Below are 284825 nucleotides of genomic sequence, written 5' to 3' on the forward strand. Positions count from 1 at the left end.
GGCCCATGGACTGTAGCCTTTGGGCAGATGCCTGAGCCCCCAGACTAGGGGTCTGGGGCCTCTGGTTCCCTGTATGACCTTGCATAAGTCCCTTGCACCCCTGGGTTTCCCCACATGTAACTGGGTTTCCCCACATGTAACATGTAGCACTGTTACATGTTTCCCCACATGTAACATATTACACTGTTTCCCCTCTGGTTTCTCTGAGACCAGATTATTTCAGAGGCCCTACAAGACTGACAGCCTGCAATTCAGTTTCCTCTCAAAGCTTGAAAGGGGCCAAGCTAGACCAAAAGAACAGATGTTGAAAACAAAAAAAGTCACTTTTCTAATTAAAAAAGCAACACATGTTTACTATAGAAAATTTGAGGAATTTAGAAAAGAATAAAGATAAATACAAAAATATTCATAATTCCACCTCTCAGAGATAAACTCTCAACCCCTAAGGGTATTTTTTCCCATCTTTTATACTTATTTCAGATATAAGTATATACACACATTTATAAATAGATCATACTGTGTATCATTTTATAAAGTGCTTTTTCAAACTTAACAAATGAAAAATTTCCAGTTACATTCAGTACCCTTTGAACACAGGATTTTTTTTTTTTTTAAATAATTTTTTTTTAAAATTTATTTATGGCTGTGTTGGGTCTTCATTTCTGTGCGAGGGCTTTCTCCAGTTGCGGCAAGCGGGGGCCACTCTTCATCGCGGTGCACGGGCCTGTCACCATCGCGGCCTCTCTTGTTGTGGAGCACAGGCTCCAGATGCGCAGGCTCAGTAATTGCAGCCCACGGGCCCAGTTGCTCCGCGGCATGTGGGATCTTCCCAGACCAGGGCACGAACCCGTGTCCCCTGCATCGGCAGGCAGACTCTCAAGAACTGCGCCACCAGGGAAGCCCTGAACACAGGATTTTTAATGGCTGCATATTATTTCATCACAGGATGTACATCATTTCTCAAATGTCTGACATTTTGTTTGCTTCTAATTTTCTGTGATTATTAGCAAAACCGTAATGAACCTCCTTGTTCATAAATCTGATGATATCCTTTATGATAAATTTCAAAAGTTGAATAATGGATCAAAGGGCATCCACATATTCTTCCCCCCCCACCCCCCCACCCCCACCACGCAGCATGTGGGATCTTAGTTCCCCGACCAGGGATCAAACCTGCACCCCCTGTACTGGAAGCACGGAGTTCCAACCACCGGACCACCAGGGCAGTCCCCATTCACACATTCTTGATAAATGTTCCAACACGGCTTCCCAGTGCTTAAGGCTGACCCATGTCCAGATATCTTTCAGGAATCTCAGGACAATATATTTCTGATCATCATGTTTTACACCCTTAAATTGCAGATAAGGAAACTGCCACTCAGAAAGTAGAAGGGACTAACCACAGCCACGTGATAGAATAACACAGTCATTAAGAGCACAGACTCTGGAGTCAGGGAGTTTAATTTCTGGTTTTTGCCACTTCCTTGCTGTGTGACCTTGGGCAAGTTACTTAACATCCTTGTGCTTCCGTCTCCCTATCTGTAAAATACTAATACCTATCTACCTGATAGGGCTGTTGTAAGAGTAAATGAAGATAATGCCTGAAGAACTAGGATGCTGAGCCAGGCCTCCATCTTCCTGTTCACAGTTCCTGGTGTTTGGTGAGCACTGGACAAATGACAGTGCTATGGCTACCCCGCCCCCCCACATTGCCCCTTTGAGAGATTCAGGGCTCAAGTCCCTGACAAATGGCCACTCAGTCTCCACCTGGGCACCTCTGGGACAGAGGGTCACTCAGTCACTTGCAGGGGTGAGTAGCTCAGTGGAGAAGGGAAAGGCAGGAACCGTGGAAGAACGTACTCACCCTGCCGAGTCTCAGCCTCAGGTGACCTCCTCCAGCCTGTCCAGTCGGATGGCTTCCCTTGTGCATCTCCTGGTTCCCACAGAGAAGGGGCCACTTCCAGAACTGACCCTGTCCACCTGGCGGTCTGTACAAAGCAGTTTTAGCTCTGCACCCTGGTCCCCCAGCGGGCAGCTGGCACCTCTGCCCCAGCCGGGCTCCAGCCCTCCTCCCAGCTCTTATACCTGCCCAGAGGGTGACAGGCCTTGGCCCCGAGCCTGCTCCGGTTCCAGCTGGAAAGGCCTGGCAGTCATTGTCGTCCATCAGCAACTCAAATCCCACAAACAAGACCTTGTCACCTCAGGCCCCCAGCTCTGCCACCACCAGCCCAAAGAGGTGGGGTTTACTCAGCTCCTTGGCTCTAACCGGGAGCCTCTCACCCACAGCTACTAGGTGCCACGTGGTGCCTGAAGCCCATCACATAAAGCGCTTCCTTAAGGGGTGCAAGTGTCCAGGAAAGGGTCCTTCCGTGGGGTCCCCACCAATCACCCTGTGCTGCAGGGGAGGCCCGGGGCTAGGAGGTGAGGGGAGGCAGCCCTGCTGGTTTCCCACTCTCACATGGGGTGCTGATTCTTTCCTCATTGGCCTGTCGTGCCATGGGGTGAGATCATGTCCAGGAAGCCCAGCGTCTGGCATACAGTAGGCACACTGTCAGTGGGGTACTTCTCTATCCCTGGCTCATAGGGGGACTTCAGTGAATGCTGTTGTTGAAACACAGAACCTTAAATTTGGAAGGGGCTTCAGCCAGTCCCAGAACAAGCGGCCTCCACCCAGGGCAGAAACTCCTGAGAAAATATGCCCACCAAGGGTCCCCCAGCGTGTTGGGTGGGTAAGCCCACTCTCTCGGGTGGCTCACTCCATCTTCACAGACCTGAAAGAGACCCCCTCCTGCTGGCCTTGGTGGAAAAGACTCGGGTCCCCAGATCCTCTCCCCATGACCAGGTCTCCTGGAGCAATGCCCGCTCCGGGAAGGTGGGATACCAAAAGGACTTGTATTATGGGGAAAACATTCAAGTGAGGAGCCCTGTTGCTACCTCAAACATGGTTGTTGCTATATGTGTTTGAGCTGTCAACAGCTCGGGGGTCACACGTCTGGCCTTCCCTGCTCTCAGGGCCCCTCTCCCAAATCTATTTCTTCCACGCTCAATTCCTGAACCTTTGGGCACTTTGGGAGGCCAGTGAGATGTGCCTTGCTGTCCCATTCTTTATCCTCAACTCTAGGAATGTGACCTGGCAGGAAAGCCAGTTGCCATGTAATTGGCCCCTAAAAAGCTTCCACGATGAGATTCTAGGCACCAGAGTGTTGAATGTCCCAGCTCTGCCTTGCAGCCTGTCTTGTCCTTTCTCCACCAGACCACAGGCCGCCTCTTTGAGAACTGCATCAGTCACAGCCAGGAAACAATTTCAATGTCCAGTAGAAGGGGAAAAGTTTAAGCGACCCATGGAATATCCCCTCTGTGGATTATTTCTAAGTATTAAAAGTGATGTTTGCCAAGAGTTCATAAATGCACGGGGAAATGCTTCTGCTACTCTGTAAAGTGAAAAAAGCCGGATATAAAACTGGATATGCGGCACAGTTTCAGCTCTGTGGTTTGCTGAGTCGACTGGCTTCACTCCGACCCTCGGATGGGTGCATGACATACCCCTTCACACATCCTGGGAGGTCTGATTTCTTCTCTGCTCGCTGTGACAGACGGTCTTTGCCCTCCTCACACAAGCTCCACGCCTTTGGTTCCTCACTCAGCCGGCAACTTTATTCTTCACTGAGAAAACAGAAGCCATCAGTCACTGCCTCAGCTTCCCGACAGACCCACCTGCATCTCACCCATCTCTTCTGCCTTCCCTCCAGGACAACGGAGGAAGGGCCCCTGCTGCTTTCGAAAGCCGGTCCCCTGGGCCTCCCTGGCTCTGTCGCTCTCCGCTTCTCCTGCCCGGCTTCTCTCGGCCTCACCCATCTCTCGCTTGCCCCTCTCGACACAGCCGTCCCCTCCACGGCTGCTCCCTCCTCTTGTCCCTACACTCCACCTCTACCTCTTCTTCACTCTTCAACCCCCGGCCTTTGGCATCTGTCCCTACCACGCCTGCTCTTGAAAGGTCCCCAGCAGCAGCTTCCGTGTCGCCCTAGGAAGGGGACGCTGCTCTCATCTTCCTCCAGCTCCTATGCCGCTTGACACAGCGATTCTCCCTGACGACACGCTGTCTTCATTTCCCTCCTCCCTCATCAGCCACTCCCTCTCTGTCTTTTGTGGCTGGCTTCTCCTCTCTTAACCACTTTCTAGAACCAGGAATTCTCCTTTTTTTTTTTTTTTCAATTTTCTACCTTATGAAAGAAATAATATATGGTGGATACAGTTTTATTTAATAAGATTCAAACAATTCATGATAGATGTTTTGGGAGCAATTATTGAAGGCCCTCTTCATCTGTCCTCTCCCAATCTCATCCACTCCTGGAGGTAACAGCTATCAATCTTTTTTTTTTTTTAATTTTTAAATTTTGTTTTATTTTTTATTTTTTAAATTGAAGTATACTTGATTACAACATTATATAAGTTACAGGTGTACAGAATAGTGATTCACAATTCTTAAAGGTTATACTCCATTTATAGTTATTATAAAATATTGGCTATATTCCCTGTATTGTACAATATGTCCTTGTAGCTTATTTTATACAGAATAGTTTGTACCTCATACTCCCCTACCCCTATGTTGCCCCTCCCTCCTTCCCTCTCCCCACTGGTAACCACTAGTTTGTTCTCTGTATCTGTGATAGAACCAGGAATTCTTTATTTTATTTTATTTATTTTCAATATTTTATTTTATTTTATTTTTTTATACAGCAGGTTCTTATTAGTTATCTATTTTATACATATTAGTGTATATATGTCAATCCCAATCTCCCAATTCATCCCACCACCACCCCCCCGCCCGCTTTCCCCCCTTGGTGTCCATACATTTGTTCTCTACATTTGTGTCTCTACTTCTGCCTTGCAAACCGGTTCACCTGTACCATTTTTCTAGATCCCACATACATGTGTTAATATACGATATTTGTTTTTCTCTTTCTGACTTACTTCACTCTGTATGACAGGCTCTAGGTCCATCCATGTCTCTACAAATGACCCAATTTTGTAGAACCAGGAATTCTTAACTTCCTGGTTTTCCTTCTCTCTGTAGACCCTCTCTCTATGTGACCCTATCTGGTCTCATGGATTTAAATATTGTCTAAATGCGGATGACTCTTCGTGACTCCGGACCAACTGCTACCCTGGGCTCCACACTCATAGGTCTCTTACCTATATGACTTGGATGTCTCCACAGACATCTCAAACTGATCGGGTCCAGAAAGAACTCTCCATTTCCCCCTCTAAACCTGGTCTCTCTACCCCCGACCACATTTAAGCTGTTTTCCCTGTCTTGTTAAATGGCACTGTCACTCATCCTGTAACGAAAGCCAGTAACCTGGGAGTTGAACTTGACTTCATTTCTCTGATCCCTCACCTCCAACCAAGCGTGTCTAACTCTTCAAAGCTCCAGAACAGATCTCAAAACTACCCCTCTTCTTCCCTCTCCACTGCCTCCACCCTCATCCAAGCCACCGTTACCTCTCAGAGGCTGGTTCAATAGGCCCTTTACCCATCTTCTAGCATCTTCTTGCCATCAGCTAGAGTGATCTATTTAAAGCACAAATTAGATTACATCTCACCCCTGCTTACTCCCAAGTCCCCAGTGGCTTGTCACTGCATCAACAATAAAGCCCCGGGCTTCCCCGTTGGTGCAGTGGTTAAGAATCTGCCTGCCAATGCAGGGTACATGGGTTCGAGCCCTGGTCCAGGAAGATCCCACATGCCGCAGAGCAACTAAGCCCGTGTGCCCCAACTACTGAGCCTGCACTCTAGAGCCCATGAGCCACAACTACTGAGCCCGCGTGCCACAACTACTGAAGCCCGCGCACTTAGAGCCCGTGCTCTGCAAGAGGAGAAGCCACCGCAATGAGAAGCCCGCGTGCTGCAACGAAGAGTAGCCCCCGCTCGCCGCAACTAGAGAAAGCCGCATAGCAACGAAGCCTCAATGCAGCCAAAAATAAATAAATTAAAAATATATATATATAAGATATTTTAAAAACAAACAAACAAACAAACAATAAAGCCCTGCCCAGGGCTGCTGTGGCTCCCACCGTCCAGTCCTGCTCTGTCTTGTCCTTCTTCTATTACCCATCAAGTGCCGGTCACTCTGACCTTCTTACTTCCTTGAACATCTATCAAGCTTGTTCCTCCTTCAGCCTTTGCCCTTGCTGTTCTCTCTGCCTGGCATTCTCTTATTCTGGCTCATTTAAACTGAATAACTCAGTTTAAATGTCACCTCCTAAGAGAGGCCTCCCTGACTACCCTATTTAAAGCAGGTTCTGGGACTTCCCTGGTGGCCCAGTGGTTAAGAATCCATGCTTCCACTGCAGAGGGCATGGGTTCGAACCCTGGTCAGGGAACTAAGATCCTTCCCGCATGCCACGTGGTGCGGCCAAAAACAGCAACAACAACAACAAAAGCAGGTTTCCCTACTAATTCTTCTAATTCTCCTTCAGCCAGTGGTTTGTATAAGGAACAGAACCTTTATTTAAAAAAAAAAAAAAACACCTCCTTTTTGGAGCCTTCCTACTCTCCATTCAGTTTCCATCATGTTGGTCAATTTAGCCACTTGAATGGGAGAACATAAACTGTTTTTCCTCTGGGTGATCAGCATCTTCATTTCGTACAATCTGATATATAATTCTTAGAATCATTTAACACTTCATGCCTTCTGGAGTAGAGCTTTATATGGCACACACTGTGTGCCTGAGCTGGACACCACCCAACAGTGCAGCACAACAGGCTCTGAAGCTGGATGGCCCTGGGTTCCAATCAACCCCAGCCCTGCCGCTTCCAAGCTGTATGACCTTGAACAAGCATTCCAGTTATCCATTGCTGCGTAACAAACTACCCCCTAAATTAGTGGCTTAGCACAACAATATTTTGCAGTTTGGGACAGCTCATTTCTGCTCCACTTGGCATCAGCTGGGGCAGCTCCAAGGCTGGGGGCTGAATCATCTGAAAGTTCCTTCTCTCACATGTCCAGGGCTTAGCGGGGATCGGAGCTGGAGTTGTTGGCTGGCGCACCTTCACGTGGCCTCTGCATGAGGCCTGGGTTTCCTCCCAACATGGTGGCTGCGTCCCAAGGGAGAGTGGATTGAGAGAGAGAGACAGAGAGACAGAGACTGAGAGACACAGAGAAACAGAGGCAGAGAGAAATTGAGCTGTAAGAGCCATATTGCCTTTTATGACCTAGCTTCACACTGTTGCTTTTGCCATTCTCTATTGGTTGAGGCAGTTACAAAAGTCTGCTCAGGTTCAAGGAGAGGGAACATAGACCACATCACTCAACTGGAAGAGTGTCACTGCCACACTGTAAAAAAGAATAATTGGGATGAGCTATATATTGCTGAGCCTGTCTTTGGAAAATATAATCAGCCACAAGAAGTTCCTAACCTTTCTGAGATCCTCTGCTGAAGTGTTGAGCACAGAGCCTGGCATGAGTGCCCAGGGCTCAGGAAACCCCAGGTGGCCTCCCCACCTGCATGGAGCCAATTCTGGGCCCCTGGCTAGTCTTACTCCTTTCGCTGTTTCCCTGGTGTGACCTGAGTCCAGAGCCCCACCTTGACCCAAGCCCTGGGCCCCTCCCCACCAGGGCCTTGCTGCTCCCCAGGCTCTTCTGGGGCCGCAATGTAGATTCATGGCTCCCCAAATCCAAAGACCTTCAAAGCAGGAATGGCCATCAGCCCCCTGCTCAGCCATGAGTGTTGGGACCCAGACAGAGTTTGTGGTAGAGCCAGGACTCGGGCCCAGGCCCACATGGGGAGATCCAGGCCACCGCTGGTGTGGCCCTGGGTGTGTCAGGAGTGGCTGAGCACCCTGCTCTATGTAGCATGTCCCCTGCCGGGATTCCCACCATCCAACATCTCCAAGCCCACGTTCTGCATAGATGGAGAAACTGAAGTTCAGAGAGGGTAAACAATTTCCGAGAGCCACACAGCATCTCTCTGTGCCAGGCCAGAACCAGTCTACTAGAAACGGGGACATCAGAGCTAGAAGGACCCTGTCATCTGTTACATCAGACTAAACCAAGTGGGGTCTTCTGAGGCCCGGGAAGCAGGAGGGCTTACCCTGGCCCTTGCCCCTGTGAAATGCCATGCCATCCTGTTTGTGGTGAGTCTTTTGTGGCTCATCTCCTCCCTTTACTGTGTGCTCCATGAGGTCAGGAACTCACCATTGACAAGTCCACCACTGTGTCCCTCAGGGTCCCACCTGGTGCCTGTGGACTGGGTGAGTGGACAGTCAGTGGGGGCAGGGGAGCAGGTGCCTTGCCAGGACGGGGGCAGAAATGCCCCTGAAGAAGTGTTTGCAGAGAACCTGCTGAGTGGCCCTGCTCCTTACCTGGCTCCGTGGGGGGCACCCAGAGGAAGGATCCGAGGATAGAGGGGGCACTTACACACCTAGACACACCTAGATGGGGATGAAGCCGTGCCTCACCGGGAGAGGGCATACCCCGGGAGTGTATTCACCGCTGCGGGGCAGGTGGCACAGAAACAGAGTGGACCTGGGCCAGCTGTGTGTCAAGGGCAGGAGGAGGTGAAGCAACAGGTTTGGGGGAAGAGGAAGAGGAGGGAAAGAGAGAAATGGAAAAGAAAGGAGGAAAGGGGGAGAAGGAGGAGGAAAAGGAAAGGAAGGGGAATAGAGGGAGGAAGAAGAGGCTGCAGACCGGTAAACACCAGCCTTGCCCCCCACGCCCGCCAGGGGGTGCTACCCTGAGAGTGAGCGCCTGCCCGCCGGGCAGCCAAAGGACTTCAAGTGGCTCTGCCCAGCAGCGGCTCGGTGGCGATAGGGAGTAGCAGCGAGGAGCGGGGGCGGGGAAGACGTGACAGACACAAGGGAAAATCAACAACACAGGAGCACAGTTCTGGAAGGAAAGAAACGACACCCACCAGAGCCGGGACTCCGGGGTTATCCGGAGTTGTTCCTGTGGGGGACGTGTGGGGATCAGGGCAACCGTGTCCAGCTCGGACCAGCCCCCACGGGAGCCAAAACCTATTCCCAAAGCATCCGCTGGTCTGACTCCTGAGAACGGGTCGCCTCCATTTTAGCCCTGCAGAACCTGAGACCGGGGTCAGGGGAGGAGGGAGTATGCCTGGGATCACAAGCCGGTCACGGCGTGCAGAGCCGGGCATGCACCCAGGGCCCGACGCTCCCCACGACTGTGAGAGGGAAGCCAAGCCAGAAGATGCGGAGCACGCCCTGGAGGCGCGAGGTCTGGCTTCCATCCCGGCTCTGCCGCTAACCGTGGGCTGATCGCCTGTCTTCCCTAGGCTTCAGTTTACCCATCTGTACATTGGGATAATCGGTCTTGCTCTGCGAGGTTCAGGGGGGCGGAGTTCGCGCACGCTCTGCACAGCCTCGAGGGGCGAGGTGCTCGGCGTGTATATGGATGCTGGCTCCCGCGATCTGAGGTCCACCCGGCCTCTACCTAGGAGTCCCCCCTCTCGCCGCTCGCGCGACCCCTGCGCGGACGAGGGGAGCAGGGTCGCCTCCGCCGGGTGCGTTCCCCAGGCCAGCAGGGGAGGGGGCGGCGGCGGAGTGGAGGGGAAGGGAGCCCGGGCCACGGCAGCCCCGGCCCGCCTGACCCTCGAGGGGGTCGCTGTTGCTTCGCAGATCCCTCCCTCGCTCGCTGCCTGTGTCCCTCCCTGCCGCTCCCGCCGCGTCCGCCTTTTGTTCGCGGAGCCGCGCGCCCCCGAGCCGAGGCGGCGGGGCGGGGAGCTGGCGGGGCTGCGCGGGGGGCGGGCCGCGCCGGGCGGAGCCGGGGCCCGGGCCGCAGCCGGACTCGGAGCCCGAGAGAGCGATCGGCGTGCAGGCAGCCGGGGCCCGGGCGCGCTCCGGGGGCGCGGCGAGGCCGAAGGGGCGGGCGCCGGGCGGAGCCGGAGCCGGAGCCGGGGCGCCTGGAGGCGATCGGGCCGCTCTCTCCGAGCCCAGGGCAGCGGAGAGACCGTGCGGCGGGGGTCGGGGCCAGAGCGCAGCCGGGGGGCTGAGGTGGGCCGAGAGGAGCCGCGGCCCCAGCGGCCGGAGGGGCGCCAGGAGCCTCCCACGGGGCGCGGAGGCCGGGCGGGCCCGGGCCATGCGCGCCGCTCGCTGAGGCCGAGGGAGGCCGCGATGGAGGTGCCGGCGGGGGAGTCCCCGGCTCGGGGCTGCGGCCCCCCGCCCGCTCCCGCTCCGGAGAGGAAGAAGAGCCACCGCGCGCCGTCGCCGGCCCGGCCCAAGGACGTGGCCGGCTGGTCGCTGGCCAAGGGCCGCCGCGGCCCAGGCCCGGGCGCAGCCGCCGCCTGCAGCGCCGCGTCCTCGGCGCGGCCCGACAAGAAGGGGCGTGCGGTGGCGTCCGGGGCGCGGGGCTCAGGGACCCGGGTGGCCGGTGTCCGCACCGGGGTCCGCGCCAAGGGCCGTCCGCGTCCGGGGACCGGGCCGCGACCGCCGCCACCGCCGCCCAGCCTCACCGACAGCAGCTCGGAGGTGTCGGACTGCGCGTCGGAGGAGGCGCGCCTGCTGGGCCTGGAGCTGGCGCTGAGCAGCGACGCCGAGTCAGCGGCCGGGGGCCCGGGGGGCGCCCGCACCGGGCAGCCGTCCCAGCCCGCGCCGTCCGCACAACAGCCTCCGCGGCCCCCCGCCTCCCCCGAGGAGCCGTCGGTGGCCGCGTCGTCGGTGGGGAGCAGCCGCCTGCCACTCAGTGCCTCGCTCGCCTTCTCCGACCTCACCGAGGAGATGCTGGACTGCGGGCCCGGCGGCTTCGTGCGAGAGCTGGAGGAGCTGCGCTCAGAAAACGACTATCTCAAGGTGAGGGCGCTGGTGCGGGAAAGGGAGGCCGCGGGGAGGCGCGGGTGTCAGCCCCACCGGCCTGAGGCACCAGCCGGCCCGCTGTCCCACCGCACGAGCTGGGAAAGGGGCCTAAACCCTCAGGGGCTCCCTCACATCCCGCTTCCCGTTGTATCTGGGACACCTCCTGAGGAAGGAACCTGGAAGAGGAGACTGCCCAAAGGACCCTGATTTGGGAAGGGGGGCTTGAGAAAAGTACTTTGGAGGATGCCTAGATGCGGTACTTGGGATGGGGGTGGGTACTTAGTGAGGGGCTGGACCTCTGATTCAGCTGCTCAGAGCCTCCACCCCCAAGCCAGAGGCCAGGCCTTTGGCGGCTCTCCTTTCTGGGACAGGCACTGGTGTGCCGTGCTGCCAGGGAGACCTGTGGCCATCCCCTGCCAAGGAGAGGCCAGAACACCATCCTGAGTCTTTACCCAGGGCTTTCCTGGCTCAGGCCTGTCCCTGCCTGCCTTTCAGGGCGGGTCCGGTTTGAAAGCATTGACATCTGGGAACATCCCCTTGGCTAGAGTCCGACTTCCGCCCTAACGGTCCCACAGCCTGGGAGGATGATGTCGTGGGAGAACCGGTTCAGAGGCAGCTTCCTAAATCCCAGGGTATTATCTTCTGCCCAGTTTGGGACAGACCCTGTACACACAGCAGCTGCATTGGTGCCCCACGGCAGTGCCCATCTCCTTCCCATGTTCCCAGTGAGAGGAGGGAAACACATCTGAAAGGGGCCTTTCCTTTGGCTGGGGGTGGTGGGGACCTGAGAGCTTCCCCGGGAGAGCAGGCTTGGCCCTCACGCTTTCAGTGGACATAAGCACCTGCTGGGTGCAGGCCAGGCTCTGTCTGCCCACTGCCTGGCACCGAGGCAGCTTTAGGGACAGCCCAGCCCTGTGTGTCGATATTGGCCTGGGAAGCTTCATGGGTTCTGCCGCCGCTGTCTGGGCATGGTTTGGAAGAGGCTGAAATGTACCTACTTTTATTAGTTGATGTCCTGGCACAATACCCAGAGCACCCCTGGCCAAGAGCCACCGAGTTCACGGCACTCGGCTAGTTTATGTCTGCCCAGCAACACTTAGCTTTGCACTGTAGCTCTTCTGGCCAAAAGGGTTTCTCTCTCATTAGAGTTTGTAAGGTCTTACTTAACTGTGTCTCCCCCTCCCTATTTTCCCCAGCATCTGCTCTCCAGCGTACGTTTAGTAACTGTTGTAGAATAGAAGGACAGGGTCTGTCTGAATCAGAATAATCTACCCCTTTAGCCTCTAACCTTTCCTCAGGCCAGGGCTTAGTTTTCTCATCTGTTAATTGGGAGGGTAAGCCTTCCTAAAGACCCCATTCGCTGTTGACAATCAGGGGTTCAGTCAGCTCCTATAGTATTCAAAAGCCAGTGGTGAGGAGAAGACAAGTGGAGGGTGGGTAAGAGGAGGGAGACAAGCCAGAAGGAGGCCTGGCCCTGCCCAGTTGGTGCTCTGAGCTGCTTCCAGTACTCCTTGCCTGAGCTGCTCTAAACTCGGACCCCGAGCTCCTCACTCCTGCCTCCTGGCCCCAACTGCTCCCCCTGGCAAGGGAAGATGGGCCATAGAGCTTTGCTTTAGGGTCTCACGCACCCACCCCTGTGGGCTCCTGTTCATTCCAGGAAGTCAGCAGGCAGAGCTCTGGAGTCCCTGTGAGCCACCCATGACTGTTAAGATGGAAAATAGTTCCAGAAGGTTGGGGATTGAGCCTAAGGTCTCACAGGGGCCAGGGCCAGGCTGGGGACCTCCCACTGCCTGGGTCAGGGTGCAGCCTCAATTTCCCCCATTCATGCAGTGTTTCTGGCTTCACGTGCAGGCCTTAGGCCACTGTTAGATCTGGGGTCTGTGCCTTCCTGGCTGTGTGATCTTGGGCCAGTTACTTAATGTCTCTGGACCTCAGTTTCCTCGTTGTATAAAGGGACATCACACATCTTCCAGCCTTAAGGGTTAAATGAGTTATGTGTGCAAACACCACTAGAGCACCTGGCATGTAGCGAGCCTCAGATGAGGGTAATTTCCATCACTGCTATTCTCAAGTGGTATGTGACACATTTCCGTGGGCGCTTATCATGTTCTCTTGTGGACTCCATGGGGGCAGAATAGATCCTCCTCCCCACCTGAAGCAGTCCCAGCCCCTCGTTCATTCATTCACCAACTACTTATTTAAGGCCTACTGTGTACCAGACACTAGCGCAGATCTGAGGATACAGCCATGGGAGAGGATGAAGTGTCTGTTTTCATGGAGCTGTTCGTCTAGTGGGGGAGACTGAGATTAAACAATAGTCATACACTACGTCACAGTACAGATCGTGATAAGGGTGGGGAGGGACACAGTGTGCCGAGAGCACATGAAGCTGGGGCTAGGGGTGCTGAGGGAGGCCAGGGGCTGAAGGATGAGATGGAGCCAGCTGAATAAGAAGCTGGAGTAAGACCATTCCAGGCCAAGGGAAGTAGGAAAAAGCTCGTGGATTTCGAGGATCAGTGCCAAGGCTGGAGAGAGGAAGGAGATTGGATGGAGAGGTGAGCAGGACCAGATTGTGCGGTTACCACTGTGTATACATGGGTCAGTCCCTGAACTTCTCTCCAGCTGCCAGCCTCACAGAGGCAAGATGAAAATCTAGAGGCCATGGATGTGGGCCATAGATGCAGAGGCTATTACAGGAGGTGTTGTTTTGTTCATTCTACAGATGGGTAAACTGTGGCCACAGCGGTGAGGGGACTTGTTCCAGGTCCCAGAGCCAGTTCTCCAGGCAGCCAGGCTTGGAGTAAGAGTACCTTGTACTCTTGACGTGTTTCCTGCCCTCTGGGCCACTTTGCTTCTAAGATGCAGGATCTGAGTTACCAGGAGAAGGACTTCAGATCCCCAGTGTCTTTCCAGCAGGCCTCGTGCTGCCTTGGGTTGAGTCCCACTGAGTCCAGTGGGGCCCTGCTTGAGCTCACCTCCCAGCTGGTGGGCGGCACTGGGAACCATCAACTGGGGAAGACCTTGCGGGTGATGGCAGATCTCCTCTGGCATGAGGCTTACTCTGGGGCCCGAGTGGAAAAAGTGGAAATGGGGCAGCTCTCTGTCAGTGAGACGATAGAAGGAGCTGCTACAGAGAAGGGAGTGAGCTTGCTGTCCGTTGAGTTATTCAGAGTTATTCAACCTTGCATGTTGGATAAAGACATGGGGTTTGTGGAAAGCAGCTGGTAAACGACACAAAATGTGGTGGTTGTGATTACTTGAGGAGGATATTTATGTGGAGGCTGTAGTTGAGTTGCCTGACCTCAGCCAAGGAAGTCTGCAGGTTATTAACTTTTAAGGTTCCAGGATTCTAAGAGACAGCTTTGGCTGCAGGGCAGACACATGGACTGTTTGACCTTCAAAACCCTGGTGGTCTGAAGTCTTCCATCTCCCCATCACCACTAACTGTTGCCCATGCATCTTTTGAGGACATGCCGGGAACCCACCTGGTGTGGATGGAAGAATCTGAGCGTTGGAGCCCAAAGACCTGGTCTAGAGACCTGACTCTGCCATTTACTGTGTGGCCATGAGCAAGTCACTTGGACTCTCTGAGCTTTTTTTTTTTTTTTTTTTCCATCTATAAAATGAAGATGATGGAACCTGCCTGGGCAACTTCATAGGATTGTTTTCAGGAATCAGGGAGGTGTGAATAGATAAGACATTTTGCAAGCAGTGAAATCCCTCATCTTTTAGGGAATTGTTATTATTGTTAGCCAATGAGCAGATAGGATGTCAAAGCCTTCATTCTTGAGGGAGCTGGGAGAAGCCAGGAGGGGGGATCCCCCTAGCTTTAGGATGTTGATAAATCAGGAACTGCTCCGAGGAGGACAGGAAGGAGTGATCACATTCCATACTGTGTGGGCTTCATGAAGCGAGGCCTCGCCACCTTCTTGGAGGTTCTACATGTGAGTGTTTGAAGTGTAGCCAATCTAGATGTCAGCCAGAAGGGCCCAGAGGAAGCATCTAATTCCCCTCCAGTTCCCATTGTACAGTTGGGTAAATGGAGGCTCCTGGTCACACAGCCAGGATTCCAAACCTGGTTGGTCTAACTCTGGGTCCTGTTCTTTCTACAGTCTGACTGGAGCATGAGCTTGTGGTTGCTAACAGCATGTCTAGTCTGGGACATAGGTTGTTGAGAGGAATTCTGTTGTGTGCAGGGCTCCAGGCTAAGACTTGTTGGGACCAAGTAGAGAATGACATCTGCTGGGGCCGAGAACCTGGAGCCTGCAGGCGGTGTGTGGGGGACATGTGCCTGCGTGTGTGTACATGAATATGTACCCTGCACCAGTAGAAAGTGTGATGGGGACCAGGGATCTGAGGTCTTGGAGGAAGTGGTGGGGGTTTGGATCAAGACTTAAGGGTTAGATAATGGTTAGGTTGGAATCCAGAGTGCTGGAATGTTAGAGCTGGCCTGGAGACCCCCAGACCACTGATCCCCGGCCTTCTGTGGTTCTTGCTCACAAATGCTATCAACTATTAGATCATTTCCAGTGTGCCAGGCTCTGGGTTAAGTAAGTCCTTTACTCCTCACAGCAATCCTGTGTGGAGGGTTCTGATATCAGACCCATTTGACAGATGAGGAAACCGAGAGGTTATGTAATGTGCCCAAGATTGCACGGCTGATATACTTGGGAACCTCACTAGACAACCCCAAGGAGCTCCCTTCCCCAGTCTCTCTTCCACCCTCTCCCATGCAGGAGGCAGCTTGTGCCTCCAAGTTTCCCAGAGCAGGGTTCTCGTCTGGTTTTGCTAGTTATAAGCTGTGTGGCTCTGGGTGAGATTCTCAGTCTTTCAGAGTCTGTTTTTCCTTCTGAAAAATGGGCGATAAGCATGCCTGCCCCAGGGTCATGGGGACCCTTTTCTGAGTGATGATATAGATCTAGTGCACAGTAAATGTTAGTGCCTGTCCTGGTTGTCACCATTCCCATACCTGCTTCTCCAGACATTCATTCACTCATTCATTCATTCATTCAACACTTATTTTCCAAGTGCCTCCTAGGTACCAGGCCCTGTGCCAGGTGTCTGGGGCAGTAACCCACAAGTTGTGAAGCTCTCAGTTCCTGGGAGCTGTAGGGGGAGGGCTCCAGTATATCTGTCACTGTTGGGGGGAGAGGAGTGGTCACCATGGTCAGCAAAGCTCCTGGCTAGTCCCTGCCGTGAGTCCCAGCCCTCCCTGTGGCAGCTGAGAGGTGGCCTGAAAGAAGCTGCTCTGAGAACTGGGTCTTTAAGGATCCTCAGCTGGTCGCCTGTCATGGGGGGAGGGGGGCAGCTCCAGCGAGATGGAGAATGAGCTGCAGAAGGTGAGACGGCTGCTGCTGAGGCCTTAGCGGGACCACGAAGCTACCAGGGCTCCCAGCATTCCTTACAGAGGGGTTTGGCCTGTGTCCCTGGGCACACTCTTTCTTGCACACACAAACACATGTACACATATTCACAGCGTCTGCTCAGAGATCCGCGACCACTCACATATGTCTCACATACACATCCAGGGACATGCTTGTGCTGTCTGTTTGCAGAAGCACGCCTCCAGACTTATTAAGAAGGAGACCGGCTCAGAGAAGTACACAAACCCATGCAAGATACACCACCTCCTGTCTCATCACACCCGCAGTTATCAAACAGACACAACAGAGACTCACACCATCTAGGAGACTGCTGGCTCAGAAACACACCCTTACATACCCCCAGACACACTTGGCCATGTCCCAGAGATGGACACACCCTGGAGACACCATCAGACATATCAGAAGCACACGTGTGTATGCGGGCGCACACACAAACCCACCCAGAGTCATTACACACAGGTGCTCGCATCCGTGGAGATCCACAGATACGCCCCTGCCAAGCGGGCTCAGACACAGCTCATCACCCAGCCACCCACGCTGCCTCTCCCACAAAGAGAGCAAGCAGCAGAGGTCCTTGCACGCCCGGGGCTCATAGACACACACCCAAGAGACACACGTGAGCAAGACATGTAGCTATGTACATAGAAGCAGGATACGAGCACAGAGCACTCAGATGTCAGACCTGTAGCATTTGCTAACAGGAGCCAAAGACCCACAGACCAGGTTACCCAGACACACACACACACACAAACTGGCTGTGACATTTCAGCTACACAGAAACACAGGAAATCCTGGCCCGTGTCTCCCTGGAGCTCGTGTGTACAAACTACTGTTTTCAGCTCCTCCACGAGGCTTCCTTCCACTAGGCTGCTGGGAACAGTGAGGAGTGTGGCAGGGGCTTGATTTTGCAGTCTTCTGGATCTGGGGGTCCTAGGAGCCTGGCTGGGGCTGAGTGGTATGTAGGCAGATAAGGGGCTGGCAGGTCACCAAGGTGGAGAAGATGCACCAAAGGCCCTCAGGCCCCGGACACCCAGCACTTGGGCCTGGGCCCAATGAGCTGAGTGAAATGGAGCAATTGTCAGGCCTGCCAGCGCCCAGGGGCAACTCCCTTCTAATTTCCTTGGAATTTCCTGCTTGCCCTCATCTCCCGCCTCCTCCCCCTCCCCCTTTGCTGGGGACTGTGGAGGACCATGCCACTGCCATCCCTAAAGGGTGCCTGATTCTGCCTGGGAAAAGGAGGCCAGGATAGAGAAGGTTGGAGGACATGTGAGCACTCAGAGGAGGTACCTGGGAGACTTCCTGGAGGAGGAGGCATTAGAGTTGAGGAGTTAGCCTTGAATGACTGCCTCTGTGTCCAGCTGCTGGGACCGTGCCTGGCACATCGTAGGGACTCAATAAATATTTGTTGCATGGTTGAATGAAAGGCAGTGATCAGGGTCTGCAGGTGGGCTGCAGGCCGGCTGCAGGCTTAAAACAGAAGAGCTGGAGGGAGTTGGGGGGGGGCAGTGGTGAGGGAGAGGCTGGGAAGGGGAGTTGGGCCTGCTGGGGAAGGGCACTGAATGCCGAACTGAGCTGAGGCATTGTGAACACCTTGCTGGGAGGGGGCCGTGTTGACCTATAGCAGAGCTAGGAGCTGCCTCCTTTCCATGTCTGTAGCACTGGACACAAGGTCCCAGGGCCTCTCGGGAGGGAGGTGGACAAATTCACCTTTGGGATCAGGTCTGGGACCAAACCTTGCTTTGTCACCTCCTCCCTGTACATGAACCCCATGTGCAAGGCCCCCTCATCAAGCCTCAGTCTTCCTATCTGTAAAATGGGAACTTAATCCCTTTCTTGCAGAGCACTTGGGAGGATTAGTATTCAAGTATATGGCACATCCAGCACTGTCCTGGGCACAGCGGAAGGGAGGGAGCCCCATGTCCTGTGTAGCCTCTGGGGCAGAGAGAGTTCCGCAGGGGAGGGGCTTGGCTAAGTTCTAAGCAGAGGCCTGACCAGCAGCCAAGCTTATTACTAAGGTCATTGCCCCGGGTGCCCCATAGGCGTGACCTCATCTGCAGTCACATTCTCTTCCTTCTGGTGCCAGAAGGAACTTGGAGCTGGGGTGAGGAAAGAGCTAGAGACTCTGGGGTGTTCTGGGCCAGGCTGGCCCTGGCATTCACTGGAGACCCACAGGTCAGCAGATGGCACTGGCCTCCCTGAGGAATGGCAGGGAGTCAGAGAAGGTGGGAGCAGCAGGCCAGCCTTTCCTTTCTCTGCGGTCCAAGGTGGTGAAGAGCACTGTGGTCTAGAGCCGAGCCCACCTGGGCTTGAATCCTGGTTCCGCCTTTTCCTCTATGAGCTTTGCCTTTATAAGCCTCAGTCTCTTCATCTGTAAAATGGGGATGCTGATCCTCCTTTGCTGATGGAGGGTTGCCTTTGGGGTCCCACATTCTAAGACTGGGGTGAATAATCTCCCATTGCCTGCACCGCAAAGAGAAGCTCGGGCTCCAATAGAAAAACTCTTTTGGGTCCTGTGGCTAGGCTGGACCAGTTAAACATCTTTCCCCTGGTTTTGCCCCAGATCCACATGGGATCTTCTGGGTCAGTTGCATCAGCCTCTCCCCTCCACACCCGTCCTGGGCCCTGCCCAAGTGCCTGGGTGGCCTGTGTGGTCCTGCCTTTCTCAGCCTCACCTCACCCCTGCTTCACCCAAGTTCTGAGTGCTCCATGCACCCCAAGCCTCTATCCCTGCATTCTTCCCACTGCGGGGGCCTTTGTACTGTAGTTCCCTCCTGCCTCCCTTGGTTTCCTCCTCCACCTTCATGTGTTCAGCTCCAGGCCAGGCTCCTGTGTTAGACACGTAGGGGCTTCCTATAGGCTCCTTTGGGGTATTTACCTCTACAGTAATTAGATTATTAATGGGATAATTACAGGTTTCACTCCAGCCCCTCCCCCTGTGTGCTCTGCATGAGGGCAGGGATCTTACCAGGGTGGGACTTAACCCCTTCCTTTCACACAAGTGTAAGTAAACTGAGGCTCAGAGAGGTTAAAGGGCTTGCCAAAGGTCACACAGCCTACAAGTGGCAAGAGGCAGAAGGACTGGGGTCTCGTGATGCTCTTTGCTCAGAGATTTGGCTGTAGCCCAGAAGCCCTTTGGGGGATGTTTTAAACACATCCAGATCCAAAAGCTGCCTTCCTTCCTGTCGACAGAGAAAGGACAGGAGGGACACTGTCAGGTGTCCCCGCTGTGAGTGCCCCCCAGAGGCATCAGGGACTGCGGAGGTCTCCCTGCTCTGGCGCGTGAGGCCTGGAATGGGGCAGTGACAAGCCAGGCCTGGCCTTGGTGGGCAGTGGTCTCTGGGCATCTCCTCCCTGCCCACTCCCTCCACGCACGCACACACACACACAGCTCCCCACCAGAGAGAGTGTCTGTGGTCTTATGCACAGAGCTGTGCCACATCTGGGAGGCTCACTCCTGATTGCCTTTGGAGCCTTCATCTTCCTGAGCCTCTGTTTGCTTATCTGTAAAATGGGCATAAAGTAATAGCACTTTCCTCAAAGGGACTGTCATTGAGATAACAGACATTCATTCAGAGCTCAGCCCGGTGTCTGGCACATGGTAAATCCTTGTAAATGTTAGCTATTATGATTCTTACTATTGTCCCATTATAGAGACTGTCTAGTCTAGTTTACTAGAGCTCAAATTGGAGTCAAATCCTGGCTGTGCCATTGAACTGTGACTTTGAGTTGACCTTTCTGACCTCAGTTTCTCACCAGTCAGTGGGGTGGCTGGGGATACAGTGAGATAGTATGTGCAACCTGGCACGTGCCTGGCACGGGGGGAGTGCTCAGCGAGCTCAGTGCCTGTTACTGTTTATTGCTGTCTGAGAGGTAAGTTCAGGACCTGTCTTCCCTCATGACCCTGTGGGTCACTGGGACCAGGCAGCCTCCATGCCAGTGGGAGGGGGCATTGTGTAGCATGGCTGTGCCTGTCTGGGATCCTGGCCCTCCTCTTCCAGGACCTTTGACCCTGACTCCCCTAAAACTAGAGCCGAGCCTCCAGGCAAGGAGGCTAAGCTGGGAGGCGGGAGCCCAGAGTCCCTCCCTGCTTGACTCTGTTCAGTCTGGGGGACTATGGGGTTGTCCCCAGTCCCTCTCTAGGCTCAGTGTCCCTGCTTATGAAGGGATGGAGTCTCTGGGTTCCCCTCCGCCTGCTGCTACTCCCACAGTCTTGGCTTTTGAGCTGGGAGGGAAGTGGAGCTCTGCAGAGCCTTCTGCCCTCCTTGGGGTCCAAGTGTGAAGATCTCATCTGGAGCCTTGACAGACCCTGGAGGACAGGCAGAAGGGACAGCAGATGGCTGCCCTGGCCTCTCGGGGGGCTGGCATGCCGCCCTTGTGGCCACTGCTGGTCCAAACTGCAGGTCAGCCCTTCCGGGCTAGGGTGAGTGGCCCGGGCCAGAGCCAGGGTGGCAGATGGGCAGGCAGCCTGGGCTTTGGCCTGAGGGAGGGACCGTGGGGGGCAGGGTGGTGTGGGAGAAGGCGGGCCAGGCAGAGGCTCCCGCAGAGTGAAGGTTCTGGGTCCCTTAGCTCAGCAGTCATTCTTCCTGGGTCTGTTGCCCATTGGTGGGTTGGGTCCCTAGAACCTGGGCAGGAGGTGATAAATTTGGGTAAGGTTTGAAATTGGGCAGGGACACAGTTGGGCTGGGACCTGTGATACGCTCCTTGAAAGAAACACAGGGTTGAGATGGACACAATGGGCTTAGAAGGGTCTGGAAGGCTTCTCTGAGGAGGTGACATTTAATTGGAGGCTTCAAGTAGGACGGGGAGCCGGTAGTGGGAGATGCAGGGGAGGGGAATCCAGGCAGAGGCTTAGAGGTAGGACAGGCAAGGTGTCTTCTGGATGCTGGGAGAAGACCCGAGTGGCTAGAGTGTAGCCAACAAGAGGAGGAATGGGGAGAGATGAAGATGGACAGGTAGGCGGGATCAGGCTTCTGTTTTGCTTTCAGGTCCGGTGATTTACATACCATAAAATGAGTTTTGACAAATGCACACAGCTCTGTTAACCACCACCACAATCAAGACAGAACCATCGACCCCCAAAATTCCCCCGTGTCCCTTTGTAGTCAGTTCCTCCCTCCTCCCCCAGCCCCTTGCAACCACTGATCTGTTTTCTGTCCCTATAGTCTTGCCTGTTCCAGAGTGTCATGGAAATGGCTTAATACAGTACGTAGCCAATGGAGTCTGACTTCCTTCACTTAGTATAATGCATTTGGGCTCCAACCACGTGGTTGTGGGTACTGGCATTTCCTTCCTTTTTATTGCTGAGTAGTATTCCATTATATGGATGTACCACTGTTTAGCCATTCACCAGTTGAGGGACATTTAGGTTGTTTCCAGATTTTGGCGATCATTGGAGGGTTTTAAACAGGAGAGTAGCAGTTTACAAAAAATCACTCCATGTACTAAGTGAAGAACAGATTAGTGGGGAGCAGACTGACCATCATGGGGACTAAATCCAGTGATTTGGTGATGAATCTGGCCCACCATAGTTACTCACTAATTGTTCATACAAAACGGCTGTGCTCTGAGGTAGCCAGGGAGGCTTCTTGGTGGAGGTGGCATTTGAGGTGGAGCAGTGAGGAGGTGGGAGACAGATGCAGAATGGAAGGAGGCCCAGGCAGTGCAGAGTCCCTGTCAGAGCTGGGTGGGCTGAGACCCCGGCTCCCTGCTCCCGACCCAACCTTAGTATCCCAGGGTTTCTAGAATGTGTTGTGCAGGGCCCAGATCAGAGTTCCCTGGGGACGCTGGGTGAACAGGCCCCTCCCAGCGTCCACCCTAGCCCTGTGGGGGCTGATTCTCTTGGGTGGGAGTTGGCCAGGGGACCTCTGCGCTGGAACAGTCTCTTCCTTGGTGGCTGGTAAGAGGCTGCCTCCTCGTGCCTTCAGGAGCCTCCTGTCCCCCTGGTTCCTTCCCTGTCCCCTGTGGGCCAGCTGGGAGCTGTTGCTGAGGCTCACCCACCCGTTGCTGCTTGCTGTGTTTCTGCAGAGGGGCTTCGTGTTTGGTCACTTTCACCTCCAGCCCCATGGGTCGGGAGACCTTCTCACCATCTACATTTCCAGACCAGTTCCATCAGACCCAGGCATCTGGAGTCAATGTGAGTGTTCCAGTAGCCCCACATCTCACCCCCCCTTCCATCCTCATTGTGCAGAGATTAATCATTTTACATTCCTGTAGGTTTCCTGCAGAAAGCATTCTTTCCTGGAACATTTTATTTTGCTTTGGCCGCACCGAACGGCTTGCAGGAGCTTAGTTCCCCCACCTGGGATCGAACCTGGGTCCACAGCAGTGGAAGCACCGAGTCCTAACCACTGGACCGCCAGGGAATTCCCTGGAACATTTTATTTATTAATTAATTTATTTAAACTTTATTTTTATTTATTTATTTTGACTGCGTTAGGTCTTTGTTGCCGCATGCGGGCTTTCCTCTAGCTGTGGCGAGCGGGGGCTACTCTTCGTTGCAGTGCGCGGGCTTCTCATTGCGGGGGCTTCTCTTGTTGCAGAGCACGGGCTCCAGGTGCGCGGGCTTCAGTAGTTGTGGCTCTGGGGCTCAGTAGTTGTGGCTCGCGGGCTGTAGAGCGCAGGCTCAGTGGTTGTGGCGCACGGGCTTAGTTGCCCCATGGCATGTGGGATCTTCCCGGACCAGGGCTTGAACCGGTGTCCCCTGCATTGGCAGGCAGATTCTTAACCACTGCGCCACCAGGGAAGTCCCTCCTGGAACATTTTAAATGTGGCGTGAAAGCGGAGCTCTGCTTCTCCAGCTTTATGCCCTGATGGTGGAGAGCGAGAGTCTGGGGTGGCGACCCAGACCCCACAGATGAGGCGGCTCCAGAGGGAACACAGACTCCATCTTATTTTGTGCCATGTGCTGAGAGTAATTCTCAGAATAATGTTTTTAAATGTTTAAAACAAAATATAAAGGAAAGCAAGCATATTGAAATATAGTTATCAAAGTATATTTTTTAAATTATGATATAGTAATATGTGTGTTTATTAACTCATAAGATCTGGAAACAGGTCTGTTAACTACTGTAATTTCAAAGTACTGATGAGTGTATACAATATTTTGACGTTTCTGCAACAACTGTTATGGGGTATGAAAATATCTGTGGTTTCTTTTGGTGCCAAAGCTATAAGTACTGCTGATACAACCGTGGCTTGTCCAGAATAGAAGGAAATGTTAATTTTTAGTTAGCATTAGTGAAAGTAAAGACGTGATTTTTTTTTTCCCCTTCCCATCCAAGTTCATGGACTCCCTGCGTTCTGGTGCAGATGAAAGAGCCTGAAGTCTGCAGCCCGAGTCCCGCTTGGACGTGTCTCTGTGTGACCCTGGACACAGCCCACCTCCCCTGTGCTCCTCTGCTGCTCTTTGCCTCTAGAACAGAGGTGGTGATTCCTGTCCTGCCTGTCCGTGGGGCTTCTGTGAGGACCCGTGAGATGATTCACATGGAATGTCTTTGTAAACTGTGAAGCCCCGTGCTGCCATGCAATGCCACGCTATTATTAACGGTAGTGTGAGCTCATGTTTGGCCCTCCGGCCCAGTGTGGACCAAAAGACTCTTCCTGGCCAATTCCCTCAGGATTCCTGGGAACCAATCCGTTTCGGGGAGCGGATCTGCCCCTGAGAGGCTGATTCCTGCAGGCTGACCTCATGGGTCGTTAGGGGATGTGAGGGAGGATGGACAGAGGTGTACTTGTGGGCAGGGAGTGGGTGGGTGAGCTGAGGTTTGAGAGACCCTGCCCATCCTCCTGAGGTGGCATGGGGGTCTGAGGCCAGCCCTGGAGCAGCCTAGGCTCTCCCTGACTCTTTGTAGCTGACCTGGGGCTGGGATCAGGAGGGCCTGCCCTGTCTGGGCTGTGAGAGAGGCTGGGCAGGGCAGAAGCCATACTCCTTTCATTCATTCATCTACCCACCCATAGACAGTGATGGGTGCCTGCTCCGTCCCATGTCCTGTCCAGGGCTGTGCTGGGGACCAGACACGAGTCAGACCCAGCACCTGCCCTCCCCGCCAGCTCTTGGGGAAGATAGACTTGAAGACGAGCAAATGCGACCTAAAGTTGTTAGCACAAGAAGAATGGAGTTCAGAGGGTGGGGTTTGAATCAGATTGGGGGAGGAGGGAATACTCTGGAAGGATGAGAAAGTTAGCAGTTAGCCTGGCAAAGGCTCTCAAGCAGAGGGAATAGCCCAAGCAACCCTGGGAGTAGAACACACAGTTAAGATGCACTGGCCCAGGGTTACAGGGCTTGTTTGGATTCCAACTCCACTGCTCCTTTGCTTGAGCAGCTCTGGGAAACTTCTGAGCCTCAGTTTCCTCATCTGCAAAGTGGGAACATTTTCCCTACCTACCTCACAGAGCTGGTAAGGGTCAAACTATTGTGCATGTACTGTGCTTGGACTGGGCCTGGTAATTAGTGAGCTTCCCGATAGGTGGTGGCTATTTCCTGGTTGTGGTGTACCTGGACATGGAGGGCAGAGGCAAGACAGAAGTGAGGAGGAGACCTGGGGTGGGTGGGGGGGCGGTGGGAGAGGGGTGTGCTCAGATTCCAGGGTAAGAAGCTTGGACCTAACGCAGAGACCAGTGGGAACTAGTGGAGGAGATAGAAAGCTATCTGCTTTTTTTTTTCCAAGTTTTTTCCAATAAACAGGTATTACCTCTATAATCAGAGCAAAATAAACATTCTCTGTAAAGGGAAAGGCTGACTACCCTGGCAGCAGCGTGGGTGCCCGATCCTGTCCCCCGTCCTCCCCGCTTCACTCCCTGTTCTCAGTCCAGGTTAAATAATCAGGTTAAGCTTCAAGGGGAGGAGAGGTTACCTTGAAGGAGCGGCCGGAGGGGATGGGTTTGGAGGCCTGGCAGGCTGTGCCTGATCTGAGCACCTTTGCTCAGCTTCTTTAGTCCGGACTTTCTGACTGGGGGGGGTGGGGGGGGGGCGGGGGAGGGCGGGGGGCGGTTTGAGAATCGGGGGCCCCTGGGCTCTGAGGTGGGCACTGCTGGGCAGTGTGGCCTCTTCCTGTCTGCAGTGGGGGATGAAGTCTGGGTTTCCCCACCGACGTTGGGGGGTCTCCGACAACCTTGTTGTATAGCCACTGGGCTGGCTTAGTTCAGTGGTGTTGGCCCCCTCTCTCCGCATTTCCCCGCGGCTGGGGTGAGAGGCTCAGTGGACACTGAAATGTCTTTTTTTTTTTTTTTTTTTTAAGGAGGAAACTTTTTTTTTAATTAATTTATTTTTTTAAAATTTTTGGCTGCGTTTGGTCTTTGTTGCTGAGCATGGGCTTTTCTCTAGTTGCGGTGAGCGAGGGCTACTCTGTTGCCATGCGTGGGCTTCTCATTGCGGTGGCTTCTCTTGTTGTGGAGCACAGGCTCTAGGCGCACGGGCTTCAGTAGTTGCGGCACATGGGCTCAGTAGTTGTGGCTCGCAGGCTCTAGAGCGCAGGCTTAGTAGCTGTGGCGCACGGGCTTAGCTGCTCTGCGGCATGTGGGATCTTCCCGGACCAGGGCTCGAACCCGTGTCCCCTGCATTGGCAGGCAGATTCTTAGCCATTGCGCCACCAGGGAAGCCGCACTGAGCTGTCTTTGAAGGGAAGCCTGAGCTCCCCACCCCCCACCCGCCGGCGATTCCCTACCAGCTCCCTCGGTTGGATCAGACAGTCCCTGGATGAAGTCCCGGGAGACTGGGAGGCTCGGTGAGGTCCAAGAACCTCTGGAGGGAAGCAGAGTCCTACCCTCGGCCCCCTCCCCATGTCCCAGCAGCCCCTTTCCCAGCCCCCACCTCAGACCCCGAAAGCTCAGCTTCTGCTGCACACATCCCAGCAGACCCAGCCGTGCGAGCCACAATTCAGCCTTTGTGGACTCACCCTCTCACGTGGATGGTGCCAGGAGGGGCTGACCACATTCTGCCTGCAGCTGGGACAAGCCCCCGGGGGGCCTGGGCCCCCCTTGGCCACCACGGAGAGATGGAGCTGGCATGAATGCAACATCCTGCATTTTCAGAAATGGACTGTGGTGAAGGGCAGGCCTGGAGAGACAGCTGCTCATGTGAGAAAGGTCATTCATTCATTCACTTCTTCAATAGATGCTTATTGAGACCCTGCTCTGTGCCAGGCTCTGGGCTGAGGACTTGTGTGCTGAGACACGTGACTCTTGTGCATTTAAGGAAAGAGACTGGAAGGAAGGGACTTCCCTGGTGGCACAGTGGTTAAGAATCCACCTGCCAATGCAAGGGACACGGGTTCGAGCCCTGGTCCGGGAAGATCCCACACGCCGTGGAACAACTAAGCCCGTGCGCCACAACTACTGAGACTGAGCTCTAGAGCCTGTGAGCCACAACTACCGAAGCCTGTGTGCTTACAGCCCGTGCTCCGAAACAGGAGAAGCCACTGCAATGTGAAGCCCGTGCACTGCAACGAAGAGTAGCCCCCGCTCGCCGCAACTAGAGAAAGCCCGTGCATAGCAACGAAGACCCAATGCAGCCAAAAAAGGCCTGCCCTTCACCATTAAAAAAAAAAAAAAAAAAGACTGGAAGGAAACACCCTGCATTAGAGTCACTCGGGGGCCCCCATTTCCAGGGTTTCTGATTCAGTAGTTCTCAGTTAGGGCATGAGGATTTCTGACAAGTTCCCCCCCGCAGTGTTGCTAATGCTGCTGGTCCAGGGACCACACTTTGAGAACCACTGTGATTCAAGACCAGGTGGAGGAATGATGAGTGGTTTATGTTTTCTGTTTTCAAAACTGTCTTTATGATTGTCATTTACTTTTTTTAATAATTTTTTTTATGATTAACATTTTAAAATATTTATTTATTTATTTTTGGCTGCGTCGGGTCTTCGTTGCTGCATGCAGGCTTTCTCTGATTGCAGCGAGCGGGGGCTGCTCTTCGTTGCGGTGCACGGGCTTCACATTGCGGTGGCTTCTCTTGTTGCGGAGCACGGGCTCCAGGCGCGCGGGCTTCAGTAGTTGTGGCTCATGGGCTCTAGAGAGCAGGCTCAGTAGCTGTGGCACACGGGCATAGTTGTTCCGTGGCATGTGGGATCTTCCCGGACCAGGGCTTGAACCCGTGTCCCCTGCATTGGCAGGCGGATTCTTAACCACTGCGCCACCAGGGAAGTCCCATTATTTACTTTTATAAACAGAAAAATCAGTTTTTTTAAAAAAATATTTATTTATTTGGCTGCATCGGGTCTTAGTTGCGGCACGCGGGATCCTCGTTGCGGCACGTGGGCTTCCCTCTAGTTGTGGCACTCGAGCTCTAGAGTTCGCGGCCTCAGTAGTTGCGGTGTGCGGGCTCTCTAATTGTGGCACGTGGTCTTAATTGCCCCGTGGCATGTGAGATCTTAGTTCCCCAACCAGGGATCGAACCCGCATCCCCTGCATTGGAAGGCGGCTTCTTAACCACTGGACCACCAGGAAGTCCCGAAAAAATCAGTTGTTTAAAAGTTAGAAAAGTAAGTGGTCCCCAAAAATGACTCCAGTGCCCTGGGTGTGGTCCTGTGTTGTGGGATGTCACCTCCCATGATCTAAATGTCATACATCTTTTAATGTAGCCCAGCATCATTAGCTTGTGCATCCCCTGCACTTCCCTTTGGCTCACCCTGCACTTTGGGTCCACTCCGACCCCCAAGTCCTCCCTGTCAACATGTTCTGTAAATACTATGGTGAGGATTTGAACACAGGCCCATCTGGAGGCTGGTTTAGCTTGGATTTAGCCAACTGGCCCACACTTCCTGAGTGCTGTTTCCTTTATGCTTCCTTAATCTTGCCAGCTGAAATGAGTGTGGACCCCTCACTTCCTCATTTCTTTAACTGGTGTGATCATTGACTGTCCCACTTCCTCCTTCTCCACTTTTAGTTCTGTCTGCTTGGCATGGGGGGGAGGTTGAGTCTGTGTATATATTGGGGTAGAGGTGGGGGTCCTGATGAGGTGACCATTCCTCTGCAGCTTGCTGCAGGCAGAATCATTCACTTTGTGGGGTGCTGCTGAACCCACCCCCCACCAACCTGGAGCGAGGCTGTGGTGCCAGGTGGGAATCAAACCCTTCAATTGCTGGTGGGAATGAGACAGTATCTGTTGGGGTTGAGAGAAGCAGATACCCTGTCGTCCCCTCTGTCTTCCTTTCCTGTGTTCAGAACCATTTGAGAAATAGTCCCAGGAGTAACTGGGTACAGATGGATATAAAAACCTCCATGAACTTTCATACTAAGAACCAGCCTGAAGGTGCCACTTCCTAACCCTGAATTAAACCAACGCATCCAGTCTCAGGGGCGCTGGGAACCCCAGGCCATTCCCCCGTAGGGAGCCACCCATTTTCTTTGGGGAAAGGGAGGCTCAGCGGGCTGGTGAACCCAGCTCTCCAGATTGCGGTCCCTCTCCAGGGCCTGCACAGTGGTTTGTTTGTTTGTTTGCTTCTTGGACCCACCCCGCTTTCCCATCAGCACCATTTCTAGGTGCTTTCTGTGACTCCTCTGGGATGCCTTTGGCAGGTCATTCATCTCCTGTGACTCGGTTTCTCTTTTTAGTGTACAATCTTATTTAATCCGTTCAATCACACTAAGGGCAGATATTATTATTTCCATTTGTGACTCAGCTTTCACATCTGCTGTTAGACATAGTAATCATCCATTTCTTCTCCTGGGTCTCCCCGCTCATCCCCCTACACTTTGTGTCTAATGATTGTTTCACGTTGGTATGTCTTTTTGTGATTGTTTACCTAACAAGACATGCCTTCATGCACTCAGTATTTGTTGGGAGCCTGCAGGATGCTGGGCCCTGTGCTGGGTGTGGGGCATACAGCGGGGAGTGAGGTAGATGTGGGGAAGCCCCCCAGGCACTCACGGTCTCTCTGGGAGACAAACTCTTAAATGAAGAATTGCTGATATACCCATGATGACAAAGGGGAAGTGAAGGACATCTGGGAGTTGATGACAGAGGTGGTCAGGAGCTGCCCTGAGGAAGTGAGGTCATCCCCCTCAACCCCCTCCACTTAAAACCCAGACTCAGATTCTTTACTCAACCCTTCAAGGCCCTGGATGGCTGACCCCTGTCAGTTTCCCCAGCCTCACCTTACCCCTGTAGCTACCCTGGCTGCCTTGCTGTATCTTGACACACTGAGCTCTTCCCTGCCTCTGGGCCTTTGCACACACTGCTCCCTGCCTCTCTCTCTGCATGGCTGTTCCTTCTTGCCTCAGCTCAAATGTCCCTTTAGAGGTGGCCTCCCCGACCTTGTCCTCTAACATAGCACCTTCCCCCATTACTCTTTCATATTACCCAGGTGTTTTGGTTCTGGTTTTTTGGTTTTTTGTCTTCACAGCTCTTAATAGTATCTGAGGGGTTTTTTTATCTTTCAGTTTACTGTGTGTCTTGCCAATGAGACATGGGGCTCCATGCAGACAATACAGAAAGGGCCACGTTTGTCTTGGTCACCACTCTCCTTCCCCACCCCCTGTGCCTGCACAGAGCCTGGTACACAGTTGGTGCTCATAAATGCTTGTTGAATGAGCCTCTTCTGCTTCCCCAGTGTATTACTTTCCTATTGCTGCTATAAGTTACTGCGAATTTGACTTAAAACAATCCCAGATTATTGTCTTATAATTCTGGAGGTCAGAAGTCTGAAAGCCAAGGTGTTGTCAGGGCTCCATCCCAGTAAAGGCTCTGGGGAGAATCCATTCCCTTTCCTGCTTCTAGAGGCTGCCTGTATTCCCTGGTTCATGGCCCTTTCTCCGTCTTCAACATACATCACCCCAACCTCTGCCACATCGCCTTCTCCCACTCTGAGCCCCTTGCCTCCCTCTTATACGGATGCTTGTAATTACACTGGGCCCACCCAGATAATCCAGCAAAATTTCCCAATCTCAAGATCCTTAATCACATTTGCAAAATCCCTTTGCCATGTAAGGTAACATATTCACAGATTCTGGGAATTAGGACGTGGGCATCTTGGGGGGCCATTACGCAGTCTGCCACACCCAGAACCCCCGAGGTGTGCCTAGGGCAGCATCTAGTGTGCCCTGCACTCAAGTACCCTGGCCACTGCCATAGGGCCCAGCGACCTGACCTCTCCTTCCCTCTGCAGGACGAGATTGAGGAGCTGCGGGCAGAGATGCTGGAGATGCGGGACGTCTATATGGAGGAGGATGTGTATCAGCTGCAGGAGCTGCGGCAGCAGCTGGACCAGGCCAGCAAGACCTGTCGCATCCTGCAGTACCGGCTGCGCAAGGCTGAGCGCCGCAGCCTCCGCGCTGCCCAGACTGGCCAGGTGGACGGCGAGCTCATCCGTGGCCTGGAGCAGGACGTCAAGGTAAGCCCAGGGCCCCCCCAACCCTCACAGGTGCCCTTGCTGGGCGGTAGGACCATGAGCCTGAGTGCCCAGGTCAGCTCACTCCTCATGTGTCCTTGGGCAAGTTCCATCATCTCTTTGGGCCTCAACATCCTCATCTGTGAAATGGGGATCCCTAGGAACTGATAGGCCATCTACCACGGTTGTCCCAAAGTGGTATCGTAAGATGATACCTACGAACAGCAGCTGCTGTGTGAGTATGAGCCACACACCTGGTGCTGGGCTCCAAGTTATCCGTGCATAGTTCCATGGAGGTTTCTTCCTTGCGCTGATGGAGAGTAGTGAAGGTCTGGAGTTGAATAAGGCTGATTTAAATCTTGGCTTCAATATGCCCTAATTTTATGATTTTGAGCAAGTCACCTAAGTTTCAGTTTCCTCATCTGTAAAACACGTGTAACGGCAGCCCCGGCCTCACAGGGTTCTATGAGGATCAAATGAGATCAGGTAGGTAAGAGGTCACTGTAGGCACTCGAAAAGGTTAGCTAATAATTATTATTATTATTGTCATTTTCCAGATAAGGAAAGTGAGTCTCAGAGAAAGGAAGTACCTGTCCAAGGTCATGTGACCCTCCGTGTAGCTGGCAGAGCTCAGACTCATCAGCCTCCCATGCTTGCTGCCTGACCTTGCTGCTCTTGGCCTCAGAGAGCAGGAAAGGGATGGCCTGGAGGCTGGCAGATGGGGCTTCCAGAAGAGAAATCTGCCCTGCCTGTCTGTATGAGCCCTGGTCTGGGGGCTGAGAACTCCAGGGGACCCGGCCCAGCACCCTGCTCTCAGAACTCAGCCCAGTGTTATCTAGGGATGTAGGAGCTGGGGGTAGGGACATCTGGCACAGCCTGGGCACCTGTGGAGTCTTCCTGCAGGGGTGACCTCTTGAGGTGAGGCCTGAGGTGGAAGAAGGGATGTTGAAGGAAGAGGGCCCCTGTAAGGGGAGGTGAAGAGTGAGCAACAGACCCACACTGGCCTTTGCGTCTCCCATTGTCTTGCATGTGCCGTGGGCACAGTGGGATTGTAGGTCTGCTGTACAAGTGAGGAAACAGCTCAGAAAGGTTATATCTCCAAGGCCAAAGTGCACCTGTACCTGCGAAGGCAGCTCTTGGGATAAATTGTTATACAAATATTCAAATTCCAGGTACCAGATTGAGAGGGTGTGGGGTGAGGGAGAGCCCTGGAAGCTTAGAGGAATCTGAGTTTGCGTCCAGGTAGCTGGGGCTTTGGGGCGAAGACACCGAAAAGTCAGCCTTAGATGAGGAAGGGGTGGAGGAAGGCTGGAGCTGGGAGCAGACTGGCTGGCTTGCCTCTGTGGGAGGAGCTGAGAGCAGCTGGTGTGTGTGTGTAGAATGGGGAGGGGGGGAGGCCCTCTGGAGTCTGGGCGGAGGGGAGCGGCCCCTTCTGTTGGGATTTGAACTAGCCAATCAGCAAGTGGCTTGGCCCCTTCCCTCCCTCCTCTCCCTGCGCCTACAGCTGGAGCGCTGAGCTCATCTGCACTGGCCTGGGCTGGACAGCTTTGGCCGCCTCTCTGTGTCCCAGGTGCTGGGGATGTTCTGGGGCATTTTTTGGAGGCTTTCAGAATGCTGACTTCCCTGGCATCGCCTGGGAGGGCTTGAGAGACCCAAGTGTGGAGGGAACTGGATGCTGCCTGGGAGGGTATCCCCGGGGGCCCTCTGACTTGCTCTGCCAGCAAGAGTAGACTGGCGTGAGGCCACCTCTTGGAGTCTCAGTTTCCCCTTCTGTTAAAAGGAGGGCTTAGAGCAGCTGAATCTTCAGGGCTTTTGCAGCCCCAGTGGTTTAAGCAAGCAGGTAGATTACTGGTGAGGGTGCCATGAAAGAAACCTCAGGCCTTGGCCCTCCCTCTCCCTCTCCCCCATCCCCAGGCTCTCTCACTCTCTGCTGGTTCTCACAGCTGGCAGGACCCACAGAAGCTCAGCAGGAACATTGTTCAGCATGAGGAGGGCAGGGGTGGAGGGGGTGGAGACCTGCTCTACCACTTGCTTGCTGTGTGGCTTTGGGAAAGCTCCTTGACAGCCCTGAGCTGTCAGCTGGGCCCTGAGCCTCAGTTTCCCCATGTTGAAAATGGAGATGCAACAAGTCTCTACCTGTAGAGACTTTTGCGAGGATAAAATGAAATAGCTCAAGTAAAGAGCGTGCTGAGCACAAAGTCTGGCTCGGGATGCTCCCTCAGCAAGTGAGCAAATGTTGCCTGGGGTGTTACTGTTCAGGAGAAGAACTTAAAAGGCACTAGTGGGACAAATGGCTGGACCAGCGTGGAGAAGGAGGCCAGAATCTCTGCCTCCCTGGGTAGATAAGTATAGCCTGGAGGTTTGTTCACCATGGAGATTCCCAGGCCCCACCCTCAGGGCTTGGGATCCTGTAGGAGAGCGTCAGGTCCTGGGAATCAGGGATGAATTCCCACCTGAAGGGACTCTTGTGGGAGGCCCGAGGACACACCAGGAAAACAATTCTTAGAAACAGATGTTGCTGGAGAAAAAGTTCTGGCTTTGGGTTTAATCCCTGGGTGACCTGAGCAGGTTACTTTCTCTCTTTGATCCTCAGTTTCCTCATCTGTACAATGGGGGTGACATTCCCACCCTCCCGGGATTCCTGGGAGGATTTAGCCACACAGAACCCAGATGCTGCCTGGACAGGGGGTGCTCCTTAGTGAGGGTTCCTATCCCACACCCTGGGGATTCAGAGTGACAGAGACCCCTTAAAGCCTTAGGCCCAGGAGCTGAGGGGCCGATGAGCGAGGTGTCTGTGGGCTGGAGGCTGCTGGTTGCATTTGGCAGGAGCCAGGCCCCAGCGCTGTAACAGTGACCTCATGGCTGAGAGCATTTGTTTGTGCTTTGGGGATTTGCCCTGGTTTCCAGAAGCTGCAGCTGCTTCACCTCCTGTAGTATCTCAGCCCCCCAACCTTGGGGATAGTTGGAAGGATCGTGAGAGGATCAAATGAGACAGGCAGGTGGGGCCCCGTGAGCCCCTGACACAGTGAGCCCACTGTTGCGCTTATTTTTAATACTCCTATTATTGATATTAATATAATGTGTCTTCAAGCTTCAGGCCAACAGCGGCTCAGATTGAGAGCAAGACTCCAGAGTTGACCCACCTGCTTTCAGATCTTGGTTCTGTAGCCTCCTAGCTGTGTGGCCTTGGGCAAATGACCTTTTCTTTCTGAGCCTCAGAGTGGGGATGATATTCAAAGCACGTTCCCAGGGAATGAAAGACATGTGGTGGGTGCTCAGGGAGCAACAGCTGATTCTGCCTGATTACCTGTGAGAGCCAGGGGGCCCAGGACCACTGAGGCTCAGAGAGAGAAAGGGAGAGACCCAGGCAACCAGGCTCCTGCCCCCCAGGCAGGCATGCTCTTTGCTCCTGTGGGCCTCCGTCAGGGGCACAGGGCTCTGTGGGGATCTGAGATGAAGGGCTCTTTTGTCCACACTGGAATTCTGTAAGCTGCCTGGGGCTAGGCCTTCTTAACAAAGCACTCCTGGGGGTAGAGAGCAGACAGAGAAGGGGGTTCCATGGAGAATGGGGCAGAAGGCATCTGGGGACTCACGGAAGGGATGAAATCCATAGAGTCACGTATGAACCCAAGAGGATCCAGGAATCCACATGAATCATGACTTCTTGGTGGGGAGTGGGTCACCTGCCCAGGTCAAGGCCATGGTGGGGATGGAGTGAACCCCAGGTGGAGAGGAGCTGGCCCAGGTGGGAGCATAGTTGGGAGAGGAGCCCCCAGTCCAACCAACAGCTGATCCCCCATCCCAGTCAAGGACACAGCCCTCTCTGGACATTTGGGGGTGTGGGCAGTTGGGGGGAGCATCCCCAGCCAAGCTAGGGCATGTGCAGCTCCCCATGTTTCAGTCATTCACTCCTTCATTTCCCTCCCTTTTTGCTTGCTGGGGTCTTGGATTTGTTTGTTCATCCAACAAGCATTTATTAGGCACTTAGTGCGTGCCTGCGCTGCTACCGGGACACAGAGATATGAAGGAGCCCCGGCATGGCCTGCGGCCTGGACCTCTGTGCTCCACCACTCCTGCCCCCAGGGGCTAAGCAGATGAATGAATGAATAAATGAATGAATGAATGGAGTATTGATCAGGACAGGGACTCACTGGGTAACCTAATAGCCTAAAACTTGGGACCTGGAGCTGAACACCCGGACACTAAACTCAAGAGTGAGGTTGTGGGGTATTGGGCCAACCTGGATAAAGTCAGTGCACAGAGGTGAAGCAGTAATCTTGACAATGCATTAAAAATCATTATACTTTTGAGCACCTGCTATGTTCCAGCCACCAGCCCAAGCACTATGTCTTTTTTTTTTTAATTTTTGAATTTTATTTTATTTATTTTTTTTACAGCAGGTTCTTATTAGTTATCTATTTTACACATATTAGTGTATACATGTCAATCCCAATCTCCCAATTCATCCCACCACCACCCCACCCACCGCCACTTTCCCCCCTCGGTGTCCATACGTTTGTTCTCTACATCTGTGTCTCTATTTCTGCCCTGCAAACCGGTTCATCTGTGCCATTTTTCTAGGTTCCACATATATGCATTAATATACGATATTTGTTTTTCTCTTTCTGACTTACTTCACTCTGTCTGACAGTCTCTAGATCCATCCACATCTCTACAAATGACCCAATTTCATTCCTTTTTATGGCTGAGTAATATTCCATTGTAATATATGTACCACATCTTCTTTATCCATTTGTCTGTCAATGGGCGTTTAGGTTGCTTCCATGACCTGGCTATTGTAAATAGTGCTGCAGTGAACATTGGGGTGCCTGTGTCTTTTTGAATTATGGTTTTCTCTGGGTATATGCCCAGTAGTGGGATTCCAAGCACTATGTCTTTTATTCCTCACAGCAGGCCTCGTGACTAGGCTATATCAACCCCCTTTTACTGATGACCAAACCGAGACTTCAAATGGTTAAGTAACCTGTCCTGGGTCACACACCCAGTGAGGGCTGGAATCAGGCTTGAATCTAGTTTTCCCACCTGCAAAGTCCTCGTTCTGCTAGTGAGGGATTGCTCCCCCCACTTTGTGGATGAGGAAGGTTTAGTGGCCTAGAGAGACTGTGGGAGGAGCCTCGTGGGCCAGCTTCCAGCTGTCCTAGGAGATCTTCAGGGGGCTGAGAGAGGCGGTGGGCAACGGAGGGAGGAGGGGGAGGCAGGGCTCGATTTCCTTTCTGGCCGTTGTTTTTCCTGGCCTGCCTTGCACACTGCCAAGGGGTCCGTGCCGAGTTGGGCCTGGGCCCAGGCAGAAGGCAGAGCCAGGGAGGGCCCTCTTCCCTTCCGGCAGGGAGGAGGTGCCATGGCCATTTCCGAGACTGGCAGGCACGAGGCACTGGGCTGTCTGCCCCACACATACCTCTTGCTGGCAAAGCCCTCGTACCCCTTGTGGGCTGGCCCTTCAGCCAAAGCCCCTGAGCTCCCTCCAGATTGGCCCACACTAGCTCTGTTTGACTCTGAGCAAGTCATTTGCCCTCTGAGCCTCAGTTTCCTTGCCAGTAAAATGGGGGCAGAGTTGGGGTGAAGAGGAATGAATCTGGCACATAGCAGGTATTCAACAAATGCTAGTACTTAGTCCACTTGGGGATGGAGGCTAGTTGTGATTTACCAGCTCAGAAGGGCCTTCCTCATCCCCAGAGAAGAGACCCCCCTTTCCTACCTTTCACCCCAGCCAGCAGGGGACAGGACAGAGGGGTCCTCAAGGAAACGGGGTGCTGTTGCAGCAGAGTCCTGGAACCGGGATTGGAGTTTGCAGCTCCATTAGCTCCTTCTGTAGAGATGACTTGGATATCTGCCCAGCCTTTGTCACTGGGGGTATGTTCTGTATCCCAGACAACTGGAAATAGGCCTCAGGGTCTGTGTCACATTGTGACCCTCAGCAAGTCATGCCCCCTCTGGGCTCAGCGCCTCCCAGCAGCAACCACCACTTACCCAGTGCGCACTGTGCAGGCGCTCAGCCAAGCCTTTGTGCAATCGCTGATTCAGTCCTCCTGTCGGCCCATGAGGTTGGTGCTGTTATTATCTCACCCACTTTGTAGTTAAGGAGACTGAGACCCAGAGTAGGGAAATAATTTGCCCAGGAACGTATGCTGGTCACCGGCAGAGATGGGGTTCAAGTGGCTCTGGGGATGCCCATCTTGCTCTGGGTTTCCCCTCTCTTTAAAATGAGCTTCTTGGGGGGTAGTGGTGGTGGGATGAATTGGGAGATAGGGACTGACATATATACACTAATTTGTATAAAGTGGATAACTAATAAGAACCTGCTGTATAAAAATAAATAAATAAAATTAAATTAAAAAAAAATAAATAAAATGAGCTTCTGGTCCTGTCATAAGCTCTGGTGAGGACTGGGCAAGAGGGTAGACAGGAGAGGCTTTTGGAAGCATTAAAAGGCCCAGATAAAAGTAAAGGCATTGCTAAGAACAGGCACTGCTTCTATAGCTTTCTGGGAGCTGAACTATGATGTGGACATAGGAAACACAGGGTGCCTGGGTTTGGGTTTTGATTCTACCACTTCCTGGCTGTGCGACCCTTGGTGAGTTACTTGACGTCTCTGTGCCTCAGTTTCCTCTTCTCTAAGCGGGGGTGATGAGAGTACCTGCCTACGCTGGGGTTGCTCTGTGGTAGAGGTGGGATGGCCTGCTCATGCCCTGCTCATCACCCACCTTTGCTCAGGTCTCTAAGGACATCTCCGTGCGGCTGCATAAAGAGCTCGAGGCGGTGGAGAAGAAACGGGCGAGACTGGAGGAAGAGAATGAGGAGCTTCGGCAGCGGCTTATTGAGACCGAGCTGGCCAAGCAGGTGCTGCAGACGGAGCTGGAGCGGCCGAGAGAGGTGAGGGCCCCGTCCACCCCGGCAGGGCCAGGCCTGGGCCGGGCAGGCATGTGCTAGCCCCATCCAGCCAGTGTCTCTGAACCTCTGTCTCTGCACAGTTATGCCTCCCTGGCAGAGATGTCTATTCATTCACTGCTCCAGCACACGCTCCCTGAGCACCTACTGTGTTCACTGTGTGCTGGATACTAAGGACACAGGGGTGCGTGAGAGACACCTGGTTCCTGTCCTCGAGGAGCCCACAGGCTAACGAAGGAGACAGTCAGCCATCAAAGGACCACAGCTGGGAGAGGATTGCCTGAGAAAACATGCAACAGTGCTGAGCAGGGGACCCAGCCCTCTGTGCCTCAGTTTCCTCATCTATAAAATGGGATAGTAATACTTCGAGTCATTGGAAGGACTAAGTGGTATAGATTTTGTGGACATGCTTTAAGGACTGCCCGGCACTGCCACTCAGTATAAAGTCACTGCCGGGTCTGGGCCTCTGGCTGGTGTCTCAGCACATTTCCAGGACACAGATGCTTCTTGAGTGTGACCCCAGGCACCAGCCTCTCTGTCTTTGGTCATGAGAGTCCCGCCACCTGGCATCCCATTCTTCCTTCTGCTGTGTGTTAGGTGTACAGCATGTTAAGCACCATGCTAGACACTTCCCATGATTTTCAGAAAGGCCCGATGGGTTGTGATTGTACCAGTTTTATGGATGAAAACACAGCCCTGAGGGAGGGAGCGATGTCCTCCAGGTCACGTAGGGCCCAGTGGGCTGTACAGATTGGAAACCATCAGCCCAGGTGATGCCTAAGGGCTGGAATCCTCCAGAATCCAGGGGTCTGTGTCCCAGGCGGCCCGGGTGCCTTCTGCCCCCAGAGGCACAGCTGGGCCTCGGCTGTCTGGCTGCTCATGAGGCATGCTAGGATCGAACGTTGTTCTGGGGCACAGTTCTCACCTTCCCAAGGGCAGGCGTGCCAGCATTCCAGGACAGACGCCACGGCCCTGAGGCCATAACAATCCTTCTGCTGCCCTCCCCGCTGGGTGTGTTGGTGTGACGTGCCAAAGGATTCTCGGTGTGGAGATGGGAGGTGTTTGCTACTCAGGGCTGCCCAGGGCTGTGTGGGAGGCCCCCTCCCCCAGGCAGCCTCCTGCCCTCCATGGCCTGGCCGATAACAGGGGACCATCTTCACACATCTCATTGCTGCCACCCTTGATAGTGAAAAGGAGAGACAGTTTCAGAAGGTGCCTCAGATGTCAGCCTGTTCCCATTGTAAAGGAGAGGGAACAGAGGTCCAGAGAGGGAGAGCCTGCCTGAGTTCACCCAGCCTTTCCTTGGCTGAGATGGGGCTGAGACCCTGAAGCCACCTCCCCTAAGTTTCAGTTTCTTCATCTGTGACATCAGGATAATAACAGTACCCAGTTTATAAGGCTGTTCATGATCATTCATAAGATTGGGTAACCATAGAACACCGTGAAGAAGTTAAAAAGAATAAGGTAGTATAGCGGTTCCTGAGAAAATTAAACAGAATTACCAAATAAGCCAATTCCACGTCTGGGTATATACCAAAATTGAAAGCAGGGACACGAACAGGTATTTGTACCCTCATGTTCATAGCAGCATTATTCACGGTAGCCAGAAGGTGTAAGCAACCCAAATGTCCATCGATGAACAAAAATGTAGTATATACTTACAATGTATGTATAATCTTAAGAGGGAATGTGATTCTGAAACAGGCTACAACGTGGGTGAACCTCGAGGACACTGTGCTCAATAAAATAAGCCAGACACAACAGGACGAGTATTATATGATTCCACTCAGATGAGATACAGAGAGTAGTCAAATTCATAGAGACAGAAAGTAGGTTAGAGGTTACCAGAGCCTGGAGGGAGGAGGGTATAGGGAGATATTGTTTAATAGGTACAGCATTTCAGTTTGGGGTGATGACAAAGTTCTGGAGGTGAATGGTGATGGTGCCACTGGATTGTACACTTGAAAACGGCTAAAAATAGCAGATCTTATGTATATTTTACTGCCATAAAGAAGAAAAAAATGGTTAAAATAGTAAATTTTATATTAGGTGTACTTTCCCACGATTTAAGAAAAAAGGCAGATACGTATGTACTGATGTGGAAAGATCTCTAAGGTACATTTTTAAGCAGGAAGAGAAAGCTATAGAACCATACATATTGTGCAATCCCACTAATTATTTTGGAAAGCCATACAGAACGAACTGATTTTGAAGCATGTGTCTATATGTGCAAATGAATAGCCTGGAGGAAAGTCTGGAGGAAAACGCACTGAACTGAGGCATTAGAAATGGTGGGAGTATGGTAGGCAATGGCTTTTGCTTTTTATTCTATGATTGCTGTATTTAGGGGTTTTTTGGGGGGGGCGTGGTTATTATTAGTGAAATTTTAAATAAAGTCAAGCATGTAAAGAGCCCTTTGTGGTGCCTGGCACACAGTTGGTGCTCAGGAAACACTGGTTCACTTCCTCTTGAAGGCGATGTCAGTGAGGCTGGCCTAGCCCTCCCTGATGTGCCCCTCGGTGTCTTAGGACCTGCTGAAGGAGGTGTGGCGCTGTGTTTATTTGCTGATTGCCCTCTCTCCTCCCTCTCCTTCCTGATATGGTTTCTATGGAGACGAGGGTCCCTTAGCAATTCTTCTGCCAGAGCTGTTCCAGTCCCATCATCGAGATCTGCCTTTGCCATCCTGACAGGTTGCTGTGGCGATGCTGTCACCCGGCTGGGAACAGGAGCCCCTGGCCTGAGCTGATGTGGTTGCTATGGAGATGGCTCTTTGCTAGAGAGGAGGGAGGGTGGCCTGCCCCAGCTGTGTTCTGCAGTGGCACCGTTGCCAGCTGGGCTGCAGCTCAAAAATCGTAACACGAGCCACCGCCACCCCCAATCCAGTATCATTCCCCGTCTTTGCATTTTAGGCAGAAAGCCAGTATCAGTGTTGATGGGATTTATTATAACATAGCTGCTGTGTCTGAGTGCTTGCTCTGTACCAGGCACTGCACTAAGCATTTTATGTGTGTCTTCACGTTGTGTAGCCAGCAGCCTCCCAAGGTACATAGTGATTTTGTCCCCATTTTGTTTTATTTTGTTTATTTATTTTTCTGGCTGCGCCACACAGCTTGCGGGACCAGGGATTGAACCCAGGCCCTCGGCGGTGAAAGCGTGGACTTGCTGTATATAGATGGGACAGGGGAAAGACAAGGATGGGATCCTAACCCAGGACTCTCCATCTCCCAAAGCCACACTGACTCTTACGGCGATGCCCGTGCCCTCCTTGCCCCATCCAGGGGCCTTCCTAGAACCCGGCTGTGTTTCGGAAGCTCTGAAGAGGCCACTCACTCCAACGAGTACTTCCTTCTCTGGCCCAGGCTTCTTGGCCTGATTCCCACTCTCATGGGGTAGGAAGGGCACTCACCATAGCATCAGTTCACCTGGGTTCAAATCTCGGTTCTGCTGGCGTCGTCATCTGATGCAGCCTAGCCGTGGCCTGTGTGCTGCAGGGCAAACTCGAACTTGGAGTCACACGGGCCTGAGTTTGAATCCTGGCTTTGCCACTTATTTGCAAATAACCGTAGCATTGGGCAAATCATGTTACTACTCCAGTGCTCAGTTTGTTCATTTATAAAATGGGAATATGGGGACTTCCCTGGTGGTCTGTGGGTAAGACTCCACGCTCCCAATGCAAGGGACCCAGGTTTGATCCCTGGTCGGGGAACTGGATCCCGCATGCATACCGCCACTAAGAGTCTGCATGCTGCAACTAAAGATCCCGCGTGCCGCAACTAAGACCCGGCACAGCCAAGATAAATAAATAATAAATTTTTAAAAAATGGGAACGTGAATCCCTAGATCTCAAAGGTGTTTGTGAGAATTAATCAAGACAAGCAGGTAAAATGCTTAGTGGAGAATAAGAGCTCGGTAAATACTGATTATCAGTATCACCACCCTCGCAACCTCTACAATGGCTGTGGGCCTGGAGAAGCATTTACCTTAGTTCAATAAATATCCTTCTGCTGCCTCTAGCAAAGAGCTCTCCATATCAAACTGCCAGTTGCCCATGGAAGGAGCAGTTAGGTAGCAAATCAACGCCTGCTGTTGGCAGCGTCTGCCCCTGTACTTTGATTTGGGGTCCATGTCAAACCACTCTGGTTCCTCCACCCAAACGGTCTCCCCCAGCCCGGAGCCACACCGCCTCTCTAGCTGCTTCAGCCGCTTTGGAAGAAGAATGCCTCAGTCTTTGAGATGCACCCCTACCCCAGGCTCCCCCCCGGAGTAAATTTGGTACACACAGCACAGTCTGTGTTTTCAGTGAGACCTTTTCAAACATCCCCTCTAAGTTGGATGAAAAGCTACCCAACTGTTTTGGCAGAAGGCTCATTTTATTCCTTGAAGGTTGGTCTTTGTTTCCTGGCAGCATGGAAGCGTGGAAGGTGTTAGAAGACAGGGGGCCCCTCCAGAGCTGTGCTCAGGCAGCCTCTCCGTGTGGGCTGGAGGGGCGGAGGTACCCTCTTCTAATCTCCTGGAGAAGGGCAAGGGAGGGCAGAGCTCCTGCTCCTACTAGGAGCCGTTAGACCAAGGAAGCTTAGAGGCAGCACCCTGGCTGCTCAAAAGCGGCCTTGTGAGTTGCTGGTGGGTGGGGAAGCCCCTGCTGCGTGCCAGGCCAAGGATTGTGCCCTCGGGGTCCGGCACTTGTGACTGGCATTCTTGTTGGTGCCCGGGTGCTGTCCTGCCCTGCCCCAGCCCGCCCACCTGAGGCCCAGGGCCAGAACATCTGCCCCTGGGGGCTCGACAGAGGGGCTCTGACGGGCCTTGGCTCCCTGGAGGGGCACCGCAGTCCCCCAGGCCGCCTGGCCAGCTGCTGCCCTGCAGAGAGGAGGAAGGACTTTATGCTCTGTGAGCCTGCCTTGTTTTCCCTCCAGAGCCGCAGAGCAGTGTGGGAGCCCAAATGGCTTAGATGAGGTGGGGGGCAGGGACAGGGGCAGTTCCATCCAGAAAAGGCTGGAACCACTTTGGTCCTGAAAAGGTTTGCTGCTTCAGCCCCTCTTCTCTGCCCACTGCCCTCCCTTTCTGGTGGGCACTCAGAACTCACCCTCTGAAAATGTGTTGGAATGGTGTTCATGACTTTTCTTGGGGAAGTACATTTTTAAAACATTTTACTATAACTTTCTCCTCCCACCCAGCAGGTAATATATGCGTAGTAGAGAAAGACTAGGAACTACAAGTAAGCCATAAGGAGAAGAAGTTTCACCTGTAATCCAATATTCAGAGAGAATTCCTCCGAGTAATTACCAAATTACTATTTGGGTGGGAGTACTTCCCAATATGTTATACTTCCCATACGTTTTTCTATGTATGCGCACACACATATTGAAATGTATATATGCATTTTTTTTTACTAAAAAAGTAATATAAGCTCAGTGAAGCAAAAATTTCATTACAAAAAACATATAAATGCATGCCTAGCATACCTCTAAGGGTGGACACGTCAGACTCTGGTTGCATTGGTTGCCTCAGGCAAGAGAGCTGGTTACAGGGTTCACTGTATTCCTTTTTGGGTTTTTTGAAGTTTGAAGTATGTGAGTGTGTTCTCCAAAATGTAAGAAATAATAATAACGATACGTAAGATAAAAGAAGAAAGGCTCCCCTAACCACTTCCCTCTATTCGACGCCTGACTCAGCCTAACCTGTGATTTGGTTTGGTTTGTGTCTTTTCAGGCCTTTCTCTATGCTTATATGATGTATATTCCTCTATGTATTTTTTTTTCATTAAGAAGGGATTATGTTAACATGCACAGTTTCTGTAACATACAGAATAGTATAGCGTGACCACAGACTGTCTTTTTAAATGCTGGATGTTTTGGGGTTTTCTTCTGCTTAAGGTGCTTATTATAAAAGTCAAAGATCACAGAGTTGAGTAAACATAGGAAGGAGAGTCTAAAAGAACACCATCTATTTCAGTATTTTAAACACAGAGCCAGAGATCTAGAAGGAGCTCCAGCTGACCCTCAGCTGTGGTCACCCTCAGCAGGAGAAGGGATGGGGGTGTAAACAGGGGGGCTTCTGCTTCGTCAGAACAGTACAGATTTACAGTGAGACTGTGTCTTTATATATTAATTTATTTTTTAAAATATTGTATAATTTTTAAAAATTTAAAGAGAAAACGCTGGAGGACTATGTCTTCCCTCCTGAAAAAATGTGGGGGAAGAAAAGTGCAAAGTGCAAGTTCCCTGTACTCTCATCATTATCAGCCTGGTGCATATTCTTAGACCATATTCCCCCACCATACACATGTACACATGTGTATTCACACACACACACACACACACACGTCTTATTTTTATAAAAATGGTAACGTTCTAGTTTTGTTTTTAATAACAGCTTTATTGAGATATGATTCACATACCATATAGTTTGCTTTTTAAAGGATACAGTTCAGTGGTTTTTAGAATATTCAGAGTTGTACAGCCGTCACCACTCTAATTCCAGAACATTTTCATCGCTCTAGAAAGAAAACCCCAAGTCACTCCCCACTGCCTCTTCCTCTTCCTCCCTGGCAACCACTAATCTACTTTCTGCCTTTGTGGATTTGCCTATTCTCAACACTTCATGTAAATGGATTCATACACTATGTGGCTTTTTGTGACAGGCTTCTTTCACTCAGCATGATGTTTTCAAGCATGTTGTAGCATTGAGCAAGGCTTCATTCTTTTCCATGGCTAATATTGCCCTGTGTGGCTATGCCACGTTTTGTTCATCCATTCATCAGTTGGTGGACGTTTGGGTTGCAGGTTTTGTTTTGCAGTTTCCTTCTTTCCCTTACCAAGCTGTCTCAGAGATTTTACCATGTCAGTGAATCTCACTCTCCCTCTGTCCTCTTTCATGGCTTTAGGCTTTGTGTTATCTCACTCCTTTATGTGTGATAGCTGGGACCTCTCAGTGCCCCTGGAGACCCCTGGTTCCCCTTACTGTCACCCCACTTCCCTCCTCCAGAAAGTCTACAGTGGTCACCTAATCCGTGGCTCAGTTTTGTATTGATAGATGATGAAATGGAGTTTCAGAGAGAGGAAGGGGTTCACCCAGGATCATCAACTCCGTGTTGAGGGGGTCCCGGCTGAGTTCACAGCCCCTCCCATCAGCTTGTGATGGGCGGGCCCAGATCTGCAAGCCTGACCACCTGACTCCCGGGCCCCCACCTCACCACTCCAGGAGGGGTCTCTGAGCACCACCTTCCCAGGCCCCTTTTGTAGGAGGGGGTCTTTGGGGAAGGACTTGTTTTGTGGCCCTCACCCCCGCCTTCCCTACTCTTTCCTCCTTGCCTTGGAAAGATCCCCCATCAGTCCTTCTCAAATACTGGCTCCCTGCTCTTGGCGCCCAGCGTCTGAAATATCAGCCTCTGCCTTCTTGCCTCATTTGCATTTCAAAAGGTCTCTTTAGGAATTGATTGGGCTCTAAGATGAACTTAAGAGCCTGTCTCCCTGGCTCTGTGGTTCCAAGCTTAGCTGCACATTAGAATTACCTTGGAAGCTATTTAAAAATACTGATGCCTGGGACCTACCCAGACCAATGATGTGAGAATCTCTGGGGTTGGGACCTTGGGCATCTTTTTTTTTCTTTTTAAGTTTCCCTAGGTAATTCTGATGTGCACCCAGATTGAGAACCACTCTGCTGGCTCCACTCTGTCCCTTGTCCAAGAAGGCACATTTTCTCCTTCCAGGTCTTTGGAGCTAGAACAAGAACTCTGTCAAGAACTGGTCCCAGGGACTTCCCTGGCGGTCCAGTGGTTAAGACTTCACCTTCCCATGCAGGAGGTGCCGGTTCGATCCCTGGTCCGGGAGCTAAGATCCCACATGCCTCATGGCCAAAAAACCAAAACATAAAACAGAAGCAATATAGTAACAAATTCAATAAAGACTTAAAAAGAAAAAAAGAACTGGTTCCAGGTCAGCTCTGGTTTTGCTGTGGGACCTCTCTCTAGCCTTCAGTAAACTGGGGGCTTGGATTAGATCAGTGGTTCTCACCTTCAGGGACTGGGTGTGAGAGGTGGGGGACCGGGAGCCCATGTATTCAGACTACCTGGGAGCATGCTCGAAAATTACCTGCCTGACTTGAAAAGTCAAATGTAACCCAAGGGTGATTTTATATGCCACTAACATGAAGCACCCCTCTCATGGGAAGAAGTGTTCAATGGACTCATGCATCTAACTGAGTGACTTTTTTAAACATAGAGAAAGTTCAGGAATGATTTTTATAACAATTCCTCAAATTCCCCTCCATTGGTCTTGTGCCATTTTGCATTCTTGCCAGTGAAATATGAGTGATCCTGTTTCTTCTTAGTTTCATCAATAGAATGTGTTGTCAGGTGTTTGGATTTTTGCCAATCTGATAGGTGAGAAATTGTATCTCAGTATAGTTTTTTTTTTTTTTTTTTAAATATTTATTTATTTATTTATGGCTGTGTTGGGTCTTCGTTTCCGTGCGAGGGCTTTCCCCAGTTGCGGCAAGCGGGGGCCACTCCTCATCGCGGTGCGCGGGCCTCCCACTATCGTGGCCTCTCTTGTTGCGGAGCACAGGCTCCAGACGCGCAGGCTCAGTAATTGTGGCTCACGGGCCCAGCCGCTCCGCGGCATGTGGGATCCTCCCAGACCAGGGCTCGAACCCGTGTCCCCCGCACCGGCAGGCGGACTCTCAACCACTGCGCCACCAGGGAAGCCCTCAGTATAGTTTTAATTCACATTTCTCTACCATGAATAGGGTTGAGCATCTTCCTATGGTTGGAGCCATCTATCTTTTTTTGCATGTGAACTGGTTTTCATATCTCTAGCCCATTTTTCTATAGGTTTGTTGGACTTTTTCCTCTATTTTGTGAATCTCTTTACATATTTAAGATATTAACCCTTTGTCAGTGTAATACATTGCAAGTATTTTTTCCCAGTTAATCATTTCTATTTTTACTTTCCTTAGGGTATTTTTTTCCCATGTAGAATTTGCTTATCTAATCAAATGTATCAATTTCTTCCCCTATTGCTTCTGTAGTTTTGAATCATGATGATTATTATAGGCTTATTTTGCTTTAATCTGCATGAAAACCTACCATTTAAATTGTAAAAACTGATCAGTTCCTCATCATTTCTAAGCCGCTTGTACAGTTATGATCTGTTTTACCATATTCATTTTGTTTATTAGTATCCATGCTGAATTAAAGTCCTCACTAGAATGTCAGTTCCATGAGCTCAGGACTCCCCCTGAGATGGAGATGTGCATACAAGAGGCTTCTGGAAACGTCCCCTTGGAATAACACCATCAGGGATCGAGGCAGAGGGAGAAGCTGAGCTGCAGAGCATTCACACCAATGGCCTCAGCTGATCCCATGGGGAGCTCTGGAGCTGGAGTGGGAAGGGGGCATGGACCAGTCACTGGATGTGGGTTCCCCGCCCCCCCAGCACCCCCACCCAGGGAGAGCACATGACCTTGGATGAGGTGGTTGCCCTCAGCCAATGGCCATCGCTAGGAGAGGGATTCAACTTTGAGGTCTTAGCCAGGGGAATGCGTGCCCCAGTCCTAAAGGGGGGATTTAGGCATAACACTCCAGCATCCCCCTCAGGTACCCTGTCTGTCATGGTCCCTGCTGTATTCTCCATGCCTAACTATGCCTGGCACATGATAGGTGCTCAGGGAGTCTTTGGTGAATGAATGAAAGACAAACAAGAACAGAAACCCAGATTTCTGGGTCTTGGGCTCAACCCAACTGGATCACAATTTCGGGGTGGGAGAGAGGGGAGGAACCCTGGGCAGGTGGGTTCAGAATCGTCTCAAGTGCTTCTGGCCTGTTCCCCATTTGCAGCCCATTGGGTGGTCTTGAGACTCCTCTGGCTCAGCAGTTGATGCTGGTCAAGGCTGGACGTGGCTGGGCTGCGCTGGCCAGGGAGGGCAGGGGCCCTCAGCGGAACCCTAGGCACTGTGACTGCTCTTTGGATGTGCATCACCCTTGTGAGCTTTCAGTTCAGTTTTTTTTAATCTCGCTCCAGCATTCCTTGAAGAAAAGAGGAACCCGCTCCCTTGGGAAGACGGACAAGAAACCTTCCATGCAGGTACCTCCCGTCAGCCTCCACAGCCTCTGTGCAGCCCCCAGCAGTAGCTTTCAGTCTGAAGGCCCCAGGCCTAACTCCATGTGGCTCAGGGAGTCCCCAGAGGTGCCCACCCTGCCCCAGTTTCTACTCCATCCTCCCCTTGTTCACTTTCTTAGCTTCGCTGTGTACTTTACTTCCCCAAACTACACCCTGAGCCCATGGTTCTCACATGCTCTGCTAGAGAAAGTGCTATATGTAGCACAGGTCAGGCATAGAATATAGTTCGTTTCTAGTGGTCCTGGATGGTCAGGGTGTCAGGCACTTTTTATATATTGTCTCATTTAATTTTTTTCATGGTCTGTGAGGGAGGGAATGTTATTGCCCCATTTTACAGATGAGAAAACTGCAGTAGTAATGGTAGTAGTAGTAGCAGCAACACTGACCCTGGCAGAATGTTGCCTACTCCAGTAAGCCCTCCTGGACTCCCCAGGCTACATGCGGTGCCCCATCTGTGCTGCAATATGTATGTCCCCCTCTCTGCTTCCCCTCTGGATCCAGAGCTCCTTGAGGGTCAGGGCTGTGTTCCCAGCACTTAGTGCTCCCTGAAATGCTGTGGTTGAGCCTCCCAACACTAACCTTGCTGGGTCGTGCCTGTCCCTGTTCCCCCTCGGGCCCCAGGAGGACAGTGCCGACCTGAAGTGCCAGCTGCACTTTGCAAAGGAGGAGTCGGCCCTCATGTGCAAGAAGCTCACCAAGCTGGCCAAGGAGAATGACAGCATGAAGGAGGAGCTGCTCAAGTACCGCTCGCTCTACGGGGACCTGGATGGCGCCCTGTCGGCCGAGGAGCTGGCAGACGCACCCCACTCGCGGGAGACGGAGCTCAAGGTTCATCTGAAGCTGGTGGAGGAGGAAGCCAACCTGCTGAGCCGCCGCATCGTGGAGCTGGAGGTGGAAAACCGCGGCCTGCGGGCCGAGATGGACGACATGAAGGATCACGGCGGCGGCTGCGGGGGCCCCGAGGCCCGCCTGGCTTTCTCCGCTCTGGGCGGCGGCGGCGAGTGCGGGGAGAGCTTGGCGGAGCTGCGGCGACACCTGCAGTTCGTGGAGGAGGAGGCCGAGCTGCTCCGGCGCTCCTCAGCCGAGCTGGAGGACCAGAACAAGCTGCTGCTGAGCGAGCTGGCCAAGTACCGCTCGGAGCACGAGCTGGACGTGACGCTGTCGGAGGACAGCTGCTCCGTGCTCAGCGAGCCCTCGCAGGAGGAGCTGGCAGCCGCCAAGCTGCAGATCGGCGAGCTCAGCGGCAAGGTCAAGAAGCTGCAGTACGAGAACCGGGTGCTCCTCTCCAACCTCCAGCGCTGTGACCTCGCCTCCTGCCAGAGCACGCGGCCGATGCTGGAGACGGACGCCGAGGCGGGGGACTCGGCCCAGTGTGTGCCCGCGGCCCTAGGCGAGGCCCACGGACCCCACACCGCCCGGCTCTGCAGGGCCCGGGAGGCCGAGGCGCTGCCGGGGCTGAGGGAGCAGGCCGTCCTGGTCAGCAAGGCCATCGACGTCCTGGTGGCCGATGCCAACGGCTTCACGGCCGGCCTCCGCCCGTATCTGGACAACGAGTGTGCCGACTTCCGGCTGCACGAGGCCCCCGACAACAACAGTGAGGGCCCCAGGGACACCAAGCTGATCCACGCCCTCCTGGTGCGGCTGAGCTTGCTCCAGCAGGAGCTCCACGCCTTCACGCGGAAGGCGGACTCGGTCCTCGGGGGCCCCAGCAAGGAGCAGCCCGAGCCCTTCTCGACGCTGCCCGCCTTGGGCTCCCAGGGACCCTCCAAGGAGATTCTTCTGGCCAAAGACCTTGGCTCAGACTTCCAGGTAAGATGTCCCAGTCACAGGCCCTATTACTTTTTTTATATATGTAGGTATGGGTTTTTACAGAGAACCATACATACAGAGAGGCACGCAAAGCACAAGTACACAGCTTAATGACTTTTCCCAAAGTGAGCACACCTGTGTAAGCGTCACCCAGGACAAGAATGAGAACGGGACCAGCGCCCCAGAAGCCCCTCCTCGGGCCCCCTTTTAGCCACTATCCCCGCTCCCAAGGGTAACCCCTCTCGATTAGGTTTTGCCTGTCTTTGAACTTTGCATAAATTGAATCACACAGAACGCGCTCACCTGTGCCTGACTTTTCACTCACCATTATGTTTGTTGTCTCAGGTGGCAATAATGTGTGTGTTCTCATGACTGAATATGATCCCATGGGGTGAATATACCACAGTTCCCTTAGTCATTTACTGTTGATAAAGGGATTCATTCCAAAGCCCTATCTTTTTGCCACATCGCCCTTTCTTCTCTTCATGTTTCTTTTGCAATGCTGTATTTTAAAACGAGTATTATTTTTTAAAAAAAGCTTTGGTCAGATCCTGTGCAAAGGCCAGAAACTTGGCTTTCTAAAGGTAATGAACTTCCAGCCTTGATATCTATAAACTACTACTTAGAAAAATTAAAATAGCGAAAGCACTTGTCCCCCCAAAAAGCATCACTGCAAGAGTAATCCATAAACATGCAAAGGGTTTCAGAAGTGCCTCTGGTACAAAGATGAAGCTTCCTCCTCCGTGCTTCTTACTCCTTCAAGGTTTTGGTATTAACACTGGTTTTGGAGCACTCCTGTCATATAGATACATGTGGGCTGCTTAAAATTAAATTAATAAAAAGTACGATACATATAATTGACAATTCACTTCTTCAGTTCAGCCACATTTCAAGGGCTCAGTAGCTGCATGTGTCAAGTGGTGCAGATCTAGAACATTTCATCATCACAGCATGCCCTTCTAACTCTTTCTCTCCACGTACTCTCATATATTTGTTTTTGCCTCAAATTGTTTTATGTTATACCTCCTGCTACCACACAACTTGTTTTTCTTGTGTAATGTATCTATTTGTTCATTTATTTACGATGCTGTATTTATTGTTCATATGCTTTTTGTTCTTAGTGCTGGAGGTGCCATGGTAAGCAAATAAACAGTTATGATTCCTGCCCCCCAGCCTATATCATCTAGTGGGGAAAGAGATGTTAATCAAAATATCATGCCATTGAATGGGAAATCACAAACTGAGATGAGGGCTCGCTAGGAAAGGTGCTGGCTTCTGTGAACGAGAAGCTTGACCTAGACCCTGGGTCAGGGAGGACCTCTGATCTGAGCTGAGATCAGAAGGATGGATTACCAGGGGAAGAGTGTTCTAAGCAGAGGGAACAGCCTGTGCAAAGGCATCATGGCCGGAAGGAGCAGGATGTGTCCAAGGACTAAGGGAAAGAGTGCGGCTGGACCTCAGTGTCGGGAGGTTTGATCTTCATCCTGAGAGCAATGGGGGAGGGGCGTCTTCCCATGTCTGTACAGAGAGGTTTAGCTCTTTCTTTCTGACAACTAATTTCTTTAATCAGTACCTTGTGCATCTGGCTCAGTCTTGCTTTTCTTAAGCAAGCAGACTGCCCTATGTTGGGCCTCCCTCTTGGTTCTCCTTGGGGTAGGAATGAGCTGGGGCCGCATGTTTGGGAGGACAGTTGAAGCTGGCTCAGAAGGTTTGTGCACAAGACAGGCATTCACAGAATCAGTGTTTTCACTCACCACTAGTCATTCAGCCTTTCAACAGACATTCATGGGGTAGTTACAGTGTGCCAACCAGGGCCGGGGCCGAGCTACGGAGGCAAATCCACCTAGGCCCCTGCCCTCAGGTGTGCGGTCAGAGGCCTCTTACAGAGCCAGAGGCCTGGGGTGGGTGCAGTTTCTAGCACCCCCGTGTCCCCCTCCCCATGGTTACCTTTAGTCTCTTCTGCCTGTGCCTCTAGGTGCAGCCACCTGACCTCAGGGACCTGCCGGAATGGGAGCCCAGGATACGAGAGGCCTTCCGCAGCGGCGACTTGGACTCCAAGCCCGACCCCAGCCGGAGCTTCAGGCCTTACCGAGCTGAAGACCATGATTCCTATGCCTCTGAGGTGGGCATAGGCCTGAGCAGGCAGGGGGAGGGTAGGAGGAGAATGGCTGAGGCCGCTCAAGAACAGAGTGATCTGTGGAAAATCTTAGCTGGTGATGATATGGGTTTTGAGTATTTCCTTTGGTTCCAAGCTTCCTGACAGCAAGGGCTTAGAGGGAAACAAGGAAGTTTGGGCCATTCTCGGGGCCTGATGAAAGGAAGTTTATAAACTTATCCGAGGAAATTGATCTTGTTCTCCTATACTACTGAATTCCACAGGGAATTTAGTAATTTATGTCATTTAATGGAAACAGTCATTTCTTTAGCAGGAAGGCAGCAATCTCTACAGTCAGGCTGACTGGGTTCAGATTGCGTGCGGATCTATGTATACTAGTTGTAAAATTGTACAAGTGTCACTTTACTTCTCTGATCCTCAGTTTTCTCACCTTTAAAATAAAGGTAATGTGTCATAGGGTTGTTGAAAGGATTAAATACATGAAAAGCCTTAGCTTAAGGCCTGGTCCATGTTGGGTGAGGATGAGGAGGAGGAGGATGACACATCACTGGGCCTCAGGAGACCTGCCAGACTGTGTGGCCTCAGGCATGTTCCCACTCTCTGGCTGCAGCTTCCTCACCTGTAATATGGGAGGATTAGAGTGGGTGGTGGCTGTAGAATTTCTAGGATTCCCTGGTCCTTGAGGAATTCTGGATGGTTCTGAGCCCCTCCCAAGCCTACTGAGCCTCTCCCCAGCACCTCATAATGAACCTGAAGCAGGAAAAGGCTCCTATGGACTGGATGGGGCCTCCCTGAGACTCCTGAACCATGGAGAGTCTCATGTGTGCCCCAACCTGAGCGTCCTTTTCTTCTCGGCATCCCTAGGAAGGCAACTTTTGGTCCCAGGGAGGCCAGTCTGCAACTGTGAAGGGGGAGACGCTCCCTCGAAGCTGATGGATCAAACTCTTGAAGTGGTCTGAGTGTCCTAGCAGCCATGGCAAAAGAGGAGAGGAGGGGGCAGGAAGCATGAGATACTTAGTTCTTATTTTTTGAGAAAAAGAGATAGGCCAGCTCACCTGCAGAGAAAATAATTTCCTACCTGCCCTCAATTATTGTTTCATTCAGCCACTCTTTACTGAGAAATCACAATTTGCCAGGCACCGTGTTGGGCACTGAGTTTAAGAAGAGCACCAGAGATAGGTAGTATTGAGCCCTTTAAGGATTTTTAATAAAAAACAGGCATACACAGGACTTCCCTGGTGGTCCAGTGGTTGAGAATCTGCCTTCCAATGCAGGGGACGCGGGTTCGATCCCTGGTCGGGGAACTAAGATCCCACATGCCTCGGGACAACCTAGCCCGCACGCCACAACTAGAGAGCCCATGTGCCGCAACTATTGAGCCCATGCTCTCTGGATCCCATGCGCCACAACTAGAGAGAAGCGCGTGCACCACAACAAAAGATTCCTTGTGCCGCAACTAAGACCCGATGCAGCCAAATAAATATTAAAAACAAAAAAACAAAAACAGGCATACAGGATATACCTCAAGCCAGAGTGCCTTCCATTGCCAAATTTTTACATTATTGGCCAGATAACGAGTGTTTGGTTTTTTCACAGAGGGACATCTTGCCATACCTGGAAACCTTTTATGTAGGTGTTGGAGCTGACATTTCTCTTTTTTGTTTTCCTGCTTAACATGACAGCATAAAAATTTCCCTTTATTAGTAGAAATACTTTTAGAAATCTTTTTTTTTTTAATCAGTCATCAATTTTATACACATCACTTTATACATGTCAATCCCAATCGCCCAATTCAGCACACCACCATCCCCACCCCACCGCAGTTTTCCCCCCTTGGTGTCCATACGTTTGTTCTCTACATCTGTGTCTCAACTTCTGCCCTGCAACCCGGTTCATCTGTACCATTTTTCTAGGTTCCTAGAAATCTTAAGTGAAGTATAACATACATGCAGTAAAGCACTCATATTGTAAGTGTACAGCTCAAATAATTTTCATAAACTGAACACTACTGTGTAATCAGCAAGCAAATCAATGAACAGAGCATGACCTGGCCCTGGAAGCTTCCCTTCTCCTCCCCATCTAGTCACCATCCTGACTTCTAACAAAATAGATTTTTTTTTGCTTGTTTAGCTACAAATCCTTATAAACCCAATCCCCCCGCCCCTCCCTCACCAAAGGTAGAGTTTTATTGTCTTTTTTGTAAGGTTTTATTATATAGTCATTATAAACAACAAATAACTATAATAAAGTCCCTAAGCAGCATTGCATAAGGATATAAAGAAGAAAGTCAAGATCACAAGATTATCACATAATTAACCACTGTGAACATTTAGTTTGTGTGTGTCCATGTCCCTCATGTTTTTCTATTGAGTATATAAATTTTTAACTTTTTATTGAAGTATAACATAATAATATACATACAATAAAGGGCACTATCCTTTTTTTTTTTAATTTAATTTTATTTTTGGTCACGCCACGTGGCTTGCAGGATCTTAGTTCCCCGACCCAGGGATCGAACCCTCACCCTCGGCAGTGAAAGTGTGGAGTCCTAACCACTGGACCACCAGAGAATTCCCAAGGGCACTATCCTTAAGTGTGCAGTTGAATGGATTTTAACATAAGTGTAGACCCATGAAACTCATATGGTTGATCCCTAACTTATCTTAGTTGTTTGTAAATTACTGCAATTATAAACGAGACGAACATCTTTGTGAATTAAACTGAGTTTTCATAGTATTTATTTTCTACAAATAAATTTCTGCAAGAAATTATCAAGCTAAAATTATAACAATAGCTAGATTTGATGTGCACCGTTTCATTTCATCGTCATGACAACCCACCGAGGTAGGGACAGCTGCCATGCCCGGTTTATACGGGAAGGACAGCTTGGGCCTGACTTACTGCAATTGCTCTCCTACGACTCTCATCCTTTGACTGCAGCTTCTGTCCTCCTCCTGCTCTCTCCCTCCTCCTTATCTGTGTCCCTCATCTCGACCCCAGATCAAGGAGCTGCAGCTGGTGCTGGCCGAAGCACACGACAGCCTCCGGGGCCTGCAAGAGCAGCTCTCCCAAGAGCGGCAGCTGCGGAAGGAGGAGGCTGAAAACTTCAACCAGAAAATGGTGCAGGTGGGTGGTGCCCAGGGCTCTCCTGCACCTACTGCAACCTGTCTTCCCTGAACCAAACCTTAGCGGCCCATGGGTCTTCAGAGGCAGGAATGTCAGGGGAAACCTGTGTCTTCTCGCCCCATGCTGCACTGGTGCTTATGCATTAGCTGTGCTGGGCTGGAATCCTGGGCTTGTCGTTGACTGTCTGTGTGACCTCAAGCCCATTCTGTCTCCTCTCTGGGCTTCAGTTTCCCATCTATGAAATATTGCCCCGTCAGAGTTGAAAATCTGTATTAGAAAGGCCGTAGGCCTGGCTGGTAATCGAGATGGTAGCTCTGCTAGTAGAAAGCATTTATTAAGCCCTTACTGTATGTCAGGGCACTTGCCACACATCATGTCCTTTAATCCTCATGTTTTCCCCTGTGAAGTGTGTCCCCATTTTACAGGTGGGGAAACTGATGCCCAGAGTGCTGAAGTGCTTTGCCCAGGGTTGCACTTGCAGGGCAAGGTGGGGCTGGGATTCTTTTTGTTTGTTTGTTTTTAATATTTTTTTGTTATTTATTTTATTTATTTGGCTGTGCCAGGTCTTAGTTGCAACACGCAAGATCTTCACTGCGGCATGCAGGATCTTTAGTTGCGGCATGCAAACTCTTAGTTGTGGCATGCATGCGGGGTCTAGTTCCCCAACCAGGGATCGAACCTGCCTGGGGCCCCCTGCATTGGGAGCGTGGAGTCTTACCCACTGGACCACCAGGGAAGTCCCTGGGGCTGGGATTCTAATCCAGGTTATTGGCTCCCTCTGAGCCATTACACCGCGTTGCTTACTAAGGTATTAATGCTGTCAGCCTTCCTCACCCCAAGCATGCCCTTTGCTCTGCATGTGGGTCACCCCTCCCTGCCATCATTGCTCACCCTCCCAGGTGCCTCAAAGAATGTGAGAGTTCATGTGAAACATTGGTTCCCGGTATGGGCTCATTAGATGATATCATGGTTTTTATAATCAGACAGAGCCGGATTCAGATCCCAGCTCTTTCACTGATTGTTACTGTGATTGCTGCTGTTTTTATGAGTCTCTCTCCCCTGGAGTAGCAGAAGGCACTGTTTATTTCAACACAATGAACTGCTAGTGGCGGAATCCCTGTCAGGGGTCACCACCAGGCACTGCCTGAAATTTCCTGTCGGCCCTTGTGTGAGGCCTGGAATGGGGTGAGTTAGGGTCCCCTAGACAGCTGGGGTAGCTCATGCTCTTGTCCCCCTTGCAGCTGAAGGAGGACCAGCAGAGGGCACTCCTGCGGCGGGAGTTTGAGCTGCAGAGTCTGAGCCTGCAGCGGAGGCTGGAGCAGAAATTCTGGAGCCAGGAGAAGAACATGTTGGTTCAGGAGTCCCAGCAGTTCAAGCACAACTTCCTCCTGCTGTTCATGAAGCTCAGGTGGTTCCTCAAGCGCTGGCGGCAGGGCAAGGTTTTGCCCAGCGAGGGGGATGACTTCCTTGAGGTATGGTTCCCCTGGGACTGGGACTGGGGTGGGGTGGGGTAGAGGAGAGAGGACAGGAGGGACATAGCCCTGAGTTGACATAGCCCTGGGGCTCAGATACGAGGCATCAGCTTGCAGCTTCCATCCTTGCATTCATTCATTCATTCCTTCAGCATCGGTTTGTTGAGAACCAGCTCTTTACTGGGTGCTGTGGCAGATGCCGGGGAGACCATGGTGAAGACGACAGACTCAGTCCCGGCCTTGCCAGGAAAAAGTCTGCTTGGGGGCCAGTAGGTCTTTAACACCTCTGCGGTATTTGTTGGTTTCCCTTTTTAACAAACCTGAGTCTTGAGCTGGCAATAGGATATAGATGCCTTTAATGATCTGGTTTTGTTGTTTTTGCATTATATGCAAATATAGTATATATTAATTTTTTTACTCTTTTAAGGTACAATTTATATACAGTAAGGTGCACACATCTTAAGTGTATGGCTGATGAAGTTTTATAGTATACACCCTGCAGATACATAGTATAGCATCACCCAGATCACAATGAGCACATTTCCAGTGCTCCAGAAGGCTCCCGGGTGCCACAGGTGATATGCCCACCCCAGCAGTCAGCACTATTCTGACTTCTTACACCATGGATTAATCTTGCCTATTCTAGAACTTCATACAAGTGCGTGTAGTCTTTTGTGTCTGGCTTTTGCTTAATATAATTCTTTGAGATTCATCCACATTTTACCTATGAAAGTAGTTGATTCTTTATTGCTGCTTATTTTTCACTTACGAATATACCTATTTTATTTTTAATGTTACCTTTGACAATGATAATGGACACTGGCTTTCCATTTTTAGTAATATCAACTTCCTTTTTTAGATATGTTTATTTAACTAGAAAGGGTAGGTTGACTTAAAAGCATTACTGATAGTACAGGTAGTATTTGGGTGTGGCAAGAAACATGACGAGTGGAGCTTTGGGAATGTGTGAAGCTTGGGAAGGACTCACGTGGCCCATTTGTCCCTCAGCCTGTGCAGGACCCTTTGTCCTCAAATCCCCTTCCTCCTGTCACGATCAGCACACTGACATTGCTAGGAGAAGGGGGCATGTAAGGACGTCATACCTCAGTCACACCCACCTGAGTTGGCACTGCTCACCTTGGCCTTGGGCTTTTAGGTACAGGTACCTCTGCCCTAGCCCAGGCTTGGCCCTTCTCTGGTTCAAGCTACTCATTCCAGAGCCAATGGGGACCAGTGGCAGTCCCCATGTACCCCTGTCAGGGGTCCCCCAGAGTAGCCTGAATGTCCCAGGAGCAGGGGATGGTGGTTAGACCTGAATCTGTAGCAGGAGTTTCCTCCCCGACCCCCAGTGGGGCTCATAGGCCGCCCGCCTCCTCCCCAAGGGCCTCTAGAGAGAGTTGCTGACCATCTTTAGATGAACACATTCCCTGCTGCCCTCTCCCAGGAATGTCTGACCTGGAGGCACCCCTATGAGAAGCACCTGGAAAGCCCAGCATGGCTGCCCCACGAGCATCACGCTTTGTGACACCTGGGGACTCTATTTGAAGCCGCTGTCTGCTTTAGGACTGTCCCTCCTGTTTGGAAGTCCCACATAAGCCTCTGAATGAAGCCCAGTTTGTTTTTTTTTTAACAACTTTTTTAAAATTTATTTTTTTATATTATAGTAAAATATATTGTTCATAACATAAATTTTACCATTTTAACCATTTTTAAGTTTACAGTTCACTGGCATTAAGTACATTCACATTGTTGTGTAACCATCACCACTGTCCATCTCCAGAACTCTTCATCTTGTAAAACTGAAACTCTTACCCATTCACTCCTTATTCCCCCCTCCGCCTGCCCTGGCAACCACTGTTCTCCTCTCTGCTTATATGAGTTTGACTTCATTAGATTCCACATGTAAGTGAGATCTTGTAGTATTTCTCTTTCTGTCCCTGGCTTATTTTGCTTAGCATAATGTCTTCCAGGTTCATCCATGTCCATGTTGTCACAAATGGCAGGATTTCCTTCTTTTTTAAGACTGAATAATATTTCCTTGTATGTATATATCACATTTTCTTTACCCGTTCATTCATAGACACACACTTAGGTTGTTTCCATATTTTGGCTACTGTGAATAATGCCACAATGAACATAGAGAGATCCAGATTTCATTTCCTTTGGATATATACCCACAAGTGGGATTGCTAGATCGTATGGGAGATCTATTGTTAATTTTGGGGGAAACTTCTATACTGTTTTCCATAGCTGAAGCCCACTTTTGGCTGCTAGGGAAGATGTCCCCCCCCCCCAAAAAAAATGAATTGCCTTCAGGCCACGTAGCCTGATTTTAAATCAGGTTGTCTCAGGCAAACTCTCCATATTTGGTGAAAATCTTTCTAGCCATTTCAACGTACTGGGATAACAGAGAGAAACAGAAACTTACTTTAGGAAAAAAATAAGGTGTAACCATAGAAAATAAAATAATATACATGCCTATAATAAATAGAAATATACATACTTACTGAGATAGACGTGATAAGAAACATAACCACCCACACTGTAAAAAATACATATATACATAGATATAATGATATAAAGCCCATGTGTATAAAATACATATAAACAAGTACATAATAAAATACAGATAACCATATAAATAACAAACCTGATGTACATTCATACTTTTAAAGAATATGTGTGTCCACACATGTAGAATTAAAACTATATATATGAATGATAACCCTCGTATATTGAGTATTTATAGTGTCCTGGCACTGTGATAAATGCTCTGTTTGGATAATTGCATTTCACTTTTACACATGCCCTATGATGTGGAAACAATTATTATCCCCATTCTACTGCAGATAAAGATCTTTGATTCCTTGTCCTCAATTCTGAAATCCAGAAGCTCTGAGAACTGTGGTTTGTTGGGTCTAACTCAGTTGGAAAAAATTGACCTGACATTCATTTGGCAGCAAAACCTTTATTTACCCCATTTCCTGTTAGTACTCACATGTTTGAAGGGGAAATATTGGTGTCCACAAGCATAGGGTATCTCACCAGACGGGGCTGTTTTACAATATACAGTGTAGGTATCATATTATCTTTCTAAATCCCGATTAATTCTGAATTCCAAGCACACCCAGCCCAAAGAATTTCAGGGAAAGAACTGTGCACATATACAGATAATCAAAAGTCAGTATGTTTAGATACTGGTGACCAGGGAGGGAACTGGGTATTTATTCACACAGGCCCTGCTCCACCCCACGTATTTCCAGCCTCAGTGCCTGCCCTGAACCCCAGAAACCCTTCTTCATTTGATTTCACCACACTCTCTTGGTTTTCCTTCCACCTCACTGGTTGCTCCTTCTCAGTCTCCTTGGCTGGACCCTCCTTTTCTCCCTGAACTGACCCCTTAACGTCACAGTCCCGAGGGCTCAGCCCTCAGGCCGCGTCTCTCCTTGACCTTCACCTGCCTCCTTGGGGAGCCTGTCCAGGCACTTGGCTTACGTGGCCTTTCTTGCACATTGCGAATCTATCTAGAATCTACAGAATCTGACCCAGCTGCACTGCCTACCCCCTCACCAACCCCATCTGAGCCATCACCACTTCTCGCCTGGATTATCACCGTAGCCTCCTAACTGGTCTCCCTGCCTCTGCCCTTGCACCCTTCCACCGAGCATCTTCTATTCAAAGCAGGGAGGTACCAGGCCGCGTGTACTCCACGTGGATGGTGCCCCCTGGTGTTGTGCAGTATGGAGCTCTGTTGCTACCCTATAAAGTGTCTCAACAAAGCAGCTAGGGTGATCTCGTAAAACTGAAAGTCAGGCCAGTGTCACTCCTCAGCACAATCCTCCCCTGGCTCCCATGGCACCCAGAGTAGAAGCCGAAGTCCCTGCAAAGCCTGTTCAGCCAGACTTGGTCCCCGTACCTCTCACTTCCTCCCTGGCTCTCTTCCTCTTCTTCAAATAGATGTGTTCCCATCTTAGGGCCTTTGCATTTGCTGTGACCTTAACCTGGAATTCTCAACCTGCATGTATTCACATGGCTTATTCTTTTACCTCCTTCGGGATTTTGCCCAAATACCACCTTCTCTCTAAGGCCGTCCTTGACCACCCAGTGCAGCACATCCTGGCTCCTTTCCCAGCTCTCTTTTTCTCCATAGCACTTATTATTATGGAACATTCCATATATTTAATGATGTTTCATGTATAAATATTTCACATATTTGTTTGTTTTCCTGCTACTGGAATGGAAGCTCAAGGGGACCAGGGCTTCTGTCTGTCTTGCTCACTGATGTATTCCCAGCTCTGAACACAGGGCCTGGTGCGTGGTAGGTGTTCAATAAATATTTGTCAAATGAATGAATGAATGAATGAAATGAATAGTGAATGAGCACCCACTTCTTCTGCTTCACTCCCATCATGAACTAGACCCTGGTCTCCTGGGCTGGCTCTGGACTCCTGCCCAGAATCCATCAGCAGCAAACCCCTCCGCTCCCAGGAAGGGTCCCTTCTGCCCACCCAAGCCTCTGGTTGCCCTTATCTATAATTATGAGGGTGCCTTGTGGCCCTTTATTCCAACCACAGTGCCTACCTTGATAACATAGCTATTTCTGAGTAGCTCTCAGGGATGCCTCATGGTCCTTGGGGCAGAAGAGATGGTGTGGGGGGCAGAAGGGTCTGACTCTCCAGCTGTGCTCCTTGACCTGGACGGTGCCCAGGGCTCAAAGTTAAAATCTGGGAAATCAGTGCCCAGCTGGGGTACTTTTGGTCCATAAACTCCCATTCTTTATTCCTGCCTGGCTGTGCAGCCCACTTTCTATCTGGGCCACTAGCCTGTATCCCCTCCCCCTGAGGGTCAGACCTCAGGCATGATGCCCTCCTACCCGCTATTGAGTGTGGTTTTTAAAAAACAGGTAAATAGCATGAAGGAGCTGTACCTGCTAATGGAGGAAGAGGAATTAAACGCCCAGCATTCTGATAACAAGACCTGCACGGGGGACAGCTGGACCCAAAACACGGTGCGTTCTCAGCCCATTTCCAGTCCTGTCCTGTCCATTTGTTCCTTTGTCTGTTTAGTGATCACATCTTGCTGCTTTCTGACCCCAGTCCTACACCAGGCACTGGAGCGGCAGAGGGTTATTGCTTGGTCACTGGCCCCAGATGCTCAGTGCTATGGGGTATGTAAGTCACCCCAGGGCAGTGACAGAGGGTCAGATGATGGACCGTGGGGTCTCAGGTGAGAGAGCAGTTAATTCTGTTTAGAGTATAAAGGATGGTATTACAGAGAAGGGGTCATAGGTGGTGGGTTTCAAAGGATGAATAGGAGCTTGCCTAATAGAGAATAGGGAAATGGCCATTCTGTACCAAGAGAACTGTATATACAGAGATGTGGCAAGGTATTCTGAGTCTGGCTGCAGCTTGGGATGTGCATAGTGGGGGTAAGGACATCAGGCTAGAGTGAGTTGTATGAAGAAGGGCCTTGTGGCCTAGGAGCAGGAACCATCAAATCAAGCCATGGGGTAGTATAGAGCAGTAGGGTCAGGCTCCCAGGGGCACCCACAGTAAGCTGAGTTACAGGTGGGAAACAGGTCATGGGCCCAGGAGAGAAGACTGGGCCCAAGTCGGGCAGTCAGGGAGCTTCCGTGGTTCAGACTCCCCATCTGGCCTACGGTGGGTCAGAGAAGGCAGATCTTGGGCAAGGAGAAAGACGGAGGCCTAGATGCTGCAGAGCCTCAGAGAAGCCAGGGCCCCGCTCAGATTTAGGTTGAATACTTGCTGTAACTACAGAATTTTGTGTTTATGTGAAACTGGGGCATGTGTCAGTCTAAGAGGTGGCCAGGGCTGGGCTTGTTATGCCTGTTTTACGGGGAGATGACCCGAAGAGGTCGTGGGACTTGCCTGAGGCCTGGTAGAGTCCCAGGCTGGACTCTGGATGAGTTCCCAGCCCAGCCTCTCCTCCTTGCCGCTCCGAAAGCTCCTGACCCAGGCCTTGCCCCCATCTGCAGCCCAATGAGTACATCAAGACACTGGCCGACATGAAGGTGACGCTGAAGGAGCTATGCTGGCTGCTTCGGGATGAACGCCGTGGTCTGACTGAGCTTCAGCAACAGTTCGCCAAGGCCAAGGCCACCTGGGAGACAGAGCGGGCAGAGCTCAAGAGCCATACTGCCCTGGTGAGTCTCCCACCTGTCAGAGACATCCCCCTCCTTGTTCCCCTCTCTGCCAAGGCCTCAGCTGTCAGACTGGGGAGGAGGATGCCCAAACCATGCTCCTAGAAGCATAGGAACCCCTTCACTTACCTTGTGGCCCAGAGAGGGCAAGAGACTTGCCTAGAGTCACACAGCAAGGGTACCAGAAACAGTGGGAACTGAAGGTCCCTGGGCTAGGGAAGGCAGGTGAGGGACTGGCAAAGGAGCAATGGGGACATCACAGGCGCCTCCGCCGCACCATGAGCTCACAGGTGAGGCCGGAACACTTAAATGCCTGTCTGCACCTGGTGACATCCTTCATCCTCACACCCACACTTCTGCTGCCTGCTGTCCTCATAAGGATCCCCTTAAGCCCCTGCTACCTGACTCTGTTTTGCTCCCTCCACCCAAACTGGGGGACTCCCCTCCTTACAACCCAGATGATCAAAGGAGCCTTAACCAGGAGTCCTGGATATTTGGTCTCTGCTGTGTGCCTGGAGGCAAGGTGCTGCCCCCCACTCTGGCCTGAGAAGTGAGAGGATGGGCTTCCTCCCACTCAGAGAGAAAGCTCTCACCACCCCAGCCCCTACCCCACGCCAGAACTCTGCGGGGCCCAGCTTCCTCCCCGCTGCCCCTGCTGCAGTCTGCCTTCCCAGGCATCACGGGCCCCTCAGAAGTGGGTACACTGATGATCTTTGTTGGGCAAGTGACAGAACAGGCACAGAGGAGTTAAGTTTCTTTCCCAAGGTCACCCAGCTAGTCAGTGGCAGACCTGACCCTCACTCCCCAAACCTCTGCCCTTCTGTCTCCTCATGACCGTGATCCCACCTTCTTCCCAATTCTCAGACTTCTGGCTTCCTGTTGCCACCGTTCTCTCCTCCCAACCCTCCCTGCTGATCTCACAGCTCCCGCCCCACCTGCACCTTCCACAGTGTCCCCTGCTCCCACTGCCCCCCCAACCCCAGGCATTCCAGGTGTCCCTCCCGCCATGGGAATCTGACCACATCTTGGGGGTGTGGGGTACATTGATTCTATAGATTGCACGTTTCCCTCCTGCCCCCCAAGATTTGGGCCAAGACAGCCATCACGCTCAGGTGATTCCTGCCCATATTTTTTTTTTTTTTAAGTGTATGTCTGTATTATTTTAAATTTTTATTTATTTATTTATTTATTTTTGGCTGTGTTGGGTCTTCGTTTCTGTGCGAGGGCTTTCTCTAGTTGTGGCAAGTGGGGGCCACTCTTCATCGCGGTGCGCGGGCCTCTCACTGTCGCGGCCTCTCTTGTTGCGGAGCACAGGCTCCAGTCGCGCAGGCTCAGTAGCTGTGGCTCACGGGCCCAGCTGCTCCGCGGCACGTGGGATCCTCCCAGACCAGGGCTCAAACCCGTGTCCCCTGCATTGGCAGGCAGATTCTCAACCACTGCGCCACCAGGGAAGCCGTCCTGCCCACATTCTTTATGTGACTGTGCATGTCCCCCACTAACCGTAAACCCTGGTAAACATGGGTAAGTGTTGATGAAATATCCTGAGAAGCAATAACTAGGAACCTCTGCCATTCTGTAGCTATGTGACCAGGGACAAATAACCTCTGTGAACCTCTTTCTCCTCTGTAAAATATTGAAAATGGTGGTTATCTTGCTGAGTTTTCTTGAGGGCACAGATAATGCCTGAAAAGCCCTTAGCACGGAGCTTGGTGTGTAGAAGCTGTGCTACACAAGCCTTGCCTATGAGAAAAGTTTAGTTCCAACTGAGGAGGTCAGTGAAGGTTCCTGGGTGAGGGGTCCTGTGAGGAGAGCACCCTCCCCCCTGCCCCATGCTGATGCCCGGGGAGGGACGAGGGAGGGCAGAGAGGAGGGGCCTCCTGGTGCCAGCCACCCAGGTTGCTCTTCTTTCCGCAGATGGAGCTGAAGGCTGGGAAGGGGGCTGGAGATCGGATGGGGCCCGACTGGAAGGCAGCCCTGCAGAGGGAGCGGGAGGAGCAGCAGCAGCTCCTGGCTGAGTCCTACAGTGCGGTCATGGAGCTGACGCGGCAGCTACGGATCAGTGAGCACAACTGGGGCCAGGAGAAGCTGCAGCTGGTGGAGCGGCTTCAGGGGGAGAAGCAGCAGGCGGAGCAGCAGGTAAAGGAGCTGCAGAATCGCCTGAGCCAGGTGAGGTCTGTCCCAGCCCAAGACGGCTTAAGCCACAAGGGGGAAGTTGCTATAGGCACAGACCAGGGGGAAGACTCCTTCAGGTAGAGATGGATCTGTGTGCTCAGAGACTGCAGTAGGGACCAGGTCTGCCTCTCTGCCAGTCTCACAGGCTTGCTTTCCGCTGTGTTTTATTCTGAAGCAAGCCGTTCTCAAAGATGGCCTCTGTTAGTGTTGTATTCATATCCTCACAGCTTAGCAGTTTCAGTGGAAAGAGAGTTTTCCTTTTCCACAAGGCTCTGATCTGCCAGGTATGAGTCACGTGCCCACACCTAGAACCTGCCAAAACCTCGGAACCAAGAGGTTTCCCATGAAAATTAGAGTCCTCTGACCAAAAGGGGGAAATAGGAAAAATAATCATTGACCATTACAGCCCCACTACAGTTAACATGCACCTAGCTTATCAAGCTGCTATGCTCCACTGTGACTTTTTCCTTTGTTTATTTTTTATTTTAATTGTATAAGTCAGGACTTCATCTTTATATAAGACTCAGATATTACAAAAGCATACTCCACCCCACTCCCTCCCTTTCTTGCTATTTAAATTTACATTCAGAGATTTTTAAAAATCACTAATTGAATGCTAATGTACATATTATTTACACTTTGCCTCTTTCATAGAGAGCTGTTCATGACAGAATGCAGAGGCCACTCTCATTCAGTTTAATTGCTGCTTAGCATACCTAGGTGGAGATACCACTTTGATGTCATTCAGCTGCCGCTTAGCTGATGTAGCTGTTGCAGGCGTTGTAGCGTGAATTAACATGGTAATAACAACTATTACCGTGCTTGATATAATGACACTTATAAGGATGCCTGTAAGTGGTTGGTTTCATGATCATTTGTCAAACCCACTCCGTTGGTTCAGAGCTGCTGCCCACTGGGAAGGTGGCTCTGAGTCCATGATCTGGGTCATCTGGGCTGCAGAGTGGAGCCTGGGGAATGGCCCTGCACAGAACAGGGCCCTGCTCACCATCTTTGCCTGCACATGACCATCTTCTTTACTCTTGCCCAGCTGCAGAAGGCTGCTGACCCTTGGGTCCTGAAGCACTCAGATCTGGAGAAGCAGGACAACAGCTGGAAAGAGGTGAGTGGGGTGACAGGCTGCCCATGTGCTGTGCTCCTGGCTACACTGGAAAGTCTCTCACTTGTGGGGAATGTGACAAGGAGGATGCTAATCCTGTCCCACAGGTCACACACCCTCACCCCCTTAGGCTCCTCAATCCTGAGGTCTCTACTTCATGGTTCCAGCCTTGAGACCTGTAAAGAGCCCCCTGTTAGCTCCATCCTTCCATGCCTGGGACAAAGGCTAGGTGTTTCTCTGTGTTTCAGTTGTGCCTTTCTCAAAAGCAGAGCCTCCAAAGAGCTGTGTGATCCTGGGCAAGTCACTCTCCCTCTCTGGGCCCCAGTTGCCTCATTGGTAAAATGAGAATCACGTTCTCTGCCTTAGCCCAGCCCTGGTTGTGGAGATCAATCAGTGAAGTTTGCTTCTAAGCCTCAGGTGCACTGTCCGTATAGACACACACTGAGTAACCAAACAGTGAACATATGGGCCCTTGCTCATGACAGCCTGAGGAAGCAATAAAGGCCAATTCTGGGGAACTGAAGCAGGAAAGGATTTCATTAGGGGCTCAAGAGGGCTGGTGATGCAGGGTCAGAAAACTGGTGCAGGTCTCTGAACCAGGGTGGGGCAAACCCCAAGCAGGACCTCAGGTCACTGCTTTCACCTTCAGCTGAGCAGCGACTACTGGGTGCTTTGTTGCTGCCACTACATTCAGAATAAGTTCTAAATAGAGTCTCTTTCCTTGGATTCTCTCTCGGACCACTGATTGGCCACGCCTGGATCACATACCTATGTGTGTGTGGAGAGGGGGTAGGTGCACTGTAGCCAGAAACTGACCAATGAGCATTCTAGATCAGTGCTGACGTCACTCCTGCTCTACAAGAGGAGACTCATGCGTGGGGCTCGGGGCCAGCTCCCACACTGACCCCCTGTTACCTTCCCTCTGTGTGCTAGTGGCCAGACTGACCCTTTCCTGTCTCTCTTCTATGGCAGACACACAGTGAGAAGATCCACAACAAGGAGGCTGTTTCTGAAGCTGAGCTTGGGGGAACCGGCTTAAAGAGGTGCTAGCAGCCCCTCCCCATGCTCCACTCTGCAGCCCCTCCCCATGCTCCACTCTGCAGCCCCTCCCCCTGCTCTGCCCCCCCCCCCAGCCCCACCCTGCAGGCTGCCCTGCCCCTTTGCCTCTCTTCTCTTCCTCTGCCACTGCACCTCAGCTGAATTGGGAGAACACTGGGATATGGTTTCTAAAGATTTTTTTTTTTTGATGTGGACCATTTTTTTAGTCTTTACTGAATTTGTTACAATAGTGCTTTTTGTTACAATAGTGCTTCTGTTTTATGTTTTGGTTTTTTGGCCCGGAGGCATGTGGGATCTCAGCTCCTCCACCAGGGATTGAACCCGCACCCCCTGCATTGGAAGGTGAAGTCTTAACCACTGGACCGCCAGGGAAGTCCCCTGGGATATGGTTTTTATGGAACCCAAGCCACTTAGGAGCTGGGAAAGTTGGGGTGATGGCAATTGTAGCCTGTGCTTTTTTTGATTCTGGGCGTGGAAAACTGGGGCCCCAGAATATCCTAGCTGGGAAAGCAACTGTTTAGCTCCTCTTGGGGTTCTTCCTGTCCCTGGAGTTGGGAGAGTCCAGCTGGACATCTATTCCTGGGACTAGTGAGCAGCGTCCTCTGGGCCCAGCCCTGTGCTACAGCCAGGAAGACCCCTAGGGCTATCAGGACCATGTCTGCACCATTAGGAAACCATTATGAAAAGATTCAGGGTAACAGAACCTCCCAGGGGCCGTGCGAGTAGCGTGAAGCCAGGTGGGCCCCGGGATAGGAGGGTGGCTCTGGAGTCATAGTGTGGGATTTGAATTCCAACGCTGTCATTTCTAGCTCTGTGCCCTTCGGCTGTACTTCCCATTTCTACCTACTGGGATAACAGGAACTGCCCCCTAGAGCTGTCGGAGGACTGAATGGTCTGACGTGTGCAATGTTGTCACGTATGCCCGGCACTTACAGTCATCAGGCAGCACACGTGCCACGTCTGGGCTGGAGATTAATGGCGTCCTAGATTGGGTTCCCTCAAAAGTAAACCTTGAGGCAAGGATTTGAGTGCAAATGGTATATTTGGGAGGGGATTCCAGGAAAAGCCTGGAAGTGAGACAGGGAAGGGAAGGCACCATGAAGGAGGTGTTATCAACCAGGATACACGTGGGCAACTGGAGCTCAGCTTCACAGCACCTCTGGGAGCCAGAGCAGAACATGAGTTCTCCCACCTGCGGGCAGGGAGGCTGGTACCAAGCCACCAAACCCCGCTTACTGTTCGTTGAGGGCTGTGTCTAGGGCCATAAACTATGTGAATTTCTAGCTTCCTGTGGGTGGAGGCCAAGTGTGCTCCTGCAGACAGAAAAAAGCCCTCCGGTGGAGAATGGCAGGTGCTCAGAGATGCAGTGTTGAGTGTGTAGGTGTGAGTGTGGAGGGGACGAGGGGCAGGGCACCTACAGCGTCTTCCGCAAGAGGCGAGCAGGACCGTCACGGTCCATCTCCCCACTGCCCCACCGCCCCCTGCCCGTGAAGTGCACGGACCAGGGAGGAAGACCAGAGTACCTGCTCCGCGTGAGGCATCTTCCACTAACTCTGCCCTTTCTCCCCTGCTCTTCCCAGGACCAAATCGGTTTCCTCCATGTCAGAGTTTGAAAGTTTGCTGGACTGTTCCCCCTACCTCGCAGGGGAAGCCGCCCGGGGCAAGAAGCTGCCCAACAGCCCTGCCTTTGCCTTTGTGGGCCCCCAGCCAGTGGACCCGGAGAAGGCTGCCCCGGAACAGCCAGGGCTCTCGCCACGTGACTGCAACCACCTGGGTGCCCTGGGCTGCCAGGAGCCGGCGGGGAGGCAGATGCAGCGCAGCTACACGGCTCCCGACAAGACGGGCATCCGCGTCTACTACAGCCCCCCGGTGGCCCGGCGCCTGGGCGTCCCCGTGGTCCATGACAGGGAGGGCAAGATCATCATCGAGCCCGGCTTCCTCTTCACCACAGCCAAGCCCAAAGAGTCGGCCGAGGCAGATGGGCTGGCGGAAAGCTCCTACAGCCGCTGGCTCTGCAACTTCTCCCGGCAGCGCCTGGACGGGGGCTCCGGGGGCGGCCCCTCGGCGGCCGGGCCCGGCTTCCCAGCGGCCCTGCACGACTTTGAGATGTCGGGCAACATGAGCGACGACATGAAGGAGATCACCAACTGTGTGCGCCAGGCCATGCGCTCGGGCTCGCTGGAGCGGAAGGTGAAGAGCACGTCCAGCCAGACGGTGGGCCTGGCCAGCGTGGGCACGCAGACCACCCGCACAGTCAGCGTGGGCCTGCAGACCGACCCGCCCCGCAGCAGCCTGCATGGCAAGAGCTGGTCGCCCCGCAGCTCCTCGCTGGTGTCCGTGCGCAGCAAGCAGATCTCCTCCTCCCTGGACAAGGTGCACTCGCGCATCGAGCGGCCGTGCTGCTCGCCCAAGTACGGCTCGCCCAAGCTCCAGAGGCGGTCCGTGTCCAAGCTGGACGGGGCCAAGGACCGCAGCCTGTGGAACCTGCATCAGGGCAAGCAGAACGGCTCGGCCTGGGCCCGCTCCACCACCACGCGGGACAGCCCCGTGCTGAGGAACATCAACGATGGGCTGTCCAGCCTATTCAGCGTGGTGGAGCACTCGGGGAGCACCGAGTCCGTCTGGAAACTGGGCGTGTCCGAGGCCCGGGCCAAGCCCGAGCCTCCCAAGTATGGCATCGTGCAGGAGTTCTTCCGCAACGTGTGTGGCCGGGCGCCAAGCCCCACGTCCGTACCCGGGGAGGAGGGCGCCAAGAAGCTGGAGCCCATCTCCCCCGCCAGCTACCACCAGCCGGAGGGCATGGCCAGGATCCTGAACAAGAAGGCAGCCAAGTCAGGCGGCAGCGAGGAGGCCAGGCTTTCCATGCTCCCCCAGATGGGGAAGGATGGGGTCCCTCGTGATGGAGATGGAGCCACGGTCCTTCCCAATGAGGTAGGTGGGTGGGGTCTGCCCTTTTTCTTGGGAGGTGAGATTGGCTTATAAGGTCCCACTCTTGGTTTTCAAACTCAGGCATGTGGTTTGTGTATTTCAAAAGGTCCTTGTGCTGCTCTGGGATGGGGGTTGGAAGGCCCCAGACCTGGAACAGCAGACCTGATGGACACACAGTCTGAATACAAGAGACTGGTGAGCATGGTGGCATACCCACCTGCTTTGCCACCACACCCCAGAGATTGCCAGCATCCCCTCCAGGGAAGAGGCGTGCTCACTGCCCTCCTGCTGCCCAGTGGTGTGCGGGAGCCACCTCCTTTGGTTCATGAGAGCCAATCGTGTACATCTCTGTGTTTAGTGATGTCACCTTAGTACCTTGAGATCGGCCACCAGGGGAGGATTTACTCCGTGAAAATTAGAAGTGCTGCATGGGAGGATTTACTCCGTGAAAATTGGAAATGCTGCAGATCAGGGCTTCTCCTCTTACTCCTGGGAAACTAGTCATTAAACATGTACCAGCACACCACTGCCCTCACCCCACCAAGACTCTATCCCTAAGTGCTTCCATTTCGTCTGAGACTCTTTTGCTGCTCACTCCACTCCTGATACCAATTTCAGATTTAGTTAGGGATTATGTGCATGTTAGTAAAACAACGCATGTCAGTTAGCTTTGCAGAAAGGGAAATTGCAGAGGATCTCATGGAACCCAAGGGCAGGGACCCAAAGGCCCCAGTGGCTGCTCTGTCTCCCTCTCCTCTCTCTTGAGCTTCATTTTCTCTGATGTCCTCTTCCTCCCTCTGTCTCTGTTGTATTTGAATATGGTCCAGGTGGGCTCTGCCTACTCTGCTTTTATAACATCTTCCAGTTCCAGCACCTGAGGGAGACTGACTCAAATCCCTGTGTCCCCATTCCACATTTCAGGAAGAAACTGACTAGTGTAACTTGAGTCCAGTGTAACCCCTTGGTCCAGTCAGCTGTGGTCAGGGGTGGTATCATGGTCTGCAGTGCACGGAGTGAAGGAGGGTTGTAGGTGGGGGCACAGAGAGGTGGCATGGGCTGGGATTGACCCATGTGATTTGTACGTATTGTATGTTTAGCTGGTTTCTAGTTTTTCCCTATTTATACGTAATGCTGTGGTGAACATCTTGACACAAAAGCATTTTTCCATATTGCAGATTATTTCCTTACATTTGAGTTGCAGAAATGGGATTCCAGAATAAAAGACTGTAAATTGTCAAAGGTATTTGATAAGTGTTGCTAAATTGTCTTTCCAAAGACTTTGTTTAATTTCTAGAACCCCCAGGAGTGTATGGTGAGTGCCTTACTTCCCTATACTCTCTGGCTGCATTTTAAAAAAAAAAAACCTTTTAAATATTCATTCCTCTTTTTTTAACTTAAGAAAACCCTTTTTGAGGTTAATATACATACTGAGCATATTGTAAGAATATGGCTTATTGACTTCTCACAAACTGAACACACCCATTGTATTAGAGTTCTCCAGAGAAACAAAACCAATAGGCTTTGTGGTTATGCGTGTGTATGTGTATGTGTGTATGTGTGTGTGTGTGTATATATATATATATATAGAGAGAGAGAGAGAGAGAGAGAGAGCGCGCGATTTATTATATTGCAAGCTGAAGACCCAGGAAAGCCAATGGTTTAGTTCCTGTCTGTGTCCAAAAGTCTGAGAACCAGAAGAGCCAACAGTATAGCTCCAGTACAGCATATGTAGCTGATGTAGTTCCGATCTAAAGGTCATCAGGAAGGAAGAATTCTTTCTTACTCAGGGGGAGTCAGCCTTTGTGGTCTGTTCAGTACATTGACTGATTGGATGAAACCCACCCACATTAGAGAGAGCCATCTGCTTTACTCAATCTACTGGTTTAAATGTTACTGTCTTCCAAAAGCATCCTTGCAGAGGCACCCAGGATAATATTTGACCAAATATCTGGACCTGTGGCCCAGTCAAGCTGACACATGAAATTAATCATCACACCCACATAACCACACCTACATCAAGAAACAGAGGTACAAAGCTGGCCGTATTTTGAATGTTGGTTTCATAGTTGATCCAAATGATTTTCAGTATGTAAAATGTGCTTATTACCTGTTGACCCAGTAGTTCTCCTAGGAATGTAGCCTGTGGAAATATTCACAGAGGTAGATACGTGTGTAAAGAAATGTATTGCATTATTAATAAAAATTGCTAAGATTTATTGAATACTTAATAGGCACTATCAAATGCTTCACATATACCTGATGTGACCCTCACAACTACTTTGACAAAGGTATCACGTCCCTCATCTTAGAGCAGGAAAAATCAAGGCTCAAAGAGGTTAAATAACTTATCCAAGTTCACACAGCTGGTAGACAGTTGGGCTGGGATTTGAACTAAGCAATTGAGTTTTACAGCAGCACTTTTTTTTTCAAAGTACAGTTGCTGTACAATATTATATAAGTTACAAGTGTGTAATATAGTGATTCATAATTTTTAAAGGATATAGTTCATTTATGGTTACTATAAAGCATTGGCTATATTCCCTGTGCTGTAAAATATATCCTTGTACAATAGCTTATTTTATACCTGATAGTTTGTACCTCTTAATCCCCTACCTCTATATTGCCCCTCCCCCCTTCCCTCTCCCCACTGGTAACCACTAGTTTGTTCTCTATATACGTGGGTCTGCTTCTTTTTTGTTATATTCACGAGTTTGTTGTAATTTTTAGATTCCACATACAAATGATATCATACAGTATTTGTCTTTCTCTAACTTATTTCACTTAGCATAATGCCCTCCAAGTCTATCCATGTTACTGCAAATGGCAAAATCTCATTCTTTTTGTTTTGTTTTGTTTTGTTTTTTAAATTTTTTTTTTAATCAGTCATCAATTTTATACACATCACTTTATACATGTCAATCCCAATCGCCTAATTCAGCACACTCATTCTTTTTTTATAGCTGAGTAGTATTCTATTGTAGATATATACCACATCTTCTTTATCCATTCATCTGTTGATGGACACTTAGGTTTTGGCAATTGTAAATAATGTACTGCAGCACTTTTAACCATTATCCCTGTGTGTTGGTAATAGTAAAAAAAAAAATTAGAAACTACCTAACATCCACATAAAAAATTCATTGGATAAATAAATCAAGCTATTTCCATTCAGTGGAATAGCATATGGCCATTAAAAAGAAGGAGATCTGGATATACATGACAAAAAAGTGTTCATGTTTTGCAATTACAAAATAAGCTGTAGGGGTTGAAATCATTTGGGTAAATGCATGTGTGTGCAATGTTTTGAGAATTTATCTTTCATGGACAATGTCTGCTTTCTTCTCTGTATATTCCAGAATTTATTACCTTCTGGAACGTTGTTTATAAGCATTCATTACTGCTCTAATGGGAGAAAATAATTTTTAAAAATTGGTCCAGAGAGGGGCTACAGCCCCTGGGAACTGGTCCCTGGGCACAGCTGAGTCCAGATTCCTTGCCTGGCCACCCAGTCCCTGGGTGGGCAGTGCCTCCTGGCTCCTCCCGACTTCTTCCTCCCTCCTCCCAGGATGCCGTGTGTGACTGTAGCGCCCAGTCTCTCACCTCCTGCTTCGCCCGGCCATCCCGCTCTGCCGTCCGCCACTCTCCTTCCAAGTGCAGGCTGCACCCTTCAGAGTGCGCCTGGGGTGGGGAGGAGAGGGCAGCCCCCCCCAGCGAGTGACAGAGCAGCCAAGCTCCCCACTTCAACCAGCCCAGTCCCTGGACAGCCAAAGGGAACCCACGGAGAGGAGACGAGGTGAGGGGCCCACGCCCCCTGCATCTCTCGCCCAGGAGGGCCAGCAGCTGCACCACCGCCGCAGAAGAGCTTTCCCATCCAGGTAAAGCGGGGCCTCCTGCTGACTGCTGGGTGGCGATCTCTGACTTCCCAGGGGAAGGCAGCGAGTGGGAGAAAGACCAAAACTGGGCTTCAGAAGCATCTCCAGAGAGATCCCGTGGGAGCTGATCCGTTGGGAGCTGATCCCTGGGTCATAAGGGAGAGCCTTGCCTGGTTCTAGCCACACCCACTTCTCAGAGGAGCCAAGGAAAGGATACACTTCCGGCCATGCCCCTCAGGGAAAAGGGCTCACAGAGACGTTCCCTGCCAACCACATCCCTCTTCATGGGGAGGAAACACCAATGAGAAGAACAGGCTTTGCTCTAGGGCTCAACTTGGGGTTCTTGGTGGAGCTGAAATGGGCATCACCCCGTCCATTTTTTCCCTCCACCGCCTCCTCCTCCCAGCCCTGCTGCTCTGGACTGCTGTGGCTCTAGGGGATATGACAGGGCAGTAACCAGGGTCAAGTATCTGCTTGGAATCCTGGAGCCCTGGATCTCCCTGCCCGTAGCTTGGATGCAGCAAGGACTAGAAGACGAGGGGCTCAGGGTAGGGGAGCCACTGGAACTGCCTTTCTTGCCAAGGTGACGTGGGGGGCCCCAACCTTCCCAGGAGACTCCTTGAGGACAGAAATAGGTAAAGTCCATCTCAAGACCTGGTGCACAGATAAATAAATGCCTAATTGCCCACTGCCTTGATCGCTGGGGTCTCTTTCCCTGGCACCCTGGAGGGGCACCACATCTCCACTGTGTTTACATCCTGCAGCTGGTGGAGGGCAAAGACGTTTTCAGTAAGAGACTCCCAGATGGCAAGGTCAGGCCGAGGAGCATTCTGAGAGGCCAGTGCCCCAGGACATGGCAATAGACTGGGGCCTGGAAACACATTTCTTGCCTAGGTTGTTTATTTGAATTTTTCTTACTATAAATATTTAAGGTGGTTTTACTTTATTTTAATAATTTAACTTACCCCAAAGCCCCTAAGGTAATTTATTGGAGGTTGATACATGTACTCTCGCCACTGGGACAATGCAAGGCTTTAAGACGATGGACAGGCGCAGGGTCCCCTGTGTGGATGAGGCAACTCAGCAGCCGAGCTCTGGTCTCCAGGTCAGCTTTGGAGGGCCCCCCAGCAAAGCTGGAGCCCTGCAGCCTGCTCCCCCAAAACTGCTGACCCTTTGGCCTCAGAGCACCACTTTACACTCAATACCCGGTACTTGCCCAACCCCCAGCCGTGAGTCTGTAAATGCTCACAGACAGGGTGGAGGGCTGAACCACTTCCTAAACATTCTCCATTTTCTTTCTCATTTTCCTCCCTCCCTCTGACACCTTTTTTGTTTCAATGAGTCAAACACGGATTACTAAGGCTTTATCAAGAGCATGGAGATCTCTCCAAGTTCCCCAAGTGAGAACTCGCAGGAAAACAGGACTGAACTTCGAGAATGTTGTTTATTGCAGCTTTGCACATGGATCTGAGAGTGTCTGCCAGCCTGCCTCAGTTCACACCAGCCTGCCAGCTTTTTCACCAGCCTCTCTCCTTAGCCTTATGGGCTCTCCTGGCTCGCCTCCCAGCCCCAACTCCACTGCCCGCCCTTCCCCATGTCCCATGTGAGCTGCCTGAGCCATCGGATGGATTGCACCGTGGCTCATTGCAGTGTGGTGATGGGGGAGGTGTACTCAGATGGCCTCCCCCTTGGTGCCAGTGAACCCGTTTTGTTTACACACATGCCCACACATCTGCCTGTTACAGGCTGGGGGCTCAGAGTGGAAACACCAGGATAAAGTGGCTTATCTGTGAATTTGCCATCAGGAAGACCAAAAGCCAGCAGCTTGGCTAATTTGCCCCCAGGACTCAGGAGATGCCTCTGCGCTCCCACCCACCAGCTCCCGGTCTTGCCCTTTCTGGGGCACCTGGACCAGTTACCCAAATTCCTTCATCGCCATTCCCTATCAGCAGAACTTGGGGTTACGTTAGTGCAAGCAGCCACTTCCTCATGCCATAGTGACCTGTGTGGGCAGAGCAGGCAGGCTGATGGAGCCATGGGCCAATCCCCTCTAGGATGCCACTGCTCCCACCCAAGAGGTCAGGGGTCCCCTCCAAGGTTATCTCCAAGTGAGGGGATTCACACAAGGCCACAAGCCACCAGAGGCCTCTGGCACTTCCCAGAACTGCAGAGGGCCAGGGAGGCTGTGCTTCTAGCCTTGGGGAGAAATCCTCGTGAGACCTGAACCCTGCGGACCTCTCAGCCTTACCGTCGTTCTCACCCAAGATTGTCCTTGCATTCTCATTGTCTTAGAGCCTGGCCACCCAGCCCTCAGCCAGTGTCAGAGACCCCAGATCTTGGTTTTCAATAAAGTCCCAGTTTCTGCTTCCTGCATGCCACTGTGCAAGGTCACTCATCCCTGTTCCTACAGAAGCCTCTGGACGTGGGGCTTGATGGGGTTGAAAATGTTACGTGTAAATATTGGTTTGGTTTGATTTTTAGCATTTTAATTAGTAACGGTTGTGTTTTCTTTTTTGGGGTGGGGGGTTGGTTTGTAAAAACTCTCTACTCTTTTGGAATGTAATTTCTAAGTTTGCTTCTTCAAATGCCTTTTTAAGTCTTGGTAACATTCCCAAAGCAGAAAACTGCCTGGCCCTCTGTGGGGACTCCCCTGGAGCATTGGGTCCCAGGAAGGGTCACTGCCCTTTCCCCCTTTCTTCCCCTTCCTGCTACCCCTTACCTTTTTACTCCTAGCAGCTTCTTCTTCCTTCCCTTCCTCCTCCTCCTCTAGCCTTCTTTTTCCTTTCCCCATCTCTATTCTCTGCAGCCAAAGTCCCAAGGAACCCTGGGGTCCTAATTCCCTACAGACCCCTAGGCTTGGATCCATTGTGTTGGCACCAGTTGGTTGAGGGGAAATGGGAGACCAGTTGGCATGGTTGACCCCAAACTGGACGATCTTGTGTTTCCTATGTCTGACCTCTTCCCAGAGCCAAATTAAACCCTCCTGGGGGCAATGATGTCTGTATTTGAAATGAAAGTCGAACCGCTTTGGCGCATCAGTGTCCTGCATGCACAAAGCATCAGTATCCAAGTCCCTGTCACCCTGGCAGCCCTTCCCCGCCCCCTGCTAATTCTTTCCCCACCAAAGGCTGACCAATTTTAAAAACTCCTCCAAGAGGTCTTGCTCAAAACGGCCCCGCCCCTTGGTCTCCCCAGGGACGCCCTTCTACCAGCTGCTCTCCCAGGTGACAAAGTTGAGGGCCCAAGACTTGACCCTCTTACACCCTAATTGCCACATGGCTCCCTCTTGCCTGCCCCCATGCACCTTTCATGGTTTCGTCACCCGGCCTGTTCTCCTCTTGCCCATCCAACTTCCAGGCCCTTCCTCCCTCTCCTCTCCCATCTAGAATGGGGTCCTCCCCACCCCAGCTTTGCCAGCCTTCCAGCCCCACCAGCATCACACACCCCCCACCCCGTACACCGCTCCTAGAGCACGTTGCTATTTAGAAATTGCCTCCCCATGCCACATCTCCTTCAGACTTCTAAGGGCCAACTCTGGAAGGCAACCTTGGCAGGATAGGGGTTAGTGCTCCCATTTTACAGATGAGGAAACTGAAGTGCAGGTCTCATCCCTGAGTCACCTAACTGGGAAGTCATCAAGTTTAGACTAGAGCCTGGGTCTACTGGATCCCCCAACCCAACTCTGTCCTGCTTGCTGTGTCAACCCACTGCCCCACTGGGGGCTTTGTGTGGGTATAGGACACCAAGAATATGCCACTGCCCAACCCAGACATAAAACCAGTCCACTCTGAATCACTGGACCCGTGTGTCCCAGAGGGTGGTGTGGGGACCCCCTGCATCAGAATCCTCTTAGGGCATGTCCAAAATGCAGCTTCCTGGGACCCGCCTCAGCCTCTGGGCCAGGAATCCGCATATCTAACAAATTCCCAGGGAGATCCTGAGTACCAGTGGCCACACCATTGATGTTCACAGCCCTGACAGTTAGGCCATCTATTTTTAACCAGATAACCATGATGTTATATCTTAAAAAGAGCACTGAGCTGGTAATTAGGGGACCTGGTCCTCAAGCCAGCTCTGATTTGGGTTAATTATGCTGAGAATTTCCAAAAAGCACTGGAGGCAATTTACAATCTTAGTCATAAGGATCAGTAAGACAACAGAAAAAAAGAAAGTCAGGAACTTCCTTGGCGGTCCAGTGGTTAAGACTCTGTGCTTCCACTGCAGGGGTTACGGGTTCGATCCCTGGTTGGGGAACTAAGATCCCGAATGCCTCCCGGCGCAGCCAAAAAAAAAAAAAACAAAGAAAGTCAAAAAGCAAGAGGAATTATCATTCCCCAAATCTATCTGACGTGATTCCCATAATCCTGCAATTAAATTTTACTCTTGAGTTTCCTGGCAGCCACAGTAAAAAGGGAAGCACATCACGGTAAAAAGGGAAGCATGTCATCATCCAGTCATGGGATGTAACCATAGTTGCCCCAGGAGACAAACTCTTCTGCTGCTAATTTCGAGCATGTGTCCTTCCTTCAAAGTCCACTAAGCCGGTTGCATTGTGAACCTAAGATGCAAAGATGGTTTCCAGGTCACTATTTTTAAGATAATAATAAACGGCCACCAACTTGAACGACCTTGGCCCCGGAGCATGTGGCTAGTCTGTACCTCAGTTCCTCCAGCTATAAAGTGGGAGAATGTCCTTGCATGGCTGTGCTGAGGACCAAATACAGTACTGTGCCTGTGAATGCACCTGGGAAAGCATAAGGTTCTACACCCATGGAAAGTGGTCTGATCACACTCATTGTTCCCACACCAGCCTCCTGGTGCCCTGGCCCTAGGGGTGATACACCCCTCACTAGTCTTAGTGAATAGAAAGAAAAATAAACTGAACCTACCCGCTCACTTTTTAAAAAATTGTGGCAAAACATACATAAGACATAGCCATTTTTAAGTGGCTTTAAATACGTTCACAATGTTGTATTGATACACTCTCCACTTCCAGAACTTTTTATCACCCCAAACTGAAACTCTATACCCACTAAACAATAACTCCCCATCCCTCCCCCCCAGCCCCTGTAACCTCTGTTCTACTTTCTGTCTCTATGAATTTGCCTAGTCTAAGCACCTCATATAAGTGGAATCATACATACAGTGTTTGTCCTTTTGTGTCGAACCCCCTCACTTTTTTGGATGAGGAATCAGGCCCAGAGAAGGGAGAGAGTGGCTCACCCAAGGTCAGACAGCAGGTTAAAGGCAGAATCAGGACCAGAACCCAGGCTTCCTGACTCCCATCAGGTTCTGCATCCCCAGTGGTGAGTGAGACACCCCCCACCTACCATTCCGTGGTCTTGGTTGAACCCCTTCCTCTCTCTGGGCTCAGTCTGTTCACTCCCCACTGCCCACCTATCCTCTCTTTTATCATCTTCCTCCAAAGCTTCCCCTCCTCCTGCTTCCTCTTCTCCAGCTGATTCCCACCAGCAGACTGAGTGGCCCTGACCCATGGCCAGGTTTTCCTCTTCTGAGCACCAGGCTTCCTGGTAGCACCCATCCCTCAGCCCTCCCAGAACGGCCTCCCCAGCTCCACTCGTCTCCCGTGGATTTCCCTGTAACCTCAGCAAACCCCTCCCTGTCCCCTCAGCCTCACATACCCATCCTCCCGTGTCTGTGGTCTCCCAACTCCGGATGTTTTCTTGCAGATCTGGTTGTATTCCCTGGGTTCTGTTTTATTTTGTGCTTCCTCACACCGAAGGGGGAACCTTTCCCCAATGCTTCAGGCTGGGCTTGGCCCCAGTGACCACACCCCCAAGCCCAGAAAGACATCCCCCCATCCCACCCTTGAGCCCCATTTTCTTCTGTCCACAGCCTCCCGGCAAGACCCCAACACTTTCCACTGGGAACTGGGGGGGGAGCTTGGATCCCCCATTTTGGCCTCCTCTATCCTGCCCAGTCCCACATGGCCTTGTTTGGAAAGTAGATACAGCCTGGCTTGGGTTCTTCTCTCCCTGGCCATCCGTCCATCTGTCTGTCCATTTGACATCCCCCATACTCTCCACTCTCCCCTGGACCTCACGGCCTCTGGAACAGCTTGCCCTGGCAGAACCTGTAGCCCACCCTGGCAAAACCTGTAGCCCACCCTGGCACTACCCCTTACCCCTCCCAACAGTGTTTGCAAAGTCCACAGACCCAAGAACGGAAGGGGACTGGTGACATGATGCTGGGCCTGAGTCCCCTGCCCAGGGCTCTTCCCCACCCCTCCTGCACTCTTCTTGGACCCTACCTTGTGTATCCCATCAGCCCTACTCCACTCCCTTCCTGCCCTTCACTAGCCCCCTGGACCCCAGGGTCTAAGGAAAGGAGCTTTGGTTTCCCCTAAGCATCCTTGAAGGGCCGAAGTCGTCAGGGCCTGGCCACCTTGTCACTCTCCATTCTGATACCACTCAAACTGCTCTCATGAAAAGGAACCTCAGCCAGGAGTCTTGGAGACCTGGCCCAGGAGATGTCTTAACTTCTCTGTGTTTGGCTGGTTGTATGATTTTATAATAAGCACGAGGATGATCCTTAGGGCCCCAGAGCACCCCTCATGTTTTGGAGTCCTGCATCACCATCCTCTGTCCACTGGGCCCTGGTATCCTGGCTCCTCCCTCAGCTCCGCCACTGATCTCTGTGCCTTAGTTTACTTCTCCGCACAGGGGGGCTCACCACAAGTCTGTTCCCAGCAGCTTCCCAGATATTTTGGTGCCTCTAAGGCAGGGCCTTGCCAGCTGTTGCCCAGCTCCCTGGCACTGTCTTGGGGCACCAGGTTGCTGAGGATGAGATGCCTGGAGGTTCTCAAAGAAGCAGAGGCATCACCTGGGCACTTGATAGACATGCAAAGTATTGGGCCCACTCAAGACCTATGGAACAGAACCTTGGGGGGCGGGGGATGGCCAGCAAGCTGGGGTTTAACAAGCCCTCCAGGTGATTCTGATATACACAGGAGTTTGCCACCTGCTGATCTAGACCAGCAAATAGTGTGGCCTGGTGAGGGACTGACGCTGGCCCTGACCAGGAACAGGAAACACCAATCTCATCTGGACTCCTGAGAGATTGCGAACCCTCCCTGCCCCTACCCAAAGCAAAACAAAACTATGTTCTCCTCTTCCTGGAAACTGGGGGGCTGGGAGAAGGCATACGTTTTTCCTTTCCCTGCCCCTGGCTTGTTTCCAGTTCTACCCACTTCTCCTACTTGTCTGGGTTTTACAAAAGATTGTGTAGGGTTGTGCCAGCCAGGCAGCAGGTGGGCATCCTGGTTGGGGGTGGGGGCGGGAGACAAAAGACCCTGACCGTTTATCCCTTGGGAACCTCACCATAGGCTTATGGCCTCTCTTCAAATGGAAAGAAACAACTCCTCAAAGAAAGACTCCTAAATCCCCAGTGAGCTCCTCCTCCTCCTTCTCTCACCTCTAGGGAGACCTTGTAGACAGTGCCAAAAAACAGCTCCAACCCCCAGCAGCTGGGGAAGAGAGCCAGAAGCTGTCCCTCCTCCTCATCCTGGCCCCCCTCCCCAAACCCCGCCAATACTGTGAAGCCCCCTTCCTGACCATCCTGGTTTCCTGGTGTGGACCCTGCAGCTGTGGGCCCTAAGGGTTCCCCAGGGAAAGGCCTTTGGGAGGGAAGGGACTAAGGGCATCCTTGGGCCAAACTGTCCACCTCTCCTGTCCGCTGTTTCTCCTCCCCACTCCTGTCTTCAAAAGGCTCTTTCCCAGGATGGATTGGGTGCTAGGACAACCATGGTCCAATCCGCCAGCTCTCCTTGCCCCCATGTCTTATTTCAGACATGAGAATAACTGTACAGTGTAAACTTACAAAGCGTTTTTAATGGTTGTAGATTGGAAATAAAGTATGTCATATGAACAGTTTCCATGGACTTGGCCTCTTCTCTGATTTCTCATTTTGGGTGGGTGGGGTGCTCAGCAGATTTGAAACTTGACTCTACCCCACACCCAGTTGCCTGGGAAGGGAGGAGCCCTGGGAATGCCACAGCCAGCTGGCTAGTTTGGGGTCACTTGGGAGGAGCCACCAGGGGTTCCTGGCTACTGACTGCTGACACCTCAGAGTCTCCCATGAAGGGTGATATGGCCACTGAGAAACAAATGCAGAGTCATCAAAAATGGAATTGAGGGAATTCCCTGGAGGTCCAGTGGTTAGGACTCCGCGCTTCCACTGCAGGGGGCACAGGTTTGAATCCCTGTTCAGGGAACTAGGATCCTGCAAACCTCACAGTGTAGCCAAAAAAAAAAAGGAATTGAAACTTTCTACAAAAGACTTTCAAAAATTTATCATAGAAAAGGACATGGATTAATTATCTATTACAGTAGAATTAATTATCCCCAAACATTTATTATATCACAGATGCTGTGGGTCAGGAATTCGGGAGCTGAGTAGTTCTGACTCAGGGTCTCCTGAGGGTGCAGTCAAGTGTCAGTCAGGCTGCAATCATGTGAATGCGTGATTGGGGCTGGAAGATCCACAAGGTGGCTCACTCATATGCCTGGCAAGTCAGTGTTGGCAAGAGGCCTCAGTTCCTCCCCAGGTGGCCCTCTCCATAGGGCTGCTTGAGCATCCTCACAACATGGCAGCTGGCTTCCCCCAGAGCAAGTGATATATGGGAAAGGAGGGTAGAAGTTACAATGTCTTTTATGACTAAACCTTGAAAATCATACACTGTCATTTCTGCAGTATCTTATTAGTTATACAGATTAGCCCTGTTCCTTGTGGGAGAGGATTATACAAGGGTATGAAGACCAGGAAGTGGGGAACATTAGGGGCCATCTTGGAAGCCAGCAACCACATGAAAATTACACAGATCTCCTCTTTTTTGAGGGCCTAACAATAGCCAGGCCTGTGCTAGGCATTGAGGATAACAATATATGGGCCTGAAAAACAGGAAAGCAAATGTCAATGGCCAGGGGGAGCCCAGGGTGCTCAGGGAGCTAGGAGGAATCAGCAAAGGCTGCAGAGGGACATCTGAACTGATACCTAAGGTTGAGACGACCAGATGAAGGAGATGGTGGTGTGCTGTAGGCAGGAGACGGAAAGGACATGTTCCAGGTGGAGGGAACGGCATGTGTGAAAGCCTAGTAGAAAGAAGAGCAGAACTGGGGAACTGAAAGAAGTCACTGGTGCGATGAAAGAGGCTGGGTCAGATCACGCAGGGCCTTATGAGGGAAGGAGTGTCCACATCCTGTGGACAGTAGGGAGCCACATAAGAACTGAAAGCAGGTAAAGGACATAGAGGATGTACTGGGTCTGGATGCCATGAAGCAGTATACTCACTGTGCCCCAGGACGGCCAGTTCTGGCTGTGTTTTGTTCTTGGGATATTGACAAGCGAGTAGTAGTTGAAGGAGCTGGGTGAGCAGAGAAGGAACTGGGCTCTAGAAAGTGATATTCAGGGAATAAAGAGCAAATCTCTGCTTTCAGATGTCTTTTGGGAGCCAACATGCTGGAACCACATGGTGGAAATTTCAGGAAGGCAGATTTCTGCCTACCACCAGAAAACTTTTCCAAGGACCACAGCTGCTATAGAAGGATGACCACAGTCACGTTCCAGCTGCTGCTCACCAACCCTTCTTTCAGTTTCTGTGGACTGCTTGTAATTCAACACTTGGAGGTTTCAGATCCCAAAGGACTGCACATGCAAGGGGACATTCTGATGGCATCATGCTGGGTGCTGAAGCAGCAGTCTGCTATCTGGGAGCACCCAAGCCAGCAAGGGATAGTGGACCAGGCACAGGCTGGGCTCCTGGGAGCACAGAAGGGGGATCTGCTTTTCAGCCTGGCGCCTCAGAGAAGGCTCTGAGAGAGATGAATCCTCAGCTGAGGCTTAAAATCGGAGAACTTTGCCAAAAACAAAAGGCTTGAAGGGCTTCCCAGGCAGAGGGAATGGCTTGAGCAAAGGAGTAGAAGCAATGGGGGATGATGAGAGGAGAGGCAAGCAGTTTGGGGAGGGGGTGACCTGCAGTGAGGTTACAAAGGAGAGTTCTTGAACTTTGCCAAGTATAGAAGGGACCACAAAGGGAGAACATGTGCTAGAGCAGGACTGGAAAAAGTGTGAGAGTCATGGTCCACATTTTCAGCGTTAAGAAGATAAAAGGAGGGGTGACCATGGCCTAGCGACGGAGCAGGCATCACTGCCCACCCGCTAATGCACTGTATTCCTTTGGCAAGTACCTCTCTGGACCTCTGTTCCCCATCTTAGAAAGGCTCTAAGCATACTGGGCGCAAAGGATACGCTGGTGTGACGGGACCCAGTTAGTGACTCCCTGGGCGTGGCGTAGCTGAAGAGGTGTAACATGGCAAAGTCTAGGGTGGGAAGAACTTGGACAAAGCGGGCGGGGCAACAAGTCTTGAACACCAGTTTGCGCATGCACCTTGAGGGAAGCCGGCGTTCTGCGCGTGCGCGTGCCCTGGAGGCCGGCGGCCGCCGGCCGCGCATGCGCCCTCGTCTGGCGGGAGTTTTACCGGAGGCGGGGCTGGCGCGGGTGGTGGATCGCCCAGCGGGCCCAGACCAAGAGGGAGCTTCTGCTTTGGCGCAGGGCGTGCGGGGGGTCACCCGGGGCCGCGGAGAGTGGCCTGCGACCTTGTTTTTCGGGGACGGAGGCTTTGGGCTGGACGGGTGTCGCCCTGAGGTCAGGAAGTCGCAGACGTCTCCCTGGACGCGGCCCCGCTCACCCGCGCACCATCCTCTTTGGGGTCGGACACCTCGGCCCAGCCCAGACCCAACCCGTCGTCACCCCCGACAGCGGGGACTAGGGGGGCGCTGCAGCCACCTCCGGGTAAGAGGAGAGCCGAGGCCGGGCGGCGCCTCTCGGTCGGGGCCTGTTTGCCGAGCCAGCGGTCTAAACTCCAGAACAGTGGTTGAAGGCTGGGGGTGGGTCGCAGGCCGGGGTTGGAATTTCGCCTCTGCTCCAGGCTGGCCGCACAACAAGTTTGGGCCAGGCTTTTGCCCCTCTCAACCTCAGTTCTCCTATCTGCAACGTGGAATTGATGATGGTACTTACAGAGCTGTGGAAAGGATTAACGGGATAGTGATGCAAGTAAATTGTTTGCATACACACCCAGGTCCTGGAATGTAGTAAGCGCTTAACGTGCGACAGTGATTGCTGCTATTATCCAGGCTTTCATCTGAGTGATACAGTCGTAACTGGGGCGATGTAGATCCTCGATCTCCCCCTCGTTGTTCTGTTATCTTTGCCATGTTGTCCCTTCGCATATATTCATTTCTCTTTACTAAGCACCCCGCAACGTACCGATTTCTGTTGGGGATGGGGGCGGGGGAAGCATGGACGATGTAGAGATGCCTCAGTCATGTCCCTGCCCTTTTCCAATCCGTTAGTTGTCTGTAACAGGCTCTAGAAATACAGTCTGGCCGGGGAGGCAGACATGTAAACAGACTTTACAGCCAGTGCTAGGGAGACCTAGGGGTGGAGCAGCCAACTCTGCCAAAGAGAAGTGGTGTGAAAGCTTCACACTTGAGCTCGATTGGGAAGGATGAATAAGCTTTACAGGCAATGTGTGCAAAGAGTCCAAAGTGGTGCGTGGAATGGGAGTGGCAGGAGAAAGCAGGAATGGGTACTAGTTAGGACTAGCTTCTGGAAGGTGTTGAGTACACTGGAGGAATCTCTGCTGCTGTCTAAAGAATGGATTGGAGGGAATTCCCCAGCGGTCCGATGGTTAGGACTCCACGCTGTCACTGTGAGGGCCAGGGTTCAGTCCCTGGCGGGGGAACTAAGATCCCACAAACAGCGCGGCCAAAAGTGAAATAAATAAAATAAATAAGAATGGATTGGAGAGGAGCAATGCTGCATGTAGGAAAAACCAGTGGAGAGACTGTTAGATTCTTGGGGGAGGTGGGGGAGAGTGGTAGAAATTATGAGATCTGATCTAAATCGATAACTGGAAACGGGGAAGAGTTTTAGAGACTGTTGGAAGTAGAATGAACAGGCCTTTGGATCTGTAGAATTAATCAAGGATAATGTGATTTTTTTCATGTTTTGAAGACCATGTAGATCATAATGCCATCAACTGAATTATGCACTTAGGCACTTGTTAAACACAAAATAATTGGGAAATAAGATGGGGTACATGTTAAGGTGAGTATTTCTAGTGATGAATTCTGTAGAAATTGAGAACAGGAGGTGGTGAGCTGTGCAGATGTTCTCTGGAGGAGGTGGGTGAGGTGGGGTTGGACTGGGCCTTGTCAGGCAGGTAGAATTTCATGGGGCAAAGTGGGGCAGTTCAAAGAGACTAGAAAGCACAAGGCCGATTCTGGGGTAGTAAAGCCCCAGCAAGACTGGGACTGAAATGTGGAGAACAGATCACCTCATTTTCCTGTTTTCAGGGTTCTCCCCCCAGGATGACTTCTAGATCAGAGACGGTAGAAGGTGAGTACTGTAGTGAAATTCAGTACCTCTTGGGTTCAGGTTCCTGAGCTTTACCTAAATACTTTCCTGGCTCCTGGTGGATTTGAAAGCACTTATTCATGTATTTGCAGAGATGCTTCCTCAGTGTTTCCATGATCTGGGGCATACATTTCCTTTTTCCACTTTTTTGCACAGATACTTAGTTGTGATGGGTTTGATTCTGTATTTTGACTTTTTTATAACAAGTGCTAGAAGAGGAACCAGTGGCATCTAAGACTCACGATCGTCAACTGGAATCAGATCCCAACCCTGCGGAAGCGTGTGGTAATTCGTCCACCTCCCTGGAGATGACTGAAGGCGTTTCAAAGGAACAGATTCACCTTGGCTCTAGCCCTAAAAAAGGGGAAAGTTGTGATCTCAGCCACCAGGAAGGACTTCATTCCAGGTCCCTTCATTTGTCCCCCCAAGAACAGTGTGCCCATCATCAAGACAGGAGGCAGTCCTGGCGACGAGCAAGTATGAAAGAAACGAACCGGCGGAAGTCACTGCCTCCCTTTCATCAGGGCATCACAGGTGGGGTGCCATGTACATAAAACAATGGAGTTCCAGCTCAGATAAGAGGCAGTGAGGTATGACAGACAGATAGACTTGACTTTGCTGCTTACTAGCTCTGTGACTGAGCAAATCTCTCTGAGCTTCAGTTTCCTCATCTGTAGGAGTATCCTAAGATTATAAGTACTGATGTCAAACACCTAGTAAGTATTCAGTATCATTGCTATTTATATCATGTTATTAGCTACCCACTGTAATCTATACCATGAACAGAAAATCTGATTTATGGTTGTTCAACACTCACCTCTGCTAAGTGAATGTTCAACATTCGCCTTTGCTAGAAGTAAAGATTTCTTCCTGTGGCTTTCGGCCTCATATCCTTAAGCAGAACAGAAGGTGGATGGGTCGCTACCTGATTTTAGGCTTTATAACTGAAAATGTCGCAGAGGGAAGGACACATAAAAATATCTAGGGTAAAAACCTAGTTTTTTAGACATGCTGTATTTGAATGTGATTTTGTGTGAATTTATAATAATAACATCTCAGTAAGCATTGAAGTACAAGATTTAATATGGAAAGTAACACATTTCAGGAAGACCTTACTAGCTGTGTGATCTTGAGCAGGTCCCTTAACCTCCTTTGCCTTACGGTCCTCATCAGTAAACGGGATGAAATAATACCTATTTTACGGGGTTGTGTGAGAATTAAATGAGTTGATATATAGCACAGTACTTGGCACACGGTAAATAAATAGCTCCAGTGTTAAGCTGTAGTGATTATTTTAAAGACATCACCTCACTTCCAGATGGTCTGATGTTTAGAAGGAATTCTGGGTAAAAACAGCCATGTAGCATATCAGAAAATTGCTACCACAATTAGGCTCATGCACTTTACTCCATGGACGTGCCAAGAAACTTCAGTTTCCTAAGATTGCCCTAACCTGCATCTCTGTTCCAGAGCATGTGGGCCTAAAATTCTGTGCAATAGAAAATTACCGATGCATAATAAGATTTGTTATCTCCTGGTCACTACCAGCCACTTGCCAAGTTTCTTTGGTTATAGGCAGAAGGTATCCTGTTTTTCATGACTAAAAGCAAGAAGAAGTAATCAAGAGAGGGCAGAAAAGAACTTTAAAAACACAGCCAGCTGAAGCTGGAGGGCAAAAAGACATGTATCTCTCCCAATTCTCAAAGCAAATTTCCTTTGCTGTATAATGGTTGATGTTTTTAAATGAACATAATTGAAAAAACAGTATCTATGTCTTCTAGTTGTTTGAGGATTCAGTGGCATAATTATGTAAAATGCCCGTTCAGTTCTGGCTGACTCACTGTGTGACCTTGGGCAAGTTACCTATTACCTAACCTTTGTCAAATGGAGTTGATAAGATACTTGGGGCTTCCCTGGCGGTCCAGTGGTTAAGACTCCGTGCTTCCACTGCAGTGGGCAGTGGTTCGATCCCTGGTCTTGGAAGATCCCACATGCCGGGCGGTGTGGGGAAAAAAATAAAAAAAGATTCACCCAGGTAAGATACTTGCCTCAAGTTTTAATGAGGTGTGTATAGCGTTTAATAAAATGCCTTTTAGATAGCAAATGTTCAACAAATTACTATTAATGTATCATTAGGTCATTATAGAGAGGCAGCATGGTATTAGTGGGAAAACAGGTTTGGTGATGGACTCGGGGTTGAATTCTGGCTCCACCAGTCTCTGGCTTCAAACAAGTTATATCCCCTCTGAGCTTCAATTTCCCCATCCGTAAAATGGAGCTCATAGTTTATAAGAAGATTCTTAAGACAGCGTATGTATGTATGTATGTATTTATTCATTCATTCATTCATTCATTCATTCATTCATGGCTGCACCACACAGCATGTGGGATCTTACTTCCCCGACCAGGGATCAAACCCGCACCCCCTTCACTGGGAGCACGGAGTCTTTAACCACTGGACTGCCAGGGAAGTCCCAAGACAGTGTATTTAAAGCACACTGCAGTGCCTGTCATAGAAATACTGAAATATTCCCACCTCCTTTCTTCAAATGGTGAATATAAAACATAAAAGGAGTTAAATTTTTTTTTTAATCTACGTTGTTTAGCAAGACAAGATTTTAATGTAGTACACAAAAGGTTCTTATAACTTTTCAAAGTTAGGATGCACAGATGGGTAAATGTCATTCTTTGGTGATCTTGAACAAATTAGATGTGACTATATATGAATTCTCCCTTTAATTAGAGAAGGCTGCTTGGGTTTTCTTAAGTTGGACTGCATCAAGGGGGAGGGAATTTTTCAGTTTTTTTTACTTTGCTAACTGTGTAAGTATCCATCTCCTTCAATATGGTGATATTTTATGTTAGAGCTCTGCAGATCCATCAGTGTCAACATAGCAGAAAGGAAGCGGCTGGGCTGTCTCCTGCTTTCCAGTTTCCAGGTGAGAGTCTCAGGATTGGGAAATGCTTTCTTTTTCTTTTTTCTTTTTTTTTTTTTTTTTTAAACTGTTACTATGACATCCCCAAAGAGAGATCAATACTGTGTGATTTATCGGTAAAGGGTAAAAGATATTTCTCTCTAGTGGGATTAATTTAAAAGCCAGCTTTAATCCCGGGAGCTGATCTGTCTCTGGACTAGGCTCTACCAGTCCCATCGGTGCTGCTGTCGCTGAGCACTGAACAGTCAGATTTCCCCGATCTAGTATATTTTGCTCACTGGCAGCAAACGATGGGAATTTACAGTGAGTGGAGGTCAAATCTAAGTTTAAGCAGTCATTTGAGGTCTGACTGCATTCTAAGTTGGTATTATATGGCTGACTGGTGATCACATCAGTTTAGATAAGCAAGTAATTTGTGTGAATTAAATGACCATTTTTTTTTCCTGAATCAAAAATCAAATCATATAGTCTAGGCAACAAAGAGTTTTTCCCTTACCTTTTGATTTTCTCATTTTGTTTTGTTTATATGAAAAATCTTAGGTGTAGAATTAAATCATGTTTACTCACATTTATTAAACATCATAAAATTACATGAACTCGGGACTGGCCTGGGAAATCTTGGTTGTTGTACTGAAAATGCTTTTCTTTATTTAGTTCTCTGTTCAGAAACTTGAACCTTTCCTAAGGGGCACTGAGGGCTTCAGTCTTGAAAGTTTTAGAGCCAAAGGTAAGTTACTAAGACTAGACAAGTGAGCTTTGACCTTGGTCTGTACCTTCTATGAGGGTCAATTGAAGCCCCATTCTCAGGATCCCCATTTACAGGAACTGCTGCCTCACAAAACCAGCTCCCCTCCTTTTCTGGGGAGTTGCATTAAAAAAATAAGAATATATGTTTATGAAGTTCAGAAGGTCCAAAAGTGAAAAAAGTGAGCCTTTCTTCCACTGTGACCCCAATCACAGTTCTTTCCTCCCAGAGGAAACCGCAGTCACCAGCTTCTTGTGTATCCTTGCAGAGAGATTTATTGCATTTCTAAACATTTATCCATTGAAATCAAATGAGTAAACCAGTCTACACTGTTCTTTACCTTGTGTTTTTTTTTTAACTTAATTTATCTTGGAGTTAGTTCTATATCACACTTACAGAGCTGTCTTGACATTTTAGTAGCTACATGATACACCATTTTATAAATGTACCATATTTGATTTAACCAGTTTTTTACTGATGGACTTTTAGAGTTGTTTTCAGTCTTCTACTGTTGCAATGAATGGATAATGAATACCTTTTTATACAAGCCTGTTGGCACATATTCAAGTAAAAGTAAGATAAATTTCTAGATGGGAAATTAACTAGTGTAATTATACTCTAACTAAAAGTTTAGATTTTTTACTATTGGTGATAAAAGATATTTTTTTGTACTTCTAATCTGTGTTTCTTTTTCTTTTGAAGAGGATAATAATTTTTTCATATTTTTAGAGGAGAGCCATTTGTGCTTTATTTTCTGTGTATTGTCTGTCCATATCCTTTGTTCATTTTTAAAAATTGGGATATTGGCTCTTTTATATTGATTTTGTAGGAACTCTTTATATATTAAGGAAATTAGCTGTTTGTCTGTGATGTAAGTTACAAATATTCTTTCCCAGGAATCAGTTTTCAGCTTTCCAGAAAGTAGCTATTCTCCTTACAGTGTCATTACACAATCATCCAGGTCAGAAATACTCAGTGTTACCCACTTAAAAGACCTAGAAAATACATGAACTCGGACTTAACTTAAATAGTCAGTTAAAGCTATTTATCTCAGAACTGCACTATCACCATAATTAGAGTAGATATGCCCAGGTTATTTTGATAGCTGTTTAACATATCTTTTCCCCTCTGCATTCCTCACCTGAATTTAATTGTGAACTCTTCCATATTTAAGCAGAGACCTGTTTTTACCTTATGCCCATAATTCTTTATTTGCCTCCAACATTTCTCATTACACTCTTGCCCATTGCCTGACTTCTGTAATATGTTCTTCCACCCAGTGCTAGCAGATCAAATCTCTTGAAAAGAATGAAATGTCCGTGCAGATACATCTTCTTAACTGCTTTTTCACCAGTCAAGTGTAAAAAACACTATTATAAATGTTATAAAGAGGAGTTGTCTTTCATTTTATCTATACCTATCCAAAGAAAAAAGATAAAATCTTCCTGCATATTTATACCACTTTTTTAAATGGGTGAGAATGTAACAGGGGACCCTAGAGCTGGGACCACATTAAGTATGTTATATCTTTGTCAGCAGCTCACTGTGAAAATTTATATTCTCTTTATTTTATAACATATAATTTTATTCTATTCTGTCTAGCATCTTCTCTTTCTGAAGAATTGAAACATTTTGCAGACAGACTGGAAAGTGATGGAACTCTACAAAAATGTTTTGAAGATTCAGAAGGGTAAGAGCAATTCCCCTTCTGTCCAAAATTATAATTGAATTAGGACTTTTTATTTATTTATTAAAAAAATTGTTTTTTTAATATTTATTTATTTGGCCGCACTGGGTCTTAGTTGCGGCACGCGGGATCTTTGTTGCCATGTGTGGATCTTCGTTGCGGCATGTGGGATCTAGTTCCCTGACCAAGGATCGAACCCGGGCCCCCTTCATTGAGGTTGCAGAGTCTTAGCCACTGGACCACCAGGGAAGTCCCTAAAAAAATTTTTAATTAAAGTATAGTTGATTTACAATGTTGTATTAGTTTCTGATGTACAGCAAAGTGATACAGTTACATATACATATATTCTTTTCCATTATGGTTTATTACAGGATATTGAATATAGTTCCCTGTGCTATACAGTAGGACCTTGTTGTTTATCTATTTTATATACACTAGTTTGTATCTGCTAATCCCAAACTCCTAATTTATCTCTCCCCACCCCCTTTCCCCTTTGGTAACCATAAGTTTGTTTTCTTTTTTCTTTTTTTTTTTTTTTTAAAGATTTTTACATTTATTATTTATTATTATTTTTTTTATTTTTGGCTGTGTTGGGTCTTAGTTGCAGCACGCAGGATCTTCATTGAGGCATGCGGGATCTTTCATTGCGGCACGCGGGTTTCTCTCTAGCTGTGCAGGTTTTCTCTTCTCTAGTTGTGGTGCACAGGCTCCGGGGCGCGCAGGCTCAGTAGTTGTGGTGCGTGGGCTTAGTTGCTCTGCGGCATGTGGAATCTTAGCTCCCTAACAGGGATCAAACCCGCGTCCCCTGCATTGTAAGGCGGATTCTTTACCAATGGACCACCAGGGGAGTCCCCCATAAGTTTGTTTTCTATGTCTGTGAGTCTGTTTCTGTTTTGTAAATAAGTCATTTGTGTTGTATTTTAGATTCCGTATATAAGTGATATCATATGGAATTTGTCTTTCTTTGTCTGACTTACTTAGTATGATAATCTCTAGGTCCATCCATGTTGCTGCAAATAGCATTATTTCATTATTTTTTATGGCTGAGTAAATACTCCATTGTGTGTGTGTGTGTGTGTGTGTTTGTATACACATACGCCACATGTTTATTCATCTGTCGATGGACACTTAGGTTGGTTCCATGTCTTGGCTATTGTATAGTGCTGCTATGAACATTGGGATGCATGTATCTTTTTGAATTAGAGTTTTCATCTTTTCTGGATATATGCCCAGGAGTGGGGTTGCTGGATCATATGGTAATTCTATTTTTAGTTTTCTAAGGAACCTCCATACTGTTCTCCATAGTAGCTGCACCAACTTACATTCCCACCAACAGTGTTAGGAGGGTTCCCCTTCTTCCACACCCTCTCCAGCATTTATTATTTGTAGACTTTTTTTTTCTCACCACGCAGCTTGTGAGATCTCAGTTCCCCAACCAGGGACTGAACCCAGGCCACAGCAGTGAAATCCTAACCACTAGGAGACCAGGGAACTCCCTGTAGACTTTTTAATGATGGCCATTCTGATGGTATGAGGTGATACCTCATTGTAGTTTTGATTTGCATTTCTCTAATAATTAGCGATGTTGAGCATCTTTTCATGTGCCTGTTGGCCATCTGTATGTCTTCTTTGGAGAAATAAAACTTTTTATTTTAATTAGACAGTTGTTAGACATGCACTCAACAAACGTTTATCCAGCATCCCCTATGTACCAGGCTCTTCTAGAAGCTGGAGATAAATAGTGGTAAATAATCAAACAAGATCTCTCTTCTTATACATTATAATAGGAGAGACGGTCAAACAAATACATAGAAAATAATGATTTCAGATAGTGATAATCTAAGAAGTCAGTAAATATGAGAGTGACTTGAGGGGTGGGCAACTTTAGCTAGAGTGTTCAGAGAAGTCCTCTGGTGATTTGACCTTTGCACTGAGACCTATAAGACCTGGATGGTGAGAAGGAGCCAGCCATGGAAAGCTGAGAGGAAAAGTGCTCTTCGGGTCTTCGCTAGCCATGCAAGTTGGAGATAAATTTATGTTCTTTAGCTGTTGGCAAGCAAGAATATTAGGAGAAATTTTGCAGTCGCACCCCCAAACTGGTCGTTCCTCTTCAGGGGCAGCACCCAACCCTCTACCCACTGCCTGTAACAAATCATGTAACTTGGGCTTACACTTTTGACTTCACAAAGGTCTACCTTTCTGTGGATCCTTAGAATTAACATTACTATTCAGGAAATGAAAAATATTTTAGTTCAATGTAGCTTCTCTTTTTTTTTTTTTTTTTAGCTTCTCTTTTAATACAGTATATATATATATTTTTTCCATCAGTGCTCCTTTATTGTTCTTCACTGTACATATCTTACCATGAGAGAATTACATTTATCAGGCAGCACTGAAGCTATTTATTCCCTTCTTATTCCATTAATTAAACTATAATACAATCACTTGGGTTACCCATAACCAATCTTTGGAAGATTAATATAGGATGCTATTCTTTTGCTCATATTTGGCCTCTGCAGGGTAATGAAACAGCAATAAGGTTTATGTTCCCATAACTTAATGCAGTATATTTAAGCCACAGGCTGCTGCATCTCAGCCAGAGGTGATAGAGGCTGTTTTTCACAGGCCTTGGTAGAAAAACACGAACGGTGACACACTGATTTGCTTTTGCCAGGTAGAGTACCAAGTACATCTGCAAAATTTTGGCATTTTCAATGCCTCCTGCTTTTCCTTTAGGATTAATCGCCCTACAGAGCCGAGGCAATGGTTTAAGTAAAACATATCCAACCAGTAGCTTCAGTTTAAGTGGGAATACAAGATGGTTATATGGAAAAGTATTGTTGGTTCTTAAAAGATGTTAAGGTTTTGATTAGTGGGAAGGGAAGAGGCTAAAAAACGGCGTGAACAAAACTTTGGAGATTGAAACCCTCAGATGGTTGATGCTGAATGGCATTATATGAGACAATAGATAAAGGGTAATTGGAATCAAAGTTAATGAGCTGGACAGAGCCAGAACCTTAAGTGCCAGGTTAAGGAGTTATGGCTTTTCTTCTGAATGCAGTGGAGGGTCACAGAATTTTTAAGCAAGGAAAAAAATTAAAGGAACATTTTAAGAAAGGTTAATCTGGCTGTGTGCGAATTAGAATTGGTGAGAGAAATAAATGATGAAGAGACCACTGAGAAAGCTGTTACCTGGTGCAAAAGTGAAATAGAGCCCAAGAATAAATACTTGTTGAAAGATAAATTCTGGGACTTCTCTAGTGGCGCAGTGGTTAAGAATCCGCCTGCCAATGCAGGGGACACAGGTTCGAGCCCTGGTCCAGGAAGATCCCACATGGGCACAGAGCAGCTAAGCCCATGCACCACAACTACTGAGCCTCTGCTCTAGAGCCTGCGAGCCACAACTACTGAGCCCGTGTGCCTAGAGCCCGTGCTGTGCAGCAAGAGAAGCCACCGCAATGAGAAGCCCGCACACCACAACGAAGCCCCTGCTCAGCGCTACTAGAGAAAGCCTGCATACAGCAAGGAAGACCCAACGCAGCCAAAAAAAATAAAGAAAACTTTTTTAATAAATAAATAAATTTAAATCTTCAGAAACGTTTTTTAAAAAAAAAAAAAAGATAAATTCTGAACATGTTTTATTGCCATTAAAATTATGTAAGGTGTCCATAGCAAGTGCTCTTGGAAGGTTTGTGTTAATCTCATCATCCTGTCTGTATTCTAGAAGAGCACCAGATTTGTCTCTGGAAACATCAGTGGCTGAGATGAAGGAATATATAACCAAGTAAGTGAAAATGAGTGAACCTTTGTTGGAAAATCTAAATTCATCTGGGAAAAATAACTAAACCTGGGAAAAAGGAATAGTAAACATCCTGTTCAGCGTGTCAATACTAGTATATCCACACTGGAAGTTAGACAGCTGCACACTGGGATTTTATGGGCTGTACTGATGGCCAGTTTCATAGAATGGAGTCTAGAGACTAAAGATGTGGATTTGATATTAAGAACTCATGTTTGATTTGATTAAATTAATAGCCTCTGAATTGGTCATGCTTTCTCATCCTTTTATGACCTTTTTATTCATATCTTAGAACCAGAGTAGACACCTAATACACTTATTGTTGCCCTGAGTGATTCAGAGTGAGATGATAAAAAATTAACTGAATTTTTTTCTGTTCCTATAGGTTTTCTTTAGAACGTCAGAGTTGGGATCAGCTCTTGCTGCACTACCAGGAGGATGCTGAAGAGATCATATCCAGGTTAGATCTGTGACAGGAAATAGGAAGCTTTTACCTTGTGGAATTTGATTTGAATTGATTTCAGTTCTGTTAGCACAAATTGAACGATGAATCCATTCTTAGAGGCCAATCAACTCATCAAATCCCTGTAACGTGTATATTAGCACTTTGTAAATGGAGAGTGAGGGGGAAGGGAAGGAAGAGTTGTCACTATTTTCAGTCAAAGAACAGAATTGCCTCTGTTCTGTGTCCTTGGCTGCCATTCCACATCCTGGGGGAGACAGGCACATTTCTGCCCTGTACCTGGCAACCTGGGGCTGGGCCAAGAACAGTATCAAGGGACTTCAGTGAGCACATGGCCTTTGAGCTGCAGGTATGGGAGAGAACCCTGGCCAGGGCCTTCACGGAGATACAGACATGAAATGGGTAATGGAAGATGATGTGTAGGAGAGAGAGGATCTTTGTCTGGGTCTTGAAGGCATAAGAAAATGGGTAAGTGCTAGATTTTGATTCCATTTTACCATCCAAACCAGTGATTTTAAGCTTTTTTTCCCAAACAGAATCTTAGCTAGAAATGTAACTATAAAACATTAGCCAAAATAGTAATTGCAAAAGTGGCCTCTTAGTAGAGAGGTGCTTTGAGGAACACAGTTTGAAAAACTCCCCCAGTCTAAGCATTGATGGTTATTAGTTACTTTCTTCACCCTTTAAATGTTCTATTTATGAAGATAGATAATGTATAAGATGGCAGTTTCAGAATAAAAACTTTTGATGGGGCATAGCTTAATAGTTAAGAGGAACGCTTCTGGAAGCAGACTGTCTCTATTCAAATCCTAACTACTCCTTACTTCTGTGACCTTAGGCAATCTGAAGTGCCTCATTTGAAAATGGGGATAATATTAGTTCATACCTCGTTGGGTTATTATGAGGGTTAAATAAGGTTAAATGGAAAGTGCTTAGCTGTGTATGGCACCCAGTAAGCACTCAGTAAATTGTAGTAGCTGTTACTAAAGAGTCATCATCAGTTTTCATGAACTGTCCATTATATTCAGTTTGTGGTTGTTGGGGTTTTTTGGCCACACGCCGTGCAGCTTGCGAGATCTTAGTTCCCCAACCAGGGATCAAACCCACACCCTCGGCCATGAAAGCACGGAGTCCTAACCACTGGACCTCGAGGGAATTCCCTATATTCAGTTATTTTAGATAATTGAAGTGGGCCAGCATCTCTTTGGTAAAAGATTATAGACGTTGACTTCAGGATAGCAGGCTTTGGCTTTACCCCAAGTGTAGTCCTTTTTGTAAATGGACCTTACTGTTAGGTGGAGTCAGCTAACCTTCTAGCATTTCCTGGAGTCCAGGGGTATAAAAATATTAATATTGGATAATGATCTCAGAATCTCCTGTTAGTTAGAGAGCCTGTACTTTCAGTGGGGTGGAAGAATATTGATTCAGGTTAATAAAGCCTTCTAGGAGGTTTTTTCCCTAGGTAATCTTTACTGTTTTCCCCAGAAAATGATTATAAAATTATTTGAAAGCTCTTTTGTTTTGTGTTTAGAGGATCAACTGAAACCAAAAATACTGAAGTTGAAGTGGAACCTACAGCATATCTTGGGTCTTCCCAGAGTGAAGTCCTTAATACAAAGCCTGACTACCAGAAAATATTACAGAACCAGAATAAAGTCTTTGATTGTATGGAGTTGGTGGTAAGTTGGGTCATGTTTCTTTTGTTGAGTTATCCAGATTTGCTACCTTGTCATCCTTGGAAATGAAAAGACGTGGAGAATATGCGTAATTAGATGAGATAAGAGATACTCAACTCTACCTTGGGGAAACATGGAGAGACAATGGAAGAAAAGAAACGAATAAATGGTGATAAGTGCTAATGAATCAGGTGGAGGGAGGGCTGTAGGTTGCTAAATAGAGGGGTTGAAGGTCCTGCTAAGGTTCTACTTTAGTAAGACTTGAAAGAAATGAGGAATGATCCATGAGGACATTTTGGAGAATAGTAGTGTATCAACCCAAGTATTAACAGGAAGCACATGGCATTTGATATAGGATAATTCAAGGAGAGTCTGTTTACAGAGGGGCTAAGTACAAAAGTGTGGGTTTCAGGAAACCAAAAGTAATCTGGGGCTTAGAGGCAGCTGAGCTATTACCTGTCAGCTGGAGGAAGGAACAGTTACTGTGGCACCTGGCAGGGAGTCATATAGTGGGATGCTTTGAGAGAGCCATGACGTTCAGTTGAGAGACACAGCTAACTCAAGATGACCCTTCTGGAAGCAGGCCTGGGTAAAATACCCTGGCCTCATTCAGCTCCCTCGCACTTGGCTCCCTCTTGGCCAAGCCCACCCAGAAACCAGAGGACATGGGGTGTTGTTGGAGGTTGTGCAGGTCAGCCCGCTGGGGCATAGAGCAGCGTGGAGAAGAGTGGAGTGGGGATGTCTGGCATAAGCATTCCAGGTTGAAAGAACAGCAAAAGCAAAGCTCCTGAGCAGGAGCTCGCCTGACATGTTTGAGGAGCCTCAAAGACGCCTGGACCCTTACAGTTGACAGCTGTCTTTTGTCTGCAGATGGATGAACTGCAGGGATCATTGAAGCAGCTGCACGCCTTTATGGAGGAAAGTACCCAGTGCCTCCAGAAGGTGTCAGTACAGCTCGGTAAGCCTGTCTTAAGGGGACCAGAGCTTGTACTGTTTTATGTCTCATAGCCCTTCGGATACACACTGCCCTTCAAAACATATGGTCTCAGAGGGTAAGGCCTATATCTGGTGGGGTTTCTTTTCCCCTCACAATAACTATTACGTTGTGGGTACTCAAAGTTGATGGGAAATTTGTAGATGTAAATTCCACAGAAGCACAGTAGACTGAGAATTAAATCTCCACAAACTGTGTTGTTTGGGTAAATCCAAGACTTAAGAAATACCCATTGCCTTTTTTCCCTTTTCATTCTTCAAGAATCCACTAAGTGACACTGACATTACTTACCCATCACTTTTCCTGACCACCTCCAGCCCTAAATTATGTGCTATACATACCTTCATTTCATTATTCATTGGATGGTATTGTGGTTGTAGTTGCAGCTGGCTTTCCTGCCAGACTGCCATCTCGTAGAGGGCACATGCTCTAATTTGTTGTTGGAATGCCCTTCTGTGTGTCTGGCACCGTGTCCACACAGTAAGTTTTCAATAAATGGTATTTGAATTCAATTGAAATTTATTTTTTGGCTCCTTTTCTCTGCAGGGAAGAGAAGCACGCAACAATTAGATCCTTCACCAGCTCGAAAACTGCTCAAGCTTCAGCTACGGAAGCAGCCTAGCACACGTTGCTCTAAATCTTGTCAGTGACCTTATGCAGCTTTTCTGCCACAGGATGCTCCAGAGGAGAGAAACAGGAAGAGTGCCCCAGTGCACGGCAACTGCACAGCGGGCTAAGCTGTGACATCTGCCCTGTTGCCTTTGAAGATAACTGGCTGACTATAAAGCACTTCGATTTTTTTCTTAAAATGATGGAATTTATGCATCTGAAAGAATGTCCTATAGAAACGTTTTCCAAGAATGTGCAAAGTGCTTGAGACTTCTGCTTTATAATGACCTTCAGAACTAGTGGCCCATTCTTTTAAATATCCTTTGTGATGAGAAACCTTCCTCTTGCGAAGATGTTTTTCAGGCTTTGAAACAACGCAAAGTCATTCAGGGCCAAATCCGATAAACATTTTAGGGGTCGTCCTGGTTGTAAAGGGAATGAGACTGATTTCTAGTGTGGCTTTGAAGGTGATTTTAGGATCGTGTTTTAGCATCGTGTGGATACATAAATCACATCACAACATGTCCAAACTGAAGGAAGTACCACTCATTCTCTGTATCCTGTTGTCTATAGTGTGCTTTAGCTTTTAATATTGAGTCGACATCCTAAATCCTGGATTCATGCCAAGAAGGGGTTAAGTACCTCTTTTCATTGTTCTCCATATTTGTTAATAATCTGCATTATAAGATTGCATATACTTAAAAGCGTTCCCTTGTCTTTGTGTATATTTTGAGTGTATAAAAAAATGAAAAGGCAGGGAAGGCTTAGCAGAAAATAGGATTCTTTGCCAGGATCTGGAAGTGAACAGTAGTGTGGAGATACGCCTCAGCATTAACTACCAGTAAAACACCAGCTAATTTATTGTTAGTGTCTCTTATTCTCTGATCCTCCTATTAGGACAAAATCCATTTCACTTAAATACCCAGTCATTATCCTAAGTCTTAAGCCTTCGCCTAAGCACCAGTTAGTGAGAGGTGACATCTCCTTGCTTTGACCTACATTCCTTATTCTTTCATAGGTTTGCAGAGCCCCTGCTGTATGCCACACACAGTTGTAGGAACTGGGAAGAGAGCAAAGAACAAAAACAGACTCGGGACCTCCTTTCATGACGCTCACAGTCTAGTGGGGACAAGGGAACAAGAAGACACGGAACAAGAAGAGAGCCCTAGTCCACAGAAGTGATGTTTTAGTTAACTTGGGAAGGAGAAAGGAGTTAAATAGGGCAGTTATTTGAGGTAAAAGGAGCAGCATTTACAAAGGTCTGAGGGGAGAGAGAGAAATGTAAGAGCCACGTGAGACAAAGATAATCGAAAGTCATTGGAAGGTTTTGAGAGAGGGAGAGAAGGGATCAGAGCTTTATTTTTAAAAGATCAGGGACTTCCCTGGTGGTCCAGTGGTTAAGACTCTGCACTTCCACTGCAGGGGGCGCGGGTTCAGTCCCTGGTCAGGGAATTCAGATTTTGCATGCCACACGGCAGCAGCCAAAAAAAATTACTCCAGTTGCTGTTTGGAGAACAGACAAAAGCAAGTATGTGTGGGTGTGAGAGACCAGTTGGGCTATTGTAGTCATCAGGTGGGGAATGACAGCCTGTGCTGGGAGTTGGCAATGGATGAGTGCGGGGAGTCGTCCACAGTGTCTGGAACATAGCAGGCATGTCACCTACGTGTTAAACGCCTAACTGCCACGTATTAACTGACCAAGAAAAAGTTATTTAGCCTCTTATTTGTAAGACTGGGGGAATGATAGAATCTATATCACAGGGATGCTATAAGGGTTAGATTAAATAACGTAAGTTTAGAACAGTGGTATGAATATGATGGAGGGGGTGGGTAATAGAGCAGATAATGAGATGGGAAAGCTTGCAGTTCAGTTTGGAATGCCAAACATGTCAACTAGAATGTTGGATATACAGGTGGAAAACTGGGTAGGAAAACCTGGACTAGAAATAAAATTTGGAAGTTACTGATATCTAGTTATTAAAGCCTTAAGAGTAGATAATATTGTCCAGAGTAGAGCAAGAAGGGAAACTGGACAGACCCAAGGAAAGCTTTTAGGAATCAGAGGAGTGGTGTTAATTGCCTACTCTCAGAAGCAGAATAGTATAGTGGAAAGAGTGTAGAATTTGGAGTGAATCTTCATCCTTATCCTCAATTTCCTTTCTGTGAAATGGGGAGAGATCACCTCTCTCCAAAGGTGATTGTACCTCTCCAGCCCCATTTTATCTAGTACATTGTATTACATCTTTTGTTGATAAGAATTTGTTTAAGCCCAAGGATAAGAAGTATGTTTTTGTGTCTTCAACAGCTATGCAAGATAGAGCACAGAAAAAGAATATTTAATAAGCTCTGAACATTCTATACACATACAGACCACAACTTTATGAGATAACTTCTATTTTTTGTCATTATAGATGAGGAACTCAGGCATGGAGGGGCTTAATAATCTAACCAAGAACATATAGATAGGAGTGGAGGGTCAACTAGAACCCATGTGGCACTCAGTAAATGTTAACAAATCATATAATAAAAGGCTGTGCTCAGTATTAGTTTTCCCTCTCCCCAAATTTGGTTCAGGAATTGCACTTGATGAATATTATAGACAGTTGCAGCCCTTGAGATGTTTGGTAGTATTCTTCCATTTGCCCTACTTTAGTTAAGAGACTATCTTGCTTTTAGTCAATGATACTTAACACTAAAGAAATAATAGATCAAATTATAATAAGCTCTTTCAAGGAAGGGAGTATGTCCTGTACATTTTGGTGTTTTTTAAATTTGGGTGTAATTAAGCTTAATGTAATCATTCTGGGGAAAAAAATTCCATTTCTCATGTTGCACTCTAAAAAGGAGATGGTGTGGCTGGTGGCTGTAGTAGAGGTGATACAATGGAGGACTAGGAATTAGGAGCCCTGTCTTGGATTCCAGTTCTTTTCTTTTTTAACTTTTATTGGAGTATAGCTGATTTACAATGTTGTGTTAGTTTCTGCTGTACAGCACAGTGAATCAGTTATACGTATACATATATACACTCTTTTTTAGATTCTTTTCCTATATAGGTCATTACAGAGTATTGCGTAGAGTTCCCTGTCCTATATCTAGTTCTTAAGTTACTGGTTCATTCACCAGAAACTTACTAAGCCCTTTCCTCATGCCAAACACTGTGCTAGGTGCCATGTGACCTTGGGTACCTCTCAGGGCCCATGTCAAAGGAGGATGCTATGCCCTGTAAAGCAGGGGTCCCTAACCCACGGGCCGCGGACCGGTACCGCCTGAACCATCCTCACCCCCCAACCCCCCACCGTCCGTGGAAAAAGTTGTCTTCAATGAACCCGGTCCCTGGTACCTAAAAGGTTGCGGCCTGCTGCTGTAAAGAGCTCTTAGGGGCTTCCTAAGGATGCAACTCGGCAGAATGGGAGAAGCCAGCCAGACACAGCACTCAACTCCCCTCCCTCTGAGCAGTTCTAGTTTAATGTTCTCCAGGGAGACTCCACAGCAAGAAAACTACAGTACTCCCCCCTTAACCGAGGGGGATACGTTCCAGGACCCCAGTGGATGCCTGAAACTGAAGATAGTACCAAACCCGATATGTGCTAAGTTTTTTCCTATATATACACACCTACAATAAAGTTAATTTATAAATTAGGCACATTAAGAGATTAACAGCAACAATAACAAAATAGAACAATCATAACAATATACTGTAATAAAATTTATATTTTTTTTAATTAAAAAAAGTTTTTGACTGGACCATGCGGCACGTGGGATCCTAGTTCCCCAACCAGGGATCAAACCCGTACCCCCTGCATTGGAAGCGTGGATTCTTAACCACTGGACTGCCAGGGAAGTCCCCTGTAATAAAATTTAGGTGAATGTGGTCTCTCACTCTCAAAATATTGTATTGTCTTGTACTCACCCTTCTCACAGATGATGTGAGATGATACAACCCCTATGTGATGAAATGAAGTGAGGCATTGTGACATAGCATTAGGCTACTATTTACCTTCTGACCATACATCAGAAGGAGGATAATCAAGCCATGACAGTGTCAATGGTTGGATATCAGGAGCAGACGATGTTGATGGTTGGGGATCCACGATAGATAGTTGAAGGGTTTTTTGCTGAAAGCTTTTGGAAGAACATTGTAATTGGAGTTGCTGTCTCTTTAACTCATCACAGTGTTGCTGCAGAGTTTGTAATCCTTTGGTGATCATGAATGGCTACAGTGCTTCTTTTCATCTGAGGATCATATTCCATAATTTTGAAATTGATTGTGAAATTCGAAACACTTCGGCAAGTTTCAGTAATGTCCACATTGCTGATTCTGCTTCAGTTTCTTCACCTTCCTCTTCCTCTGCAGATGACTCCACAAGTTCTTCCAATAACTCGCTTGTTAACACTTCTCAGTGGCCTTCAATATGTTCTTCCACTTCTTCATCAAGCATGTCAGCAAATTCTTCTCCACCAACTTGTCTTGCTACGTGAATGAGTTTCCTAACTTCTCCATCGAGCCTCAGTAAACTTTAAAATCATTCATGACTTCATAAGTTCTTCCAGCAGGCATTTACAGTTTCTGGTTTTAATTCATTCACTGCAGCTTTGATGAATGTTATTGTGTTGGCGATAGCGAATGATTTTCAGCACTGCTTTATGTCCAGATGAAAGTCTGCATTAATTGCTGACTAAATGTGATCATATATCAGGCGGGTGTATGTGGCCTTGACAAACCAAGTGATGCCTTGTCAAGAAGCAATGAGGTTGTATTTGAGGTAAAAATACAACTTTGACATTTTCATTTTTATAGCAGATTCAGGATGGCCAGGTGCACTGTCTTATTAGTAATAGGATTTTAAATTCCAACCCTTCCTTTTCCAAATGTTTTTCACTTCTGGAAAGAAGCATTGGTGGAACCATTTCATAAACAAGATAACTTTCACCTGATTATGTTGTCAGAATACGGGCAGATAATTCCTGGTTTTGTTTCTGAGAGATTGTGGATGCTTCATTCTGTACACAACTCCTGCCTTTAACATATGCCCTGCAGCATTGCCAATAGTAACAGAGTTAATCTGTTCTTCCATGTTTTATGACCTGGTGCCTCCTTTGCACTTCTATGAAGGTAGGTTTGTTGCCGAATGCAAGTTTGTGTGCCTGACACACAATGAGGCCAAACAAAGCCAAACGTCTGAGTTTGGAGCAGAGAAAGTTTTATTGCAAGGGCCAAGCAAGGAGAATGGGTGGCTCATGCTTAAAAAAAACCAGAACTCCCAGATGGTTTTTGGTTCTATTGGGCATCTTCCAGAAAAGCCCAGTTTCATCACATGAAGACTTGCTTTGGATGGTATCCTTTCTCTTCAATCAAATTCTTCAACTCTACTGGAAATGTGGCAACAGCTTCTGAAGCTGAATGCAGCTTCTGTACCCTGACACCAAATTAATTCTCAGAGACAGAGTTTTGGGTGAAGTAGAAAAGAATAGCTTTATTGCTTTTCCAGGCAAAGGGCCACAGTGGGCTAATGCCCTCAAAACTGTGTATCTCAACCTGGAGGGGGTAGTGAGAAGTTTTATCGTAATGGTTCAAGGAGGGTGTGATCAGCTCGTGGACAATCTTCTAACTGGTTGGTGGTGAGGTAAGTGGGAGTCAGCATCATCAACCTTCTGGTTCCAACCAGTCTGGGATCTACGGCGCTTGTGGGCAGCATACGGTTAATTTCTCCCACCTGATGGGGGTTTCAGTGTCTGCAAAATAGAAGATAACAAGATATTGTTATGTATATCCCTTGAGTGGGAAACAGGACCCTGCCCCAAGGCTGCATTATTGTTTGTTTTGACTGTCCCTACCTTGTCTCAGCATCCCTTCCCTTCCCTAATTAGCAACTGTTTGAATCTGCTTTTGCAACTCAGGAAGGTCATGGAGGCTGAAAGAAGCCTATTTCCTATAACCAAGAAATGGCATGAGCGGGTGGGGGAATTCCCTGGCTGTCCAGTGGTTAGGACTCCGTGCTTTCACTGCCAGAGCCAGGGTTCAATCCCTGGTTGGGGAACTAAGATCCCTGCAAGCCGAGCAGTGTGACCAAAAAAAAAGAAGAAAAGATATAGGGGACACAGAAAGGTTTTTGTGCCCAGGAGCCCCACAGGGTCCTGCTTGGTATCACTTCTTCATTGGCAGACTCAGTCTCTCCAGTAATTTTTCTATTTTCAGTCCAAAATATTCCTGAATCTGTGTAACAATCCCTTATTTGCAGTAAATGTCTTGGTGTCACTCCCTTCAGAGGATCCCTTGCTGAAGTCTTTATATAGGCTATCAGAAGAAAGTTATGCACCCTGCAGCCCTCACCCCAAATGTTGCCTTTAAAATTCCTTCCTTGAAAGACATCAGGGAGTTTGGGTCTTTTGAGCACCGGTCGATTGTTCCTTGCTTGGCCCTGCAATGGATCTTTGTCTGCTCCGAGCTCCAGCGTTTTAGGTTTGTTTGGCCTCACTGGGTGTCAGACACATGAACCTGGGTTTGACAGCAGGCTCAGTGCTTTCTGGGGCAACACGTTGTTGTCAACAGAATATGTATTTTGTTCGTGTCTTCCACAAATTTAATGCCTTTTCACTCTCAATTAAGCACTTTTTATGCACTGTGGCCCTAACTTTAGCAGTTTGAGGTGCGACAGCAAAGCTAGCACAAATTTTTTTCCTGCAGTTTCACAGAAAATTCATTCTTGCTGTACATCTTAGTAACCTCAGCATACCGTTTTTCTTCTTTCCTTATTAAGTTGAGAACTTTCACCTAAAGGAAGCCCCTTATGTCTTCTCTTTCACTTATCCACATCACTAGCCATACTACTCTTGCACTTTGGGGCCATTATTAAGTAAGGTAAGGGTTACTTGAACACAAACACTGCCATATGCATACAATCCATCTGATGAGAGACCGTCACTAAATGATTAAGGGGGCAGGTAGCATATACAGCGTGGATATGCTGGATAAAGGAATTATTCACTTCCCCAGTGGGAGGGAGCAGGACAAGAGATTTCGACACACTACTCAGGACAGCACAGCAATTAAAAACTTACGAATTATTTACTTATTTTCCATTCAGTAGCTTCAGAGCAGAGTCGGCCAGGGGGGGACTGAAACCACGAATAATGAGGCAAACTACTGTACACGGAAAATGGCGCCAGCTCAGCCACCATCTTCTCCGTAGGTCCCCGGGCGGGCGGGCGGGCACAGCGCATATGCGCCGCCTGGCCTCCTCAGCGCGCCTGCGCGGGCGCAGAGCCTCCCCCCGCCCCACTCCCGCCGCCGCGGTTGCTGTGCTGACGGCGGGTGCCGGAGCTTCGGGTGAGTGTGAGCGCCTCAGCCCGGCTGGCGGGGGGGGTGGCGCGCCGTACTGCATGCGGGGTCGTCCCTCCTCTTGCCTTCTCCTTCCCCATCACCCCAGTGCGGCCGGGCACCGGGTCAGCGCTGCCAGCCTCGTCTAGGTGTCCGGGCGCCCTCCGCGCTCCTCGCCTGGGGACCCGGGGGCAGCCCGGCCTCCCTCGGCCGCTACCCACCTGGGCGGCGGGGCCCAGGGCGAACCCGGCAGCGACAGCGTGCAGGCGGCAGCGGCCGAGCTTCTGGGTGCCCAACAGCTCAGCCTCAGGGACCCACCGCGGGCGCGACCCCCTTTCCCGCTCCTGCTCTGCAGGCGGCGGAGCTCGGTGGGCCTCAGGGTCGGGCATTCGTCTGCCCCGTCCGCCCGGCGGGGGGCCTCGAATATGGGCCGGGAGCTCGCCTTGCACCCGTGGGGTGCCGGTGCCGCAAAGAGTACCCTCTGGCTGGACCCCGCGACGACCATGCGAGGGAGGGGCTTCTTAGCCCCACTTTACAGATAAGGAAACTGAGGCACAGAGCGGTGAAGTGCCGTGCCCAAGGTCACGCGCCAGACGAGAGGCTGGAATGGCTCTTGAATTCAGGGTCTGGGGCTGTCAGGCTAGTGCGGTTGGAATTTGATCTTGTCCCTTTAAAAAAAATCAAATACACTTTGATCTCTGGAGTTGCTTCTTCGACGTCATAAAAGTAGGCTGCAAAAACAGCATTTTCTTGTTGTTGGAGTACAATTGAGGTATTACTGTAATAATGGTAATAGTAATGTTATTAATTAAGAGCTCACGTTCATCCAGCGCTTGCTGTGTGCCAGGGCTCCTGCCAAACATTTTAAGATTATCTCAGTATCTCAGCGCTTCGCCATCGGATGCGTCCTCCTTCCTTTTCATGCAGCTTTTTTTCTGCAGAGCTGGCCTCCCTGTCACAGATAAACTAGGCTTAGGAGGCAGGGACGCTCTCAAGGTGGCTTACTGGCAGAGCAGGGGTAAGCCTTGTCTGCCTCAGTCCAGATTTTGTCCCCAGAGGATATTATTAGCCTTCCTTTTCTGGCTGCCAGGAGGGCAAGACTGGGATAGCTGGGCTGGTTGAATTTGGAGGTGACAGAGCGAATCTGGCGAGCATTCCCCTTATCCTGGGGCTTTCTGGCTCTATTCCAGTGCTGGGCTTGAACATCTCATTTAAGATGAAGTAATAAGAGAGCATTGACAAAGTAGTGTTGGATCTAAGAAGCCTCACCGATTTAAAGTCCCAAAGGAACGGCTGTAAAAATATGTGAATGTTTCTTCCCCAAAATAACTAGCTCAAACTTTTTGTTTTTCTTCCTTAGCAAACCCTCCTACACACTTCAAAACTCCATTAACTTACCACCTTTTCTGTGAAGCCTTCCTTGCTTGATTTTCCCAATTAGAATTACACACACATACATACGTATATATGTGTGTGTGTAGATAGGTAGGTAGATAGATAGGGTAGAGGCTTCAGTCTTACCCTTTGGACTGTTAGCCCCTTGAGGTCAGGGACCATCTTTGCAGCCCCAAGTGACTGACTCATAGTAGGTCCTTGGTAAAGACTCTGAATTTCCATTGCTCCTTTTCATTACTTAAAGGTGACGTTTTCCTGCTGCCCTTCTGTTCCTCCTTCTTGCCCTTCAATTTCTCTTAGCTGTCCTTCTCTTTAGTTTCAACTTCTGGTCACCCTGTTGTGTCTGAAAATTTGCAGAAAAAGGCCCTACGTCAAGAAGCCTGTTTATGCCCAAGAGTGGAGTTGGTATATGTCACCTAAGTGTACAGGACTGTTCTAATTTGCATGTTGCACTAAGGTAACCTGAGGCTTATAGCTTTTTAGTCTATTCCTAAATACATGTAAGATTCATTTTTACATTCTTTTGCCTTACATGGCTGACTGCCCCAGTGTTATCAGAGTAATCACAATTTTTACCATAAATCATTTCATAGTATTTATAACAATAAATATTTGAAAGGGCCCTTTGGGAGGCAGTAGATCTGTGCATAGGTTCTCTACTTAAATGAAACTTCTAAAATAATTTTTCCAAATAATCTTCTGCAAATAGATTGAGCTGTTATGCATAAGGCATGGGGTGCTGGGTATGGTGGGAGATTCTCATAGTTCTTGTTCAGAGCTTACGAGCAAAGCAATAGGAGTATGATGGTATACTCAAGTATAATGGAATAAGATATTCCAACGTGAGACATTTCATAAAGTCATACATTGCTCAAGGCTGAAAGGAAGTGTTAGGTCATTGAGTCCAGCTGTCTTGCTTTTACAGACTTCATCCTGAGAAGTGAGCTTGTCCAAGGTTGCAGAACTGGTGCTACAACATGAATGTAGACTTTTTATCCATTAAAAGTTTATCAGGGCTTCCCTGGTGGCACAGTGGTTGAGAATCTGCCTGCCAATGCAGGGGACACGGGTTCGAGCCCTGATCTGGGAAGATCCCACATGCCGCGGAGCAGCTGGGCCCGTAAGCCACAATTACTGAGCCTGTGCGTCTGGAGCCTGTGCTCCGCAACAAGAGAAGCCGCGATGGTGAGAGGCCCGTGCACCGCGATGAAGAGTGGCCCCCGCTTGCCACAACTAGAGAAAGCCCTCGCACGGAAACGAAGACCCAACACAGCCATAAGTAAATAAATAAATAAATAAATAAATAAACCCAAATTAAAAAAAAAAAAAAGTTTATCAGTATTTCTCTCGGTGAATTTATCCTTAAAGACCAGCAACTTTATTAAAATTTGTGCTTAGAACAGAGGTGAGGAAGAGGTGGCAAAAATATGATTCATGTCTTCAAGGGAAAAGTAAAGAACTGTTCTGTATCATTGGAGACAGTGCGTACCTAATTGTGAAATTGTATGGTACGGAAACTAGGTATGTCATAGGAGGGGGAGGAGCAAGAGGGATCAGTAAGAGCTGTGGTACTGAGAGCACTTTGGGGAGGATCGAGGACTTTCTGGGCTTTGACAGATTGGTATGATCAGAATTAATCAAAAGGACAAGAAATGCGTTTTGAAGTAGGGTGGTAAAACCAAAACAAGGTTACAATGCCTGACAATATAATGTTTAGGGAACAATAAAAAAAAAAAAAAACGGCTTGGGGCTTCCCTGGTGGCGCAGTGGTTAAGAATCCGCCTGCCAATGCAGGGGACACGGGTTCGAGCCCTGGTCCGGGAAGATCCCACATGCCGCGGAGCAACTAAGCCCGTGTGCCACAGCTACTGAGCTTGCGCTCTAGAGCCTGTGAGCCACAACTGCTGAGCCTGTGAGCCACAACTACTGAAGCCCATGTGCCTAGAGCCCATGCTCTGCAACAAGAGAAGCCACCGCAATGAGAAGCCCGAGCACCACAATGAAGAGTAGCCCTCGCTCACCGCAACTAGAGAAAGCCCGCGCACAGCAACGAAGACCCAACGCAGCCAAAAAAAAAAAAAAAAACCGGCTTGACCAAGGTGGCTTGACTGTTAGAGAAGTGGTTCTCAACCATTAGTGTGCATCTGAATTACCTGGAGAGTTAATTAAAACACAGATTGTGGGGTCCCCACCTCCAGAGATTCTGATTCAGTAGGTCTGGAGTGGGGCCTGAGAATTTGTATTGCTAACAAGTTCCCAGATGATGCTGATGCTTCTCATCCAGGCACAGCACTTTGAGAACTTGAGCTGGATTAGAAGGTGGAGAAGCTAGAGTCAGAAACTGTCAAAGAACTTGTTCCAAAAAAGTGTAAGAGTGTGTGTGTGTGTGTGTGTGTTATATACCAGCATAGGAAAGTTCTGGAAAGATACAGTCCAGATTGTAATAGTAGTCATTTCTGGGAGTGGGATTTAGGAGGTTGGAGAATTCACTTTTCACTCCATACCTTTCAATACTGTTTTTGCATTGTGCACATATAGCTTTTGTATTTTAAAAAGGGAAGAAAAGTAAGAGTGCTTTTTGAAGATATACACTAAAATATTTATGGATTAAAAAAAGAGCTTGCTAAAGTAATCTAGTGTCATACAACAAACATTTTTAGAGTGTCTGCTGTATGCCAGTTGCTGCTGGTTCTGGAAATACAAAGCCTTTGGTAAAGCTTGCAGTCTGATGATCGAGATGGGTAGATTGCAGCTCTACTGAGTATCAGGTGAGCTTCCTAAGCTCAAGGACAAGGGTCTAGCTCTGTGCGTGGCAGATAATAAGCACTTGGTAAATGATGAATGAATGAGCAAATCCAGGCAAGAAGTGAGGACAGTCAGAAAGAAAAGGAAAGGGCAAATGGGAGATTCTGGAAGAAAAATTGACAAGCCTGAATAGAGATGATGAAAAGAAGGGGTGTATCAAGGACTTTCAAGTCCAAAGATTGATAACATTTGGATTTACTGCAGAACTGGATGTCCAGTCATCTATTCTGAAAGACCTTTTTAAACCATCCCCCCAGTCCCACTTTTTTCTTTTTTTAAGAGACTGCTTGAAAATAGCACGCAAAAACTTAACTAGATTTAGTATGAGTATTTACCAGGGCTTTCTTTGGTAAATGAAACTCTTTTTTTCTTCAATTACAGTGCTAATTCTAATGTATTTATAAATATTTATCTATCTATCTATTTAGCTGCACTGGGTCTTAGTTGTGGCATGCGGGATCTTTTTAGTTGAGGCATGCGGGCTCTTAGTTGCGGCATGCATGTGGGATCTAATTCCCTGACCAGGGATCAAATCCAGGCCCCCTGCATTGGGAGCACAGAGTTTTAACCACTGGACCACCAGGGAAGTCCCTTCTCCCCCACTTTTTGTTTGGAGGTGCTACTTTTTATATTCTTCAGAGATTTAATATAGAAAATTAAAATTAATTTCCCTGGTAGAGGGGTTTAGCTATATCATTTGATTGTAATCCCTTTACCACCTAAAAATGCCCACAGTCTACAGTTTGAGTTTTCAATTGACCAAATATAAATTTCTGATACAGCCACTCTTCATACTTGATTTTATTACTAATTATTTTAAGGTTTTTTTGGTTGTTGTAAATTTTGCAGTATCTTTTTAAAGGTAATGCTGTTTCAGGTTTGGAGCCAGTTATGTTTGTGAGTGTGAGGGCCCAAAAACTCGTATCAGGATAAGGAAAATTTAGCTCATAAAAACTTGCTTCCCTTTTCTAATGATAAGAGAAGTCATGTCAGCTTTTCATTTAATTGGTAGTTGTCATATGATAATCTTTCCAGAAATACCATTTGCTTTCAAAAGAGACACAGTTGTTTATTAAAAATGACAGTTTTTGGGCTTCCCTGGTGGCGCAGTGGTTGGGAGTCCGCCTGCCAGTGCAGGGGACACGGGTTCGAACCCTCGTCCGGGAGGATCCCACATGCTGCAGAGCAACTGAGCCTGAGCGCCACAGCTACTGAGCCTGTGCTCTAGAGCCCGTGAGCCACAACTGCTGAGCCCACGTGCCACAACTACTGAAGCCTGTGTGCCTAGAGCCCGTGCTCTGCAGCAAGAGAAGCCACTGCAATGAGAAACCCGCGCACAGCAAGGAAGAGCAGCCCCCGCTCACCGCAACTAGAGAAAGCCTGCGTGCAGCAACAAACACCCAACACAGCCAAAAATAAATAAATAAATAAAAATTTATATTAAAAAAAAAATGACAGTTTTATCCTTACAGTGCTTCTATACTTTTAAGCCTGAACTTTCAACTTAAGGATAAAAATGAATGCTTTTTGAAATTGTGAGATTTCTTAGCTCTAAAACCATTTAATTTGAAACCTAATAATTGGCAGAGAAAGGAGAAGGGAGGAATCAGGCTATTATCTCTTTATCCCTGTAGTTGAGAAAGCTCTGGGGACCAGGCTTTCTGGGACCCAGGTTTTTAACCAGGGTGTTGACTAAGGTGTAACTTTGGGTGATTAGACAGTCCACAGGGTAATTGCTTTTCAAATACCTCCAGATTGGTGTAGGTCTCTCCTATTCATTGAAGTAATAATGATGATGATAATAATAATACCTAAACTTTGATGCTTCTCAGTTTTCAAAATTCTTGGATCATTAAGATCCTGGTAGACTCCAGTAGCCAAACCTGAAAAAGATAAGTAGAAGAATTAATGGTCAGTTGGCATCAAGTGGAAAAGTTGTTTATAGAGGCCTGCCCAAGCTCTAGCTGCAGGCTGCTCAGGTTCAGAGCCTTATTCTGCCACTTGCTAGCTGTGTGACCTTTGGCATATTACAAAACCTCTCCAAGCCTCAGTTTCTTCATCTGTAAAATGGGGAGATTACAGTACTGTCTTATAAGTGTGTCGGGAAATAAAATGAAATAATGGATAAAACTGCTTATTCTGGTATCTGGCATAGAGTCAGTGATCAATATATTATGAGCATCAAGTTAGTATGAGTATTAAGTATTGCCTCTTAGGGCTCTTATTTGTCCTTTACCTCCACTCACGTTGTCTTAAAGAACAGATTGTTTTCAGGGATTCTATCTTATAGCTGGTGGGAACTTGGAACCCATCCCAAGAGCACGTACCAGAGCCTTGCCAGCAGTAGCTTTCCTGGTGTCAAGAGTTGGAGACAGAGGTCAGTGCTTCTGCTTCTAGAGTGACTTTAGTATGACCCCCTTGTTAGAGCTTCAGCTGATTGATGGGTGTCTGGGATTAACAAGAACTCCCCTAGATGTGTGTTGCTTTGTTCTAATAGCTATCTGTACCAGTACCCTGGGATGAATAGAATGGTTATACAAGCAGACTCAGATTCCCAGCTTGGCAATCTCTGCAGACCTCCCGTTTACCACCTGCTGCCAGAATCCAGGAGTGACACAACAGGAAGGCGGGCCTGTTGTGAGGGGTGCTGCTCTTTTCCTTTTAGAAAAACACAAGGTGCGTGGACAGCCCTTATCCAGGGCTGAGGACTGTAGAGAGATTTACTGTTAAAATGAGGGTCTGTGGGCATGCTTCAGCAGCTGCCTTTGATCTCTCTCCCCATCCCCCACCTCTGCTTATGGCATAGCATCTCTGAAAGTATTTTCCCGGTGAAGAGTAACCCAGACTTTCCTTTATGTGGTGCAAAAGGTCAGTGAGCTGTATTTTAAAAAGTCATTGTTTCTTCCACGGAGCTGGGGGTTTGGCTTGTTTATCTGGCTTTCTGGGGAGTCTCCTGAGACCCTTTCCTTTCCTAAGGGCCCTCAGGAGACAGCAATGAAATCAACATCCATTACCCTAGACACTTGAGAGGATGCTTAAGTCAATAGTTTTATGATATGATTAATTCAGGCCTTAACCCTGGCAAAACTTGAGAGGCAAGTCATCAGATTGTGCCTCTTAAAGACTGAAGTATGGAATTTAGCCCAGGACTCTGTGGTATCTTTCAGAGCCTGGAACAGGAGTCCAGATGCCAGTCCCAACCCTACGCCCAGCCGACTATGTGAATTTTGGCAGACCACTTAAATTTCTAGGCCTCTTTTCTCATCTGAAAATGACAGCATGACTGTAGACCAGTGGTTCTCAGTTCTAGCTGCGTGTAAGAATCACCTGTGGAGCTTTAAAAACAATACCTGGGCCCTGTCTTAGCCCGATTAAATTGGATCCTTAGGGTTGAGGCCTGGGTATTGACGTTCTTCAAAGCTCCCCAGGTCTTTCTAATATGTAGCTAAGAGAACTGCTGGACAAGATGCCACGTTTTAAACAACGGTGTCATTTTGTTCCTCAGGAACCCTCAGTGTCCAGTGATGTTTGATTCATGTGCTCTGTGTTCTGACCAGCCTTGTCTTCTTTCCCAACTACATTGTTCTTCCTGGTGTCTCTTGGATATGTTGTGTACATTTGTTTCTTTCCCAGCTCAAATGTCCTCACCTGGAATGTCCTCTCCTCCCTTCCAGCTATCTAGAACATATCCATTCAAGGCCCACCACTCTTAACTCCTTTGGGAAACTCCTGACCATCCCAGTCCTTAGTTATTTCTCCCACTTCTGCACTGGTTCCGAGCTTCGTTTAACTCTGACTAAACGTAGTGAACACTAGATGCAATGTAAGACATGATACTCAGGCAACATTCTGTCCTCCTGCGTAGGTGGGACACATGGAAATACCACTGGTTTGACTTGTATACTGTTAAACATCTGTGTAGTATCTTGTATTGTTGGCTATTTCATTATGCGTGTGTATCTTGTAACTGTTAGTTGATGGATGGCTATCTGTGACATGACTCCAATGGACATTTTTAGCTTTATCACCTATTACCAACAGCAAGCTTCTGCTCTTGCCAAACTGGAACGTTTTCCAGCGGTGCTTTCTCATCATCTTGCTTTTTCGTTCTCCTCCCTTTCTGGCATTCCTTCTTTTATTCTCTCATCCTGACCTATAGGAATGGTATCTATTCTTCAAGGTCCAGTTCAAATATTACCTCCTCCATGAAACTTTTTCTCAGCACCACAACCTGCATTAAGTGACCTTTGCTCTAAACCCCTGTAACCCTTAGAGCAGTGGTTCTCAGCTGGGGGTGATTTTGCCCCCCAGAGGACATTTGGCAATACCTGGAGATATTTTTGGTTGTCACAACTGTTGGAGGAGGGTGCTGCTAGTATTCAGTGGGTGGAGGCCAGGAATGCTACTAAACATTCAACCCAGGACAGCCCCACAGCAAAGAATTATCTGGCCCAAAATATCAGTGGTGCTGAGGTTGAGAAAATGCCTTAGAGTTTGTCCAATTCATAGGCTCATGTTTATCCTGCTTCAAACTGTAGTGATTTGTTTATAGGCTTAATCTCCCCCACTCAATTGAATTAATGGGTGAAGGCAGACTCCAGTTCCAAATCTGGGCTTTCTTGTTATTAACTTCATATTAAGGTTTAATCCTAGAGCCTGTGGCCAGATCCTAACTGCACAGTGTAACTGAGGACCAGAGATAAAGGGGTCCTTAGCGTGGGATGGGCGCAGTGAGGCAATCAGCTGAATTTCTCTCCTTTTTACCTCCAGGTCTTTCCATCTGTGATAACCTGGGAGGAACTGTGGTACAGGGCATAGAGTAATAAACATTTGGGATCAGAAGAAAATTGGGTTTTGGTTCGAGCCGTTGCATTTATTAGTTGTGTTTTTTGGTCGGTCCATTTCACCTCTTTAAGCCTCAGTTTCCTCATCTCTGCAATAGAATGATGCAGTGCCCCCGTGTTTTACCTCACAGTGCCATTGTGATAATCCAATGAGATGGTAGGTCTTTAACCTAAATTGTAAAGTGCTGTAATAATCATTTAGCCAGGGGTTTATAGGTAAGAAGAGAGGACGTGAGTCAGCTTGCTGTAGGAACACCACTGTCTACTTTCCCAGCCAGTCCTCTTGCCACTTCCTGCAGCTTTCCAGTCCTAACTGCTTCAGCACCAGCTCCAGCTGACCCCTTCCAGCTCAGTCTCCTTAGTGTGCCTCCCTCGTTTGCTGCCTTCATTTTGTTATCTGCCTACAATCTTGCCGAAACCAAAAGTGACTGATTCTGCCCTTAGAATACAAACTAGTGGCCGGGTGTCAGTACATTCTGGCAAAGCATGATGAAGGCCACACAAATTACCTGGGTCATAGGGAAAAGCTACAAAATAAGACAGCGTGTAGTTTAGAAAGCCAATACTATGTATAGTCCCTTATTGTCTTTTTAAAGTAGCAAAACAATGTTTTTAAGCACTGGAAATCTCAGTGAGCTTTTCCTGACTAAATAAACAGTGTAGAGTGAGATAAAAGCCTGAGACCCTCATGTCCCTGGAATCAGGCCAAGTGCACCCTCCCACTGATTTGCCGAGTGACCTTCAGCTAGTCGATGAACCTCATTAGATTGATAACTGGGTGACCTCTTAGGATTATAGTAAGAGCCCTATGAAGCAGAGGATAGGGGAGTGCTTACCCTGGGGAATACGTAAAGTACTACATTTACAGGGAGCTTTTGGGTCACAGAATGTCAGTCCTATCAGTGGCCTAAAATGTCATCCTGCCCAGCCTCTTCTCTTGACAGATGGGGAAACTGAGGTCCAGAAAGGGGAAATGCTTTGCCCAGTGCCACTCAGCTAGGTAGGGGCCCACCTAGGTCTAGAGTCCACATCTGATGCGCTCTTTCCATGACTAGAAGAATCAGGGTTTTGGTGCAATAATTAAAAGTCAGTAACCTTGATGATCTTTAAAGGCCCTCTCAGTGCTGACTCTGAGTATCAAAGAACACTGGTGCCTCTCTTGGTCATTTTTGCTTGCACTTAAATTCAGAAATGTCATTTTCTAGATGTTTAATAAGTCATAGTCATGGGCTTTTTAGCATGGAGTACTGAATCTTATTTTTTCTAGATTTTAATGCCATTGACTTTCCCTGTCAAAAGACAATGGCCTGGTCTTCGCTGGTGGTGCAGTGATTAAGAATCCTCCTGCCAATGCAGGGGACGCGGGTTCGATCCCTGGTCCGGGAAGATCCCACATGCTGTGGAGCAACTAAGCCCGTGTGCCACAACTACTGAGCCTGCACTCTAGAGCCCGTGAGCCACAACTACTGAGCCCGCATGCCACAACTACTGAAGCCCGCGTGCGTAGAGCCCGTGTTACGCAGCAAGAGAAGCCACCACGATGAGAAGCCCGCATATCGCAAAGAAGAGTAGCCCCCGCTCGCCGCAACTAGAGAAAGCCTGTGTGCAGCAATGAAAACCCAACCCAACCAGAGATTTAAAAAAATAATAATTAAATAAATAAATAAATTTATTTTTTTTAAAAAAGATAATGCCCCCCCGCTTTTTTTTTTCATTTTTTGGCCATGCCGCACAGCTTGCGGGATCTTAGTTCCTGCACCAGGGATTGAACCCAGGCCCCCAGCAGTGAGAGCGTGGAGTCCTAATTACTGGCCTGCCAGGGAATTCCCACTAATGGCCCTTTCTTAGTCCTCCTCCTCCTCCTCCTCCTCTTTTCTGCTTCAGCATTTGACAGTTTCCCTCCCCTTCCATGTAACTCGGTCTTCTTCCTTGGCTTCTTTGACATTGTATTTCTGCTTTTCCTCTTGCATCTCTGAGCTTTTTTTTTTGGTTGTGCCAGGCCTTAGTTGCGGCACGCGGGCCCCTTAGTTGTGGCATGCAAACTCTTAGTTGCGGCATGCACGTGAGATCTAGTTCCCTGACCAGGGATCGAACCCAGGCCCCCTGCATTGGGAGCGTGGAGTCTTATCCACTAGGCCACGAGGGAAGTCCCTCTGAGTTTTCTATTTCTTTGTTTCTTTTCCGTCACTGAGCTGTCTTTCAGAAGAACCCAGGGCCTGCAGCTCCTCCTTGTCTCTGGTTTGGTGAGCACCTACAGATTTTCCTAACTAATTCTCACTCCTACCTGTGTATCTCTTGGAAGCCCAAATTTCAGCTCTGGTTCAAAATTGTTGTTTTCACCCATTTCTCTGGTATTGTATCTCAGTTCCCCCATTTCCGTTAACAGTGCCATCATTCTTTTATCCCTAGAAACCTTGGCAAAATCTGACTCTTCTCTGATCTCAGGCAATTTTTACCAACCATATACCCCAGATCTCCCTTTTTCTTTCTTTTTTTTTTTGAAGTTTTGAATTTTATTTATTTTTTATACAGCAGCTTCTTATTAGTTATCTATTTTATACATATTAGTGTGTATATGTCAATCCCAATCTCCCAATTCATCAAACCACCACCACCACCCCCGCCGCTTTCCCCCCTTGGTGTCCATACGTTTGTTCTCTACATCTGTGTCTCTATTTCTGCCCTGCAAACTGGTTCATCTGTACCATTTTTCTAGGTTCCACGTGTATGCGTTAATATACGATATTTGTTTTTCTCTTTCTGACTGAGTTCACTCCGTGTGACAGTCTCTAGATCCATCCACGTCTCTACTAATGACCTAGTTTCGTTCCTTTTCATGGCTGAGTAATACTCCATTGTATATATGTACCACATCTTCTTTATCCATTCGCCTGTCAATGGGCATTTAGGTTGCTTCCATGACCTGGCTATTGTAAATACTGCTGCAGTGAATATTGGGGTGCATGTGTCTTTTTGAATTATGGTTTTCTCTGGGTATATGCCCAGTAGTGGGATTGCTGGGTCATATGGCAATTCTATTTTTAGTTTTTTAGGGAACCTCCATACTGTTCTCTGTAGTGGCTGTATCAATTTACATTCCCACAAACAGTGCAAGAGGGTTCCTTTTCTCCACAGCCTCTCCAGCATTTATTGTTTGTAGATTTTTTGATGATGGCCATTCTGACTGCTGTGAGGTGATACCTCATTGTAGTTTTGATTTGCATTTCTCTAATAATTAATGATGTTGAGCAGCTTTTCATGTGCTTCTTGGCCATCTGTATGTCTTCTTTGGAGAAATGTCTATTTAGGTCTTCTGCCCATTTTTGGATTGGGTTGTTTGGTTTTTAATATTGAGCTGCATGAGCTGTTCATATATTTTGGAGATTCATCCTTTCTCCGTTGATTTGTTTGCCAATATTTTCTCCCATTCTGAGGGTTGTCTTTTTGTTTGTAGTTTCCTTTGCTTTGCAAAAGCTTTTAAATTTCATTAGGTCCCATTTGTTTATTTTTGGTTTTATTTCCATAACTCTAGGAGGCAGATCAAAAAAGATCTTGCTGTGATTTATGTCAAAGAGTGTTCTTCCTATGTTTTCCTCTAAGAGTTTTCTAGTGTCCGGTCTTACATTTAGGTCTCGAATCCATTTTGAGTTTATTTTTGTGTATGGTGTTAGGGAGTGATCTAATTTCATTCTTTTACATGTAGCTGTCCAGTTTTCCCAGCACCACTTATTGAAGAGACTGTCTTTTCTCCACTGTATATCCTCACCTCCTTTGTCATAGATTAGTTGACCATAGGTGCATGGGTTTATCTCTGGGCTTTCTATCCTGTTCCATTGACCTATATTTCTGTTTTTGTGCCAGTACCATATTGTCTTGATGACTGTAGCTTTGTAATATAGTCTGAAGTCAGGGAGTCTGATTCCTCCAGCTCTGTTTTTTTCCCTCAAGACTGCTTTGGCTACTTGCAGTCTTTTGTGTCTCCATACAAATTTTAAGACTTTTTGTTCTAGTTCTGTAAAAAATGCCACTGGTAATTTGATAGGGATTGCATTGAATCTGTAGATTGCTTTGGGTAGTATAGTCATTTTCACAATATTGATTCTTGCAATCCAAGAACATGGTATATCTCTCCCATCTGTTTGTGGCATCTTTGATTTCTTTCATCAGTGTCTTATAGTTTTCTGAGTGCAAGTCTTTTACCTCCTTAGGTAGATTTATTCCTAGGTATTTTATTCTTTTCGTTGCAATGGTGAATGGGGTAGTTTCCTTAATTTCTCTTTTTGATCTTTCATTGTTAGTGTATAGGAATGCAAGAGATTTCTGTGCATTAATTTTGTATCCTGCAACTTTACTAAATTCATTGCTTAGCTCTAGCAGTTTTCTGCTGCATCTTTAGGATTCTCTATGTATAGTATCACGTCATCTGCAAACAGTGACAGTTTTACTTCTTTTCCAATTTGTATTCCTTTTATTTCTTTTTCTTCTCTGATTGCCGTGGCTAGGACTTCCAAAACTATGTTGAATAATAGTGGTGAGAGTGGACCACTTGTCTCGTTCCTGATCTTAGAGGAAATGCTTTCAGTTTTTCACCATTGAGAATGATGTTTGCTGTGGGTTTGTGGTATATGGCCTTTATTATGTTGAGGTAGGTGCCCTCTATGCCCACCTTCTGGAGAGTTTTTATCATAAATGGGTGTTGAATTTTGTCAAAAGCTTTTTCTGCATCTGTTGAGATGATCATATGGTTTTTATTCTTCAATTTGTTAATATGGTTTATCACATTGACTGATTTACATATATTGAAGAATCCTTGCATCCTTGGGATAAATCCCACTTGTCCATGGTGTATGATCCTTTTAATGTGTTGTTGGATTCTGTTTGCTAGTATTTTGTTGAGGATTTTTGCATCTATATTCATCAGTGATATTGGTCTGTAATTTTCTTTTTCTGTAGTATCTTTGTCTGGTTTTGGTATCAGGGTGATGGTGGCCTCATAGAATGAGTTTGGGAGTTTTCCTTCCTCTGCAATTTTTTGGAAGAGTTTGAGAAGGATGGGTGTTAGCTCTTCTCTAAATGTTTGATAGAATTCACCTGTGAAGCCATCTGGTCCTGGACTTTTGTTTGTTGAAAGATTTTTAATCACAGTTTCAATTTCATTACTTGTGATTGGTCTGTTCATATTTTCTGTTTCTTCCTGGTTCAGTCTTGGAAGGTTATACCTCTCTAAGAATTTGTCCATTTCTTCCAGGTTGTCCATTTTATTGGCATAGAGTTGCTTGTAGTAGTCTCTTAGGATGCTTTGTATTTCTGCAGTGTCTGTTGTAACTTCTCCTTTTTCATTTCTAATTTTATTGATTTGAGTCCTCTCCCTCTTTTTCTTGATGAGTCTGGCTAATGGTTTATCAATTCTGTTTATCTTCTCAAAGAACCAGCTTTTAGTTTTATTGTTGTTTGCTGTTGTTTTCTTTGTTTCTATTTCATTTATTTCTGCTCTGATCTTTATGATTTCTTTCCTTCTGCTAACTTTGGGTTTTGTTTGTTCTTCTTTCTCTAGTTCCTTTAGGTGTAACATTAGATTGTTTATTTGAGATTTTTCTTGTTTCTTGAGGTAGGCTTGTATAGCTATAAACTTCCCTCTTAGAACTGCTTTTGCTGCATCCCATAGGTTTTGGATCGTCATGTTTTCATTGTCATTTGTCTCTAGGTATTTTTTGATTTCCTCTTTGATTTCTTCAGTGATCTCTTGGTTATTTAGTAACGTATTGTTTAGCCTCCATGTGTTTGTGTTTTTTACGTTTTTTTCCCTGTAATTCATTTCTAATCTCATAGCGTTGTGGTCAGAAAAGATGCTTGATATGATTTCAGTTTTCTTAAATTTACTGAGGCTTGATTTGTGATCCAAGATGTGATCTATCCTGGAGAATGTTCCCTGCACGCTTGAGAAGAAAATGTAATCTGTTTTTGGGTGGAATGTCCTATAAATATCAATTAAATCTACCTGGTCTATTGTGTCATTTAAAGCTTGTGTTTCCTTATTAATTTTCTGTTTGGATGATCTGTCCATTGGTATAAGTGAGGTGTTGAAGTCCCCCACTATTACTGTGTTACTGTCGATTTCCTCTTTTATAGCTGTTAGCAGTTGCCTTATGTATTGAGGTGCTCTTATGTTGGGTGCATATATATTTATAATTGTTATATATTCTTCTTGGATGGATCCCTTGATCATTATGTAGTGTCCTTCCTTGTCTCCTGTAACATTCTTTATTTTAAAGTCTATTTTATCTCATATGAGTATTGCTACTCCAGCTTTCTTTCGATTTCCATTTGCATGGAATATCTTTTTCCATCCTGTCACTTTCAGTCTGTATATGTCCCTAGGTCTGAAGTGGGTCTCTTGTAGACAGCATATATATGGGTCTTGTGTTTGTATCCATTCAGCAAGCCTGTGTCTTTTGGTTGGAGCATTTAATCCATTCACGTTTAAGGTAATTATCGATATATATGTTCCTATGACCATTTTCTTAATTGTTTTGGGTTTGTTTTTGTAGGTCCTTTTCTTCTCTTGTGTTTCCCACTTAGAGAAGTTCCTTTAGCATATGTTGTAGAGCTGGTTTGGTGGTGCTGAATTCTCTTAGCTTTTGCTTTTCTGTAAAGCTTTTGATTTCTCCATCGAATCTGAATGAGATCCTTGCTGGGTAGAGTAATCTTGGTTGTAGGTTCTTCCCTTTCATCACTTGAAGTATATCATGCCACTCCCTTCTGGCTTGTAGAGTTTCTGCTGAGAAATCAGCTGTTAATGTTATGGGAGTTCCCTTGTATGTTATTTGTCATTTTTCCCTTGCTGCTTTCAATAATTTTTCTTTGTCTTTAATTTTTGCCAATTTGATTACTATGTGTCTCGGCTTGTTTCTCCTTGGGTTTATTCTGTATGGGACTCTCTGTGCTTCCTGGACTTGGGTGGCTGTTTCCTTTCCCATGTTAGGGAAGTTTTCGACTATAATCTCTTCAAATATTTTCTCGGGTCCTTTCTCTCTCTCCTCTCCTTCTGGGACCCCTATAATGCAAATGTTGTTGTGTTTAATGTTGTCCCAGAGGTCTCTTAGGCTGTCTTCATTTCTTTTCATTTTTTTTTCTTTATTCTGTTCTGCAGCAGTGAATTCCACCATTCTTTCTTCCAGGTCGCTTATCCGTTCTTTTGCCTCAGTTATGCTGCTATTGATGCCTTCTAGTGTATTTTTCATTTCAATTATTGTATTGTTCATCTCTGTTTGTTTGTTTTTTAATTCTTTTAGGTCTTTGTTTAGCATTTCTTGCATCTTCTCGATATTTGCCTCCATTCTTTTTCTGAGGTCCTGGATCATCTTCACTATCATTATTCTGAATTCTTTTTCTGGAAGGTTGTCTGTCTCCACTTCATTTAGTTGTTTTTCTGGGGTTTTATCTTATTCCTTCATCTGATACAAAGTCCTCTGCCTTTTCATTTTGTTTGTCTTTCTGTGAATGTGGTTTTCCTTCCACAGGGAGCAGAATTGTAGTTCTTCTTGCTTCTGCTCTCTGCCCTCTGGTGAATGAGGCTATCTCCCTTTTTCTTTATCTCTGTGATTCCAATAGCATGGTCAGACTCTTGTCATCTTTCAGCTAGATTTCTGCAGCAGTCTTCTCTATTTCTCCAATGTATTCCCCCTCTAGTTGGTCTGGCCTGTTGAATCTTTTAAAAATCCCATCTAATTTATTGAAATCATTTTTGGAAGAAGGCAGGATGAAATTAGATTAATAGAGTCTATCTCTACCCCACGCTCATCATCTCTATTAAGGATTGTTGCTAATAATCAAGCCCTTCATTTCTTCATCTTCACCTCAGATGATCCCCACTTCTCCTCAGCTGATGAGGTCATATATTGGACTATCATCACTCAAAACTGATTATACCTAAGATCCTAAACAAGATCCCCAGGTGACTGATTGTACATTAAAGTTTGAGGCTCATCATACTGAAAACAAGCAAGAAATAGCCCTCTTTTCAGAAACTGGGTAACAAGTAATAGCTGGGATTTTGCTTCACTTTTCCCTACTCATTTCTTGTTCTCCTTGTCCTCAGCTAACTACTGAGATAATGAGAGTTCTTGTCCTGGTGTAATGACTCAAACCTTCATTCTGAGGCATCTGAGTCATTGGTGGTATAGGATTGCTCTGAGTTTCTGTCACCTTTATTTCAAGGAGGTGCCTCTGTGGGGAGAGTGGAGGAAACCTGCCCAGGGTCCTACACCAGTAGATGGGGGTCTGGCATAGACATTATGGTATAGTGGGAAAAGCAAAGGTTTTTAAATCCTTGCCTTGTTACTTACTTAGATGTGGATATTGGAAAAGTCACTTAACTTCTCTAAGCCTAAGTTTTTTGCTTATAAAGTAAGAAATGAAGATATCTACTTGGGAGGAGTGTTAAACATAACTTCTGGGAGGAGGAGGATTAAACATAAGGTCTTTAGATTATAATTTCTGGCACAGAGTATACTTTTCCTCTTTCCCTTTCTAGCCTTTTGATACAAGGTTTGCTTCCTCTGTTTGAGGATGGCTATTTTTTCTTGTCACTCTCCCCTCTATCATAAAACTGGAAAAGAGTTCTTATCTACTAGTTTATAAAATCCCTACTAGCCTCTTAAAAATATTAATAGCTCTTAGTTCCAGGATGGGATCTGACAGCCACATCATTTGTGCAGATGAGGGCACTGCAGGCCTTAGATCCCCAGGAGGGAGCCAGTCTGTGTAGCTGAGGGATCTGCAGATGGAGTTTTCCACCATGTGATCTTAGTTTTCTTATAGGTGTTATAAAACTGCTCATTGGCAAGGGTTCAGGGCAGTGAGAACTGAGCAAAAATTGAGTCTCTTCTGAGTCTCTGGAAGAACATGTTGGGTCCCCTGTAATGTGGAAGGTGAACATCTACTGTCTTGTTGCCAGTTCCTAAGTCACAGTGTCCTGCCTTGACTGCATTGGGCCTGGCTGATAGCGACAACCTTCTCATTTAATTTGTGCCCTTGTTTAAGTGTTTGTCCTGGCACAAACTGCATATTTCTTCACCTTTAAAAAATGCATGGGAACACTAGGTGAATGCGTCACTTTGGAGGCACCGCAGGCTTCCCTCTGTCCCTGAGGCTCCATGACAGGCCTCCCCATGTGGAGTCACATTTGAATAATTAACATCTTGCAGTGCCCTGCTTTCAAATGAGTGAATTAAAGTAAGGAATAAAGAGGTGGGTTGGAAAAACAGTTTCAGGAAATCACCATTTTACGTGAGGGGAAAATGGAAATAGACTAAAATGTTAACAGCGGTGGTTTTTAGAAGGAAGGGCTGTGAGTAAAATATCTTTTCATTATTCCGTGGTTTCCGCATTTTCTAAAGTGAGCACACATTACTTTTAAATAGGAAGAAGAAGTTTGAAATTGCCATTTTAAATTACTGGTAAGCAGTGAAATCCAGATGAAAAGTAGCCACAATTTATAGTGTGATTAATAAACACAGTTGAGTAGATCCCAGTTAGGCCAATATTTTGGGAGTTAACTGGGTTGAAGTGGGGACTATAAAAGAGAAATTTTAGATGCTGGCTGAAATTGGTGATAAAAAGTTCAAGCCATCTCATCCCGTTTTGAAGTGTGACTGATATGAAAAAAATAAAATAAAAATTCAGTTTCTGGGCATTCAGTAGCTCAATCAAGTTTATAGAATACCTGGGATCTGAGAAAAGAACCACATCCTAGAGGGGGGTTAATATCGGGCTTGTGCTCTCTAACTGGCACAAATGTTTGGGGTCCTCATATTGGCATGTGGGGTCCATAGTTTGAGCAGTGGTCCCTATTGGCACCCTTTGGGTTCTTCAGAGTAATGGTAGAAGAGGTTTTGTTAGTCAGCCTTAATGTAGTCATAGTTGAGAGCAGGATTTATTTTGGTGTATCGGTCATTAATAGCTAAGAGGTTGCCTGGAACACATACCCTCTCCATAGCTAACCAAGTCAAAGCCATATATCCTATCTCTGGACGGAAAAACAGAAAAGTGGGTTAATATAATAAACGAGTATCTCATGAAGGATTCCCACCAATCAGAAGTAATTGCTCTTCCTTTGAACTCCTCTGGCTCTCCTTTTTATTTCTCATTTTGTAGTTAGCTTTATAGAGAGCTGTCGTCTCTACTCTTTAGGAAGCTCCTGGAAGGCAGGGACCTTCTTTGTATCGTCCATAATGCTTTGCACAGTGAGTACTCAATAAATGGTTGTTGAATGTCTGAATTCCCAACTCATGAATTTAGCATTTTTCCTGCAAGGCCAAGGCAGAGGAGATGAAGCCTAGAGCTTTGAAGTCTGGGTGGGAATCACTCGCATGCAGTATCCAGTATTTGCAGCCTCTCCCCATGGCTTCCTGTACAGTAGGATGGAGGCTCTGCCTCTCTATTCCAACTTTCCCTAACTACTCCCTGTTTGTATTAGTTATCTATTGCTATGTAATAAATCACTCCAAAACAAAGTTATATATTATGTCTCATGGTCCTGGGTCAGGAATTGGGGAGCAGGCTTGGCAGGGCAGCTCAGGATCTCTCATGAGGTTGCAGTCAGATGTCTCCAGGGCTGCAGTCATCTGCAGTCTTGACTGGGGCTGGAGGATCCATTTGCGAGGTGGCTCACTCACATGGCTGGTAGGTTGGTTCTGACAAGTTGGTTCTTTTCCCCAGAGGGCTATTTGAATGTCCTCACTATATGGTGACTGGCCTCCCCCAGAGCTAATGAATCAAGACTACAGTGTCTTGAAACAGAAATTATAATGCCTTTTATATTGTCGCTTCAGAAGTCACATATTGTTGCTTCTGCCATATTCTATTAATTACACAGGCCATCCCTGATTTTTTTGGATGGGAGATTACACATGAGTGTGAATATCAGGAGTCAAGGACCCTTGGGGTCATTGGAGGCCATGGTGGAGGCTGGCTACCATACTCTCCATCTACTGCTTTGATTCCCCAGGTGAAGGCTAGTGAGCTTAGCCTTGGTTTATCTGTTTATCCTAGGCTACAGCATTAACCTTCAATTTTTGTTCTCCCTTAATCCACCCTCCAAACTGTTGCTTTCTGAAGTGTAACTCTGAGCGTGTTGTTCTCTTACTTATACAAAGTAACTAAAATGGATTCTCCATGAGGGCAAAGACTATTGTATTAAGTATCTGTTGCTGCATAAAAATATTACTGCAAACTTAGTGGTTTAAAACAGCACACATTTATCATCTCAGTTTCAGGGGGTTGGGATTCTGGCTGGGTTGACTGGGTCCTCTGCAAGGCTGCAATCAAGGTTCCGGTCAGGGCTGGCTTCTCATCTGAGGCTCGACTGGGGAAGGATCCACTTCCAGGCCCATATGGTTGTTGGCAGCCATCAGTTCCTTGCAAGTGGTTGGACCGAGCATCCCAGTTTCTTGCTCTTTTGGCTGGAGGCTGTTTCTTACCACATGGCCCTCTCACAGCATGCCAGCTTGCTTCTTCAAAACCAGCAGGGGAAAGTGTGTCTCTCTGCAAGACAGATGTTAAATATTTTTGTAATGTAATCATATATAGATACTCATGTACATTCCATCACTTTTGCCATATTCTGATGGCTAAAAGCAAGCCATGGGTCCCACCCACACTCAGTTGGTGGGGTGGGGAATTATGCATGGGTGTGAATGCTAGGAGGTACAGAGATCACGGAGGCCACTTTAGAGTCTGTTTGCCCTAAGCATCTGGTCTAATGTGTCTTCAGCATCCTGAGCCATGCATGACACATACTAAGCTCTAATATTTGAATGAATGGATGTAGTGTGACCATTATGTTTCCAGCTCCTAGTTTAAGCCTTTTGCTTCACTTGTCTTCTGTTTCAGAGTTACTGATTTATTCTTGAGAATCCTCTACTCTCATCTGTCCTCATGGATGAACTTCAGGATGTTCAACTCACAGAGATCAAACCACTTCTAAATGATAAGGTAAAGACTGCTGTTGTCACTAAAATATATGTAAGTCTTTTCTTCTGTGATTAGTTCATTTTCTATATTATCTAAATAGTAACTAACTCAAAACATATTTAACTTGACTTTCTATGGAGAGAATACTTTAAAAAATATATTGCTTAACCTTCTTCTTGATGTCTTGCCTCCCTTTCTTCCTACTTTTGTTTCCACTGGCCAAATTCAATCAAGTTATCCTTGGAATTTTCTTGTTTTACAGGTAGAGATGTTAAGCAGAGAGTGTGAGAGTGGGTTTGACTTAGAATCCAAGTGTCTTGACTTTTAATTTCTATAAGGAAAACTTAACATCCATGGCTGGTGATGTACACAGGCTGCAGTGCTCTCTTTAAAATTTGTCAAGTCTGTGATGTGACCTTTCTGTCTGCGTTGAGGTTTTCATCGGGGATGCCTGGATGTTGGTAATACACCTCATTTTTATGTTCGTGTCAGAGAACTGCACAATGAGCATCATAGTTAACAGCCACCAGGATTCAGCAAGTAAAGAGTGCTGTGATGGTGGGAGTTACCAAAAAGCTAAGAAAGGCTGATCCGCCCTCCTCTCCCTCTCCATTCAGTAAATGCGCCTGAAATTCTGTCTTTTCAGCCCTATTCTTTTGGTTTATTGTCATGGTCCCCTATTAAAATACTGTTCTAGCTTGGTATGGATGAGTCCATGGCATCCTTTCCTGAGGGAAGTATTGTTGGAGAGTAAGGGTAAAGATGGGTGAGGTCAGGATGGGGGCAGGGGCTATACCAGAAGATGCTGTTGCCTGTTATCTCTTTTGCCAAAGCAAGGCCCTTCACCTACAACTTCTGGGGCTGTTGACTTACTGTGTGTTCGTTAATTTGCTGTTGAAACCTGTCAACCCCATTTTCGTCCCTGTGACCTCATCTCCATCCCCACTCCCACTCCTTCCTTTATCTTTCACCAGATTTCTTGCTCTCTCCCTTGGCAAGCTGCACACTTTTTTAAAACCCCCATTTGGTTTCTTCTGCTGCTTCCCTTCATGTTTTCAGAAAACTCTCTCCTTCAAGCACTGTCTTTTGGTGCATGTGAAGAGCTGTCCCCAAAATGATTTGCTACAAAGAGGAGGAAGGAAATAAAATCTGCATCTGTAAAGCTTATGTATAGCCACAGAAATGAATAGTTACAGGGCAAGTGGGGGTAGGCAGTTTAGCTTCAGGAAGGTAGTAACCTATCCTAAACCTGGCTGATAGTCAGAATCAGCTGGGGAATTGTTTAAAAATACAGATTCCTGGGCCCCACTCTAGAACAACTAAATTGGAATCTGAGGGGAGGGGGACAGGACACACACACTTCTCTACAATCAGTGGTCCTCAACCTTGGCTGCTTATTGGAATTACTTGGGGAGATTTAAAAATGACCGATGCCTAGGTCCTACCTCCAGAGGTTCTAATTGAACTGGTCCGGGGTGAACTTTTTTAACAGCTTCCAAAATTGAGAACCACGCCTAAAGTGATTCTGATTAGACAGTGTTGGAAACCCATGACCTGATGGATCTCAGACATTTGAGGACTAGGACACAGATAAGAGGAGGATTCTTCCTTGACCCCGGAAGTCCACAGAATGCCTGAGGCACCTACATGAAGAGTTGCAGGAGGGACTTCCCTGGCGGTCCAGTGGTTAAGACTCTGCACTTCCACTGCAGGGGGTGCGGGTTCGATCCCTGGTCGGGGAACTAAGATCCTGCATGCCACGCAGCGTGGCCAAAAAAAAAAGAGTTGCAGGAGTTAATTGACTGGATATCTCATAGAGAAGGCAACTGGAAAAGAAAAGATTTGGTGACCATAACCACAGAAAAGCATTGAATTAACATCTGGGTCCTCATCTCTGAGGCCATAGTGATTCCTCAGCTATGTCTGATGTGTGTCCAAGTTCTCTGAACAGAATTGTGTCCCCTCCCCTAAAATTCATATGTTGAAGCCCTAGCTCCCTATGTGACTTTATTGGAGATAAGGCCTTTAAGGAGGTGACTAAGGTTAAATGAGGTCATATGGTAGAGCCCTAATCCAGTAGAATTGGTGGCCTTATAAGAAGAGTGAAGGAGAGGAAAAGAGAGAGATCCACCCTCCACTCCCACTCCTGGCCAGGTGAGGACACATCTGCAAGCCAAGAAGGGAGCTCTCACCAAAAACTGAACCCTGCTGGAACCTTGATCTTGGACTTCCAGGCTCCAGAACTGTGAGAAGATAAATTTCTGTTGTTTAAGCCACTCAGGCAGCCTGAGCAGTCTAAGATACCAAGCATTGTCTCACTTCCTCACATCTGTTAGCTCTTCTTTGATATGCCTGTGCTGTTCCTACCCACTTCCCACGCTCTATCTCCCTCCCTCCTCTTCCTGGGAAGTGCTTCTAGCCCATCATTATTCATGAGCACTCCCCTGCTCCAGCCAAGCTTTACTGAAGTAGATTGGCAAGAGGGCCCTCTTCAGATGGTATCATTCCCAAAGAATTCTACCCCATCACACCCCACACTCCCCCAGTATATCAGTGCTTCTACCTTTGCCCAATAAGTGGGTGCTTTTGCATTATTTTGGAAGATATAATGGTGGTAATGCTTCTCATCCATTATTTCATTTGATCCTCCCAAAGGCCTGGCGATGTAGAACACACAGATCAATTTATTCGCATATTGCTGTTGAGGAAACTAGGGCTAAGAAAGCTGAAGTAGCTTACTCAGATTGCGTACCTAAGAACCCCTGCTGTGTATGGCAGGATTCTCAATCTTGGCACTGTAAATGTTTTGGGCTAGATAATTATTTATTGTGGGAGACTGTCCTGTGCATTGTAGGGTGTTTAACAGCATCCTTGGCCTCTACCCACTAGATGCCAGTAGTACCCCAGAGTCATGACAACCAAAAATGTCTCCAAACATTGTCAGATGTCTCCTGGGGGTGGGGCAGAATCTCCCTATTTGAGAACCACTGCTATTAGGCTATAAGCCTCCAGGTTTGAATAGGAGATGTCTTGAAATTTTTTGTTTTCGGGGAAGTTTTATTTTGCCTAATAGCCTATCCTGCTATTATTTATTAAGCACTTTTTATGTGCCAGGTGCTTTACATACCTGCTCTCTTTTAATCATCAGAATATCCCTTTGAAGTAGATAGTATTCCTCACTTAGCAGATGAAAATCTGACTGAAAGATGGGCTCGCCCAGTCAGTAAGTGGCAAAGCCAGGACTGAAACCCAAATCTTTCCTACTCCACAACCTGAGGCCTTTCCACTGTGTTCACACTATAGATATTTTGGCATCACCTCTGAGGCTTGCCCTCCCTCTTTAAGGAGAAACCTGGAGGTTTGTATTATTTCACTTCATCTTTCTGTCCGTTCTCCTCATAGACACTCTTAGCCAGAGACATCGCTGTGCCCTTCCAGGCTTCAGGGAGCTAAAGGAAGTCTAGACCCAACCTATAATGCAGAAATTTGTCCTGAGCTGACTGTAAGGAAGCATTCTCAAAATAGCTTTAAGCGAGGCTTATGTTAACTTTTCTCTTGTTGTTTGTTGGTACTTTTCCCATTTAATTTTAGTATGCCTGTGATTTTGTCTACGGCTCAGAATTGTGAAGAAGTGGGTAATTTTGCCATGCTTGTTCTGGCTCCAGTGATGAAAAGAAGCACCTGCCAGCACTTCTGTTTGTTTTTTTGGAGGCAGATATCACACAGGAATGTGAAATTATTTTTTAAAAAATAACATTTAACCATTTTCAGAGCACTTTCACAAATACTATCTAATTTGAATCTCCTGACCTCTTGTGAAGTAGGTACTTAAAGGTATTTTTAGCTCCATTTTACAGATGAGGCTCAGAGAGGTTATATGACTTGTCTAACATTGGTGTCTAGTGAGGTGGTGAAGCCGGAACTAGACCCCACAGCTGTTGACTTCAGCCTGGATCAGGGGGTCTAGGGCTCTTCCCACCATATGCTGCCTCTTGTAGCTGGTTGTTCCAACCTCTTCACCCAACAGACCTTGTACAAGCAGGAGAGCTGGCTGGTTTGTGCTTCATTTTCCCTGCCCTCCTCTACCTACTGTTAGTTCAGATACTGCCGAGCCTGTGAAAGCCGAAGACCAGGCTTGAGAAAATAAATAGTAGATCACAGTTGGCTTCAGCAAAATTGAGGACCTATCAAGAAGGGGAATAAATACCTAGTAGGGGGAACAGAAACAAGTTATTTGCTTTGGTTGTTACAGTAGAAAGTGAGGTAGACCCTAAGGGAGGATATTATAAGAGGAAGCAGGGAGAACCCAGGGATGAACATTTTTGTAACCTCCAGGGCAACAGAGACAGGCCAAAGGGTTTATGCCAAGGTCTCTTTTAAAAAAACAACACAGGACTTCCCTGGTGGCTCAGTGGTTAAGAATCCGCCTGCCAGTGCAGGGGACACGGGTTCAAGCCCTGGTCAGGGAAGATCCCGCATGCCGTGGAGCAACTAAGCCCGTGCGCCACAACTACCAAACCTGTGCTCTAGAGACCGCGAGCCACAACTACTGAGCCCACATGCCACAACTACTGAAGCCCGCACGCCTAAAGCCTGTGCTCCACAGCAAGAGAAGCCAGTGCAATGAGAAGCCCTCGCACTGCAACGAAGAGTAGCCACAGCTCGCCGCAACTAGAGAAAGCTGCTCACAGCAACGAAGAACTAAGGCAGCCAAAAATAAATAAGTTAAATAAATAAATTAAAAACAAAAACAAAAAAACCCCACAGATTTATTGACATTTTCATTAAAGAGTATTTGTGAAGTGCAGCATTGCTTGTACAATTCCCCATCTTTCTCCTTTCTACAACAATCCAAAAAGGATTATTGTCCTTTTTTAGTAGAAATGCCATATTTTATTCTCTTTGACTGTTTTTAATCAGCTTGTTTCTAAAACTTTTACTGTCGTAACAACTCCTCCTCACTTTAGTTCCGAGCTCATCAATTGCACGTAACCCTTCCTCTTTGGTATTCATTTCTTACTCAAATTGAGTATCTCTATTTTGAGATGCTCATAATCTCTTCCAAAATGATAATCAGTGCATTTACTAAGTGCCAGAACTGGGAATAGAGTGGTGAATCAGACACAGCCCCCCACATCAAGTTCACAAAACAGGTAGATTTGCCCCAAATCTCTTCCTGTTGGTAGTTGGTTCTAAGGTCTTATGTATCTTGTCTTTCCATTATACTGTTGCTTTGTGTCTTTTGACAACTCTGTGCTTCTTGACTAGATCTCATGTTGGGAAATTACATTTCTCTTCTTTCTAGCAGTTCCTTGTTTTTTAAACTTTCCTCCTTGCCTTCCCCCCCTTATTTCATACTTCTCTTCATACACTGATGTATTCTCAGTTGCTTTTTGCTTACTCTCCAGGCTTGAACTGAGAGAATTACTTGTTTTTAATCCACTTTCTTGAGCTGCTTCATTTACCTTCTGCATTTGGCACTGAGCCTCCACCAGGAAACATTCCCCTTAGTTGGCTTCTACCTTGACTGCAACTTTCAGTAATAGCTTCTTTTTTTCCTTGAGTTATTCTTTTTTTTTTCTCTTCTTCCACATTATTCTATTATTTAAATTTTTTTTCTTGAATCCCTTTCTGCTACTTAAGTCTGCTTAGTGCAAGAATCTCTCTGAACATGGAATTAATGGTATATTCAAAATGGACAGAAAATAAAAAGAAAGCACCCAGAGCCTGACACTTCTGGAAGTTTTGTTGGAGTGGAACCTTGTACCACAAATATAAGAGACAAATAAGTCCCCAGGGAGGTCTTTCTCCTTCCAGAATCTACCTAGTGAGTAGTATTGAATTTTTTTTTTTTTTTTTTGGCCATGCTGCGTTGCATGCAGGATCTTAGTTCCCCGACCAGGGATGGAACCCGAGCCCCCCTGCAGTGTAAGTGCGGAGTCTTAACCACTGGACCGCCAGGGAAGTCCCCAGTAGTATTGAATTTTTAATGAGTTCAGAGAATTTGGCTTCAGTTGACAACGCTCAACTGAGGACCAGCTAATGAACGTCATTCAGAAACTCTGGATCCACCAGAGGGCAGACAGCAGAAGCAAGAGGAACTACAGTCCTGCAGCCTGTGGAACAAGAACCACATTCACAGAAAGGTGGACAAGATGAAAAGGCAGAGGGCTATGTACCAAATGAAGGAACAAGAAAAAACCCCAGAAAAACAACTAAATGAAATGGAGATAGGCAATCTTCCACAAAAAGAATTCAGAATAATGATAGTGAAGATGATCCAGGACCTCAGAAAAAGAATGGAGGCAAAGATCGAGAAGATGCAAGAAATGCTAAACAAAGACCTAGAAGAATTAAAGAACAAACAAACAGAGATGGGCAATACAATAACTGAAATGAAAACTACACTAGAAGGAATCAATAGCAGCATAACTGAGGCAGAAGAATGGATAAGTGACCTGGAAGACAGAATGGTGGAATTCACTGCTGCAGAACAGAATAAAGAAAAAAAAATGAAAAGAAATGAAGACAGCCTAAGAGACCTCTGGGACAACATTAAACACAACAACATTCACATTATAAGGACCCCAGAAGGAGAAGAGAGAGAGAAAGGACCGAGAAAATATCTGAAGAGATTATAGTCGAAAACTTCCCTAACATGGGAAAGGAAACAGCCACACAAGTCTAGGAAGCACAGAGAGTCCCATACAGGATAAACCCAAGGAGAAACATGCCGAGACACATAGTAATCAAATTGGCAAAAATTAAAGACAAACAAAAATTATTGAAAGCAGCAAGGGAAAAACGGCAAATAACATACAAGGGAACTCCCATAAGGTTAACAGCTGATTTCTCAGCAGAAACTCTACAAGCCAGAAGGGAGTGGCATGATATACTTCAAGTGATGAAAGGGAAGAACCTACAACCAAGATTACTCTACCCGGCAAGGATCTCATTCAGATTCGATGGAGAAATCAAAAGCTTTACAGACGAGCAAAAGCTAAGAGAATTCAGCACCACCAAACCAGCTCTACAACACATGCTAAAGGAACTTCTCTAAGTGGGAAACACAAGAGAAGAAAAGGACCTACAAAAACAAACCCCAAACAATTAAGAAAATGGTCATAGGAACATATATATCGATAATTACCTTAAACGTGAACAGATTAAATGCTCCAACCAAAAGACACAGGCTTGCTGAATGGATACAAACACAAGACCCATATATATGCTGTCTACAAGAGACCCACTTCAGACCTAGGGACACATACAGACTGAAAGTGACAAGATGGAAAAAGATATTCCAGGCAAATGGAAATCAAAAGAAAGCTGGAGTAGCAATACTCATATGAGATAAAATAGACTTTAAAATAAAGAATGTTACAGGAGACAAGGAAGGACACTACATAATGATGAAGGGATCAATCCAAGAAGAAGATATAACAATTATAAATATATATGCACCCAACACAGGAGCACCTCAATACATAAGGCAACTGCTAACAGCTATAAAAGAGGAAATCGACAGTAACACAATAATAGTGGGGGACTTTAACACACCTCACTTACACCAATGGACAGATCATCCAAACAGAAAATTAATAAGGAAACACACGCTTTAAATGACACAATAGACCAGGTAGATTTAATTGATATTTATAGGACATTCCACCCAAAAACAGCAGATTACACTTCTCAAGTGCGCAGGGAACATTCTCGAGGATAGATCACATCTTGGATCACAAATCAAGCCTCAGTAAATTTAAGAAAATTGAAATCATATCAAGCATCTTTTCTGACCACAACGCTATGAGATTAGAAATCAATTACAGGGATAAAAATGTAAAAAACACAAACACATGGAGGCTAAACAATACGTTACTAAATAACCAAGAGATCACTGAAGAAATCAAAAAATACCTAGAGACAAATGACAATGAAAACACGACGATCCAAAACCTATGGGATGCAGCAAAAGCAGTTCTAAGAGGGAAGTTTATAGCTATACAAGCCTACCTCAAGAAACAAAAAAAGTCTCAAATAAACAATCTAACGTTACACCTAAAGGAACTGGAGAAAGAAGAACAAACAAAACCCAAAGTTAGCAGAAGGAAAGAAATCATAAAGATCAGAGCAGAAATAAAATAGAAACAAAGAAAACAAGAGCAAAGAACAATAAAACTAAAAGCTGGTTCTTTGAGAAGATAAACAAAATTGATAAACCATTAGCCAGACTCATCAAGAAAAAGAGGAAGAGGACTCAAATCAATAAAATTAGAAATGAAAAAGGAGAAGTTACAATAGACACTACAGAAATACAAAGCATCCTAAGAGACTACTACACACAACTCTGTGCCAATAAAATGGACAACCTGGAAGAAATGGACAAATTCTTAGAGAGGTATAACCTTCCAAGACTGAACCAGGAAGAAACAGAAAATATGAACAGACCAATCACAAGTAATGAAATTGAAACTGTGATTAAAAATCTTCCAACAAACAAAAGTCCAGGACCAGATGGCTTCACAGGTGAATTCTATCAAACATTTAGAGAAGAGCTAACACCCATCCTTCTCAAACTCTTCCAAAAAATTGCAGAGGAAGGGAAACTCCCAAACCCATTCTATGAGGCCACCATCCCACTGATACCAAAACCAGACAAAGATACTACAGAAAAAGAAAATTACAGACCAATATCACTGATGAATATAGATGCAAAAATCCTCAACAAAACACTAGCAAACAGAATCCAACAACACACTAAAAGGATCATACACCATGATCAAGTGGGATTTATCCCAGGGACGCAAGGATTCTTCAATATACGTAAATCAATCAATGTGATAAACCATATTAACAAACTGAAGGATAAAAACCATATGATCATCTCAATAGATGCAGAAAAAGCTTTTGACAAAATTCAACACCCATTTATGATAAAAACTCTCCTGAAAGTGGGCATAGAGGGAACCTACCTCAACATAATAAAGGCCATATACCACAAACCCACAGCAAACATCATTCAAAGTGGTGAAACACTGAAAGTATTTCCTCTAAGATCAGGAACAAGACAAGGATGTCCACTCTCCCCACTATTATTCAACATAGTTTTGGAAGTCCTAGCCACGGCAATCAGAGAAGAAAAAGAAATAAAAGGAATACAAATTGGAAAAGAAGAAGTAAAACTGTCACTGTTTGCAGATGACATGATACTATACATAGAGAATCCTAAAGATGCCACCAGAAAACTAGTAGAAGTAATCAATGAATTTGGTAAAGTTGCAGGATACAAAATTAATGCATAGAAATCTCTTGCATTCCTTTACACTAATGATGCAAAATCTAAAAGAGAAATTAAGGAAACACTCCCATTTACCATTGCAACAAAAAGAATAAAATACCTAGGAATAAACCTATCTAGGGATGCAAAAGACCTGTATGCAGAAAACTATAAGACACTGATGAAAGAAATTAAAGATGATATCAACTGATGGAGAGATATACCGTGTTCTTGGATTGGAAGAATCAACATTGTGAAAATGACTATACTACCCAAAGCAATCTACAGATTCAGTGCAATCCCTATCAAACTACCACTGACATTTTTTACGGAACTAGAACAAAAAATCTTAAAATTTGTATGGAGACACATAAGACCCCGAATAGCCAAAGCAGTCTTGAGGGAAAAAAACGGAGCTGGAGGAATCAGACTCCCTGACTTCAAACTGTACTACAAAGCTACAGTCATCAAGAAAATATGGTACTGGCACAAAAACAGAAACAGATCAATGGAACAAGATAGAAAGCCCAGAGGTAAACCCACGCACCTATGGTCAACTAATCTATGACAAAGGAGGTGAGGATATACAATGGAGAAAAGACAGTCTCTTCAATAAGTGGTGCTGGGAAAACTGGACAACTACATGTAAAAGAATGAAATTAGAACACTCCCTAACACCATACACAAAAATAAACTCAAAATGGATTCGAGACCTAAATGTAAGACCGGACACTATAAAACTCTTAGAGGAAAACACAGGAAGAACACTCTTTGACATAAATCACAGCAAGATCTTTTTTGATCCACCTCCTAGAGTAATGGAAATAAAAACAAAAGTAAACAAATGGGACCTAATGAAACTTCAAAGCTTTTGCAGAGCAAAGGAAACCATAAAGAAGACGAAAAGACAACCCTCGGAATGGGAGAAAATATTTGCAAACGAATCAATGGACAAAGGATTAATCTCCAAAATATATAAACAGCTCATGCAGCTCAATATTAAAAAAACAAACAACCCAATCCAAAAATGGGCAGAAGACCTAAATAGACATTTCTCTAAAGAAGACATACAGATGGCCAAGAAGCACATGAAAAGCTGCTCAACGTCACTAATTACTAGAGAAATGCAAATCAAAACTACAATGAGGTATCACCTCACACCAGTTAGAATGGGCATCATCAGAAAATCTACAAACAACAAATGCTAGAGAGGGTGTGGAGAAAAGGGAACCCTCTTGCACTCTTGGTGGGGATGTAAATTGATACAGCCACTATGGAGAACAGTATGGAAGTTCCTTAAAGAACTAAAAATAGAATTACCATATGACCCAGCAATCCCACTCCTGGGCATATACCCAGCGAAAACCATAATTCAAAAAGACACATGCACCCCAATGTTCATTGCAGCACGATTTACAACAGCCAGGTCATGGAGGCAACCTAAATGCCCATCAACAGACGAATGGATAAAGAAGATGTGGTACATACATACAATGGAATATTACTCAGCCATAAAAAGGAACAAAAGTGGGTCATTTGTAGAGACGTGGATGGATCTAGAGACTGTCATATAGAGTGAAGTAAGTCAGAAAGAGAAAAACAAATATCACCTATAAAATGGTACAGATGAACTGGTTTGCAGAGCGGAAATTGAGACACAGAAGTAGAGAAAAAAACGTATGGACACCAAGAGGGGAAAACGGCAGGGGTGGGGGGCAGTGTGATGAATTGGGCTATTGGGATTGACATGTATACACTGATGGGTATAAAATGGATAACTAATAAGAACCTGCTGTATAAAAAAAAAAATAAAAAAAAAGAAGAAAAAGAAACTCTGGATGCCAAACACTGTCAGACTGACCCAGTCGTATCCTTTCTCCAGGATGATCAATCACTCATGAAGCCTGAAGCCATTCTCCAAGAGGATCTGGCATCCCTTTGAGAAAAAAAAAAAAAAAGCCAAGAAAACAAGTGTTATATAGTCTTCCTCTGATTATTAGTACCTTTTCTTTGGGAGTCTAGCTGTGTACAGCTGCGTACATTGCATAAGGAACGTGGAATTTTTTTTTTAATTTATTATTTTATTTATTTATTTTGGCTGTGTTGGGTCTTTGTTGCTGCGAGCAGGCTTTCTCTAGTTGCGGCGAGTGGGCTTCTCATTGCGGTGGCTTCTCTTGTTGCGGAGCACGGGCCCTAGGCGCGGGATTCAGTACTTGTGGCTCACAGGTTCTAGAGCACAGGCTCAGTAGTTGTAATGCACGGGCTTAGTTGCTCCGCGGCATGTGGGATCTTCCCGGACCAGGGCTCGAACCCGTGTCCCCTGCATTGGCAGGCGGATTCTTAACCACTGCACCACCAGGGAAGCCCCGTGGAATTGTTTTTTTGCTAGGTTCTCAACAAAGAAAAGATCACTTTGGTTTCTGGAGAGAATTGCATCTTTCTGGTTTTGGCATTTCCCTTTGCGCTCTTCTCAGGCTTCAGGGCCTAACAGAATGCTTCATGACTGTGATCACATGATAGTGAGTAAGGGAATTCATGCATACAGGGACAGCTGCTTCTCAAATTGCTCATCAGAATTTGTGTTTCTGTGTTCCAGGACCAAGATTTTAGTTCAGACTAGAGCGATTTTCCCTAATCTTTCTAAATAATCTGTAAAGGAACCTCTGGGAGCCCAGTAGGATTGAAGCTCTAATATGGTCTGTTTTGACATCATTATAAATTATTCCTCAAAAGATTAAATGAATCTTTAAGTTGTATATTACAAAATACTAAGTTACAAACTTTTTTTTTTTTTTTTTGGCCATGCCATACGGCATGCAGGATCTTAGTTCCCTGACCAGGGATTGAACCCGTGCCCTCTGCACTGGGAGTGTGGAGTCTTAACCACTGGACTGCCAGGGAAGTCCCGACAAACATATTTTTTGTGCCATACCAAATCCTTTTTTTCTAATTTTTTAATTACAAAAGGTGAAGTATATGCTCATTGTAGAAAAGTATAAAAAAAATTATAATCATCCATAATCTGTCTATTTAGAAACAACTGCTATTGTTAACGTTTTGGTATTTTTCTTCTAGTCTTTTATCGTGCATATTTTAATGTAGATGAGGTCAAACTTTGAAGACCATTCTGTAGCCTACTTTATTATCATTTAATAACCGTATCATGTCTTAAACTGGAATGCAGTGGAATTTTTTGTTCTTTTCGACCCAAAGTCTTAACAGAACTATTTCAGCATTTAATTTTGTTATATTGGCGTATTCATTTTATAAATATATATTAACTTATACCCGGCCCTGTGCTGTATGTGGTGGAAGGTGCGAGTTGAATCAGAGATCAGGGGCTCACTGGCTGGTCATTTATATCCTACTACAACGATCTACCCTAGTCCCTGAGAGGGCCCTTCCTCCTGCTTCTCATCGTCTAACTAGATGTTAAACACAATGACTTCTCTGAAGGAGTTCTCAGGAATTGTATGGGGCTAGTGGGGAACTAGGGAACTCTGTGATCCTTTTTACCAAGGGCGGCATTCCTTGGAAATGTGCTACCCAGTCCCATCTACGTGGCATCTTAGTTGTCTTTCCACGCTGTGACTGCATCAGACTTTACTTTGTGAACTTGGCTTCATGCCAGGACTAATACCTCAGACCGGCTGCCTCCACCACTCTCTGTCCTCTGTGTCATCTACAGTCTCTCTGTGATTGGTAATCTATTGTGACTTTACTGCCACCTTTACAGAAATAAGGTGGTAGGATACAGAACTGTTTCTAAGAGGATCTTCTTGAAGGGAGATGGGATTGCTTAGTACTCCCTTGGCATCAGATTTCTTGATCTTCTCCGGAGGGGCAGCTTTGGGGAAGGTGCTGATAATTATTATAGCTCCACACCTTCTGGAAGCTGTTGTAGACAGATATAACACAGTTTCTAAATAATGAGAGGGTATTTTTTCTGGGCAGGAGCTTTTACTTTATGAAAAATCAAGTCAGAAGGTTTTCTTTTCCTCCCAAACACATCACTCATTACCCTTTTTATACTCTTATGTCATACTCTTGCAACTCTGGCATCTGAAATGCTACAAAAATGCCTCTGAGTCATTGCCATTGATTTTTTTTTTTCTTGGCAATCAGACATTACTATGATACAATCTCTTTTTAGAAGCTTGGTGAATTCTCCTTGGATCTTTTGACTGTGTTTTACTTTTTAAACGATTCAATGATTTGTCCTTTTTCCTATTAGCAGTTTCCTGGGATATACCAGTGTATTAGGAACCCTGTTTTATCATTCTTTCCCTCCTTCAATGACACTGCCTTTCTTGCTTGTTAAATTTCAGATCTTCCATTTCTTATCCACCTATATCTTTGTTCTCTTCTTAATCCTTTCTTTGCTTCCTTGTCCTGGGCACTCTGGCTCCTGCCTTCCTTTGCACGTCTCAGGGTTGGCCTCTAGCTCCTTTCCTCCCAGGTACCTCCCGTGTGGGTTGTGAATGTGCTCTCAGACTCTGATCCATGTTTTACTCTCTCTCACTGCTCTCCTTAGGTAGGGAGACAAGAAGTTACAGGCTTTACTGGGAAACCAGGCTCCTTTCCTTCATCTTCACAGGAAGCCTGCCAAAGTGTAACCCCACCTCTAAAGGCTCACCTTTTACTAACACACGTTAGGAACCCACCCGGCCTCCTCTGAAGCCTATTGATGAGAACCATTTTAGTTTTACGGCAACCAAGAGGCTGCACATGCACTGCTTTCACTGTGAACTGAATTTGCTGCACATTTGGGGAAGCCACATGGGGAAACTGACTGTGTTTTCTGCCTTCTGTTGACAGAATGGTACACGAAACTTCCAGGACTTTGACTGTCAGGTAAGGACTGTACAAACACCAAGGAGGGCTGTGTACAGGATCTCTGCAGTGCTTCCCTCCCTGTGCTGGTGGTGTTATAGAGGTGGATCTCTCTTCGTAGCTAATCATGACTCCTTCATGTTCTTTTGGTCATTGGATCAAGTTTATTTAAAATGATTTGCTATTGTGTTCAAAAATTGCCTGCCAGGTACCTGTTCTGTGGTTGTAGGTTATTGGGTGGAGCTTTCTCTTTGTAATTAAGATCTCCTTTCCTCAAATGATATTGGAAACCCTAGTCACAGGTGTCAAATGGTTGTCACCTCACTGCAGAGAAGGCGGGAGAGGGGCATTTTGAGGGGAGACTTAACCGACAACAAAATCTTTTCCTAAAAGAAAAAGACACATTAAGTGTTATTAACATAAAATGCAGATATCTCTTGGCTTTATCTTTGGAAACGCAAAATTCATCCTGGCTCATTAGTATTTTCCTAAATGATATTGTTTGTCTTAGTCTGTTTTTGCCTATAGCTCTATTGCCAATTTGAAAATCAATAAAGTGAACCAGCAACCCTCCCTCCACCTTCCTACTTTATCTGTTGCCTGGCCCTGAAAGAAATGGGAGGAAGGAGTATGGAAATGGGAACCTTATAAGCCCGTGCAGCCTGACTCTCCTACTTTTGGGGTAGATGTCATAAGAGTGGCTATCAGAGGCAACATGAAGTAGACTCAGAGGGTACTAGGCAGGAAAGGAAGGTGCAGGGAAGCCAACTTCCTCGTGTCCAGGATTCACCCAACTTGTATACCCACAGGCAGATAGTTATTTTCAGATATATTAAGTTAAGTAGAGTGGAATCTCTCCATATAGCATTAGAATCAAAAGGAAGAACTAATATTTGTCTCATAGGCAAACCAGTTATATCATAATAATTTATTGGGTACCTACTATAGATACTAAACATACATCATCTCTAGTGCTTGGAACAATATCATTAGGTGGTTTTTATTACAGATGAGGAAATTGAGAATCACATTTCATAACTTGCCATTGGGTGGAATTGGAGTTGAAAAACCCCCTTTGTCCTGAATCCATTGCCCATTCTTTCTCACTTGGGAATGTCCAGAGCTGAGATGTGGCAAGGAGTTGAGAGCTGAGGTTCCTTGGCAGGACAAATAAGACTGAGACTCACTTTAGAAGGGGCAGGCTCCTTGTTACAGACTTTTTAATCCCAGTGCCAAACACCTCTTGGTGTGACTATTTGGTATACTTACATATACAACATAATCAGCCAGGTGCTGTTAGGGAAACATTTGCTATAGACCCTTACTCAAAAACAAGAAGTCATATTATTTTTTGGTGAATGGTGGCAATCAAGTTTGGGGTTAGTTGTCTTTAATTTGATCTAACTTCAGTTATGGTTTGGATCCTAGGTTGAACCAGTTTAACTTGATTGCTGTTAATATTTGATATAATTTACCTAGAAGGAGATCATTTGAGAGAGGGTGACAGTAAAATTCAAGGTGAGGAATTCCAGAAGTAGTATATATATTCCTACCTAAAAGTGTGGAAGCATTTATTTTCATCAAATTGAGCACCGCCCCTTCAAAAAAATGGAATATTAAAAAATTATGTGCTTATTGCAAAATAGATAAGAAAATACCAAAAAGCAAAAAAATAAAAATCACTTGTTATTTCACCAGTGTTAGTATTTTGGTATATATACTTCAGGATTTTTTTTTCACACATAAACATACTTAGATATAAATGAAATTGAGTTTTAGAGATATAATTATCAATCACTTTTTAATATAAAGGCTTGAAAATAGTCTGGCAAAAATTCTTGATGTTTTGAGTGAAGCTCTAATATATTAACATGTTCTGGCCTCATTAAATATAACTTTTAGTTCAGTTCTGATACAAATAGAATGATGGCAAATGTTTGTCACATGTCTGTTACTGGTTATGAATGTGTAGGTTCTCTGTGTTCTAAAGAAGAAAATATCACAGGCCCTTCTTTTTTTCTTCTCTCAACACTCATGAATGCTCTTCATTCTCATCTGTCTCTTTGTTAAAGGTTTATGTGGTGTTCTGGAGACTGGGGGCATCTGGGTCAGGAGTCTAGCGACAGGTGATAGAAGGCCTAGGAAGTAGGAACTGTGCTGTGAGACATCTAGAGTGGCCCAGTTTGCCTGAAGGCTTCCTGGAGACCACTGGACCTTCTTAGGAGACAAAGCAGAACAAATTTAAAGCCACCCACTGGCTTTGTCACTTAATGGAAAGGCATTCAGCCTTGACATTGGTGTTGTTCATTAGCATAAATGTGGCACGGGGCTAACTGAGGCCAGTTAATCTGGGCTTCCTTCTGGTCTCTGTCTTGCCTCAGAGAAATCTTTAAGGAATGTTTGATGATATTCCAGGAAGTTATCTTAACATCACAACCATGAGAGATCATAACTTCAGTCTGAACTGCCTTTTCCCCCTCTGTTTCCTTTACTAATCACCTACATGCTTTTTTTTCCCCCAATAATTGAAAATATAATTAAAATTGTACCATTTCTCTTGGTTCTTTGATTGTCCTAGTGACTTCATTGCTATATAGCTCCCCTGAGGCCAAAAACAGTTATATTGGGATATAAGAGTAATGAGGGGAGGGGTGCTTAGAGGTGACATGCTTAGAATTGCTATAAAAGGAGAAAACCTATTGCCAGTTGAAACAATGAATCAGCAGGCTTATTGTCCATTTATCTACTTCAGTGCTGCTTAATTTTCTTCTACTTATGAGAGTGTTTAAAAATTTGGAATTAGAGCTGAGACAATGCTATGTGTAGCTTTTTTGTGTTTGTGATATATTGCTTTAAAAAATAATTATACCGGGGGATTAAGAGGTACAAACTACTATATATAGATAAATGTTACAAGGATATATTGTACAGCATAGGAAATATAGCCAATATTTTATAAAAACTTTAAATGAAGTATAATCCGTAAAACTTTTGGATCACTGTGTTGTACACCTGAAACTAATATAATACTGTAAATCAGCGGTACCTCAACTTTAAAAAAAAAGATGGATTAATAAGATGGATAGATGCATGATAATTAACTATAGTAAAATGTTAATGGTAGAGTTCAGGTGGTGGGTATACAGATGTTCACTGTAAGGTATTTCAACTTAGGCATATGGTTGAACGTTTTCATGATAAAATATTGCGGGGAGACCAATGTTTACTTTTGTTAAAAAGTACACAAAACTGCTTTTAATTTTCACACAGCTCTCTCCATGGACATTTCCAGTGCTTCTCCACACGCACACACACTTATGAACTTGTGATCACTATGTTTGTATAAATATCATCATTGTTATTTCTCACATGTTTCTAAAACTTCACGTGTAGTATTTAATGTGTGTATATCACATGAGTAAATATGTTAAAAAATAACACTTGTGTATAATCAAATTTAGAAAATGAAGAAAAGTATGAAAATAAAGGTTTCCTATAATCCTGTTCCCTAGGGATAACCGTATTTTATTATATTTCTTTCCAGTATTTACTTTTATATTCTGGCTATCAAAAGAGTACGTGCTCATAGTTGAATATTTGGAGAGCACAGAGAATTATAAAGTAGCTAGAGAAAAGCTCACAGTCCTAAAACCCAGGGGCAACCATGTTAATGTGTTCAGTGTTGAGATGTATGTCTGTGTGTATTATTTATTTATTTATATTATTTATTTATTTTTATTTTGGCTGTGCCGGGACTTAGTTGCCGCACAAGGGATTTTTTTTTTTTTTTTTTTTTTTAGCGACAGGCGGGCTTTTTGGTTGTGGCATGCAGACTCTTAGTTGCAGCATGCAGACGGAATCTAGTTCCCCGACCAGGGATCGAACCCAGGCCCCCTGCACTGGAAGCATGGAGTTTTACCCACTGGACCACCAGGGAAGTCCCTGTATATTATTTTCTAAAATATAATTTTTAAAGTTTATATAATTGGTCACCCTGGATGTACAATTATGTATCTCCTTTTCTGACTTAATATTAGAACACAATCTCATTTACGTGTCATTTTAAAACTCTCATAAAAATAATCTCTAATGGGGAATTCCCTGGTGGTCCAGTGGTTAGGACTTGGTGCTTTAACTGCCGAAGCCCAGGTTCAATCCCTGGTCAGGGAACTAAGATCCTGCAAGCCACGTGGCGCAGCCAAAAAAAAACAACATCTCTAATGGCTGCCTGTTATTTCATCATATGGCTATCCCATGACTTAACTATTCCATTATTTTTGGAAATTAGATTGCTTATAATATGTTCAGTTCACTGAACATTTTTGTGCATAAATTTTACATACACGTTGGATTATTTCCTTAGATGGATTCTTGGAATGAACACATTTAAGGCTCTTGGCATATCTTGTCAAATTGCCTTCCACTTCCACCAGAAGGGTACTCAAGAAATATTAATGGAAAGTGAAAAGCTGCTGTCTGCCACAATATATCATTCCTGTAGAAGATGCTGATGATGGAGTGAACTCACAAGAATGGAGTTCTTGCTCCTAGGATAAGAACTCCAGGCCTGGCCAAGGGCTGGATAATTTCATGCTGGCTGTTTAATTGCAGTAGCTCTTAAGAGGACTGATTTATAGAACTCTACTGTGAGGACTGGTTTTTAGTACCACAGTTCAAATGTATGTATGTGACTGCCTCTTCTAAAGGGGTATAAACAGCTTTAAACTCTTGCAGGTCACTTGGTGAATGGGCACTATTACAAAATAAGAATTCAGTGAAGTAAATAACTGAAAGTACCTTCCACAGAAAAGAGGTGTTTGGAGACATCTGGGATTCAGCCACCTGCTGCAGTCTGTTAGAGAGCTTGACCGGTTCCACGCTTCTCCCCTTGCCTTGAAGGATGTGATTGTGGCCCCAGTCCCCCTTTCAGCCTGTTGTCCCACTGCTTCCCATTGTACATTCCACCCACTCCCAGGAAAACTAGAATTATTGCTGACCTACCCATCCTTCTGCTTTGTGCTTTTCCTTTCTGATGGCCTTTGTTCACAGGTCCTCCCCTTGAGATGCATACCCGTCCCCTTTTGGGTATTTTTTTCTATTTTTTTTTAACTGTTATTTATTTATTTATTTTCTTATTAGTTATCCATTTTATACACATCAGTGTATACACGTCATTCCCAATCGCCCAGTTCATCACACCACCGCCACCACCCCCCGCCGCTTTCCCCTCTAGGTGTCCATACGTTTATTTTTTTTAAATTAATTTACTTATTTATTTATTTTTGGCTGTGTTGGGTCTTCGTTTCTGTGCGCGGGCTTTCTCTAGTTGTGGCGAGCGGGGGCCACTCTTCATCGCGGTGTGCGGGCCTCTCACTGTCGCGGCCTCTCTTGTTGCGGAGCACAGGCTCCAGATGCGCAAGCTCAGTAGTTGTGGCTCACGGGCTCTGTTGCTCCGTGACATGTGGGATCTTCCCAGACCAGGGCTCGAACCCATGTCCCCTGCACTGGCAGGCAGACTCTCAACCACTGCGCCACCAGGGAAGCCCCCGTACCTTTTTTTCCTCTACTTCTGTGTCTCAATTTCTGCTCTACAAACCAGTTCATCTGTACCATTTTCTAGGTTCCACATATATGCGTTAATATATGATATTTGTTTTTCTCTTTCTGACTTACTTCACTCTGTATGACAGTCTCTAGATGCATCCACGTCTCTACAAATGACCCAATTTCGTTCCTTTTTATGGCTGAGTAATATTCCATTGTATATATGTACCACATCTTCTTTATCCATTCGTCTGTCGATGGGCATTTAGGTTGCCTCCATGACCTGGCTATTGTAAATAGTGCTGCAGTGAACATTGGGGTACATGTGTCTTTTTGAATTATGGTTTTCGCTGGGTATATGCCCAAGAGTGGGATTGCTGGGTCATATGGTAATTCTATTTTGAGTTTTTTAAGGAACCTCCATACTGTTCTCCATAGTGGCTGTATCAATTTACATTCCCACCAACAGTGCAAGAGGGTTCCCTTTACTCCACACCCTCTCCAGCATTTGTTGTTTGTAGATTTTCTGTTGATGCCCATTCTAACTGGTGTGAGGTGATACCTCATTGTAGTTTTGATTTGCATTTCTCTAATAATTAGTGATGTTGAGCAGCTTTTCATGTGTTCTTGGCCATCTGTATGTCTTCTTTGGAGAAATGTCTATTTAGGTCTTCTGCCCATTTTTGGATTGGGTTGTTTGTTTTTTAAATATTGAGCTGCATGAGCTGTGTATATATTTTGGAGATTAATCCTTTGTCCGTTGATTCGTTTGCAAATATTTTCTCCCATTCTGAGGGTTGTCTTTTCGTCTTGTTTATGGTTTCCTTTGCTGTGCAAAAGCTTTTAAGTTTCATTAGGTCCTATTTGTTTACTTTTGTTTTTATTTCCATTACTCTAGGAGGTGGATCAAAAAAGATCTTGCTGTGATTTATGTCAAAAGAGTGTTCTTCCTTTGTTTTCCTCTAAGAGTTCTATAGTGCCCAGTCTTACATTTAGGTCTCTAATCCATTTTGAGTTTATTTTTGTGTATGGTGTTAGGGAGTGTTCTAATTTCATTCTTTTACATGTAGCTGTCCAGTTTTCTCAGCACCACTTATTGAAGAGACTGTCTTTTCTCCATTGTATATCCTCACCTCCTTTGTCATAGATTAGTTGACCATAGGTGCGTGGGTTTATCTCTGGGCTTTCTATCCTGTTTCATTGATCTATATTTTCTGTTTTTGTGCCAGTACCCTATTGTCTTGATGACTGTAGCTTTGTAGTATAGTCTGAAGTCAGGGAGTCTGATTCCTCCAGCTCCATTTTTTTCCCTCAAGACTGCTTTGGCTATTCGGGGTCTTATGTGTCTCCATACAAATTTTAAGATTTTTTGTTCTAGTCCTGTAAAAAATGCCATTGGTAATTTGATAGGGATTGCATTGAATCTGTAGATTGCTTTGCATAGTATAGTCATTTTCACAATGTTGATTCTTCCAATCCAAGAACATGGTATATCTCTCCATCTGTTGGTATCATCTTTAATTTCTTTCATCAGTGTCTTACAGTTTTCTGCATACAGGTCTTTTGCATCCCTAGGTAGGTTTATTCCTAGGTATTTTATTCTTTTTGTTGCAATGGTAAATGGGAGTGTTTCCTTAACTTCTCTGTCAGATTTTTCATCATTAGTGTATAGGAATGCAAGAGATTTCTGTGCATTAATTTTGTATCCTGCAACTTTACCAAATTCATTGATGAGCTCTAGTAGTTTTCTGGTGGCATCTTTAGGATTCTCTATGTATAGTAGCATGTCATCTGCAAACAGTGACAGTTTTACTTCTTCTTTTCCAATTTGTATTCCTTTTATTTCTTTTTCTTCTCTGATTGCCGTGGCTAGGACTTCCAAAACTATGTTGAATAATAGTGGTGAGAGTGGACATCCTTGTTTCGTTCCTGATCTTAGAGGAAATGCTTTCAGTGTTTCACCATTGAGAATGATGTTTGCCGTGGGTTTGTGGTATATGGCCTTTATTATGTTGAGGTAGGTTCCCTCTCTGCCCACTTTCTGGAGAGTTTTTATCATAAATGGGTGTTGAATTTTGTCAAAAGCTTTTTCTGCATCTATTGAGATGATCATATGGTTTTTATCCTTCAGTTTGTTAATATGGTGTATCACATTGATTGATTTGTGTATATTGAAGAATCCTTGCATCCTTGGGATAAATCCCACTTGATCATGGGGTATGATCCTTTTAGTGTGTTGTTGGATTCTGTTTGCTAGTATTTTGTTGAGGATTTTTGCATCTATATTCATCAGTGATATTGGTCTGTAATTTTCTTTTTCTGTAGTATCTTTTTCTGGTTCTGGTATCAGGGGGATGGTGGCCTCAGAATGAGTTTGGGAGTTTTCCTTCCTCTGCAATTTTTTGGAAGAGTTTGAGAAGGATGGGTGTTAGCTCTTCTCTAAATGTTTGATAGAATTCACCTGTGAAACCGTCTGGTCCTGGACTTTTGTTTGTTGGAAGATTTTTAATCACAGTTTCAATTTCATTACTTGTGATTGGTCTGTTCATATTTTCTGTTTCTTCCTGGTTCAGTCTTGGAAGGTTATACCTCTCTAAGAATTTGTCCATTTCTTCCAGGTTGTCCATTTTATTGGCATAGAGTTGCTTGTAGTAGTCTCTTAGGATGCTTTGTATTTCTGCAGTGTCTGTTGTAACTTCTCCTTTTTCATTTCTAATTTTATTGATTTGAGTCCTCTCCCTCTTTTTCTTGATGAGTCTGGCTAATGGTTTATCAATTTTGTTTATCTTCTCAAAGAGCCAGCTTTTAGTTTTATTGTTGTTTGCTCTTGTTTTCTTTGTTTCTATTTCATTTATTTCTGCTCTGATCTTTATGATTTCTTTCCTTCTGCTAACTTTGGGTTTTGTTTGTTCTTCTTTCTCTAGTTCCTGTAGGTGTAACATTAGATTGTTTATTTGAGATTTTTTTTTCTTGTTTCTTGAGGTAGGCTTGTATAGCTATAAACTTCCCTCTTAGAACTGCTTTTGCTGCATCCCATAGGTTTTGGGTTGTCTTGTTTTCATTGTTATTTGTCTCTAGGTATTTTTTGATTTCCTCTTTGATTTCTTCAGTGATCTCTTGGTTATTTAGTAACGTATTGTTTAGCCTCCATGTGTTTGTGTTTTTTACATTTTTATCCCTGTAATTGATTTCTAATCTCATAGCGTTGTGGTCAGAAAAGATGCTTGATATGATTTCAATTTTCTTAAATTTACTGAGGCTTGATTTGTGACCCAAGATGTGATCTATCCTGGAGAATGTTCCCTGCGCACTTGAGAAGAAAGTGTAATCTGCTGTTTTTGGGTGGAATGTCCTATAAATATCAATTAAATCTATCTAAACTATTGTGTCATTTAAAGCTTGTGTTTCCTTATTAATTTTTTGTTTGGATGATCCATCCATTGGTGTAAGTGAGGTGTTAAAGTCCCCCACTATTATTGTGTTTCTGTCGATTTCCTTTTTTATACCTGTTAGCAGTTGCCTTATATATTGAGGTGCTCCTATGTTGGGTGCATATATATTTATAATTGTTATATCTTCTTCTTGGACTGATCCCTTGATCATTATGTGGTGTCCTTCCTTGTCTCTTGTAACATTTTTTATTTTAAAGTCTATTTTATCTCATATGAATATTGCTACTCCAGCTTTCTTTTGATTTCCATTTGCATGGAATATCTTTTTCCATCCCCTCACTTTTAGTCTGTATGTGTCCCTAGGTCTGAAGTGGGTCTCTTGTAGACAGCATATATATGGGTCTTGTGTTTGTATCCATTCAGCAAGCCTGTGTCTTTTGGTTGGAGCATTTAATCCATTCACGTTTAAGGTAATTATGAATATGTATGTTCCTATGACCATTTTCTTAATTGTTTTGGGTTTGTTTTTGTAGGTCCTTTTCTTCTCTTGTGTTTCCCACTTAGGGAGGTTCCTTTAGCATTTTTTGTAGAGCTGGTTTGGTGGTGCTGAATTCTCTTAGCTTTTGCTTGTCTGTAAAGCTTTTGATTTCTCCATCGAATCTGAATGAGATCCTTGCTGGGTAGAGTAATCTTGGTTGTAGATTCTTCCCTTTCATCACTTGAAGTATATCATGCCACTCCCTTCTGGCTTGTAGAGTTTCTGCTGAGAAATCAGCTGTTAACCTTATGGGAGTTCCCTTGTATGTATTTGTCGTTTTTCCCTTGCTGCTTTCAATAATTTTTGTTTGTCTTTAATTTTTGCCAATTTGATTACTGTGTGTCTTGGCATGTTTCTCCTTGGGTTTATCCTGTATGGGACTCTCTGTGCTTCCTGGACTTGGGTAGCTGTTTCCTTTCCCGTGTTAGGGAAGTTTTCGACTATAATCTCTTCAAATATTTTCTCGGGTCCTTTCTCTCTCTCTTCTTCTGGGGCCCCTATAATGCGAATGTTGTTGCGTTTAATGTTGTCCCAGAGGTCTCTTAGGCTGTCTTCATTTCTTTTCATTCTTTTTTCTTTACTCTGTTCCGCAACAGTGAATTCCACCATTCTGTCTTCCAGGTCACTTATCCGTTCTTCTGCCTCAGTTACGCTGCTATTGATTCCTTCTCGTGTATTTTTCATTTCAGTTATTGTATTGTTCATCTCTGTTTGTTTGTTCTTTAATTCTTCTAGGTGTTTGTTCTTTCATTCTTCTAGGTCTTTGCTAAACATTTCTTGCATCTTCTCGATCTTTGCCTCCATTCTTTTTCTGAGGTCCTGGATCATCTTCACTATCATTATTCTGAATTCTTTTTCTGGAAGACTGCCTATCTCCATTTCATTTAGTTGTTTTTCCTGGGGTTTTGTCTTGTTCCTTCATCTGGTACATAGCCCTCTGGCTTTTCATCTTGTCTGTCTTTCTGTGAATGTGGTTTTTGTTCCACAGGCTGCAGGATTGTAGTTCTTCTTGCTTCTGCTGTCTGCCCTCTGGTGGATGAGACTATCTAAGAGGCTTGTGGAAGTTTTCTGATAGGAGGGACTGGTGGTGGGTAGAGCTGGCTGTTGCTCTGGTGGGCAGAACTCAGTAGAACTTTAATCCACTTGTCTGCTGATGGGTGGGGCTGGGTTCCCTCCTTGGTTGTTTGGCCTAGGCGACCCAACACTGGAGCCTACCCGGGCTCTTTGGTGGGGCTAATGACAGACTCTGGGAGGGCTCACGCCAAGGAGTACTTCCCAGAACTTCTGCTGCCAGTGTCCCTATCCCTTGGTGAGCCACAGCTGCTCCCCTTCTCTGCAGGAGTACCTCCAACACTAGCAGGTAGGTCTGGTTCAGTCTCCTATGGGGTCACTGCTCCTTCCCCTGGGTCCCGATGCGCACACTACTTTGTGTGTGCCCTCCAAGAGTGGAGTCTCTGTTTCCCACAGTCCTGTCAAAGTCCTGCAATCAAATCCTGCTAGCCTTCAAAGTCTGATTCTCTAGGAATTCCTCCTCCCGTTGCCAGACCCCCAGGTTGGGAAGCCTGATGTGTGGCTCAGAACCTTCACTCCAGTGGGTGGACTTCTGTGGTATAAGTGTTCTCCAGTTTGTGAGTCACCCACCCAGCAGTTATGGGATCCGATTTTATTGTGATAGCGCCCCTCCTACCGTCTCATTGCGGCTTCTCCTTTGTCTTTGCATGTGGGGTATCTTTTTTGGTGAGTTCCAGTGTCTTCCTGTCGATGATTGTTCAGCAGTTAGTTGTGATTCCAGTGTTCTCGAAAGAGGTAGTGAGAGCATGTCCTTCTACTCCGCCATCTTGAATCAGTCTCCGCTTTTGGTTTGATTTTGTTGGGGTTTTTTTTTGGGGGGTGGGGGGTAAGGGGGAGATTGATTATGTACTAAGGATAGAGGTGACTTTATTCTCATTTGGGGAGAAAAAAAGAATCTTATAGAAAAAGCTGAGGCCTTTTATCACCACCCCCAATCTCAGTTCCCTTTTCCCCTGTCACTAGAGGGTTTATTTCTCTGACAAGCTCTGTCATAGCATGGGCGTGACAGCTGCCAACTGCCCAAAATTCACATCCTTCCAGCTTAGCAGCCTCACTGCTAAGAGAAGAGATCTTTTCCTGTAACTTGAGGGAAAAGGCTAGGGGAGGAGTCTTATTGGCTTAGTATGGGTCACATGTGTGGGGGTCACATGCATTTCCCTAGACTGCTCACTTTGGCCAGAGATTGGGGTGTCTGAATTGGCCAAACCTGGACCCCTTCCTACCTGGACTAGAGAGTCCATGTTCTGAAGGTGTTCTGGGCTGTTGCATGTGGGTTAAATAGTCATTCACTCTTTTTCTCCTCATTGTTAGCTAAGGCTGTGTGAAGAAGATATTGGAGTTGGCTTTGAAAAGACAGATAGGAAAAGATAGATTTTATGTTGACATATTGCAAAAGAAGCTTTCAAATGAAGAGCATGATTTGTAGGAAGTCTGAGAGTGTGGGTAGTTGAAAAGGAAAAGTCGATGTCTCAAAGAATATTGATTTAACCAGGCTGAAAGATCTAAGAGGTAAGAGGGGAGAGAGCTGAAGCTAGAGTCAGGGAGAATGTATTATAGAACTTTAAGAAGGAAAATGTGATTTACTCATAGGCAGAAAGGCTGAGTAATTGTGGAGGCAGATTCTTTTACTATGGGATTAAATGAAGTCATGCAAATGAACTTTATACCACTACACAGGGGTAAGGCAGTGGGGGCATTATATTAAAATTTCCTATGTAATAAATAACAAAAACTATGCCCAAGGCTCATACAGTAGCTTGCTTATTAGAAACAGAATAAAACTCATACTAATAAGAATGTTGACATTTCCAAGAGTATGTTGTCCTCCAAGTTTACCTAAACTGTTTCAGACTGGCCAGGGAGAGGAAGAAGCACTAATAGACATGACGTGATCAAAATTTAAGTAAGTTCAGAGAGGTATGACAAGTCAGATTGTGTAATAACTCTGGTGATTGCACATTTAGCAGAAGGAAAAGGACTCAGAAAAAAAGGTGAACACTGATTATTATCAATTAATGGTAATATCCTAATCTCTCAACTACATCTTTGATTAAGAGGGAGAGGCAGTCTAAGATGGAGAAGTATGTTGTGGACTGATATGATTTCAGGTGGTTTTATAAGCCTGGAGAATAAAGGATCATGTTTTAAAAGTGCATAGTGTTGGAGGTGGTAAGTAATCAGAGAGTGCTGGGACAGATCTATGACCAGAGCCTATTGGACACTTTCATTGTGCAGTCACACCCTCTAGAATGCTGGGGTGAAGGGTGAGGTAACTGGAGAAACAGCCTGTGCAGCAGCTGGTCGTTGGCTAAAGCAGAAGGGTGCCAGCAGCATCACCCCTGCAGTGGCCCGACCATTGAATCAGCTCCACAGCCAAGGTCTCTGCGCACTCATCTCCAGATGGAGACTTGTTCAAGCCATTCACATACAAGGTCACAGAGGATATATTTACAAATCCACATGGATGTGAGTGTCTCCTTTCTTTTCATATTACTTTGAAAATGAAGAGAAACCATAAGAGATACTGACAACCAAGGGTTGCTCCAAATAGGGCAACAAGATTGACAGATAGGGCTCAGGACTCTTGGCCTTTTGATACTTTGGTCGCTACACAATTTGAGGGCACATTATGGGGAGGTAGGGGCTAAGATCTCCCTAAAAAGTTGAAATTTTGTAAGCCAATTTTAACTCTGAATTCCGTCCAGATTATGAAATGATGACAAAGTAGTTACTTTGCCCTGTTGCCTCGTCTGCTTTTTAAATGTGTTCTCTTTTGCCCCATCTGTTTTATTTCCCTTTTCATCATCCTTCTGAACTTCCCTGACAGCTCACTATCCCCCACCCTCCTCTTGGCACCCTCCCTTTTCCTGCACACACTATCCCCATCAATTACCAGGTCTTAGGAGGTCCTGCTAACCCTAGGGCCAAAGTGTAAATCGTTCTTTTCCCTCAGTTCTCAGTAGCACAGCTGAGACCAAGCCAGGATATTTATGCAAGACTCTACTGAAGGCTTAGATATGACACAGGAAGGCTCCAGCAACTAGACTGTCAAGATGACAGATGGTTGCGCATTCTCTTCAATTTGGGTTCTCCTGTATTGTCACTCATCTGGCAGGGGCTGGTTTCTCCCTGTCTCCCTCTTTATTCTTTCTTTCTCTCAAGAAGTGAAACATGAGAGAGATCAAAGCCTCCTTAAGTTCATTTTCGGAATATATCACCTCCCAGAAGGAATCAAGTCCTAAATTTAGTGTACATTCCTTCTCCAAGTTTTTATACTTTAAATATATGTATGTAGGGACTTCCCTGCTGGAGCAGTGATTAAGATTCCGAGCTCCCAATGCAGGGGCCTGGGTTCGATCCCTGGTCAGGGAACTAGATCCCACATGCATGCCGCAACTAAGAGTTCGCATGCCACAACTAAGACCTGGCGCAACTAACTAACTAAATATATATATTTTTTTTTTTTCAAGATTTTCTCTGTGTATTAATGCTTATAGTTCTAGTTCATTCATTTTTGTCTGCATCTCATTATACGAATGTCATAATTTATCAGTTTCCTTATTGATGACTAATTAGACTACTTTCAATTTTTTGACATTATAAATAAGGCTTCAGTGTATATGTATATATGTATATATATCTGCACATATCTTTTTGTCTGTGTGAGTGTGTTTGAGAATCGCTTTAGATTAGACCTAAAAGTAAAATTGCTGTAGGGTAGACACCTCTTAACTTTACTAGAAATTACCAAATTTTTCTCCAGAGTAGTCGTTCCAGGTTACATGCCTACCAATAGTGTATGAAAGTTCTTATTTCTCTACATCTTGGCCAACACTTGGCATTATCTGACTTAAAAATTTTTGCCATTCTGGTGTGTATGAAATTACATCTCATTTAATTTGCACTTTCCTGACTGCTAGTAGAGTTAACGTCTTCCTCTTCAATTTTCCATCACAGCATCCTATTTATTTCTTTCATTCACAGCACTGATCACAGGCTATTGTTATGGGTTGGTTGGTTTGTGTGTTTATTGTCGGCCTCCCTGTGTAGAACGTAATCTCTGTGAGAGCAGGGATCACATCTCTCTTGTTCACTGTTTTGTGCTCAGAGCTCAGTCCAGGGTCTGGTAGTAGGGGTTCAGTAGATATGTAGTTGTTTAGGGAATGAGCCTGACGATGGTGGTGGAGGGGGTTCCTCAATAAGTGACGTTACCACGTGAGAAATGCTCATACAGCAACAGGAATTTCTGTCTTTATATTCCTCCCATCCAAACCCTGTACTTCATTTCATAGCCAGTTCACAGTACCTGATTCTCTCCTTCATTTCTTATTCCCCCTTTTCAAGCCTTTGAAGAGGATGTAGCAAGCAGTAATAGAGAATAGCAGAAATATTGAGTCACTTGTGGTTTGATTTGCTAGAGAGATACCTGCTCTAGCTTGCAGCCCATGATTTGAGATACACTGATGTTCAATTAGTGTAAGATTGTTCTGTGCCCCACATGAGAGAAGAAACCAAGGCTCTGATGAGGTTCATTATTAGATAGGAAGTTAAGTTGGAAGTGCTTTGCCTTTGTTGGGATTCTTATTGACAGAGTTATTTTGTCTCAGCTACTGTAAGACTTCCTGAGATAGGTACGGACTTTGTCAGCAAAAATTCACTAGGCTAGGTGTGGTAATTCATTTTTAAGAAATTAGATGTTGAAGAAGACTAGAATAATCTCAGTTACTTTTTCTAGAGTCTCTTTCTTTTCTACCCAACCACTCTTAGTGCTGGTCCCAGTAGCTCTGATTGCATCTTGTTCTAGCTTTATTCAGTTCCTGAGCTCTGCTCTGGCTGCATCTTAAATTTTACTCATTGCCTTGGTTAGGACCCTTTAGGATGCAGGGAACAAACCCACCCAAATAGCTTAAACCAGAGGCAATCCAGGGATGTCTCAGAACTTAACAGCACACACAGCCGGAACCAGGAATTAAAGTGGTGGAAATGCCTACTATAAGCTCCCAAGTTTACTTTTCTTTTCAAGAGAAGAACCAAGCTGAGGATGGAATCTCTTAGTCCCAATTACAAATTCTCAGGGAAGGATGCTGACCTAGCATGGACCAAATGCCCACCTGACTCCAGTGAGCCATGGCCATAAGGTTATAGTCTACAGACAAGGCGGCCAAGAGCCACTCCTGTACTGTATGGATGACACAGAAGGGCAGCTCCCAGGGAAGGGGAGAGATTTTAGGCAGATACACCCATAGGTGCTATTGAAATGATCAGTTGTTGAACATGCATTTAGAGGCTCTGAAGCCTCTGTCTTTTTACCCAGCAGCTTCTTCACATCTTCTGCTTCCTTAACTTTCCTTTCCCCAGGTCTTACCTGGCTCCTCACTCAACTTGCTGATCTCCTCGCCATACCCGGTTACGAATATATTCTCAACAGATCCCTGGCTTCCCCCACTTAAGAAAGTGAGCTTTGTAGATAAGGTATATTTTTCCTTAGTTTGTTTGTTTATCTGGAAGGAATTAAAAAGTAGGAATATTCTGTATGATATAACATCTCTCTAGTAGCTTATAATTCAGCGATGTGTCCTGCCCCAGCTAGTGGGAAATAGCAGTGAACTGGGTATTGTGAAACTTCAGTAACCTGGGAAGTCCATTCTGCCCTTGCTGAGACCTTTATGTTCTCTTGTTACAGGAACATGATATAGAAACAACTCACGGTATGGTCCACGTCACTATAAGAGGCCTACCGAAGGGAAACAGACCAGTTATTCTGACATATCATGACATTGGCCTCAATCGTATGTATTTGATTTTATACCTTCCCTATTTTATTATAATACATAATCGTTGTATATTTTTTTAAAACACACAAGAAACCCCAGTATTCTGATAAACCATAGGTTTTCTCCTCTCTGCCTTAACCTTCCCTCCTCATGGCTACATGTTAATGGCAGAATTAAAGTTCCTGGGAAGTATGCAGTTGAATGCGTTTTGGGGGATACTGGGATTATATCTCACTTTGTGTCATATCTGCTAAAGGACTGAAGATTATATGATGAACTGGTTAAGAAAGTAGAACTGAAGTCAGTTTTTTTTAAAAAACAATCTGTGCTTTGGGTTTTTTCATATTTCGGGTTAGAAAATTCAGAGTTCGAACTTAACTTTGTTGTGAGCTCTTCAATAAATTAGTAAAAGTATTCTTATTATAGCCTGTCATGAGTGACTTTATTTAATTAATTAATTAATTATTTAACATCTTTATTGGAGTATAATTGCTTTACAATGGTGTGTTAGTTTCTGCTTTATAACAAAGTGAATCAGCTAGACATATACATATATCCCCATATCTCTTCCCTCTTGCATCTCCCTCCCTCCCACCCTCCCTATCCCACCCCTCTAGGTGGTCACAAAGCACCGAGCTGATCTCCCTGTGCTATGCGGCTGCTTCCCGCTAGCTATCGATTTTACATTTGGTAGTGTATATATGTCCATGCCACTCTCTCACTTTGTCCCAGCTTACCCTTCCCCTTCCCTATGTCCTCAAGTCCATTCTCTAGTAGGTCTGTCTTTATTCCCGTCCTGCCCCTAGGGTCTTCATAACAATTTTTTTTTTTTTAGATTCCATATATATGTGTTAGCATATGAGTGACTTTAAATGGACTTTTCTGGATGGTAATATAAGATTCTGGCCCTAGCCCCAGGCATACAGAGTCTACGTACATGTGTTTTCTTTCACGCTCCTCTGGCTTTCAGAGGTGGCCTGCATTTGAGGTTACAGTCTAGTGCTGGAGCTTTTGTTGCCTCTTTAGCATGAGAAGGAATTTAAGCAGTTCCACCAACAGGGTAGAAATTGAAGCAGAAACCCCTCCCTGCACCCCAGCAATTTTGCCAAGAGACAGTCTTCCACGTGGTGAATGTAAGCAGCCTAAGATACTCACTTTAGCCAGGCTCTTGGGATATGGTCAGTATCTCTCTGTTAGGTAGGGGAATAAGATACATGAAAAATGACAGTATTATGGGTGTAAGATTGTTTTGTGAAACACCAGGATTGGTTTCCACTTTGTAGACATTCTGTAGAATTGAGGATTAGTTATCCTTTTCAAGTTGTTGATATGTCTGGTAGTCAGCCTGTAGGGCAGCTTGAATCAGACAGATTATTCAGACACTTCACTTTAGTGAAACAGTAATTAAAAGGGGGTGAAAGAGGACGATGATACGGAATTGATTGAGTAGAGGAAAATTGGGGAGAAATGGAGAACTTGTGACTTATGAGTGTTTTGCTCTTGCAGATAAATCCTGTTTCAATGCATTCTTTAACTTTGAGGATATGCAGGAGATCACCCAGCACTTTGCTGTCTGTCATGTTGATGCCCCAGGCCAGCAGGAAGGTGCACCCTCTTTCCCAGCTGGGTAAGACCACAAGCAAGACCTTCTGGAAGACATGCACTCAGAGAGCAAACGGCTAAGCTCCAGCGGGAGCAGTAGCCGTGTGCTTCCCTCCAAGCTGGTTTCAGCACAGCCTACAGGTTATACTTGTCAACCGACCATCTGCATATTTCCTCTCCTTGTTCTGAGAGGACTGTTATGTACAGTCTGTTCACGAAAACTGCATGTTTTCCCATATCCAGGAATGGCCCTCCATGAATGGGAGCCAATCACAAGGCATTAGTGTCTGGAACACCCACTTCTCACTGTCTTTTAACTGTCTCCTTCCTCATCTATTTTAAATCTGTCATTTTTGTGTCCCTCCCTGAAACTCCCAACTACCTAGGCCCAAACTCAGATCCCTTTGAGCTTCCTGGGAGCACCTCCCCACCCTTACCTTCAGTCTGGTGACAGGAATTTGAATATCAATATAACCATTTATTTGGAGGAGCTCCCCTGTCAGCTAGAGGTGCATTTAACTGGACGTGGACATGGAGCTCTCAGCCTCATCCTAAGCCTGCTTTGCATGGTGGAGCCACAGTCTCCCTGACTCTTCCCTGGATAGCATAATTATTGAGGAGACCTTGGAGGAGGAATGAAAGCACAAGCTGTGGAATGCTAATTCTTCCCCTCTCCCTTTACTCATCTCCAGAGCTGCCTTTGCCAGTGACTGCTGTGAAATAGACCATTGCAGTGTTAGAATAATAGCTAACACTTACATAGTACTCAAACAGTATTCTTGACGCTGCATTGCATACTTTACATTTATTAACTCATTTAATCCTTGCAACCCTATGGGATAGGTTTACTGTTATTCCCATTGTACAGGGGAGGATATTAAGGCCCAAAGATATTAAGTGCCTTGGCCAAGCTTACATAACAAATAAGTAATAGAGCTGGGATTTTAACCCAGGCAGTCTGGCTCCAGAATCTATGTTATTGACTACGTCCAAGCTATTCTGTCTCTTAAACACAAATTTGCCGGTGACCAGTTTATATCCAACAAGACTTAGATCCAGTTCCTTTTTTCTATTTTATGTACAAATGGCTCAAGAGCACTCCAATGCTTGAAGTGTTTCAAGCAGAGGCAGGCTGACTTCCCTGTCAAACGGAGAGTAGATCCTGCCCTGTATGTAGGGGGTTGTCTGAAGATCCCTTCCATCTTTGATGCTGTAATTTCTATGGACACTTCCTACTTTTCTTGGATTCTTGGTCTGAGTCAGTTTCGGGCTTGCCTGACTGTCTTAGGATCCAGTGGCTTAGATCATGAACCAAATTCAAAAGCAAATAATAAAGTAACCGGGTTATTCTAGGCCTAAGTAAAACAAGTCAGCCTCTACGATGAGGAGCCCAGGATTTGCGACTGTGTGCCTAGGCCCAGTAAAGCTTTGTTTACTTTTGCACTTAGCTGCCTAAACCTAAGCAGCAGACCAAGAGCAGTAAGTTGACTCTTACTGCTAGAAGTTTACTGAGCCTGAACCCCAAATGAAGTGGTTATTAGGGGTTTGGAAATACCCTGGAGAGAACCGTATTACCTGTTCTTTTCAAATGGCTTCCTCTCATCCCAGAGATTGCTCTTCAGGTTATAGAAACACGTAGGGGTTTTTTTGTTTGTTTTTTACTTTCCTCTTAGTGTGGCAGTTGTAGAGAGTCACACAACATGCCACAATCATTTCTGGGTACCACATCACCTCCTTTGAGCCTTTGGTAAAGGGAATGCTTTTATCTAAGAACCCTGTACTTTTCTAGCTGTTCTAGTGATTGGGAACTGTGAGTACATTCTAATTCGGGAGGTATCCTTCTGGATTTCAGGTACCAGTATCCGACAATGGATGAGCTGGCCGAAATGCTGCCTCCTGTTCTCACCCACTTAAAGTAAGTTCATTCTGCAGTTCTTTCACATGGTTTTTGTTTTTTGTTTTTTCACACTTTCTACTATGTGTCTCATCTGGGGGATATGACGATGAGCAAAACAGTATCGTCACTACCCTCGTGGAGTGTGGAGCTTACATTTTGGTGTGGGAAGTAATTGACAACAAGTAAGCAAACAAATAGTCACAACTTACGTGCTATAGAAGAAGTCAGTGGGGATGTTGTGATAGAGAATAAGGGCAGGGTCTACACAGATAAGGCTAATTGAGGATTGCCTCTCTAAGAAGGAGTCCTTTAGATTGAGACCTGGAGGATAAAAAGGAGTTACCTAAACAGAGAGCCAGGACAAGAGGATTCCAGACAGAAGGAATATGTCCAAAAGGCCTGAGCCAAGTGAGCAAGTGAGAGAAAGGCACAGGGTGAAATTTGAGAAATAGACAAGGACCAGAATGCACAGGTCTCACAGATCAGGTAAGAATTTGGGATTTTATTCAAAAGACAAAAAACACCGAAGGGTTTTAAGTGCTATCCAATTTAGTCTTTTAAAATGATCACTCTAGATATGTAAATTGCACATCAGTAAAGCAATTTACATTTTTAAAAAGAAATTACTCCAGCTGTGGAGAGAATGGTTTAGAGAGGGGTAAAAGACAAAAAGCAAGGGACCAGTTAAACCATTACAACAATCAGGCAAGTGATAATGATAGCTTGGTACTGGATACTGCCCAGGGGGTGGAATGGAGTAGGAGAAGGCAGATGGAAATACTTTGAAGGTAGATTTGCTGATGGGTTGGATATGGAGGTATTAGGAGAGTGAGCTGTCAAGGATGACTCCCAGGTTTTAGTCATATTTCATTTAATCCTTAAAATCAACTTAGAAGTAGGTGGTCATATTCTTGTTTTATAGGTAGGGAACCCAGGCTCAGGAAGTTAAAGAAACCTGACCAAATTCTACATCCAGTAAGCATCAGAGCCAGATTTGAACCCAATTGCATTCTTTTCATTATGCCATCCTACCTCCAAATGAGTTAACCCTATCAATGTTGGTGTGTCCCATTCACAGTCTGAAAAGCATCATTGGGGTTGGAGTTGGAGCTGGAGCTTACATCCTCAGCAGATTTGCAGTAAGTACATGGAGGATTAGTCTCAACACCCTTGAGGCACTGCCTAGGTCACAGCTCTTACTGCTGTGTTAAATGACAAGGAACTGTTGTGGGTCTTATGTCAGTTTTTCTATAAATTCTGTCAACAGATACAGGTTTGTATAAGGCCTTGCTTTGTACTTATAGTACCTGAAGAATAACAAATGAGGGCAAGATATCATCAGTAAAAATAATTCTCAGAGAATAGTTATGGTGGAATTTCTTACAGCCATTAAAATTTTGTAAGAAGAGCTTGTAATGATATGCAATTCACATACACCGTAACCTTAACAAAAAGGTTAGAATACAGATGCACATAAAGTTTGTCATAGGCATAGGAAAGAAATGAAAGAAAACATACGAAAATACTAACAGATTGATGTTGTGTGGTTAGATAATATGAGATTTTATTTTCTGCTTTTTATAATTTCTCTGTTTATCAAATTTTCTATAGTGAGCATAATCGGAGGGGAAAAAGTAAGCTGGAAAGTTTTTAGTTTACATAGAAATATTCTTATTAATTTTATTTAAGGAACTCTTTCCCAAATGCCTCCTGGGTAAAGGGCAGTCTTCTGGAGGGTGGTATCACCTATTCATGTGGTTTTAGAAAAAAACTTAAGAAGTTGCTATTGGGGACAAGGTGTATGAGTATGAAATAGCCAGTCTAAGCCTCAGTAGCCCCTTATGCCGTGTAGTCCCAAGGGCACTGCCCCAGCGGGGGAGACCCACCATGAGCTAAACAACTGTAGAGATACCAGGTGCCGTCCTCTGCTGTGGAAATAAAAACCATCTCCCCCGTAGATCTTTGCCAGGCGAGATCATGTGATGGTAATTTAGGAAGCTGGTTTTCCAGATGCTAAACTAGATTTATAGAGCTATTTTTCTAAATATCCTCCCTAGCACCTCTCTGACCTTTCTTACTTTCAAATCTGAGACATTGAGGCCTAGTAAGAGGTGACTAACCATGCTGCAGTATTTTTAGAAAAAGCTGAGAAGGGGGCTCTTTACTGTTGTCTTTGTCTTGTTTCAGCTCAATCACCCAGAGCTCGTGGAAGGTCTCGTGCTCATTAACGTTGACCCTTGTGCCAAAGGCTGGATTGACTGGGCAGCTTCCAAAGTAAGACCAGTGTCCATTGGCCTCATCTCTTGGTTCCTTCTCAAAATGGCTTATCTGGTTTTTATTTTTATTTTTTCATTCATACAGTCAAGGGCAAGAAGTTTTAAGTATACAGCATGTGAATGTTTACACATGTAATCACCACTTAGTCAATATACAGAATATTTCCAGCTCTGTGCTTAATACTTCCTCCCTTTCCCAGAAATAACTGTTATTCTGACTTCTACCACCATAGATTGGTTTTATATATTCTTAAACTTCATATACTTGGAATAATAGAATATATATTCTTGTGTATCTTGCTGCTTTGATTCATCATTGTCTGTGAGTCTCAGTCACGAATGGAATACTATGCAACCAAAAACTTATGTGTTTTTTATGGTTATTTAAGGAAATGTGAAAATTCTCATGTTTAAAAAAACAGTAAAATTTTGTTAAATACATATATGCATAAGAAAAGAAGGAAAATAATTTGCTACCGGTAGTTACCTCTTTGGCTGGTAGCATTACAGATGATTCTTATTTTTATTTTATGGATTCTATGTTTTCCTAATTTTCTATGATAAACATGTATTGCTTTCATAGTTATTTAAAAATATTAAACTATTCCACCTGCCAGCAGACCAGATTCTAAAAAGTTTATCCATTCCCCCCCACATTTAACTTCTGGAGAAATGATGTATTTCCTAGCTTTGGATGAAATATATTAACAATGCTATTGCCAGATGCTATGGAAATTCTTTCTTACAACCTGACTTATTTAAAATTTATTCTAATCCCTATCTAGGATGTGGGTACATTAAAACTTACCTGGACACTCTTAATAACGTGATACAACCTAGTAAAAATTCTTATAAAGCTTTAGAATGACCTTATGAGTATTAAACATGAAATGAAACAGGTTATTAATTCTTATTATCTTTAATTTGTAACCTGTGGATCATTGATAACCCATGTGAAGATTTCTGGGCTTCTTTCTTCCTGAATCCTTCTGGGACTACATGATCCTGCTTCACCCATATCCACATCTGTCCCCCTGATTTCCTCTTGTCCGTCTCCACCCCCAGCTCAGTACTTCACCTCTGATCCAAGTCAGCAGTAGGAATTGAGCATAAAAGCAGCAAAGAAGGAAGGCTTAAGGGGAATCAGCAACATAATTTGAGATGGAAATTTTTCTGAAGATAGACTAACAGTCTGCAGATTTACACAGATTGATGCATTTATTGGACTGTGATGTGCATAGTTTTGAAATGGGAAAAATTAGGAGAAAAATGTTCAAAATGCAAGAACATTCTGTAAACATAGCAGTTTCCTCCCACTACTTGAAATGAAGATAGCAAAACTAAAAGAAAAAAAATCGTTTTTTCTTTTGGATGGCTTGGGAGTAGTTGTAAGTCGTTCCTTATTAACTGTAAACCCAGTGTAACTGCAGAAATACAGGCAGGAATGAAGCAGCTAATAGCTGTGAGTTCTTGGTCCCACGTTTTCAAAGAAGTAATGGCAGCATTTCTTCTAGCCACCTATTTCAAAGCAGGCTATATTATTACCCTGGAAGGAAAACTTTTCATTTTTTTCTGACTTGTTTCTTGTTCTCAGGTTTCCTGGGACCACCATCTCACGAAAATGTGTGACACTGAGTTGTGTTGTTTACTTGTTGAAGGATAACATATATACAAGAAAGTGCACCAGTGAAGTGGACAGCTTGATAAATTTTTACCCATGCTAACTCCCTTGACACCAAGTTTTTATCTTTGTAGCTCTCGGGCTTGACAACCAATGTTGTGGACATAATTTTGGCTCATCACTTCGGGCAGGTAAGTGCCTGTGCCGGCCAGGAGAGCGGTGTGTTTACTGGCTTGTGTGCAAAGTCTTATTCACCTCAGGAAAGAAGGGGTGCCCCAGAACTCACCTGATCCCAGTGGGTTACCACTTTCCGTGCCGTGTGAGATGCATGTGGCCCAGCAAAGGCCAGTCTTAGGGGAGAGGCATGAACTCAGTGCCACGTGGCTCTTGGCATTTGGAGAGAGGAGAGAAGGCAGCCCCCACTGCCGACCTGTTCCCTGTGAGCAGATGCCATCTGTTCATGTTTGACAACATCACGTGCCTCGCCAAGCATCTCTGGAGCCAAAATGAGGTCTGGGAAGGGCTTCACAGAAATAGAAGTTTCAGAGAAAAAGAAACCAAGAATGTTAGTGCTGAAAGAACCTTAGAGATTATCTTGGTCAAACCCCATGTCTTAGTGGTGAGGAAACAAGTCCACGGAGGAAATGACAATTATATGGATAATTGTTACGTGAAAGAGGGGATCCCAGTCCTCTTTTCAGAGAGAAAGGGAGTTGGGTAACAGAAGTCTTACACCAATTACAATGTGTGTTTTCTCCTACACCACCAAACAATTCTCAGACACCAGCTGGGTGTCCTGCAGTTCAGCTCAGTGATGCCACTGTCTACCTGGAGATAGGTCAGATCCAAAAGATGAGGGCTCGGTCCTAACCACCAAGCCACCACCACTGCTCCCCCTTCCCCCACTTCAGCCACCAGTTGCCACTCTAGGTTGTCGTCACCTGTGCTTCTGACCAACCAGCTATATAGATCAGAGGTTCCAATGACCCCCTCCTTGGGTTCAGTTAATTTGCTGGAGTGGCTCAACAGAACTCAGAGAAACATTGTACTTACTAGATTACTGGTTTATTATAAAAGGACATATGACTCAGGAACAGCCAGATGAAAGAGATGCATAGGGCAAGTTATATGGAAAGGGGCACGGAGCTCCCATGCCCTCTAGGGTGCACCAGTCTCCCAGAACCTCCACGCCTTCACCAACCTGGAAGCTCTACCAGTCCCGTCCTTTTGGGGTTTTATGGAGGCTTCATTACAGAGGCATGATTATGTGGCAGTCAATTCGATGGCCAGCTCCTCTCCCCTCCCCGGAGGTGGGGACTGGGTGGGATTGAAAGTTCCCACCCTCTACTCACAGGGGCTGGTTCCATCTAAAAGTTACTTAGGGGCTTTCCTAAAATCACATTATTAACAAAAAAAGATACCTTTATCACTCTCATCAGTTTGGAAATTCCAAGCATTTTAGGAGTTCTGTGCCAGGAGTGGGATGAAGACCAGACACATATTTCTTATTGTAAATCACAACATCACAGATGACCTATGAAGAAGGAATAAATGGGCAATGAGTTTGGAGAGCTGTGAGGTGTCTGGAGTTGGGGAGATGAAAACAATATAAATAGGAGTAATGCAGGCTCAACTGTAGTCTCTGTACTGAAGGAAAATGGTTGGTGGGGAGAAAATTAGCATTTACTGAGTACTCATTCTCTGTAAAGCACTTTGACAAGTACTTTTAGGTACAAACTCAGTTATTTTTCATATGGTTCTATTAGACTTATTTTAAAATGGAGAAACTAAGGGCCAGAGAGGCAGCGTAACTTGCCACCATTGTCCAGATAGCAAGTGGTATGAATCCAGGCCAAGCTAACTCCAAAGCCCATAGTTTTTTTCTTTCATTGAGACTTTATCTTATCAAAGGTACACATTCACCTATATTTTAGAGTAGAGAAGTTCTGCAGGGCTTATTACAAAGTATCTGCCACTCACCCTATTTCCTTCTTCTTAGATTAATTCTTTTAGCTGATTCTTTTGGGTTTTGCCTCTTTAATTAAGGTATTTACTTGCATATAGTAAAGGACACAAATCCTAAGTGCATCTCAGTGACCTTTTATATTACATACATATACTCCTTTGTAACCGCAGCCAAATCAAGATACAGAACATTTCCATCATCCCAAAAAGTTTCCCTCATGCCCCTTCCTAATCACTATAATCCCCCTCCCCAAACAAGGTATTCACTATTCTGTTACCTCTATACATTATCTTGCCTGTTCTTAAACTTTATGTAAACGTAATTACAGTGTACACTCTTCTGGGTCTGGCTTCTTTTGCTCTGTATAGTCTTTGAGATTCAACCATGTCATTCTGTGTATCAGTAGTTCATTCTTTTATTCTGTGTAGCAGTCCATTGTTATATACCATGAATGTTCCTATGAACATTTGGGTTGTTTACAATCTTTTGCTTTTGTTTTACTATTATATTTATTTATTATTATTTTTAAATTTTTATTTATTTATTTTTGGCTGTGTTGGGTCTTCGTTGCTGCACGTGGGCTTTCTGTAGTTGGGGCGAGCAGGGGCTACTCTTCATTGTGATGCACGGGTTTCTCACTGTGGTGGCTTCTCTTACTTCTTAGAGCACGGGCTCTAGGCACGCGGGCTTCAGTAGTTGTGGCTTGCGGGCTCTAGAGCACAGGCTCAGTAGTTGTGGCGCATGGGCTTAGTTGCTCCACGGCATGTGGGATCTTGCTGGACCAGGGATCAAACCCGTGTCCCCTGCATTGGTAGGCAGATTCTTATCCACTGGGCCACCAGGGAAGCCCTGTTTTACTATTATAAATAAAGCTTCTATGAACATTCTTTTTTTTTTTTTAATATTTATTTATTTGGTTGCGCTGGGTCTTAGTTGTGGCAGGCAGGCTCCTTCGTTGTGGCATGCAAACTCTTAGTTGTGACGTGCATGTGGGATCTAGTTCCCTGACCAGGGATCAAACCCAGGCCCCCTGCATTGGAAGCACGGAGTCTTACCCACTGCGCCGCCAGGGAAGTCTCCTATGAACATTTTTATATGTGTCTTTTTGGACATATGCTTCCATGTCTCTAAATATGCATATATTTCCACTTGTTGATTTTTCATTTGTAGGCATTATCTGTTGGCATTTCATTATGAAAGATGATTTCTCTCATATACACATACACACCGACCCCATGACACACGTTTGTGTTTTCCACCGCTTCATCCTCCCAATATAATGTAATTTGGATTAGATCAATTTCCAGGATTTAACACTAGCATATAAATGTTATTCAGAGCTGAGCCATGACAGATTTCTTTTTCTGTACATTTCCCCTTTACCAAGTGACAGTGTTAGAATTTTTAAGTAAAGGCCACTGGGGGGACACTGCAAGGTGATAGTGGCAGGAAGACACTTCCTTTCCTTTTTAAAAAAAATGTAGGACTTCCCTGGTGGTTCAGTGGCTAAGAATCCGCCTGCCAATGCAGGGGACATGGGTTTGAGCCCTGGTCCGGGAAGATCCCACATGCCTCAGAGCAGCTAAGCTTGTGTGCTACAACTACTGAGCCTGTGCTCTAGAGCCCACGAGCCACAACTGCTGAGCCCACGCGCCTAGAGCCGGTGCTCCGCAACAAGAGAAGCCACCGCAAGGAGAAGCCCACACACTGCAATGAAGAGTAGCCCCCACTCGCCGCAACTAGAGAAAGCCCATGCGCAGCAACGAGGACCCAACACAGCCAAAAATAAATTAAAAAAAAAAAATTTAGCCCAAGAACCAGGGGTTGCCATACAGAAGGCCTGGTGACACTCATCTCGGCAGTCTTCAGGTCACACTTTCTCCATCCTGTGGGCTGTTTCCAGGGTCCAGTCAGGAGACAGAAACCACACACTTTGAGTTGAGAAAATTTAACATAAAATATTGTTAACTAGTAGAAGGTTGCTTACTTCTCAAAGAGGTGAAATAGGACTCTCAGGTGTCCAAAAGTAGCAGGTGGAAACCAGCAGCTACTCCTAGGCAGAGTGCATGTGAACACTCAGGGAACTAAGGACTTAGTTGGGCCCACCCCCACCAAGCCTGAGAGTCATGCCTCTTCAAGGAAGGTAAGGTTTCCACAGAAAGTACAACCGGCCAGGAGTGAAAAATCTTGCCAGAGGGTGAGGGCCGTAACTGGTCCATAGAGCCACTCACCAGATGAGGGAGACATTTGTCTAAAATAAGGTCTGAACAGCTGCAGAAGCTCCAGAAGCTGCAGCTGGATGGGGGAGAACCTGGGCCTAGGGTGCAGCTACAGCTTTTCTACGAGAATTCCTGACACCTTGAACCAGTGGCTCCTGTGCTAAATTTTAAAAAGGGACTGGCAAACGGAAAATGTTTATGCATTCTAGCTCCAGTACTACAAAGAACAGTGGATCTGAGGCTGAGGGTAACTGGAACAGGTTCTTTGCCCAATGGCTAGTGATCCCTGTCTGCCCGGATTTTATAAGGGTGGATCACTGAAAGGCCTGTGTGCACCAGGTGAGGCTTATCCCTTGGGCGATTAGACTGGGCCATTTCCTTGGGGAGCCCCTGATGCCAGCAGCTTTAGGTCTTTTCTCTGGGACTGGTCAGATTCCCCAGATAAGCTTTGAGGTTACACACCAGACACTAATGTTAGTATTCTTGGAGCCAAGTTCAGAAAAAGACAGAGAGCCTCAACATTCAGGCTTTAAACTTTCACTTAAACTTCATGTTTTCAGTATGGTGTATCTACCCATCTGGGCCTGTGGTCTTCCAGATCAAAGACCTTGTGTTTTGTCATTTCCAGAGAATAGACCTTCAGTCTTCTGGGGTGGGAAAAGGGAAGTCCCCCAGAATGCAGGGGAGGGATCTGGAGCTCTGGCTGCTTTTATGCTTTGTTCCCATTGGACCACAGGTGCAGATAATTAGAATGATCATAGTCTTTGGTTTGTAATACACCCTCATCATTCATTGGTCCATGCACATAACCCACTTTTATTTAGTTAATTATCTAGTTATTTTTAATAATGTAATAAGCACCCAAGATATTACCACCCAAAGCAAAAGCTAGGGTTTGACAGTAACCTGCATCTAACTAAATGATACTCTGAATTAACCTGTTCCCCTGCTTTTCTCACCCTGAGGAAACTATCATCTTTTATCAGTCCTTTGTTTTCCTTTATGATAGTCTTACTGAATTTATATGTGTTCTTTTACATTATGTACATATTTCTAATTATAACAGGATATTATGCTGATGTAATTTGGGGAACTTTTTTCACTTAAAATTGCCAAGATTTATCCACATTACTGCTGGATGACTGTGAACAGTTTTGTATATGCCTCCTGCTTTATTCGTACGAAAGTCCATCTTGGGTGTAAGTTTAGGAGTGGAATTGCTGGGTCTTAAGTGTTCATATATCATAAAATTCACACTTTGAAGGTTTAGTGGTTTTTAGTGTATTTATGGAGTTGTGTAACGTTGCACTATCTCATTTCAGAACTTTTCCATCACCCCAAAAAGAAACACCATACCACTTAACAGTCACTCCTTATTTTCCTTCCCCTGTACCTGGCAACCACTAGCGTACTTTCTGTCTCTGTGGATTTGCCAATTCTGGACATTTCTTAAATGGAATCATATAATATGTGGCATTTGTGTCTGACTTCTTTCACTTAGCATGTTTTTGAAGTTCATCCATGTTACAGCATGTAGCAGTACTTCATTCCTTTTTATGGCTGAATAATATTTCAGTGTATGGATATACCACATTTGGTTTATTAGTTGATGGACATTTAGGTGTTTTCTACCTTTGGGCTATTATGAAAAATGTTGCTATGAACATTCATATACCAGTTTTTACATGGACATATGGTTTTCAGTTTTCTTGAGTGTATACCTAAGAGTGGAATTGCTGGATCACATGGTAGCTGTGTTTAACGTTTTGAGAAACTGCCAGACTGTTTTCCAAAGTGGCTGCACCATTTACTGTCATACCAGCAAAGCATGAGACTTCCAGCTTCTCCATATCCTTGCCAACATTTGATGTTGTCTGTCTTTTTGATTATAGCCATCCTAGTGGGTGTGAATTAGTGTCTCATTATGGTTTTGATTTGCATTTGTTTATCTTCTTTGGAGAAGTGTCTATTATAATCGTTTACCCATTTTTTAGTTGGATTATTTATCATTTTATTATCAAGTTGAAGATTTCTTTATATGTTCTTGATACAGATCTTTAGATATATGAAATGCAAATATTTTCTTGCATTTTGTGGGTTGTCTTTAACTTTCTTGATGGTGTCCTTTGAAGCACAAAAGTTTTTATTTATTTATTTTTGTTTGTTTAACCTAATGAAAGCATCTTTTTTTGTTTGTTTGCATTTTATTGGGGTATAGTGTTGATTTACAATGTTGTGGTAGTTTCAGGTGTACAGCAAAGTGAGTCTGTTATACATATATCCACTCTTTTTTAGATTCTTTTCCCATATAGGCCACTACAGAGTATTGAGTAGAGTTCCCTGAGCTGTATAGTAGTAGGTCCTTATTAGTTATCTATTTTATATGTAGTACTGCGTATGTGTCAATCCCAGTCTTCCACTTTATTCCTCCCCCCACTTACCCCCCCAGTAACCATAAGTTTATTTTCTACATGAAGCACAAAAGTTTTAATTTTGCTGAAATCCAATCTATTTTTCCTTTTGTTGCTTTCACTTTTAGTGTCATATCTAAGAAACCATTGCTTAATCCAAAGTCATGAAGATTTACTCCTATCCTTTCTCGTAAGATTTTTATAGTTTTAGCTCTTAACATTTAGGTCTGTGGTCTATTTTGAGCTAATTGTTTGTACATGGTGTGAGGTTGGAGTACCAGTTCATTCTTTTATATGTGAAAATCCAGTTGTCCCAGTATCATTTTAAAAAAGACTTTTCTTTGTCCAGTGAATTGTCTGGGCTCCTTTGTTGAAAACCAGTTGACCATAAATGTAAGGGTTTATTTTAGAAGGCTCATTTTTATCCTATTGATATTTGTCTAGCCTTATTGCCAGTATCACAGTGTCTTGATTACTGTATCTTTGTAGTAAGATTTGAAATAGGGAAGTGTGAGTCCTCCAACTTTGTTCTTTATCAAGATTGTTTTGGCTGTTTTGGATTCCTTCCATTTCCATATGAATTTTAGGGTCAGCTGGTCCATTTCTGCAAAAGAGCTAACTGGGATTTTGATAAGGATTGTGTTGAATCTGTAGATCAATTTAGGGAGCATTGCTATCTTAACAGTACTGTTTCAATCCATGCACATGGAGTGCCTATCCAGTTATTTGGGTCTTTTAAAATTTCTTTCAGCAACGTTTTGTACTGAAGTCTTCCCACTTCTTTTGTTATATTTTTTCCTAAGTATTTTATTTTGGGGGTGCTATTATAAATGGAATGCTTTCTTAATTTCATTTTTGAATTGTTTATTGCTAATGTATAGAAATACAATTAAGTTTTGTATATTGACCTTGTATTCTTCAACCTTGCCGAACTAATTTATTAGCTCTAATTGTTTTTTTGTGGATCCTTAGGATTTTCTACATACAAGATCATGTCATCTGCAATAGACATAGTTTTACTTCTTCCTGTCCAGGCTGGATATGTCTTATTTCTTTTTCTTGCCTAGGCAGAGCTTTCTAGGCCCTGGATAGAACCTCTGGTACAGTGTTGAATAGAAGTGTTAAGTGGACATCCTCATCTTGTTTCTGATCTTAGGGGAAGCCATTCAGTGTTTCACCATTAAGTATGATGTTAGCTGTGGATTGTTCATAGGTGTCCTTCATCAGGTAGAGGAAGCTCTCTTCTCTTCCTAGTTTGTTGAGCACTTTTATCATGAAATCGTGTTGGATTCTGTCAGATGCTTGTTCTGTATCTATTGAAATGTATGTGTGACTTATGTTCTTTATTCTTTTAATATGGTGTATTACATTTATTGATTTTTGTATGTTGAACCAGCCTGGCATTCTCTGGATAAATTCCACTTGCTCATGGTGTGTAATCCTTTTTATATGTTGTTGCATTTGGTTTGCTAGTATTTTGTTAAGGATTTTTGTGTCCATATTCATAAGAGATATTAGTCTATAAGTTTCTTATGTGGTCTTTGTGTGGTTTTGGTATTAAGGTAATACTTGGCCTCATAGAATGAGTTGAGAAGTATTCTCCCTTTTATTTTTTGTAAGAGTTTTGGAAAGATTGCTGTTAATTCTTTAAATGTTTGGCAGAATTCACAGTGAAGCCATCTGGGCCAAAGTTTTTCTTTATGGAAAGTTTTTATATTACTAATTTAATCTTTGTTTCTTCTTGAGACACTTTAGGTGGTTTGCGTCTTTTTAGGAATTGGTCCATTTCATGTAGGTTATCTAATTTGTTGGCATACAGTTATTCATAATATTCCCTTATAATTATTTTTATTTCTGTAAAGCTGATAGTGATGTCTCCTCTCTCATTCCTGTTTTTAGTAATTTTGAGTTTTATCTCTGTTTTTCTTGGTCAGTCTAGCTGACTAATTTTCGATTTCATTGATTTTCCCCATTCTTTTTCTATTCTCTCATTTATTTCCACTCTCATCTTTATTATTTCCTTCCTTCTGCTTGCTTTAAGTTTCCTCTCCTTTTTCTAGTTTCTTAAGGTGGAAGGCTAGCTATGAATTTGAGATCTTTCTTCTTTTTTAATACAGGAATTTACAGCTGTAAATTTCCTTCTAAATATTAACATAGCTGCATTCTATAGGGTATTTTCATTCATTTCAAAGTATTTTCTAATTTCCTTGTGATTTCTGCTTTGATCCATTATTATTTAGGAGTATGTTGTTTAGTTTCCCAAATTTCCTTCTGTTATTGATTTTTAATTCATTTCACTGTGGTCAGGGGATATTCTTAGTATTTCATTCCTTTTCAAATTTATTGAGACTTGTTTTATGTCCTAACTTGGTCTATCCCAGAGAATGTTCCATGTACACTGAGAATAACATGTATTCATTCTACTGCTGTTAAGTGGAGTGTTATATAGATGTCTGTTAGGTCTGGTGGTTTATAGTGTTGTTCATTTCTTCTATTTCCTTGTGATCTTCTGCCTCGTTATTCTATCCTTAATTGAAAGTGGGGTATTAAAGTTGCAAACTGTTATTGTTGAATATTCTATTGCTCTCTTCAATTCTGTTTCTTTTTGCTTCATCTGTTTTCATTGTTATGTCTTCCTGATGTTATGTCTTTTTTTTTTTTTTTAATATTTATTTATTTATTTATTTGGTTGTGCTGGATCTTAGTTGCAGCAGGCAGGCTCCTTAGCTGTGGCATGTGAACTCTTAGTTGTGGCATGCATGTGGGATCTAGTTCCCTGACCAGGGATTGAACCCGGGCCCCCTGCATTGGGAGCGTAGAGTCTTAATCACTGCGCCACCAGGGAAGTCCCGGATGTTACGTCTTTATTAAACAGGACTTTGAACCAGTCATCCTTTGTACCATGTTTACCCTCTGCTTGCAGGGAGAACTGGTACGGACAAATCTTGGGCCTTTTCAGGCTCCTTGGTACATGATCGCTGACTTTTTTCACTTTGCCCACTGCCAGCCTAGCAGCCTTATTGAGCCTGTTAAATGAGTGATTACAGTCTTCCTTCTGCTTTCCCACTTTCAAAATGTTATTGCTGTTGTCACTTTTCTTTGTTGTCTTTGTTCTTACGAGTTTATGGCTTATAAAGAAAAAATTTTACTGTTATTTTTATGATTTTTCTGGAAGGAGTAAAGCTGTATTTTAATCCAGTATCTTTAATTGGAAGTTTCAAAGACCATGATCTTTCCACTGCATAGTGCTAGATAGAGTGAGTACTTTCCTGAAGACAAAGGATGCATGGTTTTGACTGTAGACCTTAAAAACCAGTTCACAGAATTTACAAAATTCCATGCTAAGTGCATTGGGAGAGACAAATGTATATAAGATATGGCCCTTCTTCTCCAGGAGCTCACTCTGTGGAGAGATGAGATGTACAGAAATACTGCTATAGCACATGTAAAAAGGGATAAGTAATAAGAACTATTGATACCTTTCATTGAACATCTACAGATTTCAGACAGACGTGTTATGTACATTAAACAATTCAATCTAATAATCTCACAATGGGAATTGTATTATTCCCACTTTACAGGTGAAGAATGAATTGTTTTATACAAGGCCAGCAGCTAATAACATATCAAGGGAGATTTGAAGCCACGTGTGTCTAACTCTGAAGCTTTCCTCTTTCTACCATGTCAGGGTATCTTAGGAGAGGCCCCATTAGGGACCTAGAGGAATTCAAAGGCAGGAGAGGATCAAGGAAGGCTTCGAGGTGGAGGCATCCCAGCTGGGCCTTGAAGGATGGATAAAATTCAACATTTTAGAATTTGGGGGGAAGGGGATCATTACAGGAAGGGGGAATAGTTTGCTCAAAAGCCAAAGAGGAAGGAATTATAAGATACATTTGGGGGTTTTAAATAACCTGGTGGGAGACTTAGTGTAGGATACCTGCGGGAGGTTGATTAGCCAAAACATCGCCTGACCTGGAAGAATGAGGCCCTGAGGTGTTTGCATTGGAATAGGGGAAAGCTAAGAAGGGAATTTTAATGATTTTTGCAAAGTAAGAACATCCTCACAATATATATATAATGTGTGTTTAATTAAAAATGTGTGAGGTCACAGCGGGTTGTCACAAGGCTGAAGAGTTCATTTAAAATTTAAGCAAGCAAACACATGTATATGGAATCTAAAAAAAAAAAAAAAAAAATGGTTCTAATGAACCTAGGGGCAGGACAGGAATAAAGACGCAGAGGTAGAGAATGGACTTGAGGACACGGGGAGGGGGAAGGGTAAGCTGGGACGAAGTGAGAGAGTGGCATGGACATATACACACTACCAAATGTAAAATAGATAGCTAGTGGGAAGCAGCTGCATTGCACAGGGAGATCAGCTCGGTGCTTTGTGACCACCTAGAGGGGTGGGACAGGGAGGGTGGGAGGGATACGCAAGAGGGAGGGGATATGGGGATATATGTATATGTATAGCTGATTCACTTTGTTATACAGCAGAAACTAGCACACCATTGTAGAGCAATTATACTCCAATAAAGATGTTAAATAAAAAATAAAAGTAAAAATAAATAAAATTTAAGCAAGCAAATGCTTGTATTGCTCTTATTGCTTTGAAATGAAAGCAAATTAGTTTTCTAAACGTTAATAATCTCATCTTCTCTAATAAGAAAAATACCCCACAGTGATATCCTCTTTCTTATCTACCAAATTAGCAAAAGTCAAAAAGTGATCATTTGTACTAGCAAGCATGTGGGAAAACAGGTAGTATAAATAAATGAGGTGGCTCCATATATCCTGATAAGGAATGACGACCTCTGCCGTACTTTTGAGTGGAAAAGCACAGTGTAGAACGGTACGAGTAGCAGACTACACTTTGTGTTTCAAAAAAATGTGAGTGGGGGGGTGCAATTTATACATAACAGCTTTTCCTGAGAAGTTCCATTAGCACTTAAGCCAGTTTTACCCCTTTTATACCAATATCATTCCTTCTCTTTTTTTTATCTCAAACTTTCCTGCTCAAATTCCCCTTCAGACTTTCAAGGGGGAGTTGGATAGGTCATTTCATCTCTTAATTGCCATGTGGTTCATTTGTTGTTCACTTTTCGTAGTATCTTCAGCATTTATCACATTTCCTTGGAATGGCTCCAGTGCCCTTTAGTTTCAGGTAGCCTCTGATCCAGTTGGTAAGTTTCCTACTGTATTCTTGGCTCACTTTACCCATATAGTAGTGAGTATGCAAATACACGTTCTCCTTATCTCTGTTTCTCTACAAGGCTTGCTGGTGGTGACCTTTACACACTGCTTTAGATTTACTGACTCTCACTATCCCTGATACATTTCTTTCCTCCAGTGTAAACATTTTCCGTTCTGCTTAAAACTATTTACTGGGGGGGGGTGTGTGTGTGTATACCTATATGTACACATATGCTTATGTACACAAAAACCTAGCAGCTCATTCTGGTGGCCTCCAAGAAGACCAGACCAGCAAGATAGGCACCACTGGACAGTGGGTAGTGGGGAGGGAGATTCTCTTTTTACTGATACACCATTTTGTTTCTCTTGAATTTTATACAGGGAATATAGCCAATATTTTATAATAACTTTAAATGGAATATAATCTATAAAAATTTTGAATCACTGTGTGGTACAACTGAAACTAATATAATATTATAAGTCAATCCTACCTCAACAAAAAAAATATAGTATTGGTAATAAGAGTAAATAAATGATAAATTTACTTAATAAAATATTATAAATGGAATGTAATATGTAATTCTACAATGTATATTATTAAATGATAGTATATAAATAGATATTATACCCATTATATTGATGAAGATACAGATAAGTTAATTATGCAGATTTATGGCTAATAAGAGAAATGTTACTTTCCACTTATTTTATACTTTACAGTCCATATAACTTTTCTTTTTTAATTTTTAAAACAGCCCTGGCAGGTAGCTGGTTATTATCTTTATTTTACAGACACTATCTATTTTTATGAGAATGGCAGAACATGAATAAGACACAAATAAGGAAACTAGGCTTCCGAATGGTTAGGTAACCTAAGTTTCACATCTAGTACTTGAATCCAAGTTTAGTGCAGTTTCCTCTGTGCTGCAGGGAAGGGTATTCAGAGCATATCCCCAAGTTTTTGTGCTTGATTTGGAGTTGATTACCGACCTTTTCCATCATAGATTCTTTGTTGCCCTCATTCAACACAGAATATGGCACTGAACCAGTCTGATGCAAATAAGAAAGAAGCCATTCAGCCTACCAGTACATAAGTAGGCCCCCCAGGCTCTGCCCCATCTCCCATCATGGGCAGGGAGCTTTGGCTTTGGGCATTGAGAATGCAAACCAAACAAGATAGACTTGTACTGTAGCTCAGAAATTCACCTGTGTCTTCTTTTCATTGTTCTAGGAAGAGTTGCAGGCCAACCTGGACCTGATTCAAACCTACAGACTGCATATTGCCCAAGATATCAACCAAGAAAACCTACAGCTCTTCCTGGGTTCCTATAATGGGTACAGTTGTTTCTGTTCCTTCACTTAAAGGCAGACTAGGTCTAAGAAGATAACGGATATCTAAGAGAGAAGGAGAAGAGGAAATAAACTACTTCTTCCAGTGTTGTGTGATGGGATTGCTTTCGTACTTTTCACCACAGTAGAAGGGGAAGGGGCTTTCAGACAGAAATGAAGACAGCTTTCAAGAGCAGTGCATGAACTGAAGGCTGTTTCAGGCATGTGCAACTACCAGTTGTACTTTTAAGATATTTTGAGACCAGAAGTACCTAAAGTTGTGTACACACACAAAACACACAAATTGAGGTAGCACAGAAAGGTGCATGTAGAGGAGGCAAAGAATAGAAGTCTTGGGCCCCAATTCAGTCTCTCTGCTGGTGTCCTGTCATCACGCAGAAGTGACACACGGAGAGAAGCTTAATTCTTATCTTGGGACCAGCTTCTCCAAGGTGAAAATGTTAGCCCCTTTTAGCTTTCTGGGTACGTGGAAAAAGATTGAGGAAACGCGTCAGCTGTAACTTACCCAGAGTCACACAGCCAGTCAGGAGCAAAGCCAGGTTTTGAACCCAGTCTCTCTAGCTCCTTCCTCCGTGTAACAGAGCCTCCTTATTTTTTGTTGAAATCAGAAAGGTTATTAAGTACTGCACTAAACTGTTAGTTACCAGGAAAATGTTCCCCCAAAAAAGTTCCCCTTGGACCTCCATGGCGGTCCAGTGGTTAAGATTCTGTGCTCCCAACGCAGGGGGCACGGGTTGGATCCCTGGTCGGGGAAGATCCTGCATGCCACGTGGTGTGGCCAAAAAAAAAAAGAAAAAAGTTCCCCTTAAGAAATTATTCCTATAAACTAGTTGGAAAATTGAACACTTAAGACTTGAGGATTTCAACAGCATTGCTATTGAGTTTTGAGGTTGCCTCCTTTTAGCATCCTGCAGAGTCCCTTTTTCCTGCTCTGTACCACTCAGGATGCCACTGAACAAAGTGCACAAGGGCCCCTTCCCTCATCTGTGTGAAAGAAAGATAGTTTTCAGATTTCTTGATACATTTTGGTTTTCACAACCAGGAAGTAACCTGAGTTGCCATGATTTTACCTGAAAAGTGCATTGATTCCTTTGTGTTTCTCTAGACGCAGAGACCTGGAGATCGAAAGACCCATTCTGGGACAAAATGATAACAAATCAAAGACATTAAAGTAAGTCCCTCAGTCTCCCCCACTGCATTGCTCCACATCTTTGCCTTTCATAGACAGAGTCATTTTCAGTGGAGTATATGTGCTGCTTGCTGAGCGTCCTCTTATTTTCCCTTTCCCCAGGTGTTCTACTTTATTGGTGGTAGGTGACAATTCACCTGCAGTTGAGGCTGTGGTAAGTATGTCCTGATGTTGTGAAGATGAATAAGATGAAATGCAATAAATTGTGTGTAACACACTGCTGACGCACTAGAAACAGTTGGTAGGTACTAGTTTTTGTGATTTCTCATTACACAGACCAGGGTTTGCACTTTGTTACCCAGTTTGGAGGAAGAATTCCTCGTTGATCACTAGGTTTCATCAGAAGGGATCAGGACTGCCCTTGACTGCTTTGGGTGGTGGAGCTTGCTCTGTGGCAAGCAGTACAGGTAAAGGCCACTGGCTTATCGTCAGACTTCTGACAGCCTTGGCCTTCTGCAGCCACCACAGATATAGAAGCCTGCTGGGAGCCTGTATACTTTCCTCAGGCACGTAGCACACTGGCAAAAAAAATATGTGCTCATTGTAGAAAATTGGTAAATAGGAGGACAGGAGGAGAAGTCATGATCCCGTTACTCAAAGACAAGCCATTATGTTTTTCTTTACAATAGATGGGATGATACTAGCTATACAGTGTTTTGGGACCTCATGACTTAGCACTGTTGAGAGCATTTTTCCATACTATAAAGTCAGTATGTCTGTATAATATTCAGTCTTATAAATATACCCTTGTTTATGTAACCTCATTCTCCTGTTGATTATTTCTGATTTTGCACCATTAATAATGTTGCTGTTGAACATCCTTATAGAATCTTTGCCTGAATCTTTGATCATTTCTCTGGGATGAGATGGACATAATGTGTCAAAAATCATAAACCTCTGTAAGGTTTTTAATACATTTTGCCAGATTCCTTTCCAGAAAAGACATAACAGTGTGTTGCCACTGCCTACGTATGAGAGTGCCTGTTTCACAGCATGCTGTTCAGCATTGGACTTTTAAATTTCATTAGTAGTTAATTTGATTAAAAATGATATCCCACTGTTTTAATTTGCACTTCTATAATTACAGATGAAGCTGACAGTTTTTGATAAGTCTGTTATCACTTGCTTGTCTTTCCCACAGCATATATAACTTAAGTATCTGCATGAAATTATCTGGTTTTCTTTGGCCTACTTCACTTCCACTCTATTTAGAGCAAAACATTAGGAAGTAAAGCTTTTAGAAAAGGAATCTAATAAATAATCAGAGATGCAGACATAGATGAGAAGGTTGGTGGGCAGGGGGAGTGTTGGTAGGGTGAGATAGATGTAACAATAGAATATATTCACACTTCCCTGAATTACCCTGTAAAACATTCCGTGTCTAGTGTGAAATACATAGTGTGGCTTGAGCACAGAGGCAAATAACTCTCAACTCAAAAAAAAAAAAAAAAAAAATCCCCAAAGGTAATAAAGTTACAGTGATGATCTCATCAAGAAGGAGTTTTGTAAAGGTCAGTCTTTTTTTGGCTAAAAAGGTAGAGATACATGCTACAAAATATCTATAAAAAACATTTTTTCATAAACATGTGTTTATGAAAATAGTATCGTTTATAGAAAATACCCTTAATCAGAATTCTCTAATAATGCTGAGTTGCCTTTTGGAAATTACATGGACTTAAAGCAGCATTACCAATTATTTTTCAAGATTGTGTAAGCTGGCCAATACAGATAAGATCTTTTTCTCTTTCTGATTTCCACACCTTCAGTGTTTATAGGAGAAGAACTTCAGGAACCCCATCTGTACCACAAACTAGATGCTCTTCTAGACACATTGAAAACCAGCTCCCCTGCCAGAGCCTTTTATCCCATAAGTTGGTAGGGATTAAAGGGCTATATCCATGCATGGAAGAGCAGGAAGAAACTCCACAAATTCTGGCCACTGTTGCTAGCTATTCTTGCTCACATATTCATTCAGCATCATTTTTTGAGCATCTCCTATTCTCTCGGTGCTGTGGAGAACACAAAAATGAATAAGACGGAGTCTCTGCGCCTGGAGCTGGGGAGAGAGTAGACAAGTCAAAAACCAACGGTTGTTCTTGGCCTACCAGAAACTGAGACTTCTTATAAAGTTACAGAAATTACAGAGTGATGAACCAAGAAAAGCATGCTTTATTATATTAAATACAGACTTGGGAGTTCATTCTTCCAGAAAATATTTATTGTATATCTACTGTGTTCTCAGCACTGTGCCTGGCAGTTAGGGATCCGGTTTTTACATTCTGCCCTTTAGAGCACCTTCTATAGTAAGTAAACGGGTACATTTGTTTGTCACTGCCTGCGTTGTCATTTGTACAGAGCAAAAACCTTGATTTGGTGATTCTGGCTTTTAGATCATCCTGTGCTTTTAGAAGAGTTTTGAATACCTACCCATCAGCAATCCCCAGAGTAAACGTTCAGCTGGGTTACTGGTTCTTGCCTAGGTAATTTTAATAACTCCCTAACTGGCTCACTGCCTCTGCAGTCTGTCATACAGGCCACTGCTGGTTATTTTACTAAAACAACTCACATCCTGTCACCCCAGAAACCCTCTGTGGCTTTTTGCCTTCCACAGTCAGTTCAAGTCTTTCCAACCTCTCCCCACGGTGCATCCTCACGCCATGCTTGTCTCTGTAACCCCACACATGCCCTGCACGCTCACTTCGCATCCCCTGAGTCTTTGCTTATGCTTTCCCCCTGACTCTGGAAGCCTTCAAATGCCCACCCCTTCTTACTCTAGCTATAGAAATTCTACTCACTCTTCTATTCTCACTCAGCTCAGAAGTGAAATTTTCAAGTGATCTCATTCTGCCTCATATTACATTTCCACCCCACTAGATTCCATGCTCTTAGCGCAGTGTATTATATGTGTGCTTGGGCAAGCATGTGTAAAGAAGAGATCCAGTTAATCAAGTTAACCATAAAACATTGTTGAACCTGGAGATTATCTCCCCAGAACATTTTCTTTGAGGCCCCTGCCTTTGTGGATACAAAGGTATGAGATACCATACATGTAAATATACAAGGTTGTAATTCTTAATTGTGATGGCTGCAGTGAGAGAAAAACCGTAGAGAGTTCAGCTTTACATGGGATAGCCAAAGATCTTGAGGCAGAAGAGAATCAGGGTGTAAGGAATGGCAGACCCACTACCTCCAGGGCACGGGAAAGGGGTGAGAAATGGGCAGGGGAGGGGTATAAGGGCCAGTCATAAGGGCCAGTTGTGCTGGGAAGTCATCAAGACCCCAACAGGTGAGGGCCACGGTCCAGTTCACTTTTTAAATTAGGTAACTTGTCCCCATGTTATGTAGCGAGTAGGAGGAATTAGATTCAACCATGTAGTCCTTTAAAGACTCTACTTGTAACGGATTCAGAAAATGAACTTTGCCAGATTTTTAGATCTACTAAGAAATATAAGATATAAAGTACTTCATATAAATATGTCTCCCACTTTTGTATTTTGGTAATTCGGCTGATTCAGCCATCTCCAAATGAGCCATTGATCTTGGAAGATCATTCTCATGCCAAGCTATTTCTTATTTTTCTAGCAGTTCATAAAATTCTCTCTCGCTCTCTCTTTTTTTTAAGGTTGAATGCAATTCTCGCCTGAATCCTGTAAATACAACTTTGCTAAAGGTAATGTGTCTTCTTTCCTCATTGCCAACCATTAGTGAGTAAATTATACGTGGTTCAGATTACTTTATTTCTGGAATAGATGCCCAGAAAGAAGGAAAGCTTCTCTTTCTCTCTCTGATTCTCTCACTCTCTTAAAAAAAATTTCTTTTCCTGAATATATTCTCATTGTAGAAAATTGGAAAATAGGAAAAAAATGGAAATATAAAAAAGAATAAAATAAAAATTACCCTAATCCTGCCACCCAAAGGTAACCTTCTGGTAAAAATATCGGTCTTTTTCCTATACATTTTTACATCATTAAGATCATAGGCTGTTTATAGCCCTGTGTCTGTTTTCCTCAACTTTTTGACATATAAACATCTTCCCGTGTCATTAAAAACGTCATAAGCATTATTTAATAATGTTGTGAGAAATTAGACAATGAATGGAAATTCTTTACGTGCTAAATCCCCTTGTATGGATAAGGGAAGCTTCCAATAACATTCTCATGATAAGGGTAGATGCATTTTTTCTTTCTCTTAGGGCAAATAGAGAGTAACTCTTGTACTAAATTTCTAGGGTTAATATCAAGCTTCTCCCCATTTTGATTGTACCCCAGGCTCACATTTTCTGGAGCCTCTAGTGACATATTTAAGGGCCTGACCTCCTGGTTTGAATTTGGATTACAGTAGATTTAAGTACTGATCTTATGTTTCTGACTGTTACTTTCTCAGCCTGAAAGACCTCTGCTTTCTTCCCTTTCTCTTTGAAGTGAGATTAAAAGGGAAGTGCTGTCACCAGAAGCAGCCCATAGTTCCTGGAAATATAACATGAGGTTAATGCTCTGAGGTGACAAAACTCAGAGTGTTCTGGGGTCCAGGTGATTGATGAACTAGTCTAAAATATGATTTTTTTTTTTTAAAGCATGTGGTTTCAAATTAGCTTTCATTGCATGTTTGAATCAGTTTTCCAAAAGCGCAAAACAACTTTACAGTAGCCATAGATATGCTTATTTCTGGGCAAAAATGCCCATCTACAACAGCATGATGGAACTGATTCTCTGTTTGATAGGTATCAAGCTTGGAAACAGTCTTTCCCAGTATTCTCTCTGCATACGGGAACTGTTTTACAGTTCTAATCAGACTTTGACTCCTAACCTTCATGAAAATACAGCCTGGGCCAGTTAGGTCTATTTTATACTTATTCAGGTTAAATATTTGTTCCTGATCTTACACGTAGAATTTTCAGGGAACTGACTGTTCCTTATTAACCTCAAATTCCTGTGTCTCACGTGGCAATCCCATCTGATGAATAACAGTCCACCCTCAAAGGAAGTTTTCATGTTAGTGAAGGGAGACCATGAGGTTCATGTCTCTTTTTTAAAAAACGCCAGTCAGCCTGAATAGGCTACTATCTGAGTACGGAATGCATAACAGCTGGAAGGAGGAGGGTGGCCTCATGGTTGGCCATCATGCCCTAGAAGCAGTGTTCTCTGCGGATTGGCAGAATATACATCACCTGGCTTGTTAGAAATGCAAGTTCTTGAGACCCGCTCCAAACCTATTAAATAAGAATCTCTAGGGACTTCCCTGGTGGTCCAGCGGTTAGGACTCCGTGCTCCCAATGCAGGGCGGCCAGGTTTGATCCCTGGTCAGGGAACTAGATCCCGCATGCCGCAGCTAAAAGATCCCACATGCTGCAGCTAAAGAACCCGCACGCCACAACTAAAGATCCTGCATGCCACAACTAAAGATCCTGCACGGGGCAATGAAGATCCCACGTGTTGCAAAATAAATAAAAAAAAAAAAAAAAAAAAGAATCTCTAGGGCAGGAACTCAAGAATCTGAGTTTTAACAGGTCCTCCTGGTAATTCCAGTGCATGCTAATAAAACCGTACTCTAGAAATCTTTGCACAGGTGAGAATAACCAACTGTAAAGATTTATGAAGTGAGAGACAGCCTTACCAAATCCAACTATGAAATGAAAGTGGCTGACCAAGTAGGTTGGCTGAATTCAGCCTCAGTGCCTGATTGGAGACATCCCCTTAGTCGTGAAGTGAAGACAATGTAGAGTTGAGAGGGAACCTTAAAAGTGTGGTGCCCTGAGGAGTTAGGATCACACTGTTTGAGGACTCTGAAAGTAACATTCTCCAGGTGGAGGCGGAACCATGGTTGAAGGTAGTGGTTAACTTCACTATCACCCGAATGGAAAATTCCCGACACGGGCCTGAAAGTTAGGCCCTGCACTACTGATTAATAAATGTTGAATAATCTTTCAAAATTACATCCAAGGTTATTGCTAGGATTTAAGTCTTTGTGTAAGAGTGCATTGAGGAGATGGACACTTGGATGTAGTTAAACATTAAGTTAAGGAACCTAAAATTTCATCCTGTCCTGTTTGAAAGGACCCATGGATGTTCAGAGCATTTCCCTTAAGTGTTAAGTCTCAGCTGACTTGCATATTTTTCCTCTTCTAGATGGCAGACTGTGGTGGACTACCCCAAGTAGTTCAGGTAAGGAGATTTTTTTAAAAGCACCCATTTGACTCCAGCTCTCTGACTGTGCAAAGATTAATGCCTTCTTATTTTGTCCCCCTAGCCCGGGAAGCTCACCGAGGCCTTCAAGTACTTTTTGCAGGGAATGGGCTACAGTGAGTAGTACACAACTTTCTATTCTACCAAAGATTTATTGATAATGGGGTCATTTTGGCATCTGATGAGTACTCAATTCTCAGGGCATAACCTCTGTGCTAGCCAGCCTGAAATCAAGTAGAAACCAAACTGTTTATGGAACATTCATCTGTGTGTATATATAAAGATGAGCTAATGCTTATTAAGCACTTACTTTGTGCCAGGCACTCTATATTCTTAACCTTGAGAGGTAAGTTCTGTTATTAGTCCCATTTTATAGAAGAGGAAACTGAGGCTCAAAGAAGCTAAGCACCTTTCCCAGGGTAACAATTCAGCTGCAGAGCCATGATTCAAACCGTGGCAGTCTGACTCCAGAGCCCACATTTTCAACCACTGAAGCTTAGCCAGACCAAGCTATGAATCTGAAGTTGTTATTTGCATCTGAACTCAGCTGGTTAATGACTCCTGGACTAGAGAAACAAAATGGAGCCTCCAGAAGAAAAGGAGTTAAATCAGTTAAGTCTGCTCCACCACAGGAGATGAACTTGCAGAGTGTTGTAGAGTGAATCCAAGGATGTGTCCATATCATGTGCCACTGTCCTGGTCTCTTGTATTGTGAGACCCCTGAGCTTTCTCATTTGTCACAGAATATCCACACTTGCTCCTTTCTTGGAGTTATAAAAAGGAAAACTCTTCTACCCAGGTACAGAGCTCTTTATCCAGTAGGGTGATTTTTCTCCTGTCTTTGGTATCAATGTGATTAATGACGATTGGGCAGCTGCTCTGGGCAGCAGCTGGGCCCCTGGGTACAGCCCTGTACCTGGCAGGCAGCTCGTGTGTGTCTCGTCTAGAGTGGCTGTGTCATCCCCGTCTGTGAGCCACTACCAACCGAGCCCACACCCATATCCCTCTGGGAGGAGCAGAAGTCCCTCTCCTTTCCTAGGAAGCAGCTGATCTTCCAGCTCTTGGATCCATTTCCGATCCAAGCAGGTTGGCCCTTTATAGTGAAGGAGAAAACCTTTGACTAGTTGAGAGGAGTAACATCTGAGATGTTATTGAAGCATCAGTTGGCCTCACCTCCTTTCTGGGGCCTTAAAATAAAACTTCACCCCTGGCTTAGAGCGTTCTGTCAGTGTCTGCTGGGCAGCCGAGGTTGCCGCTCGGCACGGTCGGGTCACTAACGTGCCTTTTCCTGTGTCCGTCCTGCTTCCAGTCCCGTACGTGCAGCTCAGTCACCTGAGCACCGAGTCAGGTACCTTCCTCTACGCTGGCCCTGCCCCTGCCTCCCAGCCATGCTCTCCTGGCTGCATTGGCTGCCCGCAGCATGTCCGTGGTTTTCCTGTGCAGTGAGAGCCCGATAGAACGTGGCTCGTTGTGCCCTGAGAGAGTTAGCCTGCAGGTCCTACCCTGGTCCCCCAGGAGTAAAGGAGCGGGTTGTAACAGCCAGGGTCACAGCAGCAGCTGAAACTTTATATAGGCAGGGCCCCTCCTCCACCACCACCTACTTACTGATCCTTGAGTTAACCCCCAGACACTGGATTCTCAATTAGGAGCGTCAGAGCCTGTGCCCGGAGAAGTGCAGGTGATGGCATCTTCGGACCCCAGCATTGAAATGGCAGCTGGGGGAGTAGCTCGTGTCTCAGAAAGATAGGCAGGGGGGTGTGCCAGGTAAGGCCCTTTCCTGGCCAAGCTGGAAGGACCTCCCAGCCAGAGCGGTGGCAGTAGGCAGGAGTCTGAGTTAAACAGCCACCTCCGGTGCTCTTCCTCACAGGCAGCCTGTACCTCACCCCCCGTGCAGGGACCAGCTCCAGGCCCGCCTGCCCTCCCTACACCTCATCTTCCTACGTGTCTCCTCCCCAGGTAGCAAGGGTCGCCTGTGGACACGGATGGTAGTCTTGTTGTATCGGGCTTGCACTGTGTTTGTGAAACACCTTCATACTTGTGTGGTGTGGTTTGTCTTTCTTTGGTTTAGTCTTGCATGTACTGCAGGTCTTGGTTACCTGCTTGGGTTCCCAAAGCCTCCTTCCTAATCACTTTATGAATGGCATGGGCATAGCTAAGAGGCTACACTCTGGACTTAGGTTTCCCCTCGTTCTGCTGTGGACCAGAGTCAGCTGAGATTCCAACCAGAACCAGAGGCTTAAAGCAGCCTTGCCTATAGCCCCTCACCTAGAGCCAGTAATGCAAAGTGGGGATGGCTATGTCTTGTCCTGGTGTCACCTTAAATGGGTTGGGAAAGCTAAAATGTAAAGCTTTTGGTGAAACTTCTCGATTAGCTGAGTTGAACCAGGGCTCCTTCCTATAGTCCTCTTGGTTCTTTCTTACAGTCCCATCTGCCAGCATGACCCGGCTCGCCCGATCACGAACCCACTCCACCTCAAGTAGCATCGGCTCTGGAGAAAGTGCCTTCAGCCGATCTGTCACAAGCAATCAGTCAGACGGAACTCAAGAATCCTCTGAGTCTCCTGATGTCCTGGACAGACACCAGACCATGGAGGTGTCCTGCTGAGCAGATGCTCCTCCCTTGGACCATGCAAGTCCGTCCTCCTTCCGACAGCCACTCCGTAATATAACACTTCATCCAGCAAACTGGCATCTATCTTTAAGTCTTGCATGGCCACTGACTCTCTCTTTCTGGTATCCTGGATTAATCATCCTCTCTGCCTGCCCACCCCCCCTTTTTTGTATGTACCAAGAACCACTTCCATGCCATTACTGTAGCATTCCAACATCTTCAGCTGATCCGATCTCCATATCTTCTCTTGCCACCTTTTCCCTGTGCTTTCCCAACTATGTAGCTAAGAGTGTTTGATCCTGATGTATGTGTGTGAGCACGCGTGTCTGTGTTTGTGTGTGCATAGTTCTGTGATTTTAGACAGGCTTTCTTGTAGAGCTTCTGCAAAAAACAAAAAAAAAGGGACTCTTTTTTTGCATTTTCAGTGGTGTTTTTAGGGGAAATACGCAGAACAGGTTTCTAGGTTGGGTAGGCCATTGCATTCTCTTTCGCTTCCATGTTGGTCAACAAGAACTGCAAAGTGACTTCAGGAGAGAGCAGTTCTGAGGAATGTGGAAGATCATAATTCCTGTTTGGATTGTTGACTGCGACCAACAGAAGGGAGCCTGTTACGTAGAGATGCAGGCCGGGTGGCCGACCACTTCTCCTCTCCAAGTGAATTCACGCATACTGTCCTGTGAACAGAAGGGGGGGATATGTTCTCTCAGAAGCCCGTGAATGATGAGCTTCTGACGCAACGTGGAGTTTTTCCCAGGGAGTCAGTGTGGCTTAGTCACTGGACTTTTTTAGCACAGGAAGGGGAAAATGAAATTCCAGGCCTCTGCTCTGTCAGAACAAAACTGAGTCTCTGCAGTGTCTGATACCACATGCCAGACGTCTGCAGGAAGCGCCTCCCAGGAGGGACACTCTCCATCCCTCGACTGCCCCAGAAGGGAGGGGTATAGCCTGAAAATTATGTAGATGATGAGGAGATGGCTGGGCAGAGAGGAACAGTATAGACTTGATTTCAGCAGACTTAATGGAAGCTAAATGAAATTCAGATAGAACCCATGTCTCAGAAAGTTATTCCTGTGAACTCCCTTTTGTAGGAGGGAAGGGGCCAGTCTGTAAGGGCAGCCTGTCCAGGTAGAATTTTGTTCAGTCCGCTGCTATATGAGGGGGTCACAGCCACCCAGAGAGTATCACCAGGAGGAGGGTGAAAGCAACTGCCACCCAGTAAGGGCCCAGCTTTGAGGGCATTGAGATATTACATAGAGAAGGGTTACACAGTTCTGATCTTAGGAAGGGGCTTTTCAGATGTAGCGTTTGCTTTCTGCTGAGGTACGGGATGCGTTACTCTGTCAGAGTACAACTTTTTACGGATGATGAAATAAAGCTGTATACGTCTCATTGTTACCCGGTGGCTGGTGTGACTTCTCTCAAGCCACTTCCTGGGGCTCAGGGGGGTACCGAGTGACTGCGTGTGGGCTCCGTGCTGGGCATACTCACATACCTGATGCTTATCCACCCAGCAACACTGTCCATTTAAAGTGAGGAAACCAAGACCCAGGATAAATAATTTGCCCGAGGTCATACCAGTAAGCCAGCCAGGATTGAACCCTGAGTCCATCTGACACGCCTATATTCCTCTCAAACCGAAAACCTGACCGTGAGAAGCCTGACCGTGAGGTGATGCGGGAGAAGCCGAGATCTTGGAAAGGCAATCTGCCTCTCAGCTCTGCCCTCTGTGTGCAGTTGCCACGTCCCACCCCTCGTGTAGTCATCTGCAGCCACCTGCCAGGGCTCCTCCAACAGACCAGACTGTATTTCGCCAGAAGGGGCTGTCGTCATACCCACCAAGGATAATTTCAGGAGGCAGCCGTCTCAGGTCAGTTTTGAATGGTCCAGGGGCTGCGGCTACCAGTAAGTACATCGAGGTTGCTGTGTCTGTGGCAGATACTTGTAAAACGACTCGACCCTGCCCATCCTGGTAGAGGACAGGAAACGAATGCATGTGGGCCGATGCAGGTGACCGTGCTGAGGTCCTTACAAAACAGGCAAAAGCAGAGTTCCGGAGCTGGAGGTGGTCTCATGGGCACAGTTGCTCTACGAACCCACCTTGCTCCGGCTGCCTCGGCTACACATCGGCATGGATGGTTGCCTGTTTCCCACCTTGGCTGTGTGCCTGGAGTCGGGCCCCAACTGGCTGGTCCTTACCACACTCATCCTCTTCTCATTTTCATTTCCTTTCTTCCTATTCAATATATTCCAAAAAAAAAAAAAAAGTTGGGGTGCCTGCTTTGTGAGAGGCAAGGAAGTGGCCAGGTAGATGCTACCTACCCAAGATGATTGTGTGAAGCTTTTCCGTATAAATTGTCTCACCCAGTTCTCATGGCAACTCTGCAAAGTGGCAGTGTATTTTACAGACAAAGAACAGCTGAGGAAACTTAAGTGATTTGGCCAAGGACACCTAGCTAGAAAAAGTTCCCAGTTCTTTCAAAATCGATGCATTTTCATATTTTATTGACTACAGGCTGAGCCCTTACACCTTCCTGAATGTTCCTCCTACTGAGCCAGTAAGGTAGACCCGATTCCAGTTTTGTGGATGAGAAAACAGGCCCAGAGGTAACCAATTTACAAATGGTCAAAAAACTCACAAAGCAGCAGATCTAGGCTTTAAACTCTCTAATTCTCAGGTGTCTCCCTGAGTGGAACGGGAGAGGATATGGTGGCATCTTTTTGAGACCATAGATGGTCATTCCCTACTTCCTTCCTCGTTCATGGGCCTCTCCTTAAGGCCAGTCCAAAAGTCTGCCTGTCAGATGAAAAGATGGACATCACGGTGGTGTGGAGGCAAGAGCAGGAGGGTGGGCCTGTGATCAGTTCCCTCCCAGCCACAGGCCACATCCTTGAGTGGCCGTCACGCACCCTAACATCCTGGTTAGAACCTCCACTCTGGCTCCCTCAGCTCTCCACGCCAGGTGCCGCAGGAGTTAAATCTCAAACCAGCCTTCCCTGGGAGAAAGGGAGAACCTGAGCCCAGGTGTGCTCAAGGCCCCAGAAAAGGCTGCATTGTCTGTGAAATAGCGGTTTCGTGTTACAAGCATCTGTCTCCAGGATTGCTAAGCCCCTAATGGGGAGGCAGTGAATGGGTGGTTACTTAGATACTAATGAGCTGAGATTTTTACTAATTTAAATTTAAAAAAAAATTTTTTTTTTTTGGCCATGCCACACGGCTTGTGGGATCTCAGTTCCCCAACCAGGGATGGAACCCGGGCCCCCAGCAGTGGAAGCGTGGAGTCCTAACTACTAGACTACCAGGGAATTCCCTAAATTTAAATTTTAATGACTGATTTAAACATACCAATCAAAGGGGGTTCTATCAGAGATTCTTTTATTTTTTTTTTTAACAAAGCAATCCCTCCAGGACATTCTTTTTTTTTATTAATTAATTAATTTTTATTTTTGGCTGTGTTGGGTCTTCGTTTCTGTGTGAGGACTTTCTCTAGTTGCGGCAAGTGGGGGCCACTCACTATCGCGGCCTCTCTTGTTGCGGAGCACAGGCTCCAGACGCGCAGGCTCAGTAATCGTGGCTCACGGGCCCAGTTGCTCCGCGGCATGTGGGATCTTCCCAGACCAGGGCTCGAACCCGCGTCCCCTGCATTGGCAGGCAGAATTCTCAACCACTGCGCCACCAGGGAAGCCCCTATCAGAGATTCTTTATCCTAGCCGAGTGGTTCTTAAGTTTAGAGTGTGCATCAGAATCACCTGGAGGGCTTGTGAAAACAGGTTGCTGGCCCCCTACCATGGAGTTTCTGATTGGGTAGATCAGAGATGGGGCCTGAGAACTGGCATGTCTAACAAATTTCCAGATGATGCTGAGGCTGCTGGCCTAGGGACCACACTTGGAGAGCCACTGTCCAGGTCCTGCTCCGCAAAGTGTGGTTCCCAAACCAGCAACATGGGTATCGCCTGGGAGTTGTTAGCAATGCAGAATCTTGAACCCCACCGAACCAGAATCTGCTGTTTAACCGGATCCCCAGGGGATTCCTATACACATTAAAGGTTGGGACACTCCAAGGCAGTGCTTCCCATACTTGCTAGTCAAAGAAATCTCTTGGAGTGTTTAAGATTCAAATTTTGGGGCTGCTCCTCTGGTGACTTGGATTCAGAAGATGTGGGGGGATCCCAGGAATCTGATACTAACAAGCCCCTCAGGTGATTATTATGACCAGGTAAGCATGGGAAACTCCTGCTCATTTAGCTTGGTTCTGTGTTCCTTGGACCAGACCAAGCCACAAAGCCAGAGAGAAACCTCTCCCTCCAGGATCATGACGAGGCAGCTGCTTCTCCCCCATAAACAGGAACTTGGGGAAGGTGGCTCCTCGATGGTCTGTGATGCCGTCAGAGGAAACGGGTGGTTGTGAGAACCACAGAGCCTGCAGATGTGAGCTGGGAGCCCCAAGGACCCTGTGACAGAGCTCGAAGAGCCCTGGGCCTGCCTCCTGGCCTGCCTGTGCTTGGGAGGGCCACCCAGTTGGAGGTCTCTAAGGAGCATGGGGCTCCTGTCCCATCCCAGGGGTACAGACTGCTGACCACAGGCAGATGCCAAGCTCCCCAAAGCAATATCGAGAGCCTCTCCCTGAAGACTCCCAGGCTGAGAGGGTCCTGGGTGACCTAGGACTAAGGACATTGGCAGACTTCCAGAAGGGGCCCCCCAAAGCCCTAACCTCTTCAGCTAAAGCATGCGTCTTAGCCGAGCCCCTGCCTCAAGCCTCTGATGACAGGAAAACAGTAAGTATGCTTGTTTTTTGTTTTCCGATGGCCTTGGGACTGTGAGGAAGGATGGTCCCCTCAAGACTGGGAGTGGCCTTTACGGTTGGGACAGAGCGTCAGTGGATAAGAGGAGTCTAGATTATAACCTCTGAAGGCACGTTCAGCTCTAGAGTCTACAATTCTTCTTAAAAGGGTGATCTTTCTCAGTGGAAAGGGAGGGAGGTCTCCCTTTAGCTCAATCCAAATTTATCACTTGCGCCGCCACTGAGAAATTATCTGCAGAAGATTATCGTCAGAAAAACACAACAGACGCGGATGGTAGATCCAGCTCTGCACTAACCAGCTACGAACAGTGAGCACGAGGTTGCTCTCCCTGGGCCCTGGGGCTTGTTTTGAATGGCATTCAAACCCTGCCAACCTCTCAAAGGGTCAAGTGCTGTGGTTAAAACACCAAATGTTCCATGTGCTGACCTCGGCTGCCTTTAACTCTTTGCTTCCGCCCAAGCCTGGGTCCCCTAGAAAGTGCCTACCTAACATGTAGTAAGTTGTTCAAATACTTAGACAATTATGATTAGATTCTTAAAAGTTTGGGCCAGTACCATTCTCCCCCTCCTAGGTCTGCCCACCCACAGTCTTCATTTTGCCCCCAGAAGGCCTCCTCATGTTGCCAGGACCAGGTGAAGGGAGCTGGCAGAGTGCTGGGGGGTCTGCCGGCCTGAGTGCAGGGTTCTCCTGCCTTTCGGGCCCAGCCCCCGGCACCACCTGCAACGGGGAGAAGTCTCTGGGTTCACTGTGGTTGGTGACTGTCTTGCTGAAGGAGGGGAAAGGAGACTAACCTTTACTGAGCACACACTCCGTGCCAGGCCCCTCAGCTTCTCACAACCCCATGGAGTCAGTATTATCCCAGATTCACCAGTGAGACTCAGAGAAGTTACACGCTTTGCCTGAGGTCACACAGCTCGAGCTTGGTTGGTCTGAATCACTCGTGCTCCCCAGGAATGATCTCTCCCAGGGATTTTCTGGACCCATGTCTGCATAGTTAAGCACAGAGCATGTGCCCCATACCCTAGGGGAAAGGACTATTGAAAACCTGGCCTGAAGGGGTGCGCTGGCATTGAGGGAAGCAGAGACCCCAGGAGGCAGCAGCGCCATCTCGGGCTGCCAAGGCTTCGGGATCCCAAAGTCGGAGCAGGAAGTGGCTGCCAGGAGCCATTCCGTAATGGTGGGCCTGTTTTCTGTTAAAGAGCTCTCCTGTCCCGTGAATACGGAACTCCCCCGGGAGGCAGGAGCAAACATGCTGTCATCCGCGTGTGGATGGCACGAGACTACAGACAGCTGTTCCATTCTCCAGGGCCGGATCCTTGCTCCTCAGACAGGAAGGCCCGTGAGGCCATGGGAGTCACTCCGCCATCATGACGGACACCCATCCTCACCCAGGTGTGGGAAAAGGCTCAAAGGCAAGGACGGAGCCTGCTATGTCCCTAAACTGGTATAATTATGCGTTGTCTCTAACGAAGAGACTGAAAACCGTCTGAAAGAATGAAACCACCTCCCTACAACATTTTAATACGTATAGTGTTTAAAAAAATCGGCATTACCCTGGAAACCTGGGAATTTAAATTATTCTAAGGATAAGACACCTGTCCAAAGAGCTAATAATCACTTCGTCCATTTAGATAATGTGTATCAGGTGCCTTCTGTGGGTGAAAATGCTGAGGAAATGGGCAGAGAAGTCCTTGTTCTCAACAAGCTGTAGAATAATGGCTGATTAAACAAGCACCCCAGTACGTGAATAATTAAAACTTGGGAAAAGCACAACAGGCAGCCCCAAGAGGGAGAAAAGGGAAGGTCCCCAGGAATGGCCTCTGGGGAAGTGACACTCGGAGCGTGAAAAAGGAAAAGCAGGCCCTGACCTGGCTCTTCACATGCATTATCTCTCAGACCCGTATGGTGGGTATCGTTATCCCCATTTTTCAGATGGGGAAATGGAGGCAAAGAGAGGGAAGTGGTTCGACAACCAATCCTGTAAAGGCTTGCAAGTCATCACTGTGTCATACAGTCTCCCGGGCCTCTTACTTTGCCCTGTGACCCCAGTAACAGTGTGCTCAGTGTCACCTTAGCGTGTGAGACGTGCCAGCCAGCTCCCAAGCCCCCTCAGATCCCCCTTGCCCACCTAGCCGTGGGTCCTGGTGTGCCTAGAGTGAACTCTGTCCTGTCATTGGCCCCTGCCACCCAGTGGCAGAATGTGATCCCAGGTCAGGCAATGATTCTGAGTAGCCATAGGAATGATCAGCTAGGGCTGGGGGATTCGGGGAAAGCCTCCTGGGGAAGGGTGGGATCCAGACAGGCCCGAAGTGGAAAAAGGGCCTTCCAGTAATGGGAGGGGGCTTCACACACGCAAAGGCCCAGAAACAAAGAATGGAGCACGGCTACAGCGTAGAAGAGATGGGAGGCAAAGAAAACAGCGTCCGGTTTGCAGAAAGCCTTAACAGTCTGGTGGAGGGGCTGGAACCTGGTCCTGATGGGAGGGATCTCATTTGCCTGTGTCAGCAAGGAGGTCAGCAGGGCTGAGCTGGGGAGGGAGGGTGTCTGGGCACCAGGCTGGGAACCACAGCTCTGTCCCCATCACAGCATCTCTTTCAGATTTCTCTTGGTGATGCACTTCTGAGTGTTCTGCTGAGGAACGATGGGAAGTCAGCCCAGCAGGGGGAAAGCCCTTCCAAGCCCAAGCCTGAGCCCCTGTGTGCAAGGCCAGGGTCCTGAGCCCATGCAAGCAGGTAGGCCGAGGGCCCCGGGGCAGCCAGGCCCTTCCTGAGCAGCCACTCCAGCCTCAAGTATCAACGAGGACCTGCTGTATACCAGGTCCTCCCCATGAACCACACAGCCAGGGTCCCTGCTCATAGGAAGCTTACATATTAGTGGTCAGAACATTAAACCAGACAAACTAGAAAATGTGAGAGTGACCAGAACTAACCAGGAGGGTGTGATGGTCCCCCAGGCATCTCCCATGGCTTCCCTCCTAAACCAGTTTATCCAGAGCCTGAGCTGCAACCCTAAGACCAACCCACATCCATAGCTCTCCAAAGCTGCACCGTCCATTATGATAGCCGCTAGCCTTATGTAGCTATTTCAATTTAAACTGAAATTAATTAAAATAAAATAAAACTAAATATTCAGCTCCTCAGTAACACCAGCCATATTGTAAGTGCTCTCCAGCCATATGAAACTAGTGGCTACCTTATTGGGCAATACAATTGTAGAACATTTCCATTATCACAGAAAGTCCTACTGGACAGAAATGCTTTTATCCTGAGAGGTGCTATGAAATACTTGACGCAAAATAGAGCTATGATGATTGGAAAAAATGAGTTCATGCAATGCATGGGCTGAACCTGTAATTGTGGTTTTCTGAGGCAGTCCTGACTAAAAAATGCCAGTTTTTAGGACGATTAGACAATCAAAGTATCCTGCAGTATCTAGTACTTTGATGTCAGAGCTACAGCCCCAGTTTGTTTCTTGTTCCCTAAAACAGCCCACAAATCCTTTCTCAAATCACATTCTGATTTGGGGTTTTGATAATGTATTTGTCAGGGTTCCCCAGAGAGACAGAACCAGTAGACTGTGTGTGTAAGAGAGAATTTATTTTAAGAAATTGGCTCACGCAGCTGTGGGTGGCCAGTCTGAAGTCTGCAGGGCAGGCCAGAGGGCTGGAGACCCAGGGAAGAGCTGATGCTGCAGAATTCCAGAGTGGAGTCTGGAGGCAGGATTCTCCCTTCCTCAAGGACCTCAGTCTTTTTCTCTTAAAATCTTCAACTGACTGGATAAGGCCCACTCACATTGTGAAGGGTAATCTGCTTTATTCAAAGTCTACTGATTTCAATGTTAATCTCGTCTCAAAAATAGTGTCACAACAACATCTAGACTGGTGTTTGACCAAATATCTGGGTACTGTGGGCTAGCCACGTTGACACATAAAATCAGCCATCAGAGATAACAAGATTGCTCTAAACCAAGCAGCACTTTTAGGAGGAAGGACACAGACACACAGTTAAACAGAAGTAGAAGACTGCAGAGCCACACTGGCTATCTGTGTTTGGCAGGCTCTGCCCCAAACTGAAAAGTCCTCTGCAATGGCTGGGGCTTCCTTTCTGCTCCTCAGCCCCCATCCCCAATATCCACCTTTCTTTTTCTTAAATACTTTTATTTTTTATTAATTTTTTTTTCTTTTTGGGCACGTTGCACAGCACGCGGGATCTTAGTTCCCCGACCAGGGATCGAACCCGCGCCCCCGCATTGGAAGCGCAGAGTCTTAACTGCTGGACGGCCAGGGAAGCCCCAAAGTCGTCCTCCTCTCTTTAACAGCAGCCTCCCCTAGTCCCCATGGTCATCGATCGGCACCCTGGACCCTGTAGACTCCCGCTGGGGAAGCAGTTGCCTCCTTCTAGCCACGCGGTGTGCACTGAGAGCCTGGGGCCCAGCAGGCCCTGCAGGAAGGGATCTGGAAACCACACAGGCCTCCACCTCATTTCCTCTGAATCTAGCCACAGGCAGCGGCCCCGAAGCTGCTCTGAGTCATGCCCAGGATGCGCAGGGGGTGACCCCCCGGCAGGTGCCCTGGGGCCCTCCTTGCCTGTGGAAACTGAGGGGCACTGTGTTCCCCTCTCTGTCAGGGTCTCCAGGGGACGAATGGGCTTCTCTCAGTACTTCTACCCCTGGTCCCAGCAGGAGCATGGATTTTGGGCAACTCCTTTGTCCATCAGCCTTGCATCCATCCAAAATCTACCAGGGCTCTACCCCGTGCCAGGCCTTGTGCCAGGACCGGGGGACACAGTAGTGGACAAGACAGACACAGTCCCTGTGTTCAGGGACAGTCAAGCCTCAGACACAGGTGCTAAACCAATAATCAATTACCACTGTGTTAGACTTTGGTGACAGTGTTTTAAGGGACTCTGACCAAGAGTGTGTGCTGAGGGGCTCATCAGGGAAGGGACGTTTCATCCAAGGAGTGAAGGATGAAGGTGACTCAGCCACCGGAGGGGACCCATCAGGGGGACAGCATGTGCTGCTCAGTGGCTCCTGCGGTGCAAGGCCAGGGCTTCCAGGAGGGGGAGGGGCACTTCTGGCCACCTGGCTCTGTTCTTGTCAGAGGACACCCTCCCCAGACTTACTTGCACCGTGTATTCGGGCATCAGGCAGGCATTTCCCTGCACCGGGGGATGGCCAGGGCCTAGGTTCTGAGGAGCTCCAGTCTGGGGTCACCACGGGGGTCTCCATGTGTGTCTGGGAGGACATGTAGGAACTGGTCCATTTCCGGAATCACAGTCTCATTCTGCCCATGTCCTGGAGGCCCTCAGCCCGCGTAGCGTCCAGCTCTGTGTCTGCCCCACCCGTCCCCTGCGCCCTTGTCTGTCCTCTGCTCGCCCTCGCTCACTTCCTGGGGCCCCAGCTGTGTCTGGAGGGCCTCACAGCGGCCTCTCAGGCTCTGAGGAGCACCTGTGAGGCACATAAACCTTCCTTGCTGACCTCACTGCTTCTCGCAGCTTCATGCAGAGACCCCTGCTGAGATGGGATAGGAGGAAGAGAAGGGAGGGCGCCGGGATGTGGGTGAAGGGCGCTCTGCAGCCCGTGTGTTTTCAGGACAAGTAGGCCTGGACAGGCATCAGGAGGTCTAGATGGTCGGGGCGGGCTGGTCCCTGAGTGGGGGGCGAGGGGATGAGCGTCCTGTGCTAAGGGAGCCGCTTGCCGCCTGCTGTCCAACCTCAAAATTGGGCCTCAAGGCCACCACGTGCTCAGGACCAGTCCTGGTGTGATGGGGTGGGGTGCGGCGGCTCCGTGTCCCGTCTCTGTGACTCCCTCTCTGAACGCCAGCCGCCCGGGGAGTCTGGGCCTTTCAGAGACGTGCTGCTGCTGTCCAGCCCAGTCCCCCCACCCTGGGCCCGTGGGAGGACAGGGACGGGGTGATGTGGCATAGGAGTTGCGCCCCCCTCCCTGGCAGACTGCCCCGTGGAGCCTCGGTTGCCTTGCTGTGTGATGGGGCTGAGTGGAGGTGACACATACGGCACCCGTCAGGCCCTGACACAGAGCAGGTGCTCAGGAAGAGATGGCAGGTGTGTGACCAGGACACTTGACTGAGACACACATTCCTGCTGGGCGGCTGCTCTGGGCCAGGCCTGTCCCAGTGGGCCCTGGGGCTGCACCTCTTCTGAGGGGGCAGCACAGACCTACACCTGTCGCTCTGGACAGAGGTCATGGGAGAGCCACTCTGCCCACGTGCACGGCACTCCAGAGTTACAGAGCCCGTCCAGGTCAGTGATTTCCTGGGCCCCTCCAGGAGCCCTCCCCCTCCCATGGCCACCTCCCAGCCCCTCAAAGCTAATCCATCTGGTGGCCACCTCATCGGTGCCTTTCAGAAGCTGAGCTCAGAGATCCAGGCTGACACCTGCTTAGAGCTGTCGGCTTCAAGTTTGCTGAACAGTTTGCTGAGTTCCTTTATCAAAATCTCCTGTGATGATCTGTATAAAAATGGGATTGTAGCCAGGAGCCCCACTCCTCTTACCACACCAATCCTTTCCCCGAGGGGCCCCCAAGAGATGTCTGGGCACCCCCAGGGCTCTGCAGAGCCCTATGGAAAAGCATCAGATTCCAGGTTGCCATCCCAGGATCCCAGCAGACATGCTGCCCTAGGGTGCCCGTGGGAGGATTGATGGTGGGAGCCCAGCCTCCACTGGAACTCACGTCTGGCCAGAGGGTGACCATCTCTGTCCCTCCATCCAGAGAGGAGCAAGGCCAAAGCTGTGGCCTTGGGCAGTTTCCCGGTAGGCGAGCAGGCAGAGCTGTCTCTGAGACTGGGGGAGCCACTGACCATCGTCTCTGAGTAAGTCCCTCTGAGGGCACTGGCTGGGGTGCTCTCTCCCCTCCCCCGATCCCTGAAGATGCATGAGTGGGAGGAGGGGCCCCTTCCAGGAGGAAAGAGCATGGACTTTTGTGCTGAGCTCACACAGCACTCTAATGGTGGGATTTTAGGCAGCTTGACACACCTGTAGGGAAAAGCAGTGGGTGGGCAGGGCCTTGCAGGGGGGCCCTGAATCAGGCCATTCATTGCCTAGGAGGTACCCAGACTGGCTGGTGCAAGGAAACCTGGGAAACTCAGGTGGGATGGGTGGCCTCAGGACCTAACCTGGAGGGTCCTTGTGAATCCCAAATGAGCGGTGCCCAGGGCCTTGGCCCTCCTGAGAGGGGTCCCCTCGCCCTTCTCTCTCCAGGGATGGAGACTGGTGGACAGTGCTGTCGGACATCTCAGGCAGAGAGTACATCTTCCCCAGCAACCAAGTGGCCAAAATCTCCCATGGGTGAGTTCACACCCCCAGGCCCTGCCTCGGGGGAGCTTCCTGCTTTCTCCTCCCACAAGTGTAGTTCTTTACGCCCAGGCTTATGCTGAGCAAAGCTGGGGTCGGGGGAAAATCAGGCCCAGACCCTGCCCTCCAGAGGAGCTGAAGACTGACTCTCTCAGGTCAGCCTGTGAGACTTGGGAGCCCAGAGGAGAGGGCTCGGCAAGGCCTCATGGAGATGTGGCACCTGGGCTTTGGAGGGTGGCCGGGAATCTGGTGGTGGAGAATGCTGGAAGGGACTTGCAGGAGGTGCGGGCAGCCTGCATAGATGTCCCCAGAGAGCCTGCTCGGGCTGCCCTTCCAAGAGGCACTTCCTCAGGAGGGCTGGACTCGGGGACGCAGGGTCTCTCAAAAAGTGTGAGCCATCCCTTGCCCAGAGTAAGTGACAGACTGACTCCAGAGCAAATTCTATGTCGAGAGAGAAAGGCAGTGAATAACCTGGAGCCAGGGACATGTCACTGTGTCACTGTGTGTGCTGTGACAGCCACGCTTCAGTTCTGAGGAAAAGCACGGCTCCCACACTGGATGGCCTTCCTTTCTGAAGCTCGTGGTATGTCTGGCTCTGAGGAAAGCAACATAGGATGCTGAGACATGTGGACACCGCATAGAATCAGCTCACGTCTCCCAGTGGCCTGGGCCTGCTGGGCAGGGTTTTGCCTCCACAGCCTGGCGTGAAGTTTAAACAGAGGAAACACCGACTACCCCTAAGAGTCCCCTTTCCTTGCCTCTGCTTCATTTATAGCCTCGATTTTCGTAAGTTGTATGAATGATGTATTTTATTTACTATAAAACTAGGCTCAGTTTGCTGCTGGCACCAAGAGAATCACAGCTTCTCTACTTTATTTACTTGGAATCAACTGAACCCTGACTCTGGCATTTCACAAAATGACAGGGAGGCAACAATTTCCATCAAATTGGCTTCTGGACGCTTTGCCTGGGACCCCCGGCCATGACTTTGGGGGCAATAAGAAGCTGATGGACTGTTAGCCAAAAAATTCCTGCACGACTCCTTGAACTTTTCACTGCAGTGAAGTCCTTCATGGACATACATAGGTGAGGGATTAAGTGAAGAGAGAAAAGGAAGGTGTGGGCTCAGAGTTATCAACAATCCCAGCATTGAAAGAGGCACGTATGGCGATTGATGGGCTACATGATTTTTTCCAAAATTTTAGAATGTCTTGAACATTCTAGTTCCGAACTTTCTACCCACAAATAAGCGCCAGTGGAAGTTAGATTTCAGTGATAATGAGTAAATGTTCACCTGCATACCTTTTGGCTACAAAGTTAAACTTTAAACTGTTGAAATAAAATATTTACTAAAATTTAAAAAAAGAGGCAATTCTTAGAGAGGTGAAGGCTTAGAAAGGTGAGTGGATGGTGTAGGGGCGCTGGGGGAACTGGGCAGTGATAGGAGAGGGTCTGGGATCACCTCACCTGCCCCCAGACCCTGGCCACTTGGGAATGAGCTCTTCAGTTAGAAAAGGCTGGGCCTGACCCCATGAGATGGTCCTGGCTCCAGGGGCCTCAGAAGACAAGGACAAAGCTGGGGGCCCTGAGAGACCTGAGGCCAGCTCTTCATGGGACATTTGGAAGTCTGAGGCCCACAGAGGGAGGAGAGGTTCCAGCAGAGTCTTGGGCCACCCACCCCCCAGGCTGACCCCCGACCCTCTCTCTGCTCATCTCCCCGCCCCCAGGTGGTTATATGAGGGCCTGAGCCGGGAGAAAGCTGAGGAACTTCTGCTGCTGCCTGGAAACCCCGGAGGGGCCTTCCTCATCCGGGAGAGCCAGACTAGGAGAGGTGGGTAAGCTCAGCCTGCCATGGGCTTTTCCCTTGCATGCCAAGAGCCAGGTGTGATGTGACTTGGGGGTAGAGGTAGGAGGCCACATGTGGAGGGCTGGAGACCTGGCCTTGGAGTCGGGCAGTCCGGCTGACTGACCACATGTTGCTGCCGTGAGAGCCTATCAACAATGGGGCAATAACCTGCATTTCTAAAAGTGGTGTGAATTGCCCATGGGAGGGATCCAGCTCAGCCAACGCTTTGGCAACCAGGACTTGTAACACAGTCTAGTCACAGGATTTCCCTGCCTTGACCAGCAATGATTTCTCCCTCCCCAAGACACAACATGATCCTGATCTCTTGACAAGGTCTCTGTGCTTTGGGTCACCAGCCAGTCGGAGCCAGAAAACCCACTAGGAGTCACCTCATGATCTTCCTCTCTGTGCTGTGCAGATGGGGAAACAGAGGCCCACAGAGGGATAGGGACATGTCACACTGCACATTCATATGGGACTTCTCCCACCCCAGGTACAAACATAACACGAAGTTGAGTCTGTCTCTGATGCCCCTGCTTCTCTCTGAGCTGCCCTGAGTCCCTTACAGCAGGGACAGAGAGGGACATTGAAGGAGTGGCAGTGCCCTCGTTTATGTTAGGCGCTTTAAATGCCTTCAAACAACCCTGTGGGGATTGTACTTCCAATGTCCCCATTTTACAGATGAGGAAATGGAGATTTTGGGGAAGAGAAACGATTTGCCTGGGGAGACACAGCTAATAAGTGCAGAGCCGGGATTCAAACCCCGCTGCGGTTCATCGCACTTCAGACACCCAAGAGAGCCCACCTGTGATAGTAATGGTAGCATTGCAAGCACAGGGGTGGACTAGGGAGAAGCTATTCAGGAGTGAGGACAGGCTGCCTGTGCTTCCCTTAACTGAACTCACTTTGATGCGTCGTCAGGGTCCTTTGCTCTCTACTCAGTCTCCCTCCTGGGGCCCCTTCCAGCGCGTCTTTGCCTCTCCTTCCCTTCCTTTGGGAGTCCCCTGGGTTGACCTCTCCCCAGCCCCTCCTACTATTTTCCAGGCAGCGCCAGCATCCCTCACATACACCCATAGGCAGGCCAGGGTGGGGGGCTGGCTCAAGTGCAACAGCTACAAACAGGAAGCCATAGCGGTGCTGTTGGGGGCAGGGGCACTGTATACCCGGGCCCCAGTGAGCGTGAGAAGCCACAGGAAGTGCTCCGTGCTCAGCTGCCCCTCCCACACCCCTTCTCTGGCCTGGTTCAACCCCAAGAGCATAGTGACCGAAACTTATTGCCTCTCTGAGCCCCTTTTCTAAGAAGGCACATATACAAGAGGAACTGGTGGAGAAATAAAGGAGAAAGCAGATAAGAATCCACAGGAACTTTTTTTTTTCCTTCCAGTTTTATTGAGACATAATTGATATACAGCACTGCATAAGTTTAAGGTGTAAAGAATCCATAGGATCTTTAAGGATCCACAAAATTGCTGGGATTAAGGTTAGATTTGACTCTGAGGTTCCCCATAGCAACACCAAAAAGGGATAGATCAGAATGCAGCTCTCATTATCGAAAAAGGAAGAATTTGCCAATTCTGCAGGAAAGGCAACAGTTTCCCAGTACTGATTTCTAATCTCTCATCCTGGGCTTCCTTTTGGAGAGTGTTTGTTAAGCTGCAGGTTACAACCCATTTGTGGGCCAAGAAATCAGTTTGGTTCAGTGGTTATAGACCAGTGGGTCTCAAACCTGGGTGGGCATCAGAACACCTGGAGGGTTTGTTAAAACAAAGAACTGGTCCAGCCAGTTCTGATTTGGGTCTGGGGCCTGAGAATTTGCCTTTCCAACAAGTTTGCAGGCGGTGCTTGCTGCTGCTAGTCTGGGGACCACACTTTAACAACCACTGATCTAGACCTTGGCTGTGTGTTGGAATCATCTGGGGGAGATTTATAAATTACTGATGGCTGCACCCCACTCCCAGAGTTTCTGATTTAATTGGTCAGGGGTGTGGCCTGGGCCCTGGAAGCTACAAGAGCCCCCCAGGTGATTCTGATGTGCAGCCAAGGTTGAAACCCAATGGTTTAGTGGATCTGGACCAGTAAGCGTTTAAAGTGAAACATAGCTGAAAACATTAGGATGCATCACTGGGGTTGGGGAAAATATTGCTTCACCAAATTTTTTGTTTTCGATAATTTTAAGTGTGTCCTGGGTCACTGTAAAATTTCATATGTGCTTTGTGGCCAAAAAAAGTTTGACACTAAAGCTGTACGGGCCCGAGTGACGCCACAGGATGGTGGTTCTCAGACTTGAGTGTACAGGAATTGTCAGGGGAACGTCTTGCCAATGCACTCTTAGGCCCCGCCGCAGACCTGCCAAATCAGACTGTTGGGTACAGAGGTCAGAAATCTGCTTCCTTCACAAGCTCTCTGGATGGTTCTCATGTTCTTTTAAGTTTGAAAACACAGTTCCAATCTAGGGAACCCGAAGTTAAGTAATGAGAGACAAATGTTTTTCATGTTTACATAATGCATCTTGTCATATATAACGGTAATTAACTGTTGACCAAGTGAGTGAGTGATATCAGGATCAGCTTTTCTTTGGCCCAAGATCCAGACATACCTCTGGCAAGGGAATTCTGTAGGGGCTTTGAGCCTGTGAGTGGACCAAGGAGGAAGGCCTGGGGCCACTGAGCTCCCAAGAACACTACTCAAGAGTCTGGAGGGGGAGGGGAAGACCTCCCATCTTCCCCAGAGTCCCTCTGGCATATCTGGTTGTGTTCTAGGCCTGGGGGGAGCCATGGCAGGGCCCCAGTCAGGCCGAAAACCTTGGTGTGTGAAGGGGCACAAAGAGTGTGTGGAGGTCCCAGGATTGCTCCAGAGGTCAGCGCCAGGGCCAGACCCCAAGAGCGTCACCCTCTTGCCTTCCTACTGTCCTACTATGTGTCTATACTGTGTTGAGCATTGCAGGAGAGACGGATGAGCAAGACACGCCTCCTGCCCCTGAGGGACTCACCTCTGTGATTCTGTCAGCCGAGAAACACTTAAAAGCATCTCCTCTGAGTCAGGCCTGCTAAGTTGTGATTCCTGCCCTCAGGCTTCAGACAGTCAAGGGTCCAAGGCGCAGCATCCTCGAGGCTATCAGCTTCTTAGAGGTCTCAGAAGTTCAGAGGGTCCTGCTAGATCTGCGTCCCCCAAACAGGTTTTAATGTGCTCCCTCACACCACTGTGGACCCCTCCCCTCCTCCCGGCATCATCATCAGAACACCTGGGGGAACATGGTTCCTGAGCCCACAGGTCACTGCAGGCCAGGGTGTGACACTGGCTAAGCCTGCTGGAGCTTTCTGGAATCCGGGACCTCATACTTTCCTTGCCTTTCTCCCAATGGGTCTCCCTCCAGGCCCTGCACCCAGCCATAGTTCCCACCATTCCTTCCCACAGCCTGCCTTCTGGCCCACTGCCCACCAGAACACTCCATGAATGAACACACCTTGTTCTTTCCACTGCTGCATCCTTGCACACGAGCCTCCCTCAGCCTGGAAAGCCCTCTCCTCCATTCCTCCACTTGGCCAACTCACACTGATCCTTCACGACCCATTGCAGTGTCATTTCCCCAGGTTCTTTGTCACTCTTTGCTCTCAACTCCCACAGCATCCTGAAAAGACCTCTTCTGTAGCTGCAATAAACTTATTTCTTAAAACAAAGTCAGGGTATGTGGTCTAACAGCAGGGGAACTAAATACTTGAGATGAGGACCATAAAGGAAAATTCTGGCTGAGGGATGTGCTGAGGGACAGTACTTCTTTCCCCAGAGTATGAAGATCTGATTACCTGTGTCTGGGGCTAGCGCAGTGCCAGCTTGTAGCAAGTGTTCAACAGATGTTTACTGGATAAATGGATGAGTGAATGAGTGCATGTATGTACGTTGAGGGGAGGAGAGAGGATGAAGAGCTGGGGTAGGGTAGACTGACCCGCAACACCATCTGTGCTCACAGCGGTAGGAGTGCAAATGGTGGCAAGGACTCCTCAAGTCTGCTAGTAATCATGGCCGTGTCCAGTGTTTATCACAGAGACTCAGTAATTCATTCAACAAATAAATATTGCATGGTGACTCTGTGCCAGCCACTGTTCTAAGTGCTGGGGATTCAACAATATATAAAGAGCACCAATAAAGAGGTTAAAAAAAAAGCAAAATCCCTGCCCACAATCTAGTTGGCAATGTGCATAGTGAACAAATAGTAATTAAGCAACTGATCATGGCAAGTGCCACAAAGAAACAATAAAGCAACAGTTAAGAGGAACAGAGTAAACAGGTGCATCCTCAGCAGGAGGCAGGTGTGCCTGGAGCAGATCCAAGGTCACCGGAAGTCAGGTCATGCAAGGCCTTTCCAGGGTGAGAGCTTCAGATTTATTTTAAATGTTGACAGGGAGGGTTCTAAGCAGGGGAGTGACATGATCTGATCCCTCTACGGTGCAAAGAGAGGATTTGGCAGGGGATGAGGCGGAAGTGGGAAGCCACATGGGAAGTTGTTGCAGGCTAAGAAGTGGTTAGATTCCGGATATGTTCTGAATGTAGCCAGTAGGGTTTTCTGTGGGGCTGGATGGGAGGTGAGGGAGAATGGAAGCTGACAGGGATGATGCCGGGGTTAGGAGCTTAGTAATGAAGGAATTGTGCTGCTGTTTTCTGAGATGGGAAGATGGTGGGCAGATGAATTAGGACAATCCCTCGTGAGGCTCACCGTTGGTTATATGATGGGGTGGGGCGGTGTTGAGGGACAGACGATGGGAGAATAGGACCTTTGGTGCTAGCACTTGTGTCTGGGCAAGCCTAGAGCTGGGGCTTCTCCCAGGCAGAGAAGGTGTTCTGGAGAGGAGCTGTCTCAGTAGGAACTGAGTTGTAAAAGGAAGGCTGACGGTTACGCAGGTGCAAGAGTGTTCCATATAAAAGGAACAGCGTGAACAAAGAACCAGAGAACTGATAAGGAGCACTGGATGCTTGCTATGTGCCAGACGCTGCTAAATGCTTTACCTACTTTACCACCTGAATCTACTGAGGCGGGGACAATTATTATCCCCCTTTAGAGAGGAAGAAACAGATCTGAGAGGTCAAATAATGTGTCTTAGAGACACAGGTAGGGTTATAGGATGTAGGGGTGCTATAGTGTGTGACTCTGGGTGGGATATGAAACCAGGGAGTCTGAGTTTAAAAGACGTCCTGGAACTGGGAGGCAGCTGTAGATATCTGGGACCGGCTGCAGCAGCAGTGAGAAGGAACAGCAGGATAGCAGGCACACAGGGCAGTCAGAGGTGGCCTTGGTAGGTGACCTGTCCCCACATGGGCTTGACAGAGCTTATTATCTCTGAGTCTACCAGTCAGATCCTCAGTGTAGCTGTGAGGATCCCTCCTGGTTCTAGTAACTGTGGTGACAGTGGCCAGGGTGGGGTGGCTGGAGAACCAGGCCCCATAGAGGGACTTGGTCACTTAGTTCAGCTGGTTGGGTGGCTTCCAGGGCCTAGTTTCAGTTATGTATCTCTTTCCCAACCACAGAGCTTTTTCAGGGTCACAGCACAGCTCCAGAAGAGATTCTTCTTAAAGGTACGGAGTCAAGGGGTCTCCAGAGTCAGGTAGAAAACAACGAAAAGGAAGCAAGGACTTTACTCCATACTTCTCAAAGTATATTGACTTTGTATCCTGTAGCCTTGCTAAATTCACTTATTAGTTCTCGTCTCTTTTTTGTAGGTTCCTTAGGATTTTCTACATCTATGATCACACATTATCTATAAATATAGTTTTACTACTTATTTTCCAATTCATATACCTTTTTTTTTTTTTTCCTTGCCTTACTGCACTGGACCTCTAGTATAGCAAGTGGTAAGAACATTCTTGCTTTATTCTTATCTTAGAAGGAAAAATTCAGTCTTTCCCATTAAGTATGATGTTACTTATAGATTTTTCACAGATGCTCTATGTCAGGTTAAGAGGAAGTACCCTTCTGTGGTAGGCAGACTAGCCCCCCAGCGATGTCCAGGCCCTAATCCCTGAAACATGTGAATATGAATTACCTTACATTGCAAAAGAGAGTTCGTAGACATGATTAAGGATTTTGAGATAGGGAGTTTATCGTGGATTATCGAGATGAGCCCAGTGAAATCACAAGGGTCTTTACAAGATGGAGGCAAGAGGGTAAGAGTCTGAGAGACTGGAGGATGCTATGCTTCTGGCTTTGAAGATGGAGTAAGGGGCCATGAGCTAAGGAATGCAGGGGGCTTCTAGAAACTGAAAAGGCAAAGAAATAGACATTCTTCTAGAGCCTGCAGAAGAAGTACAGGCCTGCTGATACCTTGATTTTAGTTTAGTGAAACCCGTTTTAGATTTATGACCCCCAGAATTGTAAGATAACACATTTTTTTGTTGTTTTAAACCATTAAATATATGGTAATTTGTTATAGCAGCAATAGGAAATCATTACACCTTCTATTTGTAGTTTTCTTTTTGTTCTTTAAAAATCATGATGGGTGTTGAATGTTATTATTTTTCTACATTTCTCCAGGTGATCATGCTTTTTCTCCTTTATTCTACGAATTTAGTGAGTTAACACTGACGTTCAATTTTTAAATCAACTTGTATTCTTGGGATAAAGCCAATTTAGTCATAATGTATTATCCTTTTTATACATTGCTGGATTCAATTTGCTAACAGTGTGCTAAAGATTTTTTGTGTCTACATATATGAGGTATATTGGTCTACAGATTTCTCATAATGTTTTTGTCTGTTTTTTTTAGGAAGTTAATTGCTGGCCTCATAAAATGGGTGGGGAAATGTTATCTTCTCTATTTTCTTAAAGAGTTTGTATAAAATTGATATTATTTCTTCTTTAAATGTTTGATAGAACTCACTAGTGAAGCCGTCTGGACCCAGAGTCGTCTTTTCAGGAAGTTTTAAAATTATGAATTCAATTTCTGCAGTAGATATGGGTCTATTCAAATTTTCTATTTCTTGTGTCAGTTTTGGTAATTTGTGTCTTTTAAGGAATTTGTCCATTTCATCTAAGTTGTAGAATTTATTGGCATAAAGTTGTTCACAGTATGCCCTTATCCTTTTAATGTGTGTAGGATCTATAGTGATGTCCCCTCTTCATTCCTGATGTTGGTAATTTCTGTGTGTTGTGTTTTTTTTTTTTTCTTTCATCAGTCTAGTTTGAGCTTTATCAATTTTATCAACCTTTTCAAAGAATCAGCATTTGATTTTTCTCCATTGTCTTCTATTTATTTCCTTCCACTTAAATTTATTCTTTTTCTAGCTTTTTAAAGTAGAAAGTTTATTTTATGCCTTCTTTTCTTCAAGTGTAAGATTTAAAGCTAAAAATATACCTTTAAGTCCTGATTTAGCTGAGCTCACAAATTTTTATTATTTAGTTAAAAATATTTTCTAATTTTGCTTATGATTTCTTCTTTGATCCCTGGGTTATTTCCAAGCATCTGGGGATTTTCCGTATGTCTTTTTGTTATTAATTCATAATTCTGTGCGGTCAGAAAACATACCTTTAATTATTTCAATCCTTTTAAATTTGTTTTTACGGCCCAGTCTATAGTCTGCCTTGAATATTCCATGTGCTCTTGTTGGGCCCAAGGTTTGTTAATTAAGTCAAATGGGCTGACTGCATTGTTCAACTCTTCTGTATCCCTGTTGATTTTCCATCCTATCAAGTACTAAGAGAGGGGTGTTGAAATCTCCAATTATAATTATGGACATCTGTTTTTTCTGTTAATACTATTGGCTTCTATATTTTGAATCTCTGTAACTGGGTGCATATGAATTCAGGATATCCTCTTATCTCTGGTAATACCCTTGGTCCTGAGTTCTACTTTTCTGATATTAATATAATCACTCCAGCTTTCCTATGATTAATGTGTGCATGATACATATTTTTTACTTTTAGCCTGTGTTTTAATATTCAAAGTGTGTTTATCATGTAGTTGGGTCTTGCTTTTTAAAATACAGTTTGAAAATCTCTGCCCTTTAATGGAGTATTTAGACCACTTCCTCAAAGTAAAAGCTTCCTAAAACTGAGCACTGCCTGTGGTTTGGGGAAGTCACTCCTGCATTTTGTTGGCATTCCACAGGGAAAGGTTAAGTGACAGGGTCACTGGCTCTTCCTCCAGGTTCTCTGTGCCAGTTTTCTCATCTGTAAAGTGGGGATAACTGTACCTACCTCACAGGGTGGTTATGAGAATTAGATGAGATAATCCATATAAAAAGTGCATAGTAAGCACTCAATAAATGAAAGCTACAGATAGCTTTAAATAATTAGATAGTAATAATAGGTTATTACTATTATTCCACTAAGCACCCTCTTCCCAATTGGCTTTGATGAAGTGTTAAGAAATGAATCCCACTTTACAGTTATAAAGAGCACTCGTATGCATCCTCATCTGCTGAAAACTACTGCTGGAGGCCTGATTTTATATAGTTATATAGTTATGATTTTATATAGTCTTTTCTCTCTATTCGTTTTTCAACCGTGTGCTTTTCCTCTTCCAGCCAGTTATCCTTCTTTTAAATTAAAATTTTCGTTGAAACCTATCAAACTGTATACTTTAAACATATGCATTTTATTTTATATAAATTATACCTCAATAAAGTTGATTTTAAAAACTAAAACAGGGAGTTCCCTGGTGGCCTAGTGGTTAGGATTCTGGGCTTTCACTGCCGAGGCCCGGGTTCAATCCCTGGTCTGGGAACTGAGATCCCGCAAGCCACACAGCACGGCCAAAAAAAAAAAAAAAAAAAAAAAAACTAAAAACTAAAACAAAACTGGAAAAATTCTGTCACTTGCATCGGTGAATATAATATTCATGTATAGGTTTAAGACTAATAACAGGGACTTCCCTGGTGGTCCAAGTGGTTAAGACTCTGTGCTTTCACTGCAGGGAGTGTGGGTTTGATCCCTGGTTGGGGAACTAAGATCCCAAATGCAGTGTGGCGCAGCCAAAAAAAAAAAGACTAATAATAAAACCAACATCCATATGCCCACTTACCAGCTTAAGAAATTGTGCAACAGTCCCTTTGAAGACCTTTGCCTGCTTCACTGTGTTAATCAGTTACTTTTTTTTTTTTCTTAATTTATTTTTGGCTGTGTTGGGTCTTCGTTTCTGTACGAGGGCTTTTCTCTAGTTGCGGCAAGTGGGGGCCACTCTTCATCGCGGTGCGCGGGCCTCTCACTATCGCGGCCTCTCTTGTTGCGGAGCACGGGCTCCAGACGCGCAGGCTCAGTAGTTGTGACTCACGGGCCTAGTTGCTCCGTGGCATGTGGGATCTTCCCAGATCAGGGCTCGAACCCGTGTCCCCTGCATTGGCAGGCAGATTCTCAACCACTGTGCCACCAGGGAAGCCCAATCAGTTACTTTTCTTCACAGTTTTTTCTTTTCCTGGTTGTGCCAGGTCTTAGTTGAGGCAGGTGGGTTCCTTAGTTGCGGCAGGTGGGCTCCTTAGTTGCAGCTAACCAGCTCCTTTTAGTTGCGGCACACGTGCTCCTTAGCTGTGGCATGCAAACTCTTAGTTGTGGCATGCACGTGGGATCTAGTCCCCTGACCGGGGACTGAACCCGCTTCCCCCGCATTGGGAGGTGGATTCTTAACCATTGTGCCACCAGGGAAGTCCCTTCTTCATAGATTTGCCATACGTGCATCCCTATGCAGTAGTCTTGGCTGCCTCTGAACTTTATTTAAATAGAATCATACTGAACGTATGCTTCTGTGACTTGCTGTTTCTGCTCATTATTTTAAACATTTATCTACGCTTATGTGTGTAGTGGTTATTAACTTTTATGCTGAATAGTGTTACATTCTAGAATCTACCATTGTCTCGAGTCCATATGGGCCGTTCGCAGTTTTGGGCTTTTCGGAACAATGCTGCTATGAATATTTTTGTTCATGTATTTGCAAGGCATCATGCTGGGATGGAACGGCTGGGTTGTGAGCTATGAGCGTGTTCAACTCGACTAGTTAATGCCAACTGTTTCCAAAGTGGCTTATACTAATTTATCTTTCCACCAGCAGGGTAAGAATTCCTCTTTCTCCACATCCTTGCTGACATCTACTGACACATCTTCACATCCTAACAACACTTCTGCCCACTTGAGTCTTTATAATAACAGCCAACACTTAATGCTCACTTAAACTGTGGCAGGCCCTGTTCTGAGCGCTGTGTGTGTGACCTTGTTTCACCCTCACGAGAGCCCTAGCTATGATAAGTGTGTTGTCATTTATGAGCCAGAGAGCAAGTCTTTGTCCCTCCCTTCCCCCTTCCCTTGTCTGGGCCCAGTGCCCACTCTCTGTGGCCACTTCATGTCTTCCTTCTCCCATCCTGGGCTGGGCTGGGCTGGGTCCCAGCAGGGCCTTAGTCCCACCCCGGACCCTTTCCTCCTCAGGCTGTTACTCCCTGTCGGTCCGCCTCAGCCGCCCTGCATCCTGGGACCGGATCAGACACTACAGGATCCAACGCCTTGACAATGGCTGGCTGTACATCTCACCACGCCTCACCTTCCCCTCACTCCAGGCCCTGGTGGACCATTACTCTGGTACGGCCATCCCCTACCTCCATGAGAGCAGACTGGGATGTGGGTCTGTGGGGAAGTTAGTCATACCCTCGGACACTTTGCCTGCTGGAGAATATCTAGGCAAAAGTGGGACCTCCCCTCTCTCCATGCCAGTCCCTATGCCAAGAAACACAGCCCGGGAGCCCGAAGTTCATCTCGTGCCAGCAGAGCCACGGAGGTGTCCCGTGTTAGTGCAGGCCGGTGCCTCACCCACCACTGTGGTTCTGAGTCAAAGTCCCCAGTGGCTGGCACAGTTCTCCGCACAGGAACTAGGCCCAGAGCTGTTGCTATTGTGGAATTCAGTTGATTCTCAGCATTTTCTGGTGCCTGTTCTGTAACAGGCACTGCAGCCACTACAGCAGAGTGTCAGAGAAGCAGAGAGGAAAGACTACTACTGGGAAAACTGATCGGGGGATTTCAGGACAGTCATTCCACGCAGCAGATACTGACAGAACAAGCAGAGACTGATCACCCCTTAGCTTTCTTCTTTCCAAAGCGCTTTTCTAACCAGAAACTGGGGCTCAAAGAGGTCCATCAACTTACCCGAAATCACACGGTAAATTAAGTCTCCCGAAACCTAGCCCAGAATGACCTTTGACTGCATGTCAGCTTCCAGATTACAGCCTGGGGCTCATGCTCCCACCTGCCAAGTGTGGAAAGCTGTCAGGGTGAGGGTGGAGTTGTCGGGGAGGAAGGCAGGGCTGGAGTCAGCCATGTCAAGGGTCTAGGTCTCTTCCTCAGAGCTGGCGGATGACATCTGCTGCCTACTCAAGGAGCCCTGTGCCCTGCGGAGGGCCGGCCCACTCCCTGGCAAGTCCATACCTCTACCTGTGACTGTGCAGAGGACACCACTCAATTGGAAAGAGCTGGACAGGTGAGAAGCCCCTGGAACGTGAAGGCAGAACAAAGGAGAGTTAGAAGGACCCACCCCTGGGAACCCAGAATGGGCTTGTCGCCTTCAGGGACACCTGGGAGCCAGTAAGCGTTGACTGAACTCAGGCCAGCCCAGGCTCAGCAGGTCTGCTGGGGGGACTAGCAGGGAGGCCAAAGTGGGCATGGATATGGGGCATGCCTGGGCACCAAGGTGGCCAGGATGGAAGGTCAGACAAGATGGGATACAACAGAGAGCACCAGTCCTGAGTGAAGTCAAGGGGAGTTTGATCTGACAGGGAACAGGAACCACTGTGAGTTTTTCAGCAGGTGTGAGAACAGGGAGCCGTGTGGTAGGTGCGGGGAGGAGGGTGAGGCCCCCAGATGCAACTCTTTCCCCCTCTCCACAGCTCGCTCCTGTTCTCTGAAGCATCTGCCACAGGGGAGGAGTCCCCCCTCAGTGAGGGCCTCCGGGAGGCCCTTAGCTCCTACATCAGGCTGACTGATGACATCTCCTTGGACGATGCCAAGGCCCAAAGCAGAGGCCGAAAGGGGAACCAAGGCTGCAGCACCTAGAACCCCAACTCAGCTCAGCCTGACTGAGCACCCCAGAGGCAAAGGCTGTGCAGAGTGAGGGGAGGGCTGGGACACGGAGGCACAGCCAGAGTCCCACCTCTATCCTCTGTTCCTTCCTCTCTCAGCCCTAAGAGGTCACCTAACCTCCTCCCAGTGCCATGACCCGACCTACAGCCTCTAGTTCAAGTAAAGACCAGTTAAGAACAGGGCCAGGACTCCAGAGAGACTAGATATCCTCGGTGTGACCCAGCCAGTTCCCGAGTTTGGGAGTCCCAGTACCACCTTCCTCCCTCTGCCTGTCGAGTCTCATTCTACATCCCCACAACCACTCCCACAAGGCAGAGAACGCCCACTAGCATCAAGGAGAAAAAAATAATCATTTAACGGAAACTGACCAGTCTCACTCCAGAATGGCAGCACACCTCAGAAGGTAGAACTACGGCCTAGAAGGGACAGGAAGGCAGAGGGGATGGGTGGCTTAAACGGCAGCAGAACCTGGGCTGTCCAGCTTCCACCTGACCGCCACGGCGAAGAGCAGGACCTCTGACAGTCCAGGTCCTCCACGTCCCCATGAAGCCCCTTCTCTGGACGGTCCTAGCTCTCAGATCTTTCATTTTGTGGCTCATCAGTTGAACCCGGCTAAGCTTTCTCGGCTACAGCAGCCTTGCCGTCTTGTAGCCAAATGCAAAAGACACCATCGGAGCCTAGCACGCTGCAGTGAGCTCAGTCCTGTCCCTCAGTGCCGAGCGGGAGCGTCAGGGCATCGGAAGGTGGTAAGCCCTCCGTCCACAAAGTCAAGGCCACAGCCTACACCAACTCCAGCCCTTGATTTCCCTGCTGCACATTAAGGGAAAGAAGCCTGGATAGAGCTGTTAAGGGAGCAGGGAGAGGAGGAAGAGGGAAGGGGGAAGAGGGAAGGGGATGGGAGGGCACCACCTCTATTGGGTTCTAGGGCTAGAGGTGAGGTGGGAAAGGCTTTACCAGGTATCACCAACAGGGGCTCAATTAAAGATCTGATTTATTCAAGTATCTGAAACATTCTACAACGAAAACTGTTATTAGATGCTGCTTGTACTGTGCTATGGACCACGCACATACTGCCATACTGTGTTCAGAAGACTTGAAATGCCAATGTTTGTTTGATAGTTTAAAAACCGTACACCTGATGGAAAAGGAAGACAATTTAATGTTTCATCCGGATCCAGAGATGCGCCAAATTAAAGGTCAGCTCCAATCGGCAAACAGGTGTTTCATGATGGTATCCAAGAAGAAACGGTTGGTGATGGACAATTCAGAAATGCTTCCCCAAAAGGTGGATGGTTCTTTAAAAAGTTTCAGGTCACAACCCTTGCAGAAAACACTGACGCCCAACACACTGATTCTCGGTCCAGGAAACACGAGTCTTCCAGGTTCCGCGTGGCTGGGGTGCCCCCCAACAATCGTGTTTCTGTGGTGTAACTAAGAGGGTCCTTTGGACCGGACAGGGAGCAGGTGGGGACTGTGCACCGTCAGTCATAGTGGATGGCAGTGTAAAAGATGATCCAAATGACCTAGAGAGGAAACAAGCAACGTTCATGGGCTCCCTCACCAACAGGGTCAACATAGGCTCCCACTCCACAAACAAAAGCATCCTAAGAATGTGCGCACAGTGTACTTCCCGGGGGCTATCCAATGCATAAGCTGCTTGGGGGCTTACATAATTTCACTGAAATCAAGCTTTCTCTAATAGAGCCCAGGACCACCGTCCTGTGTTTCCAAAGGGACCCTGGACAAGTCTCTCCCCCTGCCAAACAGAGACCAGAGTGCGAGGGCTTAGAGTAATGGGTGTGGAAATGATACAGGTAAAGCAAACTGTACTGCTAGTAAGTGTTAGCATTAGCAACAAACATGAAAACAAAACTACATCATACCCTGTCAACTTCATATCAAATAAAGCAGAGGTTCTCAAACCTGACTCGCCTTTGCAATCTTGTGGGCTCTTTAAAAACATACAGAGAGATGCCCGGGCGCCACCTCCCAGAGATTCTGATTTCGTTGGTTTGGGCTAGGTTCTATAATTTTTAAAAAATAACTTTGAGATATAATTCATATTTCATGAAGTTCACCCTTTTAAAGTATATAATTCAGAGGTTTTTTCGTATATTCAGAGTTGTGAAAACATTTTGGAGCATTTGCATCACCCCGAAGACAGAATCTATTCCCATTATCAGTTACTTCCCATTTCCCCTCCTACCCCTGCCATTGGCAACCATTAATCTACTTTTTATCCATATGGATTTGCCTGTTCTGGACATTTCACATAAATGGAATCATACAACATGTGGTCTTCTGTGTCTGGATTCTTTCACCTAGCATAATGTTTTCAAGGTTCATCCTTGTAGCATGTACCAGTTCTTCATTCCTCTTTATGGCCAAGTAATATTCTACTGTATGGGTATATAACATTTTATCTAGCCATTCATCATCGGGTGACGGTTGTTTGCATTTTTTGGCTGTTATGAATGTATTTTTAAATGTTTTCCAGTTTTCAATATGCAGCCAGAGTTGAGAATTAGATGCAGAAACTGACAATGAGCTCTGGATTTGCTCACCACAGGGAGACTATACAGTGTATCACACCACATCTTTTGGGACAACATTAACTCAAGAAAGGACATGCCCTCCAGCCCTAGGAGTCTTGAAAAACGGTACCCAAATCACACACTGTAACTCAATCAAGGGGCTCGCCTTGAATAACTGACATCTCAGGAAATGACAAAACCTGCTGTGAAATTATCAGCTACACATACCATGAACAAGGCAAACGATGTCATAAACCCTTCCTTTGTGAGCTCCCACGTGCCGCCATACTCTTCCTCATCTATCTGTAGGTAGTTGCTGAAGTAGAGGTACAGGACACCTGCATTGATCAGGCAGAATCTGGAGCAAGGGAGGACAAGCACCAAACATCAACTGTAAGCTTGGAAGACTGAGGACTCCCACCAACATGGTCCAGCTCTATCAGGGCACTTGCTGTTGCACAGTTAACTCTATTATGGGGGCAAATGAAATAATACATACAAATGCCTAGGCCCTCAACGGAGCTGCCCACTTGGTTGTGCTAGAGGCTTAAAAAAGGAGAAACTCTTTTTAGCTGACCAGCAAAAGCAGAAAATAACATAAAACTAAAGCACGTGTAAGCTCTTCAAGTCCCCTTGAAGTAAGACAGAAGGCTGCTTGCTGAACGACCCCAAATAGGTCCAGTCCCTGACACGGGCCTCCAGGTAGCTCCAGCTCGGGGGCGGGGTGGGGGCGCGGCATGGGAAAAACACATGTTAAGCTGCTGCTCCACGGCCTAGTTGAGCAAGCAAGGGCATAGTAAAGCAGCCTCTGCATAATTCCCAACGGGAGACAATTTCTGAATGTCCACTGTCTGCTACTGCACTTGACGCAGAGGTGAAGGTGACAGTTCCTGCCCTCAGCTCACCACCTATTAGGGGCCAGAAACAGTCAGAGTGGAACTGAAACCAGAGGTTTGTGAGCACTTCCAGGAAGGTCTTTGACCCCTATCACGTATGATTTAACTGATGCAGGAATCAGAATACCACGACTAGTAACACATCACTCTGCTCTACTGATCTCTTGGTACTGTCACTATGTACAAGTAATATTCATAAAGTGATCAAAACTCTCTTTATGATCTTTCCAGTTACGGCACCTAATCCAATGGGGGACTATATGCCTTAGGCCACATCCCTTCTGAAGGCTGCAGGAGACAATGCAGAGAAAACAGGTTCCTCCTAGCAGATAAGTGTGGGCTGGTGTAGGGCAGGGCAGTATGATGGTGATGAGGAGTGTAAATCGGTATGGGGGCGCCGGGCAGGGAACAGACCCTGAGGCTGTCTGAGCAAGGTAACAAGGAGGTAGGGTGTACATACACCAGGAAGTCTAGTTTGTGAGTATGGGCCTTCTCGTGAGTGGAAGGAAAAGGAGCTGGGAGGCTGGTTTAGACCTGTTTCAGGACATAAGTACAAATAAAGTTTGAGGACAGGGACTGGGAAAATGGCTGAATGGGGAGGCAAGAATCCCCAAAGGCTTCAAGCCTAAGGACCTGGGAGAACCGTGGGTCCAGTAACAGAAGCAGGGAGTCAGGAAGGACAGATGGTTTTTCTTGGATTTCACACGAAGTACAGTCCTTGGCTTGGCTATGTCATGGCCATATCCTTATCGTCTACTAGAAATCTTGGGACCCAGCCAATCTGGCCACCTCCCTCTGACAGGAGTTCCATTTTGGACAGGCTGAGTTAGTGGCTCTAGACAGAGCCTACTATCAGGACTTAGCAATGTCACTCTGGGGCTCAGCTAATAAGCTAGGGCTGGAGAGTGACTGGAGACTCACTGACAGTCTCCAGCTGTAAAGTGGTTGCTTAGTGAGATGAGAAAGGGAAATATAAGGGAAAGAGATAAAGGATGACAGGGAGAGAGAAAAGGGCTGACATAGGCCCTGCCTTCCAAGGGGCACACATTAAGTAGAAAATGAATTCAGAGACACAAAGGCATTTAAAAGTCTGGTGTATAGGGGGGAGGGGTCAGGAAAGGACTGGAAAGGCTCACACTGAGCTTTAAGGATGGGCATAAATTCTGTATTGTAAATGGGAGAGAATGACATAGCAAATGGGTGGACAAAGAAATGAACATACTGGGGACTTCCCTGGCAGTCCAGTGGTTAAGACTCCAGCTTCCACTGCAGGTGGGCAGGGGTTCGATCCCTGGTGGGGAAACTAACATCCTGCATGCCGCATGGGGCAGCCAAAAAAAAAGACTGACTCTCAAATGGATTTTTAACAATTCTATCTTAAAAACTCCAGTCACAATTTTAACGAAATAATGAATCTCTAACAAATACTGACTTCAGGGATGGAAGGTAATATACGACTCTGCTTCCAAGGGTCAATGGGAACTCGTTTCAGCTTTTCAAAAATTTTAACAAGCATTCACTGAGCACCTCTTAATCTTGTGCCAAGCTCTATGAGAGACAGAGAGGCAGAAACGGATGAATAGAACCTCTCTCCAATAATGTAAAACCTCGGCAGACAGAGCAAAACCATCACACTCAGTTCCCAGGCAAATTTTAAGTAATGAGACCCAAGGAAATGGCTTTACCTTAATAGGCCCTAACTGGTGGCCACACCAGAAATGAAGAGAAGTCAAGTGGGGGTCCAGACAGAGGGCAGTGAAGGCGGGAAGTGGGGAGGAGACGGTCACCACAACTGAGCACCAGGCAGCTGAGTCAGACAGATGGAGGAAAGGGGGTGTGCGTGGAAAAATCAATGTCCTTGGGCACTTTCCAAGAGCTGGGAAAAAGGTGCCAACCAAAGGAGGGAAGGGATTCCTTTGGAGTGAGAGAAACTGGCTCTGGCAGGACAGTGTGGGACTGAACCCTAGAAAACAGGCAGTCCTGAGAAAGTGGCATGATGGGTAAGCCACTCCAAGGTGAATTCACTGCAGACACCCCATTTCTTGCTTTCTCAATAGCCAGCCATATTTTATCACTCTTTGTAAAGCTTATATGATTCCAGTGAACCACTTATGGAGTACCTATGATGTACACTAAGCCCTACATTTAGCAATTTACTTGTATCATCTCATTTAATTCACACATCAATCTCATGAGGAAGGCACTTCTTTATTGCCCCCATTTTAATGAGGAAACTGAGTCTCAGAAAGTGAGCTCCAAGTTATGTAGCTTGAAAGTGGCAGAGCTGGAACTTGAATCCAGAGCTTTCTAGAAAGTTAAAAAAAAAAATCTGGGCAGCCTTACTCATTTGCCACAGTGGGAAGGATACTAGACTAGCTCTAGTCTTTGCTATATTATTTCCAGGTTGGGTGACTTCGGAAAAATCCCGTAGGACTCCTACAAGATGAGATAGGTGCTGGGGGTTTGAACCAGTGTCATCCTCTCCTAGAAAAGTGATCTGGGGAAGACAGGAGACTACCTTTTGCCTTTAGATTGCCTTCTGCCTTCTCTGGCATTTTCCTTATATCTGCTTTTTTCTCATAGAAAGCTAAAACAGGGTGACTAACATTCTAAAAATGTATCTACATACCACTTCCACCCTGAGAAGACCTCTATGAACCCCAGGTCCTGCCTGTGTCTCATCACCCTCAATGAGTCCTCATCAAATGTCCACTCTGTCAAAGTCAGTCAGAGGATAAACTCTCATGGTTTCCTTGGACAAATGCTTTGCTCAGCATCATAAATCGAAAACCTCTTTAGGGACTTCCCTGGTGGCGCAATGGTTAAGGATCTGCCTGCCAATGCAGGGGACACAGGTTCGATCCCTGGTCCGGGAAGATCCCACATGCCGCGGAGCAACTAAGCCCCATGCGCCACAACTACGGAGCCTGCACTCTAGAGCCCTCGAGACACAACTACTGAGTCTGTGTGCCACAACTACTGAAGCCCGCGTGCCTAGAGCCCATGCTCCACAACAAGAAAAGCCACTGTGATGAGAAGCCCGCGCACCACAACGAAGAGTAGCCCCCGCTCGCCGCAACTAAGCCCGTGCTCAACAACGAAGACCCAACGCAGCCATACATACATACATAAATAAATAAATACAACAACAACAACTCTTTAGTTAGGAGAGGGGACTGTACATTCCTTTTGGGTTATCTTCTGAAAAAACAGGCAACTCAAATGAGTTTGAAACGATTTCACACTTTTCACCCCAGAGTAAGGAATAAGAGATGTATGTGATCACGGTTAAAACAATATATGTGATTTTCCATGGGTGAGTATGACAGTTTGTATTCCCAGAGGCCTGACTGTCCATTTCTACTATAACTTGCCCATGACTCCTATCCTAAGACAATTCTGGGACTTCCCTGGTGGTCCAGTGGTAAAGAATCCACCTTATAATGCAGGGGATTTGGGTTCAATCGCTGGTTGGGGAACTAAGATCCCACATGCCATGGGGCAACTAAGCCCGCACGCCACAACTACTAAGCTCGTGCGCCTCAACACGAGAGCCCGCGTGCCGCAAACTACAGAGCTCACGCGCTCTGGAGCCTGCGCGCCACAACTAGAGAAGAGAAAACCCACACGCCACAACGAAGAGCCCGCGCACTGCAACAAAAGATCCCACATGCCTCAACGAAGATCCTGCGTGCCGCAACTAAGACCCAACGCAGCCAAAAATAAATAAAATAAAATAAAATAAATAAATACATCTTTAAAAAAAAGAAAAAGACAATTTCCACAAATCCTATTAATTCAAACTGGCGGGCATTCGGACTTGCTCTCAGTGACTGGTTAACAAGCTGAGCCATGACTGGGAGCTGGTGTCAATTGCTACCACAGGCACACAATAAAAAACTGAGGGCTTAATCTCCTACTTTTTCACTGCCTTTAAAATGTAGGCACCTGGGACTTCCCGGGCGGTCCAGTGGTTAGGACTCTGCGCTTCCACTGCAGGGGGCACGGGTTCCATCCCTGTTCAGGGAACTAAAGATCCCGCATGCTGCAAGACGCAGCCAAAAAAAAGGAGGGACCTAAAACAACTTCTGCCAAGTCCAAGATTCAGGACATCCAGCACAGTGCACAAGGGAGTGGTCATCAAGTATTAGAAGCTCTTCCACTTTCCAAACTTCCACAGACAACAAAGGTCATGTCAGAACTAGATGCCTGCTGCCAACAGGCAGTATGGCAACCTCTTGCATAAGGTCACTATGGACCCATGAATGAATAAACTAACCTGGATCTTCATAAAGGTAACATGCCTGACCCAAGCTGCTCCCAAGCCTGTGGAACTGACGAGTGCTGTATCAGACCCAGGAGTGTCATCATGGGGCCAGTTTTTTGATTTAGTCATTACACACACACACAGAGAGACACAGGGAAAAAAACAAAACAAAACAAAAAACCCAAGACTTACCCTGCTATTCCCAAGAAACCTCGCAATGGTAACACTCCCCAAATGACACCTAGGACCACAGCAATGATCTGTCGGAACCAGTAGATCACATCTAAAAATTCATCCTGTAGAAAAGAGAGAGAATGTGTGCATAATCTGGAGTGGGTGCCACAAGAGAGCCTCTTGTGATAGGTGAGGAACAGAAAAGCTTTCTGCTAAACTCATGTTCCAGAGAAATTTTCCCCAAAAGCAACGGTATATGGTTCTTGAATCTCCACATCTTCTTATACTAAAATGTGGTTAAAAAATGATGCATTTAGTTATCTTAAGTGATGGCGTCCAGGGCATTGTGCTCTACGTAAAAATTTTTAGAAAAATCATTTACTTTTTTTTTTTTCAGAAGCTACAAAAATGAAATTGCTGTGATAGTAACTGAGCTACTGGCCAGTTATCTGACCTGGAGAGACATGAACAGACTATCCACAGGCAGAAGGGCTGACTGTTAACCAATTCAGTACCACCTTCCCACACTCTGAATTTTGAGTAAGTCACAAAAGAGAAAAGAGATTAGAAACAAAAGTGCAGGAGGCAGGTGCCAGCATATCTAATTTTCATACAGGAACACGGAAGACTCAGGTTTCTGACCTGCCCTGGACTGCAGAAACTAGTCCTTACACAAGGAAGGAAAGAAATGACACAGCAAATCAGAAAGATTTTACAAGAGCTGGGCAGCACCGGGGGCAGGACAAGGGCACCTTCAGGAAGTACCTCCCATCCCCCCCCCTTACAGGAACTCTAGGAAAAACTACTTCATCAGTCCAAAAAAAAAAGGGAAAGATTGCAAATCTAACATTCTTTTCAGGCCAACTGGAATCAAGCAATTTGTGATGGTTCCTTCCACGCGATGGAGCAGAGTTGGGGAAGTGCTTACACTCAGATCTCCTGAATGCGTGTGACCAGGAAGGACATCTTGAAGTCCCCCAACCATTCCTCACACACATTTGGTGGTTTCTTCCCCACTCCCTCGCGTACGTACGTACACACACACACACCCCCCACACACTCACCTCTTAAAGGTGGTCTCAGTCTCCCCTCTCAACTCTCACACTTACTAGGATATTCTGTTTCCTCATTCAACAGTAAAGCACTGGCACCTCACCTTTAGTGAGCCTCACCATGTGCTAAACGCTTTACCGCACCACGGTACCCCACTTCAGAGTTGTTCGGAGACTTGAGTGAGATGACGCACAGAGGGCGCCCAACACACAGCAAGTACTCAGCAGAAGTCTGTTACCGTTACTGTTCGTGCTAACCACGGCGGTAAGTAGTTAATTCGACAAGATAAGTCACTTACTCAAGATCCTACTGGGAGTAAAAGGCGGAGATCGAATCGAATTCAGCTCGCTCTCGCCGTTCAGGCACCCGACCTGCCCGCGGGGGGGCAACTCCTCCGCCCCCTCCTTGCTGCTTCCCGCGTGACCCGGGCGACTTCACTCTTAGGCCACTCCGTAGTGAGCCCGGAGCCCGACAGCCGGGCCCTCCGAGTTCGCCCCGACACCCTTGGGCCACCCACCCCACCACCCCGAACACTCGGCAGCTCCCGGACGGGGGCAGGGGCAGGCTCGGGCCTGTCCATTCGTCCCCGAGTCCCAGCCGGCTCCTCGAACGTGCGCCCTCGCCAGGCCCCACCGCACCTTGTCCTCCCAGGCCGCGTCGCTCCGCAGCACCTTGCTCCAGACGGAGACTTTGAGGGCCCCGTTAGCCAGCTGCGGCTGAGGCGGCTCCTCTTTCCGCCGCCCGCCGCTCATCCTCCCGTCGCGCCGCCCGGGCCGGGCCTGGGGCGCGCGGGCCGATCTAAAAGAGGTCGGGGTCTGGGGTCGCGGGTCACGGCGCACGGGGCGTGGCGGTGGCGGCGGCGGCAACAGGCTCAGCGGATCGGTTCGGCGGCGCGCCTGAGGCTGCCCCCACTTAGCCGAACACCCCGGCTCTGCTAGCTCGGCCGAGACCAGGAGCGCGAAGGGCGGAACAACGCAGCGCCGTGCGTCCTCCCGCCGACGTGCCCACGCAGCCAATCGGTGGCCGCACAGCCGTCTACGCGGAAGAGCGACCATCTCTTCGGCGCAAGCGCTCTACGCGCGGGGAAGTGACGGCACGCTTCCGCCAGCCCCGCGGTAGAGTGAGAGGGAAGGGACAATCTTGGTAGGGACGGCGACACGAGCGCGAGGAGGTGCTGCGGAGACTGAAGAACGGTGGCTGAGGCGAAAGCAGAGGTTGGGACCGGAGCGTCGTCCAATCCACCACAGCTTGTCCCGTCGAGCAGCGGGGCAGAACGCGGCGCTACCTTCCCCGAGGCGTCCTTTCGAGCCCAAACCTTGCTCCCCGGGAGCCCCAAGTTGCCCCTCAGGATTTAGCCCTTGCTCGTTTTCTCCCCTAACCCTGCAAGTCCCGTAGGACCTTGTTCACAGAGTAAACTCTTTCCTGTAATAACTTAGTCTCCTCGTGCCTAGCACCCTCTTTTGACAAATGTGAGCCCTGAGATCCAAAGAGGGGAAATGATTTTCTAAGACTGTATAGCATGTTGGAACCAGCTGAGGACTCCTCGGGGGAGTAAAGTTGCGAGAGTACTTTATTGGCTATCAGGAGATCTGGGTATTCATCTATCGTGTCCTCGCTATGGGCTTGGTTAGTGGTTCACAAAGTGTGTTTCTGGACCAGCAGCAGCTGCATCACCTAGGATCTTGATTAGAGATTCAAATTCTGAGACCCCATACCAGACCTACTGAATCAGAAATTCTGTGGGTGGGGCCCATAATCAGCGTTTCAGTAAGCCCTCCAGGTGGTGCCATGCGCACTGTGCTATGTAGCAAGACCCATCGTCCTACGTGGTGGGTTTATATAGGCAAAGAAACTTGCTCAGAATCACTCGACGGTTACCTGGGTCTGTCTGACTTCAAAATCTGCACTCTGGGGAGTTCCCTGGCGGTCCAGTGGTTGGGGCCCCGCGCACTTTCACTGCCGTGGCCCCAGGTTCAATCCCTGGTCAGGGAAATAAGATCTTGCAAGCCGGGCAGCGAGGCCAAAAAAAAAAAAAAGGAAATCCGCCCTTTTTTTTTTTTTTAAATCCTCACTCTTAATCTTACACTTGAAGTCTTAAGGAATATCAATAAGGTCAGAACATCCTTTGCATACCTGTCAACATTCAGGTGTAGTTCTCCACCTTAGGTGAACAATGCCATCTCCTAGGAAACTTTTTCAGAATACCATAGCTGTTGTTTTCTACCACAACCCAATCCCAAGATCCTGTTTCAGTAGGTTGAGTGGGGCTGGACCCCAAAGATGATACACACTTCAACAGACATTACTTTGTCTGGACCTGGTGGGACAGCCATATACCTGACATGGACGTACAACTTTAGTACTAACTTTCCCGTGGATCTTGTTCTTATCAGCCCTCCCTTCTCTGAACCAGTTTCCCTCCCATATGCAAAACTGTGGTAAAGCCTAACCAGCTCACTCCAGTTTGGATGTGCAACACTGATATAAAGCCTATTTTATAGGTGGCATGCAGTGCTGGAGACAGACAGATCATTGTATCACAGAATGTTGGAAAAATACCTAGCCTGGAGTCAAAGACAGAAGAGGTAAGTTTTTAGTCTGCTGGGTCTGGTGGCAAAGGTTTGTAATGGGGAATTTGATCTGGGCGGTTAGGGAAGACTGAACTCTGAGGGAAGAATAGGAGTTAAGAAGAGGGAGAGGGAGGGGAAGGGAAGAGGGCATTCCAGGAGATGAAACCATGTCGGCTAATGGTGAGGTATAAAGCCACAAGTTGGGGAAGGACGAGGAGAATCATGCTGAATAATTTTTTTCCAGTGGTATAGAAAAATAATTGATGTACGTCACTGTATAAGTTTAAGGTCTACAGCATGATGGTTTGACTTACATATATTGTGAAATGATTACCACAGTAGGATCAGCTAACCTCCATCTTCTCAGATACAATAAAAAGAAAAGAAAGAAGAATATGAAAAAGGAAAAAAAAATTCTCCTGTGCTGAGAACTCTTAGGATTTACTCTCTTAACTTTCCTATACATTGTATGGCAGAGTGTTAGCTATAGTCATCATGTTGTATGTTACATCCCTAGTACTTATTTATCTTATAACTGAAAGGTTGTATCTTTGGACCACCTTTCTCCACTTCCCTCTCCCCTCACCCTCTGCATCTGATAACCACAAGTCTGATCACTTTTGCTATGAGTTTTTAAATTTTTATTATACTTTTTAAAGATTCCACATGTAAGTGAGGTCATACAGTATTTGGCTTTCTCTGTCTGACGTATTTCACTTAGCATAATGCCTTCAAGGTCCATCCATGATGTGGCAAATGGTAGGATGTTCTCTTTTTTATGGCTGAATAATATTCGTGTATGTGTGTATGTATGTATCTCACAACTTCTTTATCCATTCATCCATCGATGGACACTTAGGTTGTTTTCATGTCTTGGCTATTGTACATAATATTGCTATGAAAATGGGGGTGCAGATATCTTTTTGAGTTCGTGTTTTCATTTCCTTTGGGTATATTCTCAGAAGTGGAATTGCTGGATCGTATGGTAGTTCTATTTTTAATTTTTTAAGGATCCTCTACAGTGTTTTCCACAGTGACTGTACCAATTTACGATCCCACCAACAGTGCACAAGGATTCCCTTTTCTCCACAACCACGCCAGTATTTGTTATTTCTTGTCTGTTTGATGATGGCCATGAAGAATTTGTTTTTATCCCAGGCGTGGAGGAAGCCACAGAAAGGATTTCAGCAGGGAACACTTCACTTTTCAGGTTTGCATCTTGACAAGATCACCCTGCCTGCTATTTGAAGGACTGGATCACAGTGGGAGACTAGTTTAGAGATAAGATTTTTTTTTTTTCTTTTTTTCTTGGCTGCGTTGGGTCTTTGTTACTGCGCGCGGGCCTTCTCTAGTTGCGGCGAGGGGGGCGCTACTCTTCGCCGTGGTGCGCGGGCTTATTGCAGTGGCGTCTCGTTGCGGAGCTCAGGCTCTAGGCGCGCGGGCCTCAGTAGTTGTGGCGCACGGGCTTCGTTGCTCTGCAGCATGTAGGATCTTCCCAGACCAGGGCTCGAACCCATGTCCCTTGCATTGGCAGGCAGATTCTTAACCACTGTGCCACCAGGGAAGCCCCGGGAGACTGGTTTAAAGACTTAAAGTTAACCAGGTGAAATTTGGTGGGGGCAGTGAAGATGGAGAAAATTGGAATAAAACATAATAAATAATAATAATAATAATTATTATTATTAAATTGTAATAATTTTATCATTAAATAAATTTAAATAATAAATTTATTATTTAAATAATAATAAATTTATTGTTAATTATTAAACTTTTATTATTAAAATAATAAAAGTTAATTCCTTTTTAAAACTTAAAAAAAATTAAAAATTTTGCTATGAAATATACGTAACAAAATTTGCTATTTTTAAGTCTATAGTTCTGTGACACAGTGAAGTACATTTACTTTGTAGTGTGGCCATCACTACTATCCATTTTCAGAACACTTTCATCTTACAAAACTGAAACTTGGTGCCCATTAAACTGTTAACTCCCCATTCTCCCCTCCCCTCAGCACCTGGCAATTACCATTCTACTTTCTGTCTCTGAATTTGACTAAGTTCCTCATAAGACTGTAATCACAGTGTTGTCTTTTTCTAATTGGCTTATTTCACTTAGCACACCATCTTCAAGGTTCATCTATGTCATAGCATGTCAGAATTTCCTTCCTTTGTAAAGCTGAATAATAGCTTTGTTAAATGTCCACGGTATATACATTTTATTTATCCATTCATCTATTAAGGGACACTTGGGCTGCTTCCACCTTTTTGCTATTGTGAATAATGCTACAGTTAACAAGGGTGTACAAATATCTGTTCATGTCTCTGCTTTCAGTTCTTTTGGGTATATACCCAGAATGGAATTGCTGGATCGTATGATAATACTGTTTTTAATTTTTTGAGGAATAGCCATACCGTTTTCCATAGCAGTTTCACCATTTTACATTCCAACAGTGCACAAGAGTTCCAATTTTTCCACATCCTCATCAACGCTTGTTTTCTGTTTTGTTTGTTTTTTTTTCTTTTAACAGCCAACCTAATGCGTGTGAAGTGGTAACTCATTGTTTTTGATTTGCATTTCCCTAATGATGAGTGATGTTGAGCATCTTTTCACGTGCTTGCTGACCATTTGTATATCTCTTTTGGAGAAATGTCCATTCCAGACCTTTACCTGTTTTTGAGTCTAGTCTTTTGGTTTTTTGTTGTTGAGTTTTAGGAGTTCTGTATATATTCTAGATATTAATCCCTTATCATATATATAATTTGCAAATACCTTCTCTGTTCTGTGGGTTGCCTTTTTACTCTGTTGATAGTGTCCTTTAATATACAAAAGTTTTAAATTTTAATGAAGTGAAATTTGTCTAATTTTTTGTTGTTTCCTGTGCCTTTGGTGCCACATTCAAGAAATCATTGTCAAGTCCAATGTCATCAAGTTTTTCCACATTCTGAGTGTTTTATAGTTTTAGCTCTTATGTTTAGGTCTTTGATGCATTTTGAGTTAATTTTTTTATATGGTGTTAGGTAAGGGTCCACCTTTATTCTTTTAACATGTGGATATCCAGTTTTCCCGGCACCATTTGTTAAAGACTCTCCTTTCCCCATTGAATGGTTTTGGCACCATCATTTGACAATATATGCAAGGGTTTATTTCAGGGCTGTCTCTTTTATTCCATTGATCTGTTTGTCTGTCTTTATGCCAGTACCACTCTTTTGATTACTGTAGCTTTGTAGTAAGCTTTGAAATCAGGAAATGTGAGTCCTCCAACTTTGTTCTTATTTTTCAAGATTGTTTTGGTTATTGGGGATCCCTAGAGATTCCATATGAATTTTAGAATGAGTTTTTCTATTTCTGAAAAAAAAAAAGTTATTGGGATTTTGATAGAGATTGCAGTGAATCTGTAGATTGCTTTGGTAGTAATGATATCAAGTCTTCTAATCCATGAGCATGAGATGTTTTTCTATTTATTTGTACGTTCTTTAATTTCATTCAGTGATGTTTTGTAGTTTTCGACATATAAGTCTTTCACTTCCTTGGTTAATTCCTAAGTATTTTATTCTTTTCGATGCTATTGTAAATGGAATTGTTTTCTTATTTTCCTTTTCAGATTTTTCATTGCAGAAACAGAGTTGCTTTTTGCGTGCTGATTTTTGTATCCTGCAGCTTTGCTGAATCCGTTTGTTAGTTCAACAGTTTTTTGTGTGGAATCATTAGGGTTTTCTACATATCCGATCATATCTGCAAACAGAGTTAACTTTATTTCTCGGCCCCCCCCCCCAAAAGTTAATTCTTTATATGTCATATTGTATCATATTTTGAAGCTCTGCTCTTAACTCCAAGATTCAGTAAGTTTGTGTTTACATGGGAGGAGAGGAGAGTGTCACAGAAAGTTGTATTTGGAAGGGTGCTTAGATCCTGCCCAAGGTCACACAGCAAAGTTAGACGTCCAACAGGCATCTGAAACCTCATCTGTGTCCCTCCTCTTAGCTTTCTAGGAGCAGACAAAGCCAAGCTGGCAGCCTGGAAAGCCCTTGCCGAGAAGGTATTCATGGGACTGAGACGTGTTCCCTTTCTCCTTTTACCCAAAGCTTTCCTTATCTTAGGAAGTGGGGAATTTGGCTGAAACCCAGTGCATCCATCTGGTTAAAATAAACGTCTTGGGTGGTCTAAGATGGAAAAGAACTTAATGAAGAGTCAGATTTGGAAGTGGGAGAGACATTTGGAAGTAGGAGAAATGTTGCCTTTGTGAGGTTGGGGCTTTTTAGCACCAGTTAAACATATGATGTCCGTCTTGGGCCTGAGGGTGTCCCTTCCAGTTGAATGCCCCTATACCACGGCCAGCTGCCTGTAGCAGGGTTTGGAGGAAGGTGTGCTTTGAGGGGTAAGATTGTGGCCTCAGACAGAGATAGCTGGAATCACAGAAATCAGGAGCCATGTGGGGGAAAACCAAGGAGCTGTGGAAAGAGCACTGGTTGTGAAGTAGAGGTCTGAGTTTGTATGCTGGTCCTCTTCTTTTTGCCCACAAGAAATATTTTACTAGCATTATTGAGCCCTTACCAGGTCCCAGCTTTACTAAATGTTTTTCATACATTTGTCTCCAAAAGCTGGCTGGGCTCTTACTCACTATACTGAACTCCTCTCCTTTTACAGTAGTCCCTCCTTTATCCACAGGGTACATGTTCCAAGACCCTCAGTGGATGCATGAAACCATGGATAGTACCAAATCCTATGTATACTATGTTATTTCCTATGTGTACGTACCTATGATAAAGTTTAATTTATAAGTTAGGCACAGTAAGAGAATATCTGAATCGCCAGCATCACTACTCTTGCATTTTGGGGCCATGGTTAAGTAAAATAAGGGTTACTTGATCACAAGCACTGAAGTATAGCAACACTGGATCTGATAACAGAGCAGGCTCCTAAGTGACTAATAGGCGGGGTGGGGAGCACATACAGCATGGATAAGCGGGACAAAGGGATGATTCACGTTCCCGGCCCTGAGGGTGGGAGATTTCATTATGCTACTCAGAACAGCATGCAATTTAAAACTTATGAACTGTTTATTTCTGGAACATTCCAGTTAATATTTTTGGACTGAGGTTGATCATGGGTAACTGAAACTGTGGAAAGTGAAAGGACTACTCTACCTTTACTTAAAATTTTTCTATAGTGAATGTTGACTACTTATGTAATTAAAATGACAACCTCAGGAAGGCTACACTTGACCTTCAAGACACTATAAACTCCTAGGAGCCGAGGGAAGTCAAATGGTCTTGGGGGACTACTTGGTGGTAGTCTTCCTCTCACCTTGTAACTTTGAAAGATGAGGTGCTGTCTTCCCAACCCAGCAGTTTCCTGGGGATAAGTCAGTGTCCTGATTATAAATGATCAGGTCTCTGGAGCAATAGCATGAGAATCTCCTGTGGCATCAGTGAACGGTGCAGATTCCTGGACTCTCTGGGGGTAAGGTCTGGGAATTTGCATTTTTGTAAGCTCTCCTGATGCATGAGAACTACTTCTCTGGGTAATTAGTCCCAGTTCTCCCACTTAAAAGCTGTGTGGTATTGGGCAAGTGATTTTTTAAAAAAACATTTATTTATTTATTTATTTGGCTGCGCCGGGTCTTAGTTGCAGCACACGGGATCATCTTTGCAGCGTGTGGGATCTAGTTCCCTGACCAGGGATTGAACCCTCCCCGCCCCCTCCCCCGGCATTGGGAGTGCAGAGTCTTAACCACTGTGCCACCAGGGAAGTCCCTAGAGTGTAGTTTTAAAATCCAGGGACTTCCCTGGTGGTCCAGTGGGTAAGACTCTGTGCTCCCAGTGCAGGGGGCCTGGGTTCAATCCTGGTCGGGGAACTAGATCCCACATGCATGCTGCAACTAAGAAGTCCGCATGCCGCAACTAAAGATCCTGTGTGCCGCAACTAAGACCCGGCACAGGCTAAATAAATAAATAAATAAATAAATAAATAAATAATCCAGAGTCCTGAATCCCTAGGGGTTTTTTTAAAAAAATAAATGAATGCCTTATTACAGAGTGTTGCTATATTTCTTCTTTTTTTTTAAATAAATAAATTTATTTATTTATTTATTTATTTTTGGCTGTGTTGGGTCTTCGTTGCTGGGCGCGGGCTTTCTCTAGTTGCGGTGAGCGGGGGCTACTCTTCATTGCGGTGCACAGGCTTCTCATTGTCGTGGCTTCTCTTGTTGCGGAGCACGGGCTCTAGGCACACAGGCTTCAGTAGTTGTGGCACGCGGGCTCAGTAGTTGTGGCTCACAGGCTCTAGAGCACAGGCTCAGTAGCTGTGGCACACGGGCTTTGTTGCTCCACAGCATGTGGGAGCTTCCCGGACCAGGGCTCGAACCCGTGTCCCCTGCATTGGCAGGCAGATTCTTAACCACTGTGCCACCAGGGAAGCCCTCCCTAGGGATTTTTATTCATGGGGCTGAGTCGGGGAAATGTTTCCCAGTGGGGTCCGTGAGGCTGGGGGTCCATGGAGAAATCACCACTCTCAAAAACAGTGGAAAGGAAGAGGCCTTCCTTGACTGTCAGTCTAAAGGCATACCCCCCACCCCCATCATTACCACTTTTACTTTTTTTCCTTTACTACTGGACACAGGGCCTAAGGTCACATTGATAACTAAGGACTTGAAGCATCATCATGGCCCCCTTGTGAAGAATAGGGGCATAGACAGAGAGTCAGCCAACCCAACCACAGGTACTTAGACTAAGGAGCAGAAATGCCTTTAAAAAGCTATTTCCTAAATGAGAGTGTTACAGGACAGGCTGATGTCCTTATATAACATTCCTAGCTTCAGAGGAGAGGGGCCCTAGCCACACTGTCCCTGTCACCTTTCATTATCTAGAGTGCTTGCTCACTCCAAGGCTCATCAGTCTGAAGCTGGATACAGAACATACTTTTATTTTCAGTTCTTTGAAAAGTATTTGTAAGAAGCCATCTCTTCTGAGGCAGCTGAACCATCCAAATCACTGCCCCTTTTAGAGGAATATTAGTACTCATTTTCCAGATGTAAAATGAGCATCACTCTTATTTTGAAGAGCCCTTCCAGCATGTTCCTGTCTGTCAAGCCCCAGGGCCAAGTGTCCAACTTGAGGGATACTGACGGAGGGAAGTGGGAAAACCAGGACCCCGGATGAATGGCTAAAGGAGCTGGGGCACTTTAATCTGGGAACTTGAGCAAGAAGGCTGCATCTCCAAATTCCTAAAGGAGAGTGACCTGTGGGAGAGATTCAATATCCTCCATCCAGGGTACTGGGGAGAAATCAGAAAGAAGCCGATTTGGTTCAATGGAGGAAACTTCTAGTGCTTAGCCCAAACCATGTTAGATAGCTGGATGCCAGTAGGCAGTGAACTGCCTATCACTAGTTTATATAAGAGAGGGACAGACCTCAGGGTGACCTTAAAACAAGACAGACTTGAATTCATATCCTAGTTCCACTTAGTACTGGCTGTGTAAGTTCAGGCAAGTAACTTAACAAATCCCCAGTTTCTTTACCTATGAGAAGAGTATCTCATTTTTTAAAAAAATTTATTTTTATTTTTGGCTGCATTGGGTCTTCGTTGCTGCACGTGGGCTTTCTCTAATTGCGGCGAGCTGGGGCTACTCTTAATTGCGGTGCACAGGCTTCTCATTGTGGTGGCTTCTCTCGTTGCAGAGCATGGGCTCTGGGCGCGCGGGCTTCAGTAGTTGTGGCACGCGGGCTCAGTAGTTGTGGCGCATGGGCTTAGTTGCTCTCCGGCCATGTGGGATCTTCCTGGACCAGGGCTCGAACCTGTGTCCCCTGCATTGGCAGGTGGATTCTTAAACCCTGTGCCACCAGGGAAGCCCTCTCATTTTTTTTTTTTGGTGAATGTTTGTGTGTACAAAAGCTAAGAGATAATGTTTGGGCTGTAATTACAATGTACAGTCATTTCAACAGAAATGCTACCACAGGTAGCTTAAGCAAAAAGGGGAATTGACTAGCTTACATAAGAGGGAAGTCCAGAGACGGTACTGGTTTCAGACATGTCTACAGTATCCATGTATCATCATCTCTGCTTCTTCCTGTGCTGGCTTCATACTGTAGTCATGTTCCTTCCTCATTAGGAGGGGGGGGGGGACAAAGTTACCAGCTCACTAAGTTCCCTTACCACTTAGCAACCCCAAAGCTTGACTGCTGACGCAAGGGAAGACTGGTCCAGCTTGGGATACATATGCCCCCTGCACGCTGTGATGAAGAGGATGTGGAATACTCGTGAGGCCCAGGAAATAGGGACGCAGAGTACACAACACTTACAGGCAGCTACTAGAGGGAGGGTGAAAGAGGTAAGGCAGAGTAAGAACTCAGTAATTGTCCTGTCTCCAGGCTGGGCCCAGGGTCATAGTGGATCAATCCTTCTGCTTTGAAAAACAAAACCAAAACCAAAAAACAAACTTTATTCGACAAAAGACAAAAACCAAAGTTATTTACAGTAGTTTTTTGCTCAAATAATCCAACGGGATAACTGTGCTTCCAGGGTTACCTCAGAACCAAACCAAGCAGAGGCTGCCCTGCCCCCAGCCTCCCCGTCTTGTACAAGGGGGGAGTGCCAACCAGAATTCAGCAGCATGGCTCCCTGACCCCTCACCACCCTCCACTGCTCAGTGCACTGTGGGAGGGAAAGTCCCACCCCAGCCCAACGCGCTTCCACAGTCCCCTGCTGCAAGTGTCCTGCAACAGTGACACCAGACCTGGGCTCAGAGACACGGGTGGGGTGCAAGAGGCCGGGCAAGCAGCAGCTTCAACTGATCTTGAAGCTGCCGTGTTCATTCTTCCCCAGCTGGGCCTCAGGAGGGTGAGGGTCCCTGATCCCCCCCGGGGCATGGCAGGAGAGGGCACAGAGAGGGGAGGAGGCAGAAGAGAGAGCCTAGAAAACCTGCCCACTAACAGAGAGCAAAGCCCCCTCTCTTAAATAACCAATCCCCACTCCCACAGCAATGGGTGGGCCAAGCCACTCAGAAGTTGGGGAGCCTCCCTGAAGTCTTCAGGGATCATCCCGGAAAGGACAGAACACATGTTGCTGCCTTTCTCCCAGCCAAGCCCACCCAAGTCAGCCAATACCCACGAACTCTCCCCCTGTGCCCAACATGGCAACTTCAGGAAACTACAGGCTGAGGATCCTGACCTGTCTTTTGGCCCAGTAACAATGTTATTCAGAACAAAAATATTTCAGCTAATAACCTAGGATTAGTGTTTCTTAGGATATACTAGAAAGGTGGGGTATATTGCTGTTGAATTCTATCAGCAATGAAACAGCAGAAAAAAAAAAAAGCGGGGCGGGAGGAGAATAAGACTAACTGTGTGATCCGTTTCACTGTGAAGTTCAGGGCAGGGGCTTCTGCAACTCCAATTTAAAGAGAGGTGCAACAGAAAGACACTCACAGCGAACAGGCTTCGTGACCGATTCCCAGCCCCAGCCTCCTCCCGGGGCAGTTCCACAGGCAGCTGGGGGCACTATTCCATGTTTCCTCCAGGCACAGTTTCCGGCCACCATCAAAGCTGCCCGTCTGGATCAGCTAAAAGGCCTTCCTGACCACTAGATGGCTCACTTCTCTCCAAGTAGGAGCAACAGGGAGCTTCTGACATCCTGGCCCCACTAAGCCAAGTTCCTAGAAGGAATTCAGAACTCAGGCTTCGGGGTGAAGCTTTCAAAGATAAAGAAGGGGAAAACATGAAAGAGAAAAAAACACCACCCCACTGCTCAGCCTAGCTTACCTCCCCCTCCCCTCCCCCACAATACAGTAAAAACAACCACCAACCAACCAGAAAAACACCTCTATCATCCTTCTCTGCTCTGCACCTAGAAGGTTTGGTCAGATTTCTGTTGGACCCTCTCTCTGGCTGTGGCTTTATCCCCTTCTCCCTTCTGTGCATGATGCAGAAAAGCCAAAGCCCATAAAAGTTTTTTCTGCCTTTTTTTTTTTTTTTTTTTTTTTTTTGGTAAACCAAACCAACAATAAAACAACCATTTGGAATTTTGCAGAGATTTAGCTGGTCCCCCAAATGAAAATACTCCTTCCTTGTAAAACAGTCACCAGTTGCAGTGGTGGATTATTCTCAGTTCATCAGACTCCATCAAGCAATGCACTCTCATTCCCCACACCTGGGCTAACTACTCCTGTTAATGCAAACCCACAGCAAAGAGGGAAAAATAAACACAAAGTTTAGCAAAAACCTAAACATTCAACCGGAGTCGGTTCTGTTACATCTGCTGGGCTCCTCTTTTCTTCTGTTCACACTTATGAACCTGGAATGTCCACACTTAACAAAAAGAGGCCCTGTCAGGGGCAACTGGGACCCAGCACAGGTGTGAGTGAACTTGGCAGGTTTCCTGTGCCCAGCCCAGGAAAGCAGGTGGGAACAAAGGGGCCCCGGGGATTCTCTGCAGCAGCAGCACCATGCCTGTCTCCAGTCTCTTGGTCTCATCACTGAGGAGGCCTGGAGAAACGGCAGAGTCAGCAGAGGAGAGGTCCCATCACAGTGCAGTGACACCAGCGGGCGTCTTCCTGCTGAAGACCTCTGGACAGAGGAGATGATCCCGATGTTTGGCAGTGATCCAAAGAAAACCCTCTGTAGGAAGGGGAACCAAAACGGAAACCCAGGACAGCTGGCTCGAGCCTCGAGCACCCCTGTTGGCAGATGCCTACTTGGGGTTTTCAGAGACGAAAGAAATGGGAGTGCGCAGCAATGGGGGTGACGGGTCCTGCTGCTTCTGGAGCTCCATCTCAGCTGCCCTCTGGAGCGCCACCTCCACCAGCAGCTGGAAGCTGCTGAAGTCCTCCTTGTCCTGCTCCGGGGGTGTGGGCGGTGGTGTGTTGAAGAGTCCACCCGTGGGGCTTCCAGCTTCAGCCCTGGTCAGCAGGGTGAGTGTGCTACCAGGGGTCACCAGGGGCTTGGGGGGCTCCAGCTCGCCTTGTGGGAAGGTGGCTGCCGGCTTGTCTCCCTGGCCTGAGTGGAGCGGCATGGAGCACACGGACAAGGAGAGCACATTGGTGGGGGCCGGCACAGACACAGCCAGCACCGAGGGGCTGCCGCCTCGGGGGAGGGCCACATCGGAGGCCTTGCCCCCGCGGCGGGAAATGGTGTACTGGTTGGGGTCTTTGCCGTCCTTCCGAAGCATGTCTGGGAGAAGCCGCCGCCGGGCGTTGATGAACCAGTTACAAATCTGGAATGAGAATGAGTGTGAGAGACTGTGATCAGTTTCCTCTCTCAGAACCGGCTGCAAAGCACCTGCGTTCCTGGCCCCAGAAACACAGCAGCAAACAATTCAGGCACAATCGCAGCCCTCAGAGAGATTTATGTTGGGCAGAGAGAGTTAAAGAAGAAATCATGTAAATGAAAATAAACTGCAACTGTGATCCAGCCAATGAAGGGAAGGTACGTCGGTGCTGTTGGACACAGTAATGGGAAGACCCAATCCAGTCTTCGTGGACTCGGGGTAGTATTCTCTGAGGAAACGGCTCGCAAATTGAGATCTGAAGGGTAAGCAGTAGGTTAGGTGGGAGGCCAGAGGGGAGAAGAGCATTCGATTGAGAAGGATCAACACCTGAAAAGTGCCTATGAGGAGCTCAGAGAAGGAAGTCCTGTCTGGATGGAGCTCAGAGTGGTAACTAGAGGTTACCTCTCATAGTGGGGATTTGGTTCTTTACTCTAAGGACAATGGGGAGCCGCAGGAGGGTTTTAGGCAAAGGATGCTAAAAATGCTATGTGGAGAACCGAGTGGAAGCAGAGTGCAAGGTTAGTAGTTCAAGTTAGGTTAAGGGAGATGATGAGAAGATGACAAACGTTTGATCTGTCTGGGAGACTGGAAATGACAGGACCTGGTGCCCAGTTGGATATGGGTGTGTGAGAGGAGAGGGGATGGGGCCAAGGGTCATTCACTCCTAAGATTCTAGAATAGAGTCTTGCTGTATGCCAGGGAAAGAGCCACAAAGACACTAAGGGACTCTCAGGTAGAAGAAAAGTTATTGTTTCCAAGCAAAACCAAGGTCAGTGGTTGAATGTGCATTCAACCAACATCCTTAAATCCTTTTTTCCTACATGCTGCTGAGAAAGCTACCATTAACCGTGACCCCATTCCTGTCCAGCTGATTGTCCAATCCTCTTGGGCCTATGCCTGAGGCATGACATTTCTTACTGCTAAGTGGTCTGCTGCAAAACCAAGGCATATCTAGCACCCATCCTATATTTGTCTGGACCCTTTATAGTAGCCTCCAGATTCACAGCTCTCCAATCCAGCCTCGTCACTGGTTGTCACTCATTTTCTAAAATGCAGTACTGTTATTCCTGTTCTAGAAAACTGCCATTTGTCTCCTACTGCCTATAGGAACAACTCCAGACTCTTGGGCCTGGGTGTTAAAAGCCTCCCCTGTTCATAGCCTATCTTTCCAGCCCTTGTATTCTCCTTTAAAAAAAAAAAAAAATTTATTTATTTTTGGCTGCGTTGGGTCTTCGTTGCTGTGCGTGGGCTTTTCATTGCAGTGGCTTCTCATTGCGGAACATGGGCACTAGGCGCGTGGGCTTCAGTACTTGTGGCACGTGGGCTCAGTAGTTGTGGCTTATGTGCTCTAAAGCGCAGGCTCAGTAGTTGCGGAGCACGGGCTTAGTTGCTCCGCAGCATGTGGGATCTTCCCGGACCAGGGCTTGAACCCATGTCGCCCTGCACTGGCAGGCGGATTCTTAACCACTGTGCCACCAGGGAAGTCCCTATATTCTTCTTCATGTGAAATTGCTCACCAGCCCTCATTGAGGCCCTGTGCTTTAAAAAAAAAAAACAAAACAAAAACTCCATGCCTTTTGCACATCACATTCCCTCCTTCTGGAACACCCTCTTCTCTACGTGGAGAATGCCTACCATTCTAAGTCTTGGCTGATCTAAGATATTAGAGATTGGGCTGAGGCAGAGGAAATGGTTTCAAAACACATCTCTCCTCACCTACAGCTGCTGTAGGGCCTGGCAGTTTCTTTTCATACTTGAATGAATGACACCATGAGGGTAGATAACTGTTCAGGCAGAGTGTGAATAGTTTCTGCACACCCCAGAGGAGATGGCACCTAATCACGGCATCATTATTGATCAGCTAAAAGATCAGCCGCTTACACCCTCTTTCCTTTCATTTACTCCTAACAGCCTGGAGATGTGACAAGACCAATCCTTTAACAAGCTCACCTGGGCATTATTTAAAAAGTTATGGATTAGACTAGAGAACAGTTTCTTAGCTGCATGGCTGGTGTAAGCTCATAAATACAAAACCCGTTCTTCCCTAAATAGGCAAATACAACCCCTTATCATTTTTTCCATGTCTTTCTCCCTCTTGCCCTCCACTGGAGGAGCTGCCACAGGCGGAAAGTTGCCTAATCACTTTCTTGCTAACACAAAAGTAGCTGGAGAGAAGAAACAGAAACTGTGGGAGTGTGTTGGTGATGAGGCCTGGCTGTGGCATGGCATGCCTCCACACATCTCGGCATCTTTCTGGGAGCCTTTCTTGAGACGCATTTACCAATGGCTGCCGTTTACTAAGCACTGTACATCTACGCAATTTTCTTCCAACAGTTTTATCAGCCCTATGAGTTTGATCAGCTCCCATTTTACTGATGAACATATATAAAGCTGAGCCTGGAGAAGTCAGGCAGGATTCTACCTCTAGCCAAGGATCCCCAAGCCTGGACCTTTGGATCTGGAGGAACGAGAACCCCTACTCTCTGAATCTTTCTCTCAGGCTATCACAGGACCCCAGAGCCCAGCTTATTTTACTCACTGGAATGGTCAAGTTAGAACTTCTCACCTTCCTGTTGCTCTCCCTTTCAAGGCTTTGTGCTAACTCAAATAATATTTATTGATGCTTGCTATGTGCCAGGCCAGTTCTCGGTGCTGGGGATGCGTCTGTGAATTAGACAGATACGCACTCTGCCTTGTGGAGCTTATGGTCCATCTAGTTGTGGAGACTGGCAATAAACGAACATCACTATAGCAACAGGAAGTGCCAGGAAGGAAACAGACAGGAATAAAAAGGTAGTATATAAAGATAAGAGAGACCTCCGTAGATAAGGGGTCTGGGAAGGCTGAGACCTAACAGATAAGAAAGAGCCAGCCACACAGAAAGCTGAGGGAAGAGTGTTCTAGACAGAGGGAACAGCAAATGTCAAGGTCCTGAGGCAGGAAAGGGTTTGGTTTAAGGAACAGACAGAAGCAGGCCGGGCTGATCCCACGAGGCCAGAACACCACGGTTAACCACCAAAGGGGCCTGAACAGCGGCCTAAGCTAGTTTTCACACTGTACGTCCTTCTCCTGGTCCTGTCTTTTCTCTCCTCTTAGTTCATCAACAGAAACTTACAGAGCATGTAGCAGCTGCTGTAGGGGAAGAAATGACAGGAACCCCTCCCCCACACCTCTCCTGTGCTGAGATGCCAGGAACTGTGTGGGCTGCGGCAATGCCTAACATTCCTCTAATGGGTGACTGGATCAAAGGCCCCACTCTCCTCAGGGCTCCCATACCAGTTTCTACCCCTGCCTATCACCTTCCTTAGCTGACACCTGGGCAAGGCCTTGAGTACCACTACTCAGCCAAACGGATGGCCACCTATGACAAGAGCGGGCGCCTGGAGTTGGCATGGCTCCTTGCCCAGCAGCCTGCGGCTGTACCTGTTCCACAGGTGACCCAAGGATAGCACCAGGCTCTAGGTCCTGTCAGGCTGGGAAAGCTCATGGGCAGGGCAGAGCCAGAGCCTTCCTGTGGCTTCTCTCCCTTTCCATTCCAGCCTGGAAGGACCCTGCCTCTGGGGTTCTCATTTACCCCGCTTTACCTCTCTGGTCCTCTCAGTACAACTGAGTGTGTGTGCGTGCGCGCGCGCACACACACACACACACACACACACACACACACACACACACACACGACAGCAGGCATCAGCTGACACTTTTTGAGCTGCTCACTCCAATCTTGGCTGGAGTTGCAGGGGAGCCCCAAGGGAGAAGTAAGACTGAACAGCTGAGTGGACGAAGGAACTAAGGATCTTTGACACAAGGTATCACGCCAACCATCTCACTTGCATTATGTTTAATCTGCATGAAAGCCTGGACGGTAGTAAGCAGTGTCCCCAAAGTACTACAGAGAGACCTGGAACTCAGAGATGAGAGAACCTGCCCAAAGTCACACAGCCTCCGAGTGCAGAGCTGGGATTCAAACTCAGGTCTCCTGCTGCTGTTCTCATTCTGGTCTGCTGTCTTACCAACAGAGGAACAAAATGGATAGCTGCAAGGCATCACCATAATCCTAAAAGCAGACTCTTGCTGAACACAAAACATATCAGGTGCTGTTCTGAACATTTCCCATCTAACTAACTCATTTAATCTTCAACAGCCTATGAGACAGGTTCTGTGATGATCTCCATTTTATTTGAACCACTGAAGAAACAGAGGCCCTGATCAGAGAGATTCAGTAACTTGCTCAAGGTCACAAGGGCAAAGGCTAGGATGTGATCCAGACAGCCTGATTCCAGGCAACTACCACTGTCAGGTGAAGATAAAAGACGGAGGAGAGGGCTTCCCTGGTGGCGCAGTGGTTAAGAATCTGTCTGCCAATGCAGGGGACACAGGTTCAAGCCCTGGTCCGGGAAGATCCCACATGCTGCGGAGCAACTAAGCCCGTGTGCCACAACTACTGAGCCTGCACTCTAGAGCCTGCGAGCCACAACTACTGAAGCCTGCTTGCCTAGAGCCCGTGCTCTGCAACAAGAGAAGCCATTGCAGTGAGAAGCCCGTGCACGGCAACGAAGAGTAGCCCCTGCTCTCCGCCAGTAGAGAAAGCCCGCACGCAGCAACGGAGACCCAACGCAGCCAAAAATAAATATAAATAAAATAAATTAAAAAAAAAAAAAAAAAAAAAGACGGAGGAGAGTCAGCCTGAGGCCTTTTCTCCTTGCTCAGATGCTTTCGTCTCTCCATCCTGCAGCTGCCTCCTTGGCTACCTGCGCTACAGGAGACCACTACACCTCTCCAGCTCAGCCCAGGATGCAGGGGAAACGTGACCTGGGTCAAGAGGAGTAGGGACCAGTGCTTTTGTTGAGAGCAGTCTTGGGGAGGGGAGCCTGGCATTTACTAGCAGATGCGTGGGCACTTAGCCTCTAGCTGCACCTCCCATTTTGGCTTCTAATTCTGAGAACAGCAGAAAAACACCCCCCCCATGTGCTCACCCTGGTCCACAGAAAACTTAGCAGCCTACTTACTGTCTGTTTTGTCTTCTCATCCGATAGAAATGCACAGCTGAGGGCAGCCGGGCAAGGGCACAAGGCCCGAGTGCACCACCAGTGCCAGCTGTGATAATGGGCTCTGCGGATTTTCTGTAGCCCCTTCCAGCAGCCTGACCCACGCCTAAGTCAGGAAAAAAGCATGTGACTTGCCCCAATTCAAGGTCCTTGGGGAGGGGGTAGGAGAATGCCAAGGTGAATTCTGTGATTGATACGGCAAAACACAGGCTGGGTGCCTGAAAGCCTGTCTCTACCATAAAACAGGGCCCTATCTGAAAGCCTGCTGCCCTGTCAGTATTTTCTTTTTTTTAAATCAGTGGCTGAGATGAAGGACACGGGAGGAATCACTGTGGCAAATGGGAGTGGGAGGGGCACTAGGGAGCAGATAAAGGCCACGAGGACCAGAGCAGGGCTTTTGAAGGCGACACAAGTGCTTTAATTGTAATGTCTTTTCAACTGTGAAAGACAGAAGCAAAAGAGGGGAGAGAGTGAGGGCATGGAGAGACCTTTCCCAAACATCACGGTCCCTCAATCTGTGTTGTGACCACCTGTATGCAGGTGCTCCTAAAGGCTGCTGGCTGTATTAGAATAACCTTGAGGGTGATTTTAAAAAACTGCTACTTCTCATCTGCTTTATAGATGGGGGGCAGGGGAGAGGGGTGGGTGGAATCAGGAATGTGTTTTTAAACAAGCTCCCCAGAGTCCTGCCACCCAAACTTAGGAACCAATGGTTTAACCCACTGGTTTAACTTGTCCTTGTGGGCCAAACCCTTTACTTAAGCAAAAAAGCTTACACAAAAGCTCAAAAAATATACAAATGAAAGGCCTTAAGGTGGGGAGACAGTGGTTACCAGGAGGAAGAACCGGGAGGCAGCTATCTTTGGAGCCAGAGTAAGGAGAGCAGCTTCGAGAGATAAAAGTTCACTGAGGGCAGGGCCAAGCCACCCCCTCACCACACAGCAGGCCACTACAGCTTCTGCACCAGGCTCCTTTCTTGCCCAGTACAAGTACCAGAGGGACTGCTGCCCCTCACCTCCCCAGTCCTTCAAGTCTGTCAGGATTCCATTCATATACAGCTTCCGGAGAAGCCTTGCCTACCAGGGCAGCTCAGCTGACACACACGGGTAATTAAGTACCCTGAATTCTCAGTCCTTTCAATGTCTTCCCTCCCCCAGGGGGGACAGTGCCGGTTCTACTGTTGTGTTCCCAGCACACAGCACTGGGTCTGGCACAGAGCACACCCCCAATCAATATTACACAGAGAAGGAATGGGCATGAACCCTCCCCGCCACGCTTACCTCCCCTGCCCAACTGGCAGCCCCTTAGAACAGAAACCACAGCAATAAAGTGGGCTTACAGGGTGTCACTGGGACCTGTGAAAATCCTTCACAAATGACTTTTTGGTTTTACCCTCCCAACTGCCTCGCCCAGGGCAAGTACCAGCTAACCAGTTAGTTAAATAACTCATTGACTTGCTAATGAGATTGCTCCTGGGCCGGTTAAAGGAGACAATCAAAAGGGAGGTCCCCAGGGAGAGAGAAAACAAACTTGGCAAAATGTTGATGCTTGCTGGAGCCAGGTGATTGGTGCCAGGGGTGCGTTATAATATTCTCTTACTTTTGCGGTTATCTGCAAACGTTCCTAATAAACAATGGAAATTTTAAAAATTAAATACAGGAAAAAGAGATGCCTCCAGGGACTGACTTAAACCAGCTTTTCCAGATTGAGGAGCCACTACGTTTCCTTTATTTCTGAGGTCCTGCCTATTGACATTTCCAACACTTCTTTTTTTTTTAATTTTGGGCCCGCCGCGCGGCTTGCGGGATCTTAGTTCCACGACCAGGGATTGAACCCAGGGCCCTCGGCGGTGAAAGCTCAGGGTCCTAACCACTGGACCACCAGGGAATTCCCTCTAGCACTTTTACCTTCATTTTGTCACTTCAACAATTATTTACTGAGCACCTACCAGATACCTGGCATTGAGCTAACACTGAGGATGTAGTGATAAATAAGTCTAGGCCTCTGGAGTTTAGTGTGTTCTAAAAAGCCATCAGTCAAGTCCAAATGCTGACCCAGTCCCGGTGCTGTGGGAACACAGAGCTCCTCTAGGAGTCAGAAGTCTCCCTAGTCAGGGGTGGGAGCAAAGTGGTGTGGGGTATCTATCAGTGTGGCAGGAATATGGGGGGCCAGGGATGAGGCCCGCTACACAGATTGGGAAAGATGATGTCGTCAATAGGTTGGCAGGAGCCACTGAAGGGTTTTAAGTAGGGGAGTGACACATGATCAGACGATGATAGGTTGGACTAGGGTAGGAAAGAAGCTATATTCCGGAAATATTTAAGGGGTAAACGTGTAGGAATTGGTGAGACCAAAGGAGCTGAGAAAGGGCTATCAAGGGGAACCCCTTAGAAAGGGAAGGACCCAGCTTGGAGAAGTTACCTGTTATCAGTCAGGAAATCTGGGGTGCCTGTGAGACCTTCAAGCACGGATGTATGGCTGGCGCTGCTTGGGACTCATGGTACAGTTTCCATCAAGGAGTACTAGATGGTCCCCACTGCTCCTTTTTTTTTTGGCCACACTGCGTAGCAGGTGGGATCTTAGTTCCCTGACCAGACCAGGGATCAAACCCATGCGGAGTCTTAACCACTGGACCACCAGGGAAGTCCCCCCACTGCTCCTTAACTCTCAGCATGCCTCTAGAACAGGGTGGCCACCCGTGGAACCCCTCCCACCAGGGGATGCCAGGATCCAGCTGGCCCTTCCTCAGAAGTCTCCAGCAGCTAATCCTGAAATGGATTAGCTGTAGCCCCAGACCTACATTTCTGTAAGTGGGATCTGGGGATATGCCGTCCTAGGGGCCCACTAGCTCCCCACAAGAATGTTTTGGTTTTGTGTTTCCAATTTGATCACAAGTAGGAGTGCCGTGGCCTCTGGCAACCCAGGTTTGCTCAACTCCGGAGCCAGTGCCTCTGTCATATTACACATCGTAGTGCAGTCAACAAAACACCATCCACCGTTTGTTATTAATGCAGTTAGATGGAATCTCATTCGTTTTACATCTATTTACTTTGGAAAACTGTTTGGTTATTTCACAGTTGTGTATAAGAACAAAAGCAAGAGGTTTTTTTACCCAGTTTTATGTTTGTACATGCTTAAGTGACGTGATAAAAATTATTCAAGTCTACATTGTGAGGGAAGCAAGTCCGTGAAAAAGATTTTCTTTAAGAGGAGTCAGTACATTATTCAGACTTGAGAAACAGTGTCCCTGATAAAAGGCAATTTCAATACAGTGTGGAAGTGGTTTGGTCGCACAGGTAAGAGGCACACTGGAATATACAGCTGGGGGAATCAGAGAATGCTTTCATGAGAAAATGCTTAAACAGAGTGAGCCAGGCTCAGAGAGGTCAAGAAACCAAGGGAGAAGACCCGGAGGCCTGGGGGTTCAGGGGCCCCAGAGACAGGAAGAACTAGGCTGCAGGCAGGAAGACTAACAAAGAGGCTATCTAGGTAATCCTGGCTCTTAGGCACCAAGACTTTGGCCTGTGCTCTTCTGCATCCTGTGAGTTCAAGTCCACCTCTTCTGGGAGGCCTTCTGAGGCTCCAGGCCTGCTCAGAAGCCCTGCCCTGAGTCTCTGCTGCCATCTGCCCCAGCGGTCATCACTTTTTGCAAACATCAGTGGCCAGGTCTTCCCCTGCTTTCCCATCCCAGACTAGACACTCCCTAGGGTAGGAATGTGTCTGGATCCTCTCTGGGATCCCAACCCTGCCCCGCATAGAGCTGGGCATAGTGCAGCACTTGTCGGTAAACTTGTGAGGTTCTAGGAACTGCTAGGCGAGACCTATGACCTAGGAGAGATGAGGATGAAAGGGAGAGAAGAAGTGCCCACCCTGTGCCAAACACCTCACAGTGGGCCTTGAATTCTTCTCAGTCCCGCCCCCCAACCCTTACCCTTACGTGCTAGGAAAGTGCTACTATCAGCCCCCTTTTTCAGGTGAGGAAACACGAAGCTCAGAGAGGAGGCAGTGACTTGGCCAAAGTCCAGGCTTTCTCTTGTGGAGAAGATGGGATCCGAGTCAGGGTCAGTAGCTCTAGAGCCTTTCTCACAGACAGACTCCGATCAGCCACTGCCCAGCGAGTATAAAGTCAGGTGACAGGATTTCTGAGGGCCGAATACTCACCATGAGGCTTCATGGAAGAGGGACGCAGCTGGAAGAGGTGGGGGGTTCGGAGTAGGGTAAGGGAAAGAGAGACGGCGCCAGGGATCGGAGTAGTGGGCCAGGAAAGAACAGAGGTGGAAGGGGAGGCAGCAGGGGGTGGGGTGGGAGGCGTGGGGCGCCAGTGGGGCAGAGGGTGGGCCTTTGCTAGGCTGGGGGCCTGTTCTGTGTCTCCCAGGCAGGTGAGCGCCCAACTGGAGGCAAGGCAGTGGTAGTCCTGGGGGTCTCACCTCAGCACCAGGAAAACAGAACAAAAACACCTGTAGGTCAGCAACTGGGGCAATTCAAAGGGGGTAATACCTCTCACTCTGACCAGAAGTGGATAACATGACCTTCTGAGCGTGTTCACATTCGTGGTTCACAGAGCACTTTCACATCCAGTTCTGAATCTATTCCTCCCAACGGTTCAGTCAGGCAGTCTAATCCCACTTTATAGATGGGAAATCAAGATGTGGTTTACAACTCCTGCGTGGCAGAGTGGGGTTTTGACCCCAGAACCTCTGACTTCTGCCCTTTCCTTAACCGTGATTCCAACTCATTTTTAACCACTCTGCAGATCACCAGCTGCCCCGTGAAACCAAACTGCCATCCAAGTACCAATCTGGGGCTAAAGGCCAAATCCCAGACACTCAATGCCTTCTCACCCTCTCCCAGTTCCAGTGTTAATGACACCTAGACATTAATAACAATTCCTTGCCTCTTCATAACTCTCCAAAATCTAAATCTAGCTGCAATGACTTCATGCAATTGTCTTCCCTTGAGGCAGAGAGGGTGGGTATTCTCATCTAACCTACGAAGAAACTGAGGCCCAGAGAGAGGAAGTGACCAGCCCAAGGCCACACAGTTGAGTCAGTGACAGGGCTGGGACAGGACCAGAATCCAGGTCTCCTGCTACCCTCTCCTTACCTGCAGCACCGACAGGTTGGTCTGTCCAGAAAGGCTCAGCTTCTCCTGCTCTGAGGGGTAGGCGTTGTAGCGGTGCAGGTACAGCCAGTCCCGCAGGATCTTCACCGACTCCTTGGGCAGGTTCCCTCTGCGCTTCCTCTTGCCTGCCAGGGAGAGGAGGCCTTCATCCTCACCCAGGTCACTGTCTGACATGGTGTCTAGGGGCTACGCTGGACCTCAGGCAAGCCTAAAACAGGTGACAAAGGGGAGGGGGACATTATTACCATGCGGTGCCTCTGACCCTTTTCCTAGTCTTCCAGCACATCATTACTAAAGCCTAGGACACCAGAAACGGGGTAATCGAAATTCAAAGTCTCAGGCCATACCAAAGCCTCGGCAAGGTAGAAGGAAGGGTCCAAAATGCCTCTATTTCATCAGGCCGGTAGATAACTACTGAAATAAATGGCAGATCATTAATAAGCAGAACCAGACTAGAAGTAATTACAGCTACCACTGAGGCCTGTTTCCCATGCTCTGTACTGAGCATTTCACACCTTTATTATCTCATTCAGTCCTCACAAATGCCCTTGTAAGGGAGACACTAATATCATCATCATTTTACAGATGAGAAAAACCAAGGCCCAGAGAGATTCAGAAAGTCACCCAAGATACTCTGGCTGTTAAACAGTTACCATGTGACCCAGTAATTTCACTCCTAAGGTAGCTAAGCTATGAAGAGAAATGAAAACCCACGTCCACACAAAACCTTGTACAAAAATGTTTATAGTAACATTATTCATAATAGTCAAAGGTGGAAGCAACCCAAGTGTCCTCCAGCAGATGAATGGTTAAACAAAATGTGGCCTATCCATAATACTGTAGAATATTATTCAGCCATAAAAAGGAAGTTCTGATCCATGCTACAATATGGATGAACCTTGCAACTATTATGCTAAGTGAAAGAAGCAAGTCACAAAAAACACATACTATATGATTCCGTTTTTATGAAATGTCCAGAATGGGCTGGAGGGGATAGAAGAGTGATAACTAAAGGGTATGAAGTTTCTTTTCTAGGTGATAAAAATGTTCTAAAATTGATTGTGGTGATGGTTGCATAATTGTGAATATACTAAAAAAAACACTGGTTTGCTTTAAAAGAGTAAGTTGTATGGTATGTGAATTATATCTCAATAAAGCTGTTATATAAAAAAAAAAAATCTCACCTCCAGGATATGGTATGGAAGTAGGGTTTAGACCCAGATAGCTTGCCCCGTCCTCCACCCCCATCCCATCTTGCTTCCAGGGTCTCCCAGGACCCAGTGAGGAGTCTGGAAACCCTATCAATCTCCACAGTCCTACAGCAATCCATGTAATATTTACTGTGTACCTACTGTGTATACCCTGCAGAGATGCTGAGTTATCCCGACTGGTTATCTCTCATTCTCCTTTGTCATCTAGCCCCTGGCCTGGTCCCAGAATCAGTGCCTCAAAAATCCAGATAAATAAGCAAGGCTGGGCTCTAGTTCCTCCAACTTGGCCGTGTGACCTTGGGCAAGCATCCTTCCCTCTCTGGGCTTGAGCCTCCTCTTCATCTGTTAATTGAAGGAAGGTGTTTCCCTAGACAATCCAACTCAGTTGCTTATCCCCCTGACAAACTTCTTGTTCGAACACGCAAAAGAGATAAACATTTTAAAACCAAAAGTTCCAGGACAAGCTGATGCCAGAATCTCAAGGCCCCTCCCTCCTCAGCCTTTTAACAGCTCCCTAGCAGGCTAGGCCAACAGACTCTGGCATCTCCCAGGTTTTGTTTCCTCGACTTGGGCCTGAGCCCAGATATCCGGGCTGGCTAGGCCAGGCTTTCGAGGGAAGGGTCTACCCTCCCAGCCGGGCCACCTGGAGGTGAGAAAGGCATTGGTTAGAGGTGCCACTCCTCAGAGAGCAGCAACTGCGGGCTGCTTTCTGAGGTCAGGTTTCTGAGGTTTAGCTGGTCAGGGCAGTTGGGATCTGAGCTCAGGCAGGGATGCAGCGCTGGCAGGCTGTGAGAAGTTTACTCAAGGTTATCTGTACAGATTCCACCCTGGCTGCCAGTCAAGTCCCAGTCTGCAGGGTTCCAGTGGGTGGCGTATGGAGGTGACCCCCTCAGTCTACACAGACCTCTCTACCGCAGTGTCCTGCACCCCAGCCATGATATTCACCGACAAATACAGCAGACACAGTTTACAAATCCCAATCCAGGAGGCTTCCCCCACACACACCCCACGCTCCCACCCAGCCTCACGCCAGGCAACTCTCTAAGAGCACTCAGATAACTGGCACCAACCCATCGCTCAGCCCCTGGAACCCCCAGGACTTTCACCGACAAATACAGCAGACACACAGTTTACAAATCCCACGTCTAGCACGAACAACTGGTACCACGCAACCAATTCCTGGATATACGCCCACCCACGATCTCTCAGACTGAGACAACTCCCGACGACATCATACTAAGGGTCAGTTCTTACCCTAACTGGCCTGTGGTAGCACCCTCTCGACATAACACCCAGGGCACCCTCCTACACACTCCACGACGCTGACCTGCAACCACTCCCCCGCCAACTTTCTGACAACTTCCCCAGCTCGGCCCGACACTCCCCCGGGCCGAGCACTCACGCTGCATTCCCAGCAGTTCACACAAAGCGCGCAGCCTCCCCCGCGGCCCAGACCCGAGTCGGAGCACATGGCTCTCGGGGCGGTGGGGAATCGGCCTGCGCTCGGGGCGCCTGCACCCCTCAGCCCCCCACCCCGCGTCAGACTCGGCGCTTCTGTTCCCCCGCGGGCCTGCAATCCGGGTGGGGCGGGGGCTCTGGAAGAAAGAAAACTCACGTGTCTGTCCCGGGGCAGGAAAAAGTTTGGTTCCCACCCCCTTCCCCCGCCGCTCGGCGCTCCTGACTCTTCGGGGCGCGGGGCTGGCCGAGCCTGCGCGCTCGGCTTTGTGCTCCGAACTCGGCCCGGAGGGGGAGGGGAGGGGGCTGGGCTCCCACCTCCGCACCGCCCCCCCCAATCCTGCGCCCAGACTCCATGTTGGCCGCCCCCTGCCCCGGAGACTGCGCGCTTCGCCCGCGGGAGGCTCGGCTCAGGCTCGGCCTGCCCGAGGGACCCGGCGCACACAAACTTTCTTCGGGTCGCCGGCCCCACGCGCCCCGCTTCCTTGGCCCGCCTGGGAGTGACAGATGCCTCCGAGACAGACTTTCCTTTGTTCCAAAGGAAAAGGGAACTCGCGCGGGCTCCCCGGCCCCCCCCAGCTCCGAGACCTTCCGGCTGCCCCCACCCGCAGCTGTCACTCTCGGGGGGCCCCTCCCCGGCTCGGCCGCGGCGGGGGGTAGGGGGGCTACCGGCGGTTAGCAACGTGCACTTTTGAAACCAAACAAACCCGCCCCCCGCGCGCTCACCCCGGCCCAGGGCAGGGGCGGCCCTCTACCGGGGTGGGCTCCTAGGGAGTTGGGTCCCCCAAAAGGGCCGCGAGCGAACTTTCTCCGGGGGGGTGGAACAGCCCCCCCCTACCGGTCCCAGTCAGCACACCGCAGTCGGGACTCAGAAACACACCCGAGGTCACCCATCCACAATCGCACGCGCTTAGACGACGCCCCCTCCCCCGCCCGACCGAGAAAAAGAAACTTTCCAAGTTGTCCGCGCGCCCCCCGCCCCCATCTGCCCCCCTCCTGCGCCCCGCACTGACTTTTCCCAGCAGCTTTTCCGTCCACGCGGCCTAGGGGTCGGTCCCGGGCGTCCCGGCAGGGGGCGGGAGGCGCCAGGGGAGCGCGCCGCGTACCTGCCGGGCCTGACACTCGGCCTGACAGCTCGCGGCTGGAAAGCACCTCGCGGCCTGACGTCAGATCCCCTCTCCTCCCCTCCGCGCTCTCCTCGCCCTCCCCCACCCGCCCGGAGGGAGAAAACAAACTTTGTGAGGAGCACGGCGAGCGACGCCCACCCCCCGCGGGGCGGGCCAGCGGCTGGGGGCTTCGCCCCGCCCACCGCGCCCGGAGGGGGCGGAGCCGGGAGGGCACCTTCTTCCTGCGCCCACCCCCACCCTCAGGAATGCCACATGGCCTCCGAAGAGGAGTGGTGGGAACCCGGATCGGGATAGTGCGCTTGGGGGCAGGAAGTGGCCCGTTCCTCCTTTCGGAGAGCATTTCCGGAGCGCCTACTGTGTGCTCCACGCAGGGGGTGGGGGTCGTTACCGAGAGGAGAAATAATGCAAATCCCGATGTTTGTTAGTCAAATCTCCGGAGAGGAAACTGAGGCCCAGTTAGTCCGGGGATTTACCCCCAGCTGGTAAGGACTGGGGTCTGAATGCGGCGCCTCTTCTGCTCTCCAAGGTCGCGTAGAGTCGGGTAGAAGTCTCTCTCGGACACAGCCCCAAAGCCCGTAGCCCCAGGGTCTGTCACACAAGGGGCAGCCAGAGGTAAAAATAGCCAATGTTTAAGGAGTGTTTATAACGCAGTGACCTTAAGCGTGTGTATCTCCCTCTGGTTATGGGGTAGGTCCTGTCATACGTCAGTCCCTGGTTTGCCCATGAGCTGTTCTTGACTTTGCTTCTTGTCACGCAGTCAGCCAGTGTCATTCAGCCCAGGTGGGTCCGATAGCGGGAGGCCGAGCGCTTATCTGATTGAGACGGGCTGTTGAAGGAGGCAGATGACCGTCTAAGAGCTCTCAGCGCTCCCTGGTTTCTTTTTCCTCTGCCCTCAACACCCAACTCCAGGACGTTTCCCTTGGTCTTCCCCAACCCTGCCAGCACTCTCTTCCCTGCTCTTTGCTCTCTGTTCCACGTACTGTAAAATACCTGCTGACCAACCTGTTGGCCTTCTGGGGAGACTTTGTGCCCCGCAGAGACTAGCACAGAGTCAGCCTAAAAATGGGTAAGGCCTTTTCTGGGTCTCTGGTTCCTCATCTGGTCCCAGATATGTAGGACCCTCGAGCTTGGAAGTCAGCAGCTTTGAAATGGTTTTTGGTCTTAATTGCCCTTTAGCTATGGAGAACTCAGAACAAAGATGTAGTTTGCTCCCCAGACCCTAAGCCAATCAGAATGCTGATTAAATGACTGTTAAGGTGCACCTGGACTCCCAGTTGAAGCCAGACTAACCTGCAAATGCTTAGAAGCTAGTTGGCCACATTGCTTTCCTCACAGCAGTAGCCAGAGTGTCAGTGCTGCAGCCCAGCGCTCTCCGTGTCACAGACGGGGAAACCAGAGCCCAGAGTGGAGGCCCCAAACAATTTCTTGGAGCGCTCTGTCCACAGCCTTATGAGAGAAAAAGGGAGGCTTGGGGAGTCTCACGTAAAAAAGGTAAAACCTCCGGGCCCTGCAGAAATAGAGACGCAGATGTAGAGAACAAAGGTATGGACACCGAGGGGGGAAAGTGGCAGGGGATGAATTGGGAGATTGGGATTGACATATATACACTAATATGTATAAAATGGATAACTAATGAGAACCTGCTGTATAAAAAATAAATAAAATTCAAAAAAAAATGTAAAAAAAAAAAGCCTCCGGACCCTGGTCCCTAGGATCACAGAACATGTGTGGGATGGGGGCCTACATAAGGGGGACCCTGGAAGGGAAAACGGGTGCAGCCAGGTGAGCCTGTTGATGCGACGGTTCCCAGCACTTGGTGTCAGTGCATGAGGGCCAGACTCTGCCCGTTTTGGAGAAGCCACAGGGGACCTGGGCTGCAGCCCAGAGACCTCCCGGCAAATTAAGCCGGCAGCAGCCCCCTAGGCCAGTGCTTCGCACGTCTTATGCTAGACGAGATGCATGGGGCAAATGGAGGAGAGCAGCTCTGTCCTCCTTTTAGCCCGCAGTGGAGTCACCTGAGAGCCGGTAACAAAGCAGATTCAGGAGCCCTTCCCCAGACTTCCTGGAGGGGGAGGGGGAGAGTTGGGAAATAGAGGGGAGGCTGGTAGTATGTCAAGATTGTGCATTGTAAACAAATTTGAGAATTACCGCGTGTTTCTCAACTGGTAAGTTATCAGAATTTAAAATATATGCATCCTTTAAAGCCAGTAAGTGTACCTCTAGGAATCTATATCGAGAAATAATTGCAGAACAAAGATGAATGCTTACACAAGATTGTTCTTTGCAGCACTATTTATTCTGGTGGAAAATTTCAAACAGCTACGTGCCCCTCAGCGGGAGCTGACTGCTTACAGGCACTCTGGGACCTCTGCACAGCGGGATGTTGTAATGGGGTAAGTCTGTGAGCACTAACCTAGGAGATGGCCAAGGAATATTTATTATGACACTTTGCAATGTCCTAGCAAGAAGGGGCTTTGCGTATACTTGGTGAGAACTTTCGTGGGAAAACTTTTTCCAACTGGGAAGTTATTTTTATTGTCATTTTTCTCTCATCCAGTTTTGCCCCCCCCTCGCTTTTTCACAGATGAAAAAACTGGGTCCCTGAGAGAAGAAGGGACTTGCCCCATGATCTGCCTGGGGTCCTGACTCCTGGCACAGATCTGGGGTGGGGGTGGAGGGGAAAGAGAGGTGGGCGTGGCATCAGAGCTCAGGCAAACCTGGTGGCCGCCGGGAGGCCATTTTAGGAAGAGTCCCAGGAACTCAAGATCCCTCAGGCCAGAAAGGGACTGGATAGGCTGCATAAGGCAATTTTGCCTCTGTACCTGAAAACCCAAATTAGAGGCCTCTGATGATGGGGCTGTCTCTTGATTGTGCCTGTTTCTAGTGAACTTGGTTATTGCATGCATAGGTTCAAATGAATGTTATGCAAATCTATTTTCATTGGGAAAAAAAAAGGCCAGCCATTACTCTTTTTACCTGGGGTTGATGGAAATGGGGAAAGAGACTGATATTCACTATATTCACTTGGCTTCCAACATGAGCCAAGGCGAGATCCGGTAGCACAAAGGAGATAGGGTTCTGGGGGGTAGAGGGGAAGAGTCCAGCAAAGGCCAGGGTCAGTCAGTAATTCAGGAAAAAGCTGGATTTGATCAGCTGGTAGGGCCTTGAAGGCTGAAGTGAAGAATTTGGATTTGGCAGTGTGGGTAGTAGGGAGCCCCTGCAGGGCTGCTGAGACAGTGGCTGAGGAGAGGTGGGAAGAGATTGGCGGTAGGGTGATCAGGTGAGGCAGCTCTGGGTAATTGAGACCAAACAGATGGAGACCTGTCTCTGAAGTCTAGGAGATTTGTAGCTCTCTTCTGTGAGGTTGTGCATTTTCATCTAATGTGGATTTCAGTTTATCAACATCTTACTTTAAAAGTCTTCTAGTATTTTTTTAAAAAATAAATTTGTTTATTTATTTATTTTTGGCTCTGTTGGGTCTTCGTTGCTGCGCACGGGCTTTTTGTAGTTGCGGTGAGCGGGGGCTACTCTTCGTTGTGGTGTGCAGGCTTCTCATTGTGGTGGCTTCTCTTGTTGCGGAGCAGGGGATCTAGGCATGCGGGCTTCAGTAGTTGTGGCATGCGGGCTCAGTAGTTGTGGCTGGCGGGCTCTAGAGCGCAGGCTCAGTAGTTGTGGCGCACGGGTTTAATTGCTCCGTGGCATGTGGGATCTTCCCCGACCAGGAATCTAACCCATGTCCCCCGCATTGGCAGGTGGATTCTTAACCACTGCGCCACCAGGGAAGTCCCTAGTATTTTGTTGATCAGCTACAATTTGCTTAGTTTTCTCCTAGTTGTCAGGTATGCACTCATTCATCTAATTTTTGAGTGCCCAGTGCTTGACAGGCTGTGTGCTTGAAGCTGGGGGATTTGGGCTACAGTGCCCGGTGGTGGAAAGGGAATGGGATTTGGGATTTGGAGCTACTAGCCAGGTGATGGAGGCAAGTCATCCAAACCCACTGAACCTCAGTTTTCTCATCTGTGGAAACATTTGGCTTTGGTGGGGGTCAGAGAAAATAAAGGCTGTGTAAAAACCGTTTGTGAATAGCATTCAGCATTTATAGAACAGCAGATACCATCATCAGGGTGTCTTAGCTCTGCTTCTAATAGCTGTGCGGCATTTGACAATCCGAGTTCCCGTTTCTTTCTCTTCATCTGAGAAATGACAGGGTTGAAAGATAGTCCTAAAGGTCTCTTCCTTCTTTGGCATTCTACCATCTAAGGCTTAAATGTTTTTGAAAGCAACGTATTGTATATATAAATGTCTGTTTGCCCACAGTTTAGGCAACACTGGGTTAAAGATTAAAACACTGGATTAAGATTAAAAAAATTTTTTTTTTTTCTTTAAGTTTTTGGCCGTACCCCACGGCATGTGGGATCTTAGTTCCCCAAACAGGGATTGAACCCACGCCTCCTGCATTGGAAGGCAGAGTCTTAACCACTGGACTGCCAGGGAAGTCCCAAAAAATCTTTTTAAATTTTATCTTTTCTGGGTTAAGTGGTGAGGAGTATTACCTAAAACTGTATCTGTCTGCATGGCTTTCTTAAATAGCTTTCTAGTTACACTTGATTATCTGATTTTCTTCCTGTGCAGTTTACATTTCAAATGGGCCCCAAGTTATAGCACTTTAACTTAGGGACGTCCGTGTGGCAGGGATGTGGCAGTGACCTGCAGGTAGAGTTACCACAGTCTCTTCTCTTGATGCCTTCTGGCTTCTAGACAGATTAATTAGTGGGTGTTGTGCTTTTAATTCGGGGATTGAAAAAGATCCCTTTCGATTTTTCTGATAGTCTGCTGTCCTACCTGTAAACCACTGGGTACTGGTACTTGCAATCACAGCCATAGAAATCAACTGTCAGAAATGGCTGTTGTGGGGCCTGGGAGATTTAATGACTGTATTTTTCTTCATTCTTTTTATTAGGATCCCAGGTGATAGGACAGTGGGGAATCAGATTCCGTTTGGCATGGTTTCATCTTTTTTATATGTGGGAACTTTTTTACCTCCTGGAGTACTTTTTATTATTTTTATTTTTAAAATTAATTTATTAATTTTTGGCTGCATTGGGTCTTCGTTGCTTCGTGCGGGTTCTCTCTAGCTGCAGAGAGCAGGGGCTACTCTTCGTTGTGGTGCGTGGGCTTCTCATTGCAGTGGCTTCTCTTGTTGCGGAGCGTGGGCTCCAGGCACACAGCCTTCAGTAGTTGTGGCTCATGGGCTCTAGAGCGCAGGCTCAGTAGTTGTGGCGCACGGGCATAGTTGCTCTGCGGCATGTGGGATCTTCCCGGACCAGGGATCGAACCCGTGTCCCCTGCATTGGCAGGCGGATTCTTAACCACTGCGCCACCAGGGAAGTCCCCTGGAGTACTTTTTAAATTACAAAAGGAAATACACTGTGTTAATTATGGCAAGTTAAACAATGCAAAAGCATATAAAGAAAAGTGAATAACCTCCCCCCCTCATTCGCACCTTTCAGCATTAGCAGTGATAACAGGTATGTATTCTTCCTCACCTTTCTCCATGTTCATGTAAACACATGCAAATATATACACACATCCTGAGAGGTGTTTTCTCTCTTCCCTCTTATTTACATTTTTTCCTAATTTTCAACAATTGCAAATAACATTTTCTACATAAAGATGTTTGCAATTCTGAGAATTTCCTGAAATAGATTCTCTGAAGTGGGATTACTGGGACAAAGAGTAAGAATGAATATTTGTAAGGCATGTTACCAAAGTGCTCTCCATGACAGCATTTGTAGTGTTTGAGTGCTTGTCTTACCCCGTCCTTAACCACATCAAGTGTTAGCAGTTTTATGTTAATCTTTGCTCATTTGATGGCTGAAGAATCGCCTTTGGTTCTTTTAATCTGCATTTCTTCTTATTATTGGTGAGATTGGATATCTTTTTTTTTTAATTTATTTATTTATTTTTGGCTACGTTGGGTCTTCGTTGCTGCGCGCAGGCTTCCTCTAGTTGTGGCTAGCGGGGGCTACTCCTTGTTGCGATGCACGGGCTTCTTATCGCGGAGGCTTCTCTTGTTGCGGAGCACGGGCTCTAGGCCTGCAGGCTTCAGTAGTTGTGGCACGCAGGCTCAGTAGTTGTGGCTCGCGAGCTCTAGAGTATAGGCTCAGTAGTTGTGGCGCATGGGCTTAGTTGCTCCATGGCATGTGGGATCTTCCCGGGCCAGGGCTCGAACCCGTGTTCCCTGCATTGGCAGGCGGATTCTTAACCACTGCGCCACCAGGCAAGTACCGAGATTGGGTATCTTAAAATTTCCTAATTATTGGACATTTGTCACCTGTGAATTATCTCCGCATCTTTTCAGGTCATTATGAGTTTTTTTTCTGACCTGCAAGTTCTTTTTAGTAGTAAGGATACTTAATCCTTGTTTGTCCTATTGGTTGCAGGTAGTTTTTTCTCCCAAGATTATTGTTTGCTTTTTTTCTAACTCTTTTCTAAGCTGTTTTTTCTTTGTTGTTTTTTTTTTTTAAACTTCTTACTTGGTCAAATGTCAGTCTTTGTGATATTGCCCATTGCTTTTAGGCTCAGAAAGAATATCAGTGATCCAAGGATGTTCACCTAGACTTTCTTGTTGATTTTGTTTCTTAAGGTTTAATTTTTAACACTTAACCCTTTGCTGCATCTGGAGTTTATTTTGATTTACAGTGTGAGGTAAGAATCCCAATACATTTTTTTTCTTAATGGCATACCATTTTTTATCATCTTTCCTATGTGCGATGCCACTTCTTCCAAGGCATTGAGTTATTACACTATTTTTCATGGTATATCCCAAGGAGGGGGTATCTTGAGACTACTACTTTAGATGATGAAAAGATAGATTTTGGCCAGGGAAGGAAAGCCTTTTAATTTCTGTAGTGGAGACAGATTCTCCTCTGTGAAGCTAATGATGTTTGGGCTTTAAGGACCCTTACTTGCCCCTGTCTCTTCCAAGGCCCTGGAAGAGGTCATATGTTTTCATAAAATATACAAATTAAGAAATTGTCATTGTAATCACTTAAGACCACTGTCTTATTCCACTATGACTTCCCTCCTCACTGTTCCCCTCCTGCTAACTGGCCTTCTGTTGGCTCTGGACATTTTTCTGGATCTGGCTAAGGGTTGAGTTAGAATGCATTTGGGTTGGGTTTATCTGTTTATGTAGTTTGTAGTCACTTCCACCAACAGTTCAAATACTGACAACTGTCCTGGTAGAGGAAAGCCTTTCATGACACAAAGATGCAGGAACAGAGGTAGTGGCACCATATAAAGGTGTCCTATAGCATACACACCAGAAGTATATAAGTAAAGGAAGATAAACAAGATTGGAAACATGAATCAGAAGCTGGTCTGTGGCAAATTCTTCCAATCATGAAGATTGTAAAAATGGAAGCAGAGGACTCAGTTTTTGTTTTTTGTTTTTTTAAATTTATTTTTGGCTGTGTTGGGTCTTCGTTGCTGCGTGCAGGCTTTCTCTAGTTGGGGTGAGCGGGGTCTACTCTTCGTTGCGGTGCGCAGGCTTCTCATTGCAGTGGCTTCTCTTGTTGTGGAGCACGGGCTCTAGGCACGCGGGCTTCAGTAGTTGTGGCACGCGGGCTCAGTAGCTGTGGCTTGCGGGCTCTAGAGCTCAGGCTCAGTAGTTGTGGTGCACGGGCTTAGTTGCTCCGCGGCATGTGGGATCTTCCCGGACCAGGGCTCGAACCCGTTTCCCCTGCCTTGGCAGGCAGATTCTTAACCACTGCGCCACCAGGGAAGTCCCGAGGACTCAGTTTTTACCAACACTTATTAAAAGTGGAACTTTTCGGGAATTCCCTGGCAGTCCAGTGGTTAGGACTTGCGCTTTCACTGCCAAGGGCCTGGGTTCAATCCCTGGTCGGTGAACTAAGATCCCACAAGCCGTGCGGTGTGGCCAAAAAATAAAATAAAATAAAATTGGAAAAAAAAAAGGAACTTTTCTTCTTCTAAGAATGTACTTGATAATGCAGTGTATACAATTATAAATGTACACATCAGAAGAAAGACTGAATCATCTTTATTTTTCTCTATAAAATCATATTATGAAACTATTATATAAGGTCAAAGAAAATGCCCGCAAAAGTAGGAAAAAATACTTGGAGAGGTGTTTCAGGCAGTTAATTAATAAAAATACTATGTTATTTTTCTGGATTTTGTGATTTTTGTGATATATGTTAGTTTTTTAAAAATATGTAGTTTGCTATCTTTTTTTTCTCATTTTGAATAAAGAGTCACATTTCTGCCAAATTTTATATATTTAATTTTACATTTTTTTTCTTAATGAAGCCCCCCTCCAAATTATATGTTTCAGTTCCCACAAAACCTGGATCTGCCTTCAACCCTTAGGATGAATATGTTGGCAAAGATTAAGCCTTACCCCTTAAGAAGCTCTGGTTATAATTTGTCCCCTCTGGCCCTTTAGAAATGAAATTTCTTGCCCTTTACTCTGATTTTGACACGGAAATAAAACTTTTAAAGGGGTCATTAAGTGAATGATACTTTATGCATTCTGTTCTTCACCGTGCCTTTTTCACTTAACAGTATATCTTAGAGGCCTTTCTCTTCATATGTGAAGAACTTCCCTGTTCCTTTCAGCACTTACCTCTTATTCCTTTGTATGGATATACCATATTTATCTTACTGCTGTCCCGTGGGTTGTCATGTAGGTTGATTCCAGTATTACTATCACAAACAATGCTGCAGTAAGTAACGTTATACATCTGTCATTTCACAGAGTACAGTGTTAGAATAAATTTTCAGGATTTGTCTTCCCATGAGTGTATGAGAAAAGTTTAGGTTGGAAATAATTTTTTTTCAGATTTTTTTATTGTGGAAAAATATACATAACGTAAAACTTACCATTTTAACCATTTTCAGGTGTACGGTCCAGTGGTATTAAGTACATTCACACTGTTGTACAACCATTGCCACCGTCCATCTCCAGAATTTCTTCATCTTCTCCAACTGAAACCCTGTACCATAAATAGTAACTCCCTATTCCCCACTTTCCCTAGCCCCCGGCAACCATCATTTTACTTTTTGTATTCATAAATTTGATTACTCTAGATACCTCATAAAAGTGTAATCATACAGTATTTGTCTTTTTGTGTCTGACTTATTTCACTTAGAGTAATGTCCTCAAGGTGCATCCATGTTGGAGCCTGTGTCAGAATGTCCTTTTTTTTTTTTTTTAAGGCTGAATGATATTTTGCTGTATATGTATACCATGTTTTGCTTATCCATTCATCTGTCCTTGGAAGCTTGGGTTGTTTCCACCTTTTGACTATTGGGAATAGCTGCTATGAACATGGATGTGCAGAAATCCATTGAGTTCCTGTTTTCAATGATTTGGGGTATATACCCCGAAGTTTCATCAGATTTTGAAGGCATTGCTCTGCTGTCTCTCAGCTTTTAGTATTGCAGTTGGGAAATCCCAAGTCATTCTGAATACTGATACTTTGTGTATGACCTACTTTTTCTTCTCTAGAAATTTCTAGAATGTCCTCGAATCCTTAGTGAACTGGAATTTCTTGATGATATGCCCTGATATGAGTCTGTTTTTTCCCCTATTGCTGAGAGTTCTGGGAGTCGAGAGTGGGGTGAAAGCCAGGGGGGCAGGGGTGGGAGTGTCTCACCATTTAGTATTATGAGTTCTGTGCCTCGCTGGCAGTGTTCCCAGAGCTGACCGGAGGAAGAGGGCTGAGGGTCTGGACGTCTTCAAGAGTTAGTACATGAACTTTCGTTTAATCCCCTTGTTGGTATCTTCTCTGTCTCCTGTGCCTAGTGGCTACTTGTCCAGGAACCTTCTTCTACCTTCTCCAAAAAATAAACTTCTGATCTGCCAGGGTCTGGGTTGCAGCCATGGTGGGTGGGGAGTAATGTAAGGAAAGGGATCTAAGAGTCTTTTATTTTATATGTATATACTTTTTAAAGTATTTTTATTTATTTATTTATTTTTGGCTGTGTTGGGGCTTCGTTGCTGCACGTGGGCTTTCTCTAGTTGTGGCGAGCGGGGGCTACTCTTCGTTGCTGTGTGCGGGCTTCTCATTGCAGTGGCTTCTCTTGTTGCAGAGCACAGGCTCTAGGCACACGAGCTTCAGTAGTTGTGGCTCGCGTGCTCTAGAGCACAGGCTCAGTAGTTGTGGCGCATGGGCTTAGTTTCTCCACAGTGTGTGGGATCCTCCTGGACCAGGGCTCGAACCCGTGTCCCCTGCATTGGCAGGCGGATTCTTCACCGCTGCGCTGCCAGGGAAGCCCTATTATTTTATATTTAAGCAGCTTTTTAAGCCCTCTTCTGCCCATCGTCCTTGCTATAGCAGCCCCTCCCCCAACCTCACCTTCATGCCCCCTTCTAGAGGTGCCACTGATTTCTGAGTCTTTTGAGGATTCTGTGGTATAAATCAGGTTAAATTTTCACCTTTCCTTATTGCCTGCTTGGTTTTGCCATCTGATAGTACTTGTCCATTTACGTTTTTTTTTTTTTTTATAGATTGAGAAACTGATTGGAAATTGAATGCAAACTAAGACCACTTGACTGTTACTGAAATGAATAGCCCAGTTTTGCTTTTTTTTTTTTTTTAAAGAAATTCACGTTCTTTTATTTATTTATTTATTTATTTATGACTGTGTTGAGTCTTCGTTTCTGTGCGAGGGCTCTCTCCAGCTGCGGCAAGTGTGGACCACTCCTCATCGCGGTGCGCGGGCCTCTCACCATCGCGGCCTCTCTTGTTGCGGAGCACAGGCTCCGGACGCGCAGGCTCAGTAATTGTGGCTCACGGGCCCAGTTGCTCTGTGGCATGTGGGATCTTCCCAGACCAGGGCTCGAACCCGTGTCCCCTGCATTGGCAGGCAGATTCTCAACCACTGCGCCACCAGGGAAGCCCTACGTTTTTTTTTTTTAAGCAGAGATCATATTCTTTTTTTAAAAATTTTTATTTATTTATTTATTTTGGCTGCATCCGGTCTTGGTTGTGGCATGCGGGATCTTTGTTGTGGCATGCGGGATCTTTGTTGTGGCATGCGGGATCTTTCATTGCGGCCTGCAGGCTCTTAGCTGCAGCGCACGCATGGGCCTCTCTCTAGTTGTGGCGTGGGGGTTTTCCTCTTCTCTAGTTGTGGCGCGGGGGCTCCAGAGCATGTGGGCTCTGTAGTTTGCAGCACGCAGGTTCTTTAGGTGAGGTGTGTGAGCTCAGTAGCTGTGGCGCGTGAGCTTAGTTGCCCCGAGGCATGTGGGATCTTAGTTCCCCGACCTGGGATTGAACCCGTGTCCCCTGCATTGGAAGGCGGATTCTTAACCACTGGACCACCAGGGAAGTCCCCTTGTCCATTTACTTTGTACCCTCAACAATTCTGTAGTGCTCCCCTCTCCCATTCTCCTCTTTCTTGTGGGTTTATGCATTTTGAAAGTAGAGTTTCAAAAGGGAGCCACATTACATACCTGTGATACATCTACCATCTTCAACTTAATTTTTTTCCCACATGGCTTCCCAACAGTCCCAACACCCTTGTGTTGAGTAGTCTACCTTTCTCCCTCCGGGTTGAGATGCCAGCCTTATCCTACACCAAGTAGCAGGTCCCATTTGTCTGTGGATCCTATTACTGAGCTTTGTCTTCTGTTTCAACAGGTCTTTATTGAGCATATTCTACGTGCCAGACTCTGATCTAGGCCAGGCTCTGATCTAGGCACTGGAGATAAAAGCAGTGTATAAAGTACAGCCTCCACCTCCTGGAGATTACATTCTAGTGAAGGGACAGAGGCAATAAATAATGTCAGGTAATGGTAAGTACTAGGAAGAAAAATAGAGTAAGACATAGAGAGTGAGAGGTTGAGCTACTGTAGATACCAACAGAGGAGTGCCATCTCAGGAGGTGGCAATGAATAGCATCTTTATAAATGGGAAACTCCAGCCATGCATGGATCTTTAGAGAGGGGGTGTCGCGAGCAGAGGAAATACCCAGAGCAAAGACCCTGAGACAGAAGTGAGCTGGGTGAGGGACTTCCCTGGCGGTCCAGTGGTTAAGACTCCACGCTTCCACTGCAGGGGGCGTGGGTTCAATCCCTGCTCGGGGAACTAAGATCACGCATGCCATGTGGCCAAAAAAAGAAAAAAAAGAAAAAGAAATGAGCTGGGTGAGTTTGAGGAATAACAAGAACAGTCGTGGCTGGAGCCCTGCAGGCAAAGGGGGAAGTGGTACCTGGGGCCAGATTTTGCAGGGCCTGGTAGGCCTTGGCCAAAAGTGTGTATTTTATTCCACACACAACGGGAAGTCATTGTAGTGTTGAGAACAGAAGAATGGAGACATAAGCATCATTACGTGTTAAAAGCAAGGCTGTGGTGGTTGTGTGGAGAACAGACATCGCGGAGGAGGCAGGAGTGGCAACAGTTGGGCTATTGTCCTAACCCGCTGAGACAGAGGTGCCTTGGACTAACGGGGGGTGGGGTTGAGAGGTGAGAAGCTATTGGTTCTGGAATATATTCTGAAGGTAGAGCCAACAGAACAGGTGGGCTGAAGGACTGGATATGGGTGGAAAGGAAAAGATCCCACATGCTGCAGAGCAACTAAGCCTGTGCGCCACAACTACTGAGCCCGCATGCCATAACTACTGAAGACTGCGCGCCTAGAGCCCGAGCTGCACAACAAGAGAAGCCACTGCAATGAGAAGCCCGCGCACCACAACGAAGAGTAGCCCCTGCTCGCCGCAACTAGAGAAAGCCCGCGCACAGCAGCAAAGACTCAATGCAGCCAAAAATAAATAAACAAAATAACCCCTTTGAGACAAATGATACCTTTTTTTTTTAAAAAGTATTTGTTTATTTATTTATTTATGGCTGTGTTGGGTCTTCGTTTCTGTGCAAGGGCTTTCTTTAGTTGTGGCAAGCGGGGGCCACTCTTCATCACGGTGCGCGGGCCTCTCACTATCGCAGCCTCTCTTGTTGCGGAGCACAGGCTCCAGACGCGCAGGCTCAGTAATTGTGGCTCATGGGCCCAGCTGCTCTGCGGCACGTGGGATCTTCCCAGACCAGGGATCGAACCCGTGTCCCCTGCATTGGCAGGCAGATTCTCAACCACTGCACCACAAAGGTAGCCCAATGATACGTTTTTGAAGAGTAGAGGGAAAGGAGACACAGATAGTTTAAGTAACCTGCCTGTGATTATACTCTGGTCATTGGAGGAGATAGGATTTTATTTCTGTAAGGTCAGTAGTAATGTCCCTTCTTCTCTTTCTGATTGTAGTAATTGAGTCTTCTCCCTTTTTGTCTTGGTCAGTCTAGCTGAGGATTTGTCAGTTTTTACAAACTTTTCAAAGAACCCACTTTTGGTTTTGTTAATTTTCTCTAATGTTTTTCTGTCCTCTATTTCATTAATTTCTGCTCTAATCTTTATTTATTTCCTCCTGTTTGATTTAGGTTTAATTTTCTCCTCTTTCCTCTTTTCTAGTGTCTTAAGGTAGAAGGTTAGGTTTTTTTTTTTTTTAACATCTTTATTGGAGTATAATTGCTTTACAATGGTGTGTTAGTTTCTGCTTTATAACGAAGTGAATCAGCTATACATATACATATATCCCCATATCTCTTCCCTCTTGTGTCTCCTTCCCTCCCACCCTCCCTATCCCACCCCTCTAGGTGGTCACAAAGCACCAAGCTGATCTCCCTGTGCTATGCGGCTGCTTCCTACTAGCTATCGGTTTTACATTTGGTAGTGTATATATGTCCATGCCACTCTCTCGAAGGTTAGGTTTCTGATTTGAAATCTTTCTTCTTTTTCAAAAAATAAGCCTTTACAGCTATGAATTTCCCTTCAAGCAGTGCTTTAGCTACATCCCATAAGTTTTGATATTTTCATTCATTTCATAGTATTTTCTAATTTCCCTTGTTATTTCTTCTTTGCATCATTTATTGGTTATTTTTAAAAATAATTATTTATTTGGCTGCACCAGGTCTTAGTTGCAACATGCAGGATCTTTGTTGCTGCATGAAGGATCTTTAGTTGCAGCATGCAGGATCTAGTTCCGTGACCAGGGATTGAATCCGGACCCCCTGCATTGGGAGCACGGAGTCTTAACCACTAGACCACCAGGGAAGTCCCTCATTTATTGGTTATTTAGGAATATGTTTGGTTTCCATATATTTGTGATTTTCCCAAATTTCTTTTTGTTATTGTTTTCTAATTTCATTGCATTGTGCTCAGAGAACATACTTTGTATTATTTCAGCACTTTTAAATCTATTGAGGTTTGTTTTATGGCCAAGCATGTAGTCTATCCTGGAGAATGTTCCATGTGCACAAGAGAAGAATGTGTATTGTGATGTTGGGTGGAGAGTTCTATAGATGTCTGTCAGGTCTAGGTGGTTTATAGTATTGTGCAAGTCTTCTATTTCCTTGTTGATCTTTTGCCTAGCTATTCCATCCTCTTTTTTTTCTTTTTGGCTGTGCCACATGGCTTGCAGGATCTTAGTTCCCTGACCAGGGATTGAACCTGTGCCCCCCGCAGTGGAAGTGTGGAGTTTTAACCACTGGACTGCCAGGGAATTCCGTCATCCATTATTGAAAGTTGAGTACTGAAGTGCCCAACTTTTATTGTTGAATTGTCTTCTTCTCCCTTCATTTCTGTCAGTTTTTGCTTCATGTATTTTGGTGCTCTGTTGTCAGGTACATATATGTTTAAAATTCTTATATCTTCCTGATGGATTGACCCTTTTATCATTATAAAATGTCCCTCTTTATCACTAGTAGAGGATAATATTCTTTTTTTTTTTTTTTTGGCCTAGCCATGCAGCTTATGGAATCTTAGTTCCCTGACCAGGGATTGAACCCAGGCCCTCGGCATTGAAAGCATGGAGTCCTAACCACTGGACCACCAGGGAATTCCCTAGGGAATAGTATCTTAAACCCAGTCAATGTGATTCCCAAGCCCATGTTCCTAACCTCATACCAACTGTCCTGCTTCTGGAAGGTGCATCTTCAGGTATTCCTCCAACTCTTGTGTTCTCAGTCATTCCAGACTCATCCAAGTGTTCTGTGTCAGCTGGATCTTCCTGCGCTGGGTCTTAATAAGAGAGCTGAAATTCCATTCTGTACTCTGGGCAAGTCCCAAACCCTTCCCAGGATGCGTGCAGATTACTAGACGTTTTCACTCTTCATCTTGGGCCCTGGAGCCTGCTTGCCCACGAGCATGCCCTGGTTCTGTTGAGTCTTCACAGTTCAGTCACTTTCGCCTTCACCTCTCCCGGTGTCTCCCCTCAGTCTCCCCATCCCTCACCAAACCTTGCTTACACAGGTGGAGTAAGCCATTTACTGTAGGAGGGTGAGAGGGAAGGCGTACTTTACAGAAACACAGAAGACTTCCATTTCCATGTTCTCCATCCACGGGTATCCTCTGGTGCCTCAGCTCCTGGAAGATTTGTCATGGCCCAACAGTATCCCGCCTTCTGTCACCTGCCCCAGGCTCTGGTCTCCTCTCCCTTCTATTTCGAGGTCCTTCTTCTCTCTCCCCTCACCCGTTTCCTCTCTGTAGCAAAAACAAATTTCCCTCTCTGCTTTCTGCAGAGTGACTTAATGGCTGTTTTTGTTGTCTTTGTTTCTTTGGATTCTCAAGGGTCAGGCTCTGTCTGCTTTGGTCGAGCCCCTTAAGGAATTTCCCTAAACCCAGACTAATTTAAGAGTAGTGGGAGGGACCTCCCTGGTGGTCCAGTGGTTAAGACTCCGTGCTTCCAATGCAGGGGGCCCGGGTTCAATCCCTGGTCAGGGAACTAGATCCCATATGTCGCAACGAAGGTCCTGCATGCTGCAACTAAGACCCAGTGCAGCTAGCTAAATAAATAAATTTAAAAAATAAAAATTAAAAAAAAAATATATATATATATTTTAAAAAAGAGAGTATTGTGGGGCCAGCAGTTAGATAAGAAAACTTTCCACCTGGCTTTGCTGGGTTTATTGTCCTGCCTTTCTGCTGTGGTTGGGTGAAATGTTGGCATTTCCTGGACATTTTGATTATTTGTGGGAGCAGAGTATTTGAAGCCAGGAGTTTTCAGAAGAGTCTCAGAGATCTGTGATGCTGAGTGAATCATCAGGCTGAGGCCCAGGGAGCGCCTACAGCAAGTTAGTGGTGGAGCCAGTCCTCAAGCCCCATCCCTGGGATGTACCTTGACCCTGGTGGACCTTGATGCTGGATGTACCTTGGGTCATTGCCTTCCCATCCCTGAGCCCAACTTCCCATATGGGAAATGGGAATAAGAGCACTGTCTCGTCCCAAGACTATTGTGAGAGATAAATGACAAAATGCTTATGCCATGCTCTGCCTAATGCTTGGCAAATAGCAAGGGAAAGTTACACAAAAAAATCTTCACTTGGTTACATTCTATGACTTCTGACAATTTTCTAATCTGTTTCACAAATCGGTGTGTATGTGTTTCATATGGGCAAGACAGGCTTCTGCAGTAAATCCATAGTAAGAGAATACTTATTTTTTGCATGGAATAGCAGGAAGCGCCACAGAGAAATCTGTTATTTTTGGTAAAGAGCAAAGTATATGTCCACACAAAAATTTGTGCATGAATGTTCATAGCAGCCTTATTCATAATAGCCCCAAATTGTAGGCAACCCAAATGTTTATCAACTGGTGAAAGGATAAATTGTGTTATATCCTTACAATGGAATACTACTCAGCATTGAAAAGGAGCCACAGGTACATGCAGTAACAGAAATGAATCTCAAAAATATGCCAAGTGAAAGGAGCCAGACACAAAAGAGTAAGTATTGTATGACCTACTCATTTAAAATTCTAGAAAAGGCAGAGAAATCTATGAAAGGTAGATCAGTGGTTGCATGAACTGAGAGATAGGAAGAAGGGCTCAACCAAAAAGGGGAATGAACAAACATTTGCCAAAACAAATTTTATTTTGCATTTAAAGTGGATAAGTTTTATTGAAAACCAAAAAAAAAAAACGAATGGAACACAGACAAAGCAATAGTAAAGAGAAACAAATGCAACAACAACAAACGTTTAAATTTAATCATACATTAAACTTAAGTTGGGGGACTTCCCTGGCAGTCCAGTGGCTAAGACTCCGAGCTCCCAATGCAGTGGGCCAGGTTCGATCCCTGGTCAGGGAACCTAGATCCCACATGCTGCAACTAAGAGTTCGCATGCCACAACTAAAGATCCCGCATGCCACAACGAGGATCCTGCATGCTGCAACTAATACCCAGCGCAGCCAAATAAATAAATAAATATTAAAAAAAAAACATTTTAAGTTGGGAATTCCCTGGCGATCAAGTGGTTGGGACTCCGTGCTTTCACTGCTGAGGGTGTGGGTTCGATCCCGGGTCGGGGAACTAAGATCCTATAAGCTGTGTGGCTCAGCCAAAAAATAAATAAATAAATTTAAGTTGATCAACAGCTTACATACATGCTCTTTGTTCACTTGGTTGTAAATTTACTTTCTCATCATCCCAGTTGGGGACATTTTACAGCTCAGCATCTGGATAAACAAAATCCTTTAAGATCCAAATACCTTGTGCCTGACAGTTTCCCTTTAGCTGAGGTAAATTTCTTTCTTAAGGGAGGATTTATATCTGACTTCATATTTTTCTTTCTCAGAGGTGAGGAGCACTTATATTCTGTTTCTGTAGGTCTCTATCCTTAGAGCAGGGGGTACGTGCTGGCGGGTTTTGGCCAGGGCAGTGACATGGTCCCATATACTTGGAAAGAGCAACCGGTAACTGCCCTGTGGAGGATGGATGAGAGGCAGGTGGGGGGAGAATCAGGAAGGCCGCTTAAGAGGCTGGTACAGTTCATGGAGCCGTATGCTTCAAATGTATGCATTTTTCTATATATAAATTATATATTCAGTTTTTAAAAAAATGAGAACAAAAGACTGTTGCAATAGTCCACATGAAGTCCGGTGGCCAGAGAAAGGGGCTCCAGGCCAGTCTGAGAGCAGTGGGGCAAGTCTAGGGACTTGAGTGGGATTCTAATTGTAGAACTGACAGGGTCTGAGGAGAGGTTGGGAAACTGAGAGGAAGCACTGGGGGAGGAATGGGGGGCCAGGAGAGGGAGGAAGCCAAGTCATATTTGAGCACTGAAGATGAGCATTTCTGAGTGGGTCTCAGGGGACCTGGCTGAGTGAATAAACTTACTTTGTAGCTCTCGGATTCTGCTAGGATGGAGCCGAGAAAAGACCTAGACCCCATCCTCGAGTGTCATGGCTCAGTGGGGAAAGGGGACAGCCTTCTTGGGCCGGTTGGGGAAGGCATGGAGGGACTTTGGGGGAGGAAGTAGATGTCCCTTTACGACCCCTCCTTCATACACCCTCCTTACCTGTTTGCCTTCCAGATCTGAGGGTGGGGGATTAGTAACCAAGTGACAAGGGTCTGACCCACCTGGGTGTGAATTCTAGTTCTGAAGTTCCCTAGCTGTGTGACCCTGGACAGGTTGCTTAACATTTTTGAGCCTCAGTTTCCTCACTTGTAAAATGGGGATAATATCTTATTTGCTCGTATATGACTTTTGCCCCGTTTTCCCCAGGAAGATGCAATTTGCAATTTCCCTGTTGCCTTGTAATGTGCTCATATTGTAGATGGACGGGGATGGTGCAAAGGGTGGTTCTTGGTTACCTGGCTGAAGAATTCCTTTATTTAAGCTCCTGAGGGCTCCATGGGCCTGGGGCCACCAGTCCCTTGAGTGTCTTAGAACAGAAGAAGGCAGCTCTGGGGAGGCAGCAGGCATGTTGGAAAGCAGAGGGGGCTGGGAATTGACTTCTCTGTCTGGAACTCTCTGGGTGACCTTGGGCGACCCCTAGTGGAGAAGTGTGACAACACACAACATGCCTGCAAGGATGGGTTTTGCAGCTTTGTACAAGATTTTGCTGAAAATACATGCTTTTGCTGCAGGTCCCAGGTAGAAATTCCTTCAGTGTATTTTTGCATTGTGGCTTGCTTTTTATTCACTTGGATTCAGCCCTGTGTTCTCACTTACACCAATGTATGTATGGAAGGGGCTTTCGTTTACTGGCAAATCTAGTATATCTTGTTACTGATGTCATTTTTTCCTTAGCTTTTGGGATTTTTGTCCTTTCCAGAGCTTGTGAATTCCTACTAGAATCCTCTGAACTGTATTTACATAACAAAAGTGTTTTCTCCTATAAAACCACTTTAAGATCACATTCAATGCATGTATTTAAAAATTCATTTTATGTAATAACTTTTTTAAAAAGTAGCACTTTGTACTTACCAGGCACTGTTGTGTGTCCTTTATAACTATAAACTTATTTAATCCTCATAATAACTCTGTGAGGGTGAATGTTATTATCCCCTTAATAGTTGAGAAACTGAGCCTCAGAGAGGTTAAATAACGGGCTCAAGTTCATGCCGCTAATAAATGACAGAACCAGGATTGCAACCTAATTTTGTTCTCTTAATTATTCCACTGTGTTACCTGTGACCTCAAAATTATTTCTGCAAAGCTTTCCATGTAAAATTGGGATGCATCTTATGTACTTGTGTACCTTATAAACCAATAAAGATGGGACTAACAGCTGGACTTAACCCAACTTAACCTCAAGTCTGAGCCTCAGTTCCACTTCACAGTGACCCCAGGTCCCCTAGGCCTCATCTGTAAAATGGGGGTGGGCATGTGAAGAATTACATGAATTGTTTTAAGGTTTGATTTATTTACACTTATATTTCCTTCCTCAGATCCATTTTGATGCACAAAGAAGGTCTGGCATATACCGCCCCCAAGCCTAGCACAGGATTTTACACACAGTGGTCCTCCCATAAATGTCCTGGGGATAAAGGGAAGACCAGCTCTAATGAACATCCCCACCTTACCTCACCTGGAAGTTAATTTCTAGCCAGGGGAGAATTGCTGATAATTTCTATGGTAATTTCTATGGTAATGGCTGGTAATTTCTTATTAGAATTAAGTCCCACCTTAAGAGGTGATATAAAGTAATTCCTAACTTCACAATGACTGATGAAGCTGGTTCTCTTGTTTTCCTTTATTTGGCAGATGTGTTGGGAAAGGGGGTCAATGGTTTGCCCCAGGTGACTCAGTGAATGTGAGTGGGAATCAGGCCAGGCTATGGGTGGGTGAAACTCTAGTCCTTGTGATGTCCTTTCTGGTTGCTGCTGTAGTCATTGCCTGTGGCCATTGCTGCCCCACCTTGAGTGCTAGCTTTGAAGAAAGGGACTATTCAGCCTGAGTGTCCAAGAGCCAGCCACAGGCTCTTGCGGGCTCCATGGGCCTAGACTGCTGGCTCATTGAGGTGGGATCCTAACATCTTAGAACTGGAGGGACCTTGGAGGTCCTTTAGAGGCAGCTAACATCAGGATAGCAGACTAGGCTGGGAATTCCAAGTTCTTTTTTTTTTTTAACATCTTTATTAGAGTATAATTGCTTGAATTCCAAGTTCTTTGTCCCAAATTATCTGGGCAACCTTGTGCTTGCCTCCGCCCTACCCTGGGCCACAGCTGGGATGCTGGAGGTCCATCTAGCTATGGTGTTCCATGATAAAAGTCCAACATTTCCATTTTATGTGTGAGGATGCTGAGGCCCAGAGAGGGACAGGGATTTGCCCATATAATTTTACAGCCAGAGGAATTCTTAAAAAGATCCCTTTCACCCCTGAAATCAGACTACCTAAATATAGTAATTGCTCATTAAGTGTGGGCCATTATTTTTTTTTAATTAATTAATTAATTAATTAATTAATTTATGTATGTGTTGGGTCTTCGTTTCTGTGCGAGGGCTTTCTCCAGTTGCGGCGAGCGGGGGCCACTCTTCATCGCGGTGCGCAGGCCTCTCACTGTCACGGCCTCTCTTGTTGCGGAGCAGAGGCTCCAGACGCGCAGGCTCAGTAGTCGTGGCTCACGGGCCCAGTTGCTCCGCGGCATGTGGGATCTTCCCCGACCAGGGCTCGAACCCGTGTCCCCTGCATTGGCAGGCAGACTCTCAACCACTGCGCCACCAGGGAAGCCCCTGGGCCATTATTTTTGAAGTTATTTTATTTTGTTCACATGTTGCTTTTACTCAGAATTTTTTTTTTATATAAATTTATTTATTTTTGGCTGCATTGGGTCTTCGTTGCTGCGCGTGGGCTTTCTCTAATTGCAGCGAGCAGGGGCTACTCTTTGTTGCGGTGCGTGGGCTTCTCATTGCGGTGGCTTCTCTTGTGTGGAGCATGGGCTCTAGGTGCGTGGGCTTCAGTAGTTTTGGCATGTGGGTTCAGTAGTTGTGGCACACAGGCTTAGTTGCTCTGCGGCACGTGGGATCTTCCCAGACGAGGGCTCAAACCCATGACCTCTGCACTGGCAGGCGGATTCTTAATCACTGCGCCACCAGGGAAGCCCGGGCCGTTATTTTATTAAGCAACATCTTATACAGTGATTGAGTGTGGGTCTTACTAGTTGTGTGACCTTGACTTGAATAGGTCACTTAACTTTTTCCTGCCTCAGTTTTCTGGGTGTGGATTGGGTTAATAACAGCCCGTCTTTATGGGGGAGTTGTACAGAATAAAATGTGATTGTCCATGTAAAATGTAGAGCTTGCCACATGGCCCATCGTAAGTGCCCAATAAAAATGAAAGTCAACTAACAAGAAAGTTGAAAGTTAGTTGAAAATGAAAGTCTGTCCCTGCTTGAAAGGTCCTAGAAGACTCTGAATTCATCACTTGGCCCCTGCCATCTTGGCCCCTTCTCTCATACCAGTCTCAACCCCACTTACTTTATGCCAACTTCATATGCATACAGTGAGGTTATTTTTTTGAATATCAAGACCATTCTTGTTTAAAAAATTTATTTTTATTTATTTATTTATTTTTGGCTGCATTGGGTCTTAGTTGCGGCACACAGGATCTTTCGTTGTGGCACGCGGGCTCTTTGTTGCGGCGCGTCAGCTTCTCTCTAGTTGTGGCATGTGGGCTCCAAAGCGCGGGGTCAGTAGTTGTAGTGTGCGGGCTTAGTTGCTCTGTGGCATGTGGGATTTTGGTTCCCCGACCAGGGATCGAACCCACATCCCCTGCATTGGAGGGCGGATTCTTAACCACTGGACTACCAGGGAAGTCCCTTGTTTGTTTTGTTTTTTTTTAACCTCTTGTTGTTTCCTCTGATTTCAGCTTAAATGTCACCTCCTCAGGAAGGCTTTCCCTGACCACTCAGGACTCCCTTCCCCCCATTAATCTCTTTCCTACATCACACTTAACCTAGTTGATGATGGTTAGTTTTGTTGTTTATTGTCTCTCTCTTTCTCCCCTGCTCAATGGTAAACTGTTTTGTTCACTGTGGGATCTCCCAGCACCTGCAACCTCCCATAATAGGTTCTAAATAGATGCTTGTTGTACCTGGTATCCAATCTCCAGTAGAGGCCCCTCACCTACATCCACATTGGTCTTTCTTGGACAAATCTGATCAAGCTCTGTCCTGCTTCAGATGCATCAAAGACTCCTTGGTGCTCTGGGGGCAGGCAGGAGGAAAAACCAAACGCTCTCACCTCACATTCAGGTCCTTTCAGATCTGGCTCTGCGTCTTACTCCCCACCGTGCCCCACACTCCAGCACTGATACTGTGGGCAAAGTCATTTCCCCTGTTTGACTTGCTTTATTTCTCAGTTAAGTTGACCAGGCTTCTTTCTGAACTTCAGATTAACCTCACTCATTTCTTGTGTACATTTCATTGCATGCCTGTCCTTGTGGAGATTTATCATTTATCCATCAGGTAGCACCCTGTTAATTTCAGGTGCTCTTTTCTGTCTCACTCTGTTTCTCTTTCCCCAATCCAAGTGACTCCCACCTCCTTTTCCTCCCTGTCTCCTGTGCCCCTACCCCACCCTACAAATCCCCTCTAAAATGTTTTCTTTGGGTCCTTGGGTAATGTCCAAACAGTCCCTTGAACAATCCTATGCTGGTTTTAAAATCTTATGCACGTTTTAAAATTACATTTAAGTTGTTAGGCGATAGCTCTCATTCTGTTTCTCCTCCCCCCCACACATTGTTTTTAATATCTATTTGTGTTGAGGCAGGAACATTGAGTTCACTGCACCAGGGTGCTGCATGGTATTCCACAGCACGCATTGTCACATTTCACTTACTCATTCTCCTTGTGACAGGCATGGGGGTTCCCTCCAACGCCCTGCTACCATCAGTGCTGCTGGCAGTGGACATGTTGTCCTGCCTCTTCTGGACTTGCCCAGTTTCCCTGGGAGATGTTTCCAGGTGTGGAGTTGCTGAGCCGGAGGGGCTTTACTTGTTCACAAGTACTGGCAAGTGCTGTCCCGCATGGGGTACCAGTCTATCCCTGATCACCCAGCGTAGGAGAATTCCCCTTTGTCTCCATCTTTGCCAATGTGGTCTCTTGCTTTTGCTTTCTGGACACCAGTGAGATTGATATATTGTTCTTGTTAGTTGAAATTCCCCTTTTGTGAATCTCCTGTTTATACACTTTGCTCGTTCGCCTATTAGATTCTATAACTTTTTCTTGTAATATTTTAGAAATTAATTCCTTGTTTCATTTTAATATAGTAAAAATTCACCCTTTCTAAAAAATGAGTTTTACTAACACAACATTGTATTGATAAATCAACTATAGTCCAATATAAAATAAAAATTAAGAAAAATTTAAAAATAAAACATGAGTTTTTTAAAATTAATTTTTAATGGAGTATAGTTGATTTACAATGTTGTGTTAGTTAAGAAATGAGTTTTAACAAACATAAACAATCATATAATCACCACCATAATCAAGACAGAGAACAGTTCCATCATCCCCACCCCTGCCCCACCTCCAGAATTCCCTGACATCCCTTTTACAGTCCGTCTCTCTTCCCACCCCTAGCTTCTGGCAATCGCTAAGCTGTTTTCTGTCTTATAGTTTTGTCATATTCAGACTGTCGTACAAGTGGAATCATATAGTATATAGCCTTCTTAAAAAAAAAAAATTTTATTTGGCTGTGCCAGGTCTTAGTTGCAGCATGTGGGATCTAGTTCCCTGACCAGGGATCGAACCAGGGCCCCCTGCACTGGGAGCGCTGAGTCTTAACCACTGGACCACCAGGGAAGTCCAAGATATAGCCTTTTGAATCTGCTTCTTCCTTTGAGCATAATGCATCTGAGGTTCATCTCTCTGTTGTGTGTGTATCAGTAGGCAGTTGGTTCCTTCTTATTGATGAATAGCATTACATTGGATGAACAACCCACATTTTGTTTATCCGATTATTGGTTTTTTTTATTTTTATTTTTTTAATTTTTGGCTGCGTTGGGTCTTCGTTGCTGCACATGGGCTTTCTCTAGTTGTGGTGAGCGGGCTTCTCATTGCGGTGGCTTCTCTTGTTGTGGAGCACCAGCTCTAGGCGCGCGGGCTCAGTAGTTGCGGCTTGCAGGCTCTAAAGCGCGGGCTCAGTAGTTGTGGCTCACGGGCTTAGTTGCTCCGCGGCATGTGGGATCTTCCTGGACCAGGGATTGAACCCATGTCCCCTGCATTGGCAAGCGGATTCTTAACGACTGCACCACCAGGGAAGTCCCCGATTATTGTTTAAAGGATATTTGGATTGTTTCCAAATGTGTCAGTTTGATTTTGATGACCTTGACAGTTTTGAGTAGTCCTGATCAGGTATTCTGCGCAATGTCTAACTTCTTGAACACTATGCTTAGAGTTTTGCGGGGCATCCCACTGTGATGCTCTGTGGACTTAACTTACCTGCCAGAGCCAATTAAGCTGTTGTCTGTGAAGGGGGTTTCATGGATTGTTTAAGGCACACCTTTTTTCTGGCACCTGGAGTGAATTTTAAGTGTCAATAAAACTTTACCTTCACTGACTCTGTTTCTCCCCTCATACCATCTCTTTTTTTTTTTTTAACTTTCTTTTTTCTTGGTTGCTTTTTTTCTGACTGTTTTATTTTAGTTAAGGCTATTCTCATGGTGGCCAGCAATGATTGACAGTTGGTTTTATGGTCTGTTTGTTGATCTCTGTCAGGACACTGGGGGTCTATTCTCTATCCAGTGGGAAAAGAGGGAGAATCTGATTTGTTAGTCTTTTTTCTTTTTTTTTTTGATAGTTTGCTTATTATTTGTGAGCTCAAATCGGTTAAGAAAATATTGAGAGAAATAGAAAGCATTGAAAGGAGCAGCCCATTGAGATACAGGCCAGTGGGTTTTTGTGTTTTTTTGGTTTATTTTGGCACATGGCTGAGGTTGTTGAACTGAAGCTGAAAGTTTTCAGTGTTTCTCTATGAGTCTGAAGTATTTTATTACCTCCACAGAATGTTAATTAATAAGTCAAATTACATCTCTTAAATTTAAGAGGGTTTGTCTTGATTGGTTTATCAGAGCTAATGGGGCTTACATAAATATAAGGAAATACAAAAATTTCAAGAAAATAAAGAAATGGAAGTTTAGCAGTTTAAATATGCTAGCCTTTGAAGAGAAAAAAAAACAACAACAGCTAAGCTTTACAAAAATGTTAGCTTAAGAGGGTTTGTTTTTGACTAGTTATTTGTTTTAACAGCTTTATTGCTATATAATTTACATATCATAAAATTCACCCATTTAAAGTATACAGCTCAATTAATTTTAGTAGATTTTAAAGAGTTGTATAACCATCAGCATAATCTAATTTCACTCTCCTTCTGCACCCTCCTTACCCCAACCCTAGGCTGACACTAATCTACCTTATTCTCTGTAGATTTGCCTATTTTGGACATTTCATATAAATAGAATCATGCAATATGTGGTCTTTTGTTATGGACTTGTTTCATTTAGTGTAATTTTTTTGAGGTGTATCCATGTTGTAGCATGAATCAGTACTTCATTCTTTTTATTGCTGAATAAATATCCCAGTGCATGGCCATAAAAAGAAAAGAAATTGAGTTATTTGTAGTGAGGTAGATGGACCTAGAGTCTGTCATACAGAGTGAAGTCAGAAACAGAAAAACAAATACCATATACTAACACATATATATGGAATCTAAAAAAAAAATAGTTCTGATGAACCTAGGGGCAGGACAGGAGTAAAGACACAGACGTACAGTATGGACTTGAGGACATGGGGAGGGGGAAGAGTAAGCTGGGACAAGTGAGAGAGTAGCATTGACATATATACGCTACCAAATGTAAAATAGCTAGCTAGTGGGAAGCAGCTGCGTAGCACAGGGAGATCAGCTCGGTGCTTTGTGACCACCTAGAGGAGTGGGATAGGGAGTGTGAGAGGGAGATGCAAGAGGGAGGGGATATGGGGATATATGTATACATATAGCTGATTCACTTTGTTATACAGTAGAAGCTAATACAACATTGTAGAGGAACTATACTCCAATAAAGATGTTAAAAAAAAAAATTCCAGTGCATGGATATACCACATTTATTTATCCATTCATCAGTTGATGGACATCTTGGTTGTTACTATTTTTTTAACTATTTTGAATAATGCTGCTATGAAGATTTGTGTTCAGGTTTTTGTGTGGATGTTTTCATTTTCTTCAGTATATATTAGGAGTGGAATTGCTGGGTCATGTGGTAACTGTGTTTAACCTTTTGAGGAACTACCAGACTATTTTCCAAAGCAGCTGCATTATTTTACATTTCCTCCAGGAGTGTGTGAAGGTTCTAATTCCTCTACATCTGCATCCTCTCCAACACTTGTTATTTTTTGTTTTTATTATTATTATTACAGTCCATTTCCCTAATGATGTTGAGCATCTTTATATTCGTTTATTGACTGTGTGCATATCTTTTTTGGAGAAATGTCTATTCATATTTTGCCCATTTTAAAATTGGATTGTTATCTTTTTATTAAGTAGTGAGAATTCTTTATATACAAGTCTCTTATCAGATATATGATTTTGCAGGTATTTTCTCTGTTTTATTTTCATTTTCTTTTTTTTTTTAAATGTGGGATCTTATTTCCCTAACCAGGGATCAAACCCGTGCCCCCTGCAGTGGAAGCGCAGAGTCCTAACCACTGCACCACCAGGGAATTCCCTTATTTTCATTTTCTTGATTTGAATCACTCTATACCAATTTAAAAAAAAAAAAAAAAAGTTCTGTTTTTCTTGTACTTCCTCAGAAAAAAAATTCACCCATATTTTCAAATTTCTTGAGTTCTCTTTTCAACCTTTCAGTTACTTAATTAAACTTTATACCTAGTTAACAATTATTTATATTAAATAATCTCTGTTGAAATAACCAGTGTGGTTTCTCTCCCCCTGACTGAATCCTGACTGATACAAATGTGTACTCCTTTGTGTCTGTTTTTTTTTTTTTTGGCTTGACTTGATATTTGTGAGATTTATCCACATCGATGCATGTAGCTGTAGTTCATTGTCATTTCTTTGTCCATTTTGTTTGTGGGCAGATTGGGTTGTTTCTAGTATGGGGCTATTACAGTGTATTACAGTACAACTCTACTTCAATTAAAAAAACAAGTAAACACCTAATTACACTCTAAAAAGAATCATATGTGTTTCTATTTTCTTCTAATCTGTTAATATGAATTACATTACCATCCTTGAATAATCATATGTGTTTTTATTTTCTTCTAATCTGTTAATATGAATTACATTACCATCCTTGAATAATCATATGTGTTTTTATTTTCTTCTAATCTGTTAGTGTGAATTACATTACCATCCTTGAATACCTGGAATAAATTCAACTAAGTCATTATTTATTATCTTTTTAAAAAATACACGGTTACATTTGGTTTGCTAATATTTTGTATGAGAGTTTTACATCTATATTCGTGAATGAAACTGATCTTTTTTTTAAAACATTGTTTTAAAAATCAAAATCAATTTTTTCTTAATTCATTTTATTTATTTTATCTTTGACCTGTTATTTTCTCTTCTGATAATATTTTTTCTGCTTTTGGTGTCATAGTTATGCTAGAACAGTCAGGATGATCTGTTCCTTGAGAGTCTGGCAGAACATGCCTATAAAATTATCTGGGCCCAGTGTCATCTTTGTGGGAAGATTTTGTTTTAATTCAATTTAATGTTTCTTTTCTTTCTTTTTCTTTTTCTTTTTTTGGCTGTGTTGGTTCTTAGTTGCCATGGGAAGATTTTTAACCACTGCTTCAATTTTACCAATACTTAGAAGAAAACTCAGACTCTCTTTTAATTTTTCCCTATTTTTAAATGTTTTATTATAACTCATTTCTTTCTGAGCCATTTCTAAGGCTCTGTTCTAGGAATTTGTTCACTTGTTTAGGTTTTCAAAATTGTTGGCATGAGGGACTTCCCTGGTGGTCCAGTGGTTAAGACTCCTTACTCCCAATGCAGGGGTCCTGGGTTCGATCCCTGGTCAGGGAACTAGATCCCGCATGCCGCAACTAAGAGCCCGCATGCCGCAACTAAGACTGGTGCAGCCAAAATAAATAAATATTTTATAAAGAATTGTTGGCATGTATTATAGTTGTTAACAATACGGATAAATTCTTGGTCTTGGTTCATTAATTCTTCTTTGCCTCGGTGTTAGTCTTAGCTCCACCCTGGCGCAGTTCTTTTTCAAGTGCTGTCTTCTTCATGGGAACAAGAGGAAAGCCTAGGGACTTGGGTGGTCTCCAGTCTTTGTCCCAAGGTTACCCTGATGCTTGGGATAAATGGTGGAGGCAAAAAAATCGCAGCCCAGAGACTTCCACCCCTCCCAGAATCCCCGTTCTGCTTTGGGCTGCTGTTTACCCTTCTTCTCTTACACATCCCCACCTCATCCATTGCGGCCCAACCATGGTCCCAGAGGACTCTTTGTTTTGGGGTGGTGTTGACAGTTAACCTCCCTTTGGCTTGCTTAGAGTCTCTGGGTTGGTGGTGAAGGGAGCCACAGCTTGGCTCTTTCTCCTTGTTCTGTGCTAGAGGCCCTTTAGCTGTGACCTCAGCCTTCTGCATCAGTGGTTTCCTCTGCCTGAGGGAACCTGGCCTGACTTATGCCTCACTTCTCACCTTCTCCTGGATCCTTGCCTCCTTTCCCACCTGAGGGCATCCCTGTTCTGTGATCCTGTCACACTGAACTACTCAGTGCTCTCTGGTTTCTGGACAGTCTCCCCATGACCCTGTGAACTCCTTTAATATCAGAACTGTGATTTGTCCATTTTGAGAGCTCCAGTGCTTATTATGTGCCTGGCACATAGTAGGTGCTCTACATATATTAAAAACCTAATCAACACCCATGTTCATAGCAGCATCATTCACAATAGCCAGAAGGTGGAAACAACCCAAACATCCATGGGCAGGTGAATGGATAAGCAAAATGTGGTATATACACACAATGGAATATTATTCACCCTTAAAAAGGAAGGGCATTCTGACATGCTACAACATGGATGAACCTTGAGGACATTATGCTAAGTGAAGTAAGCCAGGCACACAAGGACAGATACTCTATGATTCCACTTAAATGAGGTACCTAGAGTAGTCAAAGTCATAGAGACAGACAGTAGACTGGTGGTTGCCAGGACCTGAGGGGACGGGGAATGTGGACTCAGTGTTTAATGGGAATAGCGTGTCAGTTGGGGAAGATGAAAAAGTTCTGGAGATGGTGGTGATGGTTACACAATAATGTGAATATACTTGACATGTAAAAATGGCTGAGATGGCAAATTCTACATTGTGTGTATTTTATCACAATTAAAAACTTTTTTAATTAAGAAAAAACTAATTAAAAAAAAGTAATACAATCATGTGAGTTGTCTGAGGTCACACAACTTTTTCCAGATAGAACTGTTGTTCCTGGGAATATAATTGTCAAAACCCCAGGCACTTTCATCAAAGATCTAAGTATAAGAATTAAAACTAGAAAAAGCTAGGAAAAATGAATATTTTTACAATTATATGATGGTATTGAACACTTAAAAAATGCTTATTTAAAAAAAAAAAAAAGAAAAAAAGGGAGTTCCCTGGTGGCCTAGTGTTTAGGATTCTAGCCTTTCACTGCCGTGGCCTGGGTTCAATCCCTGGTCAGGGAATTGAGATCCCACAAGCCGTGTGGCATGGCCAAAAAATAAAATAAATAAAATAAAATAAAACATGTTTATTAAGTGTTTGTATTTCTTCTGAGATTCTCTTTTCATATTATTTGCCCATTTTTTCCTACCATTGTCTATTCTTTTTTGGCTGCCCTGACCAGGTCCTAACCATTGGACTGCCAGGGAACTCCCTGCCTTTTTCGTATTGAATGGTTGAAGCTCTTTTTATAGGATAGTGTCATTGACATTTTTTATTAATCACGCTACAAATATTTTCTCCCAATCTGTATTTGGTTTTAACTTTGCTTATGGTTTCTTTAGCCCTACAGAAGCATTTAGTCTTCATGCATTTAAATCTACTGGTGTTTGTGTGTGTGTGTGTGTGTGTGTGTGTGTGTGTGTGTGTGTTTTCTGAGTTTTGTGCCAGACTTTGAAAGTTCTGGGGGTGCTTCACTGTTACCTCTAAATGTTGCCTGTGAGAAATAAAACATTAGCTGCTGCTGCTTCTTTTCTAAAAAGCTGCTGTGAGATGTTAATAAATTAATGAGTGAAAAATTGCCTTCCCCCTGGCTCCTGAGTATGTGCCACATGCACTCCTGCTCCCAGACTTTTGTTCAGGCCATTTCCATTCCCTGCAACACCCTTTCCCTCTTAGCGGCTCCTGCAGATTCCCCCTGGCCTGCTGGCCTGCCCTTCCACACAGAACACTTCCCTTTTCCCATCCCCTGGGTCCCGTGAGCCCCAGGCCAGCTCTGAAGCCAGTGAGGCTGCACTGGTTCTGTCCCACCCACACCTGGGTGTGAAGCCTTCTCTCTCTGGGGTAGAGGGGGAGGGAGTAGGCTTGTGACAAAACTGGGGGTTGGGATCGAGGAGGTTTGTTCCTGACCGCATGTCCCTGCCTTCTTCCAGGAAGGCCTTTGGTGCCACAGTGGCTCCGCCGAGTGATCTTTGACCCTGGTGTCGGGCATGCGTGGCCAGTGCTCTGGGAGTCCTGGGAGCTGGCTGCAGTGAGTGGGTGGCCAGGCTCAGCGTGGGGTTGGGGCCAGGGTCGCTCGGGGCCCACAGTCTGGGGTCAGGGTCAAGGGTGCGGTGTGGTTGGGACTGAGTCTGGGGAGTGTTTGGGCCTGGTTGGGACTCATTTGGGGCTGGCTCCATCTAAAGTTGCGATCAGGGACTTGTGGGGCTCAATTTGGAGGCAAGAGGAGGGGTTTCATGGGGCCCTGACCAGGGCTCGGCTGGAAGGGGCCTGGCGCCCCGATAGGGGCAGAGGCCTGTGGGAGGTTAGGCCTCCTGGGCCAGTGCAGGGTCCCCTTAGCACTCAGTGCTCCCGTGGCTCTGATCTCAGACCTTTGTCGTGCACTGTGGCTGGCTGGCTCTGGGTGACCCTTAGGGAAGGCAGCAGGACCAAGCGGGGCCCAGCACCTGCTCCCTGCTGGGGTCAGGTGGGATGTGTCCAGCCCAGGCCTGAGCCCCATGGAAGGTCCAGAGGCCAAGGTCCAGCTCTCTTTCTGCCCCAGACCCACTGGGTGACCTCAGGCAGTCTCTGTCCCTATTGACTCTCTGTTCATTCAACCGTTATTTCCCCTCCTCTTATGCTCCAGGCACCGTGGTCAGTGTCTCCATCGTTCAAATGTAACAGGGACCCCCGTCCTGCCTGTCTCTTGCACGTGTGGGATGTGAAAAGCTGTGGCTTGCTGTGCTGCTGGTCGTGGCTGAACTGACCCTCCAGCTGTGGCGGGTGCAGCTCAGAACACACCTGGTAGCTGCCTGGAGCTGCCCACACAAGGAATCCATTCATTCTCATCTCCATCCCTAAGCTAATGGGATGAGCCCTTCTCACTGTTCCCAAAGCCTCCCTGTTCTTCCAGGACCACCTGACTTTCCAGGAGCATTGAGGTGACCCTGGAGATCCAGGCTGTAGTCCTGAAAGCTATGACCTTGACCCCTGCCCCCTCAGAGGCCCAGACACCCCACTGGGATTTGCTGTGGTGAGTCCTGTGGGTCCTCCCCACTCTGCCCTCTCCCTCCCGGGAGGGCTTTTCACCTCTGTCTGCTCCCCACTGCTGGTCTGGTCTCAGCTGAGCCTTCCCTGGGCCAGGGGCCGGGTTGGAGAGGATCGGGGCAGCCCCGGGGGATGGAAGGAGAGGGTGGGAGGGTGTTTGGGGCATAAGGGCTCCTTTACTTCACCCCAGTCACAGACACACAGACTCAAGGCAGTGCTCAGCCTTCTATTAGACATTCTGCCTCGCCGAGACAAACACCCACCCGACATGCATCTCCTGGAGCGCGCTCCCGGCGGGTGGCGCGTGTTCTGGTGGCTGGGCAGGGTGTAGGGGACAGGACTGGCATCCTGTCCTCTGAGAGGGGGCCTGGGTGAGGCTCGTGTGCTTGTGGCGGTGGCTGGGGAAGGGCTTTCATGCCCTGCACAGGGTTGCATGTGAAGTGGTGCCCCAGACCAGGACGCAGGGCCCTGCCCGTGGGGAGCAGCCTGGGAGTGGGCGGGCAACAGCCGAGGCCTGGGCTCTCTTGAGGGGCCTTCCCCTGGGGCCTCCAGGTCCAGCCTCTGGCCCAGTTCCCAAGAAGATGGGGTTTCCTTGGAGGGTCACGGGGGGAACACCCGCCTCACGTTGGCTGTGCCCCTTGCCTGGCACTGCACTCTCGCAGCCCGTTTCCTCCACTGGGAGCTGGGACCCTAACCCCTCAGAGGGAGGATCCTCCGAGAGGGGCCTGTGGGCTCGCGGGTTTGTGGGCAGAGCCGGTGCGGACAGTGTCTGAGGGAGCAGGTGACTGGGACGCGGGCCTGGGCACGGGGGCGCTGTGCTGGCCTAGTCGTCTTTGTCCTTGGCGCCATGTTTGAGGATGCGGGTGAACTCCACGTAGTTGAAGTTGCCTTTCTTATCAATGGGCGCCTCGCGGTACATCTCATCCACTTCCTCATCTGTGAAGCGGTCGCCCATGGTGGTGAGCAGCTCCCGAAGGTGGTCCTCGTGGATAAAACCTGGGGGACAGGGCCAGGGCCATGAGACAGGGACTCGGGCCAGGACACACCTAACACCCTCTACCCCTGGGGCCCCCACCAGTCCTTTCAGACCTGGGAGGGGCCAGGAAAAGCCACAGCCCTGGTCTCTGTTCAGTTCAAGGTTGCTAGGGCCAGAGGGAAGAGTTCCGCCATGGGACTGTCGGCGAGGTGTTTCTGCAGGGGACCTGGGGCTGGCGGGGGGCTGCTGGCTATGTCCTGCTTTAAGAGCCTGAGCCCCAGAGTTCCACTGCCTGAGTTTGAATGCTGATCCCCCCCTTCTTTCTAGCTGTGTGACCTTGGGCAAGTTACTTAACCTCTCTTTGCCTGTTTGATCTGGAAAACGGGGATGAAAATATGTCAGCCTGGCAGGGGCTGTGACGGCAGTCAGGAAAATGTTCGAACATGCTTAGGCCAGTGGTGTGCCTGTGGCCCCTGAGAAACTGCTGAAACAACTACTGCCAGCGTCGCTCTGGCCTGTCCCTGGGAGAAACCAGCGGTGAGATAGAAGCCCTTTGGAAGATTTGAGGATGGGGGCTGGTTTCTGTACCTCGTTGGCCAGAGGGCCTGAAATGGTTTGGTGTCTGGAAGGGTAGAAAGCAGAGGCCTAGTGCGCTGGGCCAACAGGTGAACTAGGAAATGGGAAAGCTTGGTGGATGTGGGCTGTTTTAGTCTCGCATCTGGGGGAGAAAACAAGAAAGGAGCATAGCTTTTATAGTTCTGGCAACAGAAATGGGTGATTTCTGTTCTGGCCTTTGGGGGCAAGGGGCCCTGAAGTCCCAGCGCGGCCGGGTCCCCCCGGCATACGCGGGGGTGCCCTGGGGGAGGTCTGCAGGCCCAGCCCTGTCCAGGCCTCCATCCAGAGGCTGCCGACCTGAGGCCTCCTCGTCGAAGCAGGCGAAGGCGTTGCGGATCACGTCCTCGGGGTCCGTGCCATTCAGCTTCTCCCCAAACATAGTGAGGAACATCGTGAAGTTGATGGGCCCCGGGGCCTCGCTCATCATGCCCTCCAGGTACTCGTCCGTGGGGTTCTTCCCTGTGGTGGGAGGGCCATTCGTGCCTGCTGTCACCTCCCGTCCCCTCCCTCCTCTCTGTCCCCTC

At 46.5% G+C, this 284825-nt stretch overlaps 7 protein-coding genes and 1 non-coding gene across 21 annotated transcripts in view; 5 read left to right on the forward strand and 3 right to left on the reverse strand.

The window, feature by feature from the left end:
• The first annotated feature begins 9842 nt into the window (after nucleotides 1–9842).
• On the forward strand, nucleotides 9843–81264 carry MTCL2 (microtubule crosslinking factor 2). Of its 2 annotated transcripts, none has more exons than XM_068565274.1 (15): nucleotides 9843–10806; nucleotides 30299–30523; nucleotides 37253–37411; nucleotides 47443–47505; nucleotides 48163–49350; nucleotides 51326–51472; nucleotides 54467–54592; nucleotides 55834–56064; nucleotides 60968–61072; nucleotides 62060–62227; nucleotides 64139–64390; nucleotides 65445–65516; nucleotides 66486–66556; nucleotides 68153–69503; nucleotides 73066–81264. In XM_068565274.1, the coding sequence occupies exons 1-15, from the start codon at nucleotides 10132–10134 to the stop codon at nucleotides 73216–73218; spliced, it is 4986 nt and encodes a 1661-aa protein (XP_068421375.1). In that variant the 5' UTR covers nucleotides 9843–10131; the 3' UTR covers nucleotides 73219–81264. The 2 variants fall into 2 exon arrangements, with proteins under 2 accessions (XP_068421375.1, XP_068421376.1); XM_068565275.1 differs by having other exon boundaries at nucleotides 64139–64360.
• A 2571-nt stretch (nucleotides 81265–83835) lies between these two features.
• On the forward strand, nucleotides 83836–99155 carry DSN1 (DSN1 component of MIS12 kinetochore complex). The gene is made up of 11 exons (XM_068524214.1): nucleotides 83836–84182; nucleotides 85748–85790; nucleotides 86016–86342; nucleotides 88674–88747; nucleotides 89399–89471; nucleotides 91092–91179; nucleotides 94901–94960; nucleotides 95361–95435; nucleotides 96970–97117; nucleotides 97985–98072; nucleotides 98655–99155. Exons 1-11 carry the CDS (start codon nucleotides 83841–83843, stop codon nucleotides 98756–98758), a joined length of 1422 nt encoding a protein of 473 aa, XP_068380315.1. The 5' UTR covers nucleotides 83836–83840; the 3' UTR covers nucleotides 98759–99155.
• Nucleotides 99156–105997: 6842 nt separating this feature from the next.
• NDRG3 (NDRG family member 3) lies at nucleotides 105998–189396 on the forward strand. Of its 3 annotated transcripts, none has more exons than XM_068565375.1 (16): nucleotides 105998–106044; nucleotides 126972–127073; nucleotides 141151–141186; nucleotides 157394–157499; nucleotides 158991–159111; nucleotides 160939–161001; nucleotides 162062–162122; nucleotides 163171–163257; nucleotides 165015–165071; nucleotides 177901–178004; nucleotides 179125–179190; nucleotides 179311–179362; nucleotides 182831–182878; nucleotides 185334–185369; nucleotides 185455–185506; nucleotides 187814–189396. In XM_068565375.1, the coding sequence occupies exons 2-16, from the start codon at nucleotides 127017–127019 to the stop codon at nucleotides 187993–187995; spliced, it is 1128 nt and encodes a 375-aa protein (XP_068421476.1). In that variant the 5' UTR covers nucleotides 105998–106044; nucleotides 126972–127016; the 3' UTR covers nucleotides 187996–189396. The 3 variants fall into 3 exon arrangements, with proteins under 3 accessions (XP_068421476.1, XP_068421478.1, XP_068421477.1); XM_068565376.1 differs by lacking the exon at nucleotides 105998–106044 and adding an exon at nucleotides 112589–112612; XM_068565377.1 differs by lacking the exon at nucleotides 141151–141186.
• A 225-nt stretch (nucleotides 189397–189621) lies between these two features.
• SLA2 (Src like adaptor 2) lies at nucleotides 189622–214159 on the forward strand. Its single transcript, XM_068524906.1, has 8 exons — nucleotides 189622–189868; nucleotides 195400–195533; nucleotides 199531–199630; nucleotides 200019–200105; nucleotides 201839–201942; nucleotides 212360–212509; nucleotides 213269–213401; nucleotides 213808–214159. The coding sequence occupies exons 2-8, from the start codon at nucleotides 195443–195445 to the stop codon at nucleotides 213971–213973; spliced, it is 831 nt and encodes a 276-aa protein (XP_068381007.1). The 5' UTR covers nucleotides 189622–189868; nucleotides 195400–195442; the 3' UTR covers nucleotides 213974–214159.
• An 815-nt stretch (nucleotides 214160–214974) lies between these two features.
• On the reverse strand, nucleotides 214975–223898 carry RAB5IF (RAB5 interacting factor). Its single transcript, XM_068524918.1, has 4 exons — nucleotides 223563–223898; nucleotides 221890–221993; nucleotides 216763–216892; nucleotides 214975–215523 (listed from the first exon to the last, which is right to left on the reverse strand). Exons 1-4 carry the CDS (start codon nucleotides 223674–223676, stop codon nucleotides 215482–215484), a joined length of 390 nt encoding a protein of 129 aa, XP_068381019.1. The 5' UTR covers nucleotides 223677–223898; the 3' UTR covers nucleotides 214975–215481.
• A 10043-nt stretch (nucleotides 223899–233941) lies between these two features.
• On the reverse strand, nucleotides 233942–250842 carry TGIF2 (TGFB induced factor homeobox 2). Of its 10 annotated transcripts, none has more exons than XM_068524913.1 (4): nucleotides 250821–250842; nucleotides 247267–247330; nucleotides 246902–247127; nucleotides 233942–236699 (listed from the first exon to the last, which is right to left on the reverse strand). In XM_068524913.1, the coding sequence occupies exons 3-4, from the start codon at nucleotides 247091–247093 to the stop codon at nucleotides 236178–236180; spliced, it is 714 nt and encodes a 237-aa protein (XP_068381014.1). In that variant the 5' UTR covers nucleotides 247094–247127; nucleotides 247267–247330; nucleotides 250821–250842; the 3' UTR covers nucleotides 233942–236177. The 10 variants fall into 10 exon arrangements, with proteins under 10 accessions (XP_068381014.1, XP_068381012.1, XP_068381009.1 ...); XM_068524911.1 differs by having other exon boundaries at nucleotides 247267–247333; nucleotides 250821–250838; XM_068524908.1 differs by lacking the exon at nucleotides 250821–250842 and adding an exon at nucleotides 250599–250765.
• A 15596-nt stretch (nucleotides 250843–266438) lies between these two features.
• TRNAW-CCA (transfer RNA tryptophan (anticodon CCA)) lies at nucleotides 266439–266511 on the forward strand. Its single transcript has one exon. It is a non-coding gene; the product is annotated as a tRNA-Trp (tRNA).
• Nucleotides 266512–282921: 16410 nt separating this feature from the next.
• MYL9 (myosin light chain 9) overlaps nucleotides 282922–284825 on the reverse strand; it is a 7813-nt gene continuing 5909 nt past the window's right edge. Inside the window, exons 3-4 of one of the 2 annotated variants that reach the window (XM_068565404.1) lie at nucleotides 284599–284760; nucleotides 282922–283706 (exon numbers count right to left, since the gene is read on the reverse strand). In XM_068565404.1, the coding sequence (XP_068421505.1) occupies nucleotides 283534–283706; nucleotides 284599–284760 (335 nt within the window). In that variant the 3' untranslated portion in view covers nucleotides 282922–283533. The remainder of the gene's footprint in view (nucleotides 283707–284598; nucleotides 284761–284825) is intronic. The other variant, XM_068565405.1, reaches the window with a different exon arrangement.

This window comes from Eschrichtius robustus, chromosome 16 (genome assembly GCF_028021215.1).
Source record: "Eschrichtius robustus isolate mEscRob2 chromosome 16, mEscRob2.pri, whole genome shotgun sequence".
In the NCBI taxonomy this organism is placed as follows: Eukaryota; Metazoa; Chordata; class Mammalia; order Artiodactyla; family Eschrichtiidae; genus Eschrichtius; species Eschrichtius robustus.

Excerpts from the sequence above, each read along its gene's own strand:
- MTCL2 (XM_068565274.1), top strand. The coding sequence starts at position 10,132 with ATGGAGGTGCCGGCGGGGGAGTCCCCGGCTCGGGGCTGCGGCCCCCCG. Across the intron at positions 37,412-47,442 it reads AGCTGGAGCGGCCGAGAGAG|CATTCCTTGAAGAAAAGAGG; the intron begins GTGAGGGCCCCG and ends ATCTCGCTCCAG. Across the intron at positions 54,593-55,833 it reads TCAACCAGAAAATGGTGCAG|CTGAAGGAGGACCAGCAGAG; the intron begins GTGGGTGGTGCC and ends TCCCCCTTGCAG.
- DSN1 (XM_068524214.1), top strand. The coding sequence starts at position 83,841 with ATGCGCCCTCGTCTGGCGGGAGTTTTACCGGAGGCGGGGCTGGCGCGG. Across the intron at positions 94,961-95,360 it reads ATGAAGGAATATATAACCAA|GTTTTCTTTAGAACGTCAGA; the intron begins GTAAGTGAAAAT and ends CTGTTCCTATAG. Across the intron at positions 95,436-96,969 it reads GCTGAAGAGATCATATCCAG|AGGATCAACTGAAACCAAAA; the intron begins GTTAGATCTGTG and ends TTTTGTGTTTAG.
- NDRG3 (XM_068565375.1), top strand. The coding sequence starts at position 127,017 with ATGGATGAACTTCAGGATGTTCAACTCACAGAGATCAAACCACTTCTA. Across the intron at positions 141,187-157,393 it reads TCCAGGACTTTGACTGTCAG|GAACATGATATAGAAACAAC; the intron begins GTAAGGACTGTA and ends CTCTTGTTACAG. Across the intron at positions 179,363-182,830 it reads CACCTGCAGTTGAGGCTGTG|GTTGAATGCAATTCTCGCCT; the intron begins GTAAGTATGTCC and ends CTTTTTTTTAAG.
- SLA2 (XM_068524906.1), top strand. The coding sequence starts at position 195,443 with ATGGGAAGTCAGCCCAGCAGGGGGAAAGCCCTTCCAAGCCCAAGCCTG. Across the intron at positions 200,106-201,838 it reads GTGGCCAAAATCTCCCATGG|GTGGTTATATGAGGGCCTGA; the intron begins GTGAGTTCACAC and ends CCCCGCCCCCAG. Across the intron at positions 201,943-212,359 it reads GGAGAGCCAGACTAGGAGAG|GCTGTTACTCCCTGTCGGTC; the intron begins GTGGGTAAGCTC and ends TTTCCTCCTCAG.
- RAB5IF (XM_068524918.1), bottom strand. The coding sequence starts at position 223,676 with ATGAGCGGCGGGCGGCGGAAAGAGGAGCCGCCTCAGCCGCAGCTGGCT. Across the intron at positions 216,893-221,889 it reads GGTTTCTTGGGAATAGCAGG|ATTCTGCCTGATCAATGCAG; the intron begins GTAAGTCTTGGG and ends CCCTTGCTCCAG. Across the intron at positions 215,524-216,762 it reads CATCGTTTGCCTTGTTCATG|GTCATTTGGATCATCTTTTA; the intron begins GTATGTGTAGCT and ends TTTCCTCTCTAG.
- TGIF2 (XM_068524913.1), bottom strand. The coding sequence starts at position 247,093 with ATGTCAGACAGTGACCTGGGTGAGGATGAAGGCCTCCTCTCCCTGGCA. Across the intron at positions 236,700-246,901 it reads CCAACCTGTCGGTGCTGCAG|ATTTGTAACTGGTTCATCAA; the intron begins GTAAGGAGAGGG and ends TTCTCATTCCAG.